Source organism: Amblyomma maculatum, chromosome 4, assembly GCF_055883805.1.
Source record: "Amblyomma maculatum isolate TAMU_Amacu chromosome 4, ASM5588380v1, whole genome shotgun sequence".
Classification (NCBI taxonomy): domain Eukaryota; kingdom Metazoa; phylum Arthropoda; class Arachnida; order Ixodida; family Ixodidae; genus Amblyomma; species Amblyomma maculatum.
In genome coordinates, this window is record NC_139347.1 from 56,115,758 (window position 1) to 56,404,115 (window position 288,358).

Genomic DNA, 288,358 nt, shown 5'->3' on the forward strand with positions numbered 1-288,358 from the left:
CAAGTCCTGGATATTTTGCTGCGCAGACTCCATGAAGGATTTAACTGGGGCTAAAAAAATGTATAGTATGAAGAAATTCGCCTAATTTGTTTTCGAGAGCACTCAGACGGTCTTCCGATGAACGAGTAGGGTCGGAGGGAGGGGGCTTTTGCGTTTGTGTGCAGACCGTAAGGAAGAGCTGTATAATTTTTAGGGGAGGGGTGGAGGGCGCTGAAGGTGTCGGTAGGTGGAGGAGAACGAATGGGAAGCTGTTTGACAAGTTGGAGTTCTAGCCTCAGCTAAAGAGCAATCTCGTTTTGAAGAGTTTCCATTTGATTTTGGACGGACCCATTAACGCTCCCTATTATAGCTCCCCTAGTTCGCCTATAGGAAGCATTCAAGGGACGTCACGGAAGCCATATTGCGATGCAGAGCACAGCTTGAGCAGTGCAAGCCGTAACAGGCGATGATAAGGTAATTAGATGTGCTTACAGCCTTTCTCCATGCTACATGCGTGGTCGCCAATGTGACGTAGGTGCAACTACTTATATGTACTTTGATAGTCGGTTAATCACTAAGATCTCGATTTAATTATGCATCTATTGTCTCACACATACTCATTATAACACAGTCTCGATTTAATTATGCATCTATGTCTCACACATACTCATTATAACACGATCTTAAGCTACCAAATTATGTGAAAGACCACCCGACTTAGATATAACTTAGATCTAACGAGGCATCTGCGAACGCGCCTGCATGGGACAGCGTACAACTCACGCCAAGGGTCCTGAAAAGCTGGATTCTGTTCTCACTCTCCCAGCTTAGAAACGAAGCCCGAGATGGCGGTACCTGCTAGCTCGGGCGTGTCACGTGGTCTTGTGACGTCACACAGCCCGCCGAACAATCAACGTTCGACTTTGTCACCTGCCAATTACCATCTGCAAGCGCCATACACCCGTGATTTCTCGCTTACAACGCCGATGCCGGATTTTCTATAGAGAACGGGAGCTTTGACGCTACCGCGTTAAAAACAAAAGCAAAGTTTGGTGAACCTGCCGCCCGTCCGTCCGTTCATCCGTCTATCCGTACATGCCAGAGCTGTAGATGCGCATCATGTCTAGTTGAATCTGGAAATGACGCATCGTTATCAGGTGGCCGCTCGTGGCTGTTATTTATTTGCTCTTTTGCTCCCAACAGTGGGGAACTTGATGGGTGTTTATTAGGAGAGTGAATGAATCAATCGCAGAAATCGCCTGAAACTGGGAGAGAAGTACGTAGGAAATAGAAAAGCTTTCCGCGAGTGAAATGTGAGCAGCCCTGAGAAAAAGAAATGATAGTGAATTTCTTGACTCCTGAAGAATATCTAAATTAAATTGCAAGTGATGTGCTGACGGAGAAGTTGAAATGAATGAAAAGAAACCAGATAATAAATGTAACACTTGCTGTCCTCGATCGATGCAGAGTGCTGATGAGGTTAAAAATAGATGTATAATACACTTTTTTTCCAGCCCAACTTTAGCGCGTATACATATAATGCCGCAGTTCATGCAGCGGATGGGTAAAAGAGGAAATAAAAGCAGTGTGCACGTCTTTGTTGGCTTCCTGCGCTGAATGAACTTCCTGCCAGAGTTCAACGAAGCGGTGAGACTGAATGGCGCGCCAGCTACTAACGTCAATGTGTGACATCAGATGACGCCACAAGCGACGAACTATTCGCAAGTGGAAGCGAGTGCGGCAGCCATTGACAACAAGCAAGCTAGACGGCGATGGGATCTGAGAATATCGTCGATCTGAACCGTATAATGTTTCATTTTACATTTTTTTTTAACGAAGCTTTTCCCAAGCTACGACATATTTATACCTGGTATATAACATGATTCGGTAGCATAATGATTTGATTCAAGCCGCGGTCAGACACAGATGGAATGTCCGCTGTTCCAAACCATTTAAGCTTTTTTGCATTTCTTGACAAGATGTTCATGTGTTATGCAGTGGTAACATTTTTCCCATTTCATGTTAAAACCGCCTTTCTGTCCTTTAGATCTGATACAGTGTGGCAAGCTTGACTTTCGTGATTTTTAAGCTCTGAATTCTGATGCTGATCCATTCAAAGCCGCGCCAGGCGAAGGCCGAATGTTTAGTTACTGAGTATTTTGTCCTTGGCCCTTTTATGAAAGTCCTGCCCGCGCGCACCATTTCGATGGCTGGATCGGTGTTCCAAGGCTCCAGGATGGCTGTCTAGCTGCAGTTCTTAAAGATTTCAACTTGTTCCGGTTGCACAACCCAGATGACGATCTCGTGGGAGTTGATGATGCTGATGCTGATGCGGCCATTCCCCTTTGTATCGGGGGATCACAAAGTTCTGGATCAGGCCAGGAGAAACGGGTAGAAAAATTGAGGAGTGAGAGTCGTCGTCTGCCCATCTCGATGACGATGCACTCCTGAGCTCTCGCATTATAAGGCCAGGTCCCGTGCAAGCGCATGAAGCAGGACTATGTACATCGTGACAAGGAGTTTAAAACCGGTCATGCAGCTTCGCTCTACACGTTCAGGAAGAGTGTTTCGGTTTTACTCGTCTGCCTCATGACGTTTTCTAGCGAATTGAGCAAACGTGCTTTCTTTTAGCTCTCTCTCTTTTGTTTCAACGCGTTACATGATCATCCACAGATGTCTGCGTGGGAAATGTTAAGGAACAATGAAATGCATTTTATTAATTTTCTGGCCAAAGATGTGTTGAACATTAACACTTGTTTGTGACAGACTGCTCACTCAGTTGGTTGTGCTCGGTGAGATGTAACGTCGACAAACGGCACTCGTACTTTGATGATTGCTTTTAATATTGATGTCTTGCAAGGTCTTTGTAAAAAGTCGCCGGCCTTCAGGGTTAGCTGTCGAATTTTGGCCCCCGCCCTCAAACTCCGGCGATATAAGATATGCTGCATGGGGACACGTTACGCGCCTGGAAACATGGCTCGACAGCGAAAACTGGTTCTTACATCGACCGCACTCATATTTTCGGGGCCGGCCGGATTATCCAGGGTTCAAAGGGTTCAAATGAACCGGACCCTCTGGGGCCCTCCGGGAGCTCGAAAAAAATGGTAGATTTCGACGTTTGGTCCGAAAAATATTAAAATCATCATCTTCCTGATTTGCCGTTATTAAAATTAGACCTTAGCTATTGCAATGTCGAAGCGGTTCGTCGCATCGTATACTCTTAATCCCAATCCCATTCCGCCTTCTCGCCCAAATACATCCTAAAAAACCCAAAAATGGTTTTAGCTGGATCTAAATGGTTTCAGTTGGATTCAGTTGGTTTCAGCTGGCCCCAGCTGGTACTCAACTCACATTAACTGGTTCAAGATGGCTACCAGCTGGAAGTAAGCAGGCCCCACTTGGTGCTCCAGTGGAACCAACGGTTCTAGCTGGCTATCAGCTGGGAGTCAGCTCGTACCAGCTGATAAACCAGCTGACCTCTATCATTTCTGTTGTTGATTTCAGTGGCGTATTTTATTAATCTGAACGTAAACAGTGAAAGCTGCGATGAAAGCGACATTCTTATTTAGAAATTGACTGTTCATAGCTGACAGCCGTCTCAGTAGTTTGTCGCTGCTGTAAGTGGAGACACGAGATTCTCAGGTAGAATCAACGTTGAAGATCTCATCATGAAACTCTGCCAGCAAGAGGCCCGAAAATGGTTATAGAAACATAATACCTTTATTAACTCGCTTAATGTGGATTCAAAAAAAAAAAAGGAAAAAAAAGCAGACATGTTATACGTATACATCCGCCATTCGAAAGTTGAATTCTTGTGAAATATTTAAGCTTTATTGTCTTCATTGCGTAAACATGTAATGTTTCTGTAAAAACTTAGAGGGACGCTTAAGCTTCGTCTTATAGACACGATAGCACGGCTAAAGTGTTCACTCTATTTTACGCGTAAATGGGGGCTGTTTACCCCATGTACGCGAACGACGATCCACATAGCGAGCCGGCAAATAGGAGCCATTATTGCCGTCTTAAGTGGGAAGCCTATTTTTATTGCCCACCATAACAATTTTTTTTCCGCCCGCCATCTACCGCGGCGGCAGCGGTGGCTTCTGGAGATGGAACGAGCTACATACGCTATCTCCTAAAATGTAAATTTATTCTGTAAATTGAAAGCAGAAAAGTTGGTCATAGATGCAAAAGTGCTACCTTCAGTTTTAAAAGCGGAAATTATGTGCAAAATGTTAATACACAGTCTTTGTAAATGCGGACGATCTGTGTAACTGTGAATTATATTTCTGATTATATGAGAGTCTTAGAACTCTGTGTCCCAGTTAAGTAGCGATGTCATTTTGTACAGGTGCCACCATTTCGAAAAGGCTTAGCTCCGTGGATTATTACAGCGTTTAGAGAAATAAACATTATTTGCTGTACTGCATATAGTACACGATATCTCAGTTGCTGGAGAAACACTGCCTTAATTAGGCGAGCCTCAATTCGTATTGCTGGAGAAATTCTCAATAATATTAGCTAATATTCGTAGCGTTACGGCAAGAATTTGCGAATAGCTTATATATGAACAAGACCCAGCTCTACTTCGTCTGTGCGCACACGCATCCCATCGTCCTGCGCAATCAAGTTAGCCAAGAAAATATCAACTCAAGAAATTTATTTTTCATGAATGCGCCATCTGATTTTTGAGGGAATTTAGATGTCGTGTGTCCTGTGATTTCCTAGAATAGCTAAGCCTGGATGCCAGTATGTCCGTGTGCACTGCGGGGAAGTATATGCTGAGGCGATGTTCACAAGTAGTCTACAGCATAGTAGAATATAAATGTGTGTACTCTGTAGGAAATTGTAAGAACTTCAAATCTCAAACATGCCAAGAGGGGGCGTGGCACGGTCGTGGGGGTTATAGGGGCACACTTAGTTTTTTTTTTTTTTTTAACCCGGCCCTCATAACTGTTAATCCGGCATATTTTCCACACTCCATATACCTCCATTACTAAACGTAAAAGTGAATCACTGGTACGAGATGCCGTTCGTTAGCCAGGCTTGGCTCATGTCACCTTTTCATTGGCGTGTGCGTGATGATGTACTGGTGAGCCTGAGACACCTTGTTATCATGTGCGCCCACGTTAATCGACTGGCGCAACAGCAATAGGTTGTTAACTGTCATAATGGCCCACGTCGAGCGTGGCTAAATTTGTCGAGGGCCCCACTTTCCTGAACCGTATCCGTCGACGACCAACCTAGAGATTTCCTCGGCCAACCGATTACCTCTTGCAACAGAAGCGGGGAACCTCCGCGATAAGGGTCACTTGCATATCTACCACACTTTCGCCTCAATTGAGTGGGCCAGTCACGTACTTTAGAAACGCGGAAGATGGTTTCTGGCGTGATAAGTTTTCTGACGCGTACTACGTCTAGATCAGGCGCACACAAGCAAGCGAGTCGTGTGTCGCACCGATCTGTCGGATGTTATTAACCCTGTCATCTCCCCGGCGCAGTTTATCGAAAAGAGTCGAGGTCCGGGAAGTGAACAAGCCCGCGCGCTGCCGAGCAGCGCTTCTTCGGAGTGCTACATTTCGCATTTGATCTCTCTCTCTCTCTCTTCCCCCTCAGATTCGGCCGTCGCTCTGTATGCTTCTACTGAACACCGTGGACACAGATATACGGAAGACAAAGATGAAAGGACGAAGACCCGGAGTTCTTCTCTCAGCCGCCGCACCTGGTTAATATTACAACTCTCTCAATGCTGTTATCAGCGCCGTTCGCGTGAGCGCGGATGCGACCGCTCTATCGGAATTCACATCGCGCGCCATTGCGGCGGCTATTGTGTGGACGTGCTCCGTGTACGAGGCTGGTGTCTAATGCGGGCGCTGTTTTGTCCGGTACACTCTCCTCTGCGACTCCTCCTTCGTTCGCAGTGCATGTTCCTCCCGCAGTGATGGCGAACAGTGGTGCGTTTCTCCGATGCACGATGATCTGGGCGATCTAATGTGCTTCTTTCCCCTTGTGGTGGAAAGAGAACCGATGGGCGATGATGCGCCATGCATGCATGCTCTGTGCCTCGGCGGAGCAGCCGTGTGACGCAAGCAGCAGCTCGTTCATGATTCGGGGCTCAAGGATGCTTGCCAGGAAGGTTGGTGACCAAGAGCCCGAAAATTCAATTCTTGGGGCATGTCTGAGAGCGCCTCCTCCCCCCTTTCCTCTTCTTTCCTATATCGCCAGGGGTGACCGCCTTATTAGGTCTCCATCTAGATCACTCGGTCCGCCTGCCGCGTCTGTGGTAAACGCTCGCCCGGTGATGTTCGTGCAGAAGCAAGGATGCCTGGAGCGAAGCCACGAGTTGTGTCGAAGGGAGGTGAACAAATAAAAAAGGTTAGTGGAGCTGGCCGGTGGCGGGGAGTCGATGCTGAGAATTGTGTCAGGCACTCGTCCGCTGCGAGCGTTCCTTCGTTGTCGGCTTTTGTTTCTTCATTTAGGCGAACTCCTCTAGGAATGACCGTGCGTTTGGCCGCCGCTTCCCACGACTCCCGGCGCGAGCTTCTTTCTCTCTTCCTTTGGCGCTTCGGTACGCGCGAAATTGGACAGTTTTGTGGGAAGGAGGCACCCTTTCCTTATAAGATAAATTTTGACGGTAAAAATCAGTTGCATTTCCAGAAATTTAACGGCGACGCTCATCCACGGTGTAGGAACACTTCGTCTTGTCCCTTTCGAGAGTTTCAGACAAATGCGCGGGTGATAGCGGATCGTTCATTTATTTGTGTCTCTACATTTCACCCATTTGAAAATGTGAAATAAATCAACCGTGACAGTCCAACCCTAACGGGGCGGACTTGGAGTATACTTCAAGTCACAATAGACTTCAACGTTCTGACGCGGTGCGCTTTGCAAACATGGGCATGGGCAGTGGCTCCCCTATATCGTCAAGCGTACCCGTACACGGTGCCCTGCATGAGCTCGGATGACCATACTGCGCGCACCATTTCTACGGGCAGTTCGGCATGTTCAACTAGCACATATTCTTTTTATTAATGTAAAGCTTCTCTATCCTCTACCCTAATGATCCAATTGATAAGATGTGGCATTTATGTCGGTTAAACTGCGATCCTCTGATTTATTTTTCATCCTCCTCACTCCCGGTGGCCCTTAGCCGCTCGCATTCCATGGTGTGTGCGAGTTCATGACTGACTGCCGCTTCCTGTCCCGCCGCTAGCTTCTTCTTCGGCCAGGGACGCCCTGCTGTTCTTCCGTCGACACGGCGAAAAAAAACCTAACCCGTGAGTGCGCGGCGCCAACTCACTAATAGGGCCCGGTTCATCGTATTCGATTATGGGCCGCGCGAGAGCCCCCGTTTCTGCAACGAGACACGCGGAAGCAACAGAACCAGCAGCGGAGGAGGACCGCCCCGGTGCCGTTCATCACACGCAGCTGGTATAAGCATGCGGGTGTCTTCAGCGTATGTATATAAATGCGTGTGCGCCGCCGCGTAATGTTTTATAGGCCGTCGAGCGCGCCTTCCTGTCTACGTTGCCGCGCTGTCGTTTCCTCGCCGTTGCGCCTTTCGCTCTAAATATATGTGTTGCGTGCGGTATATATGCGTGAAGGTCTGCTTATGCGCTACGCGTGCGTTGCCCGTGTAGCGCCTCAACTTCGCCGTCCATGTGTGTATGAAAGAAAGAAAAAGGCGGAGGGGTTGGAAGGAAAGACGATTGGCTTTTACCGTGGCGCAAGTGTGCGTTCGGTAATGTAGATGGCGCGGGATAACCTGGAGAAATCAGAAGCCGATGGACATTCGCTTTCCTGTGAACTACGTGCCGTCCAGACAGACTAACGGCTTTCATCTCCCGATCCTTCGCGTCTGTGTTAGCAGCCAGTGCAGCGTCATATGAGTGACGTACACGTGTGCCTCTATGCACGCGGACTGGAGCAATTCGAAGGGCGACATCTTATTATCGCATACTAGTTTGGTTTGTGTTTGGTTTGTGGGGTTTAACGTCCCAAAGCGACTCAGGCTATGAGAGACGCCGTAGTGGAGAGCTCCGGAAATATCACCAAGTGTGAGGAAGCTTACTTTTCTTTGGCGCGGTAGTTTTGCTCTCGAGGCGTATTCCTTATAACTTAGATTACTTTTTTTTTTCTGAGTTAGTGCAGAAGGATAAATTTAGTATCTGAGTACGAACTAAAATAAATTTGTTTTCATACTTGTGGTACACTGTATACCCATTCTTTTGTGCAATAGCTATAGTTTCGGATTTGGTTGGCTCTGCGCTATCAAAAGCGCATCCATGCCGCCGGATACGTTAAAGCCATTAATTGAGAATCATTCGAGTAGCGCATAGTGATGTACACCCTTTGTCGAAAGTTTAGAGGCCAGGGGGTCTACAGCCCCATTCACACTACACCAAATTTTCGGCGAGCGAAGCGGATTCGCTTCGCCGGAAAAGAGTAGCCTGTTCTCATCTACTCCTCCCGCGGCGGCGGAACCGACGCGGAACTGTGGTTGCTTCTCGCTTTTTCACGAAAGCAGGGAGATCTCACGGCAGTTTCTTTTCCGGTATCGGGAGTTCGCGAATGAAGCGAGAGCGCGCGTGAGCCCCGGAGACAGTTCGCGCGCTTTTCTGTCGTCTGTTGCGTGGCTGCATACTGTCTTGCATTGTTATATTGCAGTTCTCGTTTATTTTCCAGTTGCGCGCTTGTAGCGGATAAGTAATGACGACCATTTCAGAGAATGAAGCGATCGTCTCGATTCTCCTCTGCAACTATGTAATGGTCATGCCAGAAGAGTTGCGAAAGGCAGATGAAAAATCAGGTTCGCAGCGGAGGCGGTGGTGGGTGCACCCATCCTTGCAGGAACGCGCCCGGTTGGGCCAAGGCTACAACCTCTTGCCGCTGCTTCATGACTAGGACGTGGAGCATTACTGAAAGTAAGTTAATGTGAACTTTGTAGTGACTTTATTATGCCAAGCGCTATCACCTCACTGGCTTGTTCTCTTCTCGGCACCTGCCTGCATATGTCACCCAGCAGCTTCGGCTCCCTTGTAGGCTCCTTCGTCCTCGTATCCAGAAAAAAGGCATGCGATTTCGTAAGGCGATACTTTCAGATCAACGCCAGGTGCAGGTTATCAGGTAAGGTGAAGTTTCTGTACTTTTGGTTTGATTTTTGTTTTTATTTGATTTATGGGGGTTTAACGTCCCAAAGCGACTCTGGTACGTGATACTTTGGTTTGGATTTCCATTTTTATTGAGATAGTCGAGCATTCGATTGTCATGCCTGAGCAGTATAGTAACGTGTATATAAATTGTGGAGTGCTAATATTATAAACCAATTTTGCGCAGTTTAAGTAGTTTATTTTTTTTTATCTGTCCGCCCACTTGTGAGCTCTTTTATTTTGGGAGCTGAGTTGTCTACAGTTGTGCTGCCCCAGTCCCGCGGTAGCGTAATGTAGAGCCCTCATGTGAAGTCCTTGACTTCTTGCGCATGTTTTACACAGCATGCTTAGTGACAGTGTTAATAAAAAAATTATTCAGGAAATAATGTCTTACACCAGTGCAGTAAATATGAAGGGCAACATATACAGAATACAAAACTGTCAAAAATGTTTTTGTTACCACACCAAACATTACCATATCAACAACAAATAGGCTAAGTTTGTTCATTTTAAATGGAACGTTTTGGTTATCTGACAAGCTTGTTTTAAGCATAATAATTATAATTTAAGAAACAACAAATAGTATTTGTCTTATTCTGCTCCGAACCAAGGTTGTCAAAGAATTTCAATAAATCGAGCAGATACCTAACTGCATAGTCTGGCAAACATGTCAACATTGATTGTCCAGCCAACTCAGGAAATGTTGACCGAAATTACGAGAATGCGTTTAGCAAGTCTATGCTGGCAGTCATTGATGCTTGCTACAGGTATTCAAGTATATTTGCTTTGTTAACTGGTTCTTGTAACCTTTCTATCCTCTGCACACATTTAAATTTTATTTCCTATCAAACACAAGCTTTTTTTTTTCTATGGTTAGTCCTCGGTTGTCTAATGCAATGGTAATGCCATTTGATATCCTTGTGTAAACTAAATTACGACAAAGCTACCCATGCTTAAGAATAAATGAGGCGAAATGTTTATGCATGCAGGTGAAATGTTTATGCATGCAGGTGAAATGTTTATGCAAATGTGTGCCCTTCAGGCTAATATTAACCAGAAGATACAAGTGAATTTTAATTTGCTCATTTAGGTTCTTGTTGGTGGAGATGGGCCACAACTGGAGCGAGTCTGATGGTAGAAATCATGGCCGAAACACATTTTTCAAAAATGTAGCTAGGCCAGGGCGGCATCTTAGAAGACGTACCTTTGTATGATAATAGCAAAATGCCTTCTTTCTTTGTGGGAGATGAGGCCTTCCTTCTGGAAATCTTCATGTGACCGTACGCAAGAAAAGTAATTCAATTTGTTGTATTCTTCAGTAAGTCAATTTGTTAGAACTGAGATTAACTGGTGTCACACCACCTTCAGCGCGATTTGATATGAGAAGCTGTTCAATGTTCACCAGCCAAAGTTATGAACGTAAAATGAGGCATCATGTCAAAGGCTTAGATATTTTACTTCCGCCAACCCAACCACTATACGGGTATTGGTTGCAAATGAAAGGCAGTATCTGCCTCACTCTTCTGATTGGAATTAAACATTCAGCCTGGGATTGTCACAGAACAAAACAATATACACTGAACACTGAGTATGCCAAAACTAATGTATGAATAAACTGCTTTTGATTTTTATTTTCAAATTAAACTTAATTTGTTGTTCTGCAAGTCTCCCTTCCTAGTTTTCTAGTCCTGAGGGACTAGATGACCAGTCAGCTGCAGGAACACCCAGCCAATTCTCTCAAATACATGAAAAACGAGTATTTAGTTACCGATGAGTTGTGAGACGTGCCGTAGAAAACGTCATTGGATTCTCGCCCAACAATGGCTCATCTTACGTCAGCCATTCAAGACAAAGGAAGAGAACATCAGTCGCATTATCACATCCTGCTTGTCACTGCACAACTTCATGGTGTCTGAGGAGAAACCAGCTTTACGTGCAGTGTACTGCCCCCCCCCCCCCCCCCCCCCAGCACCACATACTATTGGCAAGGGCAGCTGATCGCTGGAACCTGGAGGTAGGAGAGAGGGAAATGGAAGGCTAACTCCTCATCCAGCCTTAGGTTGTCACCCAGCCGTGTAATCATGCTGTTGGCAAATAAGCTTAGAGAAACTGAATTGCAGGTTACTTTTAACTCATCGAAATGAGCTTATAACTAGGAGTCAAAGATGTCAGTTTGATGATTTGGAAAGAGAGCCCTTTCTCTCTAATGTTCCATGTTCTCTCCTTTCAGGCTTGCAAGCAGCCAAGCAAAGTTTCTTGTGGCAGGACAAAATGATCAGAGGCAGCCAAATGAAGACAATGGTAACATTTATTTTTGCTTTGTACTTACAGCATACTTTGTAGTTCACAGTTAACATTGTCCTGAAAACGTGCTTGCTGTCCTGTATGCAGAGAAGAAACAAAAAGAAATAGGCATGATATATGTCATTAGTATATGCCTTACGTATTTCCTGTCAGTAATTTGAAAATACATGATGTCGTCAATTTGTAGGAGCTCTTCTTTCGCCTTGGCCTTCTATAAATTGGAATGTTTGGGAAGAGAAAGTTAAACTCACTTCAGACGCAAGCACCGCAGTCACTAGTTGGGTTCAAGTAAGCATGCATTACAAGAGAGATGAACGACGGGATGTCATATTGCAGATTTATCTTTCCACACCTGAATCGCAGTCCTCTACTCTGCTTTCCAGTTGGCTGCAAATATTAGGGCAGGTGACATGCACTAAATTTCATTGACTTCAAGTGCACACCTTACATTCTCAGATGGTTACCTTTCAGTTGTAGCTGTGTGTGGAATGGATGGCCTATCTGACTCAAAAGGACAAGCCAGATATTCCTGGCACTGCAGGCTCTGGAACGGCGACTTGAGTGGTGGCATCTGGCTGCTCTTCAGATCTATTTCCAATCATTAAATAACCAATACCATGAATTGAACAAGATCTTTTTATCATTTTAACTCAATCCACACCTGAATCCTTTGAACAGGACTTCTAGGCGTGGGTCATGGGCAATGAAGTTACAACCTGTGAAGAATGAAAAGTTGCACACCGTTTTAAAACTGACTCTTGAGACTGAGTGAAATGAATGCTTAAACAGTATGCAAAATATTCAGCCACATATAACAAACACAACACTATATCACATTTATAATAGTACACCTAAATTTGTATATTGTGCTTGATACTACATCATGAAATGAGCACCCTGAGAGGGCACAGTAATGCATACTGAGAAAATATGCAACTTATATTGGTTCTCTTGATACATGCTTCATTATGGGCTGCATTTGCTTGAAGTGCTTCCACTTCACAGTAGGAACGTTGACAGCTCCAGCTTCACCGCTCATACTGGACCTAATTTGGTTTTCAATTTTGAAAAAAAAAATGTATTTTAATTTCTTAAAATATTTTTCTGACAGATGGCCCCTACAAGAAAAAAAAAAGACTGGTTATCAAGCACAGTAAACAAGAATTGACGTTTGCTTATTTTCTGTTCACATGTTCTATCGGTCTATTCAGCGTTGCCACTGTAAATATTTAATCTGAACTGCACAGCACTCCAGCACAGCACGACCACTCCAATATTAGTTTTTAAATGCACGAAATCTGGAGGCCACTATTGTAAGAGGTGAAAAACTCGGGATTAGCCTTTCGCCACACGAAATAAGTCTCTAAAAACGCATCACGGTCGCGGTCAGCCCTAGAGCTTGTCACGGAGCACACAGCACCGCTACCGTGATGCTATACGCTCCAACATATTCGTACGAGCTGAATATTCACGGCACAGGAACCCACAACAGCACAAGCATGCTCGCTCTAGCTGCGCATGCTCGCGATAGGTTCAAATAGCGGGAATGAGCGGAATGATCAGTGTTATCGCTTCGCAGCACACATGTGTCGTACACGATCGCACGAGGTGAGCTTGCATGGGATAAAAGAAAGTTAGCAGCAGCGTGAACACAACCAAGGCTGGATACGCGAAGCATACCGCACTGGCACTCGAAAAAAAAAAAGACAGTTCTCAAACAGCGGCATGAGGGAAATGGTCATCAATGCGCTGGTTTCGAAGTACGTAATACATGCGTCGTACACGATCGCGCGAGGTACGCAGGCATAGAATAAAGCTAGCAGTAGCGCGAGAACAGAGCGAAACGCACTTGTACCGGCATCTGAAAAGTTCTAGCGAGCATCGGCGTGATGCAAGATATAAAAGCAATTGTTCTTACCTCTCACTCCCAGTCCTTTGCGAATATGTTCCCACAGGTCCTCGTTGTAAATCAGGACCTTCAAATTTAAATGTCGCTTGGATTGGGGCCTCCTTTATAGCATCAGACAGCACCTCCGCAGAAACGGCGCCGCCCCGCTCCGCTGCAGCGCTTGCCGCCATACTGGATTTTGGGCGGACGTGACGTCAACGACCCTTCGTCGCTTCCGCGGCGAACGCGGAAAAATCGGTCTCGGACCGATCGCCCTCACCGCGCCGCTTTCCGCCCTCGTCGGCGTCAAAAGCGGCCGAATCCGCTTCGCTCGCCGGAAATTTGGTGTAGTGTGAACGCGCCTGAGCCATACTATGTAACTCGTAATGCATTCCCAGGTTTCCATACTCGCTGAAGGCAAGAGGCTTTTTCGTCCTACCTTCTACAATGGCTAGGACTTCAACGATCGTTAAAGAAGTCGTAATATACGGCTTAAAAGCAAACCCACTGTGCTCTAAATTTTAGACAAAAGCCGTACATCACACGAATAGGGAGCATGATAACACCCACGTTGTCTATTTACGGGGATTCAGCTGTGTGTAAGCCGCATTTATAAAGGAGTGCCGCGTTGCCCGCTTCAACGTTCTCGGCCGGTTGACAAATCGGGCTCGTCGGGCGCGCAGAGGATCGGGCACGGGCGTATGGACGTTTTCGGGACGTGCATCCATCGGCGTTCGCTTTACCTCCTTTCCAGATCGCGGGCGAGGCGACGGCGCGCCCTGTTATAGTGGGCGCTTCGTTGCTACTTGGATGCACGACGGGCGGAAATGGAGAAACGACGTCTTGTACGGATGACGCATACCTTTGCCGGCGCCGCGTCTTTCCTTCTTTTTGCTCCCGCACGCCGTCCACGTTCGTGTCTGCGCACGTTGTCGAGTACGTAAATGTGTCGAGCCAACATAGGTGCGCGTACGGCATGTGCGTTACCGCCCATGTCGCCGCCACTGCCGGTGCGCTGTGGGCAGACCGACTCAATGCGGAAGATACCCCGAAAGGACCGCGCTTTCTAGTGCCGCATATTTATCTCTTCCCGCTCCCCTCTATTTACGTTTGTTCTGCGAGTGTTGTGCGTGGGCGTGGCTGAATTTGCGTAAAGCGGCCGCATATATATGCGAAAGAACCGTGTGGGCCTGCGCCTGCATACACGTCGCTAGTAATCAGGGTCGACAGCGCCATCACTTCGTCTATACTCGTTTCGCGACGTCCGACGAGGCGTAGCGCTGATGGGACGTCGTGGCTACTGGCGACTTCGCATGCAGCGGCGGTTGGTGAGATCAGCGACCGAATGGTGATCTGCTACGCCCCTCACACGATCCGCACAATAATTAAGCACACAGACGGCGCGAATCCGGTTGCAGTCTATGGCTGTCAGGGCTCGTAAGCCAACCATGCTATACTGATATTTAACTTTCTCTGGTGCCCAACACGCACGTGCTGGCCAAGTTAGACACAGTTAAGCTGTCAAAGTCTGGTCTTTGTAGCATTTATACATACTTCGAAATCCTTCCAGACCAGAAGCGCGCAGATTCCGGCTAGTGAGGCGACGGCTCTACATGCTATAAATGTCGTAGGCACAACGCATCCACTTAGCCATCGCAGGCTGTACAATTTGGGAAGGTACTGACGACACTGCTGAGACAGGCTGTCATGGCGAACTTACTCTCAGCTAGGGTGCTATCAATGAAGCTCATGCATCGACTTTAAAAATGCGGTGGAAGGATTCTCACGAGAGATGCCACCTCCCCCCAAAAAAAGTTCACTTCCGTCCTGTATATCCTGTTCTCTTCCAAGGAGTTAGGATACCGTTACCTGCCACCCATGTCCAGATTTTCCCTGTGACAGTAAGCGTGTGTGTTTTCGTGTACGTTTTATTTTTGAGGGGCCATGGCGAGGTTTAAAAGGCAAGAGCATCACCTGGATGAATGCAACGAGTGAGGGGGTTGGGGAGGAGGGGATGTATGAACAAATTGGCATCTGCTCGCAAGAGAACCGCTCATTAAGAGAGGAAGGAGCGGAGGTAAGAATACATGCGGGGGCCGCAGGTCAGGGAAGAAATTTCGTACAATATCATATATGTGATAGTATGGCAAACAGGACGAAGGCTTTTGCGGTCATAGACAGTGGGGAGGAGGAAAAAGCATTGTAGAATCAGAAACATATGTCTTAGCAAAGGTGCTAGCTGCGTTAAAATCCGATGAGAGACAGGGGGAAGAAGCCCCTAGCCCCGAGAAAACCTGAAGCGAGTTGAAGCCATTCGCTCGGAGGTTTTGTCACAGTGCTTCCATAAGGACTGTGGTTTTACTAACGCGCGACCTCAGAGCCAATGCGAAGGTTAGAGAGGGAGGGAGGCTCTCCGTGCTTGTGAATCACATAAATTAGGCAAGAGGCCCAGGAGTTCAGCAGGAAGCCACCGTCTCGGGCCCGATTGAAAGTCTGGGGGAGGAATCATTTGCCGTGGTCAGGAAGGTTGCGGATCGAATGCGCTGTACGTGAAGTCTTCCACACCGGAACCGACTGATGGCAGTAGCGCGTTCAGAGCCTTTCGGTCTCCCAGAAAGTGAAAGGGCGGTCCAAATCGGGCTTCGGCAGCAGGTACAAAGAGAGGAGCTGGTCCGATTAAGGCATTGGAGGGAACCCTTAGTGTAAAGCTTTGGCTTAGAGTTGACGCAAAGGCAAGCATAGTGCCTGGTATTTATAAATAGATCATGCTGATCGGGATTGCAGTGCAGTGTCGAGATCGTCGCTAAGCGAATTCCGACGTGAATTCTCGAGGGAAGCGCATGCGATCTCGACTCGCAGAGCAGCGATGCGGAGAAAAGTTTGGCGTTTGAGGTGTTGGGAGCAGAAGGAGCGTTGTAAACGTTTACCGTGACAACATAAATTTAGAATGTTTGCGTCTAGTTCTGGCATGAGGTGACGGGAGCGATCGCAACAGCTGCCGGACTAAACGCAACGGAAATGTGGGACTTCCAATCGTCGTAAGATTCAAATCAGTCAGATTACTGCAAAAAAGGCATGTCGGTCAGTGTGACTGACCGGACACTGCATCCAAAGTTGTGAGAAGAGCGGTGGTGAGATGGATGAAGTGGTCACTGAGGAGGGATTCGGCAGTGTTTTGGCAGAGCGGCGCCGAGGGAAGGTGAGGTCCGGTGTCGTGAGGGAGTCATGGGTATTGACAAGGGTGAAGTGGCACTTCTGGACAAAACAGTAAGGTGACCGCGTTGGAGTGTCTGGAACTAGCTTTAGGTGAAGCGACAAGAGTGAAGTGTTACTTCTGGGCAAAGCAGTAAGGTGGCCGGATTTGAGTGTCTGGTGGTGGATTAGTGACGGAAATAAGAAATTGAAGGAACCTGCCCTGGGAAGAAAATAGTGAGTGGCAGGAAAAGGGGAGGGGTAGGATGTCAAGTGGCTCGACGAGCAGTTCGCTGCGTGCGTAAATGGACGCAAAGGGTGTGCCCATCGTGGCACGGCAGACTGGGCAACCTGGGATTGTGCGGGCAGTCCATGCTCTTAGAGCAACAGAAGATTGCGAGGGAGACGGGGAATATAATCGTGAGAGGAGCGGTATGGTGAATGTTGTGCTAGTTCTACTGCACAGCTTCAAGGTCTTCTCCAAAAGACATCTAGGATGGGAGAGAGGTGTCACCTTTTCAGGCGATAACCTTTAATGGCTCATGATCGCGGATCGTGTCCGTCCGTAACGCTTTCATTACGTGGGAGGCGGTAGCTGGCAGTTGACATGGCCGAGCGCTAACTAGACGTAGGGCTTCCTGATATTACGTTTGACAGGAACTGCCAACTCCGGCCTCCTTTCATATGGGAGGGTGATATCGGAATCATCCTACTAAAGCCCTTGCATTCACGTTATCCCTAGGCCACACAGGCACCTTCATAAGGCTCAGTTAAAGGGGGGCTTTATATGTTGGCTGGTAGCTTACGCTATCGCGTCATCTCGAAGGTGGGAGTGAAAACAGAGAGAAAGAGGTGCCGTAGTGGAGGGCTTCAGACCACCGCGCGATAGAGGCTTTCGCCTCACAGTTTAGTGATCCAAAGTGCCCCCTGGAATTTTTTTGACTAATGGCGTTCCTTCTTTCAAGTCAGTGGCAGTGACCTTTGTTTGTGTAGCGAAAGAGCAGTGATACGAACAACTCCGACTGCTTGGTTTGGTTGGTCTTTGATGACTGTGAGGACCTGGAGAACCAAGGCCTCTAAATAAGTCAAATGGGTGTTGTTGGCGGCGTTGTCATCTACAAGATTGGAAAAAGGGTTGACCTAGGTGGCGTACTTCGTGTATTTCTTCTGGCTCGTGGACGTTGGAAAACAAAAATTGCATCGTGTTTGGATATATAGTCGAGTGCAGCACGCACTGACGGGATATAAGACTCCATGGAGCGGCGGAAAGTGTTCTGCGTTCTCACTTCGCTGCTGGTCTAGATACAACGCGCCTATAGACTACTCTTTTCCCCGGTTTCGCAACCAGCTCACGAATACAGCCCACGTTGGGCCCGAAAAGGATTTGGGAAAGCGTGCGCTCGTGGCAGCCTCCAGCGCATTTGATTGTCGCGCGACCAGAAGTGATATGTAACGGCGAAAGGCGAAATCTTCGCCGCAGCACGCGCGGAGCGAAACGGCCCGCGGTGTTACGCGGCGTCATTACCTGTCGTACCTGTCCGCGGTGGCACGTTCCCGTCGCTTCCGGCTCTTTGCTCGAACACGGCTTCCTGCGCGCGGCACTCGATCGAATTCCCGCGCGGTAGATGAATCGCATTGGCAACAATTGGGTCGTGTCGGAAAAGATGGCCTCGCTCTCTGCACCGCGGGTTCCTAGCTCTCTTTGTCTCTCTCTCCCTCTCTCTTTTCGTGCATTTGCGTCTGAGCGTGATTCTCGTTCCTTTTTTCCATTTCTCCGAGTTATGTACGATGCACAGCCGAGTGCCTGTGAGCACCGCGCCTGGTTATCGCTCTTTTGTCGGCGAGCGAATAGTATACGTGCCGCCTCGTATAATGCATGGCTCGGTGTTTGATTGTTCTTGGCTGAGTACTTTAGTTGACCGGGTGGGCGCAACCTTGCACGGAATCGTTGGTGGCGATCCCTGTTCGTCGCCGCCGCTAATGAATACGACTAAACGGTTCGTGAGTGCAATTACGTTCGCGAGCTTCCGGAGTAACGGACGGGATTCAAAACTCTGCGCTTTGCTGTACCAGAGAGGTTCGAGTTGCTTAGCGCGTGTTCGCGTTTTTTTCTTTCCTTCTCCGGCTTCGCTTCGTTTTGTTTAGACGCGGCGATTACAAAATGATTGCGGGCCTATGCAGCTGCAGAGCGGTTGCATAGGTGATTTCGAAAGAGGCTGTAAAGCCGTTGTCAAACGGAACGTAGATGTTTATCTTCTATCAACATTTACAGCCGACTCGCCTAGAAAGTGCAGGGTACGCGATAAATAACTGTACTTCACTAATTAGCCTTTTTATTATTGCAATTGAGTGGTTGCTGTTGTGGCTGCAGGAAGAAGGAAAAGAAAATGCACGGGCCTGCTACTGGCTCTGTAGCTGAGCCACCTCCACTGCCTCGTGTAGATAGAAGAGAAAATAGAAATGAAAGAAAAGGAAGACGGAGAGAAAGACGCGCGCCGCAGCAACAGCCGTCGTCCACCACCGAAGTGGTGGCGGGTGCAATGACGGCCTACAACAGATAAAAATTCGGTGGCAGGCTAGCCCCCGCCGCAAGCGGCGGTGACCTACCTGCCCCAGCCCCATCAGGGAAGATTTTCAATTGAGTGTTCAGTCCCAATGGCGAGTCTCTATCCGCGCATTCCGTGAGTCCATATTCGTCCATATCCGTACAATGTCACATCAAGTTTTGAAACGAAGCAGTACTCATTTCCGACGCGCGAGGAAATTCGACGCTTTTGCCTCTCGAAACCGAAATTGAGCGCGAGAGACGCGCAGGGAGCTCGGTGTGGAAGTGACATCCGATGATGACGTGTGCAATGGGACCGGCGCAAAAAGTGAACTGCCTGCTCTGCCGTGACACGTCAAGCACTTTATTTCGCTCCGCGGCTGTTGAAAATAACGATCACGCAGTTTGCAATGACTGGCCTTTCCCATGCACCAAGCTGTAAGGCAAAATAATGTATACGTGACAAGGCTTTATACCGTTTGCAGTTTGAACTGACCGCCATAGCCATTGCTCACGTCATTTCCGGACGTCGCTCCTGTACCCATCTTCCTGCTCGTCTTTGGCGCTCAATTTCGGCTTCGCAAGGGAAAAAAAAATGAAGCCTCGGATTTACCATGGATTTACTCGCGCTGAAGTGCTTTAGAAAATGAGGCTTTCTTTTTTTCAAAAACTGATATGGCGTGTCTTGGTCGCGGCATCAAATTCCTCGGGAGTAATAGCCCAACAGTGTTAATTTAAACATTAGTGGGTTTAGCTAATTCTCTGGATAGTTAGAGGAACTGTACTGTATAATGTGCCTGCAGTGGCAGAGAGTGTGGTCCTGAAAAACCCTTTTTTTATTCAGTTTTGAACCCCCTACTTTCAGGAATTCTTGAAAGTGTTAGTTGTAACACCTTGTATATACATCGAATGTTTGAGCGAACGCTTTCAAAAATTCCTGCAAACAGTATTGCGCCCCAATCGCGTACATTATTTTGCTTCGCAGCTTGGCACAAGGGAAAGACCAGCCATTGTCATTTTCATGGTCGTTATTTTTATAAGTTGTACATTTTGTATTCGTCCTAAATTGAAAGATGGCGGCATTACAGTATAGTGTTACGTCATTGCTACCATGTGACACCGCTAAGGTTGTGACTAAGGTGTGTGCACCATGGTGGTCAAGGCGGCGCGCGCCACCATAGGTGTGACTCCATCCACAAGTGACCACTTATGAATGACGTCATATGGCTTACATGGGGTGTTAATGACGCTGTGACGTCATCACCATATGTAAGCCAAAGTGGCTCCCCACCGTGTTTATGACGTCATCATACAATGGCCACCATGGTGGCGCACCACCATAGCTATGACGTCATCAGACCATGTGACCACCAAGCAAAACCATCAGGTGGCGTGCCGCCATAATGATTAATTAAGGTGTGAGACGCTACCACAAATTTCACCTCGCGCGCGCCCTCTGGGCCAGAAGCTAGTTGCCCCATATACTCCGAGATTGGGCCACTCAGGCCTACCATTTCTGTCAAAATTGACCCACCCGTTTGGCGCAGAGGGTTCGGAATGGTGGCAAACGATTCCGTATGAATTGACCATATAATTACTAGCTTTGAGTTGAGAGCCAGCTATGTGAGGGATTCGCACCGACAACCTTTGGTCCTCGAAACCGTAATGTGGTGGCCTTCGGAGGGTCATGGCGGCTGAACCAATGGTTGCAAAGGGACGCCACTTCGTAGCTTCGTGCTGAACACGTTGCCACCCGAAATGGGGACCTAGGAATGAAATTAAGGATTGGAAGTGTCAGTGATGAGTTAGAAGCGCAAGTGTCATCGTTAATAATGTAGAGCGTAATTGGACACATTGCCGAACATGTCTTCAGTAGAACTATTCTAGGCACTATAGTAGAGCACCCGCAAAAGTCGTGGTGGCATTTCAAGAACGTCGGAGCGAAATAAAATGCATGACACGTCAGAGTGGAGCTGACAGTTCGAATTTGGCACCGGTGCCATTACGTCACCGGGCGTCGCTTCTGCTCCAAGCTTCCTGCGTGTCTCTGGTTCCGAAAAACGAGTTGTTTATCTTTACATGGCGTTTCCACAGTAGTCGGCCTTCTCTTGAGCAGCGCGTTTCCTTTACGCTCAACAATATTTTACCGCAGCATATTACGCACTAGGCGGCGCAAACTGATCCCAACCCATCTTCCCTGCTTGCGCCGTACCCTCCTTCTTCACTACCCACCTGCCTTTTCCTATTCCGTCGCTGCCCTCCTTACTCTCCAGACACATCGTCCCCTCATCTCTTCCGCCTTTCATTCTCACCTTCCTGTTGTGTATTCCTTCGCTCTGGCTAATAGTCTTCTTCTTTCACAGTAGTCAGCCTTTTGCTTTTTGTAGCACCAACCCTCAGGTTGCGCATTCCTCTACCCTCGTAGCAGCCTTCTCATTTCGCATACACCAGCATACACCAGCATTTAGCACCAGCATACACTGGTTAGCGAAATGGGTCGATAATTACTTGGAGATGATCGGTCACCTTTTTTCAAGATTTAAATGACCTTCCCTATTCGCAATGACGGATGTCCCCTTTTTAACAGATCGCCTGCGCCTCGCGGCGTGGCGGAGCCGGGACAAAAAAGAAAAAAAAAAAAGAAAAAAAAAGCCCTAAAAAAAACACACACAAAATGCTGACTTATGACTAGTAGTCATAATGCAACGCAGAATGACTCGGCACTTTACAGCGTAACATACTGCAAAATGTGGAGTCTAAAAATATTATATTATAATGGGTCAGTATGAAAATATGTTCTCATGACTCGTAGTAATAATGCAACGAACAATGGCTCAAAAGGTTACAAGGCACCGTACTGTGAGGTGCGAAGCATGCCAGTATACCGTACTGTAAAGTGTGGTCCGTGTGAAGCCCGTGCAGACATTCATAGTCATAGCCATGAATCTTAATTGTATCAACTTATATGCAACGTAACATGACTGAGCACTTACAGAATAGCTTGCTGTAAGGTGTGGAGCCTAAAATATTACATAGTCATGACATCATAACCAAGTATTTACAATGTAGCATACTATAATGTGCGACTAATGATTCTCATTCATAATGCATGTAACATGACTCTGCACTATACAAGGTGACGTACTGCAAGGCGCGGAATCTGCAAAATCATTGCCTGTAATCATGGCTGACGGTATTAATCATTACTATCCCCAAAGAAGGCATCTTGTTCGCCTATGGTGGAGACGAAGCGAATTTCGAGTAATTCTGATCGAATAAGGCAAGCACATCATCTAGACTGGTATTGAAAGTGATAGACCGTTGTATGCTATCTGTGTACCGAATTTCAGCGCGAATAAGTGAGCGGTCTAACCGATAGAAGCATTTTACGGTGCGCAGCAGTTGCTATAAAGCCCCGCTTCATGATAATGCTCGACGAAAAAAAAAAAAAATGAATAACGAAAGTGGCGCCCTGAAATAAACGCTGAGAATAGACTGCCGAATTTTCGGAAAATAAAACCGAAAAGTCCAACATCTAACCATTTCCAAGGCGACACTATAGTGCCTAGACACGAAGCGCCCAGCCCAGAGCAACTGTAGCACATGGTTTGGAGAAGCAGCAGGCGGCCAGGCGGCGCTCATCATCATCATCATCATCACCTAGCAGACGACGCGACGCGAGCGGCGCTTCCCGTGCGTGAAGCTGATGCGGGCGGCAGCGAAGAGCCGGAAACGCGAAAGCGCCCAAAAAGCCCGTTCCACTGGGGATGTTCTGGTCTGAGCTCGTACCGAGAAAGCAGAGCGGAATTATTGTGATGTGGGCATGGCCGCCGATGTGGCCCTACATTTTTACCTTTAAGCCGTGAAAACAAAATGATCTGGTAATAGTTCAGCCAGGGAAGCATTTGTTGCATTGCAAAACAGTATTCTGTCGTCTCTCCCGCCTCTTGGCGGCGGTGTTATTGGTGGTATCGATCAGCGTGCATGTAGATGGAGAAGGGAGTTCTTCGCCGCCATCGCGTCGCCGGTTTCTCGTGAGGAAGAATGGCAACGAGCGCGTTCAGCAGCGCGGAGACGCCAAAGTGGTAGTTGGCATACGGGATACCCACTACTGTAGGTTGATGCGATTAGTGAAGAAAAGAAAAGGAAGAAAAAAAAAAAAAAAAAAAACGTCCTACACTAGGAACTTTTGCATCCCTGCCGGGATTCGAACCCGGGACCTTTGGATTAGAAGTCCAACGCGCTATCCACTGCGCTACAGGGACGGGGCCGGAGGGGGTGGTCGTAGGAGAGCATATCATTCATGGGCACTCTTTTTCCGTGGTGGCAACTGGTCCTTGATTGTGATGAATTCCGTGGCGTCGCCCGTCTCCTTTTTGTTTCCCCGCGTTTCGTTTGGTAACGCGGTGCCTTTACGAGTCTAATGGACAGTGACAGCTGCTACGAGGGCCCACGATGCTGTTTGCAGGTGTTCGCCGGCGAGAGCGGTTGCCCACGACGCATTGCTGCAGCTGCAGCAAAGACGCGTTCAACCTCGCTGCACGGAGAGCGGTCGCGACACAGCGCCGAGAAAGGCATATGGCGTGAACGTCGTTGTAGTTCGATTAGCTCGGCGTTTAGTTCGAGCTGTTCTCCGTCCACCGGCATTGCCGCTCGCGTGAAAGCGGGTCATTGATAAGACTGTCGCCTTGCCGCCGGCGCAGCGCGTGCGGCTTGTGTCGTAAGCATTCCGCCCAGCGCCTTCGGTTTCCTCGGCTCACTTACTGTGGGGCCCGGTTCATTCCGGTCTTGTCGTGTGTCGAAGGGCCGCGGCACCTGCGGGATCTCGTCTCAGCCATCTCCCTCCTCTTCTTCAAAGCCCTCCACGATGTCTGCAGCGCGAGCATAAATATGGAGAAAGGAGAAGTGAGGTGCTTTGGCTTTGTACGTAGAAAAGCAGGCAAGAATGCATTTCAGGGAAAAACAGCATGTGACGCTTGCTCTGAATACTAGCATTATAGCTCTGATTATTTTTTCCTAGACTTCAAAGTAATTTTCCCTCACCTTAAATTAAGCATCTATCAAACAAATACCTTGTGCGTGCTTTTCCTAAAAGGGTTCAAAATTGTTATTCATGTTGCGGTATTATTACTTAGCAACCTTATGCCTGTTTGTCATGTTGTAATCTAAGCATTAGTTTAATATTTACACTGCTGATGGTGATTAAAAACTTTACTGCATGTTAAGACGAATGTATCCTATTGATGGGTTAGCTCTTGGCTACGTAATGGTAAGGTTAAGGTATTATAAGTATTATTCTAATGTTTAGCTCCAGGGCAGCATTCTGTAGTATATTTCAAGGGCTGTGTCTCATAGCTGCATTGAGTGTTAGTATAAAGATGTTCTTCAACTCAAGTAATTTTGTTTTTTAATCTCTAGGGTATTTCCCACTGTAGATTTGCATACCTAGTGCCAAAACATCACAGCAAAACTTAATCTATTACCTGTTCTCCACAATCACTCTTGCTCCAGCACAATGTTTTAGGAACACTAAATTATAAGGGGCATCACGAAGAGTGTCAGCGATTGATCAGAACAAACAAACATTTTAGTGCTGTGTCTGAAAGTGCTATTTATAGAGTGTCTTTTGTAAACATTAGTGGTGAAATAGTAAGGAGGGAAGTACCTTAAAATTTTGACATATGTATGCAATTTTTGGCAGGCAGTGCTCATGAAATACTTTGGGTATATTTGGTTTGATTTCGATCAGGTAAGCTGTACGGAAGGAGGAATATGCTACACACGCACTTGAAGTATGTATTGGCAGCGCTGATCTGCAGTTCTTGGAAACATTATATCAGCATTTAGAAAACAACTGTAATAGGCTCCTATCTGTCATCTTCCAAAAATTGCTATCATCTGCCACAGCTCCCGAATCTTGCAAAAATTATTCCCTTGTTTAAATCTGGAAGCCTCCAGATCTTGTCCAGCTACTGCCCAATGTCCTTAACTTCGCAGTCATGTAAGTTACTAGAACATATAATTCACATTCACATTTCAGAACTTGATGCTAACAGCACTTTGTGCAAATATCAGCATGACTTTCGGCGAGAGTTTGGCACCAGTTCCCAATTAGTCGAATTCACACATGACATTGCTAGTTTCCTTGGTCTCTGCTCTCACGCTGACACTTTATTTATAAATCTATCTAAAGCAGTCGATACGGCTCTTCACACGAAACATATTTGTAAGCTGAATGCAGTACTTAAAAACCTGTTACTGATGAATTGGATATCAAGTTTTCTTTCTTAGCGTAAGCAGTATGTCTCTTTCAACTCTGGTTAATCTAAAACTACTTACGTATCATCCGGTGCACTACAAGGGTCCATGCTGGGACCACTGCTATTCCTATTATACATAAATGATTGGCCACAAAGTATTTTTTTTTTTCAAAAATAGGCTTGTATGTCGATTATTGCATAGTGTACTGATCATTTACTCACCTGAGGATCATGAGCAATTGAATGCTTCATTTTTACCATTCTGCTCATGGTGCAAAATGTGGTAAATGCAAATAAATTTTCATAAATCTGTTTGCATGTCATTCTGCAACCGTGCAGCCCCATCTTCTTATTGTTATTCATTCAATGGTGGATATTTAAAACGTGTCAGAATACAAATATTTCGGGGTTCTTTTTTTTTCTTCTAATTTGTCATCATCAAAATACATCAACACAATATGCAACCGTGCATTGTAGAGGCTGGGTTCCCTGAAACCGTCTGTTGCCCCCCAGGAAACTAAATTGGTCACTTTCAAAGCTTTAATTGGTCCACTTTTACAGTGTGAGTCTATAATTTTTAACTCTCATAGACAAAGCGATATCAGTAAGCTTGAGTTGTAGTTGGTTCAATGGAAATCGGTGCAGTTTATGTGCCAAAGGTATGATAGGAACTTCTTGGTATAATCTGCTATTCCTGCTCTGTCTTTCCCTTTTGAGTAGTTGTGATGACAATTAAAGTATTTTTACAATGTAGTTCATTCATCTCGTTTTGCTCTATTGAATGAATGCCTGCAGTTTTCAAAACCTTCGTCTACAAGGAACTGTTATTGCTTGAATGCGTCGCTTATTTACACATGCACAGATGCTTTAAAATTTAGCTTCTTCTCTCGTGTCATTGAATGCTGAAATTCTCTTTCCGGTGATATATGCTCATCGCCATTAGAAAACTTTTTGAACACTGTTGAAAATTCCTGATTATGTTGCTTACAATTGTTATGCTTTGTGGTTTAGGCTGTTTTGGCTATTGATCATTTCATTGCTGCCGACGTTTATGATTTGCTCTTGGCAGCTGATTATGGTGTACTTTCTTTCCCCACTCCTGCAATAGCCCCTGATGGGGCTGCAGTATATGTAAATAAATAAATGAATTTATATCTATATATGGTTAGTTTGCACCTAAACAAATGCTATGAAAATGATGTGAATGTTTAGGACCAATTTAGACATTGTTGCAGCCCTTATTTTATGGTACTTATGGTAAAATTATGGTATACTCGTGTAATCATACCAGTTCAGCACCACCAAAGTATAGACTTGCTAGTTGAACACAGATTGAAATAATTGTGCATTTCTGATGACTATTTCGGTAGACTTGTTTCATCCAGATGTCCCTGTAGTATTTTATAAAGCTGTTATTCATTCAATTGCGTAGGTTTGCTATACACGGGCACTATGCTTCCTTCCCAAAGTGCGCAGTTTCCAGTGCTTTTTGAGCCATTGATGTCCATGAGTCATATGTTTCCAGGATGGAACCAAACTGAGACGCACGCTCTACTACAGGGCCACAACTATTAGCATTGGTTGTTTGTTTGTTTGGCTGGTTAGTTAATTTGTTAGACGTGAATGATGCAAACAGTACAACCTTACCTAATAACCATGCACAGGTTAAAGGCATCCCCACTGAGTATCCAAGAAACCAGTCAATTATGCTGAAAGCAGGAGAATTCTTATTCAACACATAATTAAACTTTCTTTCACTTATTCCTTGCCACTGTTGCCAGTAGAAGCTTTACTCACAGAATACAATTATAAATGCACATATTGGTGGCACGCATAACCCAGAGGGCTACATACAACCAGCATGCTACATGCAGCCTAATTTTGCTAAGTCATGCATGTGTTCAGAAATATATAAAATAAAATGCCTAAACGAACAAATTTGAAATGCTTTTGAAGGACTCCACCAAACATTGTTCTCAAAGATGCACTCACACCACATTTGCAAGTACATTTTATCTAAAAGTAACTAGCCAAGGGGCTTTTATTAGCCATATTGTGGGGTTCACTTTACCTAATACAGATTTAAAGTTCAATTGCTTATTGCCTCAAATACCCTCCTATACGGCTAGAAAACGAAACACTGTTCCGATGACTTCTTGCGCTGCATGGTTATACACAAACACAACACACACACACAAGAGAATTAAACCAAGACGTTCACACCGATGATGAGTGTAACCATGCAGCGCCAAAGATCGTTGGAGTCGTATAGCCAACTAGCCCGCTCGCAAGTATTACGAAACCCTGTTTCTTAGTAATTTTGGTAGAGACGCTACGTGATCATTATGGTCACACAATAGGGCTTCGATAACGACTGAGGATGTCATATTGTAGCATGCGTTGATGACAAAGAAGCGCAGAAGTGTGAGAGGAAGAAGAAGTGTGCTAACCTCGAGCCTGAACTCCGACGCTGTTCGTAGAACCTTTGCCACGCCTTGGACCTCGGACGCAACTATAAGGGTCGCTGTTTACGCGACATCTGGTGGAGCTGCCGGGTACGATTTTCATGAGCCGGACGCCCCCTACAAGCCCAGGACGCACCCCTAAGGTGGAGACTCCAGTACACCAGAGCAGCCGCCGACTGCAAGGTCTGCCTCCCGAGTGTGGTCCTCTCCCTGACCACAGACCAACAAGGAGCGTTTCTGTCAGCGCGATGAATCCCCCGGTATCAACAACTCCTGTCCTGCTCCACCACCAGCGGGATCCACCACATTTCCACGGCCTGCCCCATGAGGACGCTGAAGATTGGCTGGAGCAGTTCGACCGGGTGGCTGCCTTCAACGCCTGGAACGCTGACTCGAAGCTTCGCCATGTCTACTTCGCACTGGAGCATTCTGCGAGGACATGGTTCGAAAATCAAGAAGCCGGACTCCGAACGTGGGACACATTCAAGGCAGAATTCTTGCGTATGTTTACCAACACGCTTCGCAAGGAAAAAGCGCAACTGCTTTTAAGTAGCCGTATACAACATCCGAATGAAACTGTTACGGCCTACGCCGAAGAGATGAAGCGACTCTTTCGACGCGCGGACCCAACCATGTCGGAAGAGAAAAAAGTGCGCCTTTTGATGCAAGGTGTTAAAGAGCAGTTATTTGCAGGCCTGATGCGAAGTCCACCAACAACTGTCGCCGAATTCATAAGTGAGGCGTCTACCATCGAGAAGGCACTTGACATGCGCGCCCGGCAATACCAGCGCACTACAGTGTCTATGAACGCCGCGAGTGCAGGTGAAGCCATACAGTTTTCGTCAGAATCGTTGCGTGATACGATCCGGGCGATAGTCCGGGAAGAGGTGGCCAAATACCTGCGGATTCCTCCACAGCCACAGGTTGCCACAGTTTCCGATATCATCCGTGAGGAAGTACAACAGGCGCTGGGTGTTCCCGCACCCGTCACCGTGCCCGCACCCGTCACCGGGCCCGCACCCGTCGCCGCGCCTGAACCCGTCGTAGCTACACCGCTGCCCCACACCCTGAGCTACGCCGCGGTCACCAGCCGCTACCTGCCGCCTTCGACAGCATCCTACGAGCCTCGCGCACCGGTCGCCCATGTGTCTTCAACGCCGAGCATACGCCGCCGAAGGACCGATATCTGGCGAACGCCCGATCACCAACCGTTGTGCTACCATTGCGGCGAAGCTGGACACCTGTGTCGCCGCTGCCCCTACAGGGAACTCGGCCTCCGTGGGTTTTCTTTTGATGCCCGTCGTCCGTTGCCTGGCCAGCAGCCACGCGAAATCGCAGAATACATTTCGCGTTTCAACACAGGCCCAAGCCGCCTCCGATCGCCGTCGCATCGCCGTTACAGCTCTCCTGGACGCCAGGAGCAACTCCAAAGTCCCCATAGGGAAACTAGATGCAGCAGCCTCTGGAGGTGCGGCTGCTACAGTGCGAAAATTTCAAGATCCTCCACAGACCCACGACAGTTCTTCACTGCAAACTACAGTTCGTTACTTACGGCCACCAGCAGAATCGACGCCGCTACGAAATTCCGCTGATCCTCAACGTAACCACGACGCCGACATCCGCCCCACCACTCCTTCAGAGCATCGAAGTCGAGACCGAACACCACGAAGCTGTCGCCGCCCGACACAACAAACTGCCGACCTGCAGATCTCCGTTGATGGCGTAGACGTCACTGCTCTAGTCGACACTGGCGCTGATTATTCAATTCTAAGTGCGCACTTCGCCAAAGCTCTCAGAAAGGTCACAACATCATGGGGTGGCCCGCAAATACGCACAGCTGGCGGACATTTAATTATGCCCACGGGAGTGTGCACGTCGAGGATCACTGTACAAGGGCAAACCTTTCTGGCGACGTTCATCGTATTGGCTCAGTGTTCCCGTGACGTCATCCTCGGTATGGACTTTTAACCGAAAATGGCGCCATTATCGATCTGCAGAATAAGTCCGTAAGATTTTCAGTTGAGAATGCTATCGAATCCAACAGCATGCTCCCCGCTGCACTCCACATTATTGATGACCATGTTAGTGTGCCCCCACGTTCAAGCATCATGATCTCAGTGGGCTCCCTCCCAATGCAAGATACAGAAGGTGTCGTCGAGACAAAACAGAAACTGCTTATTGAAAGAGGCATCGCCGTTGCCAGGGCAGTTGTTTTTGTTGAAAATGGCAAAGTTGATGTTCCTCTCACGAACTTCAGCAATGAATATCAACATATGAACAGAGGGACAACTGTCGCATATCTCGACGCCATAACTGACACTAGTTATGAATGCAATTTCACCAGCGCTTCAGCAACAGAACCCTCCGACAATACTGAACCTCTGTACGATATAAACCCGGCCTTACCTCGAAAGTATCAAGAGAAACTACGGCACCTGCTCCGTCGCTACTCTAATGCATTTGCCAGATCATCACGCGTCGGTCGAACCCACCTTGCAAAGCACCGCGTCATTACAGATGAAGCTGTTCGACCACTCCGCCAGTCGCCTTATCGAGTTTCCCCTAAAGAACGTACTGCCATCCGAGACCAAGTGAAAGAAATGCTCGATAACGATGTCATTCGCCCTTCCCGCAGCCCCTGGGCTGCACCTGTGGTACTTGTGAAGAAAAAAGATGGCACACTTCGTTTCTGCGTAGACTATCGCCGACTGAACAACGTTACGAAAAAAGATGTTCACCCTTTGCCCAGAATAGATGACGCCTTAGATCGTCTGTGCAACACCAGATACTTCTCCATGGATCTCAAGTCTGGATACTGGCAGATAGAGGTCGATGAGAGGGACCGCGAAAAGACTGCTTTCGTTACACCTGACGGGCTATACGAATTCCAGGTCATGCCCTTCGGCCTTTGCTCCGCGCCCGCAACCTTTCAGAGACTCATGGACAGCGTTCTTGGAGATCTGAAGTGGACGACATGTCTTGTATACTTGGACGACGTAATTGTATTTGCCCCGAATTTCGAGGAGCACCTCCGTCGCCTAGACTCAGTACTAGACGCCATCCAAACGTCGGGCCTCACTCTGAAAGCCGAAAAATGCCATTTTGCTTATGAAGAGCTGAAGTTTTTGGGCCATGTCGTGAACCAAGCGGGAGTTCTGCCGGATCCTGAAAAAACAGTTGCCATCGCCAATTTTCCGACGCCGCGGGACCAGAAAGAGGTGCGACGCTTTCTTGGGCTATGTGCATATTATCGACGTTTCGTGAAAAACTTTTCTAAAATAGCCGCCCCCCTTACACTTCTTACTAAGGCTGATATGCCGTTCACATGGGGCGACCAGCAAATGGACGCATTTCAGGAGCTTCAACGTCGCCTGCAGTCACCTCCAGTTCTAGCACATTTCGATGAAACCGCAGACACCGAACTCCACACGGATGCAAGCAATGTTGGTTTGGGCGCTGTCCTAGTACAGATACGGAATAGTGAACAACGTGTGATCGCCTACGCTAGTCGGGCTTTGTCTAGGGCTGAGACAAACTACTCTGCCACTGAAAAGGAATGCCTGGCCATCGTGTGGTCTATTTCGAAGTCTCGACCATACCTGTACGGCAGACCCTTCAAAGTGGTGACCGACCATCACGCGCTTTGTTGGCTGACAAGCCTTAAAGACCCTTCTGCGCGTCTCGCCAGGTGGAGCCTACGACTTCAAGAATACGACATCACTGTAACCTACAAGTCAGGTCGTAAGCATTTAGACGCTGACTGCCTGTCTCGTGCTCCTGTACAACCAGCTTCGGACGCCTCAGGTGACGACGACGCATTTCTGAGTGCAATTAGTTCAGACAATTTTGCCGATGACCAACGGAATGATCCCGAACTTCGCCAGGTAATCGATTTTCTTCAAGGTGCCGGCAGCATGGTCCCTAGCCCTTTCCGTCGTACTTTGTCTTCTCTGTGTCTCCGTGATGGCGTTCTCGTCAAGAAGAATTTTACAGCCAACAGTCGCCAATACCTCCTCGTTGTACCAGCAAGCTTAAGGGATGAGATTTTTCAAGCCTGCCACGACGAACCCACATCCGGCCACCTGGGAGTCACTCGAACGATATCCAGAATTAAAGAACGGTATTACTGGCCTCGTTTGTCAAGCGATGTAACGCATTATGTTCGAACTTGCCGTGACTGCCAACGTCGAAAGGTTCCGCCTCTGAGGCCAGCCGGTCTTTTAAAGCCCATTACGCCACCGTCCAGACCATTCCAGCTAATAGGGATGGACTTGCTCGGACCGTTCCCTGCTTCCACCTGTGGGAACAGGTGTATTATAGTAGCTACTGATTACCTGACCCGCTACGCAGAAACCGCTGCTCTTCCTTGTGCTACCGCTTTTGAAGTTGCGAAATTTTTCGTTCTTCAAATTGTCCTGAGACATGGCGCACCAGAAGTACTCATTACTGACAGAGGAGCTACATTTTCTGCAGAGCTCATCCAGCATATCCTTGGTCTTAGTCGCACCAATCATCGTCGCACGACTGCATACCACCCGCAAACAAACGACCTGACAGAACGTTTGAACAAGACCATTGCCGATATGTTGTCAATGTATGTGGACGTCCATCACAAGACATGGGACGAAGTATTGCCGTATGTAACATTTGCATACAATACCGCCGTTCAGGAAACTACCAACATGACTCCATTCAGCCTAGTTTACGACCGACAAGTGACGACCACGCTCGACGCCATGCTGCCCCACATAGACGAAAGTCCAAATGATGATGTCGCCTCTTTTCTACAGCGTGCCGAAGAGGCCCGTCAACTTGCACGGGTGCGAATACAGCAGCAGCAAGGCCGAGATGCACAACACTACAACCTGCGGCGGCGGACCGCAGAATATCGGCGAGGTGACCTTGTCTGGGTTTGGTACCCCATTCGACGACGCGGACTCAGCGAAAAACTCTTGCGCCGTTATTTCGGCCCCTACCGCGTTCTTCGACGCGTTAGTGAACTGGACTATGAAGTCGTTCCGCACGAGGAACCAGAGCCCCGGCGTCCCAAGCGTTCTGAAGTGGTCCACGTGGTCCGCTTGAAGCCTTTTCATGCCAGACAGTAGCCCCTTTTACTCTGTCCCTCTTTCAATCTAGCATCGGGACGATGCTTTTCGCACGGGGGGGGGGGGGGGGGGGGGGGCTAATGTAGCATGCGTTGACGACAAAGAAGCGCAGAAGTGAGAGGAAGAAGAAGTGTGCTAACCTCGAGCCTGAACTCCGACGCTGTTCGTAGAACCTTTGCCACGCCTTGGACCTCGGATGGAACTATAAGGGTCGCTGTTTACGCGACAATATATATATTGCTTCTTCTATTTGAAGCAAGGAAATAACTTCGAGTGAGCTATTTACCGAAAATAAGTTTCCGATTTAATCCGCACCATGTCGCACTGCAGGAATGCATGCATGCTTTTGTTCAGTACATCGATGTAAGCAACTACATGAGGAAGGTTGTCACTTTGAGAAATCTTTATTCTCGCTTTTCGTTGAATAGCGTATACGTCTACTTAAAATTCTCGCCTGTTCTTGATGTCTTGGTGCGTGTTTGTGCATTCTCTGTGTGACGATTGCACCGCATCCTTGGCTCCTCTGGCTTCCCGCATATGTGCTGCATTCCTACAATGCTTTCGATCGGCGGAGTTTGTGGCACTGTCCCGAGAACACTAGTCTAAATGTTCCAAAAGTGCTGGCGTCAAACGTCTTCTATATAGAATTCATTTTAAAACTTGAGGTGGCTATAAGACGTATCTATCCGCCAGTAACATGCTCACTGCGATCAACGATCAACTCATGCCTCGCTTCTGCTGTTCATTTCATTGCCCTTAGGTAGAACACGCTGTCACAGGACACTGCCATATGCAGCAGCTATGCTTCTAAAGCTGCATTTTCAAGTAGCCTGCTGGGGGTCGTCACGTGAGAATTTGTGCATTTGTTTAAGCCTTAAAATTTTCCTCATGCACGATTACTTCTTTTTATAATCCTTTGCTCTATTGTTTGTGCTTCACTGCACATAAATTTTGCAAGTTTTTGGATCTGTGATATTGTTATCGCACTAAATGCAAGCTTACCATTACATGAGCAAGTGTCCTTTGCCTTAACATATACGCTTATTGTATATTGTGAGAGCTTGGTGTTGGGCGTATATATATTTAAGGTGAAAGCCTTATATGGTTCACATGGTGCAAAATCTGAAGCTGGAAGTTGTCCGCCAAGCCTGTCCGCAATTAAAATGTGTCCATGAAGAGTGGATCCAATCGTGATTGCAAGAGTAGGAGGGGGTGGGTGGATTGTAGAAAAGCATGAAGTTAAAGAGGTGTGTAGTATACAGTAACTAGTAGCTGATGATGTCACCAATCAATTTACATGACGTCTCATGACAATGATGGCTTGCAAAAATGATGACATTATTAGTGTCATGACAAAATTGTCTTAAGTATAATGGGGGTATGTTTTTAAGATGAAAGCCTTATGTGTCACTCAAGGTGCGAAATTTGAGGCCGTAAGTAGCAGCACGTACTACCTAATAATTAATCACATTGCCAACTCATGTAAGTCTAATGCATTGGTGACTTGCAAAATGGTGATCATGTCAAGTTCCATAACCAAGACAGCTTGTAAAGATGTGACGTCATCAAGTCACATGACTAGGACAACTTGCACAAAGATGATGTCATTAAGTCAGATGACCAGGATGACTTGCAAAAAAGGCAATGACATCAAGTCACATAACCAGGATGAGCTGCAAAAGAAGGTGACTGGCATCATAAAGTCACTTGACAGTCATATAACCAGAACACCTTGCAGAAAGGTGATGTCAACTCACATACCAGGATGAATTGCAAAAGGTGACCTCATCAAGTCACATGACAAGGGTGATTTGCAAAAAGGTGATGACATCGTCAAGTCACATGATCACGATGACTTGCAAAAAAAGGCTACACCAAATCACATGACCAGGATTAGTTGCAAAATGATGGGGTCATCAAGTTGCATGACTCACATAACCAGGATGACTTGCAAGAAGTGATGGTGTCATCAAGTCACATGACCAGTATGCCATGCAAAAATAAGGGACGACACATATAGTCTTGCACCAGCAGTAGCAATGCTCGCTTTTACTCTTTTCCAGCGCAGATCCTGCAGTGCTTCCAAGCTTTCTTCAGCAGTCACCTGATGCCGGCAGCGGTTCTTTCCATTGGGGGTTATTGGGAGGTATTTGTTTCTACAGGAATCGCTTAGGCAAAAGTGATTGCTGCTATGGACCTATTTTATCCAGCAATTTTCTCTTGGATATATTCTTTTAAATCTATATTCTTTCTGCACGTGGCAATAATGGTATAGTAGTCGTTTCCTTGCAGTGTGGATGGACGAACAAAGGAAAAATGTAGCCTTTAAATGCATTCCTGCATTTTAAGAAGTTAGGAAAATACTTAAGTTCCCCTTTTTAAGTGGACGTGATAGTTTGGCTTAAATTTCCACCTTAATTGTTTTAAAAGAATGTCCTTGCACGTGAATGAGCAACCAGGTAAAATTTCTGTTGGTTCCAAGTGTGTCGGTTCCAGACGAGTTGGCTTTTTAGCACATTCCCAACTCAGCTGGGACCAACGGATGTTGGAACCTGCAGCTGAAGAATCCAGTAGTCTACCTACTGCATCATAACAATAAAATGAAGTCTTGGATAAATCTTTGGCACAGTGACCTTTTGTTTCCTGTCTTTTTGAATTGCATTCAAAAGCTGAAGTCAAAGTTTCTAAATGCGTACAAGAAATTGAAGACACTCGTGACTTGGGCTAAAATGTTATTGCCGTCCAGGATTACACAGATTTGCCTGTAGTGAGAGAGCACAAATAAAGCTTCAAAGCCCGCTCAGCCTTCCTGTCCCAGCTGCTGGAAGCTTGCTGGTTCTGAACCGGGACCTACTTGTTCCACCTGACAATCTCCCGGCAGACCAGCGGACCAGCGCCGCAAGGTTAAATTATGGCATAACGAGACCTTGAACAATGCTCTATAGGAATAGAGTTCACGCTCTAAAAGCATGCATGAGGTCTGTGCAAGTTGTGTGTATTTGTTGTTCTTCTTGTAGCTCCGCTGGAACCAGCTGGCCCGGCACAAAACCAGCATGTCCTGCAGCTGATATCAGTTGGTCCTGTACTAAAGCAACAAAGTCCTTGCTGGATCCATTAGAGAACCAGCAAGCTCTGCTGCTGGAACCAACTGGCTCAGCAAGGTTCCTGTTGGGACCAACTGAAACTATCAAAAACCAGCAGGAGCCAGCGGATTCCTAGCAAGCAATTTTAACCTGGGCTAGTGAAACCGGCAAACGAGAGCCTGTCCCGTCATACACTCTAAGGCGGACGGTTTAAGTGTTCACGTTCACCCTAATGTTTCCGACTGCCGATTACGGCGAGGCGGCGGTTTTTTGGCGGAACGAGCTGTAATACGGTATCGCGCAAAGTACTTTCACTGAACGACTTGTGGAGATCCTGGTACAGAAAAAAACTTAGGGTTTAAGCTGCGATGGAACCTAGCTATACCAGCCATGGTTTTTGTATTGTTTAGCAAGCTTGTACGAGGTTTGGCGGTTTGAATCGGGGGAATGAGTAGACGCGCGATAGAGCCAACACCACCTTTAATTGTGGGAATTGGTTTACAGGGAAGCGAAGGCTCAGTATCTGTTACACTTTCTTCTGTGGACACCTGAACCGCGCTATCAGGGAAGGGAGGGAGGTGGGAGTGAAAGAGGAGCCGTAGTGGACTGCTTCGGAGTAATTTTGACCACCTGGGGATCTTAACGTGCTCTGACATCATGCACGGACGCCTCACCGCGCCTCCACAAAGCCACCTAGAGTCTAGGTGGCTTTGGCCTCCATCGAAACGCAGACGTAAAGCCCTCCGCTACAGCAGTTCTTTCTCTCTTTCCGCTTTCACTCCCCCTTTCGCCCTTCCCTTATAATAATGCCCCGCCGGGGTGGTGCAGTGGTAAGACGCCCGACCACTGTGCCGGAGTCATCATCATCATCATCAGCCTCATTATACGCACTGCAGGGCGAAGGCCTCTCCCACATTTCTCCACTTAACCCGGTTCTGTGCTAGCTGCATCCACTTGACCCCTGCGAACTTCTTAATCTCATCCGCCCACCTAACTTTCTGCCGTCCCCTGCTACGCTTTCCTTCCCTTGGAATCCAGTTGTGCCGGAGTACCCGGGTTCGAACCCGACCTCGGCGGCTGCGTTTCGATGGAGGCGAAACGAAGAGGCGTCCGTGTGCTGTGCGATTTCAGCGCACGTTAAAGATCCCCAGGTGATCGAAATTACTCCGTAGCCCTCTACTATGGCTCCTCTTTCGCCCTTTCCACTTTCACTCCTCCCTTCCCTTACGGCGCGGTTGAGGTGTTCACAGGAAACAAGTGAGACAGTTACCGCGCCTTTCCCTTCCTATAAATCAATCAATCATACCTTATAATAATGCTCGGTTCTGGTGTCCACGGAGAAAGTGTGACAAATACTGCGTCTTTCCTATAAGCCAGTTTACCAATTTATCTGGAGTGTACTGTAGAGCTAATGAGGTCTAAAATTCTAGTGGGCAAATTGGACCGCTAAAAAAAGCCATTATAGCGCGATGGATCGCAGCCCTCCACTACGGCACCGCTATCGCCCTCTCTTCTTTTACTCCCACCTTCCTCCCTGCCTTTACGGCGTGGTACATGTGTCCGCGGAGAATTGTGACAGTAATAATAATAATGATTGGTTCACAGCAAGAGAAAGGCGCAGTATCTGTCACACTTGTTTCTGTAGACACCTGATAAATAAATTGGTTCACAAGAAGGGAAAGGCGCAGTATCTGTCGCACTTGTTTCTGTGGTCACCTGAACCGCGCCGTAAGGGAAGGGAGGGGGTGGAAGTGAAAGTGGAAAGAGAGAGAGGAGCCGTAGTGGAGGGCTACGGAGTAATTTCGACCACCTGGGGATCTTTAACGTGCGCTGACATCGCACAACAAACGGACGCCTCTTCGTTCCGTCTCCATCGAAACGCAGCCGCCGAGGTCGGGATCGAGCCCGGGTACTCCGGCACAGCAGTCGGGCGTCTTACCACTGCACCACCCCGGCGGGGCAGTGTAGACACCTAAACCGCAGGAAGGTGGGAGTGAAAGAGGAGCCGTAGCGGAGGGCTTAGGAATAATTTTGACAACCTGGGGATTTTTCACGTGCTCTGACATCGCACAGCACACGGACGCCTCTGAATTGTGACAGATACTGCTCTTTTATGCGAAGCATACTAGCCGCACAACCGAGCTCTTCCTTGCTGCGCCGCGCGCCGCCGCGTAGCTACCACTTGACCTACATCGGCGCACCACGTGATATGACGTCACAACAGCTGTGAAAGCTGGGATATAGCTGGGGCTCAACTCGTGCGCTCGCTTGCGGACGCGCAGCCTCCGCCGGCGGCCTAACTCCCGCTCCTATCGCTAGGAGATACTGACGTCACGCAATTGTATTAGAGCCGCCTGATTGCGATGGGATGGACGAGAGGCTGCAAACTTATAAGGAAATTTTAGAACACTACAGACTTAGCAGAAGGTCCCTGCCACCACCGGACCGAACGCTAACTAACAAGGAGGCCGTCGCTTGGCGGCGCCTGCAAGCTGGGAATTTCCCAAGTCCCGTCTGGCTTTTCCACACGCAAGTGGAGGAAAAGGCGGACGATAAATGCGAAACCTGCGGAGAAAGGGGTACTCTTGATCACATAATCTGGCAGTGCCTTGATTCCCCTGGCGGCAAGGAAAACATAAACAGTAGAGAAGCCTGGGAACTGCTACTGCGGAGCGAGTCCCCCGCCAACCAGCAGCAAGCTGTCCGCCTGGCGGCTGAAGCCGCGAAGAAACAGTCACTTCGCCTGTCTTTAGTCGCGGAGACCCCGGCCTCCGTCCCATAGGCCTGCGTGCCGGGGGCGGGGAGTAGGGGGCCTCCTACATCGGTGGAAAAATAAAGTTCATAACAACAACAACAACAAAAGGCGACGCACTCTTGTTGGTCACCGCAGTTTGCGGCGAGGGCTGGCCTGTCATTGAATTTTTGTCTGTTGTGGGCCGTCGTTGCACCCGCCACCGCTTCAGTGGTGGTGGACGACGGCCGTTGTTGCGGCGCGCGTCTTTCTCTCCCTCTTCTTTTTCTTTCTTCTCTATTTTCTCTTCTGTCCGCACGAGGCAGCGGAGGTGGCTCAGCTACAGAGCCAGTAGCAGGCCCGTTCATTTTCTTTTCCTTCTTCCTACAGCCACAACAACAACGTGCCGCTTCATTGGCGGGAACCGAGGCATGCGCTGGGGTCCATATTAGGCTCACTTTGAGGGCCAACTCTTTGACGGCCAGGATCCTCGCCGCTTCAGGCGAGATTCTGCCTTTCATGAAATTCCAGATAGCAGTTTTACTATCGCTGAGAACAAATTTCGCTTCCGTTCCAACGCAAGCGAGCGCTATTGCAACTTATTCAGCCGTCTCTATGTTGCGGCTGCGAATAGTCGCTGCCGACTAGGGAGCTCCTAGTCCATTGACTACTGAGACAACCGCCGTGCCTGAATTCCCACTAGCCGCGTCTACGTATGCGACCTCTTCGGGATCCATTTTTCCGAAGCGTTTTGTTAGCGCTTCGGCTCTCTTATTCCTCATCTCAGTATTATACTCCGGGTGCATATTCCTCAGGAGTGGGGGTATTGGTTGGTTGTACAACTTTTAATTCCATCGGAAACGGGGAGTCGTGCGCCCGCGGATTAGAGGCTGGCAGGTAGCCCTTGGCTTCTTGCGGCCTCTTCCGCCAGATGGACGGTGCGGTGCTGGATCGCAGGGTCCGCGCTTCGCAGCAGGGTATCCCAGGCTTCTCTACTTGTAATATTTTGCCCTATCCCTGGAGATTGTGGGCACTCCCAAATTATGTGGTCGAGGGTCCCTCTCGCCCCACAGTGTTTGCAGAGATCATTGTCCCTAAAGTCTGGTAGCGCGTGAAACGCCCAGACCGGGTTCATGAACGTATTAGTTTGTAGCCGCCTCCACGCGACAGCTTCTCTATTATTAAGTCTAACATCTGGCGGGGGTACCAGTCTACGTCCCAATTTATAATGGTCGATGATTTCCCCGTAATTTTGCAGAATCGCCTGGTGACGTCATGACCTGTGACGGTACATCGCGCGCCCCTTGTCGTACACAACCAGCATTTCTTTGAACGCATCAAAGTTCACCGGCGTTCTACGATTCGTTTAGAGGAAAGGAAAGGCGCAGTATCTGTCTCTCGCGGAATCCGGCTATCATCCTACGGTAAAGAAGTGGAATTATGGATGGATGGAATGTCCTTTATTGAATGGGAAGGCTCATGGCCATGAATGGGGATAAAGGGGAGTAGACATAATCTTCATTGTTTAGGTCGTCACTCGAATCACATTGCTCTAACCAGGCCACTAAGCGAGCCATACTTGGCAAATATCATCTGTGTGTTAGCATCAGTTTCTAGAAGGGAACGGTAGTTCAGGCGGTAGGGTTCGATCTCGGGGCGTCCAGTAGAAAAAGCAGGGCAATCCCAAAGTAAATGAGATATGCCGCCGCAGGTTACAGTCGTACAGTGGGGGCACGTAATCATTTACTCCGTATACTGACGCCAGCGGGTCATAATACGTGGCGTGTAAGCCGCATGGGCGATGAGCTTATTCAAAAATACTTCTTGACTTCGGGTGAGGTGGGTTCTTCTCGTAAAAGGTGGGTCTGGTGTGGCCACCTGCATGCGATGCTGACTGAGGCTACGAAGACTGGTCCGAGTACAGTGCATAAGGGCAAGAGAAGGGGTGAGTTGCCCGCCCAAGGTCGAATAAGGATGAAGCAAGGGGGATGGGGAAGTAAATGTGGACATCCCACCTGCCAAGGCAGCCGCGGCGTGTGCCGCCGCATTGCCCCCTGATTCGTCCGAGTGACCTGGGGTCCAGTGAATAGCGACAGTTCTGGTCGCGAGTTGGTGGCGTTTAAGGAGGCGCTGTATAGCCGTAGCTGTTGCATCTTGTGAACCCGGAGTAGCGATTTCCTTGTAAGCTTCAAAGGAATCAGTAAGAATACGTATTGGCCCAGTTCCGGTGCAAGACACTCCTGACAAGGCTCCCCAAATCGCGAGGAGTTCAGCGTGAAGAGGTGTACCTTGAGGTAGATGGCAGGCATAAGCGCCTGAAAGGGAAGGGTTGTCATCGCATACCCTGGCCATAGATGCGAATTCGCTTGTAATCGATGCGTCGGTGTATATATCAGTCGTATCAGGGATTCGCTCTTGTCGGTGATGGGCAGCTAGGAGCTTCCGGGGAATGACAAAATCGCGGTTTATAGGTCGGCGATGGACGCTTGTGACTACTGGCATCTCCCAAGGGGGAAGTGATGCATATAGGGCTGGTGTTTTGTCGTTACGCTGTTCATCCCAGGCCAGCAGGCGACGCCCCTGGACAGTGTTCTCTAGACGTATTCGATGACGCGTCTGTGACTCGGTAACGATGGTAGTGAGCGGTGGAAGAGCGGCCAAATGCTCAAGTTCGGCTATAGGAGTGTGCTTAGGCAGACCGGTAATAGTGCGTAGTGTTGCGTGATGAAGGCGTTCGACCTTAGCGAAGTCAGTCTTCGACAGTTGGAGGACGGGTGTGCCACAGAGGATTTTTCCGACCGCCGCTGCTCTGGCCATCGCGCGGCAGGCATGCTGCCGCGCACCGCCGTGCCGGTTGGACAGGCGACGAATAGTATGTAGCAGTGCTGGCCAAAGGCGTTGTAACTGATGAACCCATTTCTGGGGGCTGTTGCAGCTTGATATGGGCAGGCCAAGAATGCGGATTTGCCCATTTGAGGAGGTGATGGTGTTGCCTCCGATGTGAAGATGGATCTGCATACTGGAGTTGGTTTTATGTTTTCCGTCGATACTAATCAATTCTGTTTTATTTGGTGCGAGTTCGAGGCCAATTTTGGTTAGTGTATCTTCAAGACAAAGAAGGGCCGCCTGATGTTCAGTCTCCATAGAATATTTGTCTACGTAATCCGCTGCCTCAGTCCAGACGGTAATATCATCGGCATATATCTTGCGCTTGTGCTGATTTCCAGATTCTCGGCGACGCGTGTCATGGCCAAGTTGAACAATATGGGTCCGAGAATGGAGCCCTGAGGTACACCCCTATCCAAGTAATAGGTTTTGGGCACCCATCCCGGAGCTTTGCCATGTAGCTGAACGGGTCTAGATGTCAAAAAATTGCGGATCCAGATTTGGGCACGAGTACTAGGAAAGCGTTTGGCGAGTTCCTCCAGGATAACCTCATGGCGAACATTGTCAAAAGCTTTGTGTATATCGACAGCCAGGAGATAGTCAGGTAGCGTTTTACGATGAGCTCTATTCAGAACTCTTCGCAAAAGCCAAAGGCAGTCATGCGTTCCGAGGTTAGGGCGAAAGCCGGCTTGAGCTGGATGAAATCCAGGACTGACGTATTCAATGTAGTGACTAATCCGGGTATGCAGCAGGCGCTCGATGAGTTTACAGAGATGTGAAGTCAGTGCAATTTGACGCAAATTACTAGGAAGTATCTCCTTCTCAATGGCAACCCGGCTGATGTTGAAGATGAAGTTATACGCACCTTTTTCCCACACGCCGGCCTTACGCCTCCACCAGCAGTTTTCATTTTCCCAGTCGGAAACCCTGATCCAGACCTGGATCGCCCATTCTCAAAGAAAGAACTGCAAGCAGCCCTCGGAAGAGGCCGAGCTCGCGCCACACCCGGGCATGACCGAGTCAGTTGGCAGGAGCTTCGCAATCTCGACTCGGCAGCCCAGGATGCCCTTCTCGACATCATTAATCCTTACTGGGAGACCGGAACGGTACCGGAATTATGAAGAGCGTTTCACGACCATTTCTGTACATAACCACATGTAATAAATACCATGTCAGAAAAAAAAAAAATCCGGGGCGTGGCGCAGTTGGTAAAGCGCTCGGCTGGGGATCCAAGGGATGGATTCCCGGTGGAGACAAGGTTTATTAATTTATTTTTAACGCTCGCTTTCGAAAGCGTGTCACCCTCTGCCGACAGCTCCTGCTGACAACGATGAGAACCTAAAAGCTTTCGCCTTAAAACCAAGTTACGTGCCGTTACCAACTTTACGCTCAATGGGCATAGTCGGCTTTCACGCGGAGACTGTGATTGACACGAAGTTATTTACCAAAGTATCGAAAGCCTCTTTGCTGTAGGAGTCCGAAGAGCTTCTGTCCTACATGAATAGTCCGAAACAGACGCGCAGGTTCGCTTTTTTTTTTATTATTATTAAGAATGGCGGCCACGTTATGGAATGGGCTCCGCCAATGAGCCTCGTCCTTCCTTACAATAGGTCCCTAGAAAACACTCCACGAAGCCAAGCAGACAATTCGTCCTAGTTCTGCTTGTCAGGCTTCAGCGTGACGCGCTGATTTAGCACTACAAAATCACGTATACACACTGGGACTTGGGAATTTAGGACCTTTAAGGGTCCTAAACTCCTGAGTTTGTAGCGAAGTAGGAAACTTTACTGTACAGCGGAGGTGTTAATACGAATAAACGTTATGCACTGGTCTTTACCACTTGTCCGAAGGCACACACATTCGGCTGCATAGGGATTTCCTGTTGCTGATTTTGGGTAATAATTTTTCTCATCATTTTTTTTCCAGGCCGGCCACATAATATGTGAAGGAAGATGGTCGTTCAATAGAATAATAATAATAATAATAATAATAATAATAATAATAATAATAATAATAATAATAATAATAATAATAATAATAATAATAATAATAATAATAATAATAATAATAATAATAAATTGGTTCACAGGAAGGGAAAGGCGCAGTATCTGTCACACTTGCTATGTGGACACTTGAACCACGCCGTAATGGAAGGGAGGAAGGTGGGAGTGAAAGTGGAAAGAGAGAAATAGGAGCCGTAGTGGAGGGCTACGGCGTAATTTCGACCACCTGGGGATCTTTAACGTGCGCTGACATCGCACAGCACACGGACGCCTCTTCGTTTCGCCTCCATCGAAACGCAAGGTCGTTCAATGCCGAATTTTCTAGTTTATGACTTGGATCTACGGCAAGCCATTGTTGTTGCTCGAATGACTCGTGGGATTGGGTGTTTCTGTTGGAGTAGCGGTCCTGTTTTCGGACAAGTGGCATTACGTGGACACTGTGGCACGACAGATTTTTTCTTCACAGAGGAAATGCCTTCTCGCAGTTCAGCGTCACTCTGCACGAACAATAAGCCTCGGCTGTTTGCCCTTTAAGTGTTCTTGCCAAGGGCGAGATCTGGTCGAGCGAGTGTATTTGCGCCACATGTGCACCTTTAGGTTGGGAACGCCACCAATATGTGCGAGGCTATTCTAGCAGTCTATCTTGTATTCTGAAGGTGGCTGTTAAAGTGCTCAGTCAATATTGAAACCAGCGTGCTTGACACCACCGCTGTACCTGTGTCATTCAATTTCTCTCAACACTTTCAACAGTGGACTTAGGTATTGCGGCTGAGCATGGGCTGCAGTCGAAAGTTACGCATCTTGTGCGGTAAATAGACAGAATCACAACTATAATCAAAACACTAAGCAACCACTGTGGAAGGAAGGTACCGTTAGAAGAATTTGTAATTGAGCAAGTGGATGCATGCTTGAAAATTTAAATACATCACCAGAAACATGCACAGCAGAGGTTGGTTCTAATCGGGGAAAAACTGCAAATATGTATTAGCGCAATTTGATATGCGTATGTTTACAGGCCGATCCTTTTATCTATACTGATTTATTTCGTCCATTACTTTGGTAGGAGAAAGGAGCGTTTGTCACTGCACCTTTCGGTACCAGGCAGCCTTAGTCTCGGCCGGTGAAGACAAACCTTTGCCCTCCTGTCCCTGAAGTTTTGTGCAGAAGCCTCTACTCTGCGCAGAATTCAAGGCCAAATGACACAGGCCCTGCTTTTTTCTGTTCTCAATGCATGTTCCTCTTTGGGCTAGATTTCGTTTCCTAAGCATATACCGATTAACCGAATAGCGTCCTATGTCATATTTATCATCAGGAGATATTTTTGAGATTACTGCAGGTATACTGAGAGAGAGAGAGAGAGAAAAAAAAGGGCCTTGATCGTCGGGTGGAATCTGCCCTGGTAGGGTGCATGTTGGAGTCGACGGACTCAACGTTATCTGACTGATTAACTATGCTGTAAGTTTTTGAATATTTTTAGTGATCAGTTTCATGTTTCAGCTATAATCTTGCAGACTATCTCATTGCGAACTCCACAACTTTCTCTGCACTTCGAGTGCCTGCTTTGAAGTTCAGACGGGTACAGAAAAGCTACGAACATTAGTCTACGAGCCAGACATTAGTCGAGGGACAATTTCGTCACATCAGATTAGTCTGCCATATATACATTCTTTCAAAGTGCATTCGTCAACGTGGAGGATACGCGCAGTTACAAAAATTATTAAACTAATTTCGCTGAGCGCACGGATAACAACCGCATCCCCTTGCATTGTGTTTGTCGAACATCGTGGTTTTTAAACAAGGTTGAAAGGAGTTTAACAATCACTTTTTCATTGGTAGGGATATATAGTACAGTTGATGTATCAGAACCATGGTGCTAGAATAGTTTGATCAGAGCAGCTCACGCCTGGCGCCCACTTCCGAATCGAACACCTGACCCGTGCACACGCCGTCGCATACTTTTCATTCACGCACCCTTCGACTTTCTCCTCGCCAAGTTTTTTATTTTTCCCCCATTGTGGGACGCAATGCCTGGCAAGACGCGCTTGCATTGTGGATTCAAAAGAGGAGCATCGGCAGTAGAAGTCACTAGGCCAGATGAATGGCGCATGAGGGTGCAAGAAAAACAGCAGCAGCATGGAGGCAAGGCAGCGCAGCATTTGTGTACCAACCTGTGCGCACTACGCACATCCCTTCCGCACTGCCAGCTGTGGCACAGCCATCGGGCAGTCATGTGCGCGCACTTGTGTGCCTGCACAAACACGGTCGCTGCCTCGCCTTTCTCTTCCCTCCTCGCTTCCCGACCGACGGCTGGGCCTCACCCTGGACTTGGAGCGTCCGCAAAGCACCGCAGTTACCGCAGTGGTGGTACTGTTTGCACACACGCAGAAAGCGCAAGCAGCGGCGGCAGCGTTGCGCTCTTATTTTTCCACCCTCCAGCGTTCCCCCCACCACAACGCCCATACTCGTTCTTCCTCCTCGCCACGCCGTCTCCTCGCTGGAAGTGCGCGCAGAGGAAGTCACGTGGCCCCGCTTCTGCCTGCGCTCTCAGCCGCAACCTACTCGCTTTCTGGCTGCCTGTCTGGCCCGTTCCGCAGGCCAGGTGAGGGGAAGTGGGCTGACTGGCTGGCCGGTCGGTCGCGTCCGTCCATTCTCAGCTTCGCCGACGAGTGATCCGCGGCGGCTGTTGCTGCTGGATCAACTTTACGTGTGTGTGTGTATGCTTGTGCGTGCGCGCTTTCCGTGACGTCCGTCATCGAGTCGAGGTCTTCTCGGCCTGGACCGGTGATTCCTGGTACGGTGGGAGATATTTTACCGGAGCTAGGCGTACGGCACCCGGCGATTATTCCTCAGTTCGGCCGAGAGAAAGAAGCCGACGGCGGACGTGGCTCGCTACCTGTTCCGTGTCCCCTTCGGCGACGCACCTTCTCCGAATGAGTGGTGGTTCGTTGTGCCGTGAGCTCGCTGTCGGACATGTGAGCCCGTCAGAGGCAGCTACTGCGGCCCGGTCAGTGCCGCCGACCGAGTTCTGTTCGAGTTCGACCTGCGCCGCTGCGCTCTTGTCTTCGTCGTCCGTGGTGGTCGAAGCTCCTCCGCACGGATAACCGCAACCTTCTTCGACCGGAATATCGCTCTGTGCCACGCCAGGGTCGACTCGTCACGGCTCCTCCGTGTCGCAGTCCGGGAGACGGAGCCAGCATGAAGCCCGGCCGGACCAGGTGGGTTTTGCTCTGCACGAGCGTCATAAAGAGATTCAAAAGAGTAGGGAAGAGAAACAGGTGAGATTGCGAGAGCCGGTTCTGAACCTGTAGAAGCCTGTAAACGATGGCAGACGTTCGAGGGGTTCTGAAATCATCCGAGTTCCGTTTGAAACTCATTTAATGGCGTTTGTCTTGCCTGAGCACGACGTCCTGTTTCGCACGGGAAATATTTGTTGAAAGAACATTTACAACCCCCCCCCCCCCCCCCCGCACACACACTCCTCATGTTCCCTTATTTTTTTGTTCGTGTGTTCCGCTTATTTGTCATTAATTGCCTTTTGAACACAGTGTTATGACTTATGATTGACGTTTTGGCCGGCGTTATGTAGTAAAGAACGATGAGCGGAATGGGTGATGTAATGGAAAAGTGTGCGGAACAGAACTCGGAAGTCATGAAAACAATCGTCAGCGAAACAAGATGGATTAGCTGATGATGGGGTAAGATTTTCGTGGATACCTGCAAGCGTACCGAGCATCATAGACTGACTCAGAGCGCCCGTCGTAGTAATACAGATTGACGCCGACAGTAGTTTAGGCGGACGCAGTCGCATTCACGCCGCTCGTAGCCTTCCTTAAGGCTTTCTAATTACATTTCCGTTGCTGTGGCTGTCATCACTTACCATAAAAAGCGACAGAAGCTAGTGAGGCGATCGCACCTACTGCGATACATTTCCACTCAGTGCACCAAAGCGCCAGATCGTCAAGGTACAGTTTCACTGTGATTGTTTGTAAAAGTGCGAAGTTTTTTTTTTGTATTTTTTTATGGCATGGCGAGCCGTTTGCTTCTATTTTTTTTATCTTATGCCTAACAAATACTTAAAACCGTTAAAGCGCTCGTGTTGGGTAGCCCTTGGTCATATCCCTGACATTATATTCCAGCTATTTACGTGAGCGACTTGTAGCTGGCTGCACTGGGACTTGCGTGTTAGCCGATACACACTGCGGAAAATGCTCCCGAAGAGAAAAAAATTTCGTCGCGCCCCCTTGGAGAAGGCTGCATCATCGTTGATTTCCACGGTTTGGTTTTAGTTTCCATTGACGAAATCACTAGAGCAACAATCTTGAAATGTCCGAATTTTCTGTTACAGCTTTTTCTTGATCTTACGCTGGCTGCGTTGTCGTAATTGGCTTGCCCAGTTAAACGAGGCAGCTTGCATTGTTTACTCATTGTACGCATCTCTGGTCGATGTAACCTAAACTCGGCCAGGGTGATGATGCTTGATGAAGCGCATGTAACCGCAAGAAATACGCTATAAACGTAACAGTCTGAGCTTATCGTCAGCCGTTCGTGGAGCGGTTTGATATCATTCAACACGTCTGTTGAATCTTTCCTTGGGCATAAGGGTCACCGTATGCGATTCTTGTGCACCGCATTGCTCAAGCAGCACTATAAGCACCGCCCTCAGTTCAGTTCAGTTCAGTCGTGTCGACTCTTCGTGACCCTATGTATCATATCACGCCACGCTTTCCGGTCTCTCACTATCTTCCTAACATCACATAACTTCACCTGCAGCGCCTCGAGAATGCCATCTAACCATCGCGTTCGCTGCCTACCCCTTCTCCGGTGACCCTCAACCTTTCCCAACATCAAATCTTTCTCCAGCGACTCCTCTCTTCTCATCAGATGACCAAAGTAGCTGAGCTTTAACTTTAGAATTTGACCCTCCAATGAGCAGTCAGGGTTTATGGTCGACAATATCGACTGATTTGATCTGGCAGTCCAAGGAGCTCTCAAGAGTCTTCGCCAGCACCACAATTCAAACGCGTCAATTCTTCTGCGGTCAGCCTTTTTCACAGTCCAACTCTCGCATCCATACATCACAACTGGAAAGACCATACGGATCTTATGCACGAGTTATACGGATCTTGGTTGGCAAACTAATGTCTCTGCTCTATGACCGCCCTGGGATCCTCGAAATGCGGTCGCGCGCCGACATATGTGCTAGAACCCGCTTTTTTTTTTTTTTTTTTCTTGCCTTGCCTCTAACTGTCCAAGCATGTCTGCTGTCGAGAATCGGAAGAGTTGCCTCGAAGTGCTGGCATAGACCCTGGCAAGGACGGATAGCAACTTAATTGCAGCCGCTGTACTTCAAGCCTGGCGTTTCCTAATTTGAAACTGACGTAAAAATGTGCGCGGAGGAAAAACAAAACGGTTGTGCAAAGAAGGTGGAATCTGTGCAATCAGTCAGTTAGAACCTAATTTTGTGATACTCACCTGTCATCTGAATGCTAGCAGGCCGGAAATGGTGAGGTGTACCTTACAGGTCACTGCTGTGCTGTAAGTGGCACGTCGCGGTATCATGTGCACACGGGAAGGGATTCACGGACTAAGGCGCGCGTCTACACCAGGTTTCCTGAAAACATTCAGCCTGTACAAGCACTAGCTGCTTTAAAATAGTGCATTGCTTTCGCCCATTCATTCCACACGCGTATTGAGAGACGAGCGGGGCTCCATGAGATATATCATATGCGTTTGCGCAACTAAGTCAGACTGCAGCCAGGAAGCAGCCAACTGTAGACAATAATAGCATGGTCGGTTTCCACAGCTATAGTGTTTTAGTATACCGCAGCGTAGTCGACAAGGCAAAGCTACGCGAGGGACATGCATGGATGTGGATGTTTAGGAATTCAAGAGCCATTCCAAGAAAAAGGTCCAGGTGAACATAAAAGCAACTGAGCGCAGAAACCACTTCACTCGCTTGTAATTCGAGACTTTATAACGGTTAGGCCATTTCGAATACTCTTCGTGATTCACAGCATTCATGAAACAGCGCTCCACTTCGTTTGTCCTGCGAAAAACCGAAACTTTGCTGTCCGCTTTCTCTCTCACACATGCAAGTGCATGTGTTTTGACTCAGTGAACTGAGCTGTTCGCGCCTTGAGATCCTGTAAACACACGTCGGCCGTCAGCGGCAGATTCAGGTTCTCTCCGGCATGCGAGAAATGTGGCCAGAATGTTGACGTATCATGGAATGCGAAATGCAATCCTACATTCTTTTGCACAGCAGTGTCGGTATAGCCGTTCGTTCCTGCTTGCAAACGGCACGCGGCAAGGAAGCGGCCAGACTTCGACATCGCTCAGGGCCCTCTGCATTCTTTGCTGGTTTGCCGGCAAAAAAGACGAGTCATGTTTTGTAGATGGTGCATGAACTTATACCCCAGCCTGCCGTGTGGTGCAAAAAGTGAAAATTAGTTTGCTTTTGGAGCTCTTCGGAGAGCTGGCACAAGCTGATGACGAAGACAACGGTGTCCGGAAGCATTTAAACGGCATCCCTATCAATACCTTCCATAACGCTTTATATCTCGTTGGTCTCGGGAGCCTGCCTAAACGTGGACGCCCTTACGCAGATCCTCCATGTGTATACATACAGCTCCGTGAATGTCTCGCCCTGCTGCTGCGCTCATCTGATCCATGAGCCCGTGGTGTGCAACACACCACGGGGTCAGTCTCAGAGACTACTCGTTCATCTCCGGGAGCCATTGTACGAATTGGCTGCGAGGCAGCGGCAATATTATCGCCGAGAGCTGCTCGTTGGCTATCGAACGACCGGTATCTGTCGGTGAACGCCGCTGGGTGTCCGGTGCTTACTATGAGGGCCGATAAGCACTCGGCGCAATTAAAATGTAAAAATACCTCTACCCCCGGTCACTAACAAGTTTCCGTCCAACTTTCGACTTCAGTAACGGTTCTCCTTTTTAGTGCTCGTGACCAGTATATACCGTGGCGCTGTCTAGAGCCGAGTTCAGCTGTAGCATAAAGAGCGCAGAACTGTCTTGCACTGACTATTTTAACAGCTCTGTGCACGCAGTTTTCTGCTTGGTATGTTGTTCGAGCTTGGGTGCTATCAGCGTAACTCTTTTTGTTTTATTTTGTTTATAGGCTTTGCTCCATTTCGTAGACTCGCTGACGTTGGCAGGTACATTTAGCCCTTTGAGGACAACGAAGGAACAAGGATTGTGACCTGAAATCTACATCAAAATAATAATAAAAAAAACCTGTAATTTGATAGGAAAAAAAATGTAATCTCTTAGTAAATTAATAACTGCCTACGTCTAAAAGCTGCACAGAGGGCTCCGGTACGGGGGTGCACCGAATTACATTTGAGTCTGAGGTCATTTTAACACTCATAGACATTGTTCAATTTCCTTCGAAATGCGGTCGCCGCGGCCGAGTTCGAACCCGCTGTCTCGTCTTGCTAGTATACATCACAGGCGCTGAGCCATGAGCGTGGTTTCCTAGTGCCATAAAAGCAGTTGGCGTCCCACTGAAGTGTTGACTGAGAGCGCGGTTCCTTCAGCTTTTTCCTTCGGAATCAAAGCTGCGAAGCTTTTAGAGCCGTGGCAAGTGCGCTTTCTGTCCACCTAGCCAGCACCAGAGTCGTCGCTTCAGATAGTGTCGATCCGCTGTCCCTTTCTACGGGGGCGACACTTCGCGCGTCGAGCGCATGCGACGCGTGACACAGATTCTTTCTTCGATAGCTGTCCGCGCGTCGTAGTAGAGTGGGAGAGGTCGTTGAGACAAAGACGCGCGTGGCTTGACGCGTGTGCTAGTATTTTACCGGGGCTCTCGCTCGCTTCGTGTTTGGCTTCTTGAGCCCGGCAGCAGCACCGCAGAAACGCCCCTGGCGACGGATGGACGAGTGCGAAGCAGAAGCGAAAGGCCGGGGTCAGAAGCGAGCGACCGTAAGCTCGTTCCGAATACGGGATCAGGGATCAGATTAACTGCACTTTCGAAACCGGAGTGAAAAAACATTCGAATCCTTACAGCCGCGCGCAGAATGTGAAGTAAGTGTTTTCGTCCTGGTTTTTTCTTTCTTTTCTAAACGATTTATGCATTCTAAAAAGCTGGCGCCAGAACATTGCTCCTGTATCGCCGAGCACTCGAAGTTTATGCGACATTTCGTTAATTCTCGTGTTGTGTATGCATAGGTGTTCGCGGCAAATTGAGCAAAAGTACAGGGTTGCGCAAAAAGCTTAGCGTGAAAGCAGGCAACCGGATGCAAGGTCACTGGCGAAGGTGGATAGCTCGCTGCTATGGTTTAGCAGTCGCAGCGCGTTCATCTGCTTAGTGCAGGATCGCTCATTCGATTCAATGAAGGCCGCGCGTCCAGGCCTCCGCATGTATCTTGGTGTCCGGTGCAGAGTCCCTGCTGGAGGAAATCAAGCTAGGAGTGAGCCCGGGTGTATGTATGTGCCAGCGTATAAAGTGTATTAATTATTATGGAACGTACAACATCTATAACTTTGAAGCTAAAAGCGTCTGGGCAGGTTACCTAAGATTAAATTGGTTCCACCGTTTCGTCTTCCCCTCGAATGATTCTCTATATTTCGGTGAATGTTCGAGCGCTGTGTAAAAATGCCGAATATTAGCTCGCGCGCAGCTATTGGTAGCACATTAACTGTGCTGCTTGCGAGTGTTTGATCAGCTTACGCTCATAAGCGCTTCGCGGAAAAGGAGAAGAAAAAAAAGCTGGTGCGTAACACTTGCTAACGTGCGCGACATGATCTAGAGCGCGTTTCTATGACTCCTCTCCTCCCCCTTTAAGAAAAAAAAAAAAAAAGACAGAAGAAAACGGTCTCATGCCGCGCAAGTCGGTGAACTGCAGACGGCGATATCACCGTTTTTCAGAAATGAAGATTGTTGTCGGGTTTAAAAGACGTACGTGACCGAGTTTTCAAAATCAAAAGTGCAAGAACGGAGAGGCTACAAAGCAGCGTTTATCCTGCTTCTCCTGCAGTCCCTTCCATTTTTTTCCCCCCCTCAAATCATGACACCGCGTCTCGCTTTTTCGATGTAATTTGTGAATTGCCGTGACGCGGCCGTTGCAACCTCAGCTCGTCTTATGTGTGCATCACTGATTCGTGCTTTTTTTTTTTTTCGTGATGGCTTTCTCCTTCGCTCGAATACGATTGGATGGAAGCACTAAAAGAGGGCACCGCATATTCTTGATTTCGCCGTTTTTTTCTTCGTCTTTTATATATATACATTTTTCGCTTGGTTTCTCGCGAAATGCGACTTGAAAGGTGAGAAGAAACAAAACAACAACAAAAAAATCCGACCGCAACAGTGGCCTCAAAGCTCTCGCTTGCGGGTTTCTTTTGACGCGCTTTGGCGTCCTTTCAAAACCGCAACTGCGGCAGTTTTTTTTCTCAAAAGCAGCGGCCGCGAGTGCGCGGGGGCGCATATGGATATAGAGCGGTCGTCAACCGCAGTGGCGCTTTTTGAGTTTTACACGCCGGCTTTGTTTCTCTTTCCGTGTTTTTTCTTCTTCTTTTTCGCATTTAGGATGACGAAAGTCAGGTGTGTCGCTGGGCTTTTCAGGCATCGCCGTGACTCCATCACCTGCGCTCTTGTTTCCGTCGGGGGTCTCGTATTTGTTTGTTACGACTTTCTCGCAGCACGAAAGTGCGAGTTGGGGGAGAGGATTACGGCGGCCCATGTGCTCCAGTTACAAAACTCCTTTTGCGACAACGTTCCTCAGGCGGCGGTGCCTTTTGATATAGCCATGAAAGCGAAGCGACTCCTAGTTTTTCCATGGCGCATTGTTCGCAAATGAGTAAGAACGTCACGTAGCACGCATCAGCGTGCTTGGCGTTAACACTCGTCGCTCAATGGCGCCGCGAGCCATTGTAGCGCTCGGTATGAAACGCTACTTTCCATTGGGCCAAATTTTTGTTTTGTGCATTTGGCAGGTATAGTTAATTTTTGCTTAATATTTCTTATTTGTTTCTTTTGTTGAAGTTTTGTCTTATGTTTAGTATTAAGTTACAATCTATAAAAGTGGGGCACCTTACATATATGCTAAAAAGCTGTAGTCTCAGTGCGTAATTATTCGCTTTTTAGGCAGGCGTGCGAGGAGTAGTTGTAAAACATGATATTGCGTATACATGTGGGGGAGCACTCTGTTCTGGCCGCTTTCGAGATAGTTTGATGGCCTTGGATGGCCTCCAGGTATATTCATAGACGCCTACAGAGGTTTCGTTCATGAGGAACTAATTCACTGCCTTTGAATCGCAATGTGAGAAGCAAAAGCAAAAATAGTTTATATTATTAAAGACGTCTGAACTTGTAAACATATTTTGGCACACTTAAACTTCGTATACATGAAGTAATAAATTGCAATAAGGGAGTAATTACTCATTATTATCCACTGAAGCGCGTCCATATGGCCACTAAGGAAAGCTGCACAGAATTCTCGGAAACTTATGAGAAAGTTTGTCCAGGGCAGTCCTGGTGCAAGGTTCGAACCCGGGACCATCGCCATTCCGGATTAGTCGATCTCTCCATCTGAGCTAACCAGGACGGCTAGTAGATGAGATGGTAGGGCGAGAGCTAATTAGTCAACATCTCTAAGTGGACCGGAGTTAAAATCACTCACTTCTCCAACGAATCGATGTTCAACACAAGGAAAAAAGCGAAGGAAGGTTCATGGTGTGGCCGGTGAAAGATCTGTATCTAGCACTGTTTACATCGTACACTATACAGGTACGTTTTAGCACATCTAAAAAAAATAAAAAAAGTTCATAAAAATGAAGAGATCGACCCCCCCCCCCCCCCCCAAGAAAACAAAACAAAAGAAAAAGTTAATATAGAATAGGGAGCAATCTTCCGGTCGTGAAGAAGTCATGTTAGTTTTTCAAACTGAGAAAAACTCTTCTAAAGCCCTGCAGCTGAAGCAAATGCGCACGAAACTGAAACTGAACGCTTTAGACGAACTATAAAAGATCGCTGGAAACACAATGTCCTCTGATGACGTGTTGCAGTGACTATACGGCGCCAAATTCGAACTTCATGCGTCCCACACTAATTATTTGGATGCAGGATAACTGCATGGCCGTTATTTTTGAGAATGACAGAGAAAACTTTGCAATTCTTTAACATTTCCTTGAAGTTTTCGCTGAAACGCCCGCTAGTATATATCTAGCATCCATCAAGGCCAACAGAACCCCCCTGCGTGCAACAAAGACTAAAAGCACAAGCATTTACACGCTTAAACATCGCCGTCCTCATTACGATTTCTGTCCATAGTGCGCGTCACAAAAGGAAGCAAGCAGGGAGAAGTGGACGGAGAAGACAGTTCTTTAGGCAATTAAAACGAGCATCGTTAATAAGCGCTATAGAAGGAGGAGGGTTAACAGGCCTCCAGCGGCAAGGACGCGTGAATGGGAGAGAAAAGTGGGTGAGGGAAGGGTGTGCTCCTTTGAATCCCTTTTCGCAGCCTCGCGACGCTGCGTTCACCATATGCGTGTCTCTTCTCTGGCGTCGCATTGAATCCCCGCTGAGATCGGGCATGCACACAACGCCAGTCTCGTGTCGCGGTTTGCGCGCGTCGGCGGCGGCAACAATGCCCGACGGGGAAAGGGGAGGGGGACCTTGTCCTCCGTTTGGACAAGGCGTGTCCCGATGAGGTCACGAAGCGGTCGAGTTCGTTATCCAGCGTTGTATCGCGTGCCCGGCTGGCAGCTCGTCACGCATTCGTGGTCCGGCTCTCTCACGCCTTCAGGCTGGGCTGTATATAGACTGCGTACATACACGCACACATTCACTTCGGAGAGGCACATGGCGTACGTGCGCGGAGTTTCTACGAAGAGGCGGGCGGCGCCATTCAAGTTGGCGTTGTTACGGTGGTTTGTTGGTTGGGATGTGTACACAAATCAACGCCCGCACGAAATCAGGGCTGCATGAACGTTCCCGTCGACTATCTCCCTTCGCTGATGCCTGGAGAGAATGTGTGCATTTCAGGAAGGCCTTGTCCCTCGAAGAGCATAGCCGATGTGTGCGGCGACGGGCAATGCAGTACCGCGGACAGTGAGGCTGAGAACAGGGCAAGGTGTTCTGCGGACACATAGGTTTGCCCGCTAAAATGCGATTCGCGAGGTGATGCGCCGGCCAACAGTTTCGGGGAGCGTCCTTGGAAGGCAATTGGAGTTGGCGGGTACCAGTATCGGCTAGAGCTTGAAATACTTCCCGATTCCACCAGAAGCGGCAACTTCTGACGGCGGTCGGACTTGGTGGGATGTCTTAAAATTTCTGCGGGTTGTTCGGACGTTACTCCGCCTTTTGTGCAGCACGTGTATGTACTCACCTCGGTGACTGGACGAATTGGCGACGTGGGCGTATATGTTCGTACCTATCCGCTGTCCCTATACTGTCGCCCTCTCCGCCCTCAGTCTTCCCTAGAGCGCTGCAGTCGTCAGGGAATCACCACTAAGGCCCACCTCTTTGTCTTTGCTTGCACCATTCTGTCTGTTCTGAACAGACGTGCCGCTGGCATCGCTTTCTGGCCATTAAGTTCTGTCTGATGTAAGCGAAATTATGCCGTTTTCCACATCGCGTATGCGTCGTCCTGCATGCTTGCTGGTCGAGTAGATTGAATAAATGATGCGCATACATACTTACTGATCAAACGACGGAACTTCACATAGCCGAAGCCGCGCTGGGTGCTTTCGTCGGGCGTTGCTTCGAAATATTGCTACGCGATGCTCTCCCCCCCCCTCCCCATTTCACCTTAAGGTTACTCTCACTGCTTCCCCCTGCGAAGCAGGCATTATTCGGGGTGCACAACGGGGCACCCAGCAATTTCCACCGCGTGACTGCCTGTGCCGAGAGCGAAAAGGCCTCGGCGAATCTCTGTCGCAATGGACGCGTGCGCATCCGATGATGCCGTTCGGCCTTTCCTCGCGTACTTTTTCCCGGAACGGCCGGCTGTGGCCGCTACCTCCGACCCCTGTGCCTCTTCCTTCTCGGGTGTTGGGTGCAGTGCGACCCGGAAAATAAGCGCTCTGTGTCAAGGCGCAGCGGAATAGTCCGCGAACGGCCCATCGGGCACATATGGTCCATTGTTAGTAACGGCTCGTCTTTTCTCCTCCTATTCCTTAATACTTGCTAGTGTTGTTCGCAGTGATCTTTGTTTTCCTCATGATCAGAATAGTTTGCACAGCTTCAAGGAAGGTACTCTTGCTTCTGATTTGCCGGAGATCACCACGGCCAGCGATGCCTGCGCGGCGACAGTGGTTCTAAGGGTCGGGATAAAACCCACACGGACCAGCTTCGGTGATTCGTTCGATGAATGCGCAGTCTACGTTGAATGGATCATCCAGTGGAGCAGAGCCTGCACAACGCGGTGGTGTACGTAATTACGAACGTACCGTATGCACACTGGCGGACACACGTGCTCACTAATGTACTGTAGGCGCTAGTGTACGTGCACACGCACGCACGCACACACGTACGTACGTAGCACGTATGTACGTACAGTGTTGTAAGCAAGCAGCGAACCATGGCCCGGCGTACTTCGCCACGAGCGGAAGGATGGACCAGGGGGTCAGGCAAGATCAGCGTCCGCATCACGCCGGCGACCACCGCGTAGAGCAGCGGTTCGGCCCTGCGGCGATGCGGGCAAAGCGATCCTCCGGTGTGGCTCCCTCCTTTCTGCAGAACCTGTTTCCCATTGGCACTCGGCGCGAATCGCTTGGAGAGGCAGACCTGGAATTCGAGCGCGTCGCATTGCGTGCTTCCCTTCTTCCCGTTCCTCTGCCAGCAAACACAAGTGCCCATGCAGTGTGCCGGGCCAAGCCGGCGCAGGTCAGCAGCCGTGAAGTGGCATCGAGCCTGGAAGCCGGGGAGCGTGGCTAAGTTGACGTGCACCAGCCTTGGCGACGGGGTTGAGGACGGCTGTGGCTTCTTAATGCGAAAGATTGAGTCGCTGCCGCCGCGCGCGTTGGCAGGTAAAACAGTTTTAATGCGCATCGAAGGATGCCGCTGCTTCGACCTCCTCCCTTGCTTCCTCTTGGCCCGTTATATACTGTGTGACGCTTTGATGGAGCACGCTTGAGCGTCGGCCATTTGCTTGAGTGTTTGCCATAGATTCTTCCGGGTACTCCCGTTGCCTTTTTCTTGTTCTTTGCTCGTTCTACGTATTTTATTCTTGTTCTTCTTTTAGTCCCCTTTGGAGGCGTCGCTTGTGTTTGCTATGAGTGACCCGTAGAAAGCGAACCTCGGCGCGCTTTTCCCCGCTCGAGCGGCGAGTCGGGGTTCAGTGCCCTGTTTCCACAGCACTCCGCTTTCGTGTCACGTATGTATGAGCCGTAACGCTTGTTCGCTAGCTTGTATTTATCGAGTGCTTGCTTTCTGCTTCTTAATCGCCCGCAAGGAGGTCACGGAGCCCTGATTAAGCCGGTCACTCACTCTGCGGCCTGCCTGACTGACGAGCCTGACGTCCGCTTAACTCGCCATCTTAATTGTTCCCTTTGCATATCGTTGCATCCACTGGGTTTCAGTTTACAGAGAACGGTGCCTAAGAAAACCGTGTTTCGCTTTCGGCAGGGCGTCGCAGCTGTGGTGTGTACCGCGATAGAAAGTGTGTGAAATCTTCTTGCCTTGCTTGCACGCCGATATTCGCGAAGACGTACTCGCGAGTGAGAGAGTGAGATGCGTATGCCAGCTAAATTGGCGAGTTTACCACTCATTTTTCTTCTTTTCTTTTCCGTCTTATCGAATGCAATGCTGCATCTTGTGAACTGATGCTACGTCATCATGGTACTTACGCCTTGTACACGCGTTCACTGTCGCCTCGACGAAGAATGCGAGAGCGACAAAGCCTGCACCAGTGAATGCTCGAGACTTGTGCAACAGCATGGAGGCGGCCTCGTTTTACTATCTGTGCGTGCATACCGAGCGCACGCTTTCGAAAAGAGTGTGATATAGCGCTCCTGTTTTCTTTTATCGCGACCAAAAATAAAAAGAAAAAAGAAAGAAAGAAAGAGCAGGAAGACTATGTGGGCCGCCTACACATCCTGCATACGCACATCCGCGGCGGCAGCTGCTTGCTGCACGCATGCGGGCATCTCATACAAACACCGACTGCGGGCCTAGTACACAATTGCGCCGTCCAGCTCTGCAGTGTATGCAGACAAGCGAGTGATCCTCCTTGTGGGCGGGCGGGGGGAAAGGGTGAAGCCGATACCTATAACTCATTTCTTGACAATAGACAGATTGGTAGAGCACGATCCTTCAGTTTGGGGGGAGGGTGGTGGGTGCACGGGGAGGTGAAGTGATGCTGTAGGAAAGAGGGAGTATATAAGGCACGCACGTAGTAAAACGCACGCCCGTTAAGTTTTCTGCGGATATTGCGTCGTGCGCGCGTCGCTTTGGAAAACAGAAAAAGAGCAAAGCGTGATCATATCCTTCGGGCTCCTCTGGTTCTTCCTCGCGGCGGCAGCAGCAGCTACAGAACCTGCCAATAGACGCTTATGCGGGCGCGCAGTCGCGATGAGGGCCCAGTTGTATCGGCCGCTCTTCTGGTGGGATGAGTGCGTGGCCTCTCCTCACAATGACCACGGGCGGAGAAAACGCGGGCACGCCGGCCGGCCCACGGAGGGCCTAATGGCCGACTTCTAGCGGCCGAAGGCTGCGCCCCTGCGGCATGCGTCCATTGTGCCCGTCGACGTTGTGGTCGCGGAGACAGTGGGGCCGGTCAGGAGGTGAAAAAGCACGGAGGAAGGTATGCCGCCATTCCGTCCACCCACCTGCCCTCTCTCTTTCTTTTCTTCGCATCCGTCGACGCGACCACACGCATGCTCGGGCAGCGACAACGGCGACAGCGCTGGGCGCCCGCGTCCTGCTCTGCTGACCGCTTGGCGGGTGTCGCAAGCGGGGCGACCGGTCGCTCTTGTCCGGCTGGGTTCGCGCCCCGCCGTCTCAAGAAGACGGGGGCGGAGGACGTCTCAACGTCCACACAACCTCTGTGTGCTCCAAGCGCGCCAGCGTTCAATGGGTGTTGCTTTCGGTGGATAGCTGTCGCGGCTCTACCCAATGTTCTGGCCGTCGCCGCGTAGGTGCGCTTTCTCACCGCCTGGCGCCGTCGAAAGTGTTGTGACTGACGGGGCTGCATAGAAAATATTCGCTGAACTTGGAGTCCCATTCAGCAGAGTGGAGAGCTGGGCCAGTTGGTACATATTGGTAAAGATTGAAATCAGCGGAAGGACGCAAGACAGAGAGAGGCACACAAGACAAAGCTGGACTGACAACTGAATAAACTCAGTTGTCAGTCCAGCGTCGCCCTGCGTGCCTCTCTCTGTCTGCGTCCTTTCTCTGTTCTCAATTTTTACCATTTGAATCCCTTATGGCGGGAGGTGGATGGCTTGCCCCTATTGTACTCTGGGGCTTAGAAGTTGGAACCTAGAATGGCTTCGCCATTTGTGACGGTGTCTTCCAATTGCTACCGGGGTATCCGTTCGTGTCACATTTGAGAGTAGTGATTATGAATAACGTGCTGTGTGTATGCAAGATATAGCGGCCAGTTGCGAGTGTCACACTCGCCGACGCTTCGGTTGCAGACAACAGCTGTTGCGACGCGCGTCTCCTCGTTCAATCTTTCTTCTGGCATCTTTGAACTCTACTCCGTCACTTCGAGGCGGCGGCTGTGTGGTAGGCCCGCGCATTTTCTTTTCCTTGCCCCCATCAGCCGGAAGAACAACAACAGTCTCACAGTTATTGCGTTGTCGGTAGAATGATATGCACTCGTGCGAGATAATTCTATTTGTTTATCCATCGTGCTGGTTACAACGCAGTGATGTGCATGGAGAAGCTCCGCTCTCTGGAGGCACGAAAAAACAAACAAACAAAAAAAAAAACATGCACAGCGCTAAAAAAACCTGGCGACGCGAATGATATGCGCTCAGTTGATACACGAAGATTCCTAGCTGACGCGACTCTCATGTACAGCGTGGACCATACTTATCGGGAACACGTGAACGCGTGCTCCAGTGGCTCCTGCAGCTGGCGCACTATCACATTTAGCGGGCACCGTAAAGCTGTATAGTCATTCTGACTTAATTATGGAAAGCGCCGCGCAAGCCGCAAATCCGGTTTTTTTTTTTTTTTTTTTTTTTTTTTTTTTGCTCAGCCGTAGGAGACGATACTAAACTGTATACCTGTCGCGCAACATTCGGCGAATGGTTGACGCGGCTTTTATTCCCATTACCCTAATCCTCTAAAGAATGGCACACCCGAGGCATGGAAACGCTACATGGTTTGAAGACGGTATGATGCTGAGATGAGGTCAGCAAATTTGCAGGACAAGGGTAATTGGAGAGGTGCGCAGACAAGAGAGGCCATTGTCCCACGCAGGGCTTGATTTGCCAGCCGGCTACTGGGCGAGGAAGAAGACTGCCAGCTTCTCCGTACGTATGCACAAACAAGCAGTCGGCTCGGTTGTCCGTCTGGCCGCTCTGGCGTCGAGCCCGTATTGTCGTCAGCCAGCTGTGCGCACGGTGGCGGCGTTGTACTATATCCTGGCGGCGCGCATTCCCCGTGCATTGCGGGGGGAGGTGCAGCACCGTCCGCGTCCTTGAGAAAGCTGCCAGCGAGCGGCGGCGTCGGAGGCGGCAAAAGCTTCGGGGTTTATGACTTCCACCGTCTGGCTGGTTGTGTGAGAGAATGAGTTATTCTCCATTGACGAGGCTGCCGCTCTGTGTGCTGCTGGCAACCCGTGAACCGCCGCCTCCATATGCTGCGTAGAAAGGGAGTAGCTGGCGGTTTAGGGACGGTTTCTAGTTACGTCTGATGTGCCTTGCGAACGACGGGCGTTTCCTGTCCCCGGCGCCTCGTGTCGGGTTGAGACAAAGGAGAAGTGGATGCTGGAATTGGCGCCCGGCAGCCGCGCTGGCTGGTATCATCTTTCGCCCGGCACGAAAGGGGGAAAGAGAGCGGTGTAGATGTGTACCGCCGTCTCGGCTTTCCGCTCTCTAGATGTCTGTTCTTTCGCTTACCAGTTAGTGCAGCCTGGTGCAGCCGCAGTAGAAACGATAGTGACCCTGCCTCTGAAAACTTGCGATGTTGTTTCGTTCTAGGCGTGAGGCATGGGAGACGGTCGCGATTTGAGTGCTTAATATGCGATAAAGTCTCTCTTTCTCTCTTGATTTACAATTACTTGCCGTATTTTGGCCCATCGAGCGTGCTGCGGCGGAACGAGGTTTGGCGGCACTGATCAGTTGCGACACATGTCACTGTAATATTAAGTGGAATTTCTGGAATTTCGAGTCTCCTTAGCACGGCCGTAAATGCTGCGATTGTATGCTTAGTACCCCCTTGTCACGCTGTGCACAATTGCGGACTGAAATGTTGCGCTGTCGGTAGAGTATTCGGATCCCCGAAAGGCATCTTTAGTATGCTGTTCTTGTCACGTACAGCGCGCGCGCAAACACGCGCACACACACACACACACACACACACACACACACACACACACACACACACACACACACACACACACACACACACACACACACACACACACACACACGCGCGCGCGCGCGCACGCACGCACACGCACGCACACACTAGCGGTATTCAAGGGTAAAAGTTGATGTACGAGGAGATATAAAAACGTGTCAGAAAAAAATACAAGGATTCAACGCTACTGAACCAAATATTGAGCGAAAGCATTAGCTGCGGGTGACCGAGCGCTCTTCTTCTGTTTTTCTTCTTCCTTAGCCCACGTATAAAGCCCCGCTTTAACCAAGCCGTATGAACGTGCCTTAGTGGCCTATAGGGGTAACATGGATGCCAGGGTCCTAGCAGGCTAATTCTGACATAACCGTCCCATGTGAAACGAGAGACCCAAGTTGGCAGCTCCTGCCAGCCCACACCCTAGCGTCACGTGGGGTGTGACGTCACAGCCTCACGTGGGTAAACCGTGGCTACCGGCCGCGCTACGCTGAAGGCTCGAAACCTTGATTAGTATTGCTTTCGCAATAAAATCATTCACCCAGAGCTGCACCACCTCTTCACTCTGGTGAAGCAAATTCAAGGCACCCGGCGTCAACGAACACGAGAGGGCCGTAAACATGCATGGTGTCGTCCCGAAGCCTGCATGCTCCGTCACAAAGAGACTGTGATGCAAGGCGATGGTGGGTCCTGCCGTGCTGCTGCTCCTGATGGTGCGTCAGACGTTGCGTGGACAGGCTCTCTCCTCTTCCTTCGTTCCTCTCGTGCACGCCGTCACGCGCGGAAGGGTGCCCACTCCCCGTCGGCGGTCGCCTCTTTGCAGAGGCAGTGAACCGATGGGAGGACTCTGTGCGTCCAGGGGTGGAGCAGGTTCAACCTCAAGGCCACAAACGATGGCCACTGCGTGCTCTTTCCTTTTCTCTCCCCTGTAGTCGCGCGTATTTGATTCTTCCGTATTTTCGGTCGAATGCTGCTCCCTTCTGATCTCCAACGCCCCCTCCCACTGTCTGGCGCTTTGCTGACCGCATGGAGCACCTGTGCTACGTTGCCAGCTGTGACTATAGTCTATCCCGGTGCTATAGATCACTAGCTCGTACCGTGGTCTAGTTGTCGACGACGCCAGCATTAAAAAAGAAAGAAGCTACGCGCTGTACGATGTTTGTTTAGCCAGCGAAACCTGGGCGACGAAGACAACTTAGAAGACATCAAGAACAACTGTTTCGGTCTTTAGAAGGGGAAGAGAAATTCAAAAACGGTATCCGTTTCAGTTAAGGTTCTGGCGTTGTCCGATTTGCTGCTTCGCAAGCTTTTTACATGAATGAAAAAAATTCACCATCATCTACCAACAGCGTCAACTCAAAACGTTGAATGACAAAACTTACCGCCGAAACAGAGCACAAGATACTACCTGTTATCAAAAAATACTAACCCGCAAGACCTTACGTAAACGTCTTCGCGTCATCAAAATTAAGACCTAGTGTAGTCGTGTCTGGCTCGAGAAAAATATTGTTTTTGCCGTTCCCACTTCTCATAATTCACGTTTATTCCACGGTAATATGACTTAATACCTACTGCAATCACTGGTTGTGCACTGACAATTCATTCAAGGCACAAGGACAAGACAAGCACGAAGCCACATCTCGCTGCTTGATCGTGCGTTTTCGGCAGCAGCGAGCGAGGAAGTGCTGCTGTGAACCTGCAGCCAGCAGCCGGCAGGTATTGTCGGCTCGCTCGCACCCGTCCCCCGGTCGAAGTCGCTCGCTCTTCTTGAAGGGAGTGCCAGCTGTCGCCGCCGCTGGCGTCGGGAGGCCCGCTTTCCCACGATGCGCGGCCCCCCGTGACCTCGTGTGAGAGGCCCCGTCCTTCTTCGCCGTCTAGGCAGCAGCTTCTTCACCTGACGCCCCTCTTCACTACTGGATGCGTGGTTTCCCATTTTGAAAATTTCACTTCCTCTACTCTTTCCCTCCACTCCCTGTGCACTGTCTACTTTCTACCCAAGGTGTCGCGGCCTCCGACTGAGCGCTGAATGGCCCTTTCGCGTGGGACCTGTACTGTTACGTCTCCATAGTGGCTCGGGTGGTGAGGTAGCTAGTGGTGTGTGGGAAGAATGGGCCTCTGGAGTTGTTTTGTAAGGCGGCGTGTGGATCACAGGCGATCCGTCCGCTTCGGTGATCATGGACACAATTCCGGAGAAGCGGTTCACGGGAACCTTGTGATGTCCTTGTGAATCTTCGGTACGCAGAAAAAGCTGCATTGTGGGCATCAGAGGAGAAACGAGAGAGAGAGAGAAAGAGAAATGAGGCTCCGTGGATTGTGTGATGTTTTGTGGCTATAGTTCGTACTCGCAAAGTGCACGCATCAGGTAAGTTTTGCGCTCCATCATTGGTTGCCTGCTCTTCCTTTTCGCAGTTATGAAACCCCAGTTTCGGAAACCTCAACCTGCGGACGTTTACCTTGTGCTACCGTGTTCGCGCAGGGGTTCAAGCTCGGGTTCGTGCGTTCTAACCAGCATGTCTAAGCATATATACGTGCAGGGTAATTGTCACTGATATCTCTCAAAAGAAATTCACTTCAGAACGGCAGGTGAAGTCCTGGCAAAGTCCGGATTGATCACGGGCTATCTGACTTCGCCAGTAAAAAAAAAAATAGCATAACATATCTCTGAAAAATTGTTTGCTGTTACACCGCACCTAATTAACGCTCAAACAATTAAGGTACACACACTCAACCCTCTCGCGATTTTTTTTTCTCCTCCCAGAAGCATCGGTATAACGGCTGGCATCGAAAATAGGAGTGTCCACGTCGAGACTATACATGCAGGCCCGGTTGCCGGTTTTCCCCCGACAGTTCTGAAAGCAGCTTTTTAAAAACGTAACCGGTCATTCCTTTTCCTGTGGGCACTCCGCGTACCGCGAGCCAACTGGAGGCGGCGGCTTCCAGAGAACCAAAAGGCCCATTGCGAGCCTTCAGTGTCTTCTTTTTTGTTTCTATTCAAGTACTTTTTTCCCCCAACCACTCGGGCGCTGGCCAGGGCAAGAAGAACCTGGAAGAGGGGGCTCTATTTTCTGCCCTCAATTTGGCCCGAAACGCTTCCATTGTGTGCCCACGCCGAGCATTGTCTGCGTTCCGCGGCATCCCACACGAACCGTCGTGCCTCGGGCCGGCAGCAGGAGGAAGCGGCCTCCGCGCGAAGACAAAAAAGAGAGCGCCACGGCTCATCCGCGCCTCCGCTACTAAAGAGGCGAAGAACGTGACGCCCCTGTCTGAGCTGCTGCTGCTGCTCTGCACACGGAGACACCGGTCCGTTTCTGGGCGACGGCAATTACGGCGGTGGCTTGTTTCGTTCCTTTCGCGGATGCGACCTTCGAGACCGCACAAACCATAACGAACGGCCCCGTAACTGCATGCGACTGGGGTTCACCGTACAGAGTGCAGTCCAGGATGTGTTCTCATTGTCCAGTGTAGTCCAGTGTTCCACACTGCGCCGCCGCAGTCTTAATACCGAAGGCAGAATGTTCAGCCTCTGAGGCGCGCGAGGCGGTCCAATAAGGCATCCAGGCAATCTACGTCTTGTTTCATGCGAAAGTTTCAGAACTCTATGTACGTACCAGAGATATGACAATCTTGTGAGGTTAAGTGGTGCCTGTCGGCAGAACAGCGGTCCCCACCACGGAGAGAAAAAAAAGCTGCTGGCTCCACGTATAGAAGATATCCACGGGGTAGAGTATATACCCACGGTCGCTGTTTTCATGTACAGCAATTGTCACGACAGCGCGTCCAAGACGAAGACAAATGACCGCCACCGGTTTCCCGTAATTGCACTCCCTGCTCTGCGCTGACCGACATCGGATCGTGCTTTTCCTGCGTGCTGTTGAGCCTCTTGTCTGCGGGCTCGACATTGAGAGAACAGCAAAGTCCCATCGCATGACGGCGCTCTCACGATGAGTTGGACATCGGGCTCGCGGACGCTTCACGCTCGACGGGAGTCGAAAGCGCAGAGATCCATGAAGCCTGCGACAACTGCTGCGTAGCGGTTCTGACCGTGCGCTGTTTGACACTTGAGCACGTCTTGGCGCTCCCTGTGCCAAGAGGCGCATCTGCGTCGAATGTCGAAGCTCTCGCAGACAAACAGCACCGTGCCGAGACACGGGTACCCGCTGACGGGCCGAGCGTGTGGAGCTGTCCACGCGGATCTCGGCCGTTGTCGCACCGCGGCGAGTCATTCACCTCCAATCAGCCTCGTGCCCGCGGCGTTCCTTGCTCTTCGCCTCCTCTGCCGCGCGGACGGGGAGGTCCCCCGTCCGGCCGGAACAGCGCTGCCTAATTGCGCTGCTCTCCACAGTTATCGCTCATGCTTCGTCGTCCTCTCCTCGCTGCCTTGTCTCGGCTTCGCCTTTTGTTGTCCGTTCCATCCTGGCACGCTCGGTCAACCCCTGGGCCCGGCCTTACCGCCAGGCCGCATGCAAGGGCGTAAAAGACGTTCGCGTGCTCGTGGTGGCGTGTACTACATCGAGTGCGTTGCTTTCTTCAACACGAGGCTTGCGCGGCCGTGAACGGTAGCCACTTCCACAGTGACTGCTTATCGTCACTGCGCTCAGCCCCCGACGCTTGACGCTCGCCTGTGCTTATCAAATGGTCCCGCCGCTGTCAAATGACATCGAGTTAATGCAACGCTAGGTTCCTCCTTAACACGCTGTGTTTGTTGCACGCGAGCTACATTAGCTGAGGCGATGTCTTGAGGAGAAGCAACGCGGATGCAACTAGACGTCAGCAGAGGGACTGGCCGGATGGTACGGCATTTGAATACGGTTACCCGGCACTTTCGGCGTGACCCCGGCTGCAGATGTAGACGTGCGATAATAATGGCGACGCGGCGTATATGGTCTGCTCATTTGTATGCGAAGCGAGGGAGTGGAGAAATTGTGGAGGAAGTTTGGACAACGCATGTAGGCGCAAACAGGTTTGCATCGAATTGATTGTTTGTGTCTTAGATTATGGCGACACTCGCTCTTGGCACGCTAGGTAGTCTCGTGACCGCGCACGGCAATGTGCGCTACGAGGAAGCGACGGAGCGAAGAAAAAAACAAATAGTGTGGAAAGGTTGCGAAAAGCGTGAGTCCAGCTTTCTTTGACATTCATTTTAATATAGTGAGGCAACGGTGCAATATTGAAAATCCTCCCATGGAAATTTTAAAGGAATGTTCCAACCTGCCGATGCGCAGCAAAAGGTTGCTTTTAAAGTTTGTCCAGGGAATGTTTTCAAAATATAAGGAGTCTGACGAGGTATTTCTGCGGTTATACTGGTTGCCATCATGGAATTTTAAAATTTGCGAAGTAACTGCGTTTGTTAAACAGCTTGCCGTTAAAAAAAGAAAACAGTGTTCGCGGCAAATGGTACTGCATTCCATAGGCAAATGCTTCACCGGCTCAGCTATATATTTCGGATGACGAACTGTGACTGACGATTACAGACCTGGCAGACACCGGCGCTACGTTGAATTGACATAGATGTATTTGAAAAGCACCGTCAAACGCATAACGGGTCAAGTGTCGAACTCAAAGAAGAAGGAAAGGAGTTGATAGTGGCGCAATCGAAAAATATCGACCCCCGAGTTTAAAGAGCCTTAAGGAGGATCTACCCACCTCCCCACGAAGACCTTAATAGAGAGCAGTCGTTTGCCTGGAGACTGCTACAGACTAACACATACCCTAACCTGAGTCTACTCAGTAAAATCCATCCCACAACATATGAGAAAAATGCCCATTATGCGAGGAACTCCCTGCACTCTACCATGTTACATGGGCGTGTCAAAAAACAGGTAGCGCCAATAAACACCTCTCCAACACCGGAGCAGTGGGAGGCTGCGCTGTCCTGCTCGACGCCTGATGACCAGCTCAAACTGATCGACAGAGCGCGCAAGACGGCAAATTCCACTGGGGCCTTGGACTGAGGGCCCTACCCATGCTGGGAGAATTCCCTTTGTCTGAACAAAGTTTTTCATTCATTCATTCATTCATTCCCATTTATCTATTTCCGTGCTATCCACTTCTGTCGACCTTCACTATTCCAAGAACAATGCATGGTGTCGTGGTGGGGGGTCGTCAATTTTTATCTTTTTCCGGCGGGCAAAGCGGGCCATTCCGACATGTGTGCGGGCGTTTATATATATAATACGACTTCATTTGACGTTCCCATTGTTCATCGCCGCTTTAAATGAAGTCCCGTCGACCGTGCGCGTCGAAATAGCCGGCAAAGCATGGGAGATGTATCGGGGAAAATAGACGGAAACAATAGTGGCCGATGTGCAGGAAGAGGCGTATCAGCGAATGATACTTGGCTCCTCGTTTTCGAACTGCACGTGAGATCGAGGAAACAGTTGCTCGGAAAATCTGTTGAGCAACGGTGGCCGTTGCATTCGTAAACGGGGAGATTGCAACAAGCGGATCTATAGCTATTCAACTTAGAAGCAATGAGAACGCGTAGAAACAACTACAACACCGATAATACGGTAAGCGCTTGTCCTCATATTTACGTAACTAACACGGCGTTTCGTTTTATTCTTCAAACGGTTGTAAAAAATAATTTCCTTGCGCCGCTTCAGGAGCCCATAATATTCCGCCGCAACTTCTTGAGCCGCATCTGCAGAAGCGAAACAAAGACGCACGAGGCTCGCATTCAGTGAACTCCCGTGCGATTTCGCGCGCGGATATGGGCCAGCTTTGAACGAACAACTCGGCGCAACTCGTCTCAATAACGGGCGTCAGAATGCAGCCTAAACGTCCTGATCTCGATGCCTGCAAACGACCTCGTTTGCCACGCCGATCTCTCCTCTCACTGCGTATAGTGGTGACCCGATTCGTATGCAAAACGGTACGCGCCGCATCATGATAGGCATGTGCGTGCGTATGTATACGACACATACACACTGGCAGCAAACGCGACGCGCTTCCGATGAGAGCGAGAGGGATGCGTATGCGTTGTATACTCCGTGGTTGTACTTGCAGGCGCCGGCATCGTTGACGCCGGTCGGCACCGAAACGCGGCGTAGCGAAGAAGGGCGTTCAAGGACGCGCTTTTTTTTTTTTTTTTTTTTTTCAAAGCGTGTGCGATGGGGTGGGGGTGATACTGCTGCCTGCCCTCCTTGGCGGAACCGCGTTTCGCTGGCGCGCCGGAGACGTGACGTAGGCGTGACTGCATTCCAAGAAAGGCTGTTGTTGTCGGGTGGTTGCCGCGAACTTTAAAAGGCGGGCTCGCTCCCCTACTACTGCTGCTATGTCGCTTTTCGCGAGCGAAAGCATTCGGCTTATGTGGCGGGCAAAATGGTATGTTCGCGTTGTGCCGCGTATTTGTGCCAGGCTCGGCGCCTCTGCATGACCGCGGCGGCGACGGCGCTGGGGGCTGTTTCGACACACACTGACGATGTTTGGTAAGCGCTTGGAGGCGGTAGTGCGGGAAAAAAAAAAAAAAGTAATTGAGGAAAAGTAATAATAAAAGAAAGGAGCATTTCTCAGTGGAAGGAAGTGCCTTCTCTCTTAGTGGTGGCGAGGATCGCTAGCGACGCCGTGTTTGCTGCGTACACAGCGCGTGAAACAGGCGTCCAGACGTGACGACGCTGCGTAGAATAAAAGTGCATAAAAGTGAAAGGAAAACAAGCTAAAAAAAAATTCTAGGTCACGCTCACGGTCTTTGTACGAACAGCGATGTTGAATAAATGCGCAAGATTTCTCTCTGAGCGACTGAGACGTGGCTTAATCGGATTACAAGGATGGCATTAGAAACGTGATGAGGAAAAGTGTACAACCTCTTGAAAAAATATGACTCTGCTTGTTGCCCCTGAGGATTTGGTGACGAAACCTTCTACGCAACGTTCACTTCTTTCTCTACGTTGAGGCAGCGCCTTCTCTATTTTTACAATAGAGGAGGCTCTGGTTGAGGTGTACCTGACCGAAGTTGGAAGGCTTTCTATTACTTCTGTTAGGTATTTCAAATGAGTAAGACTATATATATATATATATATATATGTCTATATATATAAAATATACTTAAGGGCCTTCTGCTAGGCTGAAACTATTATGCAATTTTGTTATATACACTCTACCTAACTTAGCATACTTAATAACTGGTATTAATGGAAATATTTTTAACTTCCAGATATTGGCTAAGTTTCAGCGGTATGTAGATTTGTGGAAAAAGCTAAGCTAAACAAAGCTTCATGTTTACGAGCAAAATTTCTTGTTTGTTCGGGCCTGCTACATTTTTCGCGAGCATTTATTTCGAATCAACGCTAATACCTAGTCCAGTCATACCTTAAAGTGGCTAGGCCGTGGAAAAGCCGGCAGAAAGTGTTGTATACCGCGCCTGCCGTGTTCAAGCTCCGCAGTGCTGTGTAAAGCACAATGTGGTACACACACACAGCGGTAGGTATCGAATGAACCGTACCACTGCTGTACATACATGCGCTTTCAACGGTTTTAACGACACCCACACGCACGCACACATAAGCACACAGTGGCCTGACATGCGGCCTGTCCTCCTTTTACTCGCGTTGCAAGCACGACTGTTTCACTTCCCCTCCCCTCTCACCGCTCATCTTTTTTTTTTTTTTTTTTTTTTTCATGTAGTCCCTATAGCATAACTCATTACGCAGACGTTCGTAATTGTGTCAGGCGGAAAACGGCACGGACGCGGCAATCGACGACGCATCTAATCAGGCGAACCGGGAGGGAGAGACGACCGAGTGCCGCTGTCGAAGCCGTCCATTCCTTCTCCCAGCCTTGCGTTCTGCCTTCGCAAGTACACGTCCTCGCTTGGCCGCGGCTCTTCCACCTTCGCGTTTTCTTGGCGATGATCTGCTCGTTTCGCGTACGTAGGCAGGAATGTGACGGTGGAGGGCTTTCAGAGGCGTCGAGCATTTTCTTTTTTCTTCTTCTTCTTGTGTTTTTTTTTTTTTTTTTTCTTTTTTGCTCGAATATGCTGATCGACGACGGTTTTTGCGCTGATCTTTAGTGTGTTTCCCGCAGTCCTCGTGCTTGGGTCTGTTGAATGATGGATGAGGGCCCCTACGCATATCTAGGAATCGGTATATCACGCAGTGGGCGTCCTTCAGCGCCTTGCTGCGCTTTCGTCTTGTGGCGCATGCATTTTCACTTCCTTCTGACTGCCTTTGCCGGCGCGCCAGCATGTTGTGCGCCGTGCTCTTGAATATCCAGTCCGTTAAGCACCGGGAAGCTGGTGGTCGCAGCAACTAGCGTAGACACATTAGGAAGTGAGCCAAAATGCAGTCTTGGTTAATGACGACGAAAGGAGTGAAGCGGTTAGTTGGGGCTGGTTGGAGTTGGTCTGGTGGCAGTTTCAATAATTAATGATCAGGCTTATTATTTTCTTCATTAGGATCGAAGTAATTGCGATTCCTATCGATCATGTAGCACTACCTCGTCTCTCAAGTCGCTCTTGTGCGCTTACTGAACTGCATGTAGACGAACTTTGATGTGATGAAGAGAAAACGTTTGTTGAAATCCGCCTCTGTGGTTACGGTATATAGAAAGAAATGGGTATGATTAGGGACCCCGGCTGCTGATCCGGATGATCCGTGTTCGAACCCGGCCTGTGGCTGCAGCGTTTCGATGGCGGTAAAAAGCACAAGGTGCCCACGCGATGCACGTTGTCTGTTGACGTTAAGGATGCTCAGGTGGTCAAGTTAAAAGCATTAGCCGTCCAGTAAGATTTCCCGCATAGCCCGAGTCGATTCGGGACATTAAACCCGACATACCTGTATGCCGCCTGCTATGGTATACAGGTAGGCGACATACATACCTGTATGTGTGGAAGCATAGCCAGTTCCTTGTAGCTCAGGTCCATCCGCATAGGCTGGGTTTTCTTTGTGCAAAAGTCGAACGCAGGATCAAAGCCGTGTTATGCGCAAGTGTAGGCTGTAAGGAAGAAAAAAAAAAAAAACAGCGCTGCGAGCCACATGTGTATTTTCCTAAAAAATACTGCATTTCTGTTAAGTAATAAGAGTTATATTTTTGTTAAGAACACACGATACAGTCAAGACTCCGTTGCCCACATGTAAGTGAAGGCTAACCCCGCCTTTCCTTAACGCGACCACCGCAATCACCGATGATCTTGGACTGGGGCAAGAAACGTGGTGTTGCAAGACAGCGCTCGAGACGTCCTCCTATGCATTTGTCCGCCGTCCTATGCGATCGAGGCAGGGCGGATCTGCTCGAGGAAGCAGCTGTCGTTTCCTCCGTGTCCGTTTCTCCACCGTCGGTCAAAGCTAACGGTGCGTGCTGTGGGATGCAGTGACGCGAGGCGGACGAGCGCCATCATCGGCCGCGGTGCCCGAGCGCGTCGTGTGGCGGACGCCCCAGCGCGTGACCGCGGTGTCTCCTCCGGCGTGCTCGCCGCGTTTCGGCCGTTACCCGAACCGGACCTCGGGTCCGCTGTACTCGCGCCTGTTTGTTTGGTCGCCACAATGAAATCGAGGCCAGCCTGTGTCAAATATCTCGGTATCGAAATGGACGGTAAACCAATTTTTCTTTCTCTTTTCTCTTTCTTTTTTGTTAAGACCATTAATTTAGTATGTTTGAATCCATGTACGAGCTTAGCTGCAAATGTCATGCGCTTCGAAGAGTATATGGGGAAGAAAGAAAGATTTGCACTTCAAAAAACGTTTTGTTCTCGAGTTGTTCTCACACACCATATTCTGCAACTTACCCGGTGCACAAAGCCACGACGGTAGCTTTGGCAAGCCTCGGGAGACGTTTTAAACAGCGGAGAAATTCGAAGGATATATGTATAAAAGCTTCTTATCACAAGAAATACATCTTTTGACAAACATATATATTATTCGCGCCGTAACAATATAAAGTTCGCGAACATTGCACTGTAGGTGCACGAGGCAATGGCTATCGGAGCTCCGCATCATATCAGCGCCAAAAAGGGTGCGCAAATTTTCGTAGGGAACGTTGCAACGCGGAATGGCTGCCTATTTACTGCGGTGAGCGAAATGTTCGCTGTAGCGGGTGGTAAGTGAATTTCACTTCGTTACAGCGGTGTTGTATGCAAGCATGTCTGTAGACGCCTCGAATACGAAATATGCCGCTCGCTAAGCGCTTTTGAGACGTCTGTTTCTTCGCTTGGGTTCTATATGGCATCGGCGGAATCCGATGCATCAGGATAGCTGGGCTTGTGAATTTCCGTGGAAGCCGCGAGCCGCCTTCGTCAGCCCAGGCCACAGCCCAGTCAGCGTGTCAGGGCAGGCGATATGGTGCTCTACCGTTCGCACGTTGTGATATTGGCCAACAGTGAACGTATAGCTGCGAAAAGTTACACTTCCGTAGTGAATCACTGCTCACTACATTTATTATATGTTTTATGTAGCCGGTTCGTATGTATAGACCAGACGAAGGCAATTCCCGTCGTCCAAACTTTGCCTGGGCTTGCGGACTGAGGCCACCTCTCAACCCATGTTCAGTTAGTTCTCTTTCATACGGTTCGTATATATTAGTGTTTTAAGCCTGAATTCTGTAGACTCTGTAGAGGTTCTTATTGTGTAGACCTGGTCGGTCGTGCCGCAAGACGCACACGGGTATTCTGTGTTCTTTTGTACTCTTCTTCTTCTTCTTTTTTTTTTTTTTTAGCTTTAGGCGATGAAAACGCAACTGAGTTGTTCGTTGTTTGTTGCTCTTTAGATGGGGGCGAAAGGGTTGATACGAAATTGAAGACCGCGCACCAGACTACGGAAAGAAATATAGCCCTATAACGTTGAGTAATAAAAATGACGCAGTGAGGATCAAAGAATGAACTCGAGTTAACGGAACCCAAGACAGGAAAATGGATGTGGGCAGGGAATGTGGAATGTGATGCGGAGGGCAGATAACCGCTGCTATGTAGGATAACTGATATTCCAGTGAAAGGAAATCGCTACTAGCAGTGGCCGAAGCTCAGATAGGGAGATGAGGTAGATTTGAACAATGACCATATACGTGCTGGCGCAGTATGGGGCAGTCCGTGGGGGAAGTTTTAAGTTAGCTGTGTCAGCAGAGCACTCGCTGCATGAATACACGCCGCATTGTACGCAGCCCCTCTTCCGTGAGTAGCTACTCCCAATAATTTATCCGAGCATGCCGCATTTCCCTGCACTCTGCGTAAAGGAACTGCCGCAAAAGATAAGAATTCCAGCCCTGCGGGAGCTGACAGAGGCGGAGTTTTCCTCGTTTAAGGCCACACAGGAGAATGCTTGAAATAGTGGATTTAATTACTTTGACTCCCTGGCTGCCATCTACTCACCGATAATATTCATGGCTGGATACACGCATGTGTGTTTGTCTGCCTACCCTTAGGCAGGTTCTCAAAGAAGTTGAGAAAAATAGAAGGAGCTCGCTGGGAAAGTCTTAGTTATTCTTGACTTTTTTCTCAGTACAGAGACTCAGAGCTGCTTGCAAAGGAACGTCCCGGCTGGCGGTGGGCCGCTCGCTGTATTGAAGCCATAGGTTACTTAGGAAAATACACCCATAAAAGTAGCAGAGTGTACGTAGGACTCCAGTTTACTCAAGCGTGGTCGACTGCATGAAGAAAGAGCTCCGCCGTCCTCTCCTGCCACTTCTGCAGCGTTGTACGCGCGTTTATGTTGGCTGTCCTTGAGTGTATTCCAATTTTGGAACTTTTATGTTTTATTGGAGAGCGTGGACTGCCGTCACCTATATGCTTCAAGCGAGAAACCACCTTCACCAGAGCATTCACACCTATAGGGCCTTCCCGCGTGCTCAAGGAATGTTTGCAGCATCCAGTGCAACTCTGTCATCTTGCAGCCACGATCGCGAGACGTCTTGACCACAGCTTATCAGTGCTTATCAGATATCGTACTTCAATCCCCCTGTTTGTCTCGTAAAATCAACCCCATCACGCGTATCGCGTTCCGCCTGGCACGTTCAACGCAACGTGATGCCTGCCGGCACAGAGTGAATGCTAGAGTCCGCTGCAACTGACTTCGGCTTGCGTGCACACTCCTGCAGATTGCAGAGTGAATGCTAGAGTCCGCTGCAACTGACTTCGGCTTGCGTGCACACTCCTGCAGATTGCAGAGTGAATGCTAGAGTCCGCTGAAACTGACTTCGGCTTGCGTGCACACTCCTGCAGATTGCAGAGTGAATGCTAGAGTCCGCTGCAACTGACTTCGGCTTGCGTGCACACTCCTGCAGATTGCAGAGTGAATGCTAGAGTCCGCTGCAACTGACTTCGGCTTGCGTGCACACTTCTGCAGATTGCAGAGTGAATGCTAGAGTCCGCTGCAACTGACTTCGGCTTGCGTGCACACTTCTGCAGATTGCAGAGTGAATGCTAGAGTCCGCTGCAACTGACTTCGGCTTGCGTGCACACTCCTGCAGATTGCAGAGTGAATGCTAGAGTCCGCTGCAACTGACTTCGGCTCGCGTGCACACTCCTGCAGATTGCAGAGTGAATGCTAGAGTCCGCTGAAACTGACTTCGGCTTGCGTGCACACTCCTGCAGATTGCAGAGTGAATGCTAGAGTCCGCTGCAACTGACTTCGGCTTGCGTGCACACTCCTGCAGATTGCAGAGTGAATGCTAGAGTCCGCTGCAACTGACTTCGGCTTGCGTGCACACTTCTGCAGATTGCAGAGTGAATGCTAGAGTCCGCTGCAACTGACTTCGGCTTGCGTGCACACTCCTGCAGATTGCAGAGTGAATGCTAGAGTCCGCTGCAACTGACTTCGGCTTGCGTGCACACTCCTGCAGATTGCAGAGTGAATGCTAGAGTCCGCTGCAACTGACTTCGGCTTGCGTGCACACTCCTGCAGATTGCAGAGTGAATGCTAGAGTCCGCTGCAACTGACTTCGGCTTGCGTGCACACTCCTGCAGATTGCTATTATAGAAACGTGGCGCTCCTGTTTTTTTTGACGCTCGCTTGACCTGTGTACACAGGTGCGAATCACGACCGCGTAGAGAAGCAACGCACCGACCCGAAGCTGTAGTGTCTGCCGGGACACATAAATGAGACGTGTCCCTGGAACAGTCAGTGTCTGGAGGGACGAAAAGATGGGGCATTCGCTGATCAAATCTGCCAGAGGTCAGTGGGCGGGATGCACTCGTTGCGCGCGGAGAGGGCCGTCTCGCCCGTGCCCCTGGCACCCGTGCGCAAGCGCACTCGAGGAGCTAACAATGGAACCTGCCGGCTTGATATGTATACTGTAGGGGGGAATCAGGCGGCTTCTCTGTCTTCGTCCGGCGGCCGCCGAGAAATGATGGCGCGCGCCGTGACACTGAAAGTTGAATGAAATGCGCGGATAAAAGAAGTTGGATTCCCACTGAGCGGCCGGGCCTTGATGGCTTCGCGGAAGTGGTGATCCGCGCGCTCCTCAGCCAGTTTGTTCTATGCTTGCACACAGCTGAGGGGCGGAGCTGTGCGCCTGTGTCCCTGTTTTTATATCGACCTTCTGTGACTGTAACCAGACTGGCAATGACCGCTCAAACTGCTCGTTGGATGCGTTGAGCCTCTCAAGGCGTGGTCGCAGCCTTTTCGAGCATAACAGCGGGTTTGCGTGAAGAGTACTGATTTTACGTTGTTAATTTTTCTGAATCTGCTGGCTAGTATTAGGCTAGGCGATTACATAACCCTCATAGCCTTGCGAACAAATGACGCTCTTGGCGGCTGAGGAATGCTAGCGATTATATTAAGCCCTTCTAGGCCCATTGGTGTGCGCAGAAAGTGTGCGTTCGCGCAAGCTGTCACCCCTGCTAGCGCTTGAACGAATGAAGATGGGAGAAAAGGATAATTGTATGAGATAGAAGAGGAAAAATAAACGCAGAAGGCAATTTCGGCGACTGTATAGTAACTGGTTAATTAATTAGAACTACAAATGTCAAATTTGTATCGAAACAGCGCCGGACATCCATATAGTCAGGGGACGTGAAAACAGCTCGAGCGTCAAAATAGTACAAATACATCAAAATTGGGTTACAAACGCCGGATTTGTGTGACAAAGAACAATTTATACTTAAGATCATCGAAGTACCTATAATTTGGGTGAAAAAAAAAAATTAAAAAAAAAAAACGAGGAAACTTCGACGATGACGTCAAACTTAGCGGAAAGACGTCGAGGCAATGTGAGAACTCACAAATTGAGTAAAAAGCACCGATTTGTGTCCAATTAGGTAAAAAAAAAAAGAAAAAGGGGCGCAAATGAATAGAACGCGAACAGAAAGGAAGCAAATGAGTCAGAAAGAAACAAATGAGGTCGAACCCGACAAATGAGTACAAAGAGTCGCATAAAGGCTTTTGTCTTAACGCTTAAGGAGTATCTTGTGCCTCCAACGAATTTTTTTCGTTCGTGCTCTTCTTTCACCCTCCACTTTTCGAATAATATGGTGGTGCTAGAAAGAGGAGAGGTCCCTGCTAGTTCATTGAAGTTCTCGTGGTCTATTCTCGCCTTGATAGGAGCGGTAACGAGGCTCCGAACATGTATCAATGCAAGCATTTAGCATCTCGGAGGCTTCGGGAACCACAGTGAAGCCTCTGTGTTCATAATTACGTCTACTGTGACTCGATCACTTGAGCGATGATAAAAATGCGGAATCCATTTGTGACCAGCAAGTATCTGGAGAGTCGCGGGATGAAGGAAATTGTTACGACAGAACACCTTTTTCTTTATTGGTTAGAGAGTGTCGAACTTGTCATTTTTTTCGAAGCCATCTGGGTTTTGTTGCTAGGAGTCTGCGTGGAAGGTAGCGTGGTGACATTAGTAAATCGCGATCGCAACGGAGGAGCGTCAGCATTTGTGCTCCGATTGCTTGGCCTATTTGTGTTCACGAACTGTATTCGCTCACAAAAATGACCAAAAAAAATTTGGAGTGTGTGTCCATTTATTTCAATCAGATGTCCGGTAGGCATCATATTTATTTATTTATTTATTTATTTATTTTGTGCTGCTTCGATAAACTACAGCGTACAATGACAGACTTACGTCATATACAACAATGAAGCATCAAGAGTGACCACAAGCTTGTTTCGACCATTGATTGGCCCGCCTTCCCATTCAGGCGTTTAAGTTCGTGCGTTTTAATTGATCGCATAACTATATCTGTTTAAAGGTTTCAAGGTACGTGAAATGTCTTTTTGCGCCGCGTTTTAGTGGTATATGTGAACGCAGGTCGCTTGGTTCATTTGTACGCGTCCGAACTCTGGCCCCAACTTGCTAGTGGCTGCGTACACTTGCTTCCGGAAGTGGTCGTGCTTGTTCCTTTCCCTTGTTCTCATCCATATCCGCACATTAATACAGCTTCACACATCCGACGACAACCACTTTTTGCGAATACGGATATATGGAAGGCAACAGAAGACGGGAAACAGGTGAAATTGGTTGACAGTGTCCTTGAAACAATCAACGTCAGCTTAGGCAGTCCTCGATTGAACACGGGTGATAGTAGCCTGACGTGTTTTCAATCCATATGGACGCGTACTGCGTGTGACTGAACAGCAGCTTGCAATGCGGGGAAATGATGCGAGAGATCCGTGCAGTAAGCAACTTATTCGGCGTGAAACGGCCGCGTGCTGCGTCTCCGTGGCGCATGACGTACGCCCGTGGAGAGGCCGTCCGTTTTCCCATGAAGCCAGCTGCTGCCTTTGTCGTCCGAGGAGGAGACAGACCGTGACAGCGGAGCCGTCTGTTTCTTTTCCCCTTGGGAGGAACGACGTTTCCTGTCCTCCGACGGTGCATGCCCCCGTTGCCCTTCTGGTGCCTCCCGGACAGCCGAGCTGCTCGAATAGATCGACGCGGCGGCGCACGCATCCAAGCTTGCAGCACCGACATCAATCAGTTGTTGTCGACTGTTATAATTATCCGACGCATACATGCGAAGCAAGTAGACTGACGAAAATTTGTCACTCTTACAGTTTTTCTTGGGGCTAATTTTCCCGCCTTGGGTGTACTTGTCATTATTGGTTGGGTTGGTACCAACGGGCCTCCGTGGCCTGCTCGCCTCATGCGTTTGCTTTTGTTTTGCATATGGTTGTCGACTGAAATCAACAACAGGTATGGCTAGACTACAGACCGAAGTTGAGTACCTGATAACCGCCATGCCGAGTGAAGCTGCTCGTGGCGGGGGGCAGATGATGCGGACGCCTATCTAGAGATCTCTGCGGCTAAGCTATGTCGTATGGTTTAGGGATGTAGTGGCTAACAGGAGGAATGGAGTATAGTTGCAGGAATGACTTCAAAGACCACCCCCCCTCTCTCTCTCTCTTTCTCTCTCTCTCTATCTCTCTCTTCCAGTAGCAATATGACCGATCTGCAGAAGTGGCTGTCATGTCGCGCTCTTATAGTGTCGGCGTAAGTCCCGCGCACAATATGAGGGACTATGCTAAATTTTGCACACGCACCCTTGATGCTGCTGCAGCAGCTGTGACCTGCAGACCGCGGCAGTGTGAGATATGACTGCGAGTTCACTCACATGCAGATGAGTGTTGCCAGGGCGGCACAGCTATAGCCACGTATTGCAATGTTTCAGTGATATTTGCCTGTAATTGCTTATGAGGTGCCATTGTAAGAACTGATATGTACCTCAGGATTTTACAACCGTGAAGAGACGCGAACGAAATGAACACTCACAAAGGACAATCGTTCGCATTCTATGCCCGTGTGTTCACTCGCGGGCCCAAAGCTGCCTTCTTCGTCCTGTCGGATTTCGGGTGGCGTGCCGTGTCCCTCGTCAGCCGGTCTCCGCACTCCCCGAGCCGTGACGAGTGCTTGCTTTCGTTGCGTTGGAAGGTGCACAGTGCATGCTGCCGCAAGCCAACCGCCTCGCTGAGCCGCCGTTGCGCTCGTGAGGGGCCCGAGGACGGCGGCAGGGGTTCCGGCTGTTTGCCGACGGTTAGACGACCAAGCCATCCCTGCGTTACGTATATCGCCGCTGTGTTTCTCCTCCTCCTTTCCGGCGGTGTCTCGACCGAGTGGCAACGCGTCGCCGTTCTCCGTCATTGATCTCCAGAAGGCCGTCGCACTCGACGTGCATGACGTACCACCCTAAAGTTCAAAGCGACCGCCCTTGCACACAGAGAGTTTTGTCGTACTGTACAAGATCCTCGGGATGCGCACACAATTCGGAGGCGGCTTTGCGCACACACCCGCCATCGTCCCTTGCCATGTTTTTAATACAAACTGCCGCTGCGGAAACCGACAGGTTTTTTTCTACGCAAGCATGTCTCCATCACATGAGGCCGTTGTTGTTATGGTGTACCGCGTATTTCATGTAATATAATGAACACGATTTGGAACACGACTGGAGGACAAGACAGCGATTCTGCGGACGCATAGTGGCCTCCATGCTTGCCTCATCCGGACTGGATCCCCGGTCCGCCAGAACTGTCTGGTCGGCCGCATAATCACTTCGTTGGTGCGGGTCGGCTGGCGTGCGAATTAACTGCAAGGAAACGCCTCATACGGTCTTTTTTGTGGTCCGTGTTCAGAGTGAAGTGTAGGAATTGCGCCATTCGTGCACAGGAGCAGGCGGGCATTATCCACTGATTCTGCTGTATGTAGGCTGCAGTTAACGCACCAGCCTCGATAGGACGGAGTACAGTGCACAGATACGATCTCGAAGCAATCAGCGGATGCTCAGAGCTGCACGTGGGACTTTTTAGGCAGGCGCCTTGGAAAAAGTTCATACAGGCAACCACAGGGCTCCCGGATTTTAGGTCGGAAGTAATGCGTAATGCCTTATTCATGGATACGCAGTGTCGCGGTCAATCTAGTTGCATTCACACAGTGAGTTACCCCGGATAGTCACGTTTCTGTCGATACATTAACACACATTATATCCCAAATGAAGAAGGTGTGTGCAAAGTGAGAGCTTATACTGGGAAGTTGTAAGATTCCACTGTAGATGCGTTGTGTATACAAGGACAGCGAACGAACTTATCGGAAAAGAAGTGATGCGGCAAGACTCCCTGCGGGTTCTTATTTACACAGACCTGCGGCATCCACCGAGGCATTTGGAACTGTGCGGCACCTATAAGAGCGCGAGTGTACTGTAATTTCTCGCGTTTCTCTCTCCTCCTCATTCCTTAAATGCTGCCATGGCCTATCGTATATATGCAACAGCACGCGTCGATTCGCGCAGCCTGTTTCAGCTTTGCTGCGTGTTGACATTGCCACAGCGGCGGCTACGCGGAGACCGCTTAGAACGAGGTTGCCTCTGTGTGTGCGAACTCCCTCGCGTCCTTGGCCGGGTGGCGTGAGAGCGAAGCGTGTTTGTTGCGCGACCCCGCACAGCTCCTCCAGGGCGAGGCGGTGAGGCTGCGCTCTGGCAGCGTGTCCGCATCTCCTGAACGCCTACACTGACGCGAGTGAAGATCCTGAAGTGTAGGCACTGACGTCCATCCGTACATGACAGTTTTCGTTCACTCGTTTTGCTGCTGTTATAGTATTGACCACATCGTCGAAGCTAATTGGAACGATCAAGACCATTCTCCAGATGCGGTCCTCTGAGCATGGCCTGAATGGATACGCTCATAGTGGGGTGTCCTCTTTTTCCAACCTTTCTCTTTTGTATGTGCGTGTTTATGTCCTTGGTGCTCGCTTCGGCAGGAGCCGTGACAAGAGAGGCTTACGTATGTCGTAAGCTCTCTCTCTCTCTCTCATCCACGAGGCCTCACAACTACCACGCGCACATGCACACTTTGAAAGCAGGGAGACATATCCCTGAAGCGGCGCGGCCGTGAGTCTTCCCAGGCTGCACGCCGACGACTCTTCTTTCGACAACACTCGCGTGCTCGCTGGCGCGTGTCCCTGGCTTGTCCGTGCTAAAGCGTGCACCTCTGAGCTGGCTGCCCTCGTCGACCGACGACTACGACGTGTTGCTGGAGCAACAGAGGTGCGCGCACGACGTACACGCATCGCGCGTCGTCCTGGAACGGGCGAGCACGCTCGCGCGGCCGGACGCACAATGCCCCGTATGTGCGCCCGGAGAGCGGTCAGAGCGGCGCAGCGAGCGCCGATCGCCGCCGGTTGCTCCAGAAACCGCCGCCACCTTGAACGCCCGCGGTCCCTCTGGACGTGCGCGTTTCTGCGAGGGAGAGAAAAAGCAAAAACAAAATGGCACGATTAGAAGAAACGCATTGTATATGCCGACCGTATACAATACCAGAGCCCTTGTATACCGCGTCTGCTCCCTCGCTAGTGTTATATGCGTGCACCACACTGCCGCTGCTTATCTCCGCGCGTCTCGATCTGCTCTAAGACTGTGGCTGTTAACTAACAACCGGAAAGTACGGTACATGCAAAGGGCCCCTTCGTGTTGTTGCAGTAACACTCCCGGAGCTGAAGTGTCGCACTCTACAGGCCACTTTTTTTCTGCGCGCGCGGACAAGGCGTCCAACAATTATGCTCAGTCTACCCTTGCCATAGCTGGGCATACTGATTCCGGGCGTTTATTAGCGACTGCCCAAACTGACGCAGTGACGCTGTGACTCCTGTCAATCAGAAGGCAAGCGCGGTTTTACCGCCACAATATTTTCACCGAGTCAAAGGAGGTATGCGAAGGTGAATGATTGCATTTTTATTATTATTTTTTTCCCGCCGTTCTTGCTTCCTCCGGGGCCACGTCAGGTTGCCGACATTGATGGCCGACCTTTTTCTTTTTGCTACACTACTTGCGAACACTTAGGCCTGCCCTCGAGCGGTTAGCTCGCGAGAGAAGCCAAAGTGCGACCGGCACGATTTTGGCTCACATTCAGAGAGGGGGGGAGGGTGGATGGCAGACGAGGGATAAAAAGAACTAAAATGGAATAGGAGGGTAAGAATAATGCAACTGAAGGGAATAAAGAAAGCGAGGTCTCCTGGCGTGAAACAGGAGGCGCGAAAAGCAAGATCTATAGTTAATTCTCTAAGTTAATTCTCATGTAGTTCCAATGTAGTATAGATACCTCTAAGGTGCTGGCCTTATCGGTTTTAGCCGAAAACAAAGACGGAGAGAGAGAGAGAGAAGTCAGCGATAATCGTAACCCTGGTTAATTTTATCGAAGTGAAGACACCATAATTATGATGAGATAAGGGAGTCGTCGAAGTAAGTATGGTGCAGTTGTACGCTTTGAGGCGTTCCTGTAATACATAGTGTAGATTAAACGGCAGGCAATGAGAACTCTTCAAGCTCCGTCTACTAGCATAGCTTCTTTTGCTGATCACCTTATCAGAGCCGTTATTTGGTGAAGGGAGTTTTCACGAGGCGCGCAAGGGCACTGAGAACATATGTAACCGTGTTCATTTCTGCTTATTTTGTTGTCGCAAGATGCCTTATTTTTGTTCTTCTAATTTGACCCGTTGATCGTTTGAACTATAGCGGCGACCCGTAATGAAGGGAACGGTCAACGTCAACATTCACATCGACCAGACGTGTGTGCTTGAAGCCGCGCTCAAATGGTACGGAAAACTGTCGTATTCTGGCTTTCGCGACGGTTCAACAGCATGAGGGCAGTCATCATGTGGGTTTGCTGTTAACACACTCACGCACACACCGTACATTTCATAGGAATCTGAGCCTATAAGCGAGTCCTCCGAATAAAACTCTGGGAGATAAAATCCGATGCAAAACTGTATTCTTGATAATGTAAGGTAGAGCGTCGCTATGTCAAATGGTACCTAGTACTGAAGCCTGACAAGGATCCATGCCCGATGGGAAGGAAGCCGGTGAGAGTGCGTGATGAAAGAGTTCTGTAGCGCACGTTAGCCTTAACAAGCTTCGATGACTTGGAGTCCTGTCGTACCGGAGTTGAGATGCAGATTATCAGTGCCCTGGGCGCCTCTACATAGGGCTCGCGACGAGGTCAACGCCCTGGTCCTCGAAACTGGAGCGAAAACCGGAAGGTACCATGCACATCTCAGGAACGAACGGCGGTTATGTTGTCCGTCGGCGGCGTTGATCATTTTGCAGCCTCGTAGCCTATGGAAATTCACGGGCACGCCTCTGGTGACACGGCTAGCCATTGATTGGTCAGTGGGCTGTGTGACGTCACAAGACCAGGTGGCAAGGTCGAGTTCGAATGAGTTCCAAACTCTGGCAGCTCATTTCATATTGAATCATCAATTGCATGAAAAAAATCATCATGAAAAAATCATCGCAGCGTACAAAACGAACCGTCAGCTGTAAAACACACGCGCCTTCAATAACTCCGTGATTTGCACGAAAGGTTACCGAATGTTGCCGATTAACACCGAGGCAGCCTATCTACCTCCCAACCATTAAAATAACCCGATGGCCCTCCGCTACAACTGGTTCGGCTGCGGTCGTAGCTGAATCTTGTTTAGAGTTATGGGACTCGCCTGCCGCGTCCAGCGTTTATCTCAAAACGAGCTCAGAAGAGCGCAACAGTCGTGGATAGACACGCCTCGCCGGCCCTTTCGAAGCGGCTGTCATCCTGTCAGAACCGCCGGCGCGTGCGGCTTAAAAGTTTGCCGGCAGAGAGCGGCCAATCTGCAGACCACGCATGTTGCCCCCGATTTCCTCGCCGTCGTGTACATACGTCTTGGAGCCGTCGGCGTATCGTCGGAAACGGCAGTCAGGAAGATCGGAAACTGGGCGGCCTTGCACCGATAGCGGACCTTCTTTAAACGTTGACTGAAGTAGAGCACGAGGACGGGCTCGCGCGAATACCGTTAAGCTGTATCAGTGTAAAGGCATGCTTTAGTGCAGCCTCGGTGCGAAAGAGGATGGAAAAAGGCGGTTTCTTTCTTTCTTTCTTTCTTTCTTTCTTTCTTTCTTTCTTTCTTTCTTTCTTTCTTTCTTTCTTTCTTTCTTTCTTTCTTTCTTTCTTTCTTTCTTTCTTTCTTTCTTTCTTTCTTTCTTTCCCTCTAAAAGTGCGCTAAATTCTTCGATAACAAGTTCACCACTGCGCTAGTTCACAGAGGGATTATATGGACACGGAAGTTTGTCGAAACAAATCTCCGCGCGTTGCAGTGTTTGCTCTTTGACTATCTCCGCACGGGTTTCAGGCTATGCTAGGGACATGCATGGCAATCGGCGTTCGTGTACGTTTCCCGCTCCACCGAGCTGGTCAGCCGCAAATCAAGGAGAGAGGGGTTTTGGTTCCAAGCCCTGTTCACGTTCTTACTCAGAATGGTGTCTTATTCGTGCACATCCTTTTAGCTGCGCGCTCTCTTTCCCGAAGCGACGTGCCTTGTTGCATTTGCTGAGCACCGTGCTCGGCCAGCAGTTTTGTGAACAATGAACCGTTCCCTATCTCGACGAGAAAAAAAAAAAAAACAAAAAAAAAAAAAAAAACGCCAAGCTCCTGGACGCCGCAAGATGAGTGACGAAAGGTACAAGGAGGTCTCTAGTACTGGTTTCGGTGAAGCCATTTTGTTTTTCCAACCGACGCTGCAATGCGGGGAGGCATAATTCCCCACGTCTGCCGCAGTATACAACACCGATTCCGCTCCTTCTGGCGGGTCATCCACCGCGCGCGCTTTGTCTCCGAACCTTGTCCTAAATTCAACAGAGTAGCCTTGCTCTGTCCGATCATTGTTTTGCCCACCGGGGTGCGACCTGTGGACACTGGAAAGTAATAAGCAGAAAATTCCACGAAGCGGTTGTTGCGCTTATAGGAGAGGCCCGGCCTCTGCTGGATGCATACGCACGTGGGCCACTCCTGTGTACGCGGGCAACAGCGCAGCGTGTGCGGCCGGAGCAACCGGAGAGCGGCGTTGTATATAGAAGTTGTAGCAGCCCGCTGCTGATCTAGATAGCAGGGTGCGTTGGCCTTGCGCAAGGCTGCCCCTCCGTGGGTAGTGCCCGCCGCCGTGTTCGTTCAATTAGGCAACTCCGATACGGGGACCGGCCCCTATGTTTGCCATCACTCTGCTGCCGTCCGAGAGAGAGGATGGACAGGCAGCGAGCGCACACAGGTGTGTGTGTGTGTGTGTGTGTGTGTGTGTGTGTGTGTGTGTGTGTGTGTGTGTGTGTGTGTGTGTGTGTGTGTGTGTGTGTGTGTGTGTGTGTGTGTGTGTGTGTGTGTGTGTGTGTGTGTGTGTGTGTGTGTGTGTGTGTGTGTGTGTGTGTGTGTGTGTGTGTGTGTGTGTGTGTGTCGGACAGTAAGCCTAACTGGTCAAGTTATATTGTAACCACTAACTAACCGCGAGAGAAGGGCATGCCGATCCTCGAAGCAGGGCGCTTGCTGCGGTCACGTATGATGCGCTTGCTTCACGTGGATGGTGAGACGTTCCCGATTAACTTTGTTAGGATGAAGCACAGACACTAAACGACGGAGAAAGGTTGCCCAAAAGGGAGTGGCTGAGAGCTTCGGCGCGGGTCGTTAAAAGGCGCCTCTCCGTGGGAGCGTAACGGTACCTGTTTAAATGCCCGAGCAGCTAAAGTGGACCGCAACACTGCAAGGCAAGCGAACTAAGTTATATAGGTATAGGGCACGGCTTCTTATAAAAGACGTGAAATGTGTGCGGCTGCATCGAATCACAGCGCAGTCATGTAGCTCAGAAAGATGATTTTGTGATACGAAAGAGCCCATTGCTTTTGAAATATTCGCTATCCACGCAAAACACGAAGCGATCGTTAAATGGGTGCCACGGGAAAGGGCTTTAGGACTCTTAATGTATTTCGCGAAAAGTGGCCATTCTAGTGACGTGGGAGCGACTATACTGGTTACAGGTGGCTGTCTTTTTTTTTTTTTTTCATCCGATTGGTAATTAATGGCATGAAAATGTATGTATACGAAGAGAGGAGCACTGCGAATATATCGCTGAGTGGTGGCTTCTTCCTGTCGGCCGTTTCGGCGTTTACCGAGATATATATATATATATATATATATATATATATATATATATATATATATATATATATATATATATATATATATATATATATATATATATATATATATATATATATTTTGCATATACCAACTAGCGAAACGTGACACTCAGCCGATATTTAGGAGCGAAAGCTCTACTACTCCATGTACAATACAGTTTCGCTTGGCTCCGGCTCAATGACCTTAAAACCAAGCCAAGGTCTGACACCCCTCCCCCCCACCCACCTTTGATCTCTCAACGCTAACAATGAATGTAAATAGAAATTTGTTTATAAGAACAGAAAAGCGCAGGATCTGTCACACTTCGTGGACATCTCAGCCATGCCGTGAAGAAAGGAATAAATACAAAAAATGATTTAGAGGAAAGGAGTTGGCAGTGAACGTGAAAAGAGAAAAAGAGGAGCCGTAGCAAACTACCTAGTTGGTGCTGGCTGCAGTGGAATGTGGTGGAGTAATTTCGACCACCTGGGAGATCTTTAACGTGCACTGATATCGCATGACACGCGGACGACGCCTCTCTGTTTCGCCTCCGTCGAAACGCAGCCGCCGGCGGTCGGGTTCGAACCCGGGCACTCCGACACAGTAGGCGGGAATCTTAACCGCTGCGGCACCGTGGCGGGGCCCGTGAGAAAATTAAGGTAGTTATGGATTTAAAGGAATTAATTAAGAGATGCTATATTGGATGGCTGAATAAATACTGACATATCGCACAACACAAGGACGCCTTCGCATTTCGCCTCCATCGTAACGCGGCCGCCGCGGTCATGTTCGAACCCGGGTACACTGGTTCAGTAGCCAAGCGTCTGAACCACTGCGCTACCGCGGTGGGTGCTTTCGCTCGTTGTAGCCGGGTTTAGCTATATGTTTAAACCTCTGCCATTTGTTCATGTGCTTCCTCATGGATCCACCTGCTGCCCGCAGTGCATGTCCTGTCATGGTCTATATACGTATATCCCGCGACACGGCGCTGTTCTCTGGCCTTGCCTCGGAAGCCGTTGTGCGTGTGAACGAGCGTGCTCTTATGTCGTGCCGCTTCAATTAGCGGAGCCCAAAAAGGCTGCTAAGCTCAGCCAACTCTCCTCCTCCCTTGCTACTCTTAAAGCTACTCGGCGCTCGCAGCGCTCCCTTCGTCGTCGTGGCGACCCCGCTGGCAGCTGGGCCTCTCGTCCGAACGAGAGCGACTGCTCCAAGGTGAGACGCGGCACCTGGGAAAAAAAAAAAAGAAAGAAAGAAAGAAAGAAAGAAAGAAAGAAAGAAAGAAAGAAAGAAAGAAAGAAAGAAAGAAAGAAAGAAAGAAAGAAAGAAAGAAAGAAAGAAAGAAAGAAAGAAAGAAAGGAAAGGAAAGGAAATTACAGGTCTCGACATTTATGCCCAAACCCTGGCATGCCTGCGAAGAATCGTGATGGCGTCCGCTGATCGCCCCTAAGCGACCCTGATGCGGCCTCTCTCCCCCGGCCGCAGAACGGTGCACGTGTTGATGCCGCGGCCAATCCACGGCATTTCTCCGCAAACCTCGAGGAGCACGCATTAGCTCGTGAAAGCTGTTTGAGGGTGCTTAGCGCTGAGGTTTGTGTTTAAGGGAAAGCCTAATGGAAAGTTAAGGTATGTATATGAGAGGGTGGTCGGAAGCACGAACCGAATTTAGATTCCCTGCTGTTCTCACTACTCAGTTTATGTGATCGAAAAAGTGTGCAGGAATACGGATAAGAGGGTAATTGGAAAACCTAAGCTGTGTTGGGTCATAGCCTCCTTTATAAAGGAGGCTATGGTTGGGTCGACTTAGGATCGTTAATACTCAACAGAGGACAATAGGAATGTTTTAATATGAAATGTTTAAACGAAAACTTCAAAATGCAAAAATCGCAGTGCTCTCACGAATTCTCAGAAAGCAGTTAATGTTTAGACCACCGTGGTTTAGACGAAAGAATACTGGGATCTGAAGGAAGTTTAAGAGGATGGTCGAAAGTGCAACCTGATTTGAGGTGCCTTGAGATTTTCGCGAGTCAGTCTGTATCAAAACTGAAAGTATGCTGGATAATGAAAACACAAATTGAATTAGGATAATCAAATATTTTCAGACGAGTGGATTTATATAAGCAAGAAGCATATTTCTTCTCCCGAAAAAAAAAAAAAAATGAACACGCCAACAAAAGCAGGAAAACCAAACTGAACGGTTGGAGTTTTTGCCGTGCGTAAAAACGAACTATGACACTTGCTGAATTGAGCATATACTATTGTGCCACGCGCTTTGTATTGGCCTATATTTTAAACGCCCTAAGCTGCGACTGATTCTTCTTTCAATTCTTGAGCTGTCACAAACGGACAAGTGCGCTGTTCGCGGTCCTTATTTGAAAGGCACGCAGGTCTCTTTAAACGCGATTCTCGGGAGTCGTTTTGAGTACTGACGTGCTGGCATTATGCAGGCAGCTGTAAGTAGGGGACTGCGCTTTAAGTGTGGTTAAGAGCAGAAATGGCGAAAGCCGCGACTTTTTTTCGCTAACTGCAATGTCATTACCATCCCTATTATTATACTTATCATCACTATCGCTCCTGTCATCACCACTAAGTACACCGTCATTGTCATCGCTACAATATCATCATTATCATTGTTACAAATTGCATCTGGGGATCGGAGGGATAGTGTTTCGATTCCCGCTGGAAACATATTTGTTTTTTCTAAAGTGTCAGTTCGTGCAGATATTTCAATCACTTTCTGCGAACATTTCTTGCGGATATTTCCGCATTGGAAGCGTATAGTGTAACGGCAGTACGCGAACACACTGCTTGACGATAAAGACGTTATTAGGCACTTACAGTAACCGCAGCAGCCGAATGTCAGAATTACGGTCACTGATAAAAATATCGTCACAACTCCACTGAAGGACGCCAATGACCGCCACTGCATCTGCGTCTATTTAGTCGCAGGCGAGAACGACATGGTCGTCGTCCTCTATAGTTATACTCGGAAAAGCGGGAAAAATCTCGGGCAATGTATGCGAGACAAATCTGGAATGCTTTTTGACGCAAACAGAAAGGAAAGTTAATCGAACTTAGCAACACGGCATTGAGGACATCGATCCGGCCTTGTTCAGGAACGAGGAGTGAGCGCTGCTTAGAAATTTTTATTCCTAGCTCGGTACACTCGCGCCATGCCTGGCACAGTAATGTCCTTAGATTGCATATGCTCCCGTGGAATACAGGGCGCTTAGTAGCTGGCCAGGTTATGACTGGCCTGGTTTTCCTTTCTTTGAAGTGTCTAGTCTCCCTCGTTTAAAATATAACCAGTGCAGGTTGTCGTGCTTTGAATGTCGGCTTAATTTTGGTAAGGTAAATATTAATCATCCTAATTTTTTTTTAACAAAAAGCCTCACTCCGTCAAGTTGCGCCGATCGCATTAGGATGATTAATATTTACCTTACCAAAATTAAGCCGACATTCAAAGCACGACAACCTGCACTGGTTATATTTTAAACGAGGGAGACTAGACACTTCAAAGAAAGGAAAACCAGGCCAGTCATAACCTGGCCAGCTACTAAGCGCCCTGTATTCCACGGGAGCATATGCAATCTAAGGACATTACTGTGCCAGGCATGGCGCGAGTGTACCGAGCTAGGAATAAAAATTTCTAAGCAGCGCTCACTCCTCATATAGGTTTTTCTGGAACGTTTAGATGGTGTAACATTACGGTATTCGCCTCTTCAAATATATATATATATATATATATATATATATATATATATATATATATATATATATATATATATATATATATATTTGTAGTGACGTGTAGCGGGAAGGTGGCAGCTATCAGTAGCCATACTTGAAATTTTCTTGTTTTTGTAAAAAGAATCAATTTTTAATTTGGCAATCTTTATTAAAACCTTAAGCTTAATGGCGCATTCGGTTAGGGGGGAGGGGGGGGGGGGGGACGAGGCGAGACGAGAGCAGAGGAGTCGAGCATTGCAGAGCAGTACAGGAACCACTTGTTCTGTATGCATTTGTTCTCACAGCGCGGCGATTTGCCTCCTTTGGCCCTTTCGATGCCAGCAGCGACTCTCAACGTGCATACGGCACCTAAGCAATGCTTTCCGCTCCTAACGCAAATTCGCTTGATTCCGAAGAGCTCGCCGAGCGCCAACGTTTTGCAGCCGCCATTTTGAGCGTCAAGAAAAGGATGGCGCGGATATATATGACGCTTTACGCCATGTGACTTCCTCTACACTCGTTTTAGACGAGAGAGCAGCCGGGAGTGCACTCTGCTGCTCTCAGCGGAGGAAAAGCCTTCCTCCTCTACCATTGGAAGCCAGTAATTATACTCCTGCTCTCCCACTGGAGGGCGCCCGCTTGCCTGAGAGCACTTTCGAAGTGCTCTTGAGGGCATCTGCTCTCCCACTCGAATTCGCCATGAAGGAACTGTCCTTCATAATCCAAGAGGTCCCTTTGCTTGCGCAGTTCAGCAAAGATTGTCGATTTTATCACAAGACCAGCGAGGAATTCTCTTGTTTCTGCAAACACACTGCTCTCCAAGGTTATACCTTGCTAAACGAGCGCGCCTCGAGCATCAATCAAATGAAGTGCTCTCAAACAACCTCAGTTCAAAGGCCCCATACAGAAAACTGCGGTCTCGTGGGAAACAGTTGCAGACATGTTTGCTAGAGCTGGCCTCATTAGGGCTGACCTCTTCACGAAGAGTGACCTCCTCTTGCTTCACTCCTGGTCCTTGCAATCTGTGCTTACACAAATTTCTTTCACTTGATGGATCGTAACATTGGGCTCGGAGTGGTCTTTGAAGGCTTTTGAAATCCTTCTTCATCGCCAGGGAAAAAAAAAAAAATTAGATCTATACTCGATGAAGCTTCTGTAAGCAACATACGCTCTAAATGATCAGGACTTTCGCTGCTTAATAACTTGATAAAAACGTATGTGAAGGCTGTCTGTCTTGCGCTGTTACCATTGAACGCAAGCGTTCAAATGGGACGATGGAGAAAAACGATTGTTGCGAATACAACACATCGAATTCAAAACGTACCATAAGCGCAAATGTATGCCACCCGCGACATGCGGGCACTAAAGCGCTTACAAAGCCATTGCTAATAGCGCATCTAAAGCAAATAATCCACCACGATTAGTCCATCATGATGAGGATTAGTGTGGCACGTGAAGGAAATGGATAGGGAGAAAGACGTCCGAGAAGAACGCGCCAGTCAGCGTGCAGTAACATGTCTTCACATTCATGCGAACAATCTATGCGAGCATTCTGTACTGAGTTCGGAGAAAGAAACTTGTTTTACGCTGTCAAAGCATGCTGCGCGAAGGATGCCACAACTCCGGCCCAAACGTATAACGTACGGCATTAACCATAGATGCCTGCACATGACGAGAGTCTTCAAGCTGCGGCCAGTACTAGATGCCTTCACTCCAACGCAAAAGCGTTCTCTATAGAAACATTACTGACAACTTCTCACGAGCTTGTCTGTCATATTTTTTTTTTTTTGCAACATATATATGTGGATGTTGGTGCCTACAAGCTGCGATGGCTATGCGGCTGAACGCACCAGGACTGTAATCGCGGAACGCTGCACGGCATGGTTGCAACTTGCAACGTTTGTTACATTTAACCATTCCTATGATCCTATGATGCGCAGTTGCAATTCATGACTCAAGTCGTCAGTAAAATTATAGCAGAGAACTTTAGGTTGGAAACCCTAAGCCCCGCCGCGGTGGCCCAGTGGTTAGGGCGCTCGACTGCTGTGCCCAAGGATGCGGGATCGAACCCCTGCCGTGGCGGCCGCTTTTCGATGGAGGCGAAAAACCAGGCGCCCGTGTGCAGTGCGGTGCCAGTAAAAGTTAAGTGCACGTTAAATAACCCTGGTGGTTGAAATTTCTAGAGTGCCCCCACTACGCCGTCCCTCCTGTAGCTTGAGTCGTTTCGGGATGTTAAACTCTACAAACTAGCCCAAACCTGAGCATCAGCTTGGATACTATAGTTGGCGCCGAAAACAGAATAGAAACAAAATTTTATTGAAGACGCTTGTTTTGATGCAGTTGGTCGTGTCAACAGACTTTGTAATAAGACATTGCGCAGCATAAGTAAATGATAGAAAAAAAAAATACTGTCGTTGCGGAAAATGAATGTTATAAAAATAAGACATAGCGAACATCGCCGTCGGTGGTGAGATATGTCTCAGTAGTGTGCAAGAGCGGAGTGAATGTTCTTTTCAGAGTGATTAATCTGCCAACATTCCTGGAAAGCGAAGGCGAAAGAGAGCGAGTTGTGTAACGCACAGGACGGCATTCCTAGAGGAACGCGGGACACTTGTCCTTGGGAGCCGGAGCGCCGTCCTCCTATGCATGGCTGCCACTGAACTCGGCTCTGCGTGAGAAATCGAGCCCCGATGCCCGTGTCGCATAGCTGCATGCTCTTGTGCGTCTAAATGGCAAACTCTCTGCCGGAGGCCGTGACGCAATATAAGGCTTCATATGCCTTGCAAAGGAGGTGCCCTAATTGACACCGCTTTCTGGCTGAAGGCCGCGGGTGTACGCGTAATTCATACCGTAGCCCGTCTGGCCGGAAGCGCAGGCAGTGTGATCTGGCACGAATTTGGCCCTCGTTCTATACTCGGAGCTATTTCTTGAGCGTTTTCTAGACCTTGTATTGCTGCCGGTGTGCCAGCGACGCCGCTGTGCGGATTAGTTCAATGCTTTAATTACGCGAAAACCAGAGCCCTCGCTTTCGGAAAATATGTTTTAAAAGACTTTTAAAAAACACGATAGTTTATTGTCTTCACTAGGTGAAGCGTTAACATCAAGTTGCCAGCTGGAGAGAAGCTGTACATGCATATGTTGTGTACTCGAAAAGAAGCCACATCAATCTGACCCCGAAGGAGCCGTATTTGAGTCAAATAGCTCGCCGAGTGTTTGCCACACGGACAAAAGGTGGGAAAAAGTTTGAAAGCAACCGCGCATGTATTTTTTTCTTCTTTCCAACATAGCTGTATTGAGGGCCGGGTAAGGAATGAGTACCGCTGTCTATCGGCTACAATTTCATTGTGATGTGGTACACTTGAACGCTGTTATATTGTAACGAAAGTAGAGTGTCTCCTTTCCGAGGAACGGATTCCGTAGAAATTAGCAAGGACGCTTGCTGACGGCAGCGACTGCGCGCTACACTGTACATTGGCGAGTTTTTCGTCGGTCTCGAAGCTCGCGCGTACCTCTACATTTGGAAACTTCCAGACGGGGCCAATCGCGCAGTATCGGCCGGCTTCGGTGAGGCAAAACGCACAATAAACAGTAAATAGCCAGCCTTTAGCTGAATATCCTCCATTAAATGTCAACACAGAACGCCTGGACGGTAACACTGAGGCCAGTTTCATACAAATGCTGTTCATGGTACGAAATTCGATTGTTTGGACCGTTGTGTGGTTAAGTTCTTCTTCAGCAGCAGAACACGTATTTAATTTCGGCAGATAAATTTACAGAATTTACAAAATAAGGTACAAAATTAAACAATATATTTTTTTTTTTTTTTTTCCTGGTCCAAACTCGATGCCCAGACCTAGATAGTCTCCGTGAAGACCGCTTGAAAATCTACCACCGTCTAGCCTAACCTCGCAGGTCCGCATTTAAATCGGGCTTCACTTCGTCGCAGTGTGTGTGAGAGAACTTCGGCTGGTGGTGGTTCGTGTATCGCACTTTTTCACCTTTTCCAGCTTAGACAGGCTTCGTTTGCAACGAAAGCAGCCTATTTGTCATTATTAAGGCTGCATAACGCGGTAAGGGCCACCGTCAGCTTCTTTTCGAGGTGCCGGGGGTCCTGCGTCAAGACCAAAAACAAGCAACTTGCTTCGGCTGCGTTAATCTTTGGAACGCAGAAAAAAAAAAGAAAGAAACGATAGGGAGGGAGGGAATCATATTTGAAGGCCAGCTGACGCAAGTGGAGCGAGCGAGATTAAATAATAAATTGCATACAAAGCCGCGACAGGAATGGATCAGTGAACTGAATGTTACGCGAAGATCGCCCCGGAGTCCCGCACACAACACGCACTCGAAGGGAGTGTTCTCTGTTCGCGACGAGCCCATTCCTAAGTCGGCCACCGCCACCATCTTTGTCTTCTTTCCGCCCAACACACAAACCGACCTTGTGAGCGGAGCTATAGCGGAGCGAAGCGCGGTCGCCGGCCGCAGCGTTGTAGCGGGAACGGAGCTTCGCCTTCGCCGCCACCCCCGCCCCTCAGTGCACCACGTGTGGCCAGTCGCTATCGGTTCGTCGATGGACTGCCGTCCTCATTTGGCGTGGAGCAGCCCTAGCCTAGGCCGGCCGCACCTTATGCTGAAGAGAGTGATCGTGCGCGCGGCATATTAACGGGCGGGTGCATGAGCGATCTCTTGTAGACTGGACGTATTCACTTGCTATACAGCCCCTCCGAGCGAGGACACGTGCCGGCTCGTTAGCGTCCACTCGGTAATGACCGGTATATGTATAGCATGCGGGCTCCTTGTATGTCCACGATCTGTAGTTCTATCTCTGGGCTAGGTCTGCCCGGTTTGTCCGATTCTCTAGGCGGCGGGTGAGAGCTCACAGAGAGCTTACAGGCGCGGCTTCGGAAACTAAGAAAAGAAATGCTATAGCATCTAATGATCATGTACGCGCAATTACCTGGTGATTGGTGATTCGAGGTTAGGCGTACTCACAAAACCAAACATAACTGCGTCGCACCGGACTATACGACTGGTTGACCACAAGGTAGCGCGCACGACCGCTAGCGGCCCTCGATGCCAGCGCCGCCGTACGGCGGCGCGCTACATTGAGGCACCCTACTAGCGGCAGAGGGCCAGCTCCGGCCATACAAATTGAATACCTATGTCGTTGCAATAAGAGCTTGTTTCTATTGCCCTACTATACGTTTATTTGCTCCAAGTTACCTGTCGCGACGGCGTGACCTGGGGCGCTCCAAGTTCACCAGGCGTACTCGGGTCGAGTTTGACGAGGGCGGCAGCCACATGCCGGTGCTGCGCCCTAGTTTCATTGAACAAAAGAATGGCATCGAGAGGACGAAGCATCACCTCAGTAGTCGATACAGGTCTCATGACAAAGCCGAAGAACTCTCGTTTCTGCTCAACAGGGTTCGAACTGACCGCATTCACAAACGCGTCTTGTAAATGCGCGGCACATATGACTATGTACACCCTTTCACCTTGTGCTGACTGGTGTGGTCATCTTATACTCCGGTGATAACCATGACCAACGCCCGCTGCGAATATTGACTGAAAAGTCGAAGTAAGGCAAGCGTTGTGCGAAAATGGTCTTCCAATCGATCTTTTTGCCATCTCGTCTCGATTAAGCATTTAATGGCCACATATGGCCGCACAATGGATCATATGCTTAGATCATATTAAGGGATAGGACCCAGCTATAATGTTGACACCAGTGTGAAGAACGAACGGGTGAAAAAAAAAAAGAAAAAAAAAGTGAAAAAGGCGAGAATTACTACTAGTGCATGGCCGCATTATTTCAAAGACAGCCGCCAGGCCAGAGAGGGTGCTCCTGCCCGCCAAGGTATCCACGATCATGCAGCTTATTATAGGCAGATTTAGTACCCCCCCTTTCCTCTTTATGCCGAGGAGCACCTTGGGTCAGCAGAGACAGACTGGCCAGTTGGTGCGGGGGATGATTAGTTTATATTCTCGGCGCGGCCAGAGTGAGCTGTCTATAACGGGATGCGACCCTTCTTTGCCCTGCTAGCCGTGCTCCAGCCGCGGCCACCGCCGTCGTGATGGGTAAAAACGACTTTCCTCGCGGAGTCGTGGTGCAAAGGTTAATTGTGCAAATTTGCGCCCGGTGGTGCAGAGCCCCTCTGAGAGAGCCTGCGCGTTGGCGAGCATTGTTTGCTCGTATCCCTTCCTTCTAGAATCCCCCTCCCCTCCTTCTCTTCTGTACTGTTTAATGCGACGTGCATCGCGCTGACCGCCCTTGCAAGGTCCGTTATCTTGTGAACTAAGAAGGATAAGAGAAAGAAAAGATGCAAGGGCATTGCCGTAGGATTTTTTTACTTCTTATTTTTCGCCCCCTTTAGTGGAGAGCAATTCACCTAGGACGCTGGTGAACCCAGACCAACCGCGCGACGTTTCAATCTCAATTTGCCGTGACCCGCTGTTACTACAGGCTAGAACTGCTCGTTCTTACCGTACGTACCTCTAAATTAGCAGCTTGAAGACACCCGTAATCTACGTAATTGACAAAACGAAAATTCTAAAATGAGCGTTGCAGTGTCCACTGCATTGACCTTTCGGCTGCGCATTCGAAGACTACAACTTTATGGTGTTCGCGACCCGTATAGATTTGGTCTATGCAGTTCCCAAGTCACAGGTCTGCTTTTGAGCGATTAAGAATAAATATTCCAGTTCTCAACGGAGATAATGATGCTTCTTTCACTCTGTACAATGAGTTTGATTTTAAGGTATTTGCGTAAAGCAGGCCCTGTGCGTGGCCTGGTAACTTTTGCCCAACCCTGTGCTCGCGCTGTTCAATATCCTTCGCGCCTAATGATTTAGCCAGGCACCTTCCTGCCGTGAACTCATTGGTGCGCGTGTGAGAATCCAACAACTCCTTCCTCTTTCGCGATGACGGTCACGCTAACCTTATTAGCGTGTACCTGTAGTCACCGCGACAACGCTATACGAAGAGTGCTCTCTCTCTCTCTCTCTCCGTTCCCGCTTTTACTTATACGGCGTGACGAAGGAGAGACGCGTATACCTCTACTTGCGGGTGACGGGGCAAGGCTGTGCTCCTGTCATTGAACCGATGCTTCACCCTTTCGAGGAAATTAATGCTCTGGAGCAAAACCAGATCGTGAGCTGCGTTACATTAATCCTGTTTGTGACCGAGTTCGACCCGGCCGCCAGCACTTCTTGGCGGCCGATGCAGTGCCCGTTCCCGTCACTCTGCTCCGGTTGGTGCCGGTTCGCTAAAATACTTGGGAGATATTAAAAAAAAACACACACAAATGCCATAGGATTAAAAGCAGGAAAAGGTAAGCGTCCGGAAAACTTGTTTGCGCCGAGCTCCGCAATGTATTGGAGGCTGTTATGGCGATCACATCCGCGCATCTCGGTTTATAGCTCTCTGCGCTGTGCTTGCGAGCGATCTTCCCTCATGTATCACAGAGGGTCCGGTGTCAAGGAAAGGCAGCCGCTTCGGCATTAAGTCAGCGATTTGAAGGATTATGTCTTCCGTTCTCCTGCTTTCGATCGCTGCAGTGCGCCTCATTTTCATTTTCCACCGAGTGAAGCGCGTGTGAAGGAAAAATGTTTCTATAGAGAACGCCCATCTGAAAGCTTGTAATTGATTGCAGGTGTCTGTGCGAATGAATTGTCGCTATCTGAAGCGTACTGAATACGCCGGCAGTAACTTTGTTTAGGGTTCTGAACTGCTATGTTTTCGCTGTCCCTTTAGTTTTAACGATCTGTGCGTCAACCCAAGACTAATTCGAAAACGGGTGCAGTCGGCTTTTAGAGACTGTCGCGGCGTTGCCCTACATGTAGGGTAATTTTGTCACATTCATCAGACACGCCTCTTTATCAGACTTGTTTTCTTTATCCATTTAGTATATTTACCAGGTAACAATATTAACAGTGGCAACAGAAGGTGCATCGTTTTGTGCATAACTTCGAAGTTACCGTTGATACTAGCCACCCAACTGGGTTAATTAAAATTTAATTAGTGAGCTTTAGTTGCTTAGTTAGAGATATAGTTAGAGGTGTTTTCTTTTTCCTTTTTCTTTAAATTACGTAAACAGGGAGCATATTCTTGAAAAAAATTTTTTTTTTCTATTTCAAACTTTATATCTAGAAGCTTTGAAAGCGTTCGATGAAACGCCTGATATATGTATTGCATGCTGTGATAGGTGAGTGATTACAAGTATAAAGAATTGCCCTTTAATTGTTTGGGCAGGTATATAAGCATTAGAATGCACTTCAGGAAATGGAGAGCGCATTTTAGCACGGCTCACATAGATAGCGGTGGATGTACTCGCTTATATAGGCAAGGTTTTCTGAATGGTTGACTTGCCATCGTTTCCGCGCGCTTCTGTTCTTCGAGCCGAACAGCGCTCATAATCTCCGTGGTTGCTTTCGTAGCTTGAGGAACCGCCGCCTTCTGCCACTTCCCGTCGTGCAAGCAGGACAGTGTGTCCAGCGTCCCTTGGCTTTACGTTCCACCTCCATCCGCTTCGTTTTACCGTGCACAGAAGCGCGCTGGGCGTCCCTCGTTGCTTTCGATATCTGGCCGTAACATTCGCCCGCTCTTCTGTCTTAGCGACGCTTTTGGCTCCCTTGGCCGCCATCTCACCTTTCTGAACGGTTGCACCATGCATGCGTTAGTTGGGTCATAAAAAAGGACAGGAAAATAAGTCACCTGCTGTCACTGTGCTGTTTGCTAATATGCGCATACATAAATCCGCTGTTGGCGGCATGCGCCTTTCATTTTCTATATTCATCCAGATCCATTGCGCAACCGCGTCTGCAGAGGCATAGCCGTCGAGGATTTGGCAGAGAAGAACGGAATGATGAAGGATGGCGATGACGCCAGTCGTCATGGTTGTCACCCATTCCCTTCCGCTGATGACAAAAAATTGCAAGATTGCACTTCGCTTCGCTTATGAGCTTAATGACGAAAGCCTTTCCTTCTTCTTCTACCTCTGTATTGCGTATTTGTGTACTTTTCTATATATATAATTTATTTAATTTTCTTTTTCCTCTTCGGCTTCGTCTTCGATAACATCGGCATCTCAGGACTCCTCTCCTCAACACGCAAGAATGGGGGCCTAACTACCCTAAAGGGAAAATTACATCGACGTCACAACCTATTACGACCTCTCACGGGCACATTTCGCAGAATCTCGCGAGCAAATCTCGCGAACGCGAGATATTCATCATGAGCATAGAAAGGTTTTCGCCTTATAAACAGCGCGGCCTCGAGTTGCTCCTGTCGGTGCTTACCGGTGTCCGCAGACAGCTCCATCCCTGATACCGTTAACTTGCACGACACGATGCTCATACAAACGCTTCTCGAGCATAAGTTGCGGACGGGCAACCAAGGCATGCAAGTACAAGGACACGCAACACACACACGTACTTGTGCGCAGCTGGGTACCTGCATGTCGCACGGCGGGGGTCCGCACGTTCAAGCGCATTGACAATGCGTTCCTCGACTGCGGCCGCCGCCTGGTCAGCGGCTCGGTACCTCCGGCCGGTGGCACGTTCTGGAATGCGCCGATGGCCGGCCTCGTTTCGCCCCGTGCCGCCTATTATTCAGCGCCGCCGCTGGGCCGGTCTCGCTTTCCCGCCGCCGCTGGTGCCGTCAAGCGGACCCTGGCTGTTTGTCCGGCCCGGCTAGGAAGGGGGTAGCCCCTTTTTCCTGGCTTAATTGGACGCCAGCGGCCATCGAAGGGTGCACTCGGGCTGATGCTTCGCTCTTTATGCGGTTGACTCCCTTCGTTTCTACCTCGTTTTCCATCTACATCAACGTTAACAAGGCAGCAACAGAAGCGATCGCATCTACAGTGTAACAGCAGCAGCAAGATTAAGCGTGACGGGATCTGTTCACTTTGTGGGCGGAGCAGCATCGTGGTTGAGGAAATGGCGGGCAAGAATTAAGCTTGGCGGGAGTTGGGAGTCTTTGTTGCGTAGGAGGAGGAGGTCGGCCCGTTAAATTTATGTCCATACTGTTCATTTGCATTGAATTCGCTTCGGTGATTGCATTCACATCGCATGTACGTGGCAATGCTGTGAACTGTATCGGTTTGTGCGAAGAAGCTGTTCGGCGTGTGTATCGAGTACAAGCGCGGTTTCTTGAAAATAATGGCGCTGAAGTTGCTAGGTAGGTTTTCGCCGCGATGGTCGGTACTCCCTCCAACTCAAATAAAAGAGAAATAGAAAGGGGGAAAGACCAAAAAATAAAAAGATGAAGAAAGCTTTCGGAGCATTGTCTTGTACGCTTTGTAGTGCACAACGACCGAAGAACGCTGAGTCAGTTTGGTGTTGGTCCAGCGACAGTCCTTGCAAATACGTCCCGCCGCGGTAGCGCAGTGATTAGGGCGCAAGTTTCCGTTTTTCGTTATTGTTTTGCACCATTTCTTATCGTCACACATATTCCTCCACATCGAACTTATGGGCTTGCGATGTGTACATTCCAGGAGATTGACTCAACGTTTCTGTATACTAGACATCTGAGAAACAATCGACATCCTGCTTTTGACCGTATATCTCCCTACAGCTGTCTCCGATATGCGCCCTCGATTCCCTAGCGCGCCACCTAGCGCGAAGGCTACTTATAAACATGCTGGTGTCGGGGGTGTGAAATGAGTCAGTGATTCGGGGCAGTTCGCACGATGTCGGACCGTCCAGTGCATGCTGCACCTAGCCGGTGAAATCCGCGGGACATCGTACGTGAGCGGCATGACAGTCCTTGTACGCATGCGCGCGGCACAACTTCTTCGCTTTCGCTTCCGTTTCATGTATGCGGCGTATGCGCACTTGCGTGCCTTTAATAGAGGCCACGTCCGTGTGCCTTACTCGGCTCAGCTTTCTTTTTAATAGCCTATTCTTCGCTGTGAGCCTAGAATGAAAAAGAGGGGGGGGGGGGGGGGTACGTTCTATCGTTCTGCACTTGGTCGTTCCGCAGCAGAGTCTGGGTAGGAGGTCGAGTCGCGCCCATTCCGCGGAAGAAACGTTGGCAAGCTCTTGTGCGACCTTGGGAGGGACTGCTGGGAAGCATCTACAAGTGCGCGGCGGGCTTACAGACTCCAGCTATATATGCATGGGCTCTATTTAACGAGAGAAAGGTCGGTGAGGCAGCGGGGCGTAATTAAGGGGAATTAAATTTAGTGCTCGGCATTTTATAAGGTTTCGTCCTTATAAAATGCCGAACAGAACAGAAATATTTGGCGAGTCGCTAGCTGTTCGAAAACGAAGTTTATACGTCGCGCCAGCATCATTTTACATCGCGCTGCTCTAGGAAATGATAGGTGTGTGTGCTGCCTCTACAGGGAATAGATTTCCGCTTGCGTGAATAATTTTCCTTTATTCTCGGTATTTTAAACCTTCTTTCTGGCTCCGTTTGAATGACGGTCACTGCATTGATATACAATGCGTGATGCTGGGAGGCGAAAAACAAAATCAACAAAAAAACAACGAAGGAAGTCTTTTGTCTCGACATGACTTAGAGTAAAAAAACGCTAGGATTATTTGCCACGAATCTTGGTTTCGTTGTAGCTTGGCAGTTTGCCCATAGTAAGCGGCCTTCACAGCTCAGAGCCATTCAACACATTCACAGGCCGCTACACCCAGAGCCGCTGCGCTCGACAACTTATCATTAGGCACCCCCGGCTTTAGAAGTTTGCGATACCCACCGTCACTGGCTCTTTGGCGTTCGGGAATATGGAGCACAACATTTCCCTGTACTGGTGAAGTGAGTGCTCTGGGCGTTCTATGTCTGTCGCGTTTTATTTTTTAATACAGTATGTATTCGCATTACTCTTGTGGAATGAAAAATAAATCTTTCCCACGGCTCTTTGTCGGGCTTTACTGTTCCTGCCTCTTCTTTACGATGCAGCTTTGCGCAGTACGAGTGAGCGGCAGTGGTGTATATGCGCAGCGTTTGTAGGTATCGATCTTTTTACTCGTTTGAATGCTATAAGTGGCCACCATTATATCCAGTTTATTGTCTGCAACTTAGCTTATAAGAAAGGGTTTTTTCTTTATATAACGTGGTATGACATACTGCGATATACCATCTGCCTGCTGTGCGTGTATGCCTGTGGCCAGGGGTGAACACTATAGGTTCGAAACCTGTTGTTCTGCTAGCTATCCTGCAGAAAAAGCAGCATTCTTCGCGGTCGTGCTTGGGGAGAATATTAAATAATATCAAAAATTCTGAGAGCACTGTGGAATCTACACTGCAGAAATGCGAAAGCCCCTGAGCGTTGCTGCAGCACTCGGTGCATCACGTTTGCTCTCACTATCAACTGAATGCACCGTGTCATTATTATTGCGAAAGCACTACTACTCTAGGTTTCGAGCCTTCAGCGTAGTGCAGCGGTAGCCACGCACTTCTTACCCACTTGACGCTGTGACGTCACACCCCACGTGACACTAGGGTGAGAGCTGGGCTACAAACTCAAGCGGTCGGTGTAGCGCGGCGATAGCCACGTCTTACCCACGTGACGCTGTGACGTCACACCCCACGTGACACAAAAGCGAGAGATGGGCTCCCAACTCAAGCGGTCGGCGTGGCGCGGTCGGAGCCGCGGCTGAGTTGGCAGGAACTGCCAATTTGGGTCTCTCGTTTCACATGGGACGGTTATGTCAGAATCAGCCTGCTAGGACCCTGGCATTCACGTTACCCCTATAGGCCACTAAGGCTCGTTCATACGGGTTGGTTAAAGCGGGGCTTTATATGTGGGCTGGGGAAGAAGAAAAAGAGAAGAACGCTCGGTCACCCGCAGCTAATGCTTTCCCCCAATATTTGGTTCAGCAGCGTTGAACTCTTGTAATTTTTCATTGCTACTGTCATCATTGTCATTGTCACGAATTGCAGCGTCAGTGTCATCACTTCTATCATCCTCACGGTAGACAAGGATAATTATGACGTCCGTTACACGATCCGGGCGTGGCGCAATTGGTTAAAGCGCTCGGCTGGAGATCCGAGGGGATAGAGGTTCGATTCTCGATGGAGACAGGGCTTCTATTTTTCTGATGATGTCATCAGGGTGATTGACAAATGACACATCAGCGCACAGATCCGATGCACAGGTCTGGCGCACACCTCGCGCACAACTCTCGCGCACGGGATTTCTTTCCATGATCCCAGAAAGGCTTTCGCCCTAATATCCATAAAGTGCAGCATTTCAACTTGTTTCGACTTGCAGGGACTAGAGGCACTGGTGTGTATGCTGAGGCCTAGTGCTGCAACGCTATTCCTTAAGCGGCTCAGTTCGTCAATTAATAAATGCTTTACCGCATTCCTGGTTACCACGTAAAGGGCCCATCCCTGTTTGGGCCCTTGCGCGTTTCTTCGCGGTGCGATTGCATCGGCGCTATTTGCGTTCTGCGAGGCCCCATTGTTTTTCGCGTCCCTCGACGCGTCGATTGGGGCTAACTCTTTTCCATCCTTCGATGGCGCATTCGGTGGTGTTGTGCATGCATGCGTGCAGTCGGCTTGCGGCGCGTGTGTTAGCCTTGCGCGCACGGCTCGGTTCGATAGCATCGCCTGTTTTGCCATCAACCAACGCCGTCGAAGAACGATGTTCTGCCTTCGGCGCTTGTGTAAGCAGCCTCTAACGAAACCGAAGTCACGCGCGCGAGCGCGAGATCGTTTTGGAGAAGAGTTGTTTTGGCATGCACCCACGCCGAATCCGTGCGCTCCCAGCAACGTAAAGAGAGAGAGAGAGAGAGAGAGAGAGAGAGAGAGAGAGAGAGAGAGAGAGAGAGAGAGAGAGAGAGAAATAAATAAAAGTAACGATGGGCAGAAAACGTGAAGGCACACCGCCTCTGCAGTTTCTCGTGTGTACCTGGGCGTTTGAATGGCTTTTCAGCCAGGTATGCGTGCTCGCGAGCTCCGGAGTCAAAACGGCGTTATGTGGAGAGAACTGCTGGGACACACGTACATACCGATAGTTGGTCGGCCGACTAAGTGATTTGGCAGGATACGGGAAATAGAGGGTCATTTGTTTGGCGAATTCGATATCGCTTATTATATCGAGCGTGTATTCGGCCTTCGAGGCGTTTGCCAGCCGCTGCCCGGTGGCTGTTCGGCGTCCGTGCAGGTTGGGATATCGAAGTATGCCGCTCTCGGCACGTGCCCCGGAAGGCATTCCGATGGTCCGGTGCCCGCGAAAACCGGAGTGCGTTCGAAGATGCGAAGTCTCCTCATTTGTTGGCGCGAATGTGGTATGCGGAGCAATCGTCCATAGCTTGCTCCTGCGTTAATGTTATTCTAAGCCTTTACAACAGCTTCTTGTTGGAAACGTGCCTATACACAAGCGCACACGCACTCACTCACTCACACACACACACACACACACACACACACACACACACACACACACACACACACACACACACACACACACACACACACACACACACACACACACACACACACACACACACACACACACACGCACGCACACACACGCACACGCACACGCACACGCACACACACACACACACACACACACACACACACACACACACACACAGAGAGAGAGAGAGAGAGAGAGAGAGAGAGAGAGAGAGAGAGAGAGAGAGAGAGAGAGAGAGAATATGAATCGGGGACGTTGGAGAGATACAGCTTCGAGGTCGCAAAATTGCTTCCGGGCAATGCAGTGTGGTGTTTTAAATACCGATCCACATCGCTAAGTACTCCTTGCATCATGCGTGCGCCCCTGAAAGTCTTTAATCGCCCTTTTGCTGTCGCTATAGCGATGCTCAAAGGCTTGCAGTGAGCCAGGGCACACTGTCATTTTACTGACGGCATAGTGCCACTTTCCATGCACGCCGGAATGAGGTAATGCGTTCTCTTGCGTGCGCGCACGTGTTTTCAAGAACACGGAACATATGTGATCACTGGCCGATTTTCAAGCGCGCTGGCTGTTTATCTCTGGAACTGCCCCTGCACTGCAGCTGCTCGTTAAAGCGAGATGACAGAGAAAACCCTCGTATAGAGTGAGGTAAGCTACCCCAACAACGAACGATGCGTCACTGTCGTGGATGTAGTCATCTGCCATGATAGTTCATTACGACATCATCCGCTTCATAATAAACTTCATAATTTGATCGGCTGGCCTGATACTGTGCTGCACTCTGCTACGTTTTTTCTTCTTTTGAAATGCTAAATGAGGAATGACGCTGTATCGGCAGCGATGGCTTTAGTGGTCCGAGAACTCGCCACGCATGGCGGGAGGTTCGATCCCAGCACCACCGGGCACCCAACGGGTGATAAGCTGGGGTATACAAGGAGAACATGTTTATTTATTTATTTATTTATTTATTTATTTATTTATTTATTTATTTATTTATTTATTTATTTATTTATTTATTTATTTATTTATTTATTTATTTATTTATTTATTTATTTATTTATTTATTTATTTATTTATTTATTTATTTATTTATTTTACCCTCAGGGCCCGAGGGCATCACAGATGGGAGTGGGGATGCAAAGCACAAAATACACAGCAATGACAAGAGAAAAAAAAATATATATAGAAATAGCCGCAAATAAAGAAGGCAAACATGTTCAAAATGCAGCGGGGATACAGTACAACACATTTTTAGGTAGTGAAAGGGAACTATTCACATAGTTACAAGCATAAAAACATTCAAAGGGAAACAATAGCTTTGCGAAATGCGTTATAATCTGACATACAAACAATATTCATGGGGAAGGTGATTCCAGCTGACAAGTTCTGGGTATGAATGAATCATGAAAACATTTTGTGCACTTGTGAACGCGTTAACTGCCGGTCGCAGCTCTCAGAAATTTCGCTTCTTTGACTCTTTATTAAAAAAAAAAAAATCAAGAAAATTGTATATTTTTGAGAGACGGATGTTTTTGCACCTAAATTTATGCAATCACTTTTGGATATTTTCGGCGTAAACTTATTAACATGTAGGCACAAAGTTTTACTGCTGTTCATCGAGCCAGGAGGCCAATAGGTTATTCCCAGCTCTTACTGTCGTCAGCATATAGCCCGTTATACTAAGTGGCACGGGCAGAGGCACTTTATTTTTCTTTAGTTTTGTCTGCCTCACCATAGAATATATGTCGTCAGCATATAGTGTACAGTCGTGTGCAAAGTGTGGCAATTGTCTTTAACATATATAAAAATAGAAATGGGTTCAGTATTGATACCTAGGGACAACAATATTAGTTATCGTTAGTTCTGATACTTTTGCGCTGACAACCATTTACGCCTATTCACCTAGAAAGTGCGTAATGAAATCTAGGGAGACCACCATGACGTCATAAGGGGTCCTACGTATTAAACGCGTTGGTTACCTCGACAAACATCAAACGGTGAGAAGCTTACTTTGTCTATTGACTTTTTTTTTTTTTTATCTGTGAAGTTCATCGAGGCTAATTCGGTCGGTTCTCCTCGGGTGTTTTCGTATTGCGAGTCATCTCAGAAGATTATTACACGGGAAATGTTTGTTAAGGCGTTGCAGAGGCAGTTCTAGGACTTAGGTATAGGTGACAAAAGATCGAGATATGGGATGGTAATCTCCAATATTCGTTTTATCCAATTTCTTGAATATTGATATTATTTTCGACATCTTCAAAGCTGAAGGAAACAGCCTAGAGTGAAAGCTGTGTTTCCGCTCTGGAGTCTTATCCGCTGTAGAAGGAGCGGAAGTGTGGAAGGAATGCCGCGTATTCTGTGAGGAACTGGCACTGTAATTATTTCCCGCGGGGATCCATGGCCCACTAAAGCGGACGAGATTTTCAGTGCAATAATATAGTAACGGACAAGGTGCACCTTGTGAAATTACGTTTAGGCGACAATTATCATGCATGCAGACACCGGAAGCGCTTTAGTGCTACTATACTACTTAGATTCGCCGACGTTTGTCTGCCTGTCTCTCCGTGTGTGTGTGAAGTCGTTAGCCGGAGTGTCAAATTTTCAGCTTTCCGGCCGACCTCTCTGTCTCTCCAAGCAAGAAACTCGTTATCTATATTGGGCAGTTGGCGATGAGAATCGAAGCCAACGGGATCCTTTGGCCCTGAATTAGATACGCTATTCCTATAGGCGTGAAATTAGCGGTTTGGGACTCTTAATATCCGGACCTGGAGTGACATGGCGAGTGACGTTGCCAGACACTGATTGGTGCTGCCGACATGGGAGCGCTTTTGAGATGGGCTGCGGAAATTTTGAACAGTACACAGCGCTAATGTTAATTAAGCGCGTCGTCAAGAGTGAGATGGAAGTGAATTAAACATAACGCAAATCGAATTTATAACCGCCGCGTGCCTGAAATAACACAACTTCGTAAAGTTATTGGGTTATAGGTGGAATACGAACTCACGGCCCTTGGGTTCCGAGCCAAACGCTTTACAGATCAGCCAACTTTGATATGTATATCGATTGCTTTTCTCCTATGCATTGATTGCTGCGGTAACCCATGGCAGGGTACGGTTATGTGGGCTGGAGCCCTCAGGCTATGGAGCTCAGAGTGAGCTGAAAGGGATTGCGAACTGTCGAAGAGGCCGAGAACTGACGTTGGTATCTGCGAATCGCCTTCTTTCGAACCTTCTCTCAAGCCTTCTTCTTTCTTTTTTTTTTGCCACTATTCTGAGGCAAGCAGGCTGTGCAAATATAATAATAATAATAATAATAATAATAATAATAATAATAATAATAATAATAATAATAATAATAATAATAATAATAATAATAATAATAATAATAATAACAATAACAACAACAACAACAACAACAACAACAACAACAACAACAACAACAACAATAATAATAATAATAATAATAATAATAATAATAATAATAATAATAATAATAATAATAATAATAATAATAATAATTAATAAAGAAGCGAGGCCACCACTGTGGTTGTACGATGCTTTTAACCGCGTTTCACTTCGCACAGAATAGGCGCTGAGGTCGCTCGTGTTTAAGGCGGTTTAGACGTAATGCATGATCCGGTTTGCTATCCATCGTTTCAGTCAACCTCATCGCCTACTTCGCCGCACCGCACTCGACGAAAACAAGCAAGAGTCGTAAGAATAGCAGTAACACAACAATAGTGGACCTCTTCGAGCAAACAGAAACCCGATACGGGCCACTGAGCCTCACGCCGTGCTGTCCCTCACCTTGGAAGGAATGGCCTTCGCGTGCCGCCAGAGGAGAGATGACCGTTCGTCCCTTGACGAGTGCGCACATCCGTAACGTCATCTGTCCACGCCAGCTCGTTGATTTTGTCTGTACGAGAATCGCGGAACGGTGCCCTTGTCTTCCCTGTTCTTATGTGTTCCTTTGTCCTATTTTTCCTTCCATTTCCTGCTCCGCTCGCGCCAGTCTGAACTTCAGTTCGGCGAGATTCTGATCTGCGCTACGAAATTTGGGGGTTTTTGACTGCCTGTCAGAAACGAGGCGCATAACTGCTAGTTCTAAGCCTCTTCGTGTTCTATTCTTCCTTCTTCCCTCCAAGGTCGACAGCGCGCGTTGAACTCGCTATATGCATCGCCTTCCGATATATTGGATCCGTTCCTCGAGGAGCTCATGTGCGGATGCGCGCGTGTGCTTTTTACTCTGCACATGCATTCACTTCAATGAATGGTTCATGTGTTCCTGAAAAGGGCAGCCACAACAGCGACAAAAGTAACAACAAAAAGCGTTTAATTTACGCACATCCACGTATGGAGTATATATTTTGGCGGCCACGTATCGCTTCATGCTTGTGTGCCGCTGTGCTGTTTGCGACGAGGTTTGCTCAAGCCACTGCGAGGTAGTAAATCGTTACCTATGCTCACATGCTTACCGTTTGGATCGTTCACGGTCAGGTGGCCTTTAGCTCGCAGTCTTTTCATGTGCTGAAGATGGGCTGCCTTATTGACTGTGTAGTTAATAAGGACAAGTGCGCCATATAGGTGGCACACTTTGGATGCGAAGGAACACCCTCAAGTTGCTGCTTCGAGACTTGTGAGCGCTGTCATTCATACAGTATACGCCTCACGCAGTATCACGGGTGTCACGAGCTCTGCCCGCTGACCGCTCCGGGGCCGGGCCCGGTCGGCTATCTATAGGCGCCGCCGTCACATAAAACGTACGCTCATTGGCGTTCCAATTTCCCCGAGGGGCAACGGTGATGAGACTGGCATTTTCCATAATCTAAAGACTAATATGTGTATTGCGGTAGACTATAAATTTCTCACTAAATGAGACGTTTCACTTGTAATAGTTGACAAAAATAAGTCGAGATTTAATTTCTGTCAATCAACTTTATACTATACTGCGCGTCTGAGCTGCATTATTGTCACGTCACCACAGGCAATGCTGCGCTCTCAGAATCTTAAGTCAGGCACCCTGCTCAAAGCCTGGACGATGAGTGGTTTCGCTATAGAACCGTACCTGGCAAATCAATTTGTTTTTGTGACTGTTGTGTGAAGGTCAACAGGCGGACCTTTCCCGCTAATAAATAATTCTCTCTTCTTTTCTTCTCACCTTCTTCGCAGCCCCCAGCTGATCCGTTCAAGCAGCGGAGAGCCTTCCGACCAGGGCTACCTGCCCAACAAGATCCGTCTGGTGCAGCTCAAGCGACGGGGCGCCGCCCCGCTGGGTTTCTCCATACGGGGAGGTAAGCATGTGCACAGCTTCGCTTTCTTCTCCTCTTTCAGCCTGCATTGCAGCGCGTTCGGACAGCACGCACAGAGCGACGTGATTCACTCGCTCCGTGTCGCCTCTCCGGCAGGAACGACGAACCACGAGGAAAACCCGCGCTGTTATTTGCCCAGCCTTGTAGGAAAAGCAATCTCAACGGTGGCGCGTGAGCAAGCTTGGCGCTTTTTTGTAGACAACGCGTCCTTCGGAAAGACTTGCCCCTCTGCAGATATGGTCTAGCTGCATCGCTGAAGTATTGCTAATTTTCCCAGAAAACATAGGCCAGTGAGGTGCGTACGTGTGGGGGAATTAGGAAGAAGAACCACGTGGAAGAAGCCCGGCCGTCTCTCTTTTGTTGTTATCAGTAAGCTGCGACAACGGAGGCAAAAATAAGTATTCTTGTTGAGACGGCGGTATACACGTGTGCAGTAAAGGAAAAACTCCACTGGTCCCCTGTATACGGTTCGAGCAGTGCGAGATGTTCGCTCGTGTACTCGCCGCTTTTGAATACGCGGTCGTAAACGATGCCGATAAGTTGTGAGAACTTGTCGCTTCCCGGTTGGTCGTGCTTGCTTTCCATATATGTGTTCCCGCGCACAGAGTGCAGAAGCTAGGAAGCGACAGCGATGCCGGGGACATCATCCTCCTCCTCTCTAATCCCCGTTCTGTTCTTGCCGTCACATTTTCGGTGCAGTTGAGTAGAGCCATGCAGTGGTTCTGCGAGTCATGTGTGATGGTTGCAGTTTAAATCTTTCACTTTAAAAATTGCGCGTCTCGCTCTTCCGGAATTTCCTCTCAACCATCTTCGCGTGAGTGCTGGCAGCGCCTATAACGAGGATGGTTTTGCATTGGATGTGCATAAAAATAAGGGCATTTCTATTCAGATGCAGAAAGCCGAGGAAAACCAGTGTGTAAGCGGCATCGGACAACTTACAGTGAATTCATGTGATGTAAACCACATTTTTTGTCGAGAGGGAGAAAAATACGGTGAAATACGGCCATTGCAGTGAAGTAGGCTATGGAACGAAAAATGGTAGGGGTAACATTAAGAGATAGAAAGCGTGCAGAGTGGGTCAGAGAAATAACTCAAGTTACCGACATTCTAGTAGAAATTAAGAAGAAGAAATGGACATGGGCAGGACATGTAGTGCGAAGAGAGGATAACCGATGGTCGCTGAGGGTAACAAACTGGATTCCAAGGGAAGGAAAGCGTAACAGGGGGCGGCAGAAAGTTAGGTGGGCGGATGAGATTAAGAAGTTCGCAGGGGTCAAGTGGATGCAGCTTGCACAGAACCGGGTTAAGTGGAGAAATATGGGAGAGGCCTTCGCCCTGCAGTGGGTATAATCAGGCTGATGATGATGATGATGAGGCGTAACGAGAGGCAGTATGCGCAATTTTGCTTTACGTATACTGATTCGGCTGTTGCGTAGGTAGCACCCAGTGACGTCAACAATAACGCCATCCAGCGCATTAATGTACTAAGTTCATTGTAATTTCTCGACAGCATCTGCTTGAATCCCTTACGCAGCGACCGTCTAATTGCACGGAGTTGTATAATTAAGAAAAAGTAATTACTCCAACGCTTTAGCACAAATATTTTTTTGTCGCGAAAATCGTTTATCATTGGTATTGCACGAAATGCTCTTTTATCTAAACTCTGCGATGTTTACGTGTTTTAGCTCGCAAAAGCGGCGCGCTCTCAGGGACCTTGCCTCAAGGCGCTGCCGAGAGGCTCGTCCACGTGAAAAAGTCAAGTAGGCCACGGTCTGTTTGCTAACGGTGAGATCGCGTTTGATAGGACACATCATCCGCGCTGTTAGCGTGCTGCCGCTTCTCGTCGTACATCAAGCTGTCTCCGTGCTTTCATCTAAACTCACAACGTATGGAAATCTAGCGACGTGAACTCAAAATTGTACTGGTTTCAGTGTTGCCTCACATGCGTGGTATGCGCGATACCACATTATAATGTGTAACAGTACCGCTTATTAGAATGAACACTGCTGTAAAATACACTTAGTGCGAAAGCAGTCATGCAAGTCCTCAAGGTCATCTTATGTGATCGGCGCTCGGCCGGCGGAGCCGCTGCCATATAGCTGCTGTAACGTCAGCCGTTGTCGATCCACTGAAGCGGCCACATCTCTCCTTTTGCGTGCCGTTTGCTTATACCTCATTACCGATGGACGGCATCCTAACGTTAGATAGAGAATATTGTAATAGGTGCCGCAAAGGCCCGTTCACACTTGCGACTCGCAGAGGTTGTGCGACCGTTCTGTCCGAAAAGCGACTGTCCCAAATGGTCGCATTGGTCGAAAAGCGAGAGCCGCAGGCCAGTCGAACACTGCGCGATTTTCCAGCTTTGCGACTACGGGTCGCAAACCGGCATCCGAAGTGAACAGAAGTTAGTTTTAAATCCGGCGTCTCGTTGCTGGCGAATAGCCAATATCGACAGGTCTCGTTCCGAACGAGATCGTGCAGCTCGGGAGAGCGATCCCAAGATCGCATTTGCAAGGGTAAACATCGGTCGAGCTGAGCGGCTTCCCTGGTCGCATGCGACAGCCGTTCGCACGCCCTTCGGTACTCGCAAGGGCCCTTCAGAAGAACGGACTGTGAGGCTGGAAGCTGAGCGTAATGGAAAGCGTGTTAAACCGTCACCACCGAGATTTTAACAAGGCCGTTGCATTACCTTCTCTCCCATAAGAGAACGTCACGACGAGCGGATGGACGATAAAAGATCAGTCAATAAATCTGCGCATATGGGCTTGATAAAGTGGCGAGAGGACACCACGTGACTTGACTCAGATGCGCGCTCGCACCTTCATTTGCTGGAATTTATCGCCCATCCGCTGTGGTGACGTAGGCTGCTGAGTTGTGCTGGCCTTGTCAAGATCTCGGTGGTGACGGGTAAACGCGCTGTACAACCGAAGCTTTGTGTCCCGATATGCGAAAGCATTTCTAGCTTCATGGGCGGCTTAGCAGAGTCCGTCGAGAGACCGTGTCGGCAAAAGTGTCCGCACCTATGTAAATGATTGACAGCCCGCGGGCTGTCAATCATCATTTACATGGGTAATTAACTTAAGAGGTTATTTAGTGGCATTAAACAATATCAGTAATAATTATAACTCAGTGAAACGTTTAAATGGTTGGTCAGTTGTTTCAACGAATTAGCCTGTGGATCGGAGCTGTGTACAGAGCGTGTCTGCACGAATGAAAGGGTGATTTGGACAAATTTCGTATATCCGATCTAATCCGAGTATGGCCAATATTCGATGGCGACCTCCAAATTCGGATAGGTCGCCCCCACAAGTTGGTCCCCTGGACCCCCAAAGTTTGGCCTTGCCAGAATATTGACCTAAACCGTTGTCTGTACCCTAATCAGAGTATGGCAAATTCAGTGGTGACCTCCAAACTTACGTGGACCACCCTCAAAATTTAGCCTCCCTGGACCCTCGAATTTTCATTTCTTCCGAATTTTACCAAAATTGCTGTCTAACCTAATTTGAGTATGACCAACTCAGTGATGACTTCCACATTTGGGTGGGCCACCACCAAAATTTGGTCCTTCGTCCGAATTTGACCAGTAGAAACGCCAACTAAGCAACGAATCGCAGCGTTCATAACGTAACCAGGCACGGAACTCATAATGCTTTCGCATTTCTGCGTGTTGCATACTTAAGTTCACCCTTGTAATTTTTTTTTTTTTTTTTCACTCTCATTGTTACTGAAGGAGGCTGTGGTGGCGGTGGACAAGCACTACATGGTCTGATCATGCAACTGCTTTTTCCCTCTACGTAAGGTAGTAGTTCTGCTGAAAGACTTGAACATTGATGTGCCGTTCGCAAACACGGCTGATATCTCCAACTATAGCTTCGTGATATTAATTCAGTAATGACGCCTGATGCCAATACAGTTAGTTTGTCAAGATTGACCCATTACAGCCGACATATCTGGAAGTTTTGAGGTCAGGCTTGGAGAACGTGCTTCTTACTGTTCCACTAATTAGTCCTGGCATTTCAACTCGCTGCGTTGTCTCTGAGCTGCGCATGTTTTTTTCTTCTCACCCTATTGTTTTCGGACAGAGAGTAAAAAAAGAAGTACTTACGTCGGGAATTAAGACACGGGGAACGCGCTCCAATTACTGCCGGCTCCATCCAGTGCTACAATGTCTTGACCTTTTTCATCCAGCGTCCATGTTCGTTCGCACCGAGACAAATCGCTTGCGCCTAACAAACACAGGGAGCTGCAGGTCGCGCCGTATCATCGATTTGCGTTTTCACCGCTTGCGCCGTTTCATTCGCGCGGGAAGAGCTAGGACACCTTGCGCGGACGTTGACGTCCTCTTTTCTTTCTTGCCCTATAGCAGGGATCAGACGTGAAGCGCTTGACTTTTTCGGCCTTCGTAGATACCCCTTTATTGACAAGGAACGCTCGCGAGTGCATCTGCAAAAAAAAAAAAAAAGTGTCCCAAAACCGCTCAGCGCAGATTCAAATGCGAGCCACTGCTGGTAGGCGAACGCCGACGTCACGCACGTACACAAACACGAACTGCTTCGAAGGTGACGAGGAAGGACGGGCTGGAACCTGGTATCGAGAGACGACCCGTTCTGTTCCGCGTGGCTGGAAAGCCAAAAGGCTACGGGCAGAGACTTGAAAGAAAAAGAGAGCAAGAGCAGGAAGACGCGAGACGGGTTGAGGAAGCCGTACACGCAGAAGGAGACGCGGAACGAGGAGGGGTCGCGATCGAATGGCGCCTCGGCTGCGACCTCTTCAAGGGCGGGATGTCGTGGGCACGGCCAACAGAAGGAGCGGCAACGAGGGCTCCTGGCCTGCTGCTTTGCCGTCGCGGCTGCCCTTTTAGAAAACGAGTTTGGCCCGGTTTCTTGCTTTTTTCTTTCTTTCCTTGGCTTTTGTTTTCTTGTTCCGAACAACCAGGGAAGAAAGCAGTTCAGTCGAGCCCTTTTTTTCTTCCCCGCGATATTGTAGCCGAGATAGGAAGGCTGCGGTCGACGCTCAGTCAACCGGCCAGCGAGCAAGACGGGGCCATCCACTTACGTGCCCCGGACAGTGTTCCTGGGACAGATTTGAGGAGTGGATGTACTGCAGCGAGTTGCATTGCAGTGCTGGCTTCTGGGCGAGGTGCAGTTGCTCCGCATGCTTCGCGCACAAAAGAAGTACGACCGTTTCTCGTCTTCAGGCTGCTGCGCCTCTCCGTCGCTGTCTAGGGACAGATAACGGGACTCCGTCGAAGTGCACGTTGGTGGCCCGCGTAGCGTTTTCACCCGTTATGCCTGCTTTTAGATGCGCCCGGTGGCCTCCCGATGCGGCTGGGTTGGTCCGCGCTTCTTCGTGCGGTGAAGAAGGCGGCAGGCGCAGTCGGCGGGCGAGCCGGCAAGGCGCACCCAAGCCTTTTCGGAGTGCTGCTGGCGGTGGCGTGCGGATAGCGATGAAGAAGTCTGGAACCCATGTGGCCAAATCGTGTCTTTCAGGTCGGGAGCATGGCACTGGAGTCTTCGTGTCCCAGGTGACCGGGGGATCGGAAGCTCACCACAAAGGACTCAGGGTGAGTAGCTTCTTTGACTATACTTTACTCTGACGCGCTGCAGTCCCTTCCGCCACAGGTGCCGCGTTATATATGTGTGCATATTATTGTTTTGTTCTTCATGCTATAGGCATGTGCTCCGCGGAAAACTTGAGGTGCCTACCGGTTTTGTTTATTGTGTAATTGCATTCTATTATGCACATTATAGCTACCAAACGACAGTGTTGTCACAGTGCTGACGAGAAAGTGACAGTGTCCACTGTGAGCTAAGTTACGAGGAGCTACACGCACATCTGACAACTCTTGAACTGGATTAGCGTCGCACATTGCTGATCATTCCGGTTTCTTCGGTACATCTATACAAGTATACTGAAAGTACGGAATAAACTTGCCACAAACGCACATCATGTTGACTGGTGTATGAACAACGCGGATGGCACACTCATGTGCATGGCATATATTTACCCTTTTTTTTTTAATGGTTTCGTTTGTTCTCATACAAGAGGATTACTAACCTGCTCTCTGTGGTAATCCGTGAGCCGTTCGAAGGTAGTCGAGTCTAGTTGTTGCACTCCTGGATTCCTGCACAGTTCGTTTTTCTTTTGTTTTTGTTTTTTTTTTAATCCTCTTATTTGCTTTGTTTTCACGAACGATTGCATGTGCTGGAAACATTGCAAACAACAGTGACAACGCACAGGGGCAATCACATGCAACCGAGTCGAAATCAGGGTGCTCCACGGCTCACTGAACATCAGCGCACGCTGGTTTAGCTGTAAGCCATTACAGCATGTAAAGAAGCAACGAGAACAAGCATCCTTATTATGTCCGCGGAAATGCGCGCGCTGTTGTGTCGGAAGAGTTTGTTCCAGGTTCCCAGCGTTCAGGGCGCTGGCCTCGTCGCAACCGGTAAGCCGCTTAAACCCCCGACACATTCGCACACTCACAAACGCACACGCATTGCACGCATTGGTACAAACGAAGAAAGAGAGAGAGAGAGAAGAATGGTCGCGCTTGCGCGCTTCGTATACATAAAAGCAGTTGAAATGCAGAGTGCGCGCGCGTGAAGTGGAGGCGCGTAATTTCCCAAGACGAGGGCTTTTTGTTTCGGAAGTTGGTAGTTTTGGCAGAGAAAAAAAAAAAAAATACCCGTGCGAACGTGCCGAACCGGGACGGCGGCGAGCCCGCGAAGACATTCCGCGAGTTTGTGTCCCGAGCCTCGAACGCTTGGCGGAGTTGCTTTCTGGAGGTGGAGATTATCCGTTGCTGGCTGACTCGCTCCGGTCAGTGAACCGCCGTTTGCGCAAACAGCAGCACTCCACCAGCCGAGCTTTAGTTTGTTAACCTGCACTTTGGCTAGCCTTTGTGTGCCCGCGTGCGTACTATATAAACGTTTATAGACTGCGCACATATGGGGGAGGAAAAACGTAACTATACGGCTTTTCACGGTGCAATTTGCTGCTAACTCTGGACGTGTGGGCACGTTTAAAGGAAGGTTAGCACAACGTATAGGTATACCTGTTTAGGATATCGCTCGCACTTCGGCGTTTATCGTACGCTCCCTTTAGCGTGATTGATTCTAGCACCTTTTTAGGTTACTTTTCATGTATACACAAAGATTGTCAGTTGGGGTCGTATCACTTTAATACACAGTAAACACACGATAAATACACGTGTATATTGCGCTTTGTGGACTTTGTCGAACCATTTAAGAGGCAGCCCATGCTCTCCTGGTGTGTAAAAGATTGGATTCGAAGGAAAGGAAAATGCGGTATATGCCGCAGAAGGCGGTTAACACGCGGAGATGGGCATGGCTGACATCAAGGGCATGCCGGTAAGATGAGGTTTCGTACTTGGTTTGAATATATAGTGTTAGGTCGTAAACATGGATTCTATCGTAAATAAAATTTTTCACGAGATAAACTTCAATGGAACACTTTATTAATTTCCGCGCAAGGCTAATGCTGAACATTCATTTATGCTAAATTTCTTAAATATTAAAAAAAACGTTGTATACTAATTTAATTTTCTGAAAATGGAGAGCGTCGCAGCGGCGGCGGCTGGATCATAGCCACTGTATCGAGGCTCAATTATGATTCCTCGGCACAGTTCATGTTTTCGGCCCAACCAAGCACAACGCGAAGCAACAGCTTCACTGTGCGGCCACAGGGTGAAGAACTGCGAGCGTAGACAGTGGCGCCACATTACCCTCTAGGGAATTTTGCGAGAATTTATGGCGGGACTGACTGCTGATCTATGGGGAGGCCTTCGTCCTTCTGCACTGGAAGTATCCTGACTAGTAATGATGATGGTGGTGAGGGCCTTGATTATGAGTTTGTGTACAAACGCAAAGTTTCGGGCGATCTAGCTGGCGCATAGTGCGCAGATGAGCCGCAGCAGGGGAGTACTTCTTACCAAGATACTTTGTTGGGTGAGTTGGTAAACATCCATTATTAATTTAAACAGCTTGTACTGCGGCTTCCTTTTATCTTGTCTTGTGTCTTCTTGTTCGCGTTGTTTAAATTAATAATGGATGAGTACTTTTTAGACAGTACACGTGGTAAATAATGTCAATATTACAGGCGGGCTGGCTGAAAAAGGGCTGTTTCGGAGACCTGGGCGCATTTTTTCCGTAAAATCACAGTAGGCAGGGAACGAACGGACGGAAATAATTATTCAAAAAACAGACGTCACAGACGTGAAGAATCCGTGGAAGGCATGTTTTTGACACGATCTCGTGTTCGATATCTTATCCTGTGAGTGATTTTGCAGAACTCTTTCAAATCGTCGGAAGGACGTACTGTCAGCAAAAAATAAAACGCCAACAAGAAAAGTGAAAATGCAGCACGAAGGATACGAGCACACGTTAGCTCTTGGAAGAGGGTTCGCACGTGCGATCCACTGACTTCGCAGAAGATCTTCCCTCGCTAAGGCTCTAGTTTCTTGCTCGTCGTTTTCAAAAACGCACCGAATTGGTTTATTTAGACAGTTTTAATTCTCATTGTGAATGCAGGAAAAACATTAAAAGGAAATTTTTTGCTGGAAAATTAGCCCAAGGCCCTAACCCGTGAGCCAAGACCTTGTCCGCGTTGTTTCCTCATCCAAGTCGCGCTTAGAAAGGTGCATCTGACGACATGTGAAGAAAGCGCTAACTGCACGTGTGACATCAGCGTACCCAGAGCTCTTTAATATTACCGGTTGCGAAGCTTTCCACGGTGCTCATGTATCAAAAACAGTGGTTGTCAAAATTCGGTTGTTTACGGATTTTGGCGACGCCCAGCTGTTTACCTAAGTTGCAAAGTTTCAGATTGTCGATAAACCACCTGGTAAATAAGGTCAGTTGAAGAGGTGCAGTAGCAAAAATAGATAACAGCCATAGCGGTAATTAAGAGAGAAAAGAAGGGATTTTAAGAAGGCAATGACTTGAATAGCCGATAGCTTTTATTGACCGCTTTTAGATGGCGCCACAATCCATAAGCAGGCAAAAATTATTATTTTTAAAGAACTGTGCAACTCCAGCAGTACTTCTTGTGTCGCTTATCTCCTGCGGGAGTCAATCGCGGAAACAGATCGTTTTCAGGGATCAGTGACCGCGAGCACTGCCGCCCGACTTCCGTGACCGAGGCGTGTGCGAACGATATGGCCCAGGCTGCTACACTCTTCAGGCTGGTCTCGCTGAGGCCACCGCACTGAGTTGGCGCATACGTGTTCGTATACTATAGACATATATGGCGCTTTGTGGGTTACACGCGTACATTCGGGGCGTACGGGAAGTTCTTTGCCGGTTGGTGCCAATCGTGCTGTTTGTAACCCCCCCCCCCCCTTTTTTTTTTCTTCTTTTTTTCGTTTTCAGCCAATATGCGCCATGCAGCGTGCATGAGCCTTCGACTTCGACATGTGCGTATTGTGCTTGCCTCATTATTCACGCATATATCCCACCCTTTCCAGCCACTGTCGCGCGTATACGCACAAATATCTCTTTTCGTCGTCCGTTGCTCTCAAATCGCAGCGTGGCGGCAAGTGTCACATTTCTCCCTGTTTTTGTCTATCTCCTTTCCTCTTTGGAACATGGGTATCAGGCTATCAGCCTCTGTGTCCATTCTATTTTACTTTTTCTCGCAATATATGCGCGTATGTGGACCCCAGCGTTGAGCTTCCTGTTTCGTTTTGGTAGTGTCGCGCGCGGGTATAGCGCGGGCTTCAAGCTCGGCTTCACGCGAGGCACGCGCTGACCCCGCTGGCTTGGCCGACCGCCTTTATTTTGTCCCTCCTTCCCTCCCTCCACTCGCTCGCTTCTCTCTGGCTCCGGTATGATTTTCTTCTTGGCTCCCCCGTCGCGTACACGGGCGGTGACGGCCGTCATCGTTTGCCGTCACTTCCGTATCCAGTTGCGAGGCTCTTCTCCACAGTGCGCCGCCAGGTGTACTTGTTTCGCGCAGTTTTCATTTCTGTGTTCGCGCGCGGGGAGAGTTTGAGCCTGCGCGCGGGTGATGGCTAAGTATGCGCTAAGCAAAATACGCTGTTTCGGAAGTTGTGCTGAAAGCGGCTGATCAATTTCTAACGCGACAGGGTCACAGGGGCTATGAGGAAGTAGTAGTAAAAATTACAATGTTTCAACGCTGCTGAACCAAATATTGAGCAAAAGCATTGGCTGCGGCGGGTGACCGAGCGTTCTTCTTCTCTTTTTCTTCTTCCTCAGCCTACATATAAAGCCCCGCTTTAACCGACCCATATGAACGTGGCTTAGTGGCCTATAGGAGTAACGTGAATGTCAGGGTCCTAGCAGGCTGATTCTGACATAACCGTCCCATGTAAAACGAGAGACCCAAGTTGGCAGCTCCCGCCAGCCTGTGTGTCACGTGGGGTGTGACGTCACACCATCACGTGGGTAAGACGTAACTGCGGCCGGGTCACGCGAAGGCTTTGGGGCATGCACGCCCCTGGGCCCCCGCACGGCCCCACTACACTCAAACGTTCATGTTCCTATGAACGTATGAACTATGAGGAACGTTCGCCTTAATGGACGTCGCCAGAAAGATTTTCATTAACCGCGGTTCCTCAAAGGCACACCGAAGACATTGAATCTGGCCAGTGTCAACAGGTAGCTGCTTTTTGGTAAAAAAAAAAAAAAAAAAAAAAAAAACTAAAACAAAAAACAAAAACAAAACAACTCCTTTCACGGCTCCTCGGAGCTTCTTCACGAGCATCCCTGAGGATAGGCCAATAAGCTCACTGGTACGGTGATCACGGAGTCCCTTTTAATTTGACGTCACGAGTTTTTATAGAGGGGCGGAAATTTACAGATAGAGTCTTCTCGGATATATCTGTGCGTCTTTCACTACCGCACAGGCATGGAAATAACTAGAGAATAAAACTTCCCAAAGAACGGAATTCGGACGCGCGGTCACCGTGTCTTTTTAACGCGAGTGCACTGACGGCATCGCACAGACGCTCGCCAATTTGCATTTCGCCTCCACCGAAACGCTGCCGCTGTGGCGCTGGAATTGAACCTCGCGAACGCGCGTCGCGCTCGCAACAGCCGAAGACCATGGACGATATGTCGCCGTGACAGGTGTACGGTATACTGTGCCGTGCACGCTTATCTGCTTACCTACAATCTTCGCGTAATGACAGGTGAGCTTTACTACGTGCATCCGCGGCAGTGTAATACACGACGTTTATGCTCCACAACCGCGGCACGTACTGTAGCACTGCGCTGTTTTGGTGTACGTACTAGTACCGCCCAAGGTGTTTGCTGTTCTTACTGCAATGCACGATTAGAAGTGATGCTTCCACGCACTGAATAGAGAGATGAAACGAACAGTAGCATTTGTTTTTGCGGTAGACAGATGTGGAGATAAGTATACTTGAATTTGGGCAAGTTGGTTCATCTCTTATACACTTTCGCAAAGACAGGGAGAAAGTAGCACGTACAAGACATGCACAGCTGCAGCCGTGCTCTGAGCACGCTTTACGTGTTACTTTGTGCATGCCTTCTTTTGCGGATAGTGCTACAGAGACGTCGTTGTCGCCGCGGGGAGTAGCGATATGAAGCAGGGCTATTTAGGGATATTTAGGAAACGAGCGCGCCTGGAAACAGACCGGAGTCCCGTAACACAGGAAACTTAGTTCGCGAGGAAGGAAAAACAAACAAACAAACAAACAAACAAACAAACAAAAAAACGACGGAAGCAATGAAGAGACGTTATAGAGGTCAGCGCGCGCAACAGCACGGACGAAAGCGACAAATGGGCAGCAGCGGCCGCTGCCTTGCGCGCGTTTCCCGTGTGTTGCGCGTTCCATGGTCGCGCGCACGACCCCCCCACACATAGCGGGACCCCCGTTGGACACCACCAGGAAACGGGCTCTGACTGACTGGGCCTGCCAGCCTGCCTACCCGCTAGGTTGCCCCGTTTCTTCAACGTCGGACTTTCTATTCTCCCATCTTCCCGTTTTCGTTCGGTTTCTTATCTTTTTTTTTTTTCTTTTTTTTCCCTAGTGTACATGTCGGCTTGCCGTCCGCGCAGGAGGTCTTTGTGGCATAGTTTGTACCCGCCTCCAACAGCGCACGCATTGGCGCGAGAAAGGGCAGTCAGGAAAATTGAAAGCGATATGTCCTTCCCCCTTTTCTCGAGGAGCGGATGAGGAGTCGTGTCACGGATATATGCGTGATGTTTTGCAACTTGTATAAACGGCTGCTAGGAAAGAAAATCAGCGTCAGCTGTCTTCCTTTGGCAGAGCTGTTCTCCGTGACCGAGTCGGACGGTTTCCTCCTTGTCCCAATCGGTCTCCACGGGAGGCCGGCCTTTTAACGTGGTTTCGGAAAACTTTGCGCCCGAAAGGTGACGGAAGCGCCGAGGATGGTGGCATGAATTCGTACGTACGTAAGTACGTGTCGTAGTGAGGCTTGATGTGACGCGCAGAGTGCAAGGGGTAAAGGTTGAATAGAACTGGAGACGAGGTTCGTTCGCGAAGTCGTACAAGTTGTCACGGTTGCTGAGTTTTCCATTTTGCACGTTTGGAACTTTCTGAAGCGGCAACAGTAAGAAATGCTTATCGAAGTCTCTATGTTTTTTGGCGGAAAGCAAGATGGGGGGGGGGGGGGGGGATCTCGCTTTCCCGTGGGCATGGCTTTGCACGTTCGCCGTGGCTACTTGGGCTGAAATCACTGGTCTGAGGTAACGCCATTTTATGTTGTTTGTACGGCTGGGCAAACTTTCTCATTTTGTTCTTGCCCTCTTCACTGCTTCCCTCACGACGCTGTCCATACTGTCGCAGCGTCTTTCCTTTCTTCATCCTTCCCCTGCAATTGCTTGAAACGGGCTGGTGAACGGCACAGAAGGGGCGGGGCGTCTCTCGTTTTTACAAGTTCGCCACGTGAGCGAGTAGTAGGTCGCCTATTGCTATTATAGAGGTAGAAAGCATCTTTCAGGGGCCCCGGATTTCACGGCTTTCCAGAGTCGTCTCTCGAATCTACGCCTACACTGTTGGAAGCGCTCGATTTCAAAGCTATATCACGCGTGTCTGGCCGGTCTAATGGGCTGTACAAACACATCCTTTTTCCGGCCATCGGTCGCGGATGTTTCGTTTGCCCAAACACTACACGTCTGCACATCCATCAGGTGCTCTCCCCATTGCGTCCACTTAATTCGCACGCGCTTCAGCATTAGCTACAGGGATAGTGCAAGCCTGTTGAGGCATCATGAATCAGAGTGAGAGTGTAGATAATGTGACGAATTATCCCCCTTTCCACTCGCGTCCTGACCGAGAGCCACCGGGGCGCCGCAGGCGAGCTGTACCAGGTGTAGGAATAACGGAAGCCTGCCACTAGTTTATAAAAATAGGTTTCCCGAGGTAAAATAGTGGCTTTCTCAGCAAAGTATTACCAATGTTGGGGGACTTCAGAAAACAGGTGGGTCACGATAACTGTTAGGCTGGTAAACTAAAAAAAAAAATTTAATAGTTAATTTTTTTTAAATCTTTCAAATGGCCACCTGGGCCCGTGTTCTTAGTTTGCGTCGTTTTCAGAAGTGTCTTTTTCGTCGTTTCCGCCTTCATCTGATTGGTGTAAACGCCGGAACCGGAAGTGATGGCAACCGAACTCACATCCGGTTCTGGCGCTTATTCCACTAATCCCGATGACTCGAGTTTAGGGCGAAAACGAAGCAAGCTCTGAATGCGGCCACTGGTTGCAATTAAGGATTTGTAAACGATACCTTTATTTTTTTTATTTTTTTTAGCACTTCGAAAGGGCAGTTACACTTGGCGCAGTGGCTACCGTAATCGCATTTCAGAAATTCTGAGGACAGATGTGAGTATTACTAATGATCAGCTATATCAACCTCTAATGACCTCCAGATGCTCACCTGCAATAATTAAATAAGTACTGGGAATTAGTTTCCCAACATACTACACTTAGCATGCTTCACCTGTTTTCTGAAGCTCGCCAACAGCGATATTATTTTGCGGAAAAGCTATCTCTTTATCTCCAAAGCCTATAACAAAAAAGGCGGTGAACTTACCTGAAACACTTGGTAAGCTGTATATAGATTCAAGTAAATGCACAGTTGTGAAGCGGTTTCTATAAAAAACGAAAAACTGGCAGTCTTTGCAGTTCGTCTTTGCAGTTGGTTCGTCTTTGCAGACTAAACAGCAACTGAGGCGATGAAAACGAGAACGAAGTGAGAGTACAAGTACTTATGTACGTGTGCGCGCTCGTCACTTTGTTCTGCATTCACGTAGCCCGTTACTTAAAAGCAGACGTTCCTGCACCTGGCCACGCTCATTACTACGGAGTTGTTCGAGCAGTCGCTATCACCTTTTTTTATATGCCAAATGAAGCAGGAACTGTCTTTTGTCATGGATAAGTTTTTTTTTTTTTTTTATATATGTCGAAGGTTCAACGATTCAGAGTTCACACGTTCGTTGACTTCCTTCCTTTCCTTTATTAGAATAGCGCGCCGACAACATCGATATCTCAGTGTACATATACTTGAGCAAGAGAGAGAAAAATATATTTAATTCGGCAGGCCGGTGGTTAAGAGACCTTGGCCTGCTACTCTGCGCTGGGGAAGGGGAAAAAGGGAAGTAAAGACTTGGTTTGCGTGGTTTTACGTCCCAAAGCGACTCAGGCTATGAGAGACGCCGTATAGTGGAGGGCTCTGGAAATTTCGACCACCTGGAGTTATTTGACGCACCACACTGCCACATTCCACACACTGGCCACACTTCCACTGTTCAGAGATATCTGCCCTTTCGAATGGAGGCACAAACGCGTAAGTACACACACCACGCACTGCACCAGAAGACAGTAGCCACAGTTCCACTTGTCAGAGAGAGTTAATATCACTTCGGTTGCTGTCTCATACAGAATTGGTCGATCGACTTTTGACATCGGTTACATCCTCGGTGTAAGACTTGCTTGCATTCCAAGGCTCTTTTTGAGCAACTCTCCACGCGTGTGGTCGAGTTCAAAGTCTAGTAATTTTGTCCCTTCGTGCCGGCGTACACCGGATGCGTCAGTCGAGCGTGACGTTTCGGCAAGGACCGCCGGTAAGTAAGCTACCTCCTCCGTGCGCTGCTCTGAGGAATTTGGTCTTTATCGGGTCAGTGGCTGCGGCTAGCAAATGGAGTTCGTTATGCAAGCGCTTACTGCAAAGCCCCCCCCCCCCCCCCCCCCTCTGCGGCCACACACACACACCTTTTATTTTTATTTTTTCCCCGAACTGAAGAAAGTAAAACTGGAAACCTGAGGACAAAAGAGTAGCGGCAGCTGCGAACTTAGCGCTTGCCAGGCTCACTACACTACAAGGGAGAGGGAGAGAAAAGAGAAGCAGCATACCACTCGGCATATTCGCTGGAGCTAATGCTGCCCTGAGACGCCCAGAGAGGTCGTGACGAAAAGATACGTAGAAAAAAAAAAGAGAGAGAGAGAAAACGGAAGAAAAGCGTGGCGAAGCCGGCGCTTCCGGTATTCGTCTTGCGGCGGTTCCGTGCTACTTGAGAACCCGTGTTGCCGCCAGCCTGAATAGGGGTCCGGTCGACTTGTTGCCGTTGCCCAGATAACGACGAGCTAGCAACCGCCTCCGCTAGATTTCACTGTGCTCGCTTGTTCTGTGTGTGTATGTGTGTGTGTGTGTAAGTGTGTAAGGGGGGGGGGGGGGGGGGGGGCGACGAAAGCCTTTGCCAGCGGCGTCGGTAGCGGCGGAGGCAACGGCAGTTCGCATTTGCCCGGAGACGACGATTGCGGTCCGACTGCGCGCGCGCTCTCCGACGACGAGATGGAGATCAGGTTCTGCCGGATTCCGGCGACGCTGGCGGTGGTGTTCTTCACTCTCGCTCGCTAGGAAACTCACTGGCGCGCATCGAGGCAGCGGCGAAGTTGTTCGGGGATGCCTCGCGACACGTCGGAGGCTCCCGATCGCGCAGAGAACAAGAGAGGGCTTTGTTCGCGTATTGTTATGTAGTGTTGGAGGAGGTGCTCTGTGCCGTATCCGCAGCGTGGCATGGAGATTACTCAAACACCCTTTTTTTTACGTTTATTTTCGTTGCTGCTAATCTCGGCCGAACGCCTCAGCGAGGGACCAGCGTTGACCCAAGTTTTGCGAAGGTGTTTCGAGTTGAGCAGTTGCGGAGACGTTGAGGGATGCGTCTTTCACGTGGCACGTTAATTTAACACAGTCGAACCCATTCATAACTGCCGCAGTTATAACGAAATCTCGCTTGTTACGAACGATGGTAGTGCTAACATCAAAATATGCATTGAAGCAACGGCACTGCGGCAAAGCTAACGGCGAAGCGTCGTGAACTGGGCCTCGCAATCTGAACAGGCTCTCCTCCCACCAGCGTCGTGACCGATAATAAGTGTTTACTGGCCTCGGGTACATCACCGCCCACCTTGCCAAAACGACGTGGCGGCCACAAAACAACAACACTATGGGCGAGATTGTAGCCCTGTTTGCATGGACACGATAGGGGGGTTTGAGTTGGAGTTGAGTTGAGTGGACTCAACCCAACAGAGTTTACATGAACTCGACCCGACGAGCTCAGAACCCGCTCTGGACGAACAGCGATTACGGCGGCACCTCGCATCGAGGCGAAGAATTAGCAGACGGCGGACGATTCTGTTTTTTTTTTCTCCCGGTGCATCTCTAGGGTTTTCCGTACTGTTCTCCTCTCCCACTGTGTCCCGACTCAACCCGACAGCGTTTACATGCTTCCTGCAGCGGGTTCGAGTCCAGTCAACCCACACCCTGCGCCGGAGTTGTCTCGAATCGACTTCTCGACCCAACCCGACAGCGTTTACATGAACCCTGTAACCGGTTTTTGACCCGATAACTCAATTCAACCCACTCCTGTCGGGTCCACGTAAACGCTGCTTGTAAAACCACTGGCCAAGGAGTAACTATGTCGACCGGTGCATGTATACGTGTACAGCCTTTGTCACAAAGCTTAGAGACCCGGAGGTCTGCTTCTAAGGCGTGCTGTGGGGCTCCTTTCGATTGCATTTACCTGCTTTTAGCTTACGGGGCCGGGTGTCGGTTCTGGCAGTCTTGAAGCCATAGGTAGCGTAAGAGGGTTCTAGCACAGCTTTCGCCCTCGCTCTCGATCACGTTCTACGTGACGCTGGCGGTAACACAGGACGTTCCACGTCCACCGCTATGGCTGAGGGTGGCGCTGGTGAACACTCTCAAGGTTCGTATACAGACAACATTAATATCCAAGAAGTAGCAGGGGGGACAGCGGCCGATGTAGCTCAGTTGGAAGAGCACCGGGCGCGATATTTGGAGGTCGTGGGTTCTGTTCCCACCATCGGCACGTTGTTTTTTCTTCTGCTTTGTGTTTAACTATCTTTCCCCTAAACAGATTACATTACTAATTTCTGTGATTATCCTAGTAAAAAAAAAAAAAAGATACAAAGTATAATCCCCAACGCTTTCCTTGGCCTCGCCGACTGTTGGCTTCTTTCCTGGCATGTATTATAACGAACACCCTCATTTCCCTTCATTTATCTGCTTATATATATATATATATATATATATATATATATATATATATATATATATATATATATATATATATATATATATATATATATATATATATATATATATATATAATATTTTCAATTCGGGTTTTTTGGGATCAAAGTCAGTTTGCTAGAAGCATTCGTTCTTTTGCAGGACACAAATCGCTGTTGTTAGTTTCATCAGCAGTATGGACGCAGAAGGCGCGGAAAATGGTTTTCTAATTTTAAATTATGCATTTTGTTTTGTTTCCTTGTTTATAACGGTTATTTCTTTTTGTTCCATGTGCACTGCCATCTCCTGCGTACCACTTCAGCGTCCATGCGAGACCTGCGTGCATTTGTACGCCGCGAAAAATTCATACAACAGCACAGCGGCCATTTTTAGACGCACGGGATCCTTGTAGCACCAAGCTCTAACAGAGATTTTAAAGTCGTCAGTTAACTGTAAACTACTCTCTTGAATAAGCACTACTTGCCCGTTAATTTTTGCGTATCGGAAATGCCCCCTTTCCCCCTTTCTTCGTCTTCTTTAGAAGATAGAAAGTACATCCTTGGACATAAATCTAGCGTGGCCCTGTTGCAAGCAAACCATTTCTGGTTGCAACAACTGGACTTTACCCGAAAGTAAAGGGCCCTTTGAATAGGGTATACGGATGGCCGCAACAGCCGCCTCTCTCTTCCTGTATATTTTATTTACTGTGTACATCATTCCCGTCACAGCGTTGCAGAGTCGGTGAAATATCGAGTGCAGTATATACGCTATCCGCGAGAGGCGAAAGTGATGGATGGTGGCCACCCGCTATCTCTGACGGCGACCTGGTCCCGTTTTCGCCCCGTGGCGCAGCGGACGCACAGCCACACGCCTAGGACTAGTCGTTCCGCGTACGAGATGATGCGGACGGGAGAGGTCAGGCCGTGTGTTCTGTTCCCGATGCGTCGATCCCCGCGTCGCCGTCGAGGACCACCGGCTGAGGGTGGACGCAGATATGTACGCCACGCTAGAAACGCAGGGGGCGGCCTGTAACGGGTCGTCGCCCGAGGAAGTCGTTCACGGATGAACTGGGCGAGCGGCTCCCACGGCGTTGCCCCAGTACGCGACAATGCGGAGCTCGGCGGTGATGTCACTGTTGCGGCGAATGCATGTAATCGGGTTTAGCAAGCTATTTAGGAATTCTGTCCTATTTTACCTGTTGATTTGTTGATCCTATTTATTTGCCGTCACTGCCGCAGGAACGCGGTGTTCGCGAGTTTATCCAGGATTCCGAGTTTTACGGTGATTGACGGGGGTTTATTAAATGTGGTGTTAACCGCATATTTACGGGTGCCGAGTTCTTGCGTTTTAGAAAAGAAAAAAAAAAATTGGAGGCGGACATGCATGCAACGTTGAAGGGAGGTCTCAAAGCATTGTCTGTATAAATAAGTACCGACATCAAACCATCATTAGCAGTTGTGCCGACGCCGTCTATGGACGAAATACGTGCATAGTATGACTCAGGTTGAAAAATTAATTTGGAATATGCCACGGCCAACACCTGATCACAGGTTTTCTATAGGGCTCGCAGCACAACTCTTAGCTAACGAGTTCGTGTGAGAAGAAGAATGAGAATTTCCGCGTAGCTTGCTGTAAAAAGATAAAATTCAAAGTGTGCACTTAAATCTCCTTACGTGCGGTAATGCGAAAATACACAGGGGCGTCTTGCGTTGACTTTTATTGGCTTATGTGAAACCTGGATTGCATTGTTGTCTATGACTTGGATTTGGAACACGTATAATGTCGCAAGTCATTATGCATGGTCATTAAGGCACAATGGCCAATTAATCGTGGCTAGATTTGGTATTGGTCTATGTGGATTCTGGATTGGATTCTTGGTTGTGGCTTGGATTCGGGCTATGACTAATGCCGCCTGTCATTATGCAATGTCATTAAGGCATTATAGCCAATTAATCATGACTGCATTCGATATTGTCTTGTTATGTGGATTCTGAATTGGACTTCGGCTATGACTTGTCTTCGAGCTATGACTAGTGTGGCTAGTCCTTATGCAATGCCATTAAGGTATTATAGCCAAGTAAACATGACTGGATTCAGTATTTTATCTTTTTTGGCTTGTTATGTAGATTGTGTTAGACTGGCTTTGGATCTGTCTTTTGGTCGCGCCTTCCCCGGATATCCGGACAGTCACTTTCTGCGCACGTAACTGATGAGCCGAGAAAGGCGTTCGCCTTAAAACCAATGCGTGAGTGGGATCCATTGTCGCAGCACTACGCGTAGTCTACAACTAAAAGAGCTGAACATCCAAAATGTCTCTATGCGAGCAAATATAAGCGACGCCTGCTCACGGATTCCTGTCGAGTCGCTAAAGGAGGGTTCCGTAGATATTTTTCGAATGCATTTCAACCACGAGTCATGTTCAGTGTTTATGTTTTCACTTTTTTTTTCGGTTTTATTTATTATGCGTTTAAAAAAAAGGGATATAGTACAGGCCAGTGCTTTACAAAAAAGTACTGTTCGCTGAACTAGCTGTGCTATTTTCTTCGTCTCATCTTTGTCTTACGCTCCTTTATATATATTTCTTCCAAGCTTGAACTTCGACACTGCTCAAGTCCTCTTTCGTTGGGGATCCCTGCCTTACCACTTAAGTTGAAAACATAGTACAATCAAACCTGCCAGGATTTTCTGTGTGTATATATATAGCTCAAGGGCTTAATATCGCGCCGTTAAAATTTTCTCAGGCTGTGCTTTGCACTGTATCGTACACAGCCACTTGTTTTCAACGTCATTATAAGGCGGGGACAAACTTCTATGCCTTTTTCGTACATTTTAACTCGTTTCGCTTATTTCTTAGAGCGTGAAATTGCGGTTGCTTTTTCGTTGTAAGGGATGCAGTTGAAATTTTCTTGAAGTATTGATCTTTTGGCAGGAAAGGAGGGAGGGGGGAGGGGAATGAAAATTTTGACTCAAGAGCTGCTCGCGAGTCGTCGACACGAAACTGCAGAACGAAGCGCGCAGACTTTGTTAGGCTCTTCGTGCTCTTCGTGCTCTCGAAAGTTGAGACTTCTTTCTCAGACGCTGTACACGAGGTCCGGTGCATGTCTTAGAAATCAAATCTAATAAGCTCTTTAACTTTGAAAACAGGCTGTAAATTGCCCTTCAATCCTGAACGCCTCTCACTGCTGCACATCGTGCGCATTATTCGCTAGAGCTCTGAATTGTGGCAACGATTCGCGATTTTTTTTTTTTCCAAACTGTCGCACTTCTGCGCAGATCACATGGAAGGCATTTTGTTTGTTCATATAAGTTCGAGAAGAGCTTTCATACGGCTTCATGTGAAGGAAGTATTCGGCCACTTTTCCTGTCGGTGAACCTTCCTGGAAAACCTTGATGTGTGAAGTCGTTTGCGGCTTGTCCTCGCGGAATCATTGCCACACTTGCATCGCCCGAAAGAACTATTTCTCCGAAATGGTGGCGAATAATTCATATTCCCGCGCCTCTTTCTAGCTCTCTCACCCGCCCCGGATGAGTCCTGTTTGCGCATTTTCTGTGCCGAGAAACGGAAGCCCGCCTGACGCGGAAGTCTCGTCCGAAAGAGGTCCGCCTCCTCGTTAGGAAGGCGGTTGCTCGACAGAACCACCTTTCTTATACTATGGAGTCAACCGCATGCACGGCTTCATCAAATATCGAGCATCGCGAGATGAAGCCGCAGCGCAGTTTCGCCTCCGCCGTTCCGTGAAGCGGCTGCGATGCTTTGACGCTCAAAGGACTGCAACAAACATCAACAATGAAACTAGTTGGAAGGCGCAAAAAAGAAAAAGAAAAAAAAATGAAAGATAAGCAAGAAACAACGTTCGGGGAAATGTCCGGAATTGCCGTAAATAATGACAGCGCGCCGCGGATCACAAAGCACGGCAGGGCGGAGGAGGATGCTTCGACGGCTGCTGTCAGCTGCCGGATTGAAGCGTCCCGGAAGGAAGCATCGCCCGCCCCGGCCGATTGCCGTGCACGGTAAATAAAGAAGAGGGGCGTACCGGTGAGAGCGACGGCTTTAATACGAGCGGTCGAAGGCGTCCTCGACGCTATAGCCGCCGCGGAAGTGAACGGAGCCGACGCCATCGTCATGAGGATATATAGACATCATAAACCGGGACCTGCTTAGCGAGCAGCACACACGAGCTCGCGTGCGTTCGTGTTGCACAGGCGAGTTTGTTTCGTGGGCAGTAATGTACTGCGTATGCGTAGTACGCCGTGTGCACGCAGGTCGCCGACTTGCCGCCGCCGAAGTCTATTGGGTCGCGCCCATCGAAGGTGAAGCGTGTTCACATTCGCACGCGTGCCTCTGCGGGGTCGGATTGTTCGTTAACGAGCGTTGAAGCTGTTTGACTGACAGCGTACGGTGTGCATGCGTAGAGAGAGAGAGAGAGAGAGAGAGAGAGAGAGAGAATGAGGTTATGAGAAAGGAAAGATGTTGTAGACATCTCTCTCGCATAGCATGGACACTGACCCATGTCGAGACGAAAGGAGGAGGGGAAGAAACAATAAGAGAAAGAGAGAGAGAGAGAGAGACCCTGTTCTCCATGTTTTATATACTTGGGAGGTGCAGCCCGTTTGTAAAGCCAATAAATTATCTCTGCCTGCAAGACTCCGGTATCGCAAATGTTGGTGACTGTTTTACAAAGGTGGGGATGATGGTGTCGGTGGCATTGATGCCAAGGCGGAACAGACTTCGCGAAGGTCAAGCTTTGGTTAGGATTTTTTATTGTCCACCCATTATAAAGGGGAAAGGCACATAACCAACCCAATCTAATCCATGCTCCCATTTCAGGACAAACACTCCTCACATATTCTTCCAATTAATCGCTGTGCACTATAGCTGCGGCCACCTAGTCCTCTCAAACTTCCTTGTCCAGTTGACATGTCGCCCCCTGCTACGCATTCCCTTCTCTTGGAATAGGCTACTCTGCCTTGGCATTGCATATCATGCCTATGCCGATTCTTCCTCCTTGGTTTAGAGTAGTATGTCATGAACTCGCGTTTCTTGCCTGATCCCCTCTGGCCTCTTCCTGTCTCTCAACCTTGCACCAACCATTCTCCTTTATATGGCCTTCTCCGTTGTCCTCAATTTTATTGCAAACCTTTTCTATATAGCCTCTAAGTTACTGCCTCATATATGTGAGCACTGCCAATGTATACACAACTACTTTGTATTCTATTCTCTTGAGGTATACTAGTCAGCTCCTACTCATTACCTGGAGTACCTGCAAAATGCACTCCTCTCTTTTCTTATGTCCTCGTAGCTATTTCATGCTCGTGATCCGGATTTGCGGTTACTTTCTTCCTGTAAATATGTATTTTTGTACCACTCCCAATGCTTCGCCGCTTTTTGTAAACTGGTATTCTACTCCGGGGCTGTTGAACGTTAACTATCATCTTTGCGCACTTCCTGACGGATATTTTGTCAGTTTTCCTGTATAGGACGTGGTAGTTGCGCGGCACTCTTAGATACTCTCGAGTGCTTTCCCTAGTTACTGTCGTGACGCTGGGGCTATGTCGACCCGGCCTTCACTTGGTAGCGTGCAGAGACTCGGGATTGAAGAAGGACTGAATCTTCGAAGTTGGTAAAATATGTACAAGCAGGTTTACTGGCACTTTGAGAAAACGTATTTACAAGAATATTTACATGAAAAAGAAGGGTACATCAGCAAAATGACAAGCGTTAAGAGTTCATAGCGAGAAGCGACTGGATGAGCCGTTTACCCAGGGCCCAGAGCGACATTTCGTGCTCTGCAGCGTCCTTAAAACCCCCCTATGTCCAGCCCCTCTCTGAAGATGTTGACCAACCAAATCCAGGGCACGCCCCTCAGGTATCGGCATCCAATCGAACACATCACTGCACTGATGGTCTGAAGCACTGACTGGTCCGGCATTCATTCGTTGGGCGTGATCACTTGTTGGCGGGAAAAACTTGGGAACGGCGAGGAGAGGAGGTACATTTCTATTCTTCAACAAAGAAACCACAGGCTGGTTCTGAAAAGGGGTTTTACTTCTCAGAAACCCGAGTGCACGTGGCGCCGCATAGGGCTCCCAACATTGTCCCTTTTCGACAATTGCAAATCTTTCCTGCATTCCCGGGAAATCACTTAATGGCCGTATGAGTCATGCTCCTTTCTTGTCCTGCACGTCAGCGGACATGTCACTCTGTCGTCTCCTTTGGATAGGAGGCATTCATCACTGGAGGATAGCACTTCTCGACTGGAAGGGTGAACAAAAGAAAGAAAGCACTTCCTGCTATTTCCCGCAGGGGGACGTTTCTTTGTGTTTTTCCAGACGTTCTCTTGACAGGGTCAATTTGGCATTTGCAGGTTGTCCACAAAGCAAAACATGCTTACAAAACAGGATTCCTGGAAACAGGCTCACTTAGAGCCATTGGACCATCACCACATATTCACAAAACTTATCCATGCCCACAGGCGAACAATAGAGCGCGCAATTGCGGATGCTTGGTCGTAACAGCCTCCTCCCCCGCCAGAAGAGTCTCGGAGGGCAGCAGTCCCAGCTGCTGCATGAAGAGACGACTTAATGGCCTGCACGTGAACGCTTGAAGCTCGCTGTTGCTTGTCGCGTTGTCTTGATTGTTGTAGGTCAAATTGCTCGAGCTGTCTGAAACTCAACCACATGTCGAAGCAAGCACTCGGCTCCCGTCTGAAGAGACCAGGTTAAAAGAAAACTGCCATTGTTGTTCGAGAAAAGCCCACTCTCAAGACGTTCAGGACCCACGTATTCCTAGAAAACCAAACGTGCTGCTTTACATAGCCACACATATACAAGCGCACGAAAAAAAAAAAAAAAAACCTGATTATCAATTTGGATACATGGTGAGGAACATCTCGGACCGCTTAGAAAGAGCGGCTAAGCGCGTCCGCATTCCCATTTAACTTCCCCTTTTTGTATCTTATTTCAAAATTGTACTGCTGTAAAATCAAGCTCCACCTAAGAAGGCGACTGTTCTTCGATGTCGCAGTTTGCAGCCAAGCTAGGGGACAATGGTCCGTCTCTACGGTGAATTTGGCCCCTCCAAGATAGCACTGCAATTTTTGAATGGCCCATACAATGCAAGCGCACTCTTTCTCTGACGCGCAATAAGCCCTCTCTCTAGTACTCAGTTTTCTGCTCAAGTAGAGCACGGGGTGCTCATTACCGTCGTCATCTCTCTGGCAGAGAACAGCACCTAACCCTCGATCACTGGCATCACACTGGACCGTGAATTCTCGGCCATAGTCTGGAGCTCGCAATACCGGACGGCTAATCAGCACAGCCTTCAGGTTTACGAAGGAGGCTTCCTTTTGTTCGTCCCAGACTACATTTGTCGGTTCTGTCTTGCGGAGAGCGTCGGTCAGAGGGCTAGCCAAAGCTGAATAGTTAGGAATGTAGTGATTGTAGTACCCAGTCAGACCTAGGAATGCTCGAATTTCCGTCTTCGTGCTCGGCCGCGGGTAGTCTGCTACCGCAGAAATCTTAATCTCGCTGGGTTTCCTGAAACCTTGACCTACATTGTGACCCAAGTAGTCCACGGTCGCCCTTGCCAGGCAACATTTCTCGGCCTTTACGGTTAGTCCAGCTTGACGCAAAAGGCTCAGTACAGCTCTTAGATGTACCATATGGTCCGCCCATGAGTCGGAAAAAACCGCAATGTCATCTAAATAAGGCACTGCGAATGTTTCACACCCCTTTAAAACCCTATCCATGAGTCGGGAAAAACAAAATGGAGCATTTTTGAGCCCGAAACTCATCATTGTTGGCTGGTAGCTGCCCGTCGGAGTGACGAAAGCCGCGTATCTGCTGGCGCGTTCAGTGAGCGGTACTTGCCAGTATCCTCGAGTAAGGTCCAGCGTAGTCACATATGCCGCTCTACTGACCTGTTCTACTCTCTCCTCAATATTCGGAATAGGATACACTTGATCCCTGGTGAGAGAATTTAGCTTTCGGTAGTCTACCACAGGCCTAGGGTCTTTACCTGGAGCTTCTACTAAGATCATAGGCGAAGCATAATCGCTTTCCGAAGGTTTTATTACTCCCAATTCCAGCATGCGAGTTACTTCCCTATCCAGAATTTCTCTTTGCCTTGGAGAAAATCGGTAGCACCTTGATCGCACTGGCACGTCTGAAGTCAGCTCAATATCGTGCTCAGTCAAATCAGTTCTGCCTGGCCTGTCCACGAAGCAGGCCTCAAACTCTGTTATTATCTCGCCCAGATCGGACAGCTGGGATTTCTTTAGTTCTCCTCTCTGCTCCGTCTTTTTGAGAAGCTCCTGAGCGTTGCTTCCTTTTCCGCTGAGGCAAATCAAGTTGTCCCCCATCTCCTCGGGAAGGTTTAACGTTAGATTTACCACGGCTTCCCTCTGCACATAAGGCTTCATAAGATTGCAATGATAAATGCGCACTTCTTTACGCCTACCGGGAATTTTCACTGCGTAGTTAGTGTTAGAAAGCTTTGCAACGACTTCAGCCGGTCCTTCCCACTGTACTTCGAGCTTATTCTGCCTTGAACTTCTCAGCAACATCACCTGGTCCCCGATACAAAACGTCCTTTGACGGGCTGTCTTATCATAGTACACCTTGGAACGAGCCTGGGCTGACTTCATGCTGGCCTCAACGAGTTCCTTAGTGTTATGTAAGCGATTCAAGAGGTTCAGAATGAATTCTACTACTGTTGGGTCTTCTCCGCGCCCCTCCCAGGCTTCGCGCACCATTCGCAAAGGTGAGCGCAGTGACCTTCCGTACACCAACTCGGCTGGGCTAAATCCAGTGGATTCGTGCGGCACTGACCGCAAAGCGAAAAGCGCTGCAGGCAGGCAGGTATCCCATTCGCGCTTGTTTTCATAGCACAGTCCCCTCAGGACTCGTTTGAGAACAGAGTGCCATCTTTCTACGCTGTTGCTCTGCGGATGATGGATCGAGCTATGCACTACCTTAATGCCGCATCGCTCGAGAAATGAGGTGGTCAGGACACTCGTGAAAACGCTACCCTGATCACTTTGGACCTCGGAAGGGAATCCAACTCGTGCAAACACTGACAGCAGCGAATCCACTACACTCTCGGACGTCACCTCGCGCAGCGGAACAGCCTCTGGAAACTTTGTGGCTGGGCATAACATAGTGAGGATATAACGGTACCCTGACTCTGTCACAGGAAGTGGCCCAACTACATCTATTACTAACCGGTGAAACGGCTCGGTAATGATTGGTACTAACACCATCGGAGCTTTCCACTTATCTTGCGCCTTTCCAACCCGCTGGCACGTGTCGCATGATCGTACAAAATTTTCCGTGTCCTTAAAACATCCAGGCCAATAGTATTCTTGCAACAGCCTCTGCTTTGTTTTCCTTATTCCAAGGTGACATGACCACGAGCTGCCATGGGAAAGTCGCAGTAAGTCTCCGCGGTACTTTTGGGGAACGACTAATTGGTCCCGCTCTACTCCGCGCTTATCCTTGAATAAGCGATACAGCACTCCCTTTCTCATCTCAAAAGAAATGTTCTTTGCTGTCTTAGTGGCGCGGTGGCGCTCTCTTATCTCCTGTATCTTGGGATCATTGGCTTGCTCCATAGCTAAGTCCTCTCGAGTTCCACCTAAAAGTCTCGTGAGATTACTAGACACTGGCGGCAAGAGGTTACTCTCAAGAACGTCCTCATTCCGCGTCTCATCAAGCTCACTTTCAAGTTGACATATCTGAGATGCCTCGCTCTCAAAGTTTTCTGACCTGCTATCTTCCGCATTTACCACTGTTTTAACTGCCGTTTCCTCCGCTGTGGATTTTTCTGGAATGAGCAGTGTAGCTAGTTCTCGCGCCTTTGAACGTGTTAAGGCTTGCACAACTCTGTCTCCGAAAAGGATGCCCCTCTTTCGCAGCAGCATGTCCGATTTGTTGGAGAACAAATACGGATAGCACTTAGGAAGCTTTCCTGAAACGGCAGCCTCGGTTGTTAATTCGCCGAAAGGGCCCTCGATGACCACGTTCGCGATCGGCAAGCACACACTCTGTTCCTCAACTACCTGTCGGATCCATGCACACTGTCCTGTATAGTCGGAAGGCGACACATACGCCGGATGGACAACATCCATCGTTGCGGCCGAATCGCGCAGTACCTTGCAAGGCTTCCCGTTGACTACTAGGTCATGCAGGTAGGGTTCTAAAAGCTGCATATTTTCATCGCAGTCCCTGACATACGAGAAAGCAATCTTTTCTTTCCGGCAGTTGACGGCAATGTGACCCTGCTCATTACACCTAAAGCATGTGAGCGGCTTCCTAGCCTCAAGCTTATTCTTTGTGTTCTGCACGTTGGTCACTTCCCCACTTTTCTCACTGCCGTCCTTTCTAGGGAATTTGCCTGAAGAAACCTTCATTTCTTCGTTTCCAACTCTAGCAAAGTGCCTTTCCTGACGGTTTTTCACACTGAACTTGGGATTGCGGGGCCTATCCACTGCTGGGTTGCTGAATTGTCGGCGCGAAGCATACTCCTCAATAAGTTCGGCAGCTTCAGTTGCCGACTTAATTTCGCCTCGGTCCTGTAACCAATTTCTTTCTTTTTCTGGGAGGCAGTTATAAAACTGCTCCAAAAGAATTCGCTCGACTACAGCGTCCCTATCACTGTAGGAATCTGTGCTCTTTAGCCACTCGCCCAAATTGACTCTTAAATTGTACAGGAATTCAGGGTAACTCTCGTCCCTGGACTTAGTAGCGTTCCGAAAACGTTGTCTGAACGCCTCGGCGCTAAGCCTATACTTTCTCAGAAGGCAAGTTTTGACCTTCTCGTAGTTGTCCGCGTCCTCCTTGCTCAGCCGCGCGACAACCTCCGCTGCCTCGCAGGGCAGAACCGTCAATAATCTCTGAGACCAAGTGTCTCGCTGGAAGGACAGTTTTTCGCAGGTTCGCTCAAAGTTAGCCAGATACAGACCGATATCCCCTGATATCACATATGGCTGCATGTACTTTGACATCTTGAAATCTGCCTCCTTGTTGAGAAGAGGTACCGCTAGCTGGGGACAATTGCCCGACCTCTTGCTCAACTCTAGTTCTAATTTCCGGAGCTCAATTTCTTGGTCCAGCTTTTTTGCTTCTCTTTCACGCTTCTTTTCCTCTTTTTCCCACTCACGTTCGCGCTCACGCCTCTTTTCCTCTTTTTCCCGCTCTTTCTGCTGTCTGAGCTGCTCCTTTTTTTTGACCGATGAGGTTCCATGCTTCACTGAGCTCCTCATCATCGGTTCCCAGATCAGTGATTGCCTTTATAATCAAGGGTTTTCGTGCCAAACCACTTGTATCAATTCCCAATTCCTCACACAATTGCAACAGTTCCGGTTTCTGCAGCTTTTGTAGGTCCATGATCGCTCCGAGTGTCGGCTACTTCCAAAACAACAGTGCAAACTACCAAACCTAAAGGCGTTTCAACACTTTTTTTACCAGTTCTAAAATCTAACCCTGTTCTAGAACCTGGTCCACATCAGAAGAAAAGCCAAGCACTCACCCACACATGCGATCGATGTTCCGAGCTGCTGTCTTGTTGGCCGATTGTTGCGCCTGCTTGTTGCTTGAGATGCCACCTCCGATCACAAGATGTTGTGGCTTGTAGCTTCAGATCCACCTCCAATCACCAGATGTTGTGGCTTGTAGATTCAGATCCCAACGCTGGTCACCAGTTGTCGTGACGCTGGGGCTATGTCGACCCGGCCTTCACTTGGTAGCGTGCAGAGACTCGGGATTGAAGAAGGACTGAATCTTCGAAGTTGGTAAAATATGTACAAGCAGGTTTACTGGCACTTTGAGAAAACGTATTTACAAGAATATTTACATGAAAAAGAAGGGTACATCAGCAAAATGACAAGCGTTAAGAGTTCATAGCGAGAAGCGACTGGATGAGCCGTTTACCCAGGGCCCAGAGCGACATTTCGTGCTCTGCAGCGTCCTTAAAACCCCCCTATGTCCAGCCCCTCTCTGAAGATGTTGACCAACCAAATCCAGGGCACGCCCCTCAGGTATCGGCATCCAATCGAACACATCACTGCACTGATGGTCTGAAGCACTGACTGGTCCGGCATTCATTCGTTGGGCGTGATCACTTGTTGGCGGGAAAAACTTGGGAACGGCGAGGAGAGGAGGTACATTTCTATTCTTCAACAAAGAAACCACAGGCTGGTTCTGAAAAGGGGTTTTACTTCTCAGAAACCCGAGTGCACGTGGCGCCGCATAGGGCTCCCAACATTGTCCCTTTTCGACAATTGCAAATCTTTCCTGCATTCCCGGGAAATCACTTAATGGCCGTATGAGTCATGCTCCTTTCTTGTCCTGCACGTCAGCGGACATGTCACTCTGTCGTCTCCTTTGGATAGGAGGCATTCATCACTGGAGGATAGCACTTCTCGACTGGAAGGGTGAACAAAAGAAAGAAAGCACTTCCTGCTATTTCCCGCAGGGGGACGTTTCTTTGTGTTTTTCCAGACGTTCTCTTGACAGGGTCAATTTGGCATTTGCAGGTTGTCCACAAAGCAAAACATGCTTACAAAACAGGATTCCTGGAAACAGGCTCACTTAGAGCCATTGGACCATCACCACATATTCACAAAACTTATCCATGCCCACAGGCGAACAATAGAGCGCGCAATTGCGGATGCTTGGTCGTAACATTACGCAAACGCCATCTCACGTTGGCCCATAATGGAAACGTAGTTTAGTTTATGGTGTTTAACGTCCCAAAGCGACTCAGGCTATGAGAGACGCCGCAGGACTCCGGAAGTTTCACCCACCTGAGGTTCTTTAACGTGCACTGTCATCGTACAGCACATGGCTGATGGGAACACTCCTCCGCTGTCCCCCTGGGTCGATTTCACCGTGGTTAGCCCTGATTTTCAAGCTCTATACGATCCATGCAGGGCTGAGCCGCGCACCTACGGGCGCGGATGAGTCCAGGCCACTTTCCTCGGGTCGGCAGCGTCCCGATCATACCAAACGTTGGCAGACATCTGAATCCTCGTGGTTGTGCATTGCGACGTATACAGATGCCCTGGAACAGGGCAGTTTAGAGTACGAGGTTGTAGCCGTGACGCTCGTTTGATGTTTGTAATTACCGATAGATATCGCAGTATTCCATCCTGAATTGGCTTCAAGCTGGAGAACAAATCAATTCTGGAACATTACTTTCTTATAACGCGGAGTTGTTGAACTCTCGTGCGTACGTTTACAGTGACACCTGGTCGCAACGAAGCTAAAAAAAGGTAATGGCTTAATTGTTTCTTTGGTGTTATATACTATATATGTAAATTCAACCGCACAATAGTCTTAGTCTTCATCAAATTATTCTATATAGCGCGCCATCTGTAAAAGCAAATTATATAACGTTTCGCACACTGATCCTCAAAGTCGTGTAGTACAGTGGGGCAGCTGTCGTGACCCATCCTTTAATGACGAGTTTATAGCTTGTTTAGACGCCCCCGTAACAGCCGAAATGCAGTGCAATGCAGAGGTTTCTGTTTGCGCAAACCCAGCCCGCTAACGGGAACATCACGCACTGCCTGCAGTCTCCTGTGTCAGTAGTATTCATGCGTTGCTTATGTGCCACCTGAAGGCAGCTTGACTCGACCTTACCTAGGATCCGGTGCTCACGGCGTGTAACCATCGTCGCCACAACCGCCGCGTTTCTGCAGCGTACACTAACCATCTCGCACCCACTCTCTGACGACAGGTTACCGCCCCGTCGTATAACTCCCATCGATCGCCCCCGACTCGATCACCATCACGCTAGTGCGCCACACCTACCGGTGGAGTCACGCGCCTCCCATTTCTCGCCCCAGGTGTACGTACCGGTGTCTCGAGGAACAGCGACGGATTTCCTCATGGAGCTGCCTGGCCTTATTCGCTTGCTTCTTAACTTCGCTTCCTTCCAGCACCGCTCAAAGCTGAGCCGAGGCAATCTCCTCCGCCGAAGGGCCAGGAAGTGACCGACGAAATGATCGAAAGGGGGGCCCCCTACACACGACCAAGGGGCGCCCGCGCGCTAACTTAACGACCTCATCCAGCTCCAGCGCCGCCGCCTCGGAAAACGCGCGTGGTTGAGGAGCCCCTCTACGGCACGGCGTGCCGTGGGTGCCGCTAGCACGAGACATATGCAGGAGGGCGCACCGCCGGCCGAAGAGCAGGACGGTCTTCTTCCTTCCACGGAGGGGGTGTCGTTGGCGGCGACGCTTTGCAACGCGGAAATGGGTGCTTATATGGCCGCTGTATGGGAAGCGCGCAGCCAAGGTCCAGGGGGGCAGCCAGAGTGCTGCTATTGCTAGGTCGTCGCTCTCAGCTTGGCGAAGCTGGCTGTCAGAGATGGGCATGAGGCGGCATCGGTCGCCAAAAGTTTCCGCGAAAGTTTGTCTCTCCACTGCTTCACGAATACTCGCCGCAGTGGCTCATCTGCCGGTGTCCGGAGGCTGATCCCAAGGTGGCGGGTTCGATCCCGGCCGCGGCGGCCGTATCTCAGTGGCGACGAAGCGCAAAGTATGCCCGTGCGCTTTGCGATGCCTGCTAGGGTTACTCTAGGCGATCTGAATTATTCTGGTGGAGAAGTTCTCCACGATGACGTCTCTCATTGAACCCCTGTGTCGTGTCGGAATGTTGGACCTCACACTTTGCCCCGCTGACAAGATGCGAAGGTGCTTTCCGGGCCGTTTCAGAAGGCGATAAACAAACTTTCCGTGTCTCTTTTCGGAATAACAGCAGCACGCGCGGAGCGTTGTCAGTTACCTGCGTGATACCTCGGATGTCGTATGTACAGTCGTGAGCAAAAGTGGTATACAGCACTCCGTCGGTGGCGCAGGTCAAGAAAACAGCATCTCAACTCTATCTACCAACAGATATCTAAAATCGAGACAATAGTAGCAGTGCCCCATTTTATCCACATACATGTGTCACTGTCGCTGTCTCTTACACATGTCGTTAGATGACATTTCAATGCAATTAATCGAGCTCTAGACTGTCACTGGCTGAGTGTTGTATACCACTTTTGCTCACGACAATCCATAATTTTCCGCCGAGCTGCGTCGCATTGATTTCTTTCTATTTACCGATATACTTTTCCGTAGCAACGATCACCGAAATTGAGACTCAAGGAAAGTCGTCAGTGCTTCAGCGGCTGTGGTCACCTTGGCATCTCAGGAAACGAAGCCAACAGACGTTTGTGATTCAGCCCGCCCAGCCATGACCTTACTGAAAGGTCCTGCTGTTCACCTAAAGTATATAAGGTGCTTTCGTTTCCTTTCGCCTAGTTTTATTGCGAAAACAATACTGCTCGCACTTTCAAGCCTTCGCGTGACCCGGCCGCAGTTACGTCTTGCCCACGTGACACTGTGACGTCATACCCAACGTGACACAAGGGCTGGCAGGAGCTGCCAACTTGGGTCTCTCGTTTCACATGGGACGTTTATGTCAGAATCAGCCTGCCAGGACCCTGGCATTCACGTTACCCCTATAGGCCACTAAGGCACGTTAATATGGGTTGGTTAAAGCGGGGCTTTATATGTGGGCTGAGGGAGAAGAAAAAGAGAAGAAGACGACCGCACGGTCACCCGCAGCTAATGCTTTCGCTCAATATTTGGTTCAGCAGCATTGAACCCTTGTAATTTTTTTCACTCACTCGCCCTGACGAGCTTCATGTCATTAATTCCCGCCCTGCATGGAAACGCAAGCTTTGCTTCGGGCGGCGAGCAAACACCGCCCTCGCAAAGACTGCAGCACCAAGCCCTCCCCGCGTAGCTTGTATCCCTTTTTGCTTCACTGTATAGAACGCTTTATTCTTCAAACTCACCGTTTCAGCAGTCTTCGAACTGCATTGGCAACGAAGAATTTTGTCGTTCTGGTTCCGCGAAGTACTTCTTCTCTTATTTGTCATTCCTGTATGCGGCCGAGCGTCGATGCGGGTACATGACCCATGCAGAGCAGTACTACATGAATTCCTGGCGCGAGCCGGTCTTTGGTCCAGCGGCAAATTGCGCCAGAGTCTTTCCCACGGCGGCACCCATGCGCGCATCCCCAACCCCAGTGAAAAGGAGAAAAGTTGAAAGAACAAAAACTGAATCGCATAGGACAATGCACCGTGTACACTCTGCAGGCAGTCCTATAAACTCGGGGAGTTGCTCAAATCGAAGGGAGGGAAGCGGTGTAATTTTGCACCCTCGGCGTGGCGTGACCCAATCGACTCCCGTCTCAACGCCTCCGCGCGCAACATGTAATGGAGCGGAGCCATGCAAGACAGCGGCGGTGAAAGGCCTGTTTTATGTTTGGTATTTACCCAAAGCCGCCATTGTGTGCACGGCAATCGTAGAGCGCATCGTGCCTTGATGGATACAGCGCGGGACGATCGTTGTGCCTATCAGGTCGTCGTCCACGTCAGTGGCGCCCGCGTGGTCAAGGTGTTACAGCGGAGCATCGCTATCGAGCCATCGCAGTCGTGCCTCCCTCGCTCGTTCGTTCGTATACTAGGCGCTCGTACGCGATGCAGCCTGCGCACACAAGCCGATGGGCTCCCCTATTAGGCACCTTATGAACGGACGGTAGCTTCACGCTGTGTTGTTTTAGCGTGCGCGTATCTATAGACGTTAGCGTGACGCTCCTCATGTCGACTCGCATGGCTGGGCAGTAGCCATAGCGCCGTGTTACTCAGATAGGCCCAGAAGCAGCTTCATGGCCTAATTTCGTATACTGCATCGGCCAATGGGCCGCTCGTGATCCTGACGGATTAATCTCTTGTTTCTCGACGGTACGCTTTGCATCCTTTGTTGAATGAGCCCGTAAAGGTTGGACCTGGCCCGTCGGACTCGAACCGATTCATGTAAAAAAAAAAAAAAAAAAAAATCATGTCGAGCACCCTTCGGTGCTGGATGAAGGCGTTTGAGCTAAATAAGGATGTGTTTGTATGACGAGAATAACCCAGTGAGTAATCTAAAATGGTTTTTCCCCGGCTTAATATCACGACGTCACGCATGTAAAGTTTGCTTCAGGATGTTATGTATTCTGCATGGTCATCAAATACCCTGCATGACGAGAAAGTGTGCACTGCCCTATAGCGAAAAAACCGTATGAGTCACAATAACCTCATACAGATTTCTCATATGGAACTCATACTACTCTTACAAATCTCATACAATCTCATATATTTCTCGTACGTGGAATGATATTTTTATGAGATTATGTGAGATTTATATGAGAAATTTGTATGATGCTATTGTGACTCATAGCATTTTTTTCGCTAGGGTAGGTATTGTTGTAGATGTGTTTGGACGCGCCGAGCTAGATTAAACCCTTAACAAACTTCCTGAATGCTTCGTTAAAGTTACCGCGGAGAAAACAATGATGCCCGATACGATACTATGCGTGCGATGCAGTCGCTGTTATTTCTAGAGCATGCAGAGGGAAAATTTCAACTGCACGGCTCGCACAATTTTAGCTTTGGCTGTCTCGCAGAGATTTTGTCAATGCAGCACACACACTGTCAATACTTCGTATATCAATGCGAACACATATGGCAAGCGAATGTAATTGATCGCTTTCTGTTACCAGTGGTATACAGCGCTATCGTGCGTCAACGTATGCTCAGTGCGTTAAATAAAAAGTGGGGTGCGCACACATCGTCGCTCATCTCTGGCGTCGGCAGTGTAGAGTACCCTTGGGCCTGCAGCGTTTACACTATTTGACTCAGCTTCATGTAAATTCACAGTGTCTAGATTTAGAACTTTTGTCCTTGGTAAAAGAGGCGGACATTTATGTGAGTGATTAAAGGGACATTATTCAAAGTTGTAAAACAACACGGACAAACTGTATGTTCTTTCTTCTCCAGTGTTGTTTTAGCGCTCGCACCAACGCCCGATCCGCTAATTTTCTGATAAGAAAACAGCTGCATCACTTTGAGAAGTCCGCGATATTCAAGGATTAAAATCTAGAAAGGCTGCTCTCAAAACCTTTTTTTTTTTTTAATTTGCGCTGACATTCAAACTGATACGTGCCCCGCCGCGGTGGTGCAGTGGTTAAGATGCCCGACTACTGTGTCGGAATACCCGGGTTCGATCCCGACCGCCGGCGGCTGCGTTTCGATGAGCGAAATAGAGTGGCGTCCGTGTACTGTGCGGTGCAAAAAAGGTGGTCGAAATTTCCGGAGTCCTCCACTAAGGCGTCTCTCATAATCTGAGTCGGTTTGGGACGTTAAACTAAACCCTGCAAACCAAACCACATTGATGACGTAATTGACAAATAAATGAAGAAAAGCGGAGAATGGTAACATTTCTAATCTCCATTAACTTCGCCCACACCTTGCGTCGTGTCGTCGGTTGTCGCGAAACAACGCTTCTATAGGGTTTTGCTTTCCATAGCATTGTTTATACTCTTTTAGAGCATTTCTATACGAGACATGTACCGGTACAGACCTAACGTCATCGTCCCCCCCCCCCCCCCCCCCCTTCCTATCTCCTATCTGCACTGTGTTGTGTGGAGCAGCCCGGAAACCGTTGCAGCTTTAATCGCCTAATACGCTAGTGTTTCAAACGCTAGAGCCAAAATGTTTGGCATGCTTAAACTACAAGCTTCAAACATTTCACCCGCTTAAGCTCATTACGGACGAGCAAGGACGAAGAAGCGGGCAGTGGCGCGGACAGGAGCGCTCGCGCTAGGCCCGGCATCAATTCATTAAACGTCATCTCACTGTCATCAAACATCATCTCTCTGTCCTCTGTTCTCCTGTTTTCATCGGCTTGCCGCTTCGTAACAGTTTAACCGGGGAACAAACTCGCGCGAAAGCAGCCGTCGCCATGAAAGACGACAGTTGTCTCCGACTGTGGTCTTGCCGGAGAAATCGCGAAGTGACTCAGTCCACCAAGGCGCCTATAGCTTTCGCCGCGTGGTGTCGTCGACGGCATAGTGATATATACGCTGGCCATTTGGCCTGGCTGACCCACGCCGGAAGCAATTTGGCCAGAAAGGCATCCTGCCTTTGCCGCACTCATTTAGATGGCCCTCTCAACTGGTTCTTCCACGCTTCCAGTTAGCGCGGTAGCCACGCGTCCAGCATCATTCCGCCGTTGCATTCTGCTTGTTTCGTGCATTCGTTGCTGAATATATACGCAAGGCGCCTTGCTCGTCTAAATACAGGCTACGGTCCATACTACGGTTACACTTTACTTGCAGGGACTCGCTTGTTGCACATTTTTTTTTGCGGATGCCCAGAGCGGAACGCAGGTCTCGACGCGGTGAAGTAGGCCGGGGTCCCATCATGGCGTCCGCGTTTCGATAACGGCGAAACGCGAAAGGTCTCCACTCGCGACGTTAAAGTTGGCAATTCGCAGATTACAAGGAACAAGAGAAATACAGAATGGGCCATTCATTGAATTCTCCGAAATGAACACCAAATCCCAAGCATTGCGTATTGTTCTTACCGATGGGATGGCTGTTCTGCTGATGAAGCTATTGATGAAATACTGATCATTTTTTTTTCATTTGGTAGTTTGCGTTTGTCAAGCACGGCTGAGGAATAGATCAGAAAGAAAAAAATTTATATTTTCTGGTGACGCACTTCAAATTCAAGTCAGTTTTTATGTAAGTGTGTTCAGTGAAACGAAATGCTGCGGATTACGAGTAGCAGAGGGAGCACTTATCTGTAGTGTCCGACTTATCTGAGGTGAAAGGCTAGAAAATAAGTCTTTAACCCCGATTTATATTGGCGAAAAACATCTTGTGCGACGGCGCTCTTTGGCCACAGCTGCCTCTGCACCACAGAAATTCATCGCCATCATCACGGACGTTAAAACCCGTTCTTTTCAAAGACTGAATGAACTGTCCTTGATTTCGTAGGCGCGAACGGAACCGGCTTACGGAGTTGATCAGGTTGAGAAAAGAGAAATCTGGTAGATTAAAATGCAGATATGCTCTCAGAAAGAATGCATAAATTCAAACGAAAAAAAAAAATTACGCGCAAATGTTTAAAAATGCGTTGTGCGCGTTATGGTTTACATGCGCAAGAGACGTGTACTGGGGACACCAGCTACTTCTAATTGAACAATGTTTATGCTCTGTCTCTTTCCCGTCATAAATATGTCATTTTTCCGCGCGTATTATTGTTTTTTTTTGACCGCTTTAACGGAAATGAGTAGCCGAGGTTATTATTATGCACCTACTCCGTTTTAGATATTCGTTCCGGTGACGGGAATGCAAAAAAGTATTGGGATATTGGATGACACAATAATGGTCTACCTGCATAGAAGTCGAGCCTAACTAAGTTACCTTTAACGCGATAACGCTAATGGTTCCCGTCCGCGGTTAATTCTCTTGAGGATGCTCGTTCGCACGCAGTAATTTTGCTACTCACCTAATCACGAATCCCCCAGCTTGTGCCTCTTGAAATCTCGGACGTGCTCATTAGCATACAGTCGAAATTTGCCACATCTTGTGAAATAATATACCGTGCGTGGCCCACATGAATAGCCTCTCTGACTCGGGATTCAAATGTCCATGGGTCTCATGACGTAGTCCCATGACGTGGTTTCATGACGTGGCCTCATGACGTGGTCTCATGACTTCACACGACCCGCTTACCAATCATTGTCCGGCCATGTCGCCTGCCAACTATATCACCTGCCGGAGGCAAGCTCATGATGTCATTTTTGTTTTCTTTTTTCTTCTTTTCCTTTTTTTTTTTGCGCAACGTCGACAATGAGGACGCCCCATTTTCTGAAGAACGCGTTAAAACGAAGCGGCAAAAGCGCGTTGTAAGTTAAATTCAAGCTCGTAAGAAAAAACTGAGATCACGAAGTTCGCTGGCGAACCAATTCCAACGCATGCTGCAAAAAGAAACTGCTTCGCTATTCTCTCACCGACGGTTTGTGCGTGGAGCTCCGCGTTATCGACAACCGTTTGAAATGCATTTGATATCCAGAAACTTGGCGTCTCTGGTGTCCGCAGTGGCTGCTGTCGGACACGCGATGCCTGTTTTCCTGATGGACGCCTATTCCGCAGTGAAGAAGTCGTTCTTCCTGTATATATCGCAACGGACTTGTCGGGCTTATTGCATTCATATCTACCCATGCGAGGGGGCTCTTCCGCGACGTTTTCGCCGAGGCCTCGCCGCATATATCCGCCTGCGCGAAGCATTTAAGATGCCTGCAGCAGCCGAAATACATCCGCGAGAGGCCCGACCGCTTGCGCCAGCGTGGAGCTGTGATACGAGCCTATTTTGGTGCCGTTCGCGGATTCTTGTTTCCTTTTTCCAGGTGTAGCCGCTGCCCACCTTTGGCTAATCTTCGGGCGCGACTCACCGACGTGTCATTCGACCTCTTTCGGTGTGCCATATTTAGGAATGTTGTCTCCATTTGCACGTCGCTCGGGCCCATGATCTGAGAGTAGTCAGAAGCTGCTTTTATTTACTGTTATTAATAATAATAATATTTTTTTTTTCGATAGACAGCTATAACGTCTGCCGGGTTTTACACGTAGCACAGTCGGTGCGCTCTTCTCAGTCATCTTGTGAGTGCTCAAAAATCATCTGCTGCGGCGTGGTTCGACACGAGAAATAGGATCGCGGCGCTTGAATGCGCTAGCACTTGGGTTAATTTGCATTTCTGCGGACTTTCTCTGAGGTAGATAAAACAATGCACTTCGAGCTCACCCTATTGCAGTATAAGAAATCACGGGTTTCTGAAAGTGCTGTCGAAATTTAAAAAGTCACATTTACGATCTCAAGTCCATGCATTAAAATTTACCAATGAATAATAATAAACCAGTAAATTAGTTCGAACGAAAAAAAAAAACGGTTTCAGGTGTGCAAAACGGCTGTAAGCAATACGCAGCAGGCATCGTTCTGCTCGTATTTCTGAAGGTGGTGGGCACACCCGCTATATAATATAATTGGCAAACATAATCATCCTCGTGAAATAAAAACATACAAATGTATTGCGAAAGTTTTGCTTCTCTGTTCTCTCTCTTCCTTTCCCGCTGAGAAAAAAAAGTCGGGGATGACGACTAAAAAAAAAAAAAAAAACAAAAAACAAAAAAGAAAAGGTGATGTCGAATTGGACGATCTTTTCTTTTTAATTATTTCGCATCAGAGCTGTGATATTTGGTACACCGCATCTAACCCGTATTAAATTAGACATCCGCCTTCACGCCTGTTTGACGGTGCTCGGAAGCGGCCCCGGGCTTTAAAGTTTTAATGGCTGCTGCAAGGTCATTTTCAGTCTACCAGGTTATTCATGATCGAGTCCTGGAGCGACAGGCGACCTTTAAGAGACGCTTTCACCGTCCCAGTTTGTTACGTGATGCAAGGAATAGTTCTGAGCGCTGATCTCGCAGTCTGATCGTTGCTTATAACGTTCCCGGGCATTAATATACGATCTTTGTTATCGTTTACTGTAGCAATCGCCAGTACCAGCTGTATCGGCGCGCAAGAATAAATTAGTCCATAATAAAAAGTAAAGCGCGCGCCTCGGACAGCTCTCCGGTTGCAAGAATGATGTACGACGACCTGAATTGCTCCCTAACAAGCTGCTGGCGGCGATAGGTGTCGGCGGCTCGTATTTTCTGCCTGTAGTATCCGATATGCGGGTCGCAAGCGCGTAAATTAAAAAGATAAATGTATGGATCGCGTAACCGGAGCAAAACGAGGCGATTGCGAACATTATACATGTTCTCTTTTCGATACCAGTGTGCGCGCAGGTTTGAGAATGCTTTTGTTTTCGTGCGCGTAGCCCTTGTTGAATTTGTCTTTGCGGCGCTGAATTCGTGTCGCGGTGCAACGAACTGAAGGCCGCAGTCACTGGAGTCGGCGCCGTGGCCGTATTTCATAACCTTTCATTCCATGTGGCATTCATTGGTTTGGTGTCGGAGCCGCAGCTTTCACGCATTCGCTGGGAGTGACCGGACCATTGGCTTATTGGCGACAGAGTCTCATCATTGGCTGCATGTTGCTGCCAGCATATGTTAGCTGGCACGTGCGACTGACGTCTGTCGACGACGGCGGGACCCGTTATCTCGTGATCCTGGTGACCGGCCGCTCGCCGCTTTCGTCTCATGCTTTTGTCATACGTCCGGTGTCACGAAATCGGCGCCCATTTTCATCAAGTCGGCACGGCGCGAGGCCCGCGCGGCGTCGCGTGGAAAGCATGTAGGGAAAAGCCCCCTTCCCCGCGCGGGAGAGCGCGTAGCTTTGTACGCGTTGCCGTCACCCTCTTTCCCATTGCCCGGGGAGGACGGTGGTTCATCGGACTGGAATCAGCCAGATTTTTCCAGCATGTTCTATGGGACCTGGCCAATGGCGACGCGCGGCTCGACGGGAGGAAGAGAGAGCGCTATAACCAGCGAAGCTAAGTGTGTGTGCGCGCTAGCTTTGACGCGTGCTAACAAACAGACGCGGCGCGCCCTATTTAAAGAGACCGCGCCGTTTGATGAGTCAGTCAGTCATTCGTCAAGTGTTTTGCGACGTGCTCGCGCTTCGGCTGGACTCCCGGGGATCACCCGCTGCTGGCAAGCCCACGGACTTTCAAGGGAGCGGCGCTCGTCTCGTATGGCGGCCACATCGTGACTCTTGAGGCGTCGGACTGCAACAGTGCCCGGTGAACAATTTGGTGTTTGTTTATGTACTCTCTCGTGTTTCATCTGTTGTAAAGCCTCTACGTTATTGGATACCTGTGTAATTGCATGCTTAGCGTTTGTATTCTGTGAACCTCTCGTCTGTTGTATTTCAAGTGATCTTGTGTATTCCTCTGTATCGTCTCTTGCTGTACATAAATTGTGTTTTGTTTGTTACTTCTGACTCCGATCCTTACTCTGGTTTGAACCGGCGACCGCTGGGCACCAAACGACCACCCCCTTCTGTCACTACAAGGTAGCTGAATTCCGGCTGAGCTTGCCACGCAAGTCGAGGGCATCTCCTTTGCGACCGGAGCAGCTACCCCCACTCACTCTAAGGGTGTCTGGGAGTGTGCGCACCGTTAAGGGCGCATCGTTAATAATACCCCCTTAATTATTAACGGGTGACAATTATTCTAGCGTCCGCGACAGGACGTTTGGTGCATTCAAGCTCAGAGGACGGAGAACGAGTTGGAAGAGTTTACGAAGAGGTCGTAAACTGTGTAGCAGCAGAGCGATAGCGAGAGGTTGTGCCGCGCGGAAGCGTTTAGGCGAGGTTCGCTAAGCAGTCTTTAGGTTACACCCAGACGGTTCGTGCTTCAGAGATGAATCTGAAAGAGTTGATTGAGGCTGGCACCCAGCTGGGGTTGTCCGGTGCCGAACTGCGGAAATGGGTTAGCCAGAGAGAAAAAGAGGAAAAAGAGAGGGAAAAAGAAGAGAGAGACAGAGAAGAAAAGGAACGAGAGAGGGCTCGAAAGGAAGCCGAGGAAGAAAGAGAGAGAGCAGAAAAAGAACGAGAGAGGGCTCGAAAGGAAGCCGAGGAAGAAAGAGAAAGAGCAGAAAAAGAACGAGAGAGGGCTCGAAAGGAGCGGGAAGAGGAATTTCAGCGAGAAAAGGAATTACTTACTATGAAACTTCAGCTCCAAAACTCAGGGAACAGCAACGGTTTAGCTGAAGTGCATAGCGCAAGTGAAGGACATAGCAGCTTGCGGATAGACGCAAGTAAATTGATCCCGAAATACGACGAGAGAAGAGACGATCTGGACGCGTTCCTCTTGCGTTTCGAAAGGATCGCCATAAATGCAAATTGGACAGACAGTGAATGTGCTACCATCTTGAGCACTTGCCTTAGCGGCGAAGCATTAAGTGTGTTTGGAAGACTTCCTCCTGAGGATGCAGGCAGCTATAACAAAGTGAAAGCTGCATTACTTAAAAGGTTTAGATTTACGACGGATGGGTTTCGTGAGAAGTTCAGGACTGGAAAACCTATGGACGGTGAAACGGCAACACAGTATGTTGCGCGACTGAGTCATTATTTCGACCGTTGGACTGAACTCTCAAAAATTAAACTAGAATATGGCGCACTTCGCGAACTTCTAATTAAGGAGCAATTCCTGGGCAGCTGTCACCCTGGTCTGTCGCTTTATTTAAAAGAAAGAAAGGCGCATACATTGGATGAAATGATGGAGCTCGCAGACCAGTATTTGGAAGCCCAGGGAGGCGAGAATTTGAGCAAAATTGTAAATTTGGAAACCCCTCGGAAGACCGAATTCCGACAGACACAACCTATTGTAAAGTCAACCCCAAGGTGCTATCTCTGCGGACAACTAGGCCACATCGCACCTAACTGCCGTAAACTCGTAATCAACAATCCATCCTCGTGTTGGAAATGCGGACAGAAGGGCCACAAAGCAATGTCGTGTCCCGGCGCTGACAAGGCAGCTCCGCAGGCGGCATGCGCGAGGACTCTGTCAGAGTCGGAATGTCGCCTGGAGGAAGAAGATGCCGATGGCTTTGTTGAGCTTAAGAACGGCAGGAAAGTCCGCGTGGTGCGCGACCTAGAGGAGGAGGAAGCAGAGAAGGTTATTAATCGGAAGGACAAGAAAATCCGGGTGGTGAACGCCGTAGTACATGCACAACCTGGATCTGCGGTGAATCGGATGCCGGTTTCGAGGGGAAAGATAAAAGGAAAATCAGTTTCTGTGCTACGAGATACAGGTAGCAGTGCCGTAATCGTTAGACGCAGTTTGATTCATGAGAATGATCTAACTGGCGAGAAATGCCCTGTGAGGCTAATTGACGGCTCAACCCAATTACTCCCTGAGGCAAAATTGGAAGTGCAGACGCAATACTATTCTGGAAAATTGACAGCGCTGTGCATGGAACGCCCTATCTACGATTTGGTGTTGGGAAATATCAAGGGTGCAAAATTTCCCGAGGATCCTGATCAAGGTCCTGCGCCTGTGCGCTGCAAGGAATCTAAAAAGAAAAAGGCAAGGCGAGGAAAGCAAGGCCATGAGAAGCCGGAAGAAAAGCCTCGAGACAAGAATAAACTAAAGGAAGCACCTCAGGAGGAAACCGAAAAGAAAGAGGCAACACGGGAAATAAAGTCAGGAATGCCTAGGCCGTCGTTGATGCAGGTAGCCCAAGTGTTTGTCCTACTTATGGGGGCTTTACTTGGGATATTTCACCTTCAGCGGAAGGAATACCGGTGCCTAGGAAAGAACACTATTACAGTGATTCTTTTTGTTGGTTTGTGCGCGTTGGCACACGTTCCCGTGTATCCGTCGGCGCTACTGGTTGTAGGGGCAATTATCGGCACACATTGGTTGTGTGATTTGCAAGAGGATAAGTCCTGCCTCAGGGAATTTTCAGTAGCCCGATCAGGGAACATAGAAGCGTCTCAAATGCGAGAGCCTAGAGCGAAGGCAGAATCTCTGGCGGACAGAAGCGTGTCACGCACTGATCGCGGGCTGTAATTACGCTCAGAATTTAGGTTCGTGCGCTTCGCATTTGAAAAGCTGTGTGTTGCTGATTCCTATGTGTATCTGGCGACAGCGTGGTGCTGTTTGTGAATTTCATGGCATTGATGTGCAAATTTTGTAATAGGTTATTACAGTTTGTGAAATTTGTGCAATGTGTGTTATGGACATTTGCCCCATATACTTGTGAGCGCATGCATGTGCGCGCGATGTTCGTGGTTGTTGTGAATATTGTGGGACAATATTCTTTAAGGGAGGGGCAGTGTCACGAAATCGGCGCCCATTTTCATCAAGTCGGCACGGCGCGAGGCCCGCGCGGCGTCGCGTGGAAAGCATGTAGGGAAAAGCCCCCTTCCCCGCGCGGGAGAGCGCGTAGCTTTGTACGCGTTGCCGTCACCCTCTTTCCCATTGCCCGGGGAGGACGGTGGTTCATCGGACTGGAATCAGCCAGATTTTTCCAGCATGTTCTATGGGACCTGGCCAATGGCGACGCGCGGCTCGACGGGAGGAAGAGAGAGCGCTATAACCAGCGAAGCTAAGTGTGTGTGCGCGCTAGCTTTGACGCGTGCTAACAAACAGACGCGGCGCGCCCTATTTAAAGAGACCGCGCCGTTTGATGAGTCAGTCAGTCATTCGTCAAGTGTTTTGCGACGTGCTCGCGCTTCGGCTGGACTCCCGGGGATCACCCGCTGCTGGCAAGCCCACGGACTTTCAAGGGAGCGGCGCTCGTCTCGTATGGCGGCCACATCGTGACTCTTGAGGCGTCGGACTGCAACAGTGCCCGGTGAACAATTTGGTGTTTGTTTATGTACTCTCTCGTGTTTCATCTGTTGTAAAGCCTCTACGTTATTGGATACCTGTGTAATTGCATGCTTAGCGTTTGTATTCTGTGAACCTCTCGTCTGTTGTATTTCAAGTGATCTTGTGTATTCCTCTGTATCGTCTCTTGCTGTACATAAATTGTGTTTTGTTTGTTACTTCTGACTCCGATCCTTACTCTGGTTTGAACCGGCGACCGCTGGGCACCAAACGACCACCCCCTTCTGTCACTACAAGGTAGCTGAATTCCGGCTGAGCTTGCCACGCAAGTCGAGGGCATCTCCTTTGCGACCGGAGCAGCTACCCCCACTCACTCTAAGGGTGTCTGGGAGTGTGCGCACCGTTAAGGGCGCATCGTTAATAATACCCCCTTAATTATTAACGGGTGACATCCGGCCAGATGAAACGGAAAGCGGAAGCTAATGGATTACGGTCCGTATTCCGAGTTTGTGTCGTTTTCGCAGTTTTCACCCTCTTCTGATTGGTGGAGACGCCGGAACCGGAAGTGGTGGCAACAGAATTGACATGACATCCGGTTCCAGTGTTTCCACCAATCAGGTGTCTCGAAGTCAGGGAGCGAAAACGACACTTCTGAAAACGACGCATGCTCGGAATACGGATCGTGTTGTCTCGACTCGCTGCTCCCTTTTGTCTCTCTCTCTCTCTCTCTCGTGCGTGCGTGCGAAGGGGATGAGAGAGAGTGGGGGAAACGAAGAATGAGATAGATATGTGAAGACTACCCACGGCGTGTAGCTATGGGTGGTCCGCTTCAACGCACATTTCCCCTAGCAGGAAAGTCAGATATCCATGGCATGAGACGTTCGGAGCAGGAAAATCTGGTCGATTCATGGCGTTTAGAACGCCTTCCTTGCTTCGTTTGCCCCCACGTCGGCCGCACCAGTGTGTTCACATCGTTCTCCTCATGCTCCCTTTTGCGAGTCACCAAAACGAAGCTTCTGTCGTTACACAGCCGACGAGTGTGGCGTACTTCCTTTTCTAGACATTTCTTTTGGAGGAGGGTGGAGGCGAGGGGGGGGGGGGGGGGGGGGCAGCTGGGTTGCTAACTTCCGGCTGCTGACGTGGGGTACAACGACAGTCGGTCTCTTTGTCGCGAGAACGTGTTGTTGCTGCTGCACTCCTCTCAAGCGCTGTAAGTCTTCTAGCGGCACGCGACAAAGTAGAAAGAGGCCGAGGAATGTAGGAATAAACAAAGGAAAAGTCACCGCTCTCAAAGCAGCCAAGCAGTGCATAGTTGAGGTGTACAACGGGATATTACGAGGAAGCCGACCGGCCTTCTTGTTCGGGGCCCCGTATGTAAGGCATATAAGCGCAACGCGGCTGTTCTTAATGGTTGTCGCGGCGGTCAGTGAGCAGCTCATGCGCGCCAAGGTGCTGCTGTGTTGCTTTTGAGTTTCTTTTTCACGTCTATTCTCTTCTTCTTATTTTTTTATTTTTATTTTTATTTTTTGTCTTCCCGGCTCCGTACAGTTGTCGGTCCAATTGCGCTATAGCTAGCTGGCGCAGCTGTGTATCTGAGCACGTACCCCCTCACTATCCGCCTTGGTCTATTACAGGAATGCAGTAACTTTACGGTTCTTCTTCCGCTCTCTCCTCCACTCCCGCTTCTCTTTCCATCACCGCATCGCTTGCTTTCGGGTTGCGTGCGTTTAGGGGCTTACTCTAAAGCAAATGGCCTCATTTGTGTCTCTCCCTCGTTTCGCGCGCTAGCTGCGACGATGGCACGCGCTGTGTTGCCGGTGGTCCATTGTGGCCGATGCGCGGTCTTCCGTCTTTGGCTCTCTCCGGTTCCTGATCTTTTCTTTTCTTTGCCACTATCTCTGCTTGGCTATTCTCACCTTGTGTGCACGCAGTACTCCTCTCGTGTTGCTGCCGACTCCGCACGCAAGTGTGCGTGGCTCCCGAGGTCTTCGCCGTGTTCACTGGCTCGATCTTCCAGCCCAAAATGGAACGAGCAAGCACTTTCGGGGCCATGAATGTCCGCTGCTTGCGGCGTGGCATCGCGCGGTTCCGCACATGCACGGACCGCTGAGCTTCCACCTATCCTGCCTGTCTACTCGTGCGGTTACTTCGTCCGCCTATGGTTTATTTTTTTTTTATTCTTCCTTTCTATTTTCTAATTTGCGATATTCTTCTTTCAAAATTCTTCGTCCGCCTATGAGTTATTTTCATTCCTCCCCCTTTCTTCCTGTTTTCGAACTGACACCCTTCTTTCAAGGGGCCCGCGTGAGCGAGTCGCAGGCTTTGCGCGAAGAGCCTTGCGTGTACAGCTCCCGGCCGCCCACGGTTCATCGTCACGTACGGGTGTACTCAGTTTGACGCTTGGATGTCGGCATCTTCGAAGGTATACCCACCTAGTCTCGGTGTGTGCGCACACCTTATCCGTGTCCGGATGGTGTGGGGGTTCTTGAAAAGGACGTTTCGGGCTCGCTTGGTGCCTATAACTCTCGTCGCAGCAAACGCGCGTGCCCTATTTCATTTTCGCGCCTTTGCCATCACATTTTCTTCCTGAAAGTCGCTGGATCATTCGCTACGCTACACTTGTCTCTCGTATACTTGGTACACACGCTAAAGCTGCTGGGGCTGCTTGAACTGCAGCCATTGCGTGCTGTAGCGGGGATAGGGTGAGGCACGTTTTGCTGAATCGTTCATTTTAGATACTCTTTATGCTTTTTTTTTTTTTTTTTTTTGCATTTCTTGCCACGTGTGTTGGCGAACTAAGAACTTGAAAGACTAAAGAAGTTAAACATAGTGCTTCTCGCGGAGTTGTTTTTTTTTTTTCTTTAACGGTATTTATTTCATAGGGGCATCAGATGGGTACGCGATGAAGGATGAAGAAATGAAGTTCAGGAGTGAGCGATCATATAGTTCCTGCCCTGCGTCCAGGTAATATATGAGGCAGGATTTCTCAATGGAAGAACTGCTGCCGCCAGCTGTCTGATTCTCGTAGTTTTCACATGGCGGAGTTTCTCCCCCACAACCTTCGAGGTATAAGAAACATTTGCGGCGTCCCTACACCGGCGCAGAACCTGTGCGATAGCGATAGGTGCAGGCACCACCGCACGATCCTCAATGCCCGGTGATCGTCAAGTAAGCAGGTGGGCACGAAACCCACGCCTCTAGATACGTAAAGCAGCATCGCGACTTCCAGAAGGTACTTGCTGCCTTTTCTTCTCTCTTCCCAACACGTGCGCAATCTTCGGCTTCTCAACTCGAGCACGAATAATGGAGACAATGAGTTTCTCCCGTACATTTCCCGTTGAGCCAATTCATTCTCATAAAGGTATTCAAAACGTTGCATAACAGTAATCAACTTCCCAGAATGCATCCCTGATAGACGCTGGATCACAGATATATGAGGAACTGGGGAGGTTCATTCGCGAATATGTATTGATTGTGTAATTGATACGAGGTAATTTTTATAACTTCCGAACGCCTAAGACCGTATAACTCTGCGCGCAATTACGCAGACGCATTCTGGAAATCAAGTGCAGGATTCAAAAGTGCTTCATCATCTGTCAACGCAGCGTTGCGACGGCAGAAATTTTATGTTGGTCGGCCGTACTTGTATTATAATGGGTCTGCTGCATTTCTTTTCTAGCACCTTACACTTTGGCACTGCGCTCATAAATACGCTGCAGCAAGCAACACTTACTTCAAGCGCGCTAGCAGTTATTCACAGTTTTACGCTCTGCTGCACGTATATTCTACGCCGGGCGTTACCGGGCTAAAACTGAGGTCCCTTCACTTCGAATTCACCCGTATAACCCGTACCACGCTTTGCCCACCAGGGGAACGAACCCCAATCAATAACGCTGACGTGACAGAAGTCACTCTTCAACCGGTAGTCCACGCCACGCGAAAGAAGAAAGACGACATAAGAAAAAAAAATTAACACAATAAATGCCGGAAGAAGAGAAGACGAAGCGCGCAGAAAAGGTGCGACGTGCCCTTTACACTACTCAGTGCACGCACGCGCGCGCGTCATATAACACCCTTGCGGCGGCGCCGAACCGCTGGCGCGCGCTCGTGTCATGCAGGCGTGGGAAAAACGCGCGTCCACTAATAATGCTCGGCAAATCCGCGCTTCTTCCATCAATTGACTCGGCGCGCTCCGCAGGGTGACCTGCGCGCACGCTGCTCACGTTCGCGGTCCCGATTCTCCTCTTGCTGGCTGGCTGGTGCGTGATGAATAGATACGCTCAGCCGGGCCGGCCAGCATTTCCTTGGCCCGGTCACATGCACCGCATATTGTGCGTGCGTGCCGAGAGGAGTGGAGGCGAAGAGTGAGTCGAGGAGGAAGCCATCTCTCTCTTGGGTGAATTCGGTCGCTCGAGCGCTTACTACGTGCGGCTTATGCGGCATTTCCGCCTTCCCTTGTGATCGCTGTCAAAAGAGCATATTGCACCGCGCGAAAAACAGCAGGGAGGGCGCGCGCTAAACGGTAGTTTGGCGTACGCGCAAGCGGCGTTCTGTGGTGGTAAAGAACGCTATTTCTATTGTTCGTTTTCTGACTGTTCTTTTTGTTCATCTTTAGCTTGAGCTTTCATTCCGCCCCCAATTTCATTTGTGATGAAATCGGAGTCTGCGTAACGCCAGGCTCCCAGCTGTGCGGCCTGTTGCGCGCGAACATTTTCTTTTCTTTTTTTTTTTTTTTTTACGTTAAAGCATTCTGTTGCATTCTTTCTCAAACATTTATTTATCTTACCCGAAATCTGGGGCATTCGTTTTGCTTACCATATTTTGTAGTGGCTTGGCAACATGAACACGTTTCCACTCAGTCTGCACCGAGAGGAAAGGGCTGAAAGCAAACGGCAATTCATTGGGCGAAGTGCCAGCCCTCCCTCGCAAAACACCGAAGGGCAGCACTTCTTGTGTTGAACAATCATCCGTTTACTTCTCTTATTGTTTGAATTACATCGCAACCATTGTAGATATGAAAAAAGAAAAAATTATGAATACATTTCAAAGCCGGAGGCACGCTTATATGTTTTTGAGGTCGCTAGAGCACTGACCTTTGTGGCAAACGAAACTGCAATCTCTCAGTGTCTATTCCTCTCGGCGCTCGCAGGTAGGAGACCAGATCATTCGCATCAATGGCTATCCCATCGACCATTTCATCCATGAAGAAGTCCTGGCGCTGCTCAAGGCGAAACCCAACATTGTTCTCAAAGTCAAAAGTGAGTTGGATGCAATCTTACGCGACGTCTTGATTGCCTTCTTTGTGGCGCGTGTTATCTAAACCAGCGCTCTTCAGCACTACCAGTTGCGAAACTTTCCATAGGGCCCATGTATAAAAAAAAAAAAAACGGCGGTTTTGATTGGTCAAAATTTGGGTGTATATACGAATAGTGGCTGCGCCCGCGGCCATTAAAGGAAACTGCGTGTAAATTGAAAACTTTCAGATTGTTGATAAATTCACAAGCACAACCACCATGAATAATAAAGTTAGTTGAAGACTTGCTTTAACGAAAATTCTTAAAGATAACAGCCATATAGTTGTTTAAGATGCAAACGAAGAGAAAATAATGCAATTTTAAAAGGCAATGCCGGCAATAGCAAAAAGCTTCTATTGACCACTTCCAGATGGCGCGACAATTCATAAGCATCTGAAAAATGGATACAAAAACTAGCCACTTTTTGAAGCGGAGTTTCGCAATGTGTAATTCAAAAGCTCTGATCTAAACCGCCTGCTTGATTCCGTCGTCTTCATTTACGAGCGGCGCAATTTCCATCGCGTGCTGATGCTCTGGACGCTTATTGCCCCTCTCTTTCTCTCTTCTGCAGGCGTCGGGATGATTCCTATAAAAGAGTAAGTGCACATTTCACTGTTCCCCCTATACCTGCCTTCACCCGATCAAACGAGACATCCACCTCATGGCATGATATGTCTGTCACTGAAATTGTCATATGTAATGTGTGATATGTAATGTGGAAATAAATGTTAGAGGCTGACATAATATAGACGATTTCTACGACACCTATGTACCGCGATTAAAGCTGTTGTGACTCTGTTAACTTATAATCAATATCATCCGATTATTACATATTTTCGGAAAGCTTTGTGTGTACACCTATGTGTACTACATGCATCAGTGAGCGATGTGCATGCAGTGCCTTTGTGACTGCACCTGTGTGAGACATATTGTATGTGCTGAGCGGCAAAAGTCTGGATTATACCAGTACCTAGGTGCGGTCTGTTTGTACGGACCACAATAAGCTGATGAAGGCCACACTATACCTCATCGTCTGGTTCATGTGCTTATATTAAGCCAACTGGCCTAATTGTTTAATCTGCTGCGGAGGAGGAAACTTAAGATGTGAGTGGAAGAGTTGCCAACAAAACGCGTACTCCACCAGCGCATTAAGTTATATTATCTTGCAGAGCACCCTGTGAGACAACTGCAGAGGCACGCATGTACGATGGTCTCAATTTTCAGTGTATCATGATACGGCTGAGTATTCGGATTCGCAGCCTTTTACGATGTGGGCAAAGTTCACCTTAGCTCTATAACGCTATACATTTGGACGAAACGAAAAAATATATTGCGATGACTTATACTGTCATTATAACAGAAACTATATAAAAAAAAAGGGGGGGGGGCGTAATTTGCTGTAAGAAGTTTCTTGCGTAATATCACGCTCGGGCGGTTTTTATCGCGAACGTTGTGAAACATGGAACGTTCGGTTATTTTTCGTTTCTCCTTTCAAATCTATCGCGAACAGCAACAAGCGGGATCCCATCACCTGGAAAATGGTGGAACCCGACCCTTGCAGCAGTGGCTCTGATGGGACGGTACGTTGCATTTTCCCGGGCCAACCGGTCTAAAAACACACGCGTTGTATTCACTGAACCAGCACTGAAAGGCCACTGCAGGATGACTTATTGCGTGTGCCTCGGTTATTTCGTCGAGCACACTCACAGTAGCAGTTCACGTCACTGAGGTGACATCACAGAGTTTACTTTGCTCTAAGACTACGACTTTTGTCTTGTTTCGGTTTATCTAGAATAAGTTTGGCATTTAATTACACGACATTTCATTCCTGTGCATTTTAAAGTTTACCGTTCCCGTGTCCTCAGCTCATATTATTTGTACGGGCAGCGCTACATTATCGAAGTCGCAAACATTCACATTACGTTAATAACAGCTCCCCACTCCACGAACAAAATGTTGAGGTTCATGCTGGTTCGTCTCGAGCGTTTTATGAAATATTCTCCTTTCCATCTCCTGGTAGCACTCTGTGAGCAGCGGTTCCAGTCTCGACGAGTTCGTCGAGACGAAAGTCTTCATCTCGGGCATCGGTGGTTCCAGTCTCGGTTGCAGGTGAGTACAGCCGTCGCGTCATCCCAGCGAAGTACCGCAGAAACTGATGATCAATTAAATCACTCTTTATGCGTCGGAGCCATTGCACAATCGTTTATTGTATATAGCGCGTTAAAAAGCAAAATTGCGAGGGACTTTAGCGACTAAAGTAGTGAAAGGCGAAAGCCTGAGTGCCGCATTCTGCTACGCAACTGGCACCAGTTAGTAATTAATTAATCATTGATGTGTTAACGAATTACCTAATCAGCCATTAATTAGTAATTAACTAATTAATTATTAGTCAGCCGTTAACTAGCAATTGATCATTGATTGACATATGGCCATATAAGGCACGCATTCGCGCATTCTGTGGTAGTGCTCTGATTGGTCGAAACGTCTATGACGTCATCCCGCCACGGCCAATCAGAGCCGCCGCAGAAGCGGGACACATTTTGTCCATGTCAGCAAGAGCCTTTGAAGGCTTTCGCCTTAAAAGTTGTGTACTGCCTGTGTCGATTCACTGCGAAGAGCTGCATGCTGAGAAGCTGTCTGAGTGAATACGTGGAAATGAATTAGTGACACGTATCGCCTAAAGCGCAGCTTCGACCACGCCGTTTGCACATAATGTCCACAGAAAACGATGTTGAACACAAGGCGATGGGAGCAGTGCACGGTAACTATAGCAGTATATAGTGCCTGTCATTTCGTGGCTCTGCGTCTTGTACTCCATCCAGTACGTTCTGATCATGTCGAATATAAAGTGCGCGTAGCTGCACGCCACCGGAAGCCTGTAACGTATACTTTGATCGCACAATCTGCAACAGTGTAGTATTAAAACTAGGCGTTACGTGGATAGCGCGCAAAAGAGAAGACCATCAGCACATGCTCTTATTTATTTATTTATTTTTTTTTTTTTTTTTGTGGCTAGCCTAGTAACATATGCGTTATAGTATATCTGCAATATTCTTTGACGTCTGCCTCTTTACGGCATCCGGAGGACTCGCTAGGACTTCGAATAACTTGCGCGCGAACCCGCGAAAGATTTAGAAATTTTTGGCTCGTCTTGACCTAAATGGTTTTACGTGTGCAACGACCGTGAAGTCGTTCGCTGGTTCTAATAATTTCCAGAACTGGTTCCAGGCGGCTGCGTTCAGGAATGCGCAGCTTTATTTCCCAGTTTCAGTGCCTTTTTTTCTTTTTTTGCACAAGAAAGAAAGCACACAACCCCAAGGAGATTACTTCCGAGTGCTACAGTATGCATCATTTTGTATCCCCAACGACCGTAACTTCTCGGAAGCAGAGGCTCAGTCCTCCCAAGCATTGGACAGCCAGGAGCGCCAAGGAACCGCGCTAAACGGCAGAAGTAAATTCCTCAGGGTGTGCAGTTAGCTTCGTGTCGAGGGACTTAATCTCTACAGCTCGCGCTTCACGAGAAGTTCTAATACTTACACGTGCACGAGGCGTCTGGGGAAATCAAACAGTCGAGTAATATGCTTTGTCCAATATTTCTCTACAACTCTCGGTTGATGCTCGAGATCTCTGCTAAGGCTGTGCGTCAGGATGGATGCGATTCTTACCCTTTTACTTTACCGTTACCCTCACCATTCGAGGAAGGTAAAGTAAGGTAAAGTAAGGTAGCGACCGGGAAAGACTACTTCGTGCGATGGTGCCCCGAAAGCACGGCGAAAGTGGCGCTCACGTTTCAAAGACCAAACATAACCAACCTCAATTCCGTCCTTGTTTTCAGCTTAGGTATACACACGCACAGGAAATGCGAGATCGGGGCGAATGGTGGGCTTTGTATCCTCTTTTTTTTTTTTTTTTTATCACGTGCCTGCGAGTTTTTCTTAGCTCCTACTGTCTTGTCTTTTCCTCTGAGAAAAGATAAGAAAGCCATGGAAAGTGGTCACGTTGTGCTCCCGGTCAGACGTGATGGAGGATCTCTGACAAGAGAAGCGGAAGTCTCCCAGATAACCCCTCAGCGTCCGAGAACGAAGACAACTGTTCTAAACTTGGCACCGCGGCGTCGGGGGGTGTTGCATACTGAAGGAGGAGGTTCGGCCATTTCCGCGAAATCGCGAGAGTTGCGGAAGTCTGCTCCCCCTTACTACTTTGGAGCACGATGGCCTTAGTTGCTTATAAGCCGTAAACTCGACGTGTACTACTTTCTGCGTGCGCGCATGTAGACTTGCCGCATGGCGTAACTATCGATGTATTGCGCAATATCTGACAGATCGCCGTAATGTATCGCGATAAGCAAGACCTTTCGTCTTTTCAAACATACACATTGTTCGGCTGATTTTGAAAGGGTGAAGTGAACAAAGACATTGGAATCTGGGGCGCGTTTAAGCTCACCTTCGTAGCTAATGTTCTTTTTTTTTTTTTTTTTTTTTTCATCAGTGTCGTAATCTTCAGCGCTGGTCCTAAACTTTCATCTTTGTACTAGATATGTTCACAGGCCACCCGAACACTGCTCCGAGATTTGCTTAGCATTGAAGAGGGAAGAGCCCGACGAAGTTAAACGTTTCATTCATCTTCTGCTCGTTTCAGCGTCGTGAAAGGACCACCCGAGCTGCCCGGAATCTTTGTACAAACCGTGAAACCGCATGGTCTCGCCGAAATTGCTGGTCTCGAAATCGGCGACCAGATCACCGAGGTCAACGGCCAGGGTTTCGTAAACGTCGAGTTCTCGGAGGTGATCAGTCTTCCTTTCCCGGACTCTCTATGGCTCCGCTTTTTGTTATTGTTAAGCGGTGAATGTAGCAGGCTGCCCCCCGCGAGGCCACAGAGGCCCAAACGCCTCTGGCGTATGTTTGCACAGGAAATACGCTTCAGCGTGCAACAAGTTCTGCGCTTTTGCCGCAGTACATGTGTGTGCGAGATGAATATTTGCTCGCTCTTTTATCCTTTCTTTATAAATGTCATTTAAATCCGTCGTAAAATGTCATTGACATCCAACAGGTGGAAACGGTATTGAAAGCTAACAGAATTATTATTATTATTATTATTATTATTATTATTATTATTATTATTATTATTATTATTATTATTATTATTATTATTATTATTATTATTATTATTATTATCATTATTATACTCGAGAACTGTCACTCTTTCTCATAGCTCCAGTTCTGAAACATGAAAGCGTCGATTACATGAGGAAATGCTACCAAGCATGCTGGGCGCAAATCTGCTCAGACATCGAAACGTACGCTTAGTTTTATATCTTAAGTACAAGATATTTAAGTTTAGTTGCGTTCAGGGTTAATATAAGATAAATGTTTTATTATTTATAGATTTTCACACGCGCTAAAGTAACAGTACATATGTTGTGAGGTACCCCTTACATTGGACTGGGCTGGGTTATTATTATCGTGCATTTTTTGCTTTCCCAATAGATAAACAAATGTATAGACAGTACTGCAAAAGGTTACCAAGCGAACGACGTCTCAATATATAAGCATAGTTCCGGAATAAACGACCTCCTGCTGCAAGTTTATAAGTGCGTTAAATACAGTGAAATAAGCCTGATTAGCAGTTCGATTACGCGTTATGCGTGACGTCATTACGACATCGTTCCTATTTCCCCATCTTTAGGACAAGCGTCTGCGATTTGCACTTTTTCAATGCCGGACTTCGTCCTCAACGTTCTTCCTCCGCAGGCAATCGCGATGCTCAAGTCTTTCAAGGAGATGGCGCTGACGGTGAGGAAAGGCGCCGGTCTCGAACTCTTCCCCGAAGAGAGGCTGAGGAGGATAAACGCCCGCCTCTGCAACCGAAACACCGCCACCAAGCCGCGCAACGGCCACGCGCTCAACGGAAACCACACCCTGCGCAACAGGTGTGCACTCTGCGCATTCATCACCGAGGGTTAAATTCGTGAAGCTTTCGCTGAAAAACAACTGGAGAGTAAACGTTAATCACAGCGCACGGGGTATCAGTCAATCAATGCAATAGGCAGTTAGACAATCAGTTTTTCTGTTGCCGACAAAAAGCGACTGAAAGGGCTCACATTGGTTGCCGCACTCTGCGGAAGCTTGGCAGTGTCATCTACATCGGTCACAGTAGCAATATCGTGGATGCTGCGAGAGCAGTGAGGACAGCACTATCGGTACAGTGACGTCCCCGGCGTCTTTGTCTTTCTACCCCCAGCAGGACGGTGTACACGAACGGCACCAACGGCAAGGGCTCGCCCGAGTCGTTTCACTCGCTGCACGACACGCTCACCAATGGCTCGCTGTCCGAGATGTCCGACCGGAGCACCTCGCTGTCCAGCTCGCAGTCCACTAGTCCCGTCACCAACGGCCACACGACGCCGCACGCCAACGGAAACGGCGTCGCCGACTACGGCCACAAGCTCAGGTATACGTCCGCATCAATGGAATGTTTATTTATGGCTACGCACACCGTGGCTTTTGCAAGTCACGATGCCGTATTTATTACGCAGTCTTCCTCTAAGCCTTATATGCCACTTCGGCAGTGTAGTTGTCCACATTTTTCTTCGCCTTCAAGCTATATAACTGCACTGTGTCACTTAAATGAAGCTGCTACATCATAAAGGTACTGATTTCAACGATCTCCAAATATTGACTAGCACTGTATAACCACGAAATCATTGATAGATGGAAAAGGAAGCGCCCTTCCACTGGTGCGAAACTGTCGCACAACGTCAGTGTTACGCGAGATGTCCGCCATGATCACCGGAATTCTGGTTTGTGCATAATACCTTGAGTAGTCAAACAAACGAAACAGACCCTTCTTCGGATGGAAGGCTTGGTAAAAATGTAACAGCAACGCGGTTGTCCCGAAATCGTCGGCTTGGATCACGCAAACCCGCTTCTGATACATTCTATCTCGTGATGATTTCCTTGGGGTATTTTTACGTAGGGCACAAAGGGCAACTTATCCTTCTTTGCTTAGCTAGTTGACCGTCCAAAATACTCCTTGGTATTTTTATGCAGTCAGGCAATTTTCCTTTTTTGCCGCGCGCGTGCTCCGACTCCACAGAGACACGATGCTGAAGAGGCCCCATTGAAGGCGCTGTTCGGCCGCTCGCGTTTACTGCCGTAGGGAGGCTTTCTCGTGGCCACCGCTGCACACGGCTGCTGCGTATCGGTCCGTGCGAGCACGCTACGCCCGGATCGCTGTATAAATACGGCGAATGCAGCGAGCATCACTTCGCGTGACCACTCTTTCGCTCCTAAGTGTTCCTCGTCACGCGTGGTCTCCTTCTGGGGCAGAGGGACATCTGAGAGCTCAGTTTTTCGCTGTCGTGCCTACCGCATGGAAACAATGCGGCTTTGGAATGAAGTCAAGAGATGTACAGTCATGAGCAGTATGGGAGGGAACAAAGTTCGAGCATTCATTCATTAATTATTCCATAACTATGTGTGGAAAGCAGTTTCGTAACTAGTTTTCCTCTCAGTGCGTAATATCCAAAGGTCGTCTTAGTATTTAATAGGGAAGTACCCAGAATATTCGAAATCTTATGCAAGACGTTTTTGCTCATGACTGTACACTTGCGAACAATGCCAAAGGGAACACTCGGGAAACCGATATTTTCAAATCTGAGTTCATTAAAAAAAAAAAAAAAAAAAAAAAAAAGATAATGGGGCAGCATGCGTGCAGGGTGAAAGATGCAAAATAAAAATAAATGAGTAAAACCTACGCTTCTCAGCCGTAACAACGGGATTCTGTAATTGTCGACTACGTGCATGCAAATAAAGCGTTCCCTTAACAGGCGGAATAGCACAGCGCTTTCGACCGTAGCGAGAACAAGGGGCAAACAAGAAGCGCTGCCGGAAAGTGCTGCTGGAAGGTGCTCGCGGGTGTCAAGGGTGTGCTCGCGAATAGCATTGGATAACGTTCCTTGGCCACGTTCATTACGTACGTGGCCGTAAGCGCAAGCGTTGCCGGGCGCGTTCAGTGTACGTCTTCTAAGGAACAGTGCGCATGCAGGTCCCAGGAGAACGGCACGCACCACCACCACATCCACCACTACAGCACCAATGGCCAGCACCAGCACCTGCTGCTGGTGCCCAAGCTGAGCCTGGTGGGTGCCGAAGAGAGGCAGCGCCTGGAAGACGAGAAACGCCGGCTCCACGAAAAAGAGCAGCTGTTGCAACTCGAGGCCGAGAAGCTGGCCGAGGAGCGCCGCCAGCTCGAGGCCCAGAAGCAGCTGCAGCAGCTGCACCACCAGCAGGAGCACCAACCGCAGCCCAGGCCGGCCACCATGCCCGCGGCACCGCCTCCACCGCAGATGCACGTGTTCGCAGAGTTGCACAGCGTGGCTCAGCAGAGGAGGCTGCTGCGAGAGAAGGCTGCACAAAACGGAGACGACGTGGCCGCCAGGAAGGCCGGCGCCGCCAGACCTGGTACGCACGATGCAGGGACATCGCGAGGCTTGATAGGTATGGGGATGTAGGATATCCGACGAGGCACAATCGCGGTGCAGTCTTCCAGAAGCCTGTGCTGCAAATGTACAGGTATAGAGGAGACAAGAGAGGCGCCTAAAAGGCAGCCCCCGTATGTAATTTTGTTTCATTGTCTTTGTTCTACTGCGGACTTCCAAAACCGCGAGGAAACGCATCTCCACTGAGTCCTTAGTATTAGTCGTAGAGTGTCTTACTCCTCTGTGGTATTTATAGCAAACGCTGAGTGCTGTAATCTAAAATATTCTCCAGTGCGGATAAAAGAGGAGACAGGCGCCACGATGGCAAGAAGCATGACATCGTACAAGGATGTACCAATTATTTTTTTGCCCACTGAACTGAGAAGACGGAAGTATGGGGTAGGATTGTTTCCAAAGGGATGAGCAGCGTAAGATTGATAACAGGCCGCATAGGTTTTGGCAGAGCGCCGCACATCTATCAGTGGGAGCAAAAAAGATGAATAACCATAGCGTTATATGAAATCTTAAAGGTACCAAAACCATCGCATTTGCGTCATATCGACCCAAACGTAGGTATAGGTGTGTTATGAAAACTGCCGTTAGGTCTTCGGTGGTAATACTTTATTTTTTGTACTTGTGGAGTCTCGAACCGAAGAAGTGAATCGCAGTTTGAAGAAAACAAGAATAGGATATAACTTCAGCAAGCGGAGGTTCTGCGTGGCGGCGGTATATGTATCTTTGTGGCTATGAATTAAAGCCCTAAATGATCCAAGAAAAATAACAACCTGGACAGTTAATTCAGGCAGAGGCGTAATTTCTGAAAACTTCCTCGCTGTGGAGAAGCACGAACCGAGCACTGAACACGGACTCGGTACAGAGTCGGCGCAGGGCACCACCTGCACATACGCGAGCAGGTAAATCATTTATCTCGGAATACGAGATGTTGAGGGGGGCCTTATAATTGGTTCACAGGAAAAGAAAGCCGCAGTACCTGTCACAGTTGTTTCTGTGGACACCTGAACCGCGCCGTAAGGGAAGGGAGTAAGATAGGAGTTAAAGTGGAAAGAGCCTCAAAATCAGATTCACAGTTTACCCCCACTGAAGTCTATATTATGTGCTCGAAGTATATTCACGTCAGCATCATCGTGGTGCACAGTGTTTTGTTCCAATATTGTACCACCGATCGTTGCAGCGTATTTTTTGTTTGTTTGTTCCTTACCTCGGTATCTTCTGTTACGAAATCTGATGTCCCCAGCAGAGGAGATCCGTTTTCAGCGGCATGCCTCGGCGAAGCCGAAGAAAAAGACGCTTTGTATCAGTGCTCGAGCGCTTTCGCTTCTGGCTCGTCTAGGCCGACTGCCGCCGCGGCGACACTTCGGCCTGCGGCAGCGCCCGCAAAATTGACCCCCTTCGCTCGCTCTGTTTCTCGCCTCGTTTCGCCAGGGCTCAGGCCGGACGCCAAGCCTTCGCCAGACGTCCTCATCAAGCAGAAGCAGCATGGTACGTATACTGACGCAAACACACAAGCGCCGCTTGGCTCTCTCTCAGCTCGCAGTGTGTTAATGCCTAGATCTATCGTTCGCGTGCCCGATGCTGTCCCCAAGGACATCGCGATCGTATACAGAATTAAGGCGCCTGTAGGGAGGTCGCTCGCTCCCGATTAAAAAAACCTGCGTTCTCGCAACCCTGCATCGGTGGAACTTCGCAATGGGGGCTTGCTTTATGTGTGTATACCCTTCCGCGCTGGCTGGACTTCGGAAAATTATGGAGGAGCTTTTGGCTTGCTGCTAAGTTTAAATAGTGCCGCCTGATCTACTTGGCGCCAGGACTTGTCTTATAAGTGTATGTGTGCGATCGCGCACGCTAGGGCAACCGTGGTGGTATCGTATCTGGTTGCCCGTGCCGCGGTGCGGAACTTGCGGAAAGGCGGCCAAGGTGCGTGACGGCGGTGGACTTGTGTCGCCGGATGTTTGGGCATTACTCACGAGGTCGGGAGTCTGCCGCCTTACAGGTCTGAGGAATGTAGGTACACAACCGCGGAGCGTGCTTATGCTCCAGTCATTTCCGACGTCTCGATCGAGCGTGAGATCTCAAGTTGAGGAACACGGATCGGGATCGCTGGGCCGGACGATTAGCTTCATTTTGGGCTGTGGACAAGGAGGCCAATAGTCAATATAAGGAAGCCTCTACGAATCGTTGCGCTCTTAGAAGCGCGCAGCGACTGAGATCTGCAGGATGATAGTGAGCTGAAATGCAGGATGCAATGATAAAGCAGAGCCCATTTATGCCACGTATGGCGCTTTGTAGAGTACGATGAGGTCATATGTAATCATCACGAGACCGGCGCATTCTGTCTGACTGATACTACCGGCGTGCGCATCCTCTCGGCGGGAATATGCTGCCCAGAGCACTTGAAGCGCCCCTGAAACGGCGCTTGCGGTAACATTCTAAGGCAAAAGCTCCTATGGAGGTGCTCTTTGCGTGCATTCGATTAAAATTTAAAAGCTTTTCGCGGAGCCTATAATTTACAAATAATTTTTAGAGAGTGTTGGCAGACCTCGTTTCTTCATTTTCGCGCGTGCCGGCGTGCGCAGAGTTCAGGTGAAAACCTTAACTGGTCTAACTGAACACATTACCAGTTGATCCCAGTTGGGGATCCACTGTTATCCAACTGGGAACCAACTGGTATGAACTGGAAAGTTGTTCCTTAAACCAGCTGGACCAGTTAGGATTTTCGCCTGGCATATCATTTTCGATTGCCAATATGTTCTTGAAAAGTTCTGCGTTTGCGGAGACGATTGGTGAGACTCGTGCGCTTTTTGTTTAGCAGAGTAGCTTTTCATGGGCCCTTTAATTGATATATGTATCTATCGGAACCTTCAAGTTGTCTATTCGAAAGTCACGTTAACTCCTTCAGTAGTCATTGGACGTTTCGGCTTTCTCGTCATACGCATTTTTTTTTTTTTTTTTTTTTACACGTTCCTCTGTGCTCCGGAATTAAGGAACTGAAGATCGCGCCGTATGAGATGGTCTCATATATGACCCTCAAAAATGCCGCGCAAACGATTCGCGGGCCTCACGCCGTAGTGGTGCAGTGGTTAGGCCGCTCGACTATTGTGTTAAGGATGCGGGATCGAGTCCCGGCCGCGGCGGCCGCTTTTCCATGGAGGCGAAAAGCAAAGCGCCCGACGTGTGCTGTGCGATGTCAGTGCACGTTAAAGAACCCCAGGCGGTCGAAATTTTCGGAGCCCTCCACGGCGGCGTCTCTCATAGCCTGAGTCGCTTTATGACGTTAAGCTAAAGTGTAGTTAAACCCCTAAAACCAAGCGGAAAGAGTGAAAGAGGTCCCGTATAAATGACTACGTATAAATGATCGAACAGCACGGTGCTGCCTCTCCTAAATTGATTCATGGGAAGGGAAATGCTAAGTATCTGTCACGGTGGCGTATTTGGGTTTGCTCGGTACGGTGGCTCCGCAAGGGACAAAGCAACAGAAGAGACGAAGGAAACGGGCTGTTCCGACTAGCATCTACAGCCCCCAGGAGCCGAGGAGCCTAGCGATTAGCGGCGCATGCTTTTTCAGTGGGCGTCACGTTGGACGCGACACTAGCTTGAGAGAGCCTATAATACTATTAATACTACTACTACTACTACTACTACTACTACTACTACTACTACTACTACTACTACTACTACTACTAAATAATAATAATACACAGTAATATTTTTCTGCTAATTATTATTATTAATATTATTATTATCGTTAGTAGTAATAGTAGTATAGAGAAAGACTCGTTTCACGAAATTGGCACTGATTTGTCTAGTTAACGGCCGAATTAACTGGCCAAATATTTTCACAGTTTTAATTATTAATAATAATAATGATTGGTTCACAGGAATGGAAAGGCGCAGTATCTGTCACACTTGTGTCTGTGGATACAAAAGGATGAAGTTGTCCACAAACGCAAGTGTGACAGATACTGCGCCTTTCCCTTCCTGTGAACCAGTTAATATTATTATCATTATTAATTAAAACTGGGAAGATATTTAGCCAGTTAATTTGGTCGTTACCTACAGACAATTCAGTGCCAACTTAGTGAAACGAGTCTTCCTCTGTACTACTACTACTACTACTACTACTACTACTACTACTACTACTACTACTACTACTACTACTACTACTACTACTAATAATAATAATAATAATAATAATAATAATAATAATAATAATAATAATAATAATAATAATAGTAGTAGTAGTAGTAGTAGTAGTAGTATATGCTTTCTCAAGCTAGTGCCGCGTCCAACATGACGCCCATTGAAAAAGCATGCGCCGCTAATCGCTAGGCTGCTCAGCTCCTGGGGGCGGTAGATGCTAGTCGGAACAGCCCGCTTTCTCCGTCTCTTCTGTCGTTTTGTCCCTTGCGGAGCCAGCGTACCCAGCAAACCCAAATACGCGTCACGGTGGGTATTGTTTATACCCCCTGAACCGCGCCGTAAGGGAAGGGAATTTGATTTTAAAACTCTGTCCTGGTGTGCGTTAAGACAGAACGAATTCATACTTTTAGCCACCCTCTATGGTTAAGTTCTTTAGCCAAATGAGTGGCGCAGATAGCGTTTTGGGAGCTAAAATAAAAACGCATGCGTTCTCCTTGAACCAACAATTGGTGGCGCCCGATCTCTCATCAGTTCATCTGTGTGTCACCGACGCTGCGCTGGCAAGAAACTCCAGACTCTGGTGCCTTTGTTTTAAACACAAGGCCTACAAAGGCATTGCACGATAGCACTCAGAACAGACGATCAGTGAGCTGTCTAAAAACCACTCTCCCCCGGCGTGCAGAACAAAAGGGAGAGATTCCACTTGTTTAAAAAAGGCAGAAGAGTCCGTTGGGGAATGCAGACGACGCGGTGGCTCGGCGCCAGCGTGGCTGTTGGGATTTGCGTAGCGCTGGCGCCATTGCCTTTGTCGGATTTGCATCACAACGCGCCCGCTGGACCCATGCTCGTGCGGCGAGTCCCGGAAGACGAGAAGAATGCCCGCAAGCAGCGCGGAGGGGCGCTTCCGGCCTTCGGGTCTTTGTCGGGCGCGCGGCTAGCCACTGTAGCTTCGGTTTGCGACGCCAAAACGAAAGCTTTTCCGGCGCGCGTGGCGCCTGACCGTACGTCAGCGCAACGTGGGTGTCCTCATTAGGGCGGCACAGTGTATGGGGCCGCGAGACGCGGTTTACGCGCGGCCAACTGTGGACGGCCTTCGCATCTCCGCATTTACTCTCGTTAGGACCAAGGTTCCGCGTGGATTTCATTCGTTTGTACCGGTTACGTTGCGTGTCGAGGTTGGAGCGGAGGAGTGACATGCAGGGGGCGCTGTGACACTTATTCGCAATTAAGGACGGGCCTACCAATGTAGGCTGCCTTCGTGCACCCGGGAAGTTGGGCCGATAAACGGATTGCAGAAACCTAGACACCAGCTTCTCTGCAGAGCAAAAACCCCTTCACCATGGCGGCCAAACCTGTTTTGGTTGCAGAAGTTGGGTGCAGAGCAGAATACTTCTATGTCCAGGCTGATGTCATTCACAAACCTGGCCAGCAGAATTCCTTGGCTATTGAAACCCTGGAGGAGGTAGGGGTGGAGGAGGCGCTATGAATGGTACTCACTAAGCACTCGCTTCGCGGAGGGGTTCTTAATCCCATAACTGCGGCAGCAAACAGATGGGTGTCAGAAATGAATGTGGTCATTATTGTCACAATAGACGTATCCTCCACTGCACCCAATTTCTGCCCCCAAAACAGGTTTGGCCGCCATGGTGAAGGGGTTTTTGTTTTTCAAAGGAGCTGACTTCTAGGTTTGTCCTAAAACAATTTGCATGACCTGTGGTTATGGCTCTGCAGTGGTTAGAATAGTTTCAGCTAACAAATGCATACGGTAAGCATGTTTGGAGCACTTGCAATCTCACTAATTTTGCTTTGCATGCGCGCGAAATATTCGTGCTTGCGTGAACCGCACTTCAGCGCAGAAATGCGCCTCGGAGAACCATGTTCCATCATGATCACAGTCGCCCTCTGTGATTCCGATTAGGCCATCATTTCACGAGCGATCACAGATGCTCAGAGCAAGCGACTCGAAGCGCACTAATAATCACAGTTCTGGTAGGCTGTATAGCTCTCAGACTGTGCTGTATCGGATGTAGGCTATCTAATGAATAGCGAGCATCCATGGATGGGTATGCATAGCAGCTTTTCTATGCAATAACGACGTGGCTCATCCAGATGTTTTCGAGTTCGAGGGCACGCTGCATAGTAATCGCTGATATGCTTGCCCTCTGACGCACTCTTCTGTTTCGCTCATTTCATGTCATGACTTCTCGCAGAGCAACTGATGGTAGAGTTCCGGGAGGTGCACAAAAAGATGTTCGGCTCTTCGCCTGCTGCACCGTCGGAACGCACTGGGTCCCAGCAGTCGCAAGTCGACGCTGAACTTCGCAAAACGGCTGCTCTCATCAACGCCCAGGAGGTATGCACACTTTAGAAGGCCTGCGGTTTTCTGTGTGCACCCGACGCGAAACGTTTATGGAAAACAATACTGATGAAAAGAGATTACTTTAATCATCGCTGCTACAAGTACTATATACCTTTGTGAACTATATATAGCAGCACTATGACTCAATTAATGAGGCAAAGTCACCTTACATTAAATTCCTAATCGTGAATGTATGTAATGTATGGTGATGTGTATGGCCAATTCCTGTGCTTTCTGCGCTTTATGCTTCGCGTAACATGGGCTGCAGTATTTTAACATTTTACTGCACAGGTGGTGGAGGACCTGAGCTGTAAAGCTTTTGCATAGAGTGCTTTGATGTGCATGACCGCATTTTTTTGTGCATTTGCAAGTTTGTTTTTAGACCAGTTCACGTTGCTGTTTGTACAAGTGCACTGCACTTGTTTGTTCTTTTAATTGTACAGTGGCTGGAATAACCGGGTTGATAATTTTACTGGCTGCTTGATAGTGCGTGTGAAGGTCAAGTGTCTACATTCTATTAGGGACATTACAAACTAAAACATTAATTTACTGCTTCCAGTAGCACTCATTCCTCATTTCCCCCCACCTTCAGAAAAACAAAAAAAGAAAGATTAATTTTGTCACATTTTATGAATACTATTTCAAGCCTCCTGCAGTCGGTATCATTTTTCTTTTTGTGTCTTGTACAGCTGACCTTCTAAATCTTATTTTAGATCACACTCAGAACACAAGTATGCATTCTTGCTACTTCAGCTCCAGGCTGGTCCAATGGGTCACCATCCCTTGAGCTCGGCAATGTCACCTGTGCACTTCACCTTAGACTAGCTCTGGGTTGAGTGCTTCTCCCCCGTTATAGCAAAATGTTTCAGCTTGCATTAACCCAGGGTGAACTGAGAATATTACTCGGTTCTGCATACGACTGTCAGTGTGATCTAATAGTATATTCTGTCATGTTTTAGTAGAGTACGCTGACTTCATTTGGATGCGATCGACTGATATTAGGCGTAGCACTGTAGCGTAATTGCAGTGTAGTGCCCAGCGGTCATGATGGCTGCGGTAAGTTGTGGCAGAAGTGTTGCCAGAGAAGCGTGTACGTCAAAACCGAACACGGTGAAATGAAGTGTGTACTTCCAGCCCTTGGTTTTCGTTGGTGTATACACAAGACACACACAGATCGAACCTTAAGCCCCACCTGTGTGCATCACTAACCCACTTACCGATGGGCACACGGCTGGCTTCCGGAACCGCTGCAGGCCCAACAGGTGAAGGCGCCAATGGATCATGCTCGGGGCGAGCAGGCTAAGGACGATAAAGCTGCGCCGGCCGCAGCAGCAGCAGAAATAGGCAAGGACAGTGATAAGGACAAGGCTCAGGACGAGTCTAAGAACAGGGCCGTCACAAGCCCCATCGACCCGCAGTCCAGCGTCGAAGAGTTACCTCCGGAATTGCACTCGACCGTGTCGGCAGGCCCGACGGGACCGGGCTACGTCACAGACTACGCCACGATCAATCAACTCAGCGTAAGCTACTTGCCTGCAAAGATGATGACGCACGGAAAGTATCGTCTCTCGCGTTCGAAGCATGTGTGCATGCGTGTTGCACGTCCACTGGACATCTATACGTAACTGGCAATATTTGCTGCACACATCTATCCAGCGTTGCGATCTTGACAAACAGTGCCACCAGAACAAACATGGCTCTTGTACGGGACACTGAGAGCTCGGCGTTACTGCGCATGCGCGAGAATGTGATAATCTTGCGCATGCGCGTGGCTTCTAAACTTGCGAACTGCTTTTTGTGGCTCTGCAGCCAAGGCTAGGTAGGAAAGAGAAGACAAGCCTTTGTCATCGTGTCGTGGCATGTATTGTTCGGAGTAGGGGTGTGGTGCAGGGTTGCCAAGGCTAAGGTAGCCCATTCTGCAAGGGATGGGGACAGCAGCACTTTGCCTTCCTTTTCCTGCCTAGCTTTCGATGTAGAGCCATAGAAATTTGTCCGAGAGTATAGCCCTTGCCAGCTTTCATAATTGAGCCATATGCCAATCTGCTATAGATGAGCTGCACTGGCATCATTAGTGCCCGTCATTCTGGGGACCATGGATAGTGCCTCCTGTATCCTTTCAGTGCCCGGTAATTTGCCCTGAAAACACCTCCTTTACATGCCTGGGGACCGCATGGGGACACCATGTAAAAAAGGTTGACTCTGCGTGAGAGAGCACAAGGAAGCCTTGTTCAAAGCAGTTCATCGGAGATCGTTCCAGCTGTTGCTATTAGTATTTTCAATGCTTGTGCCTGGCGTTACCAGCATGTGTTTTCGTATCGCTGCATGATTGAGGTGCACTAAAATATCATATTCCTTTGTGCAAGTCATATAAAAATATGAAATCCATCTGACAATGGAGTTGTGAAAAAAAAAAAAAAAAGAAAGGTCTTATAGTGATTCGCCAACGTGGCTGAATACCGAATGATGGGTCGGCCTATTTTAAGGCATGCCCTGGACATCTCAAAAAAGGTTTTATTGGGGGAAAAAAAGATGACAATTGATAAAAGGTGCTTGCACAGCAAATTTAATACGAGAGTGTAGCAAGAAGACATAAAAAATAGGGATTGCTTTAAAGGGCGAATGGGTGTTTCCACAGCATGTACATCAGACAGGCTGCTGTTGTCATTGGCTGGCTGGAAAAGGGAAGTTCTGAAAGAGAATCAAATTTTCCTTGTGAGCTATGACCCTTATAGGATGAATGTAATGAAACTTGCCGAACTTGGCACCCTATAATACAAAATCAAACACTTTCGAAATCGTGTACTCTTGATGTTGGTGAATCATGCACTTTTAGCACTCTGTGTGGCAAAGCTATTAAAGTGCTGAGACGATCATGACAAGATGCCCTGAATAAAACTGACAAAGCTTAGAAAGCTGTGCGCTTCTTCAGGTGTCTTAATTTCGCAAACTACGCGTTTTGCATCATCGATAGCCATGGCGCATAAGGTGGCATAAAGCCGCACTAGTTGAGGCATGCAGATTTTCTCAGAGTGCAAGTGCACTTTCAGTCTCTTGTGATGGGCAACGAGCGGGAAAACAAATTTGAGTATGCAGCACTCACCCTCTCGTGTCCTGGTCGCATTTCCACCCGATCATTGCTCTGGCAGGCGTCCCGCATCGCATGCGAATACAAACTTGGCTTCACGCACAGACGATATGGGCAAGTGTACAACAAGTAACCGAGAACCCTGTGTTGGCGTTGCTCCCTTCAGTGGAGCCGTGTACTAGCGCGACACTCTGTGTATATTTTCTTTTTTCAGGCACTGAAAGAATATTAGAGGCAATGCCATGAAGCACAGCAAGAAACTGCGCTGTATCTACTTATAGAAATAGTATATGTTTCGACACACACTTTGCATGCTATATATAGACTACCACCATGACCTCTGTGATGTCATGAGCCACGCGTATATAGCACACCAGCTAATGTCACGATCAGTTCTGTATATCATGAGAATTGTGTGATGAAAAAAAAAAAAATTGTCAAAAGCAAACTAAATGATCAGGCCGAAAACAACTTGGCAGAACTTTTTGCTTCTTTCTTACCTTTTTTTTTCCGGCAACCATATTCTAGGACCTGCAGTGAACTAGTTCTTCGTTTGCCCTGTTCTCAGATATGCGTAAATTAGGTTTTCCGTCAAAAGTAATTTATCGTGCTAGAAGAAAAAAAAAATAGGAGATTCACGAAGCATTACGCAGCCGAGAAGTTCTCCAACTAGGTTCCATGAAACTCTGGAAGTTCCACTGGCTACTTTTATGGGTTCTGCAAGCTCCCACAGTACTACTCCTCCCCCTCCTTTTCCCACTTATTGCTACGCGTGAACCAGGCACAGTGTTTGGTTCATTAATATCTAATTAATATCTATTTAGAGTGTTAGCATTTTTTATTCTAGTTTTTCTCAGTTTCACACCATCAGAGTAGGCATTGTTCACAGATCAGGCCTTGGCACATCATACCAACATGCAGCATGCCACCGGCACACTCATGCACGTGACAACTAAAGACGTGGGCTGCACAGCCTGTTGTCCAAGCCAAGATAGAGAGGCATGCATAGCTTATTGGGCGTTTTGCCGGACGCTTCAATGGCACCTCCGGCAAACTCATTTCTACCTTAAAACCAGTATCTGCCGAAGTGTAAAAATATGCCTACGCCATGCTGGCGCCAGAACAGGAGGTGCAGATAACCAATAAAAGGCCGAGCGAGCCAATGCATTTAGGTGGCGTTGGCCGAGAACGCAAACGAGATTAAATTTTGGTCTTGTAACCGTAGTTTTCTGCATTCTTGTTGTATGAGTGAGAGGTAGGCATTTAAATAATCAGCTGATTGCCAAAACCATGAAAACCAACAAATTCTTACAAAAGAGAATGAAACGATGAAAAAAATCGGGATAGGTTCATAGGGGGGATCCTTGGGTCCTTAGCACATATTATTTACTGTTTGTGTTCCCTGAGGCAAAATGTTGAGAACCCTTGATGTAGCTTAAGAGAACTTCTTGTTGGGCTTGTTGGTAACTGATCATTTTAAATTTAAAGACGTCAACCTTACCCCCCCCCCCCCCCCCCCCCCCACACACACACACACACACTCGCTCTTTGTCCCGTTTTGCTTCCCTTGATGTAGCTGTAAGCATGGGTGGAATCACACGGAAAAAAAAAAAAAAAGGAACTGCGCAGTGCTTATGAGACTTCCTAGACAGCTCTATACGTTTATTTGTCGGCCGGGATACCAGAAAGGTAGCTAAAAAAGAACACAACATCGACTAACTGCTGACAGAATTGCAGCCTATGTATTCGAGTGCAGGTTACGAGGTGAAAGTGGTGTCTTATGTCAGGTGTCTCAGGGAAGCCTGCTACTATTGTTTAAAAACAGGCCGTTAGAGGTAAAAGGACTCTGAGAACAGGTCGACCATGTTTAGTAAGGTAATTAAATAAAGTTCAATCGTTCATTTTTTAACTATTACAGATAGACGCCTATAATTGCAATTAGATTTGAAGCTGATCATTAAGTCACATCAGTCATTAGAAATTTGAAATGACAACTATTTTTGGTGCTGCGGCTCAGCAAATTTCGGTTATTTCATGTGCTGTTCGAAAGCCACATGCCAGTAGTGAATGTTACTGTGTGGTGCACGAGTCATGCGACCTTCTCGTTCCCACCTTGGCATAAGCAGTTAGTAGCAGTGTTTCAGCATGAGCATATGCAGGAACACTATGCAGCGCATCTAGCGCAGGCAGAATAGAGAAGATCACGTGAGCCGTGAAGTGATAGAGGCCACTGTGCGCTCACAGGATCAGGTGGGAAATGGCTGATATTTGTTGTGCCACAACATCAAGAGCTGTTGCATTTTCCGAGTTCTAAAGATATATAACTGAAATGGTTCATGTAGCTGACGTCGCAACTTTGAAATGAAGAATCCCCTTAGACACTTGAAGAAGATGAGCTACTAAGCTAAACCTCTGACTTTTCATCCATGCAGTGCAGATACTTATGCGCCCTTCACTCATTCAGAAGTGCACTAAGCTAATTGGGAGCTTCTTTGTAAAGGAGATAACAGCTGACGTCGGACATATATCGTCGCATGCATACGACGCATTTGTTGGTGACATAAATAGGGCAACTGATATCGTTACTTGTGCAGATATGTGGTGGTGTATGTATGTGTGCGTGCATTGAGGAGAATGGTTGCATGATTTTTTTGTTTTTTTTTGCTCGGCTTGTCGTCCTCATGGGTGGAGCGAATGTGTGTCGTCACTAACGTGCGGTGTCCTGTGCTTGCCAGGAGGTCACGTCGTCGATCGAACAGTCCAGCGACGTCGCCGGCAATGGCGGCGGTGGGGGCCGCAAGCGTCAGTGGCCGGCTTACGTGCCGCCCACGCATCCTAACCCGCACATGTTTATTCAGCCCGCCGCCGGTGCTGACAAGGGCCCTAACGGCTTGGTAAATGGACGCCTATGCTTGCCTCTCTCTATTAACTGCCTGCTTTGCTGCTACTGTTTGCTGCTTTGTGGCTGCTATGGGGAGAATGCCGTTCACACCGATCTCTAGTTGTCATAGCAAATCGGAAAATGGCCAAATCGTTTTCTTACAGGAACCTGATCCCAGTAAGGATGGCTTGCACAGGTATCGTAGCAGCCACCGTGTTGGTGGATCAGGACTTTGGTGTAAGGCTGCGTGCTTATCTAACCCGCTTATTGTCATCTGCTCCAGTGTGCACTGTGGAATCTATGCCCGGTCCACCATCAGGGCACCCATGATGTCGTGTGCACGTCATCTGCGCTGCGCGTTTAATGTGTATTCAGCATCATTTGGAATGCACAGATTTACTTCAAATTTCTAGGTACCTGGCAGGCACCAAACCAACAAAAGGCTTTTCTACTTGTAACATCAGGTTGCTTGAAGCATGACAGGTATAAAGTGGCTCAGGAACACCGTCCATGGTTGCCGCAGCTTGAGAGCTTGCGGCTTTCCTTTGTCATATGATTTCGAGCGTGCAGGAAAAGACAGTGGGTAGGCCCGCTATGGCGCTTGCGGAGCGAAGCCCGCAATGCTCGCTTCAATGCTTGACCACAAAACGATTTTCATATCGACCGGTGGGTGCAAGCAACTTGAAAACGCTGGGCTGGTACAAAAATACCTTAACTACTGCACCTTTATTTGAGTTCACACATACGAGGAAAAAAAAGCAAGAAAGCCTATCGGAACATTGTTGGCGCTTATGTCTAAAAATGTGCCATTTGTAACACAAAGGCATGCGCACAAGGTGTCCTCTTTGCTTTGCCCTTGTGTTATGGGTGCTACGCTTTTTGTCATGTGCAACCAACTCACATAAACAGGTACCCCGACAGTGCTCATATAGTTGTTATGCAACACTTCGCATCGAGTGGAACAGTGATATGAAATTGAGTATTAACAGCCTGAGTGGTTATGCCCATCTATGCCATACCCTCAGCCCATCCTGGTCGCTCTAGAGGGTTGCGTAATGCTCAGCACGGTACAGCAATAAGTAGGTTGTCAAGGGCAGTCTTTTACTCTTACTTCTATATCTTGGTAACGATACTGAGAGGTTTAGGTGCCTTTGCAAATGCCATGAAGAACAGGGTCAGTAAAGACTTATGGGACAACTAGAGTGCTAATTTCAGCTGTCGAAGCAGGAAAGCATGCATATACTTGGTGCGTGCCTGGAAACAACGCAACCAGAAATGTCGGTATGTAGTGGAAGTGCCCTTGTTCATTGGCACTGCCGAGAGTGTGCACATCTGGCACCTGTGTCGCAAACGAGTCATCCAGTGGACAGTTCTATACTCTGAGATAAGTGAGAGATAAGTCCACAATGAGATAAGCACTGATTATCTCCAGCTTGGGAGAACTAAATATCCATTGAACACTGGTAGCTCATGGTGCTGATTGGTTGCAGCTCGGATAAGCTGCCAACGTTTACAAAACCTTATGCCTCAGCAGAACTGAAAACTTATACCTCATTAGCTCAGTCACTCAGCACGAAGACCTATTAGGGTTGTGTCGGATACCTGATTGAGAGGATGCAGCGCTTCTCACTGGACAGGCCGCAAACTACAGAACGCAGGGAGGGGCCGAGACCTTTTGCCTGGTCACAATAAGGAAACTTCTGCCTGCAGATGGGAGAGGAGGAACCAATTATTTTCGTCAAATTATCTCTCATCAGCAAGTAAAAAATGCGTCCTTTTTAAAAAATAAAGCTAGGCATATTTGTTGGAAACGGCAGTCAACCTTTGCTGTGATTGCCATTTAACTTGTCTTGCTGTCATTAATTTACATTTTGTTTCTAGCAAGCACCGCATTGCATGCTTGGGGCCTCCACAATTTGAAATAGCCAGTGGTATCGGATGTCATTATTTCCATACCACAGGCCAGAACATGTGGAGGTCTGGTTGAATGCACAGTTCATTAAACCAGCATAATGCGGGGCTGCAGTAATTCCCTGATTGCAGGTGCACAGTACACACCTTTGCAGCTGGAATGACAGCAAGGACGAGCTTTTCAGATTTTTGACCATGCGTGTGACATCGACGAGTATTCAGACTACAAATGCATAGTGCAGGGACAGCATGCCGTCCATACTTTTTACTCCGAATTCAGGACGAAACCTTCACACAATGTCTGAACTTATTCAAGTTGATGAAAAAGATGAAACCGCCACCTTCACAAGACTGAGTGGCGAGGAGGTTGTAGTATGTGAATTCTGCAATATCAGACCACTTTAGCGAGGGACCTAGCTATGGGAGTTGTCTTGCTGTAAGGGGGTGTAGGCCAAGGGTTATCCCACATGTTCCTAACTTCCTCTCAGCCACTATCTTGGGCCTAAGTGCGGGGCGAGCTAAGCCAGCATCTCTGTGTTCCGCGCAGACTGCAAAAAAGGTCGAGCGGCCCATCGCGCGTGCAACACATGTGGCCAAGGGACCAGCACCCAAGCCTCCTGTGGCAGCAGGAGCGAAGGATGTGCCCATCACGGACAGCCGAGGCCCCGACTCCAAACCCCCAAAGAGTTTCTTTGGCCCCAAGCCTCTGGTCACCATCGGGAGCTACCCGGATGGCAGCAACCCTAGGCCCAACCGGTTTGCTCGGCCCGCGAATATTGAAATCGTCGATGCTGACAAGGGGCAAGTGCTCATCCTTCCAGCTGGCATGCGTAATCATCTCTACATGGCTTCTGAACCGTAGGTGGAGTTTTGACATCTAGGTCTGGCCAAGCTTTTTGGGCAGAGGGGGAAAGGAGGGTATTCATCAGCTCGACTGGTTTACCAGAACTAACGTCCTGCTCTGGCTGTCCTTCTCTGACTACCAGTCATATTTACCATGCCCTGGCAGGACATTCTACCCTTTCTCACAAAGCAACTATTCTTAACACTCTGGGATTTCCTTTTGAGAAATTTCATCTTAAAGGCGAAGTGTATGTGACCAAAGCTGATGTTCTCTGCTCATGTCTGCATGAACTGTAGTTTTCCAGTGCGAATGTTAGCTAAGTGATTTAGAGTGACCTGGCACACCAATATTTCAGGACGACCACACTGGACTCGTCAGGCAAATCTAGTGGTGCGCGGACACCGTCTCCTGGTCGCACGCAGTCGCCAGATGGCCCCAAGATGACCGTCAGTATCAACTGCAAGGCACCCAACCGGCCCAGTCTCAGTACCCGCTTCAGCACAAATACGTGAGTTTGTCACCGAATTATTATTCATGTACCAGTTCGTCCTCCACATATTTGTGAAAGCAAGAAGAGTGTGGATGTTATATAAACCAGCAGCAAGACACAATCCATAGGCATCTGGACAGAAGGCGGGGACCCAGAATTTTGGATAGTGTGTATGTATAACACACACACACATTGTGTTCACTAACAAAAACAAAAAGCTACAGAGCTCGATTAGCACAAGTCCTGCATAATCATATGAAATGCCCTTCAGGATGGCAAGGCAACTTTGCACATTACACTACACACTATGGTTAATGTTGCCAGTCATGTCATGGCAATGAAAGAAAGATTGGCTGTGCTTGTTAATGAAGATAGCGAATGATTCCAGCAGAAAATTTTGACGTTTTCTTTTTCTAAATTGAGAGAGATTTGCGCAGTTTCACTGTGTGATGCAGGGCTGTGGTGTCAATTGCCAGCTACATTTTAACAGAAAATCTTGACGGCTACGCTTAGAAGAGAGAGGTTAACACCCCCCCTAGCATCTCGTCTCCTTGTAGACCCTCTTTGCGTCTTTTCCCTTCCAATGAAATTTTTACCATATCACTGCTGTAAGTCTCCCAACCTGACCTATAAATATGCCTCTAAAAAGCTTGTATGTTTGCACCGCACTGGAAGGAAAAGACAGGCTGGTAGGTTATTATGCAAGACACATTCAACGAGACTGAGATAGCACTTATTTTAGTCCCTCTTACATGTAACCGAAACAAAAATTTTTGCTTGATTTGTATAGTTTAGACTGCATTAATAATAACTGGTTCATAGTTTAGACTGCATTAATAATAATTGGTTCACAGGAAAGGAAAGGCACAGTATCTGTCACATTTGCTTTGTGGACACCTGAACCACACCTTAGAGGAAGGTGGGAGTGAAAGAAGAAAGAGAGAAAAGAGTGCGGTACTGGAGGGCCCTGGAGTAAATGTGGTCTTCTTTAACACTCCCGCACAGTAGTCAGTGTCTTACGGTGGGGGCAATTATAATGCTATTTTGGTGGTTGCCAAGCAAACCCTCCAGCTCCCATCTACCCCTATAGATTTGTATAAACAAGGGTTTGCCCCTCCTCCAAAAAGTTCTGCAGATGTCCTCAACCCTACAAGGGATTATGAAACGAGACGCGAAATCATTTTGCACCAATGGTACTCATTTAAGGATACTAAACAGGCAGATTTGATTAACACAACAGGTTTCTTAAAAGACATAGTATCATATATGTAAAGTGTCATATACCTGGGCCAAATCATTATTCATTCTTTCTAAATCGTTACTTTTACAAACCATGTCAAGTGCTAAACCTTTTATAAATTTTCTCAAGGGAAAAATCACATGGAACATGACAGCCAACCCAATGGCATGCAGAGCTTCCTTGGAATCAGTGCATGATTATTAGGCTGCAAAGCACGAAAACCCACTGTTGTGTTGTCCAGATTGTTTGGCCCAACTGTTGAATGCATCTACATAATTGCATATTTGAACCAGTTCTTTGAACAATTGCTGCTGTGATGGATACAAAAAATCCATTGGTCATTTATCATTGTAGTAATGTGAATTTTGATGACAGCTGGGGTGGTGCAAAGCGTTTGCCAGTTGGTAGGGGTTGCAGGATGCCCGTTACATTTATGCCGCTCCATTCGCATCGTTGGCATCACGGGCAAGTTCTAGTGCAATGAATTGCCGAGAGAGTTGGAGTAGCCAGGGGCAGTAACGAGGCATGAGTAGTGAGATGGAATTTGTGGAGCATTGGCGTAAGAGCGAATGGAAAGTGTCTAGTAATGCACGACTGCGTGTCAACTGTAGGACTGTGAGCCTTCAGTGTGCAGCAAGGGGGAAAGTATCAGTGACATCATGATTATTTCACCTAAAATGTTTCATACAGCGTTGCTGCAACAGATGCAGATTCAAGAAATGTTATACATGGGAAAACTATGGTGAAGTCTGCTTCTGCAGTGTAAATCAAATGGACGCACTCCCCTCCCCAGCTGCCCTTTCCAAGAGCAACCCAAAAATCCGCTTCTGCTGTGTAAATGAGCCGTTTGCATAAAAATCAATAGGGTGATAAAATTGAGGGACCCATAGTTTTGACTACGCAATAAAAATTTATTGCTCAGCAATTTATATCTTAAAATTACTAATTTTATGCGTTACTTCATCATGCTGTCTGTAGAAGTGTGAAATGTGACATTATGACAGGCATCACGCATTAAATACGCACCATGTCTTTCTTTTTTTCATTTTCCAAAGATACGGTGAAGGATCACCACAATCTATAGTTGTTACAATCCTTGAAAACGAGACAATAATCACTAGATTGAGGTGCCAACATTTACACTTTACGCAATAGTTTACACAGCTTGTCCAGTTAAAAAGGTGTCTTCATTGCCATAACTTATAATTGAAAGAAATGTTTACAAAATTGGCATCGGCATGTGGTGACTACTGGAGCTAATCGAGATGTGATGTGTTGGTGCCAAGATACAGGGTGCTTTTGCATTATATGTTTGAAAGTGGCTTTCCGAATCCATAGTTCATATCTGCATTGAGTTCTCAATGTGGAAGTGCCCCAGAGGCCACAGACCACTATTACGTCATACCCTTAAGGTGGAGCTTAGGTGCCCCCCTAATCTATTCTTGATTTACCCCTAGCTAATATTGTTATTCTAATAAGCCTTTTATAGTCAAGGCTCACTCAAGCAGTAATAACAAGGAGAAAGAAATACAAGACTTCCCATCGATTTCACTATGGTGTGATTTAGTTGTAATTCGCGATGTGGATTGAGTTATAAATAGAAAGCTGTAACTCCTTCTCATTTGAAGACATGTGAAATAATTGGTTATGCTTGTCTTTTGACGCCGAGAGTTACTCAGTGAGCCCTTGTGTTTTATTTTCTTGCTTTTCAGCAATGCAACACAGCCTGTTCTGGCAAACCTTGTGGTGAGTGACTATTTTGTACATAAATGAAGGCGCCATGTTAGTTTTATGAACATTTTGAAGGATAGTGTGCATAAACTATGGCGCTCTTAATGACAGTGCTGCTTAATGTGCCACCTCTTCAGTGCATTAAAGGAGTAATAACACTACATTTTAAAAGTATTAAAAACTGTCTGAAGGTTTCCTGAATGTACTAAGAAGCATACAGCGAAAGGACAAAGGCAAGAAAAGAAAATTTATTTTAACCAATGCAAATTTAAGCTCAATTATCACAAACAGCATCAGCATGACACTCAGACAGGGCTCACAAGCATGCAACTCAAGATATGCACATTCGTGGCCAGTGCGTTGGCATAAACATTTCACTTCTGGAAGATCTGTGTGGCACGTGCGGTGGGAAGTTGCCAGTGCTGTGTTTCATGTTTCAGTAAATGGCCTTCCCTGGTCCTTTTAAACGCCCTCACAATGCCTGGCAACACCTTGCTCGCCCTCCCAAAAAGACACAAGACAGTCACCATTACCTTCTCTTGCTACTTCACAGCCAATTAGCAACACCTTCACTTTATTGTACACGCACCTAAACTTTAACAACGCTCCCTCAAGGAAAAAAATCTTGGGATAAGGCTACCGCACTCCATGCTCGTAGTTAAAAACCACACTGTCACGCACAGAATCTCCAATGTAAAGGGTGGTCCACATTTAGTGCGAACATGCAAGCAGGTGGTTGTTTACTTTAGAGCGAAATTGCGTCCGACCTGACTGAGCATTAAACAGCGCCACTCTGATTCAGTGCGTGGGCCAGGTCGGGCGCAGTTTCAGAGTTAAGATCAGAGGTAAGAGAGCATCTGCTCGTGTGTTGGCACTAAATGTGGACCACCCTGTACCTTAAGTTTTAGCTGCTATCTGGTACTCTACTGCTGTGTTGCTTGCACAAACGCAAATAATTGTCTCTATATGATCACCATAATTTGTTTTTCAGAATGACGTGACTGAAGGAGCTGTTGTGAAGACATTGACATTTAAAAAGGTACTGGATAACTCATTTTACATTTTGCCAAAATGGGGTTCTTTTTAAAAATAGACACTGTATACCATGGAAATATGTTTGGCACAGAGTAGCTAGGAAAACATATGAAATTTGTTGCAGAATTATGTGTACACATGCAACAGACATCAGCATGCGTGTCTCAACCTTTTAAAAAAGCCCGATTTGCACACACACTGCTAGCTTCATTGAAAGTTTTTGAAGTTGACACTTGTCAGCCGCTTGACAAACCAGCTTAGATAACGTTTACGAAGTTGAAACATTGCGTTTATGGGAAACTGCATGATTCTCGTTTGGGAGGAAAGGGCATAATTTGTGACATAACTGCTCATGCTCAGAAGCGGTCTGAAAGCAGAAATACTTCAAAAAGTAAACTAAGTTCGTATATGCATTTTTAACTGAATGGGAAAGCTTAAATTGGGATTTGAAGTGAGTTGCGAAACAAATAGACTGCCGGAAATGTGTGCCACAATTATAAACTAAGTAGCATGCCACGACTGCAGAGGACAAAGTAAAAGCAAACTGCAACTGCTACATTCCAATTATGCAAACCTTGCAGTAGGATTTGGCTTTAATAATGAAGCAGGATGGCCCCATAATAATGTGGTTGGGCTCTACCTTCATCTGTCATTTGCAAGGGGCTAGGCAGTGAAGTAAAACAATTTTAGATTGACCGTAACGATTCACGCCTTTAAAGCTTTTCACGCTGTAGTGCCGGTCTCTTTTTACTGCTACAGGACGGCCCACTGAACCTCATTTTGGATGGCGGTTTGAACTCTGCGCATGATGGCCGCATTGTGGTGGCTGAGGTGCGGGAGGGCGGCATGATTCCCGTTGATGGAGAGGTCACTAGTGGCGACCAGATTCTCATGGTGGACAACACTCGGCTAGTGAACACCACGCTCACTGCTGCCAGGGTGGCCATCCAGAATGCCATGGCGAGCGCTGATGTATGTACACTGCCTTTTTGTTATAGCTACAGCAGGGTAATGCCCCATCTCATGGCTGTTTCCCCATTCAATAACGCTCTATTTTAGGGGTAAAAGGCAGCCCCAAAACGTTTAAAAAATTTGGTGAACCCGTTAAGGCAAACAGGGAGACTGAGAATGTTCTTCTTACCAGTGAGCAGCTGCGGTTATATGGCCGTCATGAGGGGCATAAGCAGTTTAAATTCCAGACATCTAATTAAACGTGCCTGTGTAATGAGGGGCTAATGGAGTATCACTTGCTTAATCTTTTATGAAACTGTGTTGAGCACTTCTTGAATGTGTGTAACTTTGTTTGCAAACTCCAATAGTGTCATCTTGCAGCTTCAAACAAGGTAAACTGCTAGAATTGAAGTGCGAGTTGGTAGTAGTCATTGTACTGCTGGTATTATATGCATTACATTTTGCAGAACAGACATTTGGTACCTCGGAAGGTTCCAACTTTATTTCGTAGTGTTAAGACAGCTCCTGATGAATCCTGGTGCGACGCTGCAAATTGGGGAGGAAAAAAAGAAAAATGCGGATACCAGAACTTGGTTTTATTGCAATACCAAATAAGAACCAGCATTCCAGTGGCCGTAGCTCAGTTAAACTGGTGGTGGTGGTTTCAAATACTATAATCTACTGCATGAATGTCAAGTCTGTTTCAGTTTTATGTAAAGTTGATGAAGGAAGCAGAAATACTGCTCCGATTCAGCTATGCACGAAATTGCCTCTTAGTTGTGAAGAAAGGGCTAACACCCACAGCAGAGAAAACCTTGTTCTTTGTGCACTACACTGTCCTGGCTTACACATAGTCAACATGAGCACTCCCAGATTCAAGACTCTATACAGTGAAAATGCACAGTATTGATCAGGTTTTTATGCTGTTTCAAATATGTAATCGCTTTCCTGATATCTTAATTAGTTTTCAGAATGTTTCATTTTTCACTCAATTGTTTATAGTTATAGACTCAATAAGAGATGAAACCACTGTTCAGAAAACTAGTATTATTAACACATGGCTATATAGTATACAGTACACAACTTAGAACAACAGTTTTGATCAAGGCAATTATTTGCCATTTTATAACTTGTTAAATTTTGACGTGGGGAAGAGTGGCTGAGGAACTATTACTTAGAACGCACAAAAAACTAGCAAGCATGAAATGAGAAATCCTTGGCCAACATAGTATACTTTAATCACTTAGGAGGTTGCTCTTATAAAAATTATTTCGATATCTGCTCTAGACGCGAAGATATCCATCTTGTAATCTAAAACTGTCAAAAATTTACACTGAGAAAAAGAGAAGTAATGGGCAGAGATTGGATTTATCCACCTTGTTTGTACCTTATAAAGTGGAATGAATGACCCTGGAAGTAAATAAATTAGTAGGTATGTAGAAGATGGGCTGTAGACTTCCAAAATGTGATTTTCAAAAGTTGCTTCGCTCAACTGTGCAGTTACCAGTTCCGTGCTTGTTCGGCAACTCCACTGTTACCACTGCCAATAATCAGTTTTCTCTTAATGCGGCAAAATAAGTGTGTAAAAACTTACTTGCACAACAAAGATAACAATACTAAAAGGTTTTACTTTATTGCATGTGCCTGTTCTGCAAAGCTTTGGTAGGCTTGAAGCAGTGCCCTCTAGAGCAGTACACACTAGCTCCTGCTAACTAGAAGTGCACATAATAGCAAAATGGCAGCTGCGGTCTCCCATGTCTGACTATGCATAAATAGGTTCAAAGAACGCAGTCTAGCCTTTTTTCTTGTAAAGGATAACTGTACACGGCATGGTTGTCCAAGCTCCAAACTCATTCAGTAAAATAAGCTGCACAGCATTACCACACATTAGTATGCATACACGCACACAAGAGTAAGGAAAGGAAGACGTAGACATGAGCTCCAAAGTCATTCAGCAAAATGATGGGCTGCATGGCTTTACCCCCTTGCCACTCAAAAAAACTATGAAGAAGGAAAGCACACTTAAAATGAAAATTATAGCAACCAGTCATGTTTTCTTTCAGTGTTCATAATGCAAAATGTTAGTATTTCTTCGCTTTAATTTGTTTCAGAATGACCTCCGGTTGACCATTGCAAAGATGCCGTGATGACCATACCACCTCTACTATGCAAGGACGTCACCTCAAAAGAGCCATGAAACAACGCCCGCTGCCTTTTTATGTAACCCCCATAACACAAAATGCAACAAGAGAACTCTCTCCGTGCACTGTGCAGACTGTATGCAGACCCAGTTGCTCAATACAGTGGCTAGGACGTAAAGAACAAAACACTTGTCATAAAATACTCTTACAGCAGCAGCAACAGCAAAAAAAAAAAAAAAAAAAGGCTTTTAAACTTCTTGTACATACAGATGGCAACCCAAGTGCTTCCAGAAGTACTTGTTTGATGTACCATAAGCAGACCCAATGTTTGTCCAGAGTATGTAAATAAAGGAAGACAAGCATTACACTTCTTTTGTTATTGTCTTTTGTATTTTGAAAAGTTGTGCTGGGCAGCGTACAGTGAACAAACTGTGTCCCATGACATAACCTGCCTGCTTCAATAAACGTGCTCTTCACAGGCTTCCTGAAAAGTCTCATTCAGTCGTCAAGCGGTACAGTACTGCAAAGCTGCACAAACCAACTCTTGCAGCGCACAGCTTGCAAATGCTGAGAATCAATGCAAAAACTCGAAAGGGCAATTTCTTTTCACAAAGAGCTACACACATTGATTGCAAACTGTGAATGAGCTACATTTTAAAGTAGACAAAAAATATTATGCATGAAACCACAGCGTGGAAGCAAATGAACATTAAGACAAAAGCAGTGGTCAAAGAAGTTTTGCAGTTGAAAAACTGTGTATATACATAAATCCATCCACTTTTGCTAAATACTAGTCAAGAAACCACATGATGCAGATCTGTTCTAGAGCAGGTCACTTCAGTGCTGATTAACGTAAACTTTGAGAATAATGAAATAAAAAATATGCACTCGGAAGAGGGCCTTTTTCAGACACACGTGACTACTCAGTTTGCTGACTAGGCTGCCTTTTCTTTGCAGTAAAAATGTAGGCAGAGTAGGAGGAACACTCACAAAGAGCTTCAAGAGAAGAAAATATGTAGTACTACCAAGAAAACAAAAGGAGGCACCCTTTATCCACGCACTTGTCACTAATCATAACTGCATGACGATGAGAAGAAAAAAGTCTGAAAAGGTGGGAAGGGCAGATGTTTTTGATTTTATGTAGCAGTAGAACATGTGCGAGAAAAGTCTCTCCATGAACACGAGGAATGTAGAACATGTGCGAGAAAAGTCTCCCCATGAACACGAGGAATGCATGTCTCCAATAGGAAACCGCATCAAAATAGTCCAAAAAAGGCTTCACAGTTCAATATGCAGAACATCGCTGTTTTCAAGTAGAATTTATTTCATAATCGTAATGCAGTTCCACAAGAATGACTACTACGGTTGCTGAGAAATAACGGAACATCGACAAAAGCTTTAGTGGTTCAACAATTGGCCCGCACATTTACAATTTGGTATGCAGTCGCCAGCAGCATTTTGTATGCTGCAAGAGGTACAGGCAGATTGGTGAGAACACACTGTACGCAATCCATAAGGAGGCTGCACTAGAGGCAGAATGCGAATGGTACCACATGTCGATGTCACTTTGCACGTGAGTGCAGGGTAATGCATACATACACAAAACGACAATAAACAAAAAATTATACTAATCTCATGAGGTAAAATGTAATGAAAACTGATTATCTGTCTTTCACTCAACAGCATGCAACTGTAAATTTTTGCGCATTGTCATTTTATTATGAGGTTGCCAGCCTGATAATCACAACCTGACCATGGCATCACAAGGTGGTGACACTTAACATAAAATATGTATTTCATCATTAAAAGAAAAGCGACATAACAAAAATGGCTCTCAAGCGGGCTATCCAGTGACGACCATCAGCCCACCTGCCAAGAAAGCTGTCGCAAGGCACAACCTCTGAATTTGCCGTTCAGAGCTCTCTTGATGACACTTTCTTCATACATCCATGTTTTAGGAATAATTTCATCATTGTGGCCATTGGGCATGGCCATTAAAAAAAAAAACAACCCAGAAATGCACAAAAACGGCTAAAAAATAAAAGATGAACGTAAACTGTTCAAAAAGCCACCTTTGTCCTTCCTGTGGGCTCTTCGCACTATTGTCTTCCACCGTCAGCGGTCTCTGCATTTGGAGCCGGCATGTTCCAACTGGTGGTGAGAATATATCTACATATCTTTGTTTTTGTTTTTCCTTCCTCTGAGACTGCTTGCTGCAGGGTTGTGGTAATCCTCTGTTCACAGTATTGTTCACTTTGAGGTCCTACATCACTCCACTTCTACAGCCCAGCTGTGAGGTACGATGCCATACTAGGTAAAAAAAAAAGAAAAAAGGAAGGGAACATATAGTGGCATTTTAAGCAGCAAGTACATGGAGGCTAATGATGTCTAGCTGTTATTACGCAGAGCACTAGGAACCAAAGAACTCCTGTGACAGCGCTCAGAAAAAACAAACCATGTTCCTGCCTTTCCACTTGAACAGTATTTGGCTAAAGAGAAAGACAGAATGACGAACATTAACGACCAATAGAATGCAAAAAGCATGGAACTAGCAAAGAAGTGCTAGTAATAAACTACTTGACGAAAGATCAAACGATCAGCAGGGGCGGGACAGCTGTGCTAACTGCATCATTTTGATACAAATACAATTTCCTGTGCCATGCGCCAAAAAGGCCAGGCAAGCGCAATGCTTTTCGTATGTCGTAGCGTCCAGGGGTGTCAGAATATTCGAAATGGTTCGCAATAATGATTGCTATTCTATTCTATTCTATTCGCACCACACTTATTGTATTCAATCAACGTAGTACATATTCGGAAATTACAAAATTTTTCGTGCACCTAAGATTGCAGCCAATTGTCGTGGATTCCAAACAGCATTCATTGGTTGCAGCATTTCACAACTGTCAAGACCAGTTAACTGGCTCATCTTTTGCAGAATAGACATGTGCGGTAATGCTAGTTAGGCAATAGAGCAATGCTCTGTAAGCATCAAAAGCCGACGCGGTAACACTAACTAGCAAGTGAGATGTGGTGAAGTGCTGGACGTCGTAGCGTCACGCCAGAGCGCAATCAACGAGTGCCAATGACAAGTGAAAAATTGCTGTGATCATTCTCGGTCACTGTACCATGAGAGATGCGGCACCTACAGAACACATCTCGGCAACATTGCGGAACAAGCAATGCACATATGTATGTGCTGCTGCAGTCACAAGTTGTGTCAAATCATGTCAATTACACTTAACTCCGACTAGGAACGCAACCTAGCCCCATGTGAGTCTGGTGTCTGCCGCTCACAATTCCGGACATGGATTGGCTCGGATGGGTTAATTTGGGTAAGACAGGATGGGGGAGGTCGCATAGAGGTATGATCTACGCAGCTAGCGATCATCTGAATCTGAATTTAATTAAACAGTAGTGCACGTTATGGCAGTTGCAACAACCATTGTACTTCCAAAGTACAGCTCTGTGGCATTGTTTCGCTTTCCTTAACTTCATGCCCTCCCATGGCTGCAATCGGGTGTGTGCGTCAGCCAGTTTCACCACTTAGAACGCTGCTTGGCATGTCATTAGTTTATTTTTAACAGGAGATGGCAACACACGCTCGAATGCTTATGCATATTCCCGTTGCTTGCATTCACGTGATTCTTCCACTCTGCTGAAACTGCACATTGTTCACAGTTCATGCAGCGAGGTATCCTCAAAGCACAATGAAGCCATTTGTAAGCAAGAACCACTTCCCTGCCTTATGATTGAAGATTTGACCAGATACTGACAAGTTTCTCTATATGTGGTATTGCTGCTACAAAATGATTCCATTTCTGCTCCCACAGTTGCTCCCAAACGCACATTTTCTGCTTCATAGTATAATATTTTTCTGCTCCAAAACCTGTTTTGGTCATTCCACCCTGGAATTAGGGCTACAGATAGACTAGGTGCAGGCTTCAGCTGAAAGCATTATCAGTAACGTCTTTAATAAAACGTTCACCTTTATGGATGTGATTTGTTATATGCCTAATCTGTGTTTCTCTATTACATTATGTGCTTTGCTTCTAACCCCCCCCCCCCCCCCCCCCTTCAAGGAAAAAAAAAAAAAAGACTTTATACTTGGGTTAAGCGATCTTCAGGCCAACCCTGCCAGACTAACAGATCAAACCATTACCTACATGTAGAATGCATACCAATGAAACAACATCACGGGCCTGATTACGTACTGCTCTCATACAAAACCAATCTCAAAACGCTTGAAATTCCTCACTTGTGTTGGTCACCTGGTCCACTGGTCACAGTTGATGGATAGGAGTGGGGCATTTTAAGTGTTTTGGGACTGGTCTTATATAGAGGGCGGTATGTAATCTGTCCCCGTGAGTCCGGTTGCATGGACGTGACAAGTTCCTACAACTGCTAAGTACTGAACAAAACTAAATGTGCCTCAGAAGGTGCCCCCTACCTGAATGTCTGTGATTGCCTTCAGTACCCTGCTTGCCAAAGGACTGCTCTGCTCCATGGTGGGAATGTGTAGGTTTTCACCTCTATGGTACAACCGCTCTATGGGGCAGATGACACACGCTGTTCCACAGCCAAACATCTCCAGCATCTGCAAGATAGATATAATCAACCTGGTCTCATTTTTTTTTTTCTTCTTTCAGATAGCTGCAAACATACACACCGATAAAAACAAAACAAAGGGTGCAACATATAAGCAACACTTCAGTGATGCCACGCTCACCGAGCATGCATTTCTTAACAGTGTGCCGGGACTTGTATACTGGCTAGCTGTTGGTATTTGGCTTGCTTATGCATGCCCCTTTCCCCTTTTCAACAATCTGCGTGTTGCATGAATTGGGCAAGTCCTCAACTGATTTTTGGCTCAAAGTCACACGTGCCCTGAACTTGGTCATTCTAACGCTGTGCTCTCAAAGATCATGAGGCTCATGCTGCTCATCAACCATTTCAATCTGCCAACACAGGAACTCTCACAACTACAGAATAGGGCAAGAAATTAAACAGGCTTGATGTGATCTGACATTTCAGGCACACAATTTTGACCCTAAAGTGGCGGATAAAAATCGAAGGGACTGAATACTGCTTACCCTCTTCTCCTTGATGGCTTCCCGGATTTCTGCCATTGTGATCTTCCTCTCCGAGACCTTGAACTCGTTCTGGACGGGTAAACAATGAAGGCAGGTTCAGATCTCGCCTAACCAGAGCACGTGGCAAGAAGTGAACAGTGCAACTGCCCTGCATTGGCCTGTATCGAACTCAAAAGTACAATGCAGTGCACCTGCACAAACACAAAGGGAAGGGACGAGACACAGCACTGACTAACAACAGATGATTTTATTCATAGTGCCACTGTTTAAGTACGAGCGGACACCATTAATAAACTAGAAAAAAAAAAGGTGAGAAAACAAGACGAATAGTATCATCATTCACAAAATAATGTATTCTAGAACGACTAAATAAACTCGTGCTCTTTTTGAGATATGGTGAAGGATGAAGCGTCAACACATGCCGGGTCTAGCTTCGCAATCCCTCAAGCCTCAATGACCTCTCTTGTCATAGTATCTCAGTGATACGCTACAACTTGACAATCTTTGACTAGCGGATGGTGAGAACATTTATGGCAATGAATCCCAATGTTCCAAGTAGAATTTTTAACATTACTGCAGCTCCCTCAGCTTGTCGCTAAGATGACTAGTTTGTCCAATTAATGTCCACAGGAAAAAGAGAGACAACAGACAATGTTTTCATTGCAGGGTACAAACTTGTTTTGATACTTCTTTGTGCAAATGGGGACACGCTTTTACACGCTTTTCCGGAGTGTTTACACATGTAATGCCATTGCACCAGAACCGGGGAGAAAAAGAAAGAAAGAAAAAAAAAAAAAAAGACTCCCGCTTTTTTCTTAATCCATTTCAACACGGCATGAATATACGGAATGACTGCCACATTTACACTTTTTTTAACATATTCTTAGCTAGAGAAGCAAGGATATGTACAGGATAACCAGAGACATTGAGCCTGTCAACCTGTCATGAAAAACTGTGACCAATCATTGCAAATGAAACTTCTTGAGACCATTGTTGAAGCAAGACGCAGCATTACCTCGTTTCACGAGTTTGGAGGGGCAGGAACAGTACAGAAGTAAAAGCTTTTTTCCCCTAGGTTTGAAAGACCAGCAAAAATGTTGGGCAGTGAAATAACAAATCAAATCAAGGAACTTGGTGCAGTCATTGACAGGTAAATCTTCAGTTAGAACAAGTGGCTGAAGGACATCAGAAAAAAAAAAGAACATATCGCATTAATCTGCGTCAAAAACTGCATGGTCACAATCGGTGTTAAAATCAAATATATAATCCCAACAAATCTGAAAACCTTTGTGATGTAACCCTGGAGTCAATTTTTGAGTTTCCTGCCATGCATAGCAAGATACAGATCATGGAACAACGGTACAATACATGTTCCTATGCAGATGCCTTCTTTTTGAATGAAGATAGAAAGTCATACCAACTCGTCCATCAGTCTGCGCTATTTGTCTGCTTGTGTTGAAGTCCATGCCACTAACCTCAGATGCCCATGCGAGTGAATGTACTTATCCTTATCAGTCCATGCTAAACTTGACTACAAGGAGCACGAGCCCATTCTCACTACAGTGAATCGCCACCTTTGGCACAAGCAATGTGGCAGCCTGTCTGTTCAATTCATCAGCAGCTCATAAGCTTTGTGAAAGTGCTAAAAATCAAGTTGTGCAGTGGTAGCTTTGCCACGAACGATAAAAAGAATAAAAAATAACTTTGGATAGTAACTTTTATTAACTCAGTAGGCAGACAGGCAACCTCTACTGTTAATACCAACATTCTTATTTTTTAAAGCAAAAGCCTTTAATGCTTCATCGTAAGCAGAAGCTGTTGGCAGGTGTCACGCTTCGAGGGTGATGGTAAAAAATAAATAAATAAACCTTGTCTCCATAGGGAATCGAACCTCCATCCCTTGGTCCCCAGCCGAACGCTTTACCAGCTGCGCCACACCCCGGACCTTGAAACATTCATCGTAATTCCCCTTGTCTACCGTGAGGATAGCGGGATTCCGCAAGTGACATACCGTGCCTTTAATTTTCTGTAAACGAATTACAGAACGCTGGTGAGCTTTTATGCGTTCAGTGGAATGCTGATTGCGTTCGACAAGGGGCGCACCATGTACCGTCACGATTAGTCATGTTGTCACCAGGCGATTCATGCATAGACGAAGCTGACCCCGGTGGGCACCCAATCCAGATGTCCATGCGGCGCCTTTCATTTGGCGCTTTCTCGAACGCCGCACCATACAGACCCAGATGTCTAGGAGGCATTAGTAGAGCAGGCATCGGTGGCATTTCAAATTTATTTACAGGATAGAAAAGGCACAATATCTGTTACAACTCTCCGCAGACACATGTACCATGCCGTAACGGAAGGGAAGAAGATGGGAGTAAAAAAAAGAGTGGGAGATATAAGAGGTGCCGTAGTGGTGGGCTACGATCCACCGCGCTATGATGGCTTTCGCCTCATTGCACTTTAGTGGTCCAAAGTGCCCTCTAGAATATTCTGGTAGATTTATGACTTATTTTTATGTTAAAGATACTTTCAAGCTAAAGTGCTTATGGTTTTGTTTATAGTATGTCTGAAGAACAATTTCGTCTTCGCATGTTTTTCCCTTCTACACCTTGTGGAAATACTGCACATTCGAAATGTGGTATGTTTGGTGACAACTGCAGATTTCTTTCCACAATCACAAGTTACTTAGTTTTGATCTTCTTTTCTTTTACAAAGATATAGATCATAAACAAGACAGCACATCAAAAATCTGCAAAAACATAAAAATGAAAAACCAAGACCGTCACACAGCAAGCGAAGTTCTGGGTGTGAAACAAACTAAGCAAACAAATCTGCCCCACAAAGCGAGCATAGAGTAAAAAAAAACAACAAAAAGACAAAAAAAAAAGGCCTTTTTTTGCATTTCCTTAATATGCAGTGCTACCACGCCTTTTCATGAAACAAATTTTCAGAGCGCTTTGTGGCAGATTCCTGCAATGAAACTTCGGATCGCAGAGAGGGTAAGGCATAGGAGCAGCACAATGAATAAAAAAAGAATCATTTTTCACAACTTGAAATCCATAACCCCCTTAGATGGCCGACTCTTGGATAAAGAATTTGCTATACGCCGACAGTTCTGAGCAGGCACAGCCTCTGGAACACAAAGCTGTGCAAGTTTTTATACTCATCTATAACAATAAAACTATTTCACCACCTTGTCCCAGACCCCTCCAAGCAATTTCCTGTCGTCTGTCTGGCCGAAAAGTCTTTGCAAGTGAAATCTCCCTTTCTTCTATGTTTATAGAAGGAGACATGAACTATGCAAAAAGGTTGCATCATAGCCTTGCCTCATGGGACAGTTTTGTCCTGATCTTTGCTTCTAAACGTCAAAGCACACTTATAACACAATTCCCAGAGTGGAAAAGCAAGGCTACAGAAACGCATGGGCAACTTTCTGGTAAGGTGGAGTGCCTGCATTCATAGTAAAAGCACACCTGGCAATCCTCCCAATTCATGCGGGAGACAAGTATTTTTACTGAACTTTCCGATTGTATGACCACTCCCCTATTACTCCCGATAAGCTGCCTCTTCCCGCATAAGAACGTTCTGTGTGAAATAGGTACTGCAGCATCGACAGCTGCATCGTAACCGCCAGCACCACCACGAACGTTTGAACTAGCACCATTAGGCATCGCGGGCTAAGCAGCCAATAAAAGCCAAATTAAGCCCAAGCCAAAGTAGCTGTGGCCGATTGCATTTCATGTTTTTTGTTGCAGCTGCTTCTGTGTATGATTAGAGTTAGCAGGCCACCTGTGTGCCGTGCACAGAGTAAAGTTAGAATTCTTGTGTGCTTGATGCCATGGAATTATGAAAGTCCAAAAATAGACATTTGCAGAGTGGAGTTTTTGCAGTCTTGTGCTTCCAAATGTCCATGCTTTGCGACATCAAAAATGGGCAAACAATTTTGCCAATGTGTAGATGAGACGTCAGTGTGTCTCATGGCGACAAAGCAATGTGAAACTAAAACTAGGATTGAAGTCCACTCATGAATGAGCAACACAACCCTTCAACGCCAGCTGCTGGTGAAGGGCTATCAATCTGGATCATGTTTTGATCAAAATTACTCAGATGTTTTTTTAAGCTAGTAAAGTTTGTTAGCAAGATCTGTGCAAATGAACTCATTGGACACTGCCTGAAAGTTTCAAAATTTGAATGTGACCTACCCCAGCCTCTTCCATTTGTACGAATAAAAAATGACCCAATTGTTTATTCTGCCAAGTTGGAAAGTATGTTAGAAGAGAGAGGTGTGAATGACAAGCAAAGACCACAGTAATATCCACACAACACAGAGGCATAAATGAACCAAGGCAAGGAGCTAGAATGTTTGCTTTACTTCGTGTGTGTCAAAGAGCAACAGCAACTGATTAGCAGGGGTCAAGATATCGTCTATCAGTTGCAGCAAATGATGGACCCAGAATGAAGGACCAATGACATGCGATTTGCTGCAGAGTCACTGACGTTCTGGATGCTGGCATAGACGCGCAAGTTGGCTTTAATAACAGGGGACGCAAATGTTTGTTTATTTGAATTTCGCCCATCTTACAAAAACTGCGTGTCCCATATTTTGCAGAGATGATCATAACAGCCTCTTCTAGTCAGCGGGTTTATTCGAAATGTACAAACCCGGTTGGGGGCCCTTTTTAGTCATATATCCCCTTGCTGATTGTCATGGTCAATGCATACACGAAGAACTTACCCATTCTCTTGTGAGGTCAAGTACACTTTGACGGGTGACTCCAGGCAGAATGATACCAGACAGCGGTGGTGTTACCAGCTCAGTTCCTACATTAACAAAGATGAACAAAATATGTAATGCACCAATCACCACAACTTTAAGCACTACCTTAACTAAGTCTGTAAAACAAAAACTGACAGTCAATAGCTTTATTCAGTTCCTGTTTATTTGTTACTTCAATTAGTTAAAATCAGTTACTTATGCTGGAATGATGTTTTGTAGACTGTTCAATTAAATTAATCTTTTAAAAAGCAAGACTACCTTTCCATGCACATTTATAGAGGTTGGACATTTCGTCTTTTCCTTTTTAAAATTCGGCAGACTTTTTCTTCATCTATTTCAGAATGCAACTTTATCTTTTTCAACGAATGATTGAAGTGATTTATGTGGCAATCCTGTGTGGACAAAAGCCGCTGTCTAGCTGTATTTTACATCAGCATGAGGAATTTTTTACCAGTAATTAATGTACAAATGGTACGAATTGCTAGCACCATTTAAAGCAAGGCAAGTTAATACGAGACAGCTGGCGGACAAAAACAAGTGGAAGTTTACTTTTAAGAACTAGGTTAACATGTTGTCATTGTGTTTTCATGCTGGTTTGAGCAAGAGGCCAAGGTATGATTAGGACTGCATGTCGACGGTAGTGCTGGAACTGCAACTAAGCTGTCATGGTATGTAGAGAATGACGCTTTTCCTTGATGCCTGCGCATGGTTTTTTGCCGATGTCCTGCATGCAGTTCATAAGCTGACTTAACCAACTAACTGCTCAAAGCAGGTGATGGCACCGAACAAAACACTGCTTGCATACCAGGCAGTGAGAAGGTGATGCTTCCTGGTCTTTCAAATGCATGAGCTAGTGAAGCAATAGCTTAAACTGCACAGTTTAAGCCCCTGATTTGGCCATTCATTTAATTTTTAACTGTGACTGAGTGTAGCTTGCACTTAACAGCCAGCCAGACATGCGACAAGAATTACTGACCTTTTCCTACTGGCTAAATCGGGATTTCTAAACCTAATATGGTTTAGAATACAGTGTATTTCTGTCAGTTTCTTTGTGAAAATGCAAGGACTGTGTTTAAATTAAACAAGGAAGTCCAAACCTTTTTATTTCGAACAAGTATTCTCACGGAAAGCGACTGAAAAACTTGCTTGTGGCTGCCCCTCCCACTACAAACACAAGTGCCCTAGGATGATGACACATGTCAAAGGCACAACCAGTCTGTACAAACTGACCTGCACAAAGCAACATCTCATGAAACATGACTGCTTCCTCCGTCTCAGTGCAAATAATTCTTTTGCAGAAAGTTGAATGAAGACCAAGAAAAGCATGAGCAACAGTGGCTAGACTTCAGATGAATACAACCTATATTCAAATTTTCATGAAGCCAGTTACCCTTCAATGTCCGAAGCAAACATTTAAACCATGGACACAACCCAGATTTTAGAAGAAAGTATGAAGATACTAAACGTTCTAGGGCCCACCACTACCTTGCAGCAAGTAGACATATATTATGGTGAGGCTACCCAAAAAAGCATAAAATATTGTGCCTCTGCCCGTGCCACTAGGTATAAGAGAGAATACATGACATCCACCTAAATCACTATTAATCCTCTTTCAGGTGTTGCCACCACTGCACAAATAATAACCGTTTCGATGGCAATCTTTAACTTGGAGTTTAGCCCAACGATTTCAAATATTTGAACACTGATATAAAAACTCAAGCTTGGTGCCTTTTATCAAACATCAAACAGGGATGCTAACAGATGGGTGAGTGCTTAGGATTTTGTTGACATGTATATGGAGATGTCCTCCTTATCATGCAACATGTACAAATCAAGGCAGAGGTAGTTATATTAGGTTTTTCACACACCTTAGCAGCAGCACCTACTGCTTTCATGATAGCATACCTACGGAAAGCTCAAGTTGAAAACAGCATGCCATGCATGTTCAGAACAATGAACAGGAGGGCAGCATCATACCTCCATCTCTGTTCTTGAGAAGCACCATGACATTCATGGCCCCCACTTCCGTCACCTGTTCATCTTCTCCAAACAGCCACAGCACTTGCTGAAGATTCAACTTTTCAGCCTCGTTCTGCACCATCAGCGTTGGGGCGTAATTGCTGCAACACAGTGACAGACACTTATTTCTGTGCCACTGCATGGGACCACACAATATAACCTCCCGATATCTACCCCTGCCAGGGCTACTAATTAAGCTGCGTATGTTCTTCCTGAGTATTTAAAAGAGTATTTTGCAATATACTTAATGACCTTATATTTCCTGTCGAAAGACGTATTTTTTGCGACTCTTCCCAAGCTGCTTATATTCTTTCACACTGTTTGCAATGAAACAATGTTTTAATGCTGCATCATGTCACGCATATACGGAATGTTTTATGTTCTTCATCTGTTTTCAATATACCCCCAGACTAAAAATCACTTGTATGGACTGCTACTGCAAAACATGGCCTAAATTTAGGTACGGCTGGAAACATGTTCGCAAGGTGCTTGGTGTTCACTACCCATGAAGACGCAACCCTGAACCCAATTTTGCTTTGCGAGTGCCACAACTTTAATCAGAAGCCATGCAAAAGCAAGACAGCATCATGTGCAAGTTGTAAACCGGCGTAATGTGGCAGCCACAAAACAGACAGCATGCAAGATCACACAATATTAACCTCAATGCAATAAGATCACAACAAGCCAGAGTAAGTCGCAATCAAAGGAAATAAGATTTAATCCATAATCTAGGAACATCAATGTTACGAATTCAATTAATGAGCATATATGCTTATGCACTGCAAAAGTGGCAGCATTAATGTCTCATCGTGAATTCTGTTGCGAGGTCCATCGACCCCACAACACACATATAAAGCCTCACTTGTTCCCAAGCCGAACATGCGAATATTAAATGGCTCAATCAGTAGCATGTCTGCGCCATGACCAAAAGGCCACAGAGACTCGAATCCTGCCTATAACCCAAAATTTTTGAACAAAATCAATTACTTTATTAAATTAAATTATTTGAGACAAGCAGTGGACTTTAATACATATTGAACATCATGTTTCACTGCTTTCATTCCGTGTGTGATGTTTAATGCACACATGTAAAGCAAGAGCTGTGGGGAACATGAAATTCTTGTGCGAAGTGATGTGGCTGTGATGAGACCAGTTCTCTGGGCGCTACTTTTTCTGGACCACACCAGGCTTTGTCGCCGATGAGCCACGCAATGCTTTATCAATACAAATGACACAACTTCCACGTCTTCAACTCGCGCATCCAAACCGCCAAGAGGCAAGCAAACTGCCAACTGTCTTGTAGTTCCAGACACTTTAATTGCCCCTGCTTAAAGGCATCATTAATCCACCCCTGCTAGTGCACGCCTGAGAATGTGACTACCAGCACAACCAGCCAAGATATAGAATGCACAGTCTGAACGTTTGTTAATGGCACAGGTTTATATACGTAATGACAAATTTCTTTAGTTATGGAGCTCCAAGAATCATGAAAGGAATAGGGGCCTGCAAGAGGCAAACGATGCTTGCAGATCGCCTGAACCTATAGACCTACACCAATCTGTGATGTAAAGGTGCAGTGGTACTCATGTCGCCCGGCTGGGCTGACAGGAGTTAAGGGTAAGCTTAGCTCCCATAGGAATACATGGAAAGAAAAGAGTCAAGAGCTTTTTGTAATTTGCACCTATGATGTCTTTTGGTGTAGATGATGAAAGTATAGAATGTATGCAAGTATGAACCGGGAGAGCTACCCAAGGGACAGATATAAGCTAAACTTATCAAAATATTTATGGTGTTGCGCATTACTTGCACAGGCAGCAATTAAAAAATAGTAAGCAAGTGGGCGTGTTGAAATTTAAGTCGCGGGCAGTCCTGGACTACTTGCTCACATGCGTCCGATGTAGAGCCATGCCCACGGCCATATTGAGTGACACTCTGCACACATTCTGTGTACTTTACATGTTTCTGCAAATGACACCCTGCAGTAAACCATGACATGAGCCCCATAGCTGGTCTCTAAGCAGCTGTAAGATGTTTGAATCTTTCATCTTTGCATTTCTGTCTTCAATTTCACTGTACACAGACGCGTCCAGAGCCCCGAGCATGGATTGTTTGCTCGTGCTGTCCAAAAGGTCTTCATATGTTTCGTTATCTTTTCAGCGCGCATGCCCGAAAGCATTGCAAGCAAACTGCTCTGTCCAGGAGCGGCTAATTCCTATTGCAAATGCTTTTGCGAACACATTCGTCTCTTTCGAGCACACTGAGCTCGGTGCTTGGAAGAACTTTGCAAGCAGCAATAGCAAGCAAATCCTGTTGAACTGAGTTCAGTTAAATGCTTTGCATTCAGGCATATTACGCTCATTTCGCGAAAACCATCGACTGAGTCACTCCTCTGTTATCTTTCTTTAGTATTACAAGCACATCAGGAGATAAAAGTGCCATGATGTCACTGCAAAAGAGCTGCATCGTGGTAAGTATAACGGTTGGCATCTTCTGATAAAACAGACGACAATGGAAGCTTGTAAGGTCATGTGACCATAACACCATTTCCTGTCAGAGCGGAAGCAGAGACCTGTCAGCAAGTAGTCCGGGACTAGAAAATCGGACGTACCAAGTGTTTTCGGGAAGAGTGTGGCAATGTGCGCAATGACATCTTGAAGGTAATCTATTTTTAACCCCCCTGATAATTAGATATGTTGAGAGGCCGGACATATCTACAAAGAGCTTTATCGGCTGGGTACTTCTCCAAAAAGCAAGATTCTTGCTTAGCCCAACATGATGCTGCACACAATGCATTATCTTACAAATACCGCTGTTCCAACAGCACAAAGGCTCACAATGAATACAGTATGCAGATAAAATATAAATGAACGACGAACAGTAGCGGACGACCAACGTCATCTCTACACAAACAACAGTGCTTGCAGATGCCAGAGTCTGTGGCAGCCATGGGTATCATTTGTGCCATTGTCTGCTACAGTGTACTGTCCTGTTTTGTTCCTGTGCCATGGTGCTTGAGAACTGAGTTTTGAATGCACTGCTATATAGGTAGTATAGTCCTAATGACAGTGTTAGTAAGCAAATTTAGCACATGTGGTAGCATGCCAGACTACAAGAGAAGCTGGCGTGTTTTGAAGAAATGCCCAGAAGATTGTGGGCCTTTAGTACCTATCTTCGGCCTCGCAATGCACATTTATCAGAGCGCCTCAAAACCGAACTGCCATTGGTATGCCACTTTATGCTTTGTTAAACTCTATTTCAAACCACTTGCTAACTGTTCGCGAACAGCTGTCTGCATAGGTACTGTGTGAAAGAACAAAATATTTCAGAAAGTTTTGTTTACATGTATTTCTAAGGTTTGCACTCCCAACCACCATGTTTCATAGCGCCTTAAATATATTCCGCCTTTAGAATGACTTATCATGCTTTCAGAATGGCATTATAGACGAATCATGAAATCAGAACTAGTCTGAAAACTTTCGTAAAACTTTAGAGCACCAAACAAAGGAACTCTGCAAGGTTCAGTTGTATAACCCCTGCTATTCAACATAGCAGTGGTAGGGCTGAAGAAAGAACTCAACAAGCTGGCGCAAGCCAAGTAAGCCATGTACGCAGATGATATCAAGCTATGGATAAATAACGGAAAGATACTTCAGAGAAAAGGAACAAAGACTGCAGGAGGCGGTGGAAACAGTTGATAACATCAAGGAGCATAGACTAGCATGCTCGACAGACAAGTTAGAATATGTAGGAATAGGAAAAGGAATTAGGATAGTACTGGACGGTAAGCCAATATAAAAAAAAAAACGGAAGCATGAATCCTAGGAATGTGGCTACAATGCACAGGCAAATGCAACAAAACCAACACAAATCTCCACAGCACAATGGAACAGGCCACATGAGGATAGTAGGCAAAATAAACAGTGGAAGAAAAGGAATGAAGGAGGAGGACGTGCTTAGGCTTGTGGACAATACATGCAGAATACCCTATCAGGAACTAAACAACTAAGAATCAGAACAAGTAGACATTATCATCCACAAAGCCTACAAACTAGCACTCAGGCTACTGCCAACGACTCCTACAGTGAAACTGATGGCGCTCTGAGTTAGCCACAACATTAAGGAACTATAATAAGTGCAACTGGATAGACTTGGGCAAACAAGAACAAGGAGAACTCTTTTAACAAGACTTGACGTTTCTATGGGAGCGTAAAGAGACATAAAGGAGCAATCACAAAATTGCAAAAAGCAATCGGGGTTAAGCTAATCCCACGCAACACGTACCCAGGGATGCATTAAGCAATAAGACAAGCTAGAGAAGCAGCTCTAGAGGAAGTATAGACGAAACCCTAGCACCGTATATACCGACACGGCCAGACACTGTGACAGGGATGCTATGACGTCGGTAGGGGTGAACTGGTAGGGACAAGAACAGGTCAGCGCAACGACATGAGGTAGAAGCAGCAGAGGAAGCAGCCATAGTACTTTTGCAGAGGGAAACTCGAAGAGACAGGCACTAGCAATTCTCATAGATTGCAAGCAAGCATGCAAAAATTATGTGCAGGAAAAAGTTGGAAAACTAGCCAAGCAAATGCTAGAGATAGCACCGCAATGAAAGATGGAGCTCAAGCAGGAGACACCATGGGTCTCAGGACATGAGGAAGTGAGGAGCAAGCTCGGACGAGGGCATACACCGAGCCAACTTAACACCTTAACCGAACGAAATGCCATACCCAGTCTCACCCGTAGCTGTGACCATTCCTGACTACTTCAGAGGGAGCCGAAATTGGCATCCAGCTCCACACAAATATTTAGACAAAGAGGAAGCTGATGACCTGGAGAAGGCCACAAACCGGAACATGTCCTCATCTTGGTAGACTACACAAATGTATCCAACACAATACGTGTGTCCATGGTGCCTAAACCGGGCAAGAAGGGAATTTCGACTAGTGCAGTAACATCCGGTTGCCCTCATATATGCGGACCACTTGCATCACAGTGCGTGAGTGCACAAATGGCTTAAACATTCTTGCAAATCAATGATGAGTCATTGCTGTCACTGCCCAATGACATCGAAGATGACTCACTGACACCAAACGGTATGCTCCTCACGGGGCCGTGACAGCAACTGACATTCACACACTTCGACAGAACGGCAGCATGCACCTGTGGCTCGGCTGTAGGCATGGGTTGTCATCATGTGACAACACACCAAGCAGAGCTCTCCGGGCCCCGCTGAGGAGTTTCAATTTCGATTGAAGTTTTTTGCTGGCTTAAAATTATTGCTCGCGTGCTGTAAAAAATAGAACTGCGTACTGTGATAAAAAAAGCCTTCAGCAATATAAATCCACCATGGACTCGGTATGTTCGGAAAATTGCCGGAGTTACCAGGGTGTGACACGATACCGGTAAGCTGATAAGTTGCCTAGATACAGTTTGTAGGCGGCCACCTGAAATATAAAACCCCACTTTAAACAAGCTGTACAAACGTGTCTGTGTGGCCTAGGAATAGGTACCTGACTTGGCACCCAAAAGCACTGGAAGGTTGATTCTTATTTCACTTTCCCACCCCATATAATTATTTGGCAGTTGTTTCCAACTTTCTGATATCACGTGTGCTCGTCAAGTCGCACTGAAGAATCAGTGCCCGGCCATGCCAACCACCAACTACCACCTGCCAGGATCACGTTAGTGATTTCTTGCTCACAACTTCGCCGACGCCACAAATGCCGACACCAGATTTTATGATGATGGGGCCTTTAACTCTGTCGTGTTGATAAGCACTCAACGTGACCAGATCACCCTACAAAGGCAGTGATCCCACGCAACCGCTTTTACAGTACATACAGGTGGTTTTCACCGCCCTGCAGTTCACAGTGATCTTGCAAAATGCAGCTGAAAGCTATGAATACTCTCTTTCGACAACTTTGAAATCCCTTGCTGCTATTGCTATCACAGAGTTGTTTACTATTTGTGGTCATAAGTAGCCTTCTGTAAATAGTTCTAACGACTCATGTCATCCAGATCTATGCCTATCACTTTTTTCAGGGCCACATGACAGTTTCACAAATATCTTACTTTGATCTTTCACTATTTTGATATGGCTCCTCTTTCTGGCAGCCTTCGTCCACCCTACACCCCACCCAGACACCAATTGAAGACAAAAGAATCAAATGCATCACAATGATGACATTACTTATCAGCACATCATAAGTGAAGTGAAAGTACAAAAGTATCAGGCCTTCATATCATACCCCCCATAAAAAGTTCTCTATGCGCAGAACAAATGAAGAGCTTCAGAATGCTAACCTACCAACCTTGCCCATGTCAGCAACCAGATGTCTACCCCTTGGAGAAAGATTTCTAAATCCAAAATAAGAAAGGCAACACCAGATGGCTACCCCAGTGTCACAATGTCAGTTTGGGTGAAACTATACGCGTAAACGCTGCTTCATGCACTGGCTAATTTGTGCCCCTTTGTGCTGCAACAAAGAGTAAGAAAAGGATGTCATGGAAGTGCACCCTGCTGAAAAATAGAAAATGCAGTCGCAGAAATGCATGCAACCACAAGAAGAAAAACAATTATTTTTCGCGACAAAAGGTAAGCCAGAGCATGAAAAGGTCATCACCAACATGCAGTCCGTCCGGCCATCATGAGAGGCATTTAGGAGAGTTGCACCAGAACCAATCTGACATTGGCCCAGTGTACACTCAAAGCTTTCAAAACAAGGTCACGGAAATATCCAACATGGTGTTCAAAAGTGCCTTTGGCACAAGGGTGCTGGCAAAGCAGACCCAATTCATTTTATCGCTTGAATTGTTATCCGGAGGCATAATGCTCGTGCATAAAGATATCAAAAGAGAATAAGAAAATGGCGCAGCTTACCAGCCAAGCTTCTTGTCTCCTGTACCTCCAGGCCATGCTCTCACGTATTTGGGGTCAGCAAGAAGAGACACTGGCTTGATGCCTGTGCGGAAGTAGGGCCCTACAGGACTCAGGATGATGAACAGCAGGGCCGTGTTGGACCGTGCCACTCCTAGTGAGGGCTATGGACCAATCGCAGAGCCAGAAGAAGACAGCATGAAAAAAAAATAAAAAATAAAAGAAAGAAAGAAAAAGGAGTGAACTTCTCTGTTCGCCGTCGGTTATTAGGTGCTGTTAATTCAATCCTTCAGACTTCCAGACGGATGCCTTCTGTACTTTTCTGCAAACTTCAACAAATTTCAGCATCAAGCAATATGCCTGCGAACATTCTTATATTGCTAGCCCTCCAATGTGTTAGGCACACGACTGATTACACTGTAAACTCATACACTTTTTCTTAGAATGTACCCTACCTAGCACTGACATATTTGTTTCAGGTTAACTCAGTGCTTTTCATATTGCAGGCATGATCCTTTTTTATGTCACCTAGCAAATGTAGCAAATAATATTCCTAAAAACAGCGAGCAAGGTAGCATGCTCTCCACTATTTCCTCACAGAAAGTATGTCCCCAATACTGACATCAATCTTGTTTCGTCGCCATGCACACTCATAAGAGAAAATGATCCCACAGTCCCTAGGCTGATAAATCCAGATTGTTTAATGGTACAATTTCCACCTATCTTGCTATCTTGATCATTTGTAATTGTAAGAAAGTTTGTACTTGCATGCAGAAAACTAATTATTGACATGACCTGCAGGAAAGTTAGAAAAATACTGGCTTTATAAGTGGGCAAATATTTGTCCTGGATCCAAACAATTAGCAGCACTCAGAAAGGTTAACATCTGATTGCACCCAAGTGACAACAGTATTACCAGTTGATCTGTTTTATCCAAGAAAGGAAGTTTCAATATAGTGCTGAAGAATTGCCGATTAAACATAAACTAAGCTGTACTGTGCAAGTTAAACGCACAACTATGAATCACGACTTGAATAACAATTACAGCGAAACTTTGTTGTTTTGATCCCCATTAATGTGGAAACCTCGATAAATCAACGCACAGCTATGAATAGTCACTTGAATAATAATTACAGCGAAATTTTGTAGTTTTTGCTACAACAATCAGAAGATTTTTACATGTAAGCAGAGAGTTAGGGTGGCCATATAGTTTCCTTTTCTGAAATTTGAGTAAAGCCCATGTAAACAAGAGGCTACTGGTCACACATCAGCCAGCCAGTCATGACAAGCTGGATGCTGATTGGCGTATGTGGTCGTTGTAGCACCGGCGAGTTTTCCTTTCCTCTGCCTTGGAGCGCCTTACATTATTCTTTAATGTACTTAAATTGCACAATTATCGTGTGCTGTTTGCTGTTGGTGCAGTAAAGCCTGCTCCATGTGACACTGACTCTTGCAAAAAAGGCTCCACTGCTACCCTGTCATACCCTGCTTTGGCACTGCTCCCAACAGTAAGGATGCAGTAAAGTATTTAATGGAATTGTTGAAAATTGTTGCTTTCATACAGCTTTAGTGCCTCAAAGGCAGACACCATTTCCCAGTTTTCCACCCCCCAAAAAATTACAATAGTGCATACGATCTTTGACATTTTTGATAATTCAGGATGAATCGGGTATTATTTCCACTTAAGCTGTATTAATTATTTTGGTTCAAGTCCAACGTGCCATAGGTGGTGCAAGTAGGGCTATTTTTATTTTTATTTCTTTCTCTGGCTGCCCACCCCCAAACAAATTAATTAAGAACACACAACTTGGCTTCTGAAGGTCGTGGTCTCGATTCTCGCTGCCGACCGACACTCACTGTTTTTTTTTAGATGAATGTAAACCCAGACCTGACCTGGTGCTCAGCGTGCCAGGGTGCATGAATTGGGAAAGGAGCCTGCATCTTTGGATCCTGTCACTGTGAGGTCTGAGCAGGCACTCTCAAATAGGACCACAGTGGGGTTTACCCGGACAAGACAGCATTAGGTTCCCCATGGATAGGTCTTCTATTGGAGGAGTGGGGAGGGGCTTGGCCCAAGACCCTTTTTTGTAAGCATTTCACCCAACCAATATACCAATAAGCTAAGCATCAAGCCAATACAAAACCAGTCAGTATACCCTGCTGCACTGTGAGGGTCCATCTACCGAATGTGAGGCACATGCACTACCACAAGGCCACTGTTTCGGTCAAAATCTACGATATCCTAATCTCACAACACAGACTTATCAGCGACCGAGCGAACTTCTCTTCATACAACCGAAGCGGTGGCCTGGTTGCAGAGTATCCGCCTCGTATTCGGGAGATGCTGGGTTCAATCCCCAGTGCTGCTGAGTACCCACTATATTTCGAATTCTTAAATGAAAAGATTTCCTCCAACTGGCGTTTGGCCCTCCTGGAAAGAAAAGGGTCTCGGACCAAAACCCCTCGTCTGAATAAACTTATTCATAGGGGACTGAAATCCGCCTTGTGTGGCAAAGCTCACTGTCCCACCCCTTTAGAATGCCTGTTCAGAGCCCCCAGTCATGAGATTTAAAGGCGCAGGCTCTTTTTCCAAGCCATGCACCCTGGGACACTGAGAAAACCGGTGTGTACCCTGGCCGGCAGCAGGAGCTGAACCCATCACCTCCCTTCCGATGCCGTGGCAAGTGGTTTACCATAGTGACCACTGGTGCCTCTTGAGGTCAGAACAGCTAGAGAAACCCTAGTAATTCGAAACTGCAGGCAGATAAACTTATGTGCATAAAGTGACTTTGGAACTCAGTCTATTAAAACTCAACAAGTGATGTCCCTCACAGGTAGGCATGTGGTAACAGCACTCTACACGCGTCAGCACGCACAACTTCGAGGAGTGGGCTTAGTGGACAGTTATGGGCAGGTGAAATACCTTGAACTTTCGTTTGAATGCAGATATTTTTAAACGCCCCTGTCTTGGACCGTTGCAAGGCAAAATACATCTTGCACTGCGGTCTCCACACTTGCATTCAAGGGTAGCAACTAAACTGTACTGCAACAGATATGTTACAAAGTCCATGCTGTCGGCATTTTTCAGTTTTCTCAGCTATTGTAGTTTGGCTGAACGGTACCCTTAATGCCACCATGCAACACCACAGCTACCGGTAGTGCATTAAAATTGCTTTCCTGAGCAATCATAGTTCTCGATTTTTAAGCAGGCATTCATTCAACAATGTAAAATATACCAAGATTCTAGAAAACTTGCCAGAAACCAATTTGTGGTTAAAGGATGTACAACTACATCTGCAAGCTTTCTATAGAACAGAACACATCAGCTTAGGAAACAACAGGCTGGAACCAGTGTGCAAGAAAGAAAGGGGCACCACCAAAGGAGCCACATCAATTTAATGAGCGTTAATTACCTTGGTGAAAAAAAGCGCTCCCTTTTCTTTCAAATCATAGACCGTTAGTGAAGGTGTCATATGGTGAGGCCATACTGTCACATAGTGGAAATGGCAAGCAGAGTAGAAAACACACAGGTGGGCTTGTAAAGCAACACTCAAAACAAGCAGTTTATCTTAGTTAACTCGTACCCTTAAATCAAAACAGGTTGGTAGTCATGCAACGATTCGGAAAAGAACAGGCATGGCTACACCCAATTTAAAGGCTGTAGCAAAATTTCAACATGAAGCACTTAACACAATGATCCCCTGAAGTAGTGTAGAAAATGCTGTATGTAATAACCCTGACAGTACACATACTCACACTCTGGCCATGTCTCAAACAGCAAACAAAGCAATAAGGCCACGTGACGTCGGCGGCAAATAACATGAAAAACAAATAAAGCTTTGCGAAAATATCCACCTGCATCAGACAAATTTCATATTTTCCGCAATTACTGAAAGACTACGCAAGTAAAGCATTTTAATGACCCCAGCAATGGGTGTTGGCACCATTTTATACAGCATAACTGCAGCTTCATGTGGAGGCAATGACGAACACACATGGCTAACTGATGGAGCAGAGATGTGTGATGCCGGTATGCCATCAAAAAAAATAACCACGTGGTTTTTCCTCGCCAGAAAACAAAGCCAAGTGGAGCTGCTTGTGCTCATTAGGCCCAACATATGAGTTTATCAAGACAGATTAAGGAAACCGTAAATTTAGAGAACATCTACTTCGTGCACAGAGTAGCAACTCAGTGTGGCAAGGCACATGAACTTACCAAGTGAACTGGTACACTATTTCTCAGCACATACACAAAACAAGACCTGTTCTTTCCAAGACCTTACTTCGCAACTAGCCTTTCCCTGAACACACTGAACCTTGCTATAATATTTGCACATAATTTGTTGTGAACAATGTGCACAATCTGTTCAACATACAAACATGCATAAAGCATGGCAAGTGAATGCACAAGCAGAATGAAAATAACAGTAAGCATTAAAAAAGTTTTATCAGCCTACCTCAATACCTATGTATGTGGGTCGGATGTAGAGGGAGCTCATAGGGTACTTCGGCACCCACTCCTTTTCTATAGACACCAGCTTTGACAAGCATTTCAAGAACTCGTCCCCGTCAAATTTCTGAAAAACCAAGAAAATGCAAAGATGCTTTTAGTAAGTGCTCAAACATAAAGAATTATAAATTTCTTGCATAAAATTTCTTCCTCAGTCTGAACATGCCTATGGCAACTGCACCGCATATCAAAACTGAAATTTCCAGGAAAAAAAAAAAAAAGATTCTAAGAACTAAGAAATTCTAAGATGTTGAACCAGCCTACCAACACATTTTGTTAATTCAGCAGGTTTTTCAAAAAATAAAGGAAGAAATATGTTGCACAAAAGGTGTTCTTGAAATATAACCAAGAAATTTTGTAAGAACACTTCTAATATAATTCTAAATAAGTTTAAGAAGATTTGAGCAAATCAAAGGAGAAGAAAATTCAGTAAGGATACTTAAGACTGCTTACAATGGGAATGTGAAAGCATTGTGCTTTGCATAACCAAGTTCCATCAGCGGTGTAGTGCATCAGAATACAAGACATGCTAGCTAGCATAATAGTTCACTTTTATTGAATACTTAGCCGAATGGTTCACCGTTTTTAACTACCGTAAAAGCTTGAATATAATACGGACCACCACATAAAGCGAAATGTAATTTCCGAATAGCAAAAACAGAAAGATCAGCAGAGGTATTCATTTGTCATACATTTTGCGATTGCCCCACGAATCGTGAGCGCTCTTTTGTTCGACGTCACCCCGCACCAGGTGCCAAATAGTGCCACGAACCTTCATGCTCCGATGCTGTTTCGTTCCCCTTCTAGCGCCGACATGCTTGATCAGAGAATTGCAAGTACCAAAGTAACCAACATTTGTGCCAGCAATTGAGAAAGCCACACGGTCATTCGGCTGTTCCAAAACCAGTAGGTCGCTTCCAGGAAGACACGGGACGGCAGCGCACGAGCTGCCGGCCATTATGTGCCGCGCTCACGCATGTTCCCGTCTAGCACTGCGTGCAGGTGTGCAGCGTGTGCGCCCCAGAAGTGTCACATTTTTTCCCGATTGTCGTCATATGGTACATGTATCATCAGCTGAGGGTCCCTTGCTAGACATCCTTCTGTATAAAATCTTGTTCTGTACCTCTAAACATGTTCGGTATCTGGCATTTCTCAAAAGCGCGAGCGACGAACTTGAGAATACTGGTCAAGTGTCCGCTATTTGGCTGTAGGGCATAGGCAGCATGGCTGCAGAGGCCCGTGAGTGACCTGTGCGAGGTGAGAGAGACGGCAATCGCAAGATTGCAGGGTCGGCGTGGTTAAATCGAAACCGTCAAAACAGTCAGCCGATGCCACAGCTAGATAGTGCTTCATTTCGCTGGATGCCTGATGCTAATAGCGCTGATGAATAAATAACAAGGCTAGAACTGCGAATTTAGGCCGTCAAATTTTTTTTATCTGCATAAGTACGAGGCAGAAGCCTAACATGATAAAATCAGGAAAGAAATTTGTTGTGGTTTAACTCTGGTTAACCTAGCTGAATTGCAATAGCAGCGGCGAAAGCTTCTTTTGCCTGCCACATTCTTCCTCTATCACGCTCTATCAGTGCGAGGTGCTACATTATTAGGGACACTTAAGCTCATTCCTTTAAGAGTATGACGTGAGAGCGTAAGTTACCAGCCTACGTATAAAGTCATGCTTCAACCAAGCTCTTTTTTTCTAATCCAATTTGATTTACGCCAGTGCAAACCCATTCTAGAAAGGACGGTGGTTTCAGACCGAAGCCGCGAACGTGTTGCCCATGAACTGAAGGAAGCTTTTTGGATTAGAAAAAAGGGCCAAAATTGTGTAAGCAATGCTTCGGTTTCCCAGTATAAGAGTGAGGAAAGTTTTTTGGAAACATTTGGCTGAACAAAAAACAAGTGTACGAGTTGTGCTACTATACTGTGTGTTTTCAGAGGACAGAACCGTTGTTGAATGTATTACGCTGTTACATGTGCTTGGTTCTGGTTTTTATCTTTTCACATGCTTTCTATCTGGCATCTTCACTTTACAATCCTTCAGGCATATCACTAAGTCCAAATTATCACAGAAGTTTTGTTTGCCAGTTTTGCAGTGGCACAATGTGCTTAGTGCTTAAAGCATTGAAGAAGGTTTAGGATGTTATATGTGTTTTTTCGGTGTTTCGGGGGTTGGCTCTTATGCCTTTAAGTTCTGGTCTCTTCCTATTCATTCCAACATGTTACTTTGACCCTTTACACCACGTGCCATTTAATTTTAAAGAATCACCGGTGTTTTAATCCGTTTTAGGTCACCCTATATTAGAAGCGAATTTTACCGTTAGATAATTATATTGCTTTCTGATGTGTACGGTAGCTGATAGGTGGTGTGATGATGTCCCTATATATTATGTGTTTATTTCAATAAAAGAATCTGTTGTAACTTGTCAGTAAGCGCGTTGTCCTGTCTCCTGTTTTGTGTTCGTCTCCTTCGCACTTACTTTTCTCCAGTAAGAATACAGAAAGTCATGACAGTGTTTTCTTCTTCATGCTTCAAGTAGTTCAATATTATGAAGCTGAGTGAGGAAATTGGTAATTTTAAGTTTTGAATAAATAAATCGAGCAGCTTTTTTTCTGAATCCTTGCTATTTTGTTAATGTTTAATTTAGTAAATAGATGCATATTCAAGCTTTGGCCTGATGTATGCATTACACGTCAACAATTTTATGTTAGGAGGAGAATTTCTAAGTTTATGCCTCAGAAAGCATAGCTTTCTAAATGCAGACGAACATACTTTACCTGTGCACGAAATCCAGAAAAGATTGTTAGTTATTGTTACACCCAGGTATTTGTAGCTATTAACCTGCTTTATCAGTGATCTAAGAGTATACACATGGTTTAGTGGGTTTTTGTTTATGTGTTATTTGTAGCGAAACTGTTTTTTTCAATATGAACAACCATAGAAAACTCCCTAAGCCATCTAATTATTTTACAACTGCAATAGGTTAAAAAAATCAGTGACTATCTATAAATACAAAAATCCAGACCTAGATGCAATTAACAAATAATTATGATTTTCTGATATTCTTCTGGAAGACTTTGACAGGTCACACAGTAGGAACGAATTAGACCATGTTTGTGGAAAAAGTACCTTACTTGACAAAAAGTATTTTCCTAATCGTTCCACAACTGATACCCTTAGATGCCCCTTGGCATGCTCACATAAGATGCCTATCAAATTAGAAGCGATTGTAACGGTCAGTCAAGCTGTTTTCAAGTGACGATCGTAGTGGTGATTACAAATTAGCTTCTGGTGAATTTGTATTGATGCCAAAAAACGGCAGGGAGAACTTTTATGTAGCACTCTGAAATTCGGGATTAAAATAATATAAAAAAAATTCTGGTCTGTCGTTAACCATAATGATGACAACATTATAACAACTGTGGACAACTCTAGAAATGCTATACCTTGTAATCAGATTGCATCTATTTTTAATTACAAATTTTTCTGTGACTTCCAATCCAATGCTTCCCTGCCCTCAGCACCATGTTATTACAACTATGATATGTTTCCAATTAGAATAGAGCCAGTGGTGCTAAAATCGTGATCAAATCAGCGCAACTTTCCTTTGCTCTCCAAGGCCTTGTCCTTGGTCCTTTTCTTCTTCAAATGTATACTAGTAATTTGCCTTCTTCTGTCTCCTCTGATATCCATTAACTTGCCCATGATTGCAGTCTTTTGGCGAACAACACGCAATGATAGCATAGCTATACTTAAATCAGACGTGAACGCTATTTATTTGTGCTGTAAAACATGACTGATGGAACTAAAATATAAATTCCTTAGCATATTCAGAACTAGCAATAATACTCTAGTTAGTTCCTTTCATCAAGTTCCTTTAGAATCTGTACTTTTGTAGAAGTACCTCAGTATATGCACCACTCCACTTTTCACTATGTCTCTTATCACACATACCGTTAAGAATGAGAACTGCACTCTGGGTTACAGCTGCTGCGACTTCGGTAAGGCACCTCCATCATTCCATATACCATTGCAAAAAAACCTTACTATAACCTTACTATATCCAAATAGAATAAGCTGAATCTATTCAGGACACTGAACATTCACTGGAAATGATCCATATTTGGGTCCGTTTGTTCATTCTAACTATAACTGGACCGCTAGCACATCTGCAATGAAGTCGAGCTTTCATCTACCATTGTTATCTTCACAATAATTCTACTCGATGCAATATTTAATCTTCCTTATTTTTGAGTGAATTCAATCCTCCCCTGCATTACCTGTCACTGCGATTAAGTCATGCCTGCAAAGATGATATCCCATTTTGCAGAATGAATGCTTTCTTTCGGCCATTTTTACCTTGTATATTAGCAGAATAGAATCACTTAACCCTGCAAATCACGACCATAAATGTTTATAAGATTTTCAAGAATGCCTTCTTCTGGTTAAATGATCAAGATGACACTGACCATACGATGCCTGCTAAGGCATCGTATGGTCAGTGTCATCTTGATCATTTAACCAGAAGCACCAGTTTAAGCTGAAACATATGAGTGTAACAAACTGAGCTACTCACAGGAAGGTCGATTCTTGAAGCAGAGTTCAAAAGTCGTCGAATATTCATGTCCGGTCTGAACAGCCGAATCTTGTCATCGTGACCACGGTAGGCCTTCAATCCTTCGAAAAGCTGCACCAGGAAAGGTTTAAACAGCTCACATAAAGCACACAGACATCTTCATAGCTCCACGTTAAATGTAACAGCATAGTAATTAATGAGGTTTCAAATGCCACGCATTCCATGGCTAAGTGGCATGTTACTGCAGACAATTTCAAATTAATTTTATCAACTAGGCCACCTTCAATGCACACTAAAACTTTAGCACACAGAGTTTTTGGATTAAACCTCAAAATGCAGTTCCTATAGCCAAAAACACAATGTCCAGGATAAGATTTATAGGAGTGGTTGCCCCCCCATCCAAGAAAGAAATTTTACAATGAGAAACCATGCTGAACCCCCTTCTTTTTTCAACAAAGAAATGTTCAAAAAATATGTGGTTTAAATCAGAGCTTTTGGAACCTACCAGTTAGGAAACTCCACTTCAAAAAGTGGCTGGTTTTAGTGCACACTTTTAGGATGCCTATGAAGTGGTGCACTATATAGAAGTGGTCAATAGAAGCTTTCTGCTATTGCTGTCATTGCCTTCTGGAAATCACACTTTTTCTTTCTTCTTTTTCACCTTAGTTACCTCTATGGCTGTTATGTCTCAGAAGTTTTTCTACTGCAACTCTTGAACATTTTTAATTTTCCCGATAATTGTGCATTTATCAACAATATGAAAGTTTGCAATTTAGATGCAGTTTCCCTTGGTGGCTGCAGGTGCCGCCACTACTCATAGACACCCGAATTTTGACCAATCAAAACCGCCATTTTTTAACACATGCGCCCTATGGAAAGTTTTGCAACTGGTAATATTAAAGAGCTCTGGTTCAAATGGGACATCTCACCCTGCTACCAATTCCAAGAGTGATCACTAAGCCCACTATTGATGATGTCTAACTCAGCGGCAATGTGCCATAGCCATAACAAAAGCGGCAAGCAAATGTGATGTAACAATTTTCGTGAACTGCATACTGCATACAGCTTGTTCAGAAATAAGTTATATACAAAGGTTAAACAGACAACAGCCCTTAGTGTTTTATTTTGTTAAACAGGAATCTAACATAAATGTCCTGTTAAATGCACAATGTGGCTGGTTGACTGTTTAGGAAAATCACACAAGGCAGAGTAGATTTGTAATAAGGGAGTAATAACATATTAGCAACCACCTAGGGGCACCCACCATATGGCTAAAAAGGATAGCTATAACGCTTTCACTGAAGTCTTAGCTAGGCTGGTTAGTAAAGGTGGGATTAAATCACACTACTCTATACTCTGAAATGGCTTCATCTAACCAAGCTTCTTGTGAGTGCCACCACTATAAAATAAGTATTGAAATCTTCTCAACTAGCACACCTACATTGATTCAGTTACTGGGTGCAAAAGCCGAAAAAAAATTAAACACTAAAAGAAAATATATGAACAGGTGCAATCTCTTCATCAGTACAAACGTCAGTAAAAGATCAAAATTTGCTTTCACAGTCCACCAATTACAAACAGAAAAAAAAAAAAAAAAAGGCTGCCTCTCTGCAGTTTGCATCCTTTAAAGTACAAGCGCATCACAGCATAAAAATTAGTAGTGAGAACAAACGAAGTGCATTACCTCCTGTGCATAATGCAGGACTTTGGCAGCAGGATGAAGTTCCAGGTTGCGCAGGGGTGTTATCTTTGGCTTACCCCAGCCTTGTGCATCACTGTATTTCACCGTGAACATGTGGTCACTCATGTCTTTGCCAAATAAAAGTGTCGATGGATCTGGCTTTGGCTTCCTGTCAGCAGCTGGTGCAAGTTCCACTTCAAGGTCACTGAACTGCAAGGATGAGGTAAATTTTCTGTTTTCTTTGCATACATTTTGGTGTCATTGGTCATTTTATTTTCTTTAATGTGCTTTAACTAAAATATGACATACTCTTGGCTGAATACATACCATATAATATGAGCGGGCTACCCATCAATTACGAAAGCCCAACAGACTAAGCACAGAGTACCTCTTTATTTTCCTAAAGCTCTTCATTCATTTTTCATGACACTTCTCCATCGATGGTATTACAGCTGACAGCTAAGAGGGTCACATGTCAATAAAGAATGACAAAAGAGAGCAACAAGCCTTACCAGAAATGTGGGTCTCGCTTTCTCAGCATCTTTTTTGGCCTGGTCAGCAGCACTCCAAGAATACCTCACCTGGGATCGGTAGTAACAGAATACAATAAGCTACGCTTAATCAGCGACAGCGTGACTATTCTTCACGAAAGGTTGCATTCTCGACTGAGCTGCCTCGAAGAAAGCTCAAGGTAAAGAACCTTCGCACCACAACAAACCGTCTCGCTATTATCAACGCCTTGGCAGCCGCGCCAAAACATTGTTATCACCGGCTTTCTCGCCTCGCAATGCGATTGATAGACGCCGAAAGCGCGCTTTCCGAACTCCGATACGAAACCGGTATCTGCAGTCTAGACAGTCTGACATGAATGTATCTGAGTAAACATGCCGAAAAAAGTAAGAACAACTCGTACGACACTGTCAGAAGACAGAGGAACAGATAGTACGCTTCCCGCAGAGACATTAGCTCCCGTTTTTAAGTACGGCGTGGCATGGATTGGCCGACGTGCATGGAAACCAATACTTATTACTACGCTCACATCTTCCACATCAACAAGCGCAAGTTTTTACAGAAAAGGATCGAACCTTGCCGCTAGCCTTGCTTCGTAAATCGCCTCGTCGCCCTTGCACCAGAGAAAACGGGTTCCAGCGGAGGTAGTCGTACACGCGCAAACGCGAGAAATTATTGGAAAGTGACAGATGCCCTCAGCTTAAACTTAAAGCATATAACTCAGGTTCGGTAAAGCGGCAACGTGTCTTACTCCTGAAAAATGCCAAGTTTGGTACAAATCTGCACATGCTGTAGTGCCGGCAGGCCGGCTCACTGGCTGTGACAGTAGTAGTTCATGGTTACTTACGTTGTTCCGGCAGATACGGAGAGACCGGGCGAGCATTTTGCAGAGACAGTTGCACGTGGAAACCACAGCAGATGCAGCAAGAGTTTAGAGGCCTCCGATGCAGGTAAATGCACGCCGACGCAAGCGCAAGCAGAGATGGCCGAGCCAGCCGCCGAAGAGGAGCGCAAAAAAAACCACGCGATAGTTTCTGTGTGAACGTCACAGAAGGCGCTAGCGTCGATTTCCGCTTAATGTAAAATCCTCAGTCGCTTACTGTGACAACAATGTGAAACGGTGATACCGTGAAAGCGATAGCTTGTCGCCGCACGTAGGGATTGCTTCCGTTCAGAGGGATACGCGTACACGTAGCAGTGTAGCAGCAAATTCACATGCGCGATGCTCGCTTTGGGGAAATGCGCTCCGTTGACTCTGTTGCGCTGACGGTCACATGCAGTGTGCCAGTGTGCGTTGGAGGCTCGCCTTGACGTCGAAATGACGTATGCGATCACAAGACGCCTACCGGCATGGCCATGGGTCATGAGGAAATCAGCGCTCGTCAGCCGATAAACACAGGCGTGGCGGGGTTCACGTGGCACTACTCCAGACCGTAGTTAAAAATTGACGCTGGGCAGTTGCATAAATGTCTGCACGAAAGGTATGTGCCGCAACGCCAGTCCACTTGGCATACCAATGGAGTGTCGTATTTTCGCTAAACCTGGACACCCCTTACAACAGAGTTGGAACTTTGGTCAGTTAATACGTGTTTTTCAAAAAAAAAAAAAAAAAACGCAGTCAAAGGACGAAGGACAACGAGGATGATGTGTCGATGTGTGTGCCTCGTCTTCCTCTTTGTCCTTCGTCTTTTGACTGTTTTCTTTTTCAAGAACGCCCTACAACTCGTTTGATCTAAAAGCCGTCGGCGTAGTGGTCGGAACCGCATGTCGGAAATAATCGGGGGCTGCGTAAAAAATCGTATCGTGGTAATTTGTGGTTCTAGTGATTGATGATTGATTGATATGTGATATATAATATGACGAGTCGGGGAAATCATTGTAATTAATTTATTAATAAAGAAATGAAAGAAAAAAGGAAAATGGGGTTGTGTTAAAACTGCTCAGAATGAAAAGCGAATTAATGCTTGATTATGCTAGTTAATAAATATTAGAGTGTGTAATTGAATAGTTCATTAAAAGAAGCGAAAATGCGTTCAGACGTCTCAAACTGCTCAGAATAAGCCAATGTTTGCTGATGTTAAGTATCGGTGTATAAAAAAAAATATTAAAAAATTCGAAGTGAGGAAATCACGTCTGAAACAATAACACGCAGAAACAAAATACGAACAAGTGCAATACCTTCATCAGTACAACAGTCAGAAAAAGATCCAAATTTGCCTTCACAGTCTATCAGTTACATATATATAAAAAAAATTAAACAGCGGCTGCTATCGCACCATAGCCTTATCGGCAGGGCTAAAAATATAACAAAAGGCACCTGGGGACCCTTCTGCGAAGCTCAGACCCGGGAGCCCAAGGAGAGATTGTTCGATTGACTGAAGATGCCGCTGGGTCCATGAACTATACCGGCCTGCAACTATAAGGCGACTGTCCCACCTTCAGGGTCTAACCCCTGAATCGCGGGGTAGTCACTCTGTTGAACAAAAGTTCTCTCTCTGTCCGCGATATGTGTAACAGAGATTCCGCGAGTGACAGATACTGCCGACTTTCCTTCCCTGTGCTTGTGTTCGACATGGGGCGCGCGATGTACCGTGCAGCAGCAACGTGCAGGCTTTCGCATTTCTCCACTGCAGACTCTACAGTGTTCTCGGAACTTTTCTGACTCCCTTTTTGCAGCAGTTTATTTCGTTACAGATATTGGTGCCTGTTACATTTATATTTGGCGGTTATACATAGGAACAGTAATAGTTTATTTTAGCAAACGATTTCCCTGGCACGAGAATCCTTAAAAAAGAAAGAACCATAAGATCTCAGTCGAGAACTTTGCACTCTTCATGCTCACCTCGGTCAATGAATGGGCACTGATTGCAAATTCCGATGGCCGCTCATTTTTTCTACCCCTCCATTTTCTTTCAGCGAGAAAATTTCCGCGGGAAAAAGCACATTGGCCCCTATTTTTTCGACAAGAATGCAAGCACAAGAAATGCACGATATAAACAGGATCGCCCCTCGAGAGTGTCTCACAAATCGAGGCGCCTTGACCCTGTTTCATCCGCAGAAGAACGGGGATGCCTTTTGGTACTACTAGGGCTCCGCTTAATGAACAAATTCGATCAATTCGAGCTTTTGATCGTTTTCGCAGGCGCGCTTGTTATTTATATATTTTTTAAACGTGCAAATATCTGGTATGAAACTATTAATATGCAAGTACTTAATTCAAATCCTTAGGGTCAAGATATTTTTTTCCTCCTTCAAGGTGCCGCCATTCGTCCTAGCCATTATAGTTGCATAAAGCTGCAAGCCACCTTGCGAATCACAAATATTTTTTTGTTTCGCAATTAATTAATCAGTAATGAAGATAATTTTTCTAAATTACTAAATATCGACTTTAGCCCATGAATGTGATTCGCAAAGTTCGAGAGCACCTTCAGAAACCCCCCTTTCATTTTTTTTTTTGTTCTTTTGCGATAATAAAAGCCTCAGGCGCGTGTCTTTTTTCCCATCTCCAAAGAAAACCCGTGAATACGAAAAAAACTATCACGTGACTGACGCATTCGCGCGACACGACTGTGCTGCTCCCAATCGTGGCAATCGTGGTTCGGGTGAACAAAATCACTACGGCCGTGGCTCCACAATTCATTTTACATGGCTCCACAGCAGGGCAAGCCGTTGACTGCGATTGTTTCTTCGTTCACTAATTTCGTTCACTCAAACCAACCACGATTAGTACCACAATCGCGGCGCGCGAATGCGCTAGTCATGGTATATATTTTTTTGTATTTCGCGGGTTTTCTTTGGAGATTGGAAAATTGATACGCATGAGGCTTTCTCTATCGCAGATAAATGGAATAGGGCTTCTGAAGGTGCTGTCCAACTTTGAGAATCACATTTATTGGCTAAAGTCATTACTCAGCAATTTAGAAAAATGATCTTGATTGCTGGAATTAATTGAAAAACAAAAACAGCTGCGTTATTAGCTTGTGGTTAAACCTGGAGTTACGCGAGAGAAATCTGCATGGCTACGCTTAGTCTCAGCTTGAAAGTAAAGACATTATTTTTGCACATAGTAGTTTACTCTATAGTTTCAGCTTTATTTATGCCATAGGGGAATCACTCCACGTATGGGCACACGTTGCCTCTTGTCGTTGACTACTCTCATTCGGGTGTAGAAGACTTCTAGCTGTATGACATCGTCTCTACGTCGAACTCCGGGGCACACGGAACGAACCTGCTGTCCTAGCAACTCGCTGTTGTCGTTCACCTCTACCAACTACCGAGTTATCTGCCTTCTTCTTCGCTCTTCGGACAGGCACGGCTAAATGGCGAGACTGTGGCCAATATAGCTCTCGCTACAAAACAAATTACCTTAGGAGCGCCAGACGACTGGCATCTGTATGCAAAGGGGTGCCCTGGCTTACTTCAAATGTTTTATATTTTAAGCCTTCGCTAAAATTAGCCCGGTCACCCTGTACATACGTCTTCGATCGCAGCTGGCGAGGCAATGAGCAAAGAACGCACATGTTCTTCCCATTCCTTCCTTGTCCCTTCGCTCTTTCCCCGTCACCCCCGACCTTTTCATTTGCCAATAAAGGTGTACTTGGCTGCTTGACTTTCGCTCTTTTTGTCTTCTCTGTGCTCTTCAACCGCTCCTACGGAATCGCAGGTAATTCGCGAACTCAATTGTTTTATAGTACCATCACATATTTGCATTCAGTACGTTTAGTTTATGCACCGCGTATGCGTGGAGCCCAACGGAATCCATTGTAAGAAAGCTGCTGATGTCTTAACGAAGGCGTCCTTTCAAGGCCCGATCATCCCTCTTCTCCCGAACACTGCGCATATGTTAAGGCGGCTAAATTTCGCGGGCACTTATATTTCTTCTTTTTTATATATATAAAATTTGCACACACAGCGATTACTTCATCTGCTTACATGAGTAAAGGATGGCGATCCTGCACATTTGAGATTTCCTACACGCGGCTGCGTTTTCGCACACGTCAATTAAATTTCGATATCCATCGGTCTGGTCTGGTGGTCTCCACATTGTTCCCATTTTGTTCCGAACCTGAAATGTTGATCACTTTGTGTCGCCTTGCCGCTGCTAGACAGCCTACTTCAATGGGTCGTTTTGAGTTTGTTTATTGGGGATGTACTTTGCCGTTGGCGCTTCTGCGCTTGGTCACTGCAATAAGAATGTGTCCTCCTCGATTCAAATTAGTTTCTTTTTAGAGACGACACGACTCCCATTATGAACTAGCTATATATTGAATTCTAACTACATTCTGTTCATGCTCAAACCTTCCTCCCCAGTCAAAACATTCAGAGGTCAGGCAGGAAAGGGAAGGTGACAGGATTTTGTCCCCGTCCAAAGGAGAACGGGCTACCTCTTTCAACTCCCCTCTTCATCCCACCGCATCCCTACCCATAAAGACATGATCCGTCATTCCACCTTCGTGTCGCAATGCACAAATTTGCTATGCAACGTATCTTCAGCACTTAGTAGGAACTAAGCATAAAGCACGCTGGCGGTATATTGCATGATATCCGAACAGGACATTTTCGGCAGTACGTAATTCAAACGGCTGCTAAATTGGACGGGCTCCGCCATGACCCGTACATTCCATTTTATTTGCAAACTCCCATCGTGTACGTGGCGAATGCAGAACCTTTTATTCAATAATAAAGCGGCAAACAGCTGTGGCGGATTTTATGCTCGTAACTATAGTCTCAGGTGGAAAAGGGAGGGGATCATGCATAAAAGGGACAAGGGAAAAAGCACAAAACAAGCCAATCGAAACTCGGGTACAGTGTACTAGAAGGTTATTCTAGTTCACTATAACTCGGGTATGGCCGTCACTTGAGTTTCTGTTCGCTGTTCTCTCTCTCTCTCTCTCTCTGTGTGTGTGTGTGTGTGTGTGTGTGTGTGTGTGTGTGTGTGTGTGTGTGTGTGTGTGTGTGTGTGTGTGTGTGTGTGTGTGTGTGTGTGTGTGTGTGTGTGTGTGTGTGTGTGTGTGTGTGTGTGTGTGTGTGTGTGTGTGTGTGTGTGTGTGTGTGTGTGTGTGTGTGTGTGTGTGTGTGTGTGTGTGTGTGTGTGTGTGTGTGTGTGTGTGTGTGTGTGTGTGTGTGTGTGTGTGTGTGTGTGTGTGTGTGTGTGTGTGTGTGTGTGTGTGTGTGTGTGCGCCCGTACGTGCATGTGTGTGAACTCCGGAAATTTCGACCACCTAGGGTTCTTCAACGTGCACTGACATCGCACAGCACGTGTGTATGTGTGTGTGTGTGTGTGAACTCCGGAAATTTCGACCACCTGGGGTTCTTTAACGTGCACTGACATCGCACAGCACGTGTGTGTGTGTGTGTGCGTGTGCGTGCGTGCGTGTATGTGTGCGTGCGCGCGCGCGCGCGCGCGCGTGTGTGTGTGTGTGTGTGTGTGTGTGTGTGTGTGTGTGTGTGTGTGTGTGTGTGTGTGTGTGTGTGTGTGTGTGTGTGTGTGTGTGTGTGTGTGTGTGTGTGTGTGTGTGGAGAGAGGGAGAGGAACAGAGAAAGATCTTTGGTCGTTACTCTCAGGTTACGAAGCCTACAATTTCAACATTTCCCCCTGAGCAGCGATCCACGAGATACGAAAAAAGCCGTTCCTAGCCATGGTGCATTCCTTTTGGAAAAACCTGCTGACGGAAAGTAGTCCCTCGGTGCTTCTGACTTCTGCAGCCGGATAAAACTCAACAATTAAGCGAACACCTTCCAAGACAGCGCTCTAGTCAATGACGCCGACCGGTCCTCTTCTGATGACGACGTGGTTAATCCCATCTCACCTGGTAGCAGAGGCCGGGGCATCGCAGGAGGCTGACAGGTGCAATCGGATTATCTACGGATTAATTCAGCCCGACGACAGGGCAATCGGTTGACACCACTATCTGTGGAGGCGGCTTCTTTGAGGGACATTGGCCGCTTTCTTCTTGAGTTCTGTTCATCTACAGCGTTAGGAGAAACGACGAGGTGATCACGGAAGCATTTAATTATTCGCTTATCTACACCCGAGTTACTGCCAAAATCGTTTTTTTTTTTTTTTTTTTTGAGCTGCATGTCATTAGGAATAATAGAGAATATTAGGTTTCCGTGTCTTTTTTCGCCAGCAATGCATACACAATCATAAATCCTGGCCTGCTTATTATGCACACTGCAGCTTTTTGGTTCTTCAGACAGCAAGTGGAAAATTTCTTGCAAAAGATAACGGTGTATACATGTATTTCTTGTCAATCGTCAATCGATCTGCATGGCCGCAGAAAGTAATATATTCAAGCAAACCCATCGAACTATACGCAAGCAAATAAAATTAAACACCAATCTCTTACATGAGTCATCTTACTCTTGTTACTCGCAAGACACAAAACATCAGATATTTCAATAAATAGAGAGGATACATTGTAATTTTGCATCTTCCCTTCTTAGCATATAAATTCGTGGTTTAACAAAGGTTTTGTTTTTCGCCACGGCTTTATATAAATTTAGATTATAATACCGTGCCAATAGGACAAAATAAAATAGTTCAGGGATTTGGAGAACGGCTAATTTGCCGAGTGTAATTTGCTGCTTTAAATAACAATTTTCACTTTTTTTCTTAGTACATTTTGACTCGCCTTGATGGTACAGTGGTTAGGGCGCTCGACTATAATGTGCCCAAGAACGCGTGATCAAATCCCGGCCGCGGCGGGCGCTTTTCGATGGAGACGGAAAGCAAGGCTCCCGTGTGCTGTACGATGTCAGCGCACGTTAAAGAACTCAGGTGGTCTAAATTTCTGGAGCCCTCCACTATGGCGTCTCTCTGATAGGACGTTAAACCCCATAAACCAAACCAAACCAGTACAACCTTTAATGTTTGCTCGTTTAAAGTCATACCTAAATGGTTAAATCAAGTTCCTCTAAGATGAAGCGGAGACTTGATGTCCAAGAAGGTCATATATAATGGCCTCAATGCCTTAATCGTTTTAGAGATGTACACGATGCGGTCGCTCCAAATGAGGTGTTCGGTCAATGTGCATGACCAGATATTTGACAATTCTCTCTGTTTGCAATGCTCAGTTCGCACTCGCATGGATAACAATACGTTACGAGCGTAGGTACACTGGTTGACGCATATTATACTTTATGGCGCTTTTAAAACTTGCCTGTTTTGAGAGGGAAATTTTTCGAGAACCAATGGTCTACTTTCGGTATATCTCTATTAAACGCCTAATTCCTGAATAGTAATCAGTGACTTTAAGTTCATGTACAAGTGTCACATCGTCAGTACACTGAAATAACATCAATTTAAGGTGCAAAAAACAAAAACAAGTCAGAGATACAAACGTTAAAAAGCTGTGAGCCAAGTGTACTTACCTGCAGTACGTCATATTTAATACTTTCAAATCTCCTTACATACGTGCTGCCAAGCTTAACACGAAGCCATATATATCTAAACTGACTGATTAGAGATGGAGAATCTATCATAATATAAATGTCAAAAGTTCATCATTTCGGCATGGAGGCAGGCCATGAAGCACGCCATATGAGTGGACCGCAGCCGAATCGTTTTCACATTTCATCACCAAAATGCAGCCGGCGGATCCGCAAAATCATGTTCGACATCACTAGCACGCGCAGTTGGCACTGACAGGCGCCAGTGACGTATAAGCGCTTCAAGCAGCCGCACTTATACCTCGTGCTTCATTGAACCCCGCCACTAATTCTTGAACACGGGCTTTCTGATGTAATAAGATTCACTCTGCGACATTGTAATGCGGTAGGTATACTAAAGACAACCCGCTGAGCCATTCATGATGAGACCAACACCAGGATATCCGAGGTCTCGGGTGGGTGTAAATCTGTTCCAGTATGCTGGTAAATGTTATACCGTTGTGTTTAATGCGTTTTCATACTATCCATAATTGGAATTCCTGGAGGAGACCAGCTCCCGGACAGTAATTTCAAAACCCTCTTCCATTTTCGCACGCTATGGAATCCAAATGGAAGCTTGTTCGGATAATGGGCTCATTTCACGTCCAGCGAGTTCCGGGCATTTGCAAATGACTTTTATTTTAACCGCATTACACCTAATCCAAATTTTCCATGCTCTAATGGCCTTGCCGAAAAGCGGGCCCAAATTGCAAACGCATCATAAAAAAGACCAGTCCATCTATAAAAATATTTTTGGGTCTCTTGAATTAAAGATCCTTCCTGCGATTGATGGAAGATCACCCAATGAGCTGCTCATGGGCGGACGACTACACCCGTGTCTTCCGGATTCACTGCCATGCACCCAAAGCAAGTTCAAAAGAGTGAGCATGGAGCACCAACCATGGGCCCAATATTGGAGGTATGTTGGCAACGCCCGGCCTTACATAGGACCAGTACATTGCCAACACATCCCAATATTGGGCCGATAGTTGGTGCTGCCTGGAAACCAGCTCATTTGGGATCGCCTGTGGTCCCACTGAGGCCCGACGACTGCATCCGCATCAGGATCGAGTGACCACTCACGGGACACAATTGGCACAGGCTCAAGACGTGGTCGCATCACGCTCACACCATATGTCGATCTTTACAGACTCACAAGGAACTGTGCAGAAATCGACACTTGCTGCCTTCACATGAAAGGTACTAGCAGGAAAGAGTCCTGGAAACACACCCTGAAGCTCGGACTCCCACGTTAGAGGAAGCCGAAGCGGCAGCTCTGGATCCCCTAACAGCGATGCACCATACTCATTCACCCCAGTAAGTGTCAGTAGTCATACGACGTTCTTCAAGGACACGTCGTCCATGTCAGAAGCTAACATATGATGGTTATTTCAGAAAAGTAGTTTGGGGGGGGGGGGGGGGGGATAGAGTGACAAGCTTCCGAAAAGAAGGGGGATTTATAGCGGAGTCTGAAGTTGTCACTATGTGCGTCTAGCAACCACAGTGCTTATATGTGTACCATGTGTGTACTGCAAAATAAAGGCAGCCCCTCTCCCTCCTTGTCAAACAATGGGTCGTGTTCTCATTCTTATGACCGACAGTGGCAGGAAGCATGGAGGGCCACAGCTGTCCGAAAGCGTTGGTCTGTTGACTCCTAGCACTCAGAATAATCTTCAGCTTTCACTGTTTAGACTGTGTTTTCGCGGTTGAGCCTGCGCCATTTTATGATGCAGTGATTCCGCCCGTCGGCATGGAAGTGATTAGGCAACGAACAGGTGTAGGGCATTCGTAAAAAGTAACGGCCGGAAGGCAAATGTTTATCTGGATCGATCTGCGCTTAAGCGCAGTTATTGACAAAGGACTTTATGGTGCGATGTTAATGGCAGGACGTGCGCTGCATGACCGTGGTGTGACCTCAACGCACTGCGAAACGCTTCATGCGTTTATCTCTTTTCAAAGTAAGAGTAGACTTTGGATTTGGATTATGTGGCTTGCTCTTAGTCCTTGCGAAAAAACTTTAGCATATGTCCTATAGCCTAATTATCACAGGTGTCCTTACAGCTCTATTATTCTTCACGGAGAGTTCTCTCCATAACGTGAATCGCCGATTTGTTGTTCTCAATGTCGCTTCTACGTCCCTAACCATGTTGGCTGTCTCTCCTGTTATCACCGCGTCTTCGGCAGCCAAACCGCCATAAAGTTGTCGTCGAGGCGGGAATTCAAATGCCTGTTCGAAAGTCATTCCAGCTTGATGCCGTGGTTGGAACACCGAACAAAAATACAAAAATAAAGCAACATATTCTGTAGTGTCTTCTGCTTATTGGCACACCGTGCAAATCACATCTGTTCTGTCTGCATTCCATCCGCCGCAATTCAGCCCCCCCCCCCCCCCCCCCCCCCCCTCCATTTTTTTTTTCGAAGCTAAGCTTCGCCAGTACCTCCCGGGCACTGAACTTGCCATCAACAATGATTGTTACTGCCCGTTCACTTTGCACAGTGGTGAGTGCGTTGCGGACACAACGAGCTTTTCCGTTATGACCACTTGGCAACACCCTTTTTCCTGGTCAATGCGTCCAGCTCATCTGTTTCCTGCACGGATTCCGTGCCTCTTTTTGACGTCCATCAACCCCCTCTAGGTCGGACATCAACTGTGGCTCAACACATTTGTACGCACGCACCACTACACCAACGTCCCTGTAGTCTTTCCAGAGAAAACCATTAACAAACGGCGGGTCTTACAGATCCCTCTGATGCGTCGCGCCGAGAGCGTAAACGCCTATTTCTTCTCGTCCATGGTGAGCTAGTTTACCCACAGTAGGAGCATCTGAACTGGTAGGTGAAACTCGCTGGATCGTAGTCGAAAATGAACTAAAGCTTTATCTACCACGAACAACGATTGGGTGACTGGCGGCGAACGGTTTTTTCTTCTTCATATAGTCACATGCTGTCAGAAACACTACTCCGGGTGCCATTCAACGAAGCCTGATTCAAACTTTTAATGAGGTGTTCATAACCTGCGTAATCTTTACACAATTTCTAACCAAATTCGCATCGAAGAACATGCACCATCTGGTACCTACTCAGCCGAAGAAGGCTAATGTCTAATATTTTTGTGACATAGTATGCGCTATGAAACTGCTTATATAGTGTTCCAAGCATTCGCGTACAATTCTATCAAAGAGCTGTTGTAGCTGGGCTGTATACACTCTGTCTATAGACAGCGTGTATTTATAGAAGAGTTGTTGTCGAACACTCACTGAAAGTACGTTCGGCTAATATAAGAAACGTCAGAGTTGAACACCGATGACAGGAAATACCTTGCTGATGAAGATATCGAGATTCTTGATGTCTTAGTGTATTTACTCTCAAACAATCACGTTACTTGAGGAAAGGTAAGATTAACTGTTTATTTGCAACACAAAAAACACAAGAAAAAAGAAGCAAGGAGGAAACTATTTACAATGTGTCTAAGCCGTTGATCAGATGAATTAAGCCAACTTCCCACCTTCCAATCAATAATGTCACATGGACACTTGGTGTCAGTGCGGGATTTCAATTCAGCTACAGTGCTTCAAGCACCACTACGCACACACACATAATTATTTCTTTCCGCGCACACAAGGTTAGGACACCATACAGCACATTCCAGAACTTGTCATGTCCGTTCTAGGTGCGCCAACTTCCAGACTAAACACTAACCTTCATTTCCCCCACAACTGCCGCAGAGAGCTAAATAGTCAGAGCACTTCCACACAAAGAATACACATGCTTGTAGTCTACGGTTTCTAGAAGAGCAAACAGACATAGACAAAAACATCGTCTTAATGCTTCTGTTCCTTGTATTCGGACGAGAGAGTACGTCAGCGTCTTGCTCAGTGAGCCTTCCATATGCCCTACTTCTAGGTCATAATTCTGCAATGCAAGCGACCAACGCATCAACCGCCCACTAAAGTGGACGCTGAAAGGGTCAGGCAAGTGATCGAGCGTGTTGGGGTATGTTTCTATCTTCACTTTAACCCCAAATAGCCAGGTATCCAGTTTTCCCAACGTCCTCACGACCGCAAAAGCTTCTCTTTCGATTTCAGTCCATTTGGTTTGAGTAGGCGTCAAATTCTTACTCAAATATGCAATCGGCTTCTGTTCCCTTTCAACTGACTGCGACATACATGCTCATATCGCCATCTCTGAGGCGTCCGTAGTCAGAAGAAACTAAAAAACTCCTGCAGTGTTGTGATCAGTTGTGACCAGCTCCGGAAGTAACAGCAATACCCTTTTCTCGTCATAACGCTTCCTCGGCCTTTTCATTCCAAGGAATGATATTCGGGACTCGCCTGTATCTGAGGTCCGTAGGTGGGCGAACTACCTTCGAGAACCCCAATATACGACACAGCTGTCATTCTGATAAATGAAGTCCCAGTCCAGTGGTCACTATATATCCTATCTGAATGAGAAAGATGCCCTATAAATGTCCAAATTTTCTTGCTTGGTGTTGAAAAGCAATATATTTTTTGGCAGCCAACTTTGCATCGACCTGGGTGCTCGTAACAAACCAAAAATGAGATGGCCCAGTTATGACTTCAGAAAGTTCAAGTCCTTGTTGCTGCGCGTTAACGCTTGGCCAGAGATCTCAAAATTTAAAGGCCGGTTCTACATTCCGCAGTATGGGGTCTCACACATCTCACCAAACTCGCCGACCGAGTCGAAGACAACTCCTACATTCGCGGTTCTTGCAAGATAGTGTCTTGGACTGTTCCCATGCGTTTCACGTCTTCGAGATTCTGGCAGCACTAGCTGTTTGTACAATTTGACATCAGCATTTTCTTCACGAAAAAGTAGCTCGTCATGCGCAGTCTCCTCATGGCTACCTTTTCTTGCCTGTTCGCACATTTCTTGTAATAAGACATCGTCTCGCTGCTCCACCTCGAATAATTGGGCCCTTGAAGAGACGTAGTTTCTGAGAATTTTTTTCTGACCTATACTGTCTGTGAGGTGGGACGACTACGGGCCCCTCATTCTCGTTCTCCTCTAACTCGAGTGTAGCCTCTTTTCTATCCTCATCCAACTCGTATGCAGTGTTCACCTCTTGTTCAAGAACAGCCCTCTGCCACCTGCCGCCTTTCGATTCATTGGAGAGTGCATGAATTTCGGGTGCGAGTAACGCGCCTACACATGCGGTTAGCTCTGCGGTTACAGTGCATATAGTACAGGCACCAGCTGATTGACTGTTTCTCCTTCCGGTACTAAGGAAATAGGTACTTTAAGTCTGCATCCATGATGTTTCCAAAACCACCTCTCAGTTCTATTTTACCGGAACAGCTCATCTCGCCACGATGCAGGTACCGTCTCTGCCCTAATATCAGCCCCTGAATCCACACAAGGTTCTTCTTGGTTATCTCCGATTCGCAACCTTACCCAGTTAAGAGAGGCAAATTCAACCACATGCATTACACAAGTCTTCGTCTGGCAGCACTTGTTTGAAATAATCTGCTATCATCAAATCCCCCAATCCTCCAGATTTTCGACCTCTCGACTATTCACATAGTATGTGAACATTGTTTTCAGCCTGGTCGCTACCTGATGCCAAGAGTCGCCTTGATCTTTACGTACCGCCACAAAAAACGTCTTGCACTCATTCGGAGTCATTCTGAAATCTTTCAAAACTCTCTCGTTCAGCTCCTTGTATGGCATCAGCCTTCCATCGGATTCGCTGTCTACAAACGTCCTCATCTTCTCTGTGAGAAGTGGCAATAGAAAAGCCCCGTGTCTCCATATCTTTGTGTCTACACTTCTGAACCCACCATCGGATACTTTTCTTGCATAGTAGCCAGCACCGCTTTCAGTTCTTTTGAATGATCGCCCAGCTCTGGACGTGACCTCTATCGATGTTGCGCATCCACTAGTCGTTCAAGTTGCATCTGCGTCAGTTTCATTAAGACGAAAGCCTTTGTCCGCAAAAAAATGTTCACATGAACTGACAGTTAAAAAAAAAAAAACAAAAAACTGCATCCATCGAACCACTATCTCTCCGATCCTCGGCTAAGCGCGCTAACCACTACGCCCTGCGCACGTAAGAAAGCGATCTAATTCTCCTTATCTAACGTAAAGATAAAAGTAGCGATGACAATGACTGTGTATTAGTTGATAACAATGATAGTAGAGATAGTGATAATGATAGTAGGGATGACATCGACGATGTTGTTGGTGAAAACAATCCTCTAAAGTGGCTTTCGCTAATTTCGGTGTCAAACATACTTAAAGCGCAGTCCTCTAATTTTTCCTCCACCTCAGTTTGAAAGGCTTCAAATTGTCAATTTCAAACAATTGGACCTTAGGCTTTCTTTTCTACTAGCAAAGCTTGCGTTATATTTTCTAATGGCTGCTCTGTCGTTTGCACCGGCTATGTTGACGCAGGTTGCACGATAGGCTCTAGACTATTATTCCCTGCGGCATCCATGACTGCATTAGTCATCACAGCTACCACTACAAAGAGATAGCAACTTTGGAGAAAGCAGTAAGGTTTCCTACCGCAAAATGGCATTCTTCCGGCCCAGTTGATATGGTTCCTGTCGTCGGTGCCAGTTTGAACTTTGGGACGAGGGAGACTGTGGTCAGTATGTTCTTTGTCACCTGCGTCTCTTTCGTCTCAAAGTTCAAGCTGGCACCCACAACAGATGTCCTACCTCTTTCTACGCTCCGTCGACCGCAGCGCTGTCACTCTCAGCGTGATGACCGCGAGATTTTGGGAAGGTAAACGCCCATGAGTTTATATTGGTCCCTCAGCAGCGCATCGCCTTCGACCTTGCTTGACTTAGTCGCATGGTTCTTTTTCTGAACCCTTTCGATGTAGACGCCTGACTCTTTTCAGCAGCTCGCTGACTTAAATCCTAGACGGCTTGTCATAGTCGAGCTCCTTCAGCTCCTTGCTGACTTGACCCTCCGACGTGCTCTCGAGCTCGTCGAGTGATCTTAAACCTCTCAACGTCGGTCTCTCGACGCAGCTTCACTTGTTCTCCTTTAGGACGAACTAATCTATAGCTTGTCCGCCGACTTGTTCTTCCCACCTTCTGTCAGATGCCTCTATTAGAAAGACATTGGGATCCTGCTTCAATAGTGCCAGTTGAGTTTCCCCTTCAGATGGCGATGAGAGGAAATATCCTGTTGATGAAGAAATGGCAATTTTTGATGTCTTGATGTTCTAGCTCGCAAACAATCAAAGTTACTCGGGGAAAGGTTAGGTTAACTGTTTATTCACAACATAACACAAGAAGAAATAAGCAAGGAGAAAACTATTTATAACATGACAAAGCCAGTGATCAGACGAATTCAGCTAACTTCGCACTCAGGTTTCTCGTTCTTTTTTACCTTTCCTTCTGCTTTCTCCTTCAGAAAAGCGACATCGCAGGTGTGTTTACTGCCACAAAGAGAACGAACAAAGTTTATATGTTAACTGTCGGACTCAAATTTATTTTGCATCAGTTCAATTTCTCTGCTGTTACAGAATTATCACGTCCAAGAAATGGCGAAAGCCGTATGGTTCCAGAGGTAGTGCTTCGAATCCTGCACTAGCGATGTGTGTAAGCGTCACCCTCTTTCCACTGTGCGCACCAAAGGTCTCGGTCATTGGCGAGAAACACCGTGCTTTCGACGAAGGAATTCCAGGAAAACATTGTTAACATGCGACCACCGCCCCTTCCAAGAATGATCCATAAATAGTGCCCATCATTCGTTCGGCTTATCAGTGAGTGCACCATAAAGTAGTGCATTTTGAAGCTGCGGTGAAATACTTGCGGCGCCATAAATGCAAGCGACGAGGACAAAAGGGTTTTCACGTGGTCGTGCTGCTATCGCGAGAGAAACATTCGTAGATAACTGGGTTACAATGAACTAGAATAGTTCACTGCAAATGCGTACAGAAATATGCCATTGTTGTGGCTATATCTTTGCGAACTTACTTCTGAAAGAGGAACTCGTATGTCACTTAGGCAGCAGCTATGTGAAAATCAGGAATTTCTGCAACCTTAGGAATATGTCACTTGAATTTATTTTATCACAATTACTAATCACTAAATTGTACTAAATTACTAAATAATTACTAAAGGAAAGAAAATGAAAAACGCGATGAGCCAGAGGGACAGAGAAAAAATAGACATGCACTTGGCTTATATTGTTTCGAAGCTTTTTTTTTTTTTTATTTAGCCTTCTTGGCACTCGTGCCCTTAAAAACACAATTTTCACTAGCCTTATATAATAAAATTCGCTCAAACATAGTAGAGAAAAGGGCTTCTTTATTCCAAATCTGCTTTGGTTTTAAGATTTCATGCCCAATCTATTATACATATACCGGGCGACTTATGTGTATGACAGGTTCTGGTACTGAATACCTTGGACAGTGTATGCAGCCTCGCGCCACACAGAGCCAAGAAAGTGTACCCAACACCGAATAATTTCCTTAATAAGTTGTAAGAGAGATATTACAAACCAACACATATATACGCAACAACAGCTATGGTTACACTTGTTGCACCCTACTCTATACTAATTAAAAAGATCAAGCATATGTGTGGTGAGTACTACATGAGAGTCATATTTCTCGTTCCTTGGGTGGTATATGAGCTTAATAAGCTGAGTAAAAAATGAGCTTCGAAATAATGCGACAAGTTTAAGCCGCCTCGGATGTGCATATAGTCATTTAACCTCCTCCTCAAGCACTCTTCCAGCAAATTTGGTTGATAATGGCTACAGGAAACAAGGAAAAGAAGTATAGGGGAAAAATGAACAAAGAACAATGTTTGCAAGAAAAGAAAAAACAACAAATGAAACCGAAACGAGAGCTATAAAGCGCTGGTCGAAACCTAGTCCATGCATAATAACAGGTACTCCTTGATTTCCAGGCATTCAGTGTCTTTCTGCTATCGGCCGGTTTTAGTTAGCATACAGAAGTAAACCGTTCTGTTAAAAACAGTACGAGCTGCACTTTTCAGATAGTACAAGACAAGGCAAGCGGAGTATAAGCGTGCGAGTGTGAGCCCGACTGATTGCCGTTGGAGAACTGAACAGGCAAATGGCAGCGAACGGAGAGTGAGAGCACCCGGAGGAAAGAGTTGTTCCGTTGACTATGCGTGCGCTGCCAGCATGGAGCTCTGGTGACTTGCTGAACGGCACCAGGCTTTAGGCTCCGGTGCTCTGGGAGGCACTAATATAGGCACCCTGCATCAGCCAGGAGTCGCCGCCATCGGCTGGTCGTGAAGCACCACCAGCAGCCACTTTAGCGTTCACAGGGGGATGCGTAGCAGACGACAAATAGCATGCTATAGGCAGCGGAGTGGAGAATCAGCAGGCCCTCGGAAGTTTTGAGGGGCTTTCTGGGGCTCCAAAATGTTGATGTTTTTCTCTCATCGAGTTGAAAAGTTGAAAAGGCGACAGCTATACAACTACTACTTGAAGTATGTTATCACCGAAACCTTAGTTGTTCAAATTACTTGTCACGCTTGTACCTGGGTGCTAAAAATATGCACAACCGTGTCGTCAAGAAACTCTGCTCGGATTTTTTTACGCTATAGCGTTAACGGGCTCGTTAGGCAGAAAATACGGCGTCGGTTTCGGCGTCGGCATTCTGAACGAAAAGTTACGACCAAGGCACTGGCAGGCGATAGCTGGCGGCTGGAATGGCCGAGCGATGATAATTCAGTGCGACATGACGAAACCACATGACATCATAATTACAGCAGGAAGGAGCTACCAAATCGGGAAAGGGAAATAAGAATCATAATTCCAGTGTCATTGGATGCCGAGTCAAGCATGCCACTTCTAGGCCACACAGGGATGTTCATGTGACTTTTTGTAGCGCGGTCGTACCACGCAGTTGGAAGCCTGGTTCCATACTGGTGCAAAGTGAATCCAGAACTGGCGCAGGTTCATCTTCTAAATCATAAAATGTTTTTGTCATTCGCACTGTCAAAAAAATGCTGATGCTATCATCTCAGGAATTGGATTGGATTGGTAAAACGTTTATTCGGGGCCTGCAGTAGAACGCGCGCTCGCGCGCGTGCGCTCCAGACGGGGCCTACGTCGTCCTCTGGGCACCGGCCGCGAGGCCTGGGTCCCCGCTCGCCGTGGCCGGCTCGCTGGTTCCCTGCCGGGCCAGCGCCTTGATGACCTGCTGGACGGCCCAGAGTTGTTCCTCTTGATTGTCGCTCCCTGCGGCTGCTTCCAGTCGCGGCGGGATCCTCCCAGACTTAGCTTCTTCCTGGTACTTGGTACAATTCCACAGCATGTGTGCGAAGCCGGCCGTCTCCGTTCGGCAGACTTTGCATTTGTCTGTCGGGGCGTCTCGGTATACACTCTATGCATCCGCAACGGGCTGGGGAATGAGCCCGTTTGTAGCTGTCTGAATAAAGCAATCGTTTATGATTGATGTCTTTAAATATACCTGTTACTTTTTACTGCTTGCGAAATGCGTTGATGTCTGCCGTGTGCGTGTGTCAATGGAGACGTCAGGTGTCCTTTCACTGGCATGCTAGCGTGGAAATAAACTCTTTGATAAATATACGACTCACCCTTTATCCTCTTGATGACTGTCAAGATAGTCCTTTCTGAATGGGAAATAAAAGATTAAAATATCCAGTCTTATGATGTCTTAACAAAATGGTAGACAACATGGTTTTCAAATGTCTCAGTTTTACTGGGAGCTAGCACTCTGTGATTTATAATATTCCTTCAGTCGTTGATCGTATCTTAGTTCAGTCAAGAAGGTAAATATTTATTCTGTGCCAAAAATAACGTTTAGTGATTTTGCGTATCAATACACTTTATCGAAACCACGGGGGCGAGAATCATACACAAACACTGTGTGCTGGTGCAAAGAAGGATATATCGCTTCATCTGCCGCATGCGCACGCAATACTTATGCGGCGACGAAGGAATAAAAAAAAAAAGGAATAAACTTCGTGACTGGAGAATGTTGCACAAAATACCACACCAGTTTTACCTATAGCGGCCGAAGCATACGCCGCAGAGGAGTGGCGGAGTTTCCCGCATGGCAGCCCCTACCGCTTGGTCTTAGTGTTGGAACAAACCAGTGCTTGAAGATATCGCTTTACTGTGGTCTAATGAACAAAAATATTTTGCGATGGAAATTTGACGCTTCAAGTCTTGCCGCGCTTTTGATGCATTGTCATTCCGAGCTCAGGGCGCTTCGAACGCTATTGGGCGCGAACTCCGGAGTAAATGGCGCTTGCGTCGACCTGGAAGAGCAAATGGGATCAAGGGACTCCTCTTGCTGCTGTCGCAGGTGACCGATTGAATTTATGCGTTTTAAAAGCTAACAGCCGCATTTATCGCCATTGTTGTGCTTGTTAGCGAGTGCCAGCATTGGACATTTCGATCTTGTGTTGTCATTGCTGGGTTGGCGCAGTTTATTTAAGCTGTTGCCATGGTCCAGTCCTGTCTTGTACGCTCCACGTACATGGCAGGACACGGTGTAAACTCCCTACCCGAAAAATAAGCTCAGGGAGTATTCGTTAATCGAGCTGGGAAATGGCAAAGAAGAGAATGGTCATTGTCATGTGTGTAGCAAACATTTCAGCGAGAAAAATATATCGTCTAAAGATCTGGGGATAAACAGTTCGGAAGGACCGGCGCACGCGTTTACGATTTTGCGTTTATCACGAAGACTGGTCGCTGGCAGGATGGAAAAGATGCTGGCTTCTTCACGAACTTAGTATGGTTCCCAAGCAAGGAAGTTTCGTCAGAAAGCCGGGAGGTCTCAATTTCTTTTTTTCCTCAATGTCGGTGTTGACGTCCAGCTACAAAAGTGTCACTGAAACGAACTAAAAAGATTCTGCCACAACGAGCAGCGGTATGCACGATCGGGCCGTCTTTGGCGGTTTCAACAGTACTGAAGTAGCAAGTCCATATGACGAAAAAAATAAATAATTAAATAGACATGAGTCAGACCATTACAGGTCATGGTCGAAACCACTGTACTGAAAAAGAAAGAAATCCGCATGAAACCCGAATGGCATTTATGATCGCAGTCAGTGCGCCACAATTCACTGCTTGGAAAACAGACATGCATATAGTTAGAATAATAGTTCTCCGCGTCGTTCCCACTGCCCGACTTACCTACCCTGCTACATTCAAGGGAGTCCTCCGGGACTGTCCGAAGCCGCTCCGTATTTGTCAGGCACCTGGCAGCTCCACTCATCTCACAGATAAATACTATCTGGATTCAATGACGCTTACACCTCACTGGTTTTGTACCGGCTTCAGTTCTTTCCACAACTGCAGCAGCGTTGCAGCCAGTGTGCGTCCTCACGCAGTAGAAGCTCGCCCGGCTGTACTTCGACAGCTCGCTTACTCGGCGAGGTGCTTTGCTGTTACCGAATGCACTTTAAGATCAAGCAGGTCCTGACCGAAGTGTAATTAAATAAATAAATGAATGAATGAATGCAACGACAGGGCGCAACTAAAGTGCCCAAGAAAGCATCACACAGCAGCAGTGCAACGTATGTTATCCCACTTACTGCGTCACGCGGGCGCTGACGAGAAGTGGCGCCACAGTACCAATAATTTTCCCGAACGTGCAATCAGTCAGCAAAATTAGTGGCAACAATTCTATACGATCCGGCTCCCCGTATTCTTCGGTGTTTTCCGAGGAATATGATACATCCGAATAGCGCAAATTCACCTAGTCATAACAGTTTTTCCAAAATTTTGAAACTTTTCCAGCATTATTAATGTTGTCCACGCGAGCTGCCAAGCATGATGCATTGTTTAAGTACGTGTAAAAATTTTGCGTGAAGGGCGAATAGAAGCAAGAGAAATAGACACAGAAGGGGAATAAACGGAGAGCCCTATGGTTGCTACTTTCAGGAGCTGCAGCTCACAGGTTTTAGTACGTAATAATGTTTTATATTCTTTTTTCTTCAAGCGTGCCATTAGGCAAAACTTCAGAAAGGGGGATAGTCACAGGGCATTAGCTTATAAAAAGTGAAAATACACGAAGAAACGCTCAACAATTGCTGTCGAATGTCCACTTATCGTCAGATTCCCGATTCCCTCTGTTCGTTGCAGGATTCCAAACAATATCTTCAGACACTGCCATATTCCCTCCGTTTGTTTCCCAGCGGTTGCTTCATTTCTCAGAGCTCGCTTGAAAAAGAACGAGTACATTTTCCCACCCAACAGTATCGATACGGTTGCATCACTGCACTGCAAGCAAGCCCGCATATCGCTATCACGAGCGCCGCACAAATTGTTTCACTGGCTATCGTAGGTTGTAGCTAGAAAGTGTGCACGATGAGTGGCGTGACCGATGACCGACCGCGCATGGATTAGTATATGAGTGCCGCTTCCCTGAAGTATATTCAGCATTCATACAGCGACAAAAAGAAAAGCCCCTGCTGGCTGCGTGAAACCCAATGACTGCAGATAAGGTAGCGCCTGCAATGATTCCGACGAATTGCAATGCCTCGAAAGAGGAAGTTGACTGTTATCTAGAACGACGTGTGCTCACCCGTTTAGAGCTTGAAAATTTTAGGGGCGCTACGAGATCTCAATGATGTACCCTGCAAAACACCTTATACAGTACTTTCTTTTTGACAGAGGCTTTGCCAATACAACGCCTCACCGCTGGTGAAAGAACATATGTTATGGTGAGGCTACCCAAAAAAAAAAATAATAATAATAATAAGCCTCTGCCGGTGCCACTAGGTATAACGTATAACGGGCTTCAGGTGAAAGAACAGGCAGCATAAAAAAAGGGGCATTCGAAATATTAAAAACAACAACAACAACAACAACTTTAAAGCGTTTTCATGATTAGAATGGCAGTGCCGAAATTCTATGGCCGCAATTTATCACTTCTTAATTCTTATTTTCTTTCACTATCTTATGCGCTTTGTTCTCTGGTATTTTCCCTCACAACTCCGTTCATGCACAGAATCATTGCCCGGTTCAACAGGTGGCATCGGCTAAAACTTACGACATGCTGGGTGAAATTTCTACCCTATCATTAAGGAGCTCTGCCCATATCTCTTTCCGCCTGCAGGTTTTGAAAACTGCGCGCATGCTCAATGAGGGGAGAGAGAATGCATTCATGGGCTCTTGGCCGCCTGGTGCATCGCAGTGAGTGTGTCAAATATGCAGTCGTCCCGGCTTCCCAAGCACTGGCAGTGCACGGCAGCGGCCGTCAACGGCGGCGGAGAAGGCGTGTGCGTAAACAACGCTTGACTGACGTACCAGGGAAACAATGTGACGTTCGGAACGAGGTTAGTGTACAGCCGGACCCCCTGCGTTGATGAGCGGCGTCGTATACAGGTACCCGCAGAGTAACCGCTTCAGCAGATATATAGTGCTGTTTTCCTGATTTCTCTTCCGGGAATCGCTTGCCCACGTTGATGTAGAATTAATGACTTGGCCGCGGCCGCTCAGTAGCTGTAAGTCAGCTGTGAAGCGTTCATATTCAGCAATGTTCAAGCACCACAGCCCACACTGTTAGCAAGTCACCGTTATTTCACACCACTAGCCTAAGTGCACATGTGTAGCGGTCATAGCCGGAAACTGCTAATATCAAAGTTTGTAATGGCAAGCCGCCATCTTTTGTTGCCAGAGGCAATATAGCGTATAGTATAGCGTATAGCGTTCCGATTAGGGAATGTTCAGGTATCAGATTCGTGTGATGTTAGCATTTCGCATCATCTATAATAACCTCATATACTTTTCGTTTCTTATGTGCATTTCTTTCTACCTCTTTCATCATATGCTGTCGGAAAGTGACAAAACTTCGAGATGCTAGCTCGGCTGTTGAGCGCTGAGCACGAGTACAAGGCTCTGATCCTGAGCCGCAGCAGCGGGTGCATACCATGCAGGGGAGTTATAAAATACAAAACTACCTGTAAGATATATATAAGACACCGTCGTATACTGAAACTTGTTATTGAAACTGATACAAAGCCCCACAGTGGGCTTTTTCTTGTACTCCAATGTACTGTTTTGGAAGAGAATGCCAATTAACGGTGTCCTGACCATACATTAAGCTCGCTAATACTTACATACGACGCACCTGAGTAAAATCCCACGCCTCCCTGAAAAAACGTCAAAGCTGACTACACTAACTCGAGAGTCCAATAAGGCACTTTCTGGGGCAGCTGGTGATCTAAGGCACACTACCGTAAGTTGATGTCCTCAGTATGATTAGACATGCAGCATGTACAGAGCTATCGCGGGCACCAGTGACAATAAGTGAACAGCACAGAAGGGCGCATACTTGTGCACGAGCAAGGTTATTAATGCTGTTAATACATAAATGTATTTACTGACTGGAAAGGCAGAGAGGTTGGCCAGAAAGAACAGCTGGCCGGATACTTCACGCCGGGGAAGAAAAAGAGGAGAATAAAGAAAGTAGCATTGGGCACACCTCAGCAAAAACGAAACGTTTCTCACATATAGGAAATACCAGGCAAGGGACCACTGGCGTCTACACCATCTGTCGATTTCGCAGGCAAAGTGCTTACACAGACGTCGATTATTTTGACGCTGATTCTGGAGGCCACGCTGTAACTCCAATTATTTCAGACCGAATTTTTGCGCTCATCTTAAAGGCCACGCTCCACTGCCATTCATTTCAGAACGGCGGCAACCCGTTTTTTACGGGCATCGCCTGTTCTGACTGATGTCTGGTGGCGAATGCGTCATGTGCTTCTGGACAAATGTCAACATAACCCGGAAAAGCAGAAGAATAATTTTTGCGATCAGTAATGTTTAGATGCATGTCTGCGCGCCGCGTCCACGCAAAGTTTCGCTTTCCATAAAAATTCGAGGTCATAAATTAACCAGAATTCATGTGGATTTCATTCTAAAAGCATAACTTGTATATATAAATCCGGCATTCCTAAAGAATTTGCTCCACAGTTTCAGACAAGCTGGAGTTGCCCCGGTGGGTGCGTGCGTGCGTGCGCGCGTGCGCGCGTGCGTGTGTGTGTGTGCGTGCGTGCGCGCCTGTGTGTGTGTGTGTGTGTGCGTGCGTGCGCGCCTGTGTGTGTGTGTGTGTGTGTGTGTGTGTGTGTGTGTGCGTGTGTGTGTGTGTGTGTGCGTGTGTGTGTGTGTGTGTGTGTGTGTGTGTGTGTGTGTGTGTGTGTGTGTGTGTGTGTGTGTGTGTGTGTGTGTGTGTGTGTGTGTGTGTGTGTGTGTGTGTGTGTGTGTGTGTGTGTGTGTGTGTGTGTGTGTGTGTGTGTGTGTGTGTGTGTGTGTGTGTGTGTGTGTGTGTGTGTGTGTGTGTGTGTGTGTGTGTGTGTGTGTGTGTGTGTGTGTGTGTGTGTGTGTGTGTGTGTGTGTGTGTGTGTGTGTGTGTGTGTGTGTGTGTGTGTGTGTGTGTGTGTGTTTTCAAGCGGTATCGAAAGCTGCTATAAAGACGGATTTAAAATGGAGCAGCAACTTACCATGCTCCGATTATTAAGATCGCCTACGTTCCACTGACCCGCGCCGGCAAGGTCGGCATTTCGAAACCCTCCATACTTGCAGTGAATACGCCACCGGCTGCGTTCCGCGACGAGTGTGGAGAAAGCGTTTTGCAATTCTGAACTAGACCGGCTCCGAAGTGGCTGCCGGCAGCAGCGGCGGAGTTCGGTTCGTTGTTAATCCTTTCCTATCACGTACCACTTTCGCACCCAAATGCACGAGTGGCGGCATGCGAATGAAAAAAAAAAAAACACAAAGAATCCAGTGGCATATAGATTAGAAAATGCGAATATAAATCTTTAGCATGCAGCAGCGAAAGCTCGGCTCGAACGTGGCGAGGACAGAACGGCCTCAAGCTATTGCCCGTGCTCGGAAGCGAAGACCTCGTATCTGAACTATTAAAATGAAAAGCACACGTAGAAGGGCCAGGCTGAAATATCTACCTGTTACACGCCATCTCCGGCTTTGATTGCTGTTTCTTTTCAGCCGCTAGTAGACGGGTAGAAGGGCAATTCAACCTTCCTTGAAACGGATATGATTCATTTTTTTTTTTTTTCATGGCACACTGACAGCCTTTGTCCAATGCGCGCCATGACACAAGGTATTTTTTCATGGCTGTAAGTGGCGTCAGGGACTCATTTCCCAAGCAGTCCACCCCAGTTAAGTCGAATATCAAACCGTAGGAAAGCTCGCGTATATCGACTGTATCACCGGCAAGTGTCCAAGTGTCAGGTGGCTTTAGGAATCGAACCCCTGCGCCTCCCTTATGCGAGGTATGTGCTGAGGCCACAATTGGCCACCGGCACTGTCCTTCCTTGGAAGTGAACACGTTCCTATAGTGAGAGGTAGCCGAATAGCGGACTGAACTTTTCATGCTGAATGGAGATGGTGGGATGTGTCTTAACTTTATATGTCCAAAGAATATCTGCCCTTTTGCCTCTTGCGATTCAATCTTTTTCTTCCTCCGTGCTACTGGTTCGTCTGGAGCGCCTTCGATATTGCAAAGCCGGCGAATAAAGTTGATTCTTTACCTGTCAATCATGACGTCACAAGGAGGAGCTATCATAGGTTTGGTTTAAAGGCCAACTCCGCAGCAGCGAAAAAAGAAAGAAGAAAAACACGTTTCAAATACAGTGAGTAGAAGTATTTTAACAGAGCCAAAGCGAAGAAACTGAATGGGAAACTAGCTTCAGACCAAGCGACTGGCGACTTGACAGACCGCCTAGTGCCGTCTCGGATACCCTCACAAAACCCTACTTTGAGCGCATTGATTGCCTATAAGCTGGCACCGGTTACCGACAGCCTCGGTCACTGTTTCAGCGCCACCCTTAACCATAGCTATGGTTAAGGGTGGCGCTGGTGAACACTCTCAAGGTTCGTATGCAGGCAATACTAACACCCAAGAAAGTAGCAGGTGGGAGAGCGGCCGATGTAGCTCAGTTGGAAGAGCACCGGACGTGATATTTGGAGGTCGTGGGTTCGGTTCCCACCATCGGCACGTTGTTTTTCTTTCTACTTTGTGTTTAACTATCTTCCCCTAAACAGATTACATTACTAATTTATGTGATTACCGAAGTAAAAATTAAAAAAAAAAGACGCCTCTCCGACTGTTGGCCTCGTTCCTTCACACACACACACACACACACACACACACACACACACACACACACACACACACACACACACACACACACACACACACACACACACACACACACACACACACACACACACACACACACACACACACACACACACACACACACACACACACACACACACACACACACACACACACACACACACACACACACACACACACACACACACACACACACACACACACACACACACACACACACACACACACACACACACACACACACACACACACACACACACACACACACACACACACACACACACACACACACACACACACACACACACACACACACACACACACACACACACACACACACACACACACACACACACACACACACACACACACACACACACACACACACACACACACACACACATATATATATATATATATATATATATATATATATATATATATATATATATATATATATATATATAATTTACATTTGCAAGGTATTTGTCTGATTCCGCCTGTGCTTAAGTTCTGTACTAGAGGTGCGCACGGGCCGAAATTTTTGGCCCGTGCCCGGACCGTGCTCGACGCTGCAGACCCGAGCCCAGCCCAGCCCGATTCTGAAAGTAACTGAGCCCGGCCCAGCCCAGCCTAGCCAGGCACTCAGATTTAAGGCCCTGGCTGGGCCCAGCCCATCATTATAGAATTACAGTTGAAGAGATGAAAAAGAAGAAAATAATTTCAGGATGGAAAGTTTATCTAAGGTCTTGAAATGTCAAGCTCTCATATGTAAAGTGACAGATTTGCTAAATATATGAGGCGCAGCACGCACGTACCTACAATTAAGTTATTGTGCAAAAACAACATGTTATGCATGGAATTGAGGCATTTGCGGCGCTCCTGGATAATGAACCCGGTAGCGCCGTAGTTTATTTCGGTGCTACAACCTGTGGCTAGAATGACTAAGAGTGTGGTAGCTCTGAACCTAAACAAATTGTTGATCTTTTTGGCAGATTACTCGGTGAGCTGACCTTCTAGCTCACCGTATGCCTTTCACCTAAGCATGAGTGCCGGTGTTAACAAAGAGGAGATGCGAAACTCGAAACTAATAACCCACGTACAAGCGGCCCATTTGCACGGTCACTGATGGCTATAAAAGACCTTTTCGCGGCGAGGAAGTGGTGAGGAAAGGCAGGTCAACGCCGGGAAAGAACTCGGAAGATATCGCGTGGGGAGGATCCGGGAAAATACTGTACGTTCAAGACGCTTATCACACTATCGCCAAAGTTGCATGTGTTCGTGATCAGGGTGTCCGGCCCGCCCGAGACAAATATACCTTAACCCGGGCCCGGCCCGAGCCCGAGGTAGATGGCTTCCGAGCGGCCCGAGCCCGTCCCGCGGGCCGGGCCGGGTACAGGCTTTCGGGCTGGCCGGGCACGTGCACAGCTCTATTCTGTACAATTAGTAAAAATCCAGCACGGTGCTAAAATATTTCCTAGGGGGATGGCTCGCAAAAGGAGCCTATCCGTGTCCCTGTGGATAAACTTCCACACACAGTAATCTCCTCTAGGTGAAGAAATGCGCTAGACACTTAAAGAAAAACCATTCTTACGAATCCATAGTCTTTCTGACAACCTCAAGAAATCATTCAACTGCGAAAACGTAAATTCCAACTGTGCATCATGCACTCGATGGCAGTGCGGTAGAGAGTGCCGTTTGTACACCAGCAGTTTTATAGCACCGGTGCCGGGGGAAGCATTATGGCCGCAAATACTACATGCATTAAATGTACGCATATATGTTTATATTGAAACGCATTGCAAGAAGCCGTATAATTAGTCCGTTCTGCACACGTCGCATGATACTGCAGCAGCTTACGCGCATTGTCTTAATTGTTTCGAGATGAGTAAATCCAGCCTCCCCTTTTGAGCCATAATGTTGTTTCACTCTACACAGAAGGTATGAAGGACAGGTCAGCAACTATGGATGTGCCTGACCACCTGACAAAGGCATTTGATCCGATACGGACTGGTTAACCCCAGCATCTAGAAGGTCGGATCAGGGCGGGTATTACAATTAGTTGTTACTCCGCTCGGATCTCGAGAAGGGCAATGAATTTATATATTTATATTCCAATCTAGATGCTATCATCATTATCATCATCATCAGCAGCAGCAGTAGCAGCAGCCGGACCCACTGCAGGGCGAAGGCCACTCCCATATTCCTCCAATTAACCCTGCTAGCTAGCTGCATCCACTTGACCCCTGCGAACTTCTTAACCTCATCCGCCCACCTAACTTTCTGCCGCCCCCTGCTACGCCTTCCTTCCCTTGGAATCCAGTTTTTTACCCTAAGCGACCATCGGTTATCCTCTCTTCGCAATACATCCTGCCCATGCCCTTTTATTCTTCTTGGTTTCCACTAGAAAGTCATTACTCGAGTTATTTCTCAGATCCACTCTGCACGCTCCATATCTCTTTACATTACACATACCATTTTTCGTTCCATAGCCCTCTACGTTGCTCTCAAGTTAAGTAGAACCCTTTTCGTTAGCCTCCATGTTTCAGCCCCATAGGCGAGTACAGGTAAGATGCAATTGTTTTATACTTTCCTCACGAGCGATACGGCTAAGCGATACCGGTAAGCTAAATGTATCCCAGCGCAAATAAGTCACCCGAGGGCTATTGGGAGCCGCGCGACTTCGTCTGCTGTACTTTTATTTTGTTCTCACCTGGAGAAATCACACACTACTACAGGATGAAAAAGATCCGGTACCCACCTGCACACAGGACCCACCTGCCCTAATTCACTACATCTGGGGCAAATAAAGTTGTCTCTCTCTCTCTCCCACACCTATCCGCAGGCAGTTGTATGAACACCCGAACCAGGTGGCATACCACCACTAGTATACCCAGGGCAATACACCAACAAATACAAATTGGCAAATAAATGCACGGCCAAATGGGAGTGGCCTCAGATGCCCGATACCGGCCGAAAGTTTAGACATGACGAACAGCAGGGTACCATTATGCTCAGCTGAGACCCAGAGATCTGGGTCTCTCAAATGGCCGAAGACACCGGCAAAGCAAAGAGAAAGCTCCTGGCTGCCGTCTAAGCGGAGGCATAAAATCCCTCATTTGCTTGTAAGACAAATAAAGGTTATTTCGCTCGCTCAATCACTTTCTCTTACCGGATACATCCAGTGTTACTGTTGATGTGCCACGACAGTACTGTAAAATGAGAGCAGTCAACCACTTGTTTTTTTTTTTTTTTTTTTCGAGGACTATAGTATGTATGTGTAATAGTATACGAATTATATAGGTACGTATAATATACTATAGCTCATTGCGGAAGCTACTCTCGTGCACGAACCTGGGCAGGCTCTGTCTCCTTATTACTGTACAAGCAACATGGGGATGTCTTATTGCTCCCTCCAACTTTATTAATATTCACGCCTTTTATTTAAGCCTGTGTCCCTACCCACATCAGTGGCCGGCGAGAAATATTTCGATTATCTTCGTCGTCGTCGTCGTCGTTGTTGTTATTCTAAAAAAAATGGCGCATATTCAAAAGGAGGATTGGATATTGCCAGGTACTGATTAAATTCGTAAACTGCATGCGGCAGAAATGAGATATCAAAAATTTGAGCAACTCAGTTTCAATGACAGATGTGGCTGTGGGTGATACCGGGGCCTAACGAGCTTTAATTTGTGTGACGTAAAGAGCAAATAATAGGAAAAATAAACAGAAATAGCGGTTTGTGGTGTTTAACGTCCCAAAGCGACTCAGGCTATGAGAGACTCCGTAGGGGAGGGCTCCGGAAATTTCGAGCACCTAGGGTTCTTTAACGTGCACTGACATCGTACTGCACACGGGTGCTTTTCTTTTCGCCTCCATTCAAAGAAATATTAAAAGGATGATGTCGAAATTATTGGACGAAGGGTTATAACCAAAGGGTACGATAGAATATGTTTTGGTTACAGAAGAAAATTTTGAATGACAGAGCAAACATTCCCAGTAGTACGCCCAAGCATAGAAGCTGCAAGGGACAGAATAACTTTAGAAGACTTATTCGTCACAACAATTTACCAGAACGTAAACACCGCTTTGTCTTCCTCGCTGAGAGACTAAGGGACGAGAAAGAAGACCGAACCTTGCCCAATAAAGGCGGCGCGCGCGCTCGAGGCAACCGACACCATGGTGCGATCAGAAGATTAGGCTTGATTGTGGGGCTTGATTCCGTCATCCAAAATTGGCGCCATGTCGTCGCACTACCTGCAATTCCAGAAAGTGGCCGTGGATCGCGTGGAACGAGTTAAGGCCAAGCTGGGACTCAAGAACCACAAGCACTCCTCGCAGGCATCGGCCACCTCGCACCAGGATCGGTCACAGCTAGTGAACACACTCAAGACAGGGAAGGCGCACCCTTCGGACACCATCGAGAGACTTCATGCCAAGGACCTACCACTGGACACTTTCGTGCGGAAACATGACAAGCTCTGCCGCCCTGTGGTCATCAAGGGACTCCTGGACGAATGGAAGGCACTGGACCGCTGGTCCCTGTATAACCTCGTCTCTAAGCACAGTGACGATGAGTTCATCGTGGGCCGCGACCACAACCAGAACGCAGTGACGGTCAAGATGAAATATTTCGCCTACTACCTCAAGGAGTATCGCGACCCGACGCCCTTCCAGGTCTCGGACGACCTGGCCAGCGGCGGCAAGAGGAGGTTGCGCGAAGACTACGAGGTGCCTTCGTACTTCAAGGATGACATGTTCAAGTACGCCAGGGAGGCAGACCTGCCCCCAACCCGCTCTTTCTGCCTCGGTCCTGCACTAGCGGGCGACAGGATCCAGACGAACCCTCTCCACTGCAACCTCTGGAGTGCACTGGTGCACGGAAGTCGCCTCTGGTGCCTGTTCCCGCACCACGTGCCGCAGGATCTTCTCTGCAACGACCACAGAGCGTCGCGCAAGGATCGCCGGCTGGAGTCCGCCGTTGCTTGGTTCGAGAGAATCTACCCGAAGACGCAGTCATCTCGCTGGCCGCGGTACTTCAAGCCCCTAGAAATTATGCAGTCATCTGGTGAAGTGGTCTTCGTGCCCACAGGATGGTGGTAAGAATAAGCTCATATAACTTTTGGAGGGTTTGCAATTCTACCTGCCATATATGCAGTAGGCATTATCTGGCTGGTTGCCAATAATTTTGATAGGAAGGTATAGTAAGACGTACTTTACCGTAATTCCTAAGTTGAAACAATTGCACTGCATAGCTTGCGTAGGTGATGTAAAAAATAGCGCGAAGAACACACGGACAGAAAGGACGACTCAGGCAAGCGCTTGTCTGCGCCGTCCTTTCTGTCCGTGTGTTCTTCGCGCTACTTTTTACATCATGAACGTTCACCAACTCGCCCAGATTTCTGCTTTACTCAGCTGGCGTAGGTTTGTGCTGGGTGACAAATTTGTTTGAAATATTCGCCTGTGAACACCCGAGTTTCTTGAGCCGAGTCAACAAAGTAAATCTACTGAAGGTCGCACCGTAGTTAAACATTCGAGACTCATACATTTGACTTGGGTTGAGAAGTCTGCAAGTGATTGAACACCACGTTGCTTCCCAAACGCACGTTCCTGACCCCCCCTCCCTCGTCTCTTCTTTTCAGAGATACTCCTTGGAACACAAATTGATAGAATTCAACCCCTGTACGAAAGCAAATTAGCAGCCCAGACCTCAGTTCTTGGAGAAATCAACGTCGCACGGTCTCTATAATCAAAGCCCTCACTTGAGGCAGATTGGCACAACGATTAATCTGTTTGACAAAAAATTTAGATGCGAAAACATGAGAGGACAAATTCCTGCGAAAGATGTAATGTTATACGCGTGTTTTGTAAGCTTTCATTTCATCGACCGTGGCGTTAATTTCTAACTGCTCTGCCACACGCAGAGGGTATCTGACGCGCTGTCCTAGAGGAGGCGGAATTCTTGGACATAAACGTTAAAACGCCGTAATTTCGCTCACCGCCCCGCAGGTACGTGGCCATCAACCTCGAAGTGTGCGTGGCCATCTCGCACCACCACTGCAGCCCGACCAGGCTGGCGCAGGCGTGGCCTAAGCTGACGCGCGCCAACAAGAAGCTTGAGCGCGCCTGGTTTGAGGCACTGCGGCGCCGTCGTCCCGAGCTGGCCGTGCTAGTACCCCGCAAGCAGCAGCGCCACTCACGCGAGAGCAATTCCTCCAACACGGCCGACACGAGCGGCACCTCGTGCTCCAGTGATGTCGACAAGGACGGTTCCGACGAGATGGTCTCTGACAACTCCTGAACACCGAAAACGCGCTCAGTAAAATTTCTTTCTGCCTGCTGACATGGTTTGAATTCTAGCAATTTGCGTTCAAAGAAAGTCCTGCATTTTCACAACGTGCAGGAACCATGAGCTCACCGGCAAGTCATGCACCGGCATTAGGTACACTGATAGGCTAAGGCTCTCAATGATCAGCTCCGCTGCCAAGGCGACCGGCGCAATGAGGCTACCACCGTCATCACCGGCTTCAGTCGCGCTGACTACAGGCAAATTTGGAGGCGAAACGAAGTGGCGTCCGTGTGATGTGCGATGTCAGCACACGTTAAAGATCCCCAGGTGGTCTAAATTACTCCGTAGCCCTCCACTACGGCTCCCCTTTCTCTCTTTCCACTTTCACTTCCCTTACGGCGCGGTTCAGGTGTCCACAGAGCAAGTGTGACAGATACTGTGCCTTTCCCTTCCTGTGAAGCAATTATAATTATCCCTCCAAATGATCTGCATTCATCTTTGCCCTCTAGCAGCTTTAGAGAAAATTTACCCCAATTTATCCCAAATCACAAAATCCTCAGCCCTCTGCTTTTTTCCTGCTTGTCTTCAAGTATTATCGGGAAAACCTCAACAGCTGATGAGGGTCGAGTCTGGCACACTGACAAATTGAGGCATTATTTCAGTTAAGTGCATGGTTTGGTTGGGCAGTGGCAACTTTGTAATCGCATATACCGCGAACGGCACGAACGGTAAAAAAAAATAAGTAATGAAACCTATTGTTTGGCAACTCATCAAATGCTGCCGGCGTTGGAATATACTGTCCGCTTTTAGACTGGGCTTTTTCAGTCCGTCTTCCGGATTTTACTCCAATTTTCCAGGCGGAGTTGCTGGCGGTGGTGCTTGCTCTGCGCAAACTAGACCCAACATACTCAACAGTGGCTGTAATTACACACTTATTCCTTGTGCTTGTCGCTTTCTTCGAATATGGATTCGCCAATATTAAACACCTTTCTTTCATTGCTCCCCTCACATTTGAGCCTCATACATATAGTGTGGGTACCAGGACACAGCAATGTGACAGCCAATGAGGCTGCTGACAGACTAGCTAAAGATTCTCTGAACGGCCCTGTATTGCCCATCCTCCCGCAGCACGATTTCGGCGGCGTGCCTTATTAAGCACGCAGTCTGGATCTATTTTATCATCGGATGGCTACCTGCATCTCAAGTATTCCTCGAATAGGAAATCATGTCAATCAAGGCAGACTGAGGTCTCTCTAACCAGGCTACGCTGTCGTATTCCGCCCCTAAATTTCTATATGCACAGGTCTGGTTTGGCGCTTTCTCCTGTCTGCGCATTCTGCGGGGAACCGGAAACAATAGATCATTTCTTGATATTTTGCCGCCGTTTTACCACGATGAGAAAACGGTATTTAGAGAAGCCGTTACAACAGCTGGGTCTTAATGTGAGCAGCCAAATTTTATTATCGTTCGGTGCCACCATGCTTGGGTACAGCCACAGGCATGTTTTTAACGCCATTCAAAACTTCTTAATAGAAACAAAACGTCTACCTTGCTAATATGCTTTGAAGTTTTAATCTGTACATATAAATCTTACTGTTCTTCTGCTGCGTGCGTTAGTATTTACTCTTTTATATTTTGGTTTATCATATTTACATTTCCTTCTCTATTCTCTACCATTTATTTTTTTTTTATTTTTGCGATGTAGTTATATTTCTCAAAATCTAATATCTCTGCACCCCAATTCATGGCCGATCCCCCTGTGTGGGTATGTGCCATCACATTAGAGGAGAACAACAACAACAACAACAAATGCCTGAACAAACAGAGGGAATAAAATTCTCCTCTGTAGGGGGCGAATCGAATATGAAAGGAAGAGATAAGAGAAAATAAATTGCTTCCTGGTTGTGGGGATATATGGTTGCTGCAGAAGCAGGACTTTTACAACCGGAGAGCCCTGAGGAAATTTTTTTTTTTTCTGCAGAAGTAACCCTGCTAAAAGAGATGATAATCTAATTTATAACTCTGATGACGATGTCTGTAATTAATCCATCGCCATCCTTCACTAGACAGTGCGCTCGGCCAACAGAAATTGGGGCAACATCTCTCAACACTAGATATATGTGCGTGTGTAAAATATGTTATCTCCATGCGGCATACGTTATCAGGCTTTAAACTGGGTTCCGCTTTTCGAATATTAACGACTCGCACTGCGACAGACAACCACAATCACAGCGACCGAGCGAAATAAACGGCGGAGGAGACAGCAGCGGAGAAATGAAGACTTATCACGCATGATATCAGAAGCACCTCACAGCTATACATGAAAAAGTAATGGATCAATGAAACCGACACTGTTTCGGCGCCAACGTCTACTACCCATCAACACTTCGAAGAAGTATTGCACGGCTCGACGATCACAAAACGGTGTTCCGCCTTGAACGCGTTCGTTATATTTTACATTGCCAAACATTTCTGAATCCACGTATGTAATAGAAGGTATTGCGAGACTTTTGGTTGTCTTTTGTTCGATGATTAATATTTTTTAAATGCGGGGTTTAATGCCTCGTAGCAGCAAACAGGCTTCGTGAGATGCCGCTGAGGATTGCTCAGGATTAATGTAAATCACCTGGAACCATCATATACTGTACAAGGGTATTATTCTGTGATTCAATAAATCAGACCAATTTGTTCACCACAATGGCAAAAGACATGCATGTGAATCATTTTGGGCCCTTAGCCTTCTCAGATGGACATGGGTCCCCGCAGGAAGCGTGAGAAATAATAGCATGACAACATTACTTTGTACCAGAATTTCCAGTACCATAAAGTTATACAATAGTTACAAAAACGAAAAGTGAAACGCTAAACGAATCACGCAATAGTTGCACAAATAATAAAGGTGACATCTAGACAAGGACAACATTATAATGAAGTTCCGTGATGAACATTTCTCATTTTATTTCGGCTATTGAAAAATGACGTATCTAAGAGCTAAAATAGTGTGTTCCAAATATGGAAGCAGCATGCATGATGATTGCTTTTACCGTATGCATTGTTAACAATTATGTTAACAATGCGTAATTATGCCGCAATTAAGGTTTGGTTTATTGGGTTTAACGACCTAAAGTGACTTCGGTTATAAGATACGCCGTAGTGGAGGGCTCCGGAAATTTCGACCACCTGGGGTTCTTTAACGTGCACTGACACTGCACAGCGCACAGGCGCCAATTGCTTTTCGCCTCCACCGAAAAGCGGCCGCCGCAGCCCGAATCCTTGGGCACAGTAGTCGAGTGCCCTAAACAGCGCTCTTCCTCTTGCTGGAAAGCTCCCTGCTGTACGAGGTGGACAGAAAAAACCAGATGAAGGTAGTGAGATATTATAATTTAATAAGTTTTAACCACACGACCCAGATTGTAGTTCCTCATATCAAAAATCGTGTAGTATCTAAGCAAGGAAAGAGTGGCGCGAGTCCACCGTAGGTGGTTTGCAGTGTGTGTTTATACAAGAAAGCCCCCCCCCCCCCTCCCTTTTTTTTGTGTGTGTGCGTGTTTTGCAATCTGAATATACTTGATTTAGATACGTATTATATGGCAGGCTCCAAGACTGTATACAGTAAATCCTGAGGCTGTAAATGCGATAAGGCAGAATCTGACATGTGGAAGTTTATTAGTGGAATACTATCGAACTGCACCAAGATATACCTGTTGATCAACTCGTTTAAAGACTTTATACCAATTGGTAAGGCAGTTGAGGAAGCGCAATCAATAACAGATTGGCTTTGGATTCTTAGGCTGACGATATTACATTGATCAGAGTCGATGCCGTAGAAAGAAAGAAAGAAAGAAAGAAAGAAAGAAAGAAAGAAAGAAAGAAAGAAAGAAAGAAAGAAAGAAAGAAAGAAAGAAAGAAAGAAAGAGAACGGGCAAGCTCGCCTGCGACGACTGTTTCGTTGACCTTGAGCGCGAGCCAGTGTACGAGTGGCAGACGCAGCAGCGCTGCAGCTGCCCTTCCCACAGCAAGAGCATACATGTACTTCAGCTTCCTGCAACGCATTCGTACGGGCTCTGAGCAGAGGCAGAGGTTCCCCCCGTGTCATTTTTGTTTCTTTTTTATTTTATTTTGGCAGTTTTCTTTGCAGGGTGCAGTGTCACATACGTTTATTTTTTCGGAAGTGTGGAATTCAATCATTTTTGTCTCAGCCAGTTTTCTTTTTTTCTTGCACTTAATATCTCTTCGGCAGCAAAAGACTATATATATATATATATATATATATATATATATATATATATAAAGCCTCGCGCCTAAGCGCTTTGGTGCTGCAACTGTCGTCTGTTATCTCGCAGCTGATAACAGACGCACATCCGAGGGCGAACTTTGCTTGCAAAACTTCCTGGCTTTTACTAGCTGTACGAGGCAGATAATAACGACAAAAATAATAAACTTTCCAAGCAGATGGCGCGCATGCGATTGTTCGTCCTCTTGAAACTGGTGGAACGTGCTGTCAGGATGGCCGAGTGGTCTAAGGCGCCAGACTCAAGGTTCTTCCTTCCCTCTGCCAGAGGGCTCGAGGCTTCTGGTCCACGAATGTGGGCGTGGGTTCGAATCCCACTTCTGACAGAATATTTTGCACCTTCGCACCTTTTGCCTCGCTGCTCTCGCGAAGCTGTGCAACTTCAGCATGCTCACATCTACGGTGTAAGCATTTGAACGTCGGTTCGAATCCCGGTATTCCAACATTTTTTTTTTTCAATGTAGATTACCACGATATTCTACCAACGCAAAAAAAAATCACACGCCCTCAGATTTGGTAATTTTAGTAGCCATTGACAGTGCTGACAAAGTCCAATATATATGCATATTTACAGTCTTGTATTGCTGAGATTTCAGTCTTTTGTTCGACTGAGGCATTACTGATAATGCCGATATCCGTAACCAAGGTGTGGTTAATGACCAGCTTTATATTTATTATTTCTGAGGCATGTCCTCACTTAGAGTTATAAATATAACTGACTCTATCATCGTCCTAAATTCTGATGCCTCAAAATAGACAATAAAATGTAGAGACCAGGATATAGCCTCTACTAATTCCGTGCTTGACTCGCACAACAAAATTTTATGTTATTTGGATGTTTATATTAGTGATTTACAGTATTTTTCTGCCTGTAGCGAGCAGAGCTAATCAGTTCTGGCCAAGCAGCATAGAACTAAAATAATTTAAACACATCATGGGGCGTATGCAAGCGTCCCTAGGCCTGGCGCCTGGCGCCTGGCGCCCCTAGTAGTGCGAGCTTAGGAGAAGCTCTGTAAATCCCGCTGCGCCCCTCGCGGTCCAAGCCTATAGTTTCGAACCTCGCAGCATGCACAGGTGGTTCATCGTCGTCTTGATTCTTACTTGGAACCTCGGCATCAGCATCCATCCATCCATCCATCCATCCATCCATCCATCCATCCATCCATCCATCCATCCATCCATCCATCCATCCATCCATCCATCCATCCATCCATCCATCCATCCATCCATCCATCCATCCATCCATCCATCCATCCATCCATCCATCCATCCATCCATCCATCCATCCATCCATCCATCCATCCATCCATCCATCCATCCATCCATCCATCCATCCATCCATCCATCCATCCATCCATCCATCCATCCATCCATCCATCCATCCATCCATCCATCCATCCATCCATCCATCCATCCATCCATCCATCCATCCATCCATCCATCCATCCATCCATCCATCCATCCATCCATCCATCCATCCATCCATCCATCCATCCATCCATCCATCCATCCATCCATCCATCCGCCCGCCCGCCCGCCCGCCCAGGTGTGTCGAAAGGGGATATACGGTAGAGAGACTCCTCAGATACGTGCGTGTAGTGGCGGAAGCGTGACAAGAAAATGGAAACTCCTTTGGACTTAGACTAGAATCGGATCCCAGTGTGCCTATGACCCTGTGGGGGACTACACTAGACTTGGTGTTTTCAAACTTCGTCGATTATGGTGGAATCTGAGGGTTAATTGATAAAATTTGTTCCATCGCAAACTATTTCAGTGACCGCCTCACAGTGTTTGCATTAAAGTTTGTTGTGGACGATGACGATGAAAACATTGAATATGAAAAAGAAGAGGGTCGTATTGAAAGTAATGATTGAGTTTCTTTAAAAAATGGTGCAATCGTGTTATGTTTTATTGTTATTTGCTCTGCTGAATAGTGTGTTTAAGACTTGCGGTCAAAAATATGAATAAAGAAATGTCAAACGTACACATGGTCAGGGTTCAAATCACATATGCTGTAATATCAAATGTGTAATCACACACACACACAAAAAAAAAAGCCCATGAGCTAACGCTCTTGCACTTCAACGTTATCAGACGGAGGCGGATAAGCGAAGTTTGGAAAGGATTTTTAAAGAAGAAGATGACACAGCGCCGACACAAACGACGATGAAGGGTGCTGTTTTTTTTTTTTTTCGAAGAGTTTGCCACAAGGCATAAGTTGGGAAAAGGGGAATGGGATGCAGGAGATAGAAAGTTAAAAGAAGGAGTGCAGTCCAGTTGTGCTTATGAATTCGAGAAGGTTGGCAGTATAGCGATTGTCCATTGTCCATTTCTCATAATCACTATCGCGATTCCACCGCAGGCCCACCTTCATGATTATCCGTTGCCTGACGTGCGTTGTTGATGGACACGTCCACAACAAGTGGCGCACATCGCAGACGTCAGGTAAAGTGTCACAATGAGGGCACCTGTCAGTCACTGGTAGGTCTTTTTCCCGCCATCGATGTCGAACAGATGGGGTCAGAGCCGCCCCTGCCCGGATCAGGCGCACTGTCACCTCCTCCTGCCGAGTAAGACTACGGGGGAGAGGGTGCGAACACGGAGGAATGAGAGCGCATGTTCGGTGGCGCAGAACTTGCGAATCGGAAACGTGGGACAGGAACGGATCTGGGGGAAGAGGGGAAGGTGGTGGATCGTCTGATGTATTTATATGAGTCATAGCATCTGCTTGTATGTTAAATGGATCGCGAGCATGGCCGCGAATCCAGTGTATGCGAATAGGACATGGGTACTTTGAACATAGCAAATGTATGGACTGTGTTATTTGGAATGTGCGTGGAACAGCCTTAAGCTGTTTAAGGGCAGTGAGAGAGTCTGTGTAAAGATGAACTGCATTGAATGTAGGAACTGGTGGGAGGGAATGTATAGCATTGTAAATTGCTTGAAGTTCCAGTGCCAGAGGGGTGCACGTATCCGCGGTATATGTCACGTGAGTGTTGAGATGCGGATGAGAGGGACTATATACACGGCAGTAACTCCTCGTTCTGCAGTATGTGATGCATCGGTATATAATATGCACCCTTCAGGCAGATGTGCGGATGATACCGACGGGGAAGCAGTGGGGCGATTGTCCGTGAGCTGGCAGTACGACCATGGAGGTAGTGTCTTTAAATGATGTAGTTGTAAAGACTGTTTGCGAGCTCTGTTTGCCTTCCGCTGATCAACGAGTTCAGTGAGCGTATTTAGCTGGGCATACTCCTGAAGTACTGGTATGGGTGTTAGGCGGGGGAGGTACGTTATTGCACGCATAGCCTCGCGATTGATGGCCTCAAGGGAGTCCCACTGTCTGCGGGTGAGCCGTTGAAACTGTGCCTGGTATATTATACGTGGCTGGAGGACAGAGCGAACAAGCTGGCGGGCCGTGTGAGCACGCGCGCCGCCAGAGCGCATAGCTATGCGACGAATGAGACCTAAAGTAGCGTGAGCGGTCTTACGGATGTCTGTCAGCCACGGTGTGCCAGTCCCAGAGGAATGTAGAAGAAGACCAAGAATGCGAACGGTTTGTACCTGAGGAATTGGGGTATTATCTATCATAAAATTTATATTGGGAGCTTTCCGTAAGCCAGCTTTATTTCCAATTCGAATGAAACAGGATTTTGTATGCGAAAGAGTTAGGCCCAAAGGAGGGAGGCGAAATGTCAATACATCCAGCGCATGCTGTAGGGCCGCCTGATGGACAGACGTATCTGGGTGCTGTCGTGACGCTGGGGCTAAGTCGACCCGGCCTTCACTTGGTAGCGTGCAGAGGCTCCGGGTTGAAGAAAGATTGAATCTTCGAAGTTGGTGAAATATGTACAAGCAGGTTTAATGGCACTTTGAGAAAACTTATTTACATGATTATTTACATGAAAAAGAAGGGTACATCAGCAAAAAGGCAAGCGTTAAGAATTCCTAGCGAGAAGCGACTGGATGAGCCGTTTACCCAGGGCTCAGAGCGACATTTCGTGCTCTGCAGCGTCCTTAAAACCCCCTATGTCCAGCCCCTCTCTGAAGATGCTGACCAACCAAATCCAGGGCACGCCCCTCAGATATCGGCATCCAATCGAACACATCACTGCACTGATGGTCTGAAGCGCTGACTGGCCCGGCATTGTTTCGTTGAGCCTGGTCACTTGTTGGCGGGAAAAGCTTGGGAACGGCGAGGAGGTACATTTCTATTCTTCAGCCAAGAATCGATAGGCTGGTTCCGGCAAGTGGATTTACTTCTCAGAAACCCAAGTGCACGTGCGCGCCGCATACGCTTCCAGCATTGTTCCTTTCCGGCAATTGCAAATCTTTCCTGCATTCCCAGGAAATCCTCTAATGGCCGTAATCACCTTGCTCCTTTCTTGTCCTGCACGTCAGCGGACGTGTCACTCTGTGGTCTCCTTTGGACAGTAGGCATTCCTCACTGGACGATGGCGCTTCTCGACTGGAAGGGTGAACAAAAGAAAGAAAGCACTTCCGGCTATTTCCCGCAGGGGGACATGTCTTTGTGTTTTTCTAGACGCTCTCTTGACAGGGTCAATTTGGCATTTGCAGGGTGTCCACAAAGCAAAACAGGCTTACAAAACAGGATTCCTGGAAACAGGCTCACTTAGAGCCATTGTACCAACACCACATATCCACAGCACTTATCCATGCCCACAGGCGAACAATAGAGCGCGCAAGTGTGGATGATGCACGGTCGTAACAGCCTCCTCCCCCGCCAGAAGAGTCACGGAGGGCAGCAGTCGCAGCTGCTGCATGAAGAGACGACTTAATGGCCTGCACATAAACGCTTGAAGCTCGCTGTTGCTTGTCGCGTTGTCTTGATTGTCGTAGGCCAATTTGCTTGAGTTGTCTCTGAAACTCAACCACATGTCGAAGCAAGCACTCGGCTCCCGTCTGAAGAGACCAGGTTAAAAGAAAACTGCCATTGTTGTTCGAGAAAAGCCCACTCTCAAGACGTTCAGGACCCACGTATTCCTAGAAAACCAAACGTGCTGCTTTACATAGTCACACATATACAAGCGCACGAAAAAAAAAACAAAAAAAAAACCTGATTATTAATTTCGGATACATGGTGAGGAACATCTCGGACCGCTTAGAAAGAGCGGCTAAGCGCGTCCGCATTCCCATTTAGCTTCCCTTTTTTGTATCTTATTTCAAAATTGTACTGCTGTAAAATCAAGCTCCACCTAAAGGCCCGTTCACACTTGCGACTAGCAGCGGTCGCGCGACCGTTTTGGTCGAAAAGCGACAGTCGCAAATGGTCGCATCGGTCGAAAAGCGACTGCCGCGTGCCGATCGGGCACTGCTCGAATTTCTAGTCGCGCGACTACTAGTCGCAAACCATTTCACCAATCAGCGAGGTCCCGGAGTACTCGATCGAGCACCTTCTCGATGCAATTAAAGAATACCCCTTCCTTTTCAACAAACGGCATCCGGAATTCAAAGGCAGGGAGAAGGATATGGCCTGGGAGGAGATTGGAGAGATATTCGGACTATCCGGTACTATGAACTTTTGAGAAATGGGTTTTTCACGCAGGCGCAACATTTTATATCGACACCGTCTATTCATCGTCGGCGTTCTCGCCTGAAAAAGCTGAAGTGTCTGGCAAGCGGCTGCTACCGACGTTCGCTGTCAGCGCCCTGCAGCTTTCCTACTCCCAACTCGTTTTTCGTGAAGGCGACAGTCGCAAGTGTGAACATAGCTCCTCTCCTCTAGTCGCGCGACTGGTAGTCGCGCGACCTCATCTAGTCGCAAGTGTGAATAGACCTTAAGAAGGCGACTGTTCTTCGATGTCGCAGTTTGCAGCCAAGCCAGGGGACAATGGTCCGTCTCTACGGTGAATTTGGCCCCTCCAAGATAGCACTGCAATTTTTGTATGGCCCATACAATGCAAGCGCACTCTTTCTCTGACGCGCAATAAGCTCTCTCTCTAGAACTCAGTTTTCTGCTCAGGTAGAGCACGGGGTGCTCATTACCGTCGTCATCTCTCTGGCAGAGAACAGCACCTAGCCCTCGATCACTGGCATCACACTGGACCGTGAATTCTCGGCCATAGTCTGGAGCTCGCAATACCGGACGGCTAATCAGCACAGCCTTCAGGTTTACGAAGGAGGCTTCCTTTTGTTCGTCCCAGACTACATTTGTCGGTTCTGTCTTGTGGAGAGCGTCGGTCAGAGGGCTAGCCAAAGCTGAATAGTTAGGGATGTAGCGATTGTAGTACCCAGTCAGACCCAGGAATGCTCGAATTTCCGTCTTCGTGCTCGGCCGCGGGTAGTCTGCTACCGCAGAAATCTTAATCTCGCTGGGTTTCCTGAAACCTTGACCTACATTGTGACCCAAGTAGTCCACGGTCGCCCTTGCCAGGCAACATTTCTCGGCCTTTACGGTTAGTCCCGCTTGACGCAAAAGGCTCAGTACAGCTCTTAGATGTACCATATGGTCCGCCCATGAGTCGGAAAAAACCGCAATGTCATCTAAATAAGGCACCGCGAATGTTTCACACTCCTTTAAAACCCTATCCATGAGTCGGGAAAAACAAAATGGAGCATTTTTGAGCCCGAAACTCATCATTGTTGGCTGGTAGCTGCCCGTCGGAGTGACGAAAGCCGCGTATCTGCTGGCGCGTTCAGTGAGCGGTACTTGCCAGTATCCTCGAGTAAGGTCCAGCGTAGTCACATATGCCGCTCTACTGACCTGTTCTACTCTCTCCTCAATATTCGGAATAGGATACACTTGATCCCTGGTGAGAGAATTTAGCTTTCGGTAGTCTACCACAGGCCTAGGGTCTTTACCTGGAGCTTCTACTAAGATCATAGGCGAAGCATAATCGCTTTCCGAGGGTTTTATTACTCCCAATTCCAGCATGCGAGTTACTTCCCTATCCAGAATTTCTCTTTGCCTTGGAGAGAATCGGTAGCACCTTGATCGCACTGGCACGTCTGAAGTCAGCTCAATATCGTGCTCAGTCAAATCAGTCCTGCCTGGCCTGTCCACGAAGCAGGCCTCAAACTCTGTTATTATCTCGCCCAGATCGGACAGCTGAGATTTCTTTAGTTCTCCTATCTGCTCCGTCCTTTGGAGAAGCTCCTGTATCTTAGGATCATTGGCTTGCTCCATAGCTAAGTCCTCTCGGGTTCCACTTAAAAGTATCGTGAGATTACTAGACACTGGCGGCAAGAGGTTACACTCAAGAACGTCCTCATTCTGCGTCTCATCAAGCTCACTTTCAAGTTGACTTATCTGAGATGCCTCGCTCTCAAAGTTTTCTGACCCGCTATCTTCCGCATAGACCACTGTTTTAACTGCTGTTTCCTCCGCTGTGGATTTTTCTGGAATGAGCAGTGTAGCTAGTTCTCGCGCCTTTGAACGTGTTAAGGCTTGCACAACTCTGTCTCCGAAAAGGATGCCCCTCTTTCGCAGTAGCATGTCCGATTTGTTGGAAAACAAATACGGATAGCACTTAGGAAGCTTTCCTGAAACGGCAGCCTGGGTTGTTAACTCGCCGAAAGGGCCCTCGATGACCACGTTCGCGATCGGCAAGCACACACTCTGTTCCTCAACTACCTGGCGGATCCATGCACACTGTCCTGTATAGTCGGAAGGCGACACATACGCCGGATGGACAACATCCATCGTTGCGGCCGAATCGCGCAGTACCTTGCAAGGCTTCCCGTTGACTACTAGGTCATGCAGGTAGGGTTCCAAAAGCTGCATATTTTCATCGCAGTCACTGACATACGAGAAAGCAATCTTTTCTTTCCGGCAGTTGACGGCAATGTGACCCTGCTCATTACACCTAAAGCATGTGAGCGGCTTCCTAGCTCCAAGCTTGTTCTTTGTGTTCTGCGCGTTGGTCACTTCCCCACTTTTCTCACTGCCGTCCTTTCTAGGGCGTTTGCCTGAAGAAGCCTTCCTTTCTTCGTTTGAAAATCTAGCAAAGTGCCTTTTTTGACGGTTACTCAACTTGGGATTGCGGGGCCTATCCACTACTGGGTTGCTGAATTGTCGGCGCGAAGCATACTCCTCAATAAGTTCGGCAGCTTCACTTGCCGACTTAATGTCGCCTCGGTCCTGTAACCAATTTCTTTCTTTTTCTGGGAGGCAGTTATAAAACTGCTCCAAAAGAATTCGCTCGACTACAGCGTTCCTATCACTGTAGGAATCAGTGCTCTTTAGCCACTCGCCCAAATTGACTCTTAAATTATACAGGAATTCAGGGTAACTCTCGTCCCTGGACTTAGTAGCGTTCCGAAAACGTTGTCTGAACGCCTCGGCGCTAAGCCTATACTTTCTCAGAAGGCAAGCTTTGACCTTCTCGTAGTTGTCCGCGTCCTCCTTGCTTAGCCGCGCGACAACCTCCGCTGCCTCGCAGGGCAGAACCGTCAATAATCTCTGAGACCAAGTGTCTCGCTGGAAGGACAGTTTTTCGCAGGTTCGCTCAAAGTTAGCCAGATACAGACCGATATCCCCTGATATCACATATGGCTGCATGTACTTTGACATCTTGAAATCTGCCTCCTTGTTGAGAAGAGGCACCGCTAGCTGGGGACAATTGCCCGACCTCTTGCTCAACTCTAGTTCTAATTTCCGGAGCTCAATTTCTAGCTCCAGCTTTTTTGCTTCTTTCAATTTCACGCTTCTTTTCCTCTTTTTCCCGCTCTTTCTGCTGTCTGAGCTGTTCCTTTTTTTGACCGATGAGGTTCCATGCTTCACTGAGCTCCTCATCATCGGTTCCCAGATCAGTGATTGCCTTTATAATCAAGGGTTTTCGTGCCAAACCACTTGTATCAATTCCCAATTCCTCACACAATAGCAACAGGTCCGGTTTCTGCAGCTTTTGTAGGTCCATGATCGCTCCGAGTGTCGGCTACTTCTAAAACAACAGTGCAAACTACCAAACCTAAAGGCGTTTCAACACTTTTTACCAGTTATAAAATCTAACCCTGTTCTAGAACCTGGTCCACATCAGAAGAAAAGCCAAGCACTCACCCACACATGCGATCGATGTTCCGAGCTGCTCTCTTGTTGGCCGATTGTTGCTCCTGCTTGTTGCTTGAGATGCCACCTCCGATCACCAGATGTTGTGGCTTGTAGATTCTGATCCACCTCGAATCACCAGATGTTGTAGCTTGTAGATCCAGATCCCAACGCTGGTCACCAGTTGTCGTGACGCTGGGGCTAAGTCGACCCGGCCTTCACTTGGTAGCGTGCAGAGGCTCTGGGTTGAAGAAGGATTGAATCTTCGAAGTTGGTGAAATATGTACAAGCAGGTTTAATGGCACTTTGAGAAAACTTATTTACATGATTATTTACATGAAAAAGAAGGGTACATCAGTAAAAAGGCAAGCGTTAAGAATTCATAGCGAGAAGCGACTGAATGAGCCGTTTACCCAGGGCTCAGAGCGACATTTCGTGCTCTGCAGCGTCCTTAAAACCCCCTATGTCCAGCCCCTCTCTGAAGATGCTGACCAACCAAATCCAGGGCACGCCCCTCAGATATCGGCATCCAATCGAACACATCACTGCACTGATGGTCTGAAGCGCTGACTGGCCCGGCATTGTTTCGTTGAGCCTGGTCACTTGTTGGCGGGAAAAGCTTGGGAACGGCGAGGAGGTACATTTCTATTCTTCAGCCAAGAATCGATAGGCTGGTTCCGGCAAGTGGATTTACTTCTCAGAAACCCAAGTGCACGTGCGCGCCGCATACGCTTCCAGCATTGTCCCTTTCCGGCAATTGCAAATCTTTCCTGCATTCCCAGGAAATCCTTCAAATGGCCGTAATCACCTTGCTCCTTTCTTGTCCTGCACGTCAGCGGACGTGTCACTCTGTGGTCTCCTTCGGACAGTAGGCATTCCTCACTGGACGATGGCGCTTCTCGACTGGAAGGGTGAACAAAAGAAAGAAAGCACTTCCGGCTATTTCCCGCAGGGGGACATTTCTTTGTGTTTTTCTAGACGCTCTCTTGACAGGGTCAATTTGGCATTTGCAGGGTGTCCACAAAGCAAAACAGGCTTACAAAACAGGATTCCTGGAAACAGGCTCACTTAGAGCCATTGTACCAACACCACATATCCACAGCACTTATCCATGCCCACAGGCGAACAATAGAGCGCGCAAGTGTGGATGATGCACGGTCGTAACAGTGCCAGCACCATAAGGTTATATCATCGGCATACGCAAGCACCCGTATAGAAGGGATGGCCTCTAGGGCTCGAATAAGTGGAATGAAGGCCACATTAAATAAAGTAGGGGCGAGAACGGAGCCCTGGGGCACTTTTCTGTTTGAGGGGAAGTGACCAAAGGGCTTTCCATGGACACGCACACTGAATGTTCTATTTGTTAGAAAGGCGTGAATGGCGAGGAGAAACCTGTGAGGAAGACCAAGAGTTTGTAGGGAGGCAAGAATGGCTGAGTGAAGGATGTTATCATATGCCTTTGTTATATCTGTAGCGATCACAGTTCTAACTAGATGACTGTGCGGAGAGTGGTGAAGCACGTCAGCAGCCAAAGTAGCAAGACCGTCCTCCGTTCCTATTTGCGGGCGGAAGCCAATTTGGGATTCTGGATAACAATCATGGGATTCCAACCACAACGATAAGCGAGTGGCGAGAATGTTTTCGTAAAGCTTGCAGATTGTTGGCGTCAGGGAAATTGGACGAAGGGCCGAGAGAGATACTGGAGGAGGACTTGACATCGGTATTGGAACAACAATAGAATGCTTCCACTCGTCCGGCATGACACCAGAATGCCACACGTCATTGAATGCATCAAGCAGGGCCTGCAAAGCAGTCCCTTCCAAGTTGCGGAATAAGGAGGTAGGTATTCCGTCGTGGCCGGGAGCAGAGTTAGATTTGAGGCGTTCAATGGAGGCCAGCAGCTCTGCCATGGTTAGGTCAGAAGTAATCGCATCGGGGGGTTCGGTAACCGGTAAGCAAGGTGGAGAAGTTGAGGTGGAATCATAGTGGGGAAAAAACTGTCTGGCCGCCTGTTTTGCAAATGTGTCCTCATCTATATTCATAGCAAGGCGAATGCTCTCTGTGTAATCAGAAACTTGAGAAGAGCGCTCCATGGCGTGAAACACTCTCCAAAGTTGTCGATTACTCTGCTTGGAGGACAGGCGCTCACACCATGAAGCCCAACGTTGCCTTCCTAGACGCTTTGCATACCTCCTCGCACGCGCGGTAGCCCGGTGAAGAGCGGGGATAGCCGATGGGTCATCGGGGTTACGAGCAGCATAATGATCTGCCTGGCGACGCAGAGCCCAAAGATTCAGGAGGTGGATGTCCGGGTTTGGCTCGTCTTCATTCACAGTGGTGGTAATCGTGTGGGACGCAAGAACAGCAGAGAGAGTAGACAATGCTGATGATGGGGTGAAATCAGACAAGCGATTGTCTGCGCGTACAGAGTCCCAAGATGTTATTCGTACGCTACGGCGTATTTTACGTATCCGCGAAGGAGTGAGAGAGATAAAGATAGGACTGTGATCACTACCCCAGGTATCTGGTTCAACAGCCCAACGAGGGCTACCAGGGCCTAACCACCAAGTCAAATCAGGTGAATAAGGCCCACCTCGTGGACGGGTAGATGTATGCGGGTGGTTTAAAAGGAGAAAAGAATTATCTGAAAAGCTTCCTTGGATATGTGCACCCCTGGGAGAATCCGATGGGTAACCCCACGAGGTGTGTGCGCCATTGAAGTCTCCACCGACTAGAATAGAGATACCCGAGTAGGTAGAACGCAGAAAACGAACCCATCCAAGATTAGGAGATGCGGAACCAGGACGGCCATAAAAGGAAACTAGTATAAGTGGCGTGCGTACAGGCTTAACTAGGAGTGCTACCACCTCTTGGCGTATGTTACACCAGCGTGAAAGGTCGATCGGTGTGTGGGGAACTGAAGTGTGAATATAAATTGCAGATTTACCTGGGCTGTGGGAAGAGGTGATGCAACGGCGATCAGGAATGGAAGGTGAATGGTAAGCGCAGAATCCTGAAAGGCGAGGAAGTGAGTTATGCTCTTGAAGTAAGAAGGCCCACGTCTTTAGCTTTTTGTCGCGAAGACGGATGTTCACTTCAGAGGCCTTATTCGCAAAGCCTCGACAATTCCACTGCACCACCAGAGACAGTGCATTATCCATTGCTAGGCCGAAGAGCTTCTACAATGAGGGAGGTCACCTGCTCCATAAGGGCTAATATTTTATCCACTGTCGGGGTATTCGGGGTTAACGTGTTGTCTGCACGTGATCGTGGTTTGTTGCTTATTGGAGGTGATTCATTTGAAATCTTATCACGAGGTATTATAGTTCCTCGAGAGGGGTGAGAGCGACGCTGTTCTCGGAGCTGGGTGAGTTCGTCTAGACGTTGGCGAGCCTCTGCAATGGCATTGTCTAAAACAGCGTCTTCATCTGCGGCATCCACATGTGATTGGTGCACTGGCCGTTTTGGTGTACCATTTGATCCACGAGGATGGGTCGCTTGTGCGTATGAACCATGCTGAGAAGACGTATGATGAGCAGGTGGGTCAAGTAAAGGAAGTGCAGGGAAGTCGGTTTCATCACATGTAAGAGCAGCGAAGCGATTACTTGTAGGAATATCTTGTTGTTGTTGTTGTTGTTGTCCAAATAACTTATGGCACATACCCACAGAGGGTGATCGGCCAAGAATTGGGTAGCAAAGAATTTTTTTTTTTAATATACTTGCATAAAAAGTAATATATATATATATATATATATATATATCAATAATAATTTGAGGGGTAGAGGAAACGAAACAAAATGGGAAATAAGTGAAATATAATATGAAAAGTGGTAACACTCACGGGAGATTGACACTATATTTGTAGTACAAGTGATGTTTAAATATTTAGCAAGGAAAACGATTTGAGTGCAGTAAAAAATTTTGCATGGCGGTAAAAATAGACCTGTGACTGTGCCCAAGGATGGTGGCGCCAAATGATAACAATGTCGGGCTGCTTAAACTAAGGCCAAGCTGTTGCAATGGCCTTTCCATCAACTGTTTTCTCAGCGTAGTAAAGCGGCGGCAAAACAATAAAAAGTGATCTAATGTTTCTTGTTCACCGCAAAATGCGCAGACGGGAGACATTGCCAAACCAGACCTGTGAAGATAGAAATTTAAAGGTGGGATGCGGCATCGCAGCCTTGTTAGTGAAATCTCAAGTTGCCGTGAATGACATAATTTTCTATTCCAAGAATAATTTAGATGCAGGTAGTCCTCAGATCTTAAAAGATGTCCGTTTTTCATATTTAATAGAACGTTTCTTCGAAACCTCGCTGCGGTGATGTACGCGGTCGCCGGAAGGATAGATAATACGGGGCCATTAAGGGACTCTTTTGCTAAATTGTCAGCATATTCATTTAAATCCACATTGCTGTGGCCTGGTACCCATACCATATGTACAATTTTCAAATGTTTTGGGATCAGGGAGACAAAGGTTTTTACTATTGCAGAATCCACCGACGAAGAGAGAGATGAACACAAGGATAGAGAGTCGGAAATTACTGCCACTTTAGAAAAAGAGGAGTCTAATTTACGTAGAGCGAGTACCACCGCCAGAAACTCCGCCTCAAAAATTGGGGTGAAGTCCGGAAGCCGGACAGAAAAAGACCAGTCTAAATGTGGACAATATATACCCACTCCCGCCTTTTCATTACTTTGAGATGCGTCAGTAGCTACAACTAAACTAGCAGAAAGACTTCTTAAATGATCTTCTAATAATCCGTTTAGAATAACGGATGATAAGTTTTTAGCATTATTCGGGAATATGTCGTCAAAGACAATTTTAATAGATGAACCGATGGTTTGTATGGGTAGAATACTAGGAAGGGAAACATTTAAGGGGTCCAGCAAATTTTTGACCATAACAACCTGCGGGGTGTGAAATTTAGACCAATGGACACCGAAAAAGGAGGTCGGTTGACAGCAAAAAATAGACATAGATCGGTGAAACTCTGATTCATATATTCTTAAGTACGTCTGAACGGTTAGAATTTGTAATCTATATATCAAGGGTGGAATCCGGGCTTCAAGGTAGAGCACATTGTTGGCAACAAATTTTGGAAGTCCCATACACAAACGAAGCGCTTCTCGCTCCAAAAGAACAAGCGGTCGAATTTTATAAGCTGCTGATCCAGAAAACAAGACTGAACCGAACTCTAAAATTGGACGCACATACATAACATAAATCATTAAAAGGACATCTCTCCGCATTCCAGACCTGGGACGACTAATTCGGCGCAACATGCCCACGGCCCGAGCCCCTTTCGTAGCAATATGGTTAATGTGGGGCTGCCATGAAAGATTATCATCATAAGTGACCCCTAAATACTTTAATGATTTAACCTGTGGTATTATTTGTTGCTGATACATTACAGACAGACTTACAGAATCTTTTATATTAAATACGAGGACTGCGCTTTTGTTGACATTTAATGTGAGACGCAAGCCACACAACCAATTCTCAATAGAGTTTAGGTACGTTTGCAAGTGGAGATAAAGGGATTGAATATCCGATGCAGTTGCAAAAAACGCAATATCATCAGCATATACGTAAGTGCGAACGTCATGATTAACAGGTATTGAGCTGAGTAGTATATTGAAAAGGACTGGTGAAAGAACTGCTCCTTGCGGCACTCCCCTGGCTTGCTTATATCTGCCAGAATGGACGCCATTTAATGCACAGTAAAACTCTCTGTTTTGGAGGAATTCGGATATCCAGGCTACTAAATAATGTGGAAACTGAAGAGATTTTAATTTTTGCAATAGAATGCTATGCTCAACGCTATCATAGGCCTTGGCTATATCTAGCGTTATCAAGGCAGCGTGCATTTTTTGGCGCCGCGCTAGAAGAACTCGACTCTCGAGATCAGCATGCTCATTCCAGATGGAACACTTTTGACGGAAACCAATTTGGCAAGGACTGAGGATATTTTCTTTATTCATGAATTCCGAAACACGTATAAGTATGACTCTTTCAATTAATTTTACAATGTTTGATGTTAATGCAATTGGTCTTATATTATCAATAGACAAGGCACCGCCTTTATTCTTAAGTAAAGGAATTATTTTGGCAAGTTTCCATTCTGGGTGTATCCAAGCATGTTTAATGGAATAATTTACTAGCTCTAATAACGTCTGAGGTGACTCGTCAAAAAGAATTTTTAACATTTTTGAAGTTACTTTATCAGGACCGGGAGCAGCGGCTGGTAATCTCATAACTATTGGAGTAAGCTCAGAAACGGAAATTTGAGGATCATAATTAACAGGTTCCATTGGCATTACAGTTATCGAGCCCGAAGGTAGTGCAGACGAGAAACGTTTCTCCAGTCCTTTGGCAATTTTTTCAATTGTGTCTATTGCTTCATGGGGAGTCAAAATAAAGGAATGTAGATTTTGTGCTTGCGGAATCTTTTTCCGCGAGCGTAAAAAACCAAAAAGTGCAGTTCGATTGCCTGATTTAGAGAGGAAATCAAAATGCTTTGCATCATACTCGTCCTTCGCTTTTGCAACTGTACGTTTAAATGTAGCTGCAATGAACTTGTAATCCTGCCAGTTTTTCGGGCACTGGTTGTGGAGAAGCTTTTTCCATGCCGCCTTTCTACGTCTGTAATCTCGGGAACAATCAGCATTCCACCAAACAGCTGAAGTATTCACCTTTGAGCTCCGTACCAAGATCTCAGACTTCTTACGGCAATCCTCAATCACCGAGCATAAGCGTTTTGATTTTTGTTCTTCATCTGTGTTAGTCAATGATTCAAGATTAGAGCGTAACGTTGACTGAAAGTTATTATAGTTGATAAATGACCTCAACTGAGAAGTCGCTGGAGTTACAGGGTGATTAACCTCAAACGCAATCGGTATGTGGTCACTAGAGGTGCCACAATCAAGTGTTGACCAATTATTAACGAAGAGACTGGGAGAGGTAAAAGTTAAATCTAACACAGATTGACTGCGTTTTCTTATAAAAGTGGCCGAACCCGAATTTCTACAGGAAAAGTTATTATTTGTTACCCAATCCCAAAGACGCTTGCCACAACTATCTGTCCTGTAGCCCCATGACACATGATGCGAATTAAAATCACCAGCCAGAAGAACTGAGTTTCGACAATTAACTAATAGCAGATCTAGAGGTTTTGTATCTTGTACACCGCTAGGGAAATAAGCATTCACTAATGAAAACGGACAGTGCCCTGGAATTTCAAAGTCTAGGGCCAATAACTCACAATCTATAGAAGATAACTGGAAAGAAATCCTAGCCCTGTGACAGAATTTTGTACAGACAAATATAATTAAACCTCCTCCTTTTGATTGGCGATCTTGTCTGAATGAATTATAATTTTGTAAATAGAAATGCTTTTCAGCTGTTAGCCAAGTTTCTTGCAAAATAATTATATGTGGATTATATTGAGAAGAAATGTAAACTAAATCTGTTGAAGCTGTTAGAATTGAACGACAGTTCCACTGGATAACTCTTAGTGCCCCTATGATTGTGGAATCTTGGCAGCCGCAACTGCCTGCCCCAAAATATTATCCTTTGGCTTTAATGTATGCTGATGTTTCTTTGATTTTGGTTGGGACCGCGGAGAAGAATGATTGGACATGGGAGACCCACACCGTTTTAAAATTCTTACATCTGATTCTACCATCTCTGCGTCATTAATGTTTTCATCGTCATCTGGAGGAGCAGCCCTGTTAGGCGAAGCAACAGCAGTGCTTTCAAGCGGTTGAGAGCTTTCAGAGGGCATATTTGCTATGAAAGGGGCTGTTCCTGATTGCAGGGCTTGCGTTAGCTGAACTGCCAGAACGTTAGAAAAACACTCTGTGACAGTAGAAACTATTCGGTCGACCATTTTAGTCATTGATGATTCCACTGCAGTCATTATCGCCTTTGAGATTGATGCATCCAGAGGCACACCTGATCGGGCTGATACACCTGCATAACCGTGTAATCGTTCCTTAACCTCTGTTAAAGCGTCACGACGCGAACAGCGTTTTCTATCTATTACCTCTAGAATTTGCAGCTCCTGTTTTCGAGATGGACACTCCAAGGAGTTTGCAGCGTGGGCTCCACCGCAAAGGCAGCATTTATCGTTTTGTTGTGAACAAGATGACGAATGATGACCATCGCCACATTTGGAACACCGCACGGAGGACTTACAACCACGAGCACTGTGACCATATCGCCAGCAATTAGTGCACTGCAGTGGCTTAGATTTAAGAGGATCCACACGGAAGATCAAGGGCCATGCTTTTATCTCTGACGGGCATGAAGTTCCCGCAAATGTGGCAATCACCGACTCTGTTGGTACCCGCGTATTATTAACCTCCCGGCTGCAACGATACACCGCTACCACACCAGCCGCCGAAAGAAGGTCGAGGGTCTCAGCTGGAGTTTAAGAAGAGTCTACTCCTCGGACTAATCCCTTTGTGCATGCAAGATGAGTAGGGATAAAGCTGCTCACCTGAAGCGATCCAAATGAATTGCATTTAAGCAGATCCTTCACGCAATTGAGATCTGGAGATCGGCACAGTATCCCGCCGCGCCCAAACTGCCTCACTTCTGTGATTGAGTCATACAGGGTAGAGGCTGCCTGGAGAGCAGCTCGAACAGTCCCAGGGTTATTCATTTTAATAAATCCGCCATCCTTGGGCACTAGCGCCACAGGAATGTTTGGAACGCCAGATCGTTGGAACGCTTCCAGAGGTAGATATTGAGGAGTAATGAAAGCCGACCAGGGGGAGCGCCCCTGGCCGGGAGACTGCGTAGACATCACTTTACAGTTACAATCTCTCTGCGAGCGTTATCAACACGGTGAAAAGCGCAAATGCGCAGGGGAAAACAGAAAAAGAGGACTAGCCGCCCAATACTTAGCCGAATCACGCCTTCTGCTCGTAGCGGTGCCCTAACGTCTGAGGCTTGAGAAGCGGCCCTCTCCTAGCGTTCTGAAAACCGCCAGTCTTCCATTTGCCTCGATGCGTCAGGGAAGGTTTTCATCATCTGTGCTGACCAAAGCTCCAAAGGCGGCTTGCGCGACGGCCTCGTTCTCTTCTTCTTTGGATAAGCGGGGGAGCGCATGTCATGGTCCGCCGATTTGCATAGGGCACAAAGCGCTATTGGTTCATTCATGTCGGCCACAGCTGCCGGATTAGGGCAGGTATTTTGCATGTGCCCTTCTTTATGGCAGTGATAACAAAATATACGACGAGGTCGGAAGGGCTGTGGTTTGATAATCGCACCATAATAGGTTAGGTACTCAGGCAAAGTCAGCGGGCCTTGTAGAGTGAGTAGGTATGAACCCCTGCGCCCCAGAGGCCGTGCTTGCAACACTGAGTGAGTTGAACAGCGAATGTTTGCTCGCACCTCCTCAGAAGGACTTCTGCTGTCAACATGGTAAACGACGCAGCGGAGGGTGTCAGGGCCAGAGGCAAAATATATTTGCACTGGGACATGCTTATTCGCATCCAGGGGAATTTGAGTAACTGCACACATTTTCTGGGCGTCCACCAAGGATGGCAAGTTCACCGTAATTGTGTTCGATGGGCGATGGACGACAAATCCACAGTAGTTAGTAGAACCTCAGTTCAGTTCAGTTCAGTTCAGTTCAGGCGTTCAGTCGTGTCCGACTCTTCGTGACCCTATGGACCATGTCACGCCACGCTTTCCGGTCTCTCACTATCTTCTTAACATCACATAGCTTCATCTGCAATGCCTCGAGAATGCCATCTAACCATCGCGTTCGCTGCCTACCCCTTCTCCGGCGACCCTCAACCTTTCCCAACATCAAATCTTTCTCCAGCGACTCCTCTCTTCTCATCAGATGACCAAAGTAGCTGAGCTTTAACTTTAGAACTTGACCCTCCAATGAGCAGTCAGGGTTTATGGTCGACAATATCGACTGATTTGATCTTCTGGCAGTCCAAGGAACTCTTAAGAGTCTTCGCCAGCACCACAATTCAAACGCGTCAATTCTTCGGCGGTCAGCCTTTTTCACAGTCCAACTCTCGCATCCATACATCACAACTGGAAAGACCATAGCACGGGTTATACGGATCTTGGTTGGCAGACATATGTCTCTGCTCTTTACTAGGCGGTCAAGGCTAACCATTGCTCTCTTTCCCAGAAGCAGGCGTCTCCTAATTTCATGGCTGCAGTCTCCTTCCGAGGTAATCTTGGCGCCCAAGAACAGAAAATCTGTCACAGCTTCCACTTCTTGTCCATTGATGCTCCAGGACTTGATAGGGCAAGACGCCATGATCTTCGTCTTTTTAATGTTCAGTTTAAGCCCAAACTTCTCACTCTCTTCTTGTACGCGCATCAGAAGTCTCTTGAGATCCAATTCACTTTCTGCCATTAAAGTGGTATCATCCGCATATCTAAGGTTGTTGATGCGTTTTCCAGCGATCTTCACTCCAGCTGAAGACTCGTCCAGACCGGCCTTCCTCATGATGCACTCTGCATATAGGTTAAATAGGCAGGGCGACAGTATGCAGCCTTGCCTCACCCCTTTCTAGAACCTAGTAGAACCTAGAACTTCGTCGATTGTGGCTTGGACACACCGGGGAGGGATAGTCGTTATATCAAAGCGCAATGTAGGCTTGATGGTGACGCGGAACGAGTTAGCAGCAAGTGGAAGCGAGGCTCGACTCACTGGCGGCATCTGTGGTGGTGTCAGGGGCTGACACGCTGTAGTTGGCCTTGGCCTGTAGTTGGCTAGTTTCTTGGCCGATCAGCTGTCGCGCGCACTTGGAGCTCGAGCTGTCTTGATCGGACGAAATTGTGCTTCGCTATATGATCGTCTTGCGTCACCGTTCGCCGTCTCCAGTCCTCCGAACAACCTCAATAAACTTCTCTTCATTCGGTGGAGGTGCCGGGTGCGACTCATACACGATCACCGTGGAGCTCCGGAGCCGTACGATACCTATGGCGACAAACGAGGTAGACCAACAGCCAATGGCACAGTATCTCCCACATTTTTGAAGCGAAATCTTTACTACGCTAGGTAGAATCGGTTTGTGAGTGGCAGAAATTTGACCGTCGAGCGACCTTACCTTAATGAAGTGTGAAAGGTGTCCACCCGGAAGTATAAGGCGCGCCTTCCTTTTACCAAAACCTAATTTAAAGATAATGAAGAAAAAAAACCAGCAAGTTGAAAGGGCGGTGTTACAGAGGCTATAGCCGCAACACATAGCTTTCATTCTATATCAATAGATTCAAGTCATGCTTTAACCCCCAAAATGATTCCCCGTGGACATCTGAATTGCATAGCAACAGTTTGTCTTCCTCTTGCTTGAAGGTCAAATGAAGGTAAATGGAAGCCCATGCTGAACTTGACCCGAGGTGGCGTAGTGAAACTTTCGCTTAAAAAATAAAATATCTAAAGCCCTGAAGCCCTGCAGCGCAGAGAAGACCAGCGCCGTTTCTCGCGTGAAACTTGGAATGAGCACATTAGAGGCACTCCAAGCTCGGCGGAAACCACGTGGCCCAAATCGAACTAAATCGGCTGTTGTGCCACGTGATATACATTATTTTACTTCGAAGCTTGGTGCAAGTAAAATATCCGTAACTTTCAATAACGGGGTGGTTATTTTCCACAACGATAGTGGAAACTAAAGAAGAAGTACGCTGGGCTCGCCGTTGCAAGGTCCTCTCCTCACAGCTCTCCACCTGAACGTCAATAAACGCCCTCTTACAATTGGTGGAGGTGCTGGGTACGATCCCATCCAAACTGGAACTGCGAAGCCGTACACTGCCCTCTACGACCACCATGCAAGACGAGTCCACTTCAACGCTGCCGGCCGTTCCACCCACGATCATGTGTTCTGGCGTCATGCGCCAGCGTGACCCTTGCCTCTTCAGTGACACGGCCGATCAAGATGTCGAGGACTGGCTGTCATCGTATGAAAGAGTAAGCAGCTACAACAAGTGAGATGACTCATACAAGCTCAGTAACGTCATATTCTATCTGACGGACGTGGCGAACCTCTGGTTTCGCAACCATGAGGCTGACCTGTCATCTTGGTTGTCATTTAAAAAGAATTTCGCGGAAGTGTTCGGCCGCCCGGCAGTGCGTAAGCTTCGTGCCGAACAACGTTTACACGATCGTGCTCAGCGAGCAGATGAGACCTTTACCAGCTACATAGAAGACATCGTTGATCTCTGCAAACGAGTCGACCCGGCCATGCCGGAAGCGAACAAAATCCTCTACATCCTCGAGGGCATTACTGAGGACGCCTTCCAGATGCTGGTAGCGAAAGATCCCACCAGCGTTAATGAAATCGTCAAGCTTTGCCAGAGCTACGACGAGCTCCGCAAGCGGCGCGCTTCTAGGCGCCGCTCCAGTGTGTGCGACGAAGGCGTATCCGCATTAGCCCTGAGTGGTTCGCCAACTTCTGAAGGGAGCCCGCTGAATCAACAGATCAAAGATTTTATTCGTGAAGAGGTCGCACGTCAACTTTCACTCCTTCCCCATTTTCAAGACGGACCGCCTCGTTCCTGAACTGGCTCCATCTTTGGCCCCTACTATACGCCGTGCCGTGCAAGAACACGTCGCTGATGTCTTGCCGTCCAACCCCGTGCTGCCACCTGTGACGGACCTGTCACGTATGCCCAAGTAACGGCTAGGTCACCACCTTCGCTCACGTCTGGCTCCTATGTGCAGGTCCCTGCCTACCGTTCACCGCCGCATGCTGAGCCTTCGTTAAGCCCCACCCTCAAGGTTCCGCCCACATCCTATGAAACCTTGGCGTACTACGACAACCTTCCGATTTGCTATGCCTGCGGTCGGCCGGGCCATGTTGCACGCCTTTGTCGCCAGCGCCTCCAACCTTCACAGCCTGACATTCGACTTTATCCGTACGATACCGACTCACGCTCGCAAATGATTCCGCCCGGTTCTCAATTTGTCTCACAAGATCGCCAAACCTATGCCACTCGTCGATCACATTCTCCTCGGCGCCGATCGCTTTCTCCAATGCTGCGACGTCCTACCAGCACCGTTGAGGGAAACTAACAGTCGCAGTTCCGGGGGCAAGAACTGCGCTTGTTTCGAATTCCTCAAGTCCTCCATGTCGGCCCGCTAATGTTATTAAAGTTTCTGTAGAAGGCGCCACAGTTCTCGCTCTCGTCGATACCGGTGCAGCCGTCTCCGTCATCAGTGAAGCGCTCTGCCGTCGAATTCGCAAAGTGACCACTCCGATTTCCGACTTTTCGCTATGGACTACTTTTTCCCTACCACCCTGACGTTTCCGAATCTTCCCCGCTATCCGATGCCGTCACGTACGCAGAAGAATGCCGTCAGCTCGCCCGCTCTCTCACAACAGAAAATCAGTGGCAACAAAAATACCTCCGTGATACCGGCGAAACTTCGTCATATCTCCCGAACTCTCTGGTGTGGCTCTGGGTGCCCTCCACAACCCCTGGCCTTTCAAAGAAGTTTCTTGCTCGCTACCACAGGCCATATAGGGTCCTCCAGTAAACATATGCAGTGAACTACGTAGTTGAGCCCGTCACGCCCTCTGCGGACTTGCGTCGCCGTGGTCGTGAAACAGTTCACGTGAACCGATTGAAGCCATTCAGTTTAGCACTACCGCTTACCGCTACCGCCTACCGCTACTGCGCGAGTGTCAGTACGCATGCGCAGATCACCCCGATGGCGACAGATAGCGCCACATTCCTGTCATATTTCGGTGGACGCCGCACGCGGGGACCAATCAGCGCGTGCTGTGCTGATGGTGTGCGGTAGCGGTAGACGGCCGTGGTAAGCGCTGAACTGGCGCAGTGGTTACGACGCTCGACTACTGTTCCCAAGGAAGCGGGATCGAATCCCGGACTCGGCGGCCGCTTTTCGATGGCGGCGAAAAGCAAGGTGCCCGTGTGCTGTGCGATGTCAGCGCACGTTAAAGAACCCCAGGTGGCCGAAATTTCCGGAGTCTTCCACCACGGCGTCTCTTATAGCCTGAGTCGTTTAGGGTACGTTAAACCCCACAACCCAACCCAACTTTATTTTCAACAATTGTTTCGTACACTGCGGAACCAAGTAGCGTACGCATACTCTAGACGTCCGAGCTTTCTTTACATGTGACTGGTTTGCAGCCAAGCTTACCTTAATTCGGGCTTTGTAGAAGGAACCATCTGTGCACCAAAAGCCACAAGTGGTTTTGGTATAGTAGCGAATGGAACGTATCCATGATCATATAAATATCTGTAAGCTTCGTAAATGTTTGTAGCCGGGGAGTGTCACTCCATCCTTGTTATGTAAAAAGCAGCAGTGACCCCTCGCGCTGAGTCGTTTTTCGAACAGTGCCTGGACAGTTACGAACTAACGGTGATAATTACTCTACCTTCTTGCACTTTGTAAATAATGTATATAGTTCCCTCTTCTCCTGTCCTGCTATCGCGCCCCTCGGTGTACTTCCCGTTAATGTCTCCCGGGTCATCTTTTTATTGAGCTTTCAAAGTTTATTTTAAGCTCATAGGATTCCACTGAAACTTTCGCAGCATGTTCTTCTCTGCTTTATGTTCATCTTTAATGACTTTAGTCTTCCGCGCCTAAGCGTCCGCGTACATACACTTTGCTACCCGATCACTAATAACTTAATTTGTGCCTTTATTATTTCTCACATACTCGTTAGAATCCGAACATTCTTAAGCCCATTATGTCAAGAACCACCCGACAAGATATCAAGCCGTGCTTTGTTAACCTCGCCGTGCAAACGTGCTGGTGCGGCCTATGTGGGCTGTGCGTCTCAGGGTCTTCAAAGGGTGAATTCCTGCCCTTGCATGCCACCTGCCATTTACAACCTGCCAGAGCCCTGCTGGGGATTTTTAGTTCCTAACGCATTTCAAGAGAAAGTGGTCTTTGACGTGCCTGTAATTCTGTAGATGAAGCTCAATCCCAACGCAGATTCTACGAAACCAGCTGCTGTAATGTCAGCGTCATGAGCTCCTGCGACGCAGATGCGCCCACTGATCGAAGGCGTGACATTCGGTCGACGCAAGTCTTCATCAGCCGTATACAGTTAGGTGACAGCACATCCAGCATATAAAAAACAGACCCCCCCCCTCGGGACTACACAACAATGACGACAAACACAGACGCATCAGCCATTCAAATTGGTGGAAGAACAGCAACTACCAGCACTCCATATGCAGAGTTATTCACATATCTGGAGTACATAACGGACCAACCGAGCTCACTTGTAATGGGGCTGTATGCTATCCGCGATGCGATGGAACCTATAAGGGGAATAAGAATATAGGCGAATATCACATTTACACCGACTCTCTAGTGGCTATTAAACAACTCAAGAGAGTTAGAAAATCCTAAGCATTACTCAGTAGATACATGCTCTAAACAATAAAATAACAAAACGCATTAAGAGACATTGGGTGCAAGAAGAAAATAAGAACATTGATCATAAAAACAGACGCCCTTACAGACCAAGCCCCTAACTCGTGCCTCACTCACAAGCCTCCCATTTGATCACCGCTCCGCTCTCCCAATCTTGGCATTTGTTGTTAGAAAAAGTGCACGTGCCTGGATTCCCCATGCACTTACTTCATCCCTCATTACCTAGCGAGAATGGAGGAGGTGTCCCTCACCAGAATTAGGGCTGAGGCGTCCCTTACCCTGTCGGTGACATGCCGACGGGGCTCTCAAGAGGATGAATTGCAGAGAGCATGCCCTAGGCGTCCAAGGCCTGCCAGCGAGGTGGATCTTCGTGGATCTTCGCCATCTTTTATGGGAATGCCCAGGGGATGCAGCCATCAAGAACAAGACGACTACAAGAGGTTGAACTGTCGGCTGCAAGGGAGGAAGACCTGCACTTGTGGCTAATGGGCAACGTTAAGAGTCGGGGCTTGTTTCGGTTTCTTGAACACCTTAAGTTAAAGACAAGGCTTAATGCTTTGGCATTCGACCACTCATGTTGAATCGTGGGCTTTATCCAGGCGAGACAGGCTATGATTTGATAGAGCGCCAATACCAAAATGCCTAGTGCTGTGCATTGTCAATCCACATAATGAGCACAATGAGGTTTAAAATAATCTTGCGCCTGCCACTATAACATTCTCATAGCCAGTGTTTTCCATGAGGAGGTTAAACCACAAAAAAAAATTCTTTCATTTTGCAATTTTGCAGTTACCTTCTAAATGTCTGACATCGATTTTCTTTCATTAAAGCCACTTTTTTATAAAAAGAAATGCACATGTTCAATTGAAATCTGCATCTTTTTGTCATTCAGGTGTTAACGTTCAAGCACCTCCTGGAAAGTACAGCTTCAAGGATTCCAAATAAAGGCAGCTTCTAACATGTGATGTTTCGCATGGCATGCTCGCACACTTTTTGTGCTGAGCTGCCAGGTCTAACGTCTGCAAAACAGCCCACATAATGACTATAATCCCATGAGACTAATTTTTCCCACTTGGCTGTAATTACATTATGCATGCGTGAATATTTTGATATTGGGAGAGGATGAAGTAACAACAGTATATGAAATGATCATGCAGCCTTGGACTACAGAATATCAGAGCACGGAATGTCAGATTGCGGGACATCAGAATGCAGCACGTCACAATACAGAACAATAGACTACAGAACGCCACAATACAGAACTACAGAACATCGCAATACAGAACTACAGACAATAAACGTGACAATACAGAACAACTGACAAAAGAACAATAGACTCCAGAACGACAGACTGCAAAACAACAGCCTAAAGAACAACAGATAACCTACAGTAGACTACAGAACGTCAGATTACTGGTCAAAAATACGACAAAACTACACACCATCAGAAATGTTCTGTTTTTTTTTTTTTTTTTTTTATTCTGGGCAGCCCCATTCTATGCCACATGGTAAGTCTTCCAATAATAAGAGAAACTCTTCATCAGATGTGGACTGGATGCGGTCCAGCCGCGAAACATGAACCATCCAAGATACGTCAGTGCCGGTATATACTTCTCATTTGTTACTCACTGTTGCGTCCGATCACAGCAGCGCGGCAGGAGGTTATGTTGATAATGAGCGCAAGGCTGCTAGCCACTGTGCTGACGGGTTTGACGCCCCGTAATATATAACCTTGAGATCAGACCGCAGCTTGTGGAATAAAGGACATGCTGCAAGTGAAGAAAATGATATCGGTAATTGTCAGTGTGAAAGCAGAAATCCGGAGTTTCGGAGCCTGGCAACACTGTCTAACGTCTACGTGTCCCCCAGTACAGTAGTCGCAGTAGTCACTTAGGTGCGACTGATCTTCGGCGGATGTAATGCTATGGTATGTAACAATCGACGGCGGAGAACCGACAGCGTACACGCGTGAAGTGAAAGGCAGGTCGTTCAAAGAAATAAGGAAGAGAAGCGGCCCGAGGACTGGGCCATGAGGGATTCTGAAATTAGCGGCGCTTTTGGGGAGGTAGAACCTGCCGAATACAGGTGTCATTGTATAAAGTGGGAATTTAACTATTTCGTTACTTGTCGAATATTCAACAGCCTCATTTTAACGAAATATTGCAGGAAGATTCCCGGCCAAATGCTTTAAGATATTTTGCTTATTACTCAGTGTATTGTAGAGGAAGGCGTTGTGAAATACATCTGTCCCAGATGGTTTCGTGGGTTCAACTTTAATAGAACAGAAAAAATTTCCTCCTTGTTAATGACCAAGTATGGCAGATTTCAGTGGGCAGCTTGAGATTCAGAGACTGAGTTAGTTACTCAGGTATGCTGAAGAGTGGTCACTACAGTCGCTAAAGGTCGGGTATCGGTAACAACCATGTTTAATGTTAAGCATGAATTAATATTTAGTTAACTTTATTTTACACGACAGATGCATCCAGAACTTTTACTGCGAAAGCAATACTACGCCAGGTCTAACCGATCGTCGCTATGTGCCGTGTCCGTGTCCATGACCGTGGTCCCCTGGCAGGAGCTGCCAACTTGGGTCTCTCGTTTCACATGGGATGGGTATATGTAACAATCAACCTGCCAGGACCTTGGCATTCACGTTACCCATATAGGCCACTAAGGGTGCGTTCATACGGCTTGGTTAAAGCGGGGCTTTATATGTGGACTGGGGAAGAAGAAGAAGAACGCTCGGTCACCTGCAGCTAATGCTTTCGCTCCATATTCGGTTCAGCAGCGTCGAACCCATCTAATTTTTTTGAAGTCAGCCTTTAGAACGTTATGCATACTGGACTTTAAAGAGTGGTGCAGTGGTACCGTGAAGATATTTGAATGTAGCTCAGATGCCCCACTCTGCGTACTTTAACGATACATATAACTTTAAAGTTGTCGCGCACCCTGAGCAAGAAGCGTGGAGTTAAAGTTTGCGCTCGCGAGCCACGCAACATTGTTGCCAAATGCAGCATTCCTGTCAAAGACGTGTAACCCCTCGCGCACTTCGCAAGGTGGGCGTCACGCAAATTTTTGCTATCATCAGTACACCTCCGTCTTGGCCAAAATGCCTCTGCAGGGACCTCAAGAAATCCAGCAGGACAGAAGACCCCCCAAGGAACACCCTCAACCGCGGGGCAGAAGTTTAAAAAGACTAGGTAACGTTTATACTTTCTTTCGCTAGGTTTCGGACTTACTCATCCCAGCATAAACGTAGCAAATATTTTATCCTTGACTCAGTCCGTCGACTGCACTCGCGCGGGGCACTCGGTCTTGGTTGCTGCACGTGCTCGTGCTCAGAGGGTCGTCATTCATGCCGTGCGATGCTCGGAATCCTGGTCATCGTTAGCTTTGCTCAATGTACACATGTCCGGAAAAATTTCCCGAACGAGGAAGTCACGAAAAGTTGATATTTACTGCGATATAAGCGTGCAACGAACTAAGTGTTGTGCTCTGTACACGTCTGCGTTTTCTCTACTCAAATAGCAGTCCTTGATTTACAGGCAACACATTTCGCTTGGGGATACTTGGCAAGTGCTTCTCCCGGTATAATCGTTAGGCTGTTCGAGCTGAAGTTTGCGAGAAGAGAGGTATTTGTGCGTAATAAATATTTCTGACGTGGCATGTGACTCGATTTGGTTTTAATAATACAGCTGTAGCGTGCAGTTTACGAATATGCCGGTCCATGTAATCAGTTTCATAATGGATAAAAAGGACCGGTAAGGGCGTGGATCGGTGACTACCTTCGCGAGAGCTGGAACCATGGTTGTGTTGGAGAGTAATGATGCCTTTATTCGAGTCTCTTTACGCTTAAAATATTTACTTCCATGATGGTCGGTCCACGTGCCGCTGTTGGTTCCAGATTCCTTAATGACGCTATGTCAATCTAATGTGCGTGTCATCACCAGGGATGAACACCTGCATCGGTGCCCCGAGCAGTTCATTGGGTTCTGCGACAGGACGATGCCCATCAACAACGCCCCGGTCATTCATGCTATCAAGGATTTCCTTTGCCGCAATCTAAGCTTTTTCATTCCGCATGAGCAAGAAGAGGAAGAATTGCCAGGTGGGTTCTCCTTTCATGTCAAGCTGCTCGGAGCCCTGGTGATACTCAGCGCCAAGGTAGGCCGGCTCTCCAAACAAGACGTCCGCGAGCGGGAAACATATTTGTCAAAAGTTAGGTGGAGCATTTCCTTGAATATGACCTGGGACTGCTAAAAAAGGAGTACCTTGCGCGACCCAGTAGAACCCTCACCTAATATATAACGTTAAGAATCATGCGAAAACTCATGATTTTCGGATTTTTTACAATTTTCCGCATTGTGTTCCGCTATGCTGATAGCTTCTGTTGTAACGCGAGAAAAGCGCATTCTTTTTACTTTTGTTGTTATTTATAAAAGTACCTGCATCTCCTCAAAGGCATTCTTGCAGGGGGACAATAGGAGGAAAGCATATGCTTTACATGAACATGTGTGAAAATAAAGCAAAACAGCTAACCACTTTTTTTAAAGGCAAGAGAATAACAAAGTAAGGAAAACCGATAAGTTACCTCAACAAACTGAACGGAACGAAATGCATCTGCGGCAGACTGTGGGACAAAAAAAGACAAACTCTGAACATCTTTTACGTTCGCCAGTGCTTTCGCGAAGCCTATTCCAGTGTGCAGAAGTATGCGACAAAAAATTAATCGCGGTAAGTATTAGTTCGACAGAGTGTTTCAATAACTTTCAGCTCGTGATCACAACGTTTAGTGATGAAGGGGCGTGGGGAAATGTACAAGTTCTTGTTTATTCCTGTGAGATTGGAGTAAAATGAAAAAAAAAATGTCCTTAATAAAATTTTAATTTTCCAGCTAATCGGCGGCGCTCTAGTGTTTTCTAGCAGGCGCCGGAACGCTGGGTAATGCGAATCGGCTTGCGTCATGACGGTTGCTGTGCCGCCAACAATGCGACCGGAACGGAGATCCAGGGGGTGCCTCGTAGAGGTCGCTGGAATTAAGAGACACCTCCACCGCTTGTAAAACAGGAGGAAACGCTGATAGGTTCCATTTTCTCTAGCCAGACCATCCGAAACAGCAGCTACCAACCAGCAGCGTTTCGTCCATACTTCGTCTTCTCCGGACGAGAAGAC

At 47.3% G+C, this 288,358-nt stretch overlaps 3 protein-coding genes, 2 long non-coding RNA genes and 3 other non-coding genes across 13 annotated transcripts; 5 read left to right on the forward strand and 3 right to left on the reverse strand.

The window, feature by feature from the left end:
* Positions 1 to 8,580: 8,580 nt before the first annotated feature.
* LOC146191101 (uncharacterized) lies at positions 8,581 to 12,031 on the forward strand. Its single transcript, XR_014706345.1, has 4 exons — positions 8,581 to 8,903; positions 9,005 to 9,105; positions 11,359 to 11,429; positions 11,904 to 12,031. It is a non-coding gene; the product is annotated as an uncharacterized LOC146191101 (long non-coding RNA).
* On the reverse strand, positions 11,291 to 13,504 carry LOC146191102 (uncharacterized). The gene is made up of 4 exons (XR_014706346.1): positions 13,351 to 13,504; positions 12,094 to 12,148; positions 11,897 to 12,020; positions 11,291 to 11,509 (listed from the first exon to the last, which is right to left on the reverse strand). It is a non-coding gene; the product is annotated as an uncharacterized LOC146191102 (long non-coding RNA).
* A 9,745-nt stretch (positions 13,505 to 23,249) lies between these two features.
* Positions 23,250 to 23,322, reverse strand: TRNAR-UCU (transfer RNA arginine (anticodon UCU)). The gene has a single exon. It is a non-coding gene; the product is annotated as a tRNA-Arg (tRNA).
* Positions 23,323 to 46,135: 22,813 nt separating this feature from the next.
* On the forward strand, positions 46,136 to 191,741 carry LOC146191104 (uncharacterized). 6 transcript variants are annotated; one of them, XM_084601578.1, is made up of 21 exons: positions 46,136 to 46,805; positions 110,170 to 110,291; positions 115,799 to 115,872; positions 160,182 to 160,290; positions 160,898 to 160,922; positions 161,837 to 161,906; positions 162,347 to 162,435; positions 164,965 to 165,109; positions 166,077 to 166,255; positions 166,567 to 166,776; positions 168,373 to 168,788; positions 170,249 to 170,305; positions 175,174 to 175,316; positions 176,576 to 176,842; positions 181,143 to 181,301; positions 183,747 to 184,057; positions 184,399 to 184,551; positions 187,486 to 187,519; positions 188,496 to 188,543; positions 189,299 to 189,511; positions 191,602 to 191,741. In XM_084601578.1, the coding sequence occupies exons 1-21, from the start codon at positions 46,786 to 46,788 to the stop codon at positions 191,635 to 191,637; spliced, it is 2,880 nt and encodes a 959-aa protein (XP_084457704.1). In that variant the 5' UTR covers positions 46,136 to 46,785; the 3' UTR covers positions 191,638 to 191,741. The 6 variants fall into 6 exon arrangements, with proteins under 6 accessions (XP_084457704.1, XP_084457706.1, XP_084457705.1 ...); XM_084601580.1 differs by having other exon boundaries at positions 183,747 to 184,000; XM_084601579.1 differs by having other exon boundaries at positions 166,570 to 166,776.
* Positions 191,101 to 222,888, reverse strand: Bcat (Branched chain amino acid transaminase). The gene is made up of 11 exons (XM_084601585.1): positions 222,525 to 222,888; positions 221,680 to 221,748; positions 221,171 to 221,377; positions 219,487 to 219,597; positions 214,858 to 214,977; positions 210,404 to 210,564; positions 203,479 to 203,621; positions 201,460 to 201,545; positions 196,722 to 196,790; positions 196,079 to 196,225; positions 191,101 to 193,941 (listed from the first exon to the last, which is right to left on the reverse strand). The coding sequence occupies exons 1-11, from the start codon at positions 222,558 to 222,560 to the stop codon at positions 193,900 to 193,902; spliced, it is 1,191 nt and encodes a 396-aa protein (XP_084457711.1). The 5' UTR covers positions 222,561 to 222,888; the 3' UTR covers positions 191,101 to 193,899.
* A 25,102-nt stretch (positions 222,889 to 247,990) lies between these two features.
* TRNAS-UGA (transfer RNA serine (anticodon UGA)) lies at positions 247,991 to 248,063 on the forward strand. The gene has a single exon. It is a non-coding gene; the product is annotated as a tRNA-Ser (tRNA).
* A 4,386-nt stretch (positions 248,064 to 252,449) lies between these two features.
* Positions 252,450 to 254,541, forward strand: LOC146191107 (bifunctional arginine demethylase and lysyl-hydroxylase JMJD6-A-like). Its single transcript, XM_084601586.1, has 2 exons — positions 252,450 to 253,306; positions 254,217 to 254,541. Exons 1-2 carry the CDS (start codon positions 252,450 to 252,452, stop codon positions 254,506 to 254,508), a joined length of 1,149 nt encoding a protein of 382 aa, XP_084457712.1. The 3' UTR covers positions 254,509 to 254,541.
* Positions 254,542 to 258,996: 4,455 nt separating this feature from the next.
* TRNAL-CAA (transfer RNA leucine (anticodon CAA)) lies at positions 258,997 to 259,113 on the forward strand. The gene is made up of 2 exons: positions 258,997 to 259,034; positions 259,068 to 259,113. It is a non-coding gene; the product is annotated as a tRNA-Leu (tRNA).
* The last annotated feature ends 29,245 nt before the right edge of the window (positions 259,114 to 288,358 follow it).

Coding starts and splice junctions, on each gene's coding strand:
- LOC146191104 (XM_084601578.1), top strand. CDS start 46,786: ATGAAGCCCGGCCGGACCAG. Junction 110,292..115,798: donor GGGTTTCTCCATACGGGGAG/GTAAGCATGTGC, acceptor CGTGTCTTTCAG/GTCGGGAGCATGGCACTGGA. Junction 115,873..160,181: donor CTCACCACAAAGGACTCAGG/GTGAGTAGCTTC, acceptor CGGCGCTCGCAG/GTAGGAGACCAGATCATTCG.
- Bcat (XM_084601585.1), bottom strand. CDS start 222,560: ATGCTCGCCCGGTCTCTCCGTATCTGCCGGAACAAC. Junction 221,749..222,524: donor TCCGTATCTGCCGGAACAAC/GTAAGTAACCAT, acceptor TACCGATCCCAG/GTGAGGTATTCTTGGAGTGC. Junction 214,978..219,486: donor CTTCAAGAATCGACCTTCCT/GTGAGTAGCTCA, acceptor TTGGTTTTTCAG/AAATTTGACGGGGACGAGTT.
- LOC146191107 (XM_084601586.1), top strand. CDS start 252,450: ATGTCGTCGCACTACCTGCAATTCCAGAAAGTGGCCGTGGATCGCGTG. Junction 253,307..254,216: donor TTCGTGCCCACAGGATGGTG/GTAAGAATAAGC, acceptor ACCGCCCCGCAG/GTACGTGGCCATCAACCTCG.